The sequence below is a fragment of the Haliaeetus leucocephalus genome, unplaced genomic scaffold, assembly GCF_000737465.1.
Source record: "Haliaeetus leucocephalus isolate CR32 unplaced genomic scaffold, Haliaeetus_leucocephalus-4.0 Scaffold802, whole genome shotgun sequence".
Taxonomy (NCBI): domain Eukaryota; kingdom Metazoa; phylum Chordata; class Aves; order Accipitriformes; family Accipitridae; genus Haliaeetus; species Haliaeetus leucocephalus.
In genome coordinates this window covers 4,097,589-4,320,664 of record NW_010973238.1, presented here as the reverse complement: position 1 = coordinate 4,320,664, position 223,076 = coordinate 4,097,589, and the positions used below count along the sequence as shown (strand labels likewise).

General features: G+C 38.5%; 1 protein-coding gene across 1 annotated transcript; it reads left to right on the top strand.

Moving 5' to 3' along the window:
- The first annotated feature begins 6,950 nt into the window (after positions 1 to 6,950).
- GPR133 (G protein-coupled receptor 133) lies at positions 6,951 to 162,419 on the top strand. The gene is made up of 25 exons (XM_010581733.1): positions 6,951 to 7,019; positions 7,116 to 7,152; positions 10,369 to 10,452; positions 16,716 to 16,838; positions 21,479 to 21,658; positions 22,862 to 23,116; positions 26,676 to 26,740; positions 27,500 to 27,655; positions 30,204 to 30,263; positions 31,543 to 31,660; positions 32,588 to 32,698; positions 34,409 to 34,484; positions 37,917 to 38,058; positions 89,953 to 90,026; positions 91,936 to 92,059; positions 107,526 to 107,629; positions 110,438 to 110,549; positions 117,936 to 118,089; positions 125,742 to 125,808; positions 126,785 to 126,851; positions 134,643 to 134,734; positions 156,872 to 156,998; positions 158,224 to 158,265; positions 161,041 to 161,133; positions 161,828 to 162,419. Exons 1-25 carry the CDS (start codon positions 6,951 to 6,953, stop codon positions 161,921 to 161,923), a joined length of 2,628 nt encoding a protein of 875 aa, XP_010580035.1. The 3' UTR covers positions 161,924 to 162,419.
- Positions 162,420 to 223,076: the final 60,657 nt, after the last annotated feature.

Genomic DNA, 223,076 nt, shown 5'->3' with positions numbered 1-223,076 from the left:
CCCCCCCCCCCCCCCCCCCCCCAAACCAAAACCAACCCCAACCCAACATCTTTCCAATAGGTGACTTGAAAAGGTAGATATGAAGTAAAATTAAATTTTGTATTAGTTCTTAATGCAAAAATAAGTATTTGAGTTCTGTAGCTCAATAATGTATTATGTATTGCACAAAGAGTAATAGAAGTGAAGCTGTAGTGAGCTTTGGCATAGTGTAGCAACAAAACCGATTGGATCCTTTATAGTAGATCATGCTTGCTGGCCTGTACCACCCACAGGTTTTTTTGGTTCTGCTACTATAAGGGCTACAGCCATGCTTTTGTTGTTAAGAAAACATATTCTTAATTTTAACTATACAATTTTATTTTCTTTTTCTAATAAAAATGCACTTCATGCATGGTTTATTCTTTTCAAAGTTTCAATGTAAAGAGAAGCAACCAATGCTGCTGACCAATTTTTGCAGTCCTAGAGAAAAGTTACAGACTGAAAAAAACCTCCTTCTGTTAAATTTGCTAGCTATTTGGTTGGGAAAGTGCTAAAAGAAAAGGGACCAAATATTTACTACTTTTTTTTTTAATGTTCGAAGAAAATGGGTACAAGGTACTTCTTACTGTTGTTCACTTGTAGGCATCCACAGTTCAGTGCATGGTTAACATTTAAAAGAATGTTACAGAGATTGTAGCAAATGCTGTCTATGGAGAGCTTAGTATGGTAACATGAGATGACACATCTGCAAGAATAAACAGTTTTCAAAATAAGACCTAAAAATCCCCTCAGTTGTATATTTTGGGTTTGGTTAGAATTGCAGAGTCTTGAGTTATACAAGCACAGGAGGCTGTGCAATTTTTCAGTTTAAACAAAACTTACCATAGACTAGATTTTCACTGGTAGTTAAGTATAGCCCTGATGTGCTTTATCTAAGGGATAACAATGAAAAGGGGTGTGTAGTTGTTAAATGCCTGAGAACAGACGCCATGTAATTGTTCCAGCACACAAGGTAAGTGCTATAGTATGTTACCACAGCTGTATGTGCACTACATCCCATGAGGAAAAAAGAGGATTTGTGTGCTGGGAACCTTAAGAAAGCAGGACTCAGCCTTTTCTGCCTCTTCCTTGTCCTGTACATCAATACAGATTAATATAATGATGATACTATTTAAAATAATAAATTGTTGCTTTTTTAAACAAGCTGGCGATTTAAGCAACAATCTTCTGTCTTTGAGTGAGACTTGTATTTTCCTGCTTTTCTCTAGAACCAGGGAGTTCGTGTTATATCTTTTAAAGTGAATCTTCCATAGTTATTTTGCCAATTAGTATTGCTTATCATCATGATTTTATTGTAATACACCAAGGAAGAACATGGGGAAGGGAAACATATTCTTCAATCTGTTTAAGGGTGGTGCAGCTGGCAAATGATTTCTTCTTTTTTTTTTTTTTCCTGTATGAAGATGTTATTAAGAATTTGTTTTGGGCAGCCTGGAACAATGGCCATCTTTAGATGGTGTTAAATCCTAAAAAAAGAGGAAATTGTCCTTTTGAGGAAGAAAAGGACTTATTTGCTAAAATTGAAAGAAGCTGCTTCAGTAACAGTAGTTGTTTTACATAAGCAAAACTTGTGAGAATATGACAAGTGTGCTGGAACTACTAATCAAAATATTAACCAATGTGCAGTATTTTGTTCTAGATAACCAGTTCACCTGGATGAGCAGTTCTCTTCAAATCACATAATTATTGCCTCCATTTTAAATTTTTGTTTATGATATAAATTACCTACACTATAAAAATGAGAGCCACTAAACTAAGTGCTAAGTCTTTTGAGATACCTAATAAAAGGCATGACCTACATACAAAATACTTTGAGAGAAATATTTTCAGCCAATTCACTCTACTGATCGTTTTTAGTTCCCTTTAAAGAAGAAATGAGAGGTTGGAACAGGAAGAAAACCAACCCTTCAAACTACGGTGCTTTTAAGTACTGCCAAATGCAAGATGGACCTGTCTGTCATGATATGGGGATAGCTTCTTTTAAAAATCAAAGTAGAAGTCGTAGTCTTACTGACTATGGGTTGAGCTGGTGTAGACTGAGCCATAGCTCCTTTGAAAGGCTGAAATGAGCCATACAATGGAAGAGACAGCTTTTAGTCTGCATTGCAGGCACTGATACCCACAGCCTTTGAATACAAGAGATGTAGCTAGTAGAAAGAAATGAGTTTTGAACTCTCTTTCTTGCCTATAAGCTGTACTGTCAATTTAACTCTTGGACCTTGAGTGTTTATGTTTGTTTGAACTGTGGTAAAGTGGCTTCTGTTGCAGCCAGTTAAACCTTAGAATGGGAGGAAAAAGGCTAATGGAGCAGCTGAGGGTGCAGTCCTTGGCTTAGGAAGGTGTCAGACAGGTTGTGGGACAGGGATGTGCAAGTCAAAGAAGGACCAGGTGAATGACGCTGATTGCTTCTCCATCAAATGTTGGGAGTGCAGTTATCAGCAGGGACAGGTTCTCCATCCTGTATTGTATTTCATCCTTGTACGGTAACTAGAGGGAGAGGACTTTGTTCACCAAGCCCTTGACCTTCATGTTGAATGTGAGCACTGCAAGAGTTTCTAAACGCAGTGCCAAGGTGCTGCTTTTGTAGTGACTATCTCAAACTTGGTCTGAGAGCTAGTGCAAGACCTTCCCATTGCTATAGTCCTGTCCAAGGCCAACTTCATAGGTTTAGGAATGACTTTTTCATCACCAAAGTGATGATTAAAAAAAACAAAACCCAAAACTCTTCTTCGGTATGGGCTCACAATTTTACATTGGAATAAGATCGTATGAAGAAAAGGTAATAACCTGTGTTAGAGGTGGCCCCTTTATCTGTAAAACTGCTTCTGCTTTAGAGGTCCGTGAGTAAATAATTTATACCCATTACAAAAATAACTGTGCTGGTATAAAGGTGTGTATTGAGAAGGTGGAAAATTTGGCACAGGATCTTGTTCTGGTTCCTTGCAGGTGTGCAAATCTAATCAAATTGCACCTATGTACTTCTGAGTAGTTCCAAGAGAGCTGGTAGAGTTGCCCTGGATATTCCCTGTAGCAAAGGACAGCTGAATTAGTTTACAGAACTGGGTGGGTGTGGGGGTGTGTGTGTGTAAGTGAATTAAATAGTCAGCTCTACAACTACTTCCCTTGGATGTCTGTAACAAGCCAGAAAGGTTAGCACTAAAATGTCAAATTTAAGTGAATGGGTGTTGATATATCAGCTGTAACCACTTTGTTAATAATTTCTATTACTGACAGAGAAAAAATTTGACCAGGGAGTCATTTTAATCCAGAATATTTATTGGTGTATTAGTAAAGACTATGATGTTAGAGTAGTTTTACAAAATCTAGATGTCAGATTTATTCTTAAAATACTCCTTTCTAAGATGTTTGTTAAAACATTTCAATCCCAATTATGCCCCAGCTCTCTTGTGGGAAGTTAATGATTCCAATGAAAACAAAGAAAGAAAACTGTATTACAGATTGTTTGTCTTCTGCAGTGTAAAACATTCTTTAAAGGATTATTCTCTCTGCTTCTATTTACATAGTTAGCAATAAAGATTTTTAACTTGAGGTTATTTTTCATTTCCTGGTAAATGTCGGCTACAGCATTTGCTAATTTTCTGTTTCAATAATATAATAATCCTGCTGAACACGAGGTGAACTGGGAAAGCTGAAACTGAAAGTTAATTATTGCATGATAGGTCACACTCACATTGCTGTGAAAGTGTTGCAACCAACATATAACGACTGATCTTTCTTTTATGTTAAACCTTTTTCTTTGAAAGCCTCCCCCCGCCCCCGAAAAAAAGTGGGGGGGGGGGAAGAGAGAGAAATTTGGGGCATATAATTCCCCAGTGCTGTTTGCAAGCCTCTGATTGCTGCTACAGATCATCAGGCTTTCTGTTCTGTTTAGGAAACTCATTCTACCTGTCAGCAAATGTCCAAGCTCCCTGGCCTTTTTCTTGCTCTCTGCTTAAGTGGCACAGAAAAGCTAGAGGCCTTTCATGCACGCCCCCCCAGTACTGTAATGGGGGCGGGGGGTGTCACAGCTTTCTCCTTCCTTACTCCCTTAGTAGGGCCCCAGGGCAGCAGGGTGGGAGAGCTGAGCTGGGGAGAAACCTCTCCAGCGGGCTCAGCGTGGGCTGCCCAGTTACCCGGCATATGCAGACCTTTGTGCTTTTATTGACAGGCAAGTACTTTAAATGGATGTTATTTAATCCGCAGGTTCTTCAAGAGCAATCCACTGTGATTGTTTGTCTTCCATGTGTTGGGTCAGTTGACTCTGGTTTGCACACTGGATGCCCGGTGCTACCTCTGGTCTGCGGTGGGAGCAGTGTGACTTTTCAGATCAGGTTTCCAGAAGATCACAGGAATAAATTCGGAATTTGTTTCTGCAAATAATCTCCAATGTCTGGTTGCAATTTGCTGTTTCCACAGAAATTTTTGGCAGTGAACATGTTTGCTTGGATTCTCACAATTGTTTTGGTAAGCATATTCTTTCCCTTGACAGGCCCTTCTTGGCAAATATTTAAAATTCCTGTCTTTCTCTTTTTACATTTTAGCTTTTCTCAGGATTTTTGGTGGCAGCTCTCTATTATTTCTAGGGGTGGCTCTACTTGTCAGTATGTGATGCAGAATTCCTCCTCTTCCTTCAGGATATGGAGGAGTTTGTGGCTAACAGTAAAGAGGAAGGAGTATAAAAAAAACTACAGGGAAATAAGCAAAAGTCAGACTGGTTACAACGAAGTGGGAAGCTGAATTTTTGTAGGGACTGAAATTAAAAATTTTCAAAATTATTTTGTTGTCCTAAATCAGTGTTACAAACAAAATATGCATTTTATTTCAATACTGAAATTTTTTAATTTTAAACTTTGATGTTGAAGCATTCAAGCAGCATGAATGTCTTAAGGTTTCCAGAGTTAATTGTGATCTCTTCAGTCCTGTGACCCTGGAGTCCCATGTACTTGCCAGTCATCTGCAAGGAGCTAGTTACCTCCAGAACCTTCAGAAGTCCAGTATACATGCGGGGAGCCAGCTGGGTAAATCAGGGCCACAGCTACTATCAGTCTTGCTGGGCTTCCAGCTATATAATCTCTACATAAAGTGTCAGTGGAAAACTGCTTCATCCTAAAAGTTACAATCAACTCTAGCCAAGAGTTTGGTGCAGAAGTTGGGATTAAGAGGTAGACACGTAAGAGGGCTAATATACTGGAAGGAATAGAGCTAAGAAAAGGGACCAGGCTGATATAAGGACCCGAAGAGATGGGGCCAAGAGTCATGAAGTGGATGGGAGGGGAGGGAAGGATAACTAGGTCAGAAGATAAGTCACAGAGGGGCAGTGGCATGCATGGAAACAGGAACGCGTGATCACTTTTTTATAAATCAGTATCCCGTATGTCCATTGATTTTAGGGAGAGAATGTTCTGCTGCACGAGTAAGCATCTGGGGCTGAAAATAAGATCTAATCTGTTGACATAGCTTTTGGCAAAGAAAAGGTAAATAAAAGAATTTGAATTTTGCTGAGAGATGAGCATGGTCTGATTCTGATTTTTAGTTCCTGATCTTGCCTGCATCACCTTTAAATGGCTTGTGTGAGAATAAAGAAGGGGTGGATATGGAAATGCAGAGGAGAGATGAACAGGGATGCAAAGCTTATCAAATTTTGTTTAAAATATTACTCTTTCAGTTTATTTTACTAAAAATAAAAAAGAACTTGGAGGGAACTGAAAAGAAAATTTTGCCATAGAGGAGAAGATTAAATGAAGAATATTACCTAGTCCTAGCTGCTATTTGTCTTTTACATATAAAATGATGGTTAATATATGCGACATAGTTCAGAGTGTACTTAGGAGGCTCTTATAAAAATACTTACATATCATTATGTTTTATTTAAAAAAATGGCCACTATAAAAGTATTTTCCTAGTTCTTTTACTTGTTCTGTTGTGCAACTTTGAGAAAATGAGTGAAATGGCTAATGCCTCAGTTTCCCCTTCTTGATAGAGACGTAGTAAAATTAATCCCTCAGAGTGCCATGTGATTTAAAGCAATATTTTTTAAAGGTCACGCTTCTTTAGACAGACATACAGTCGGTTATTTTAATAAATAGATCTTAGTTTTCCTTCACAAATTTCTGTCCAAAACCTGTTTTATTTTTCTTAAGCATTTGACTTATGAACACTTGTTCTGGCTTTGATTCTTCTTTAAGTATGCAGATTGCAAAGAGCAGTAATTTCTTTTTGCTGAAGCACATTGACTTGTTTCCACTTGTTCCTAGCTGGCTGGTGTTAGGACCCAGAAAAGAGACAGCAGCAACGTGATATAAATAGAGTACCAGAATGGGACAAAGTTTGAGAAGAAAGCATGACATCACTCAGACTTGCTCTCCACCCAAAAAGATCTGGGATGGAGGTGCAAACGTGAGCTGGACAAGCGAGGAGTTAGCAACTCTTTTCAGCTCAGTTTCTGAGGAAATAGTGAGAGTTATATGCCCTATGTGCTATAAGGAAGTACATTTTCTTGCTAGCAGAACTAAAACTGGCTTCAGATCTCTGACAATGTGAAAGTAATTGAAAGGAAAAGACAACCATAGGAAGAAGGTTGAAAACAAGATCTTTTCTTTTTGGCACAGATTGTAACAGAAATACTTGACTTCTTTCCATGGAGCAGTACAACTTTCGGATCTGATGCACATTTCTTTTAATTTTCCTCCAATCATGGTAATTTATTTATAGTTAAATGAAGAGATCAAAGTGTGAAGCAAGCAAATACTACTTAAAGGGTCTGGAAGGATATTTTGCCACCACTGAAGGAACAGACTTCTTGAACCTGCATGGAAAATGTCCCTTTTAATACAAAAAGTAGCAAAGGAAAACTTATGATTGAAATCTTACAGGAATTTGATTTCAGTTGTACTTTTAACCTTAAATAGACCATGGAGAATTTATTATCTCTGCTCTGTTGTCATTATTCTTTGCTGATTTTATTTCAGTACAAATATCAGGTAATGTTCTTAATATGGTCACTATTGCGATATATTTGGATTCCTCTTAGCAAGTTTTGCCTCACTATATCTCATTATCTAATGTTTTATGTGCAGGTGTATGGAAACTTTTCCCAGCTACCCAAACACCCAGGTAAGGAATGTTCTATTTACATTTTATGACAATGTGCTTAAATATTCATTTGCTTTTCTGGTTTGTATTTTTCATTTTCTTAGTAGCTCCAAAGAAACTGTGATCCTACGTTTGAATGTCAGCTCTGTATTAAAAATGTAATAGTGTAAAGTATCGTACTGTCCCAGTCATTTTAAATTCAGTAACCTACCTGCTAAATATTCTGCATAGAAATGTATTTGGAGAAAAATGGCTTGTATTTGATATGTAGAAAAATCCCATATACACTGTTTGTTTATTATTACTTTTTTTGAGCATGAGTTTCTGAATCAGACCTCTACACAGACCATTTTCTTTTTTTTCCTCAATGTCTTGCTGTTCAGCATTTTCAATTCAATGATTTACAGTTAGATATGCCAGCTTGTATACTTTGCAGTACTTTGGCATGGCTTCAAGGCATCTACCCTCCTCCCAGCCTTCATGCTTAAGTTTAAATCAGTTATAGAGCATATTAAGGATCTCTCATCTGTTTTCAATGTAGAAAAAACTTACTCAAAGCTTATTTGGGGTCTCTGTGTGTAACTGCAGAATTCTTGTGTTTATATAAATAGTTTAACCTCAAGCCTCATGGTGGTGTACAAGTACAATTTTACTGCTTTACCAATTCATGTATTGCTTTGTGCTTTTAAGTTTTAACCATATGTAATTATTTTCAAATAAAATACAGAACAATGCGGAAAAGCCATATTGTCTGCTATTGCAATAGGTTCAGCCCGATTAGTTTCTTTTGTTCTACCTTCACTCAAAACCAAAGAAATACAGCCTCATTTCCTATAGATGAGGATCACTAGCTTCTAGCTGATGGAACAATAATGGGGGGAAAAAGCCTTCTGCTATAAGGGGGCAAGTTATCCAACATTTATTTTGTAGTACAGTGTGTGAGTGTAAGCATAACTGCGAGCAATGCTTTCTGGATTTGAACTAGGCTGTAAACAAGTCCTGTGACTTTGTTCTAAACACAGTGTGATTACCTATTGAAAGGAAATTGCAAGTATAAGTTGAATCCAAAGCAACAGGTATTTGTTTTCAGAGATCTTCTCAGGGCTGATTGGCTGGAAGTGGGGTAACAGCATGGCTTTATATAGTTCAGAACTGGGAGCTGGGAAAGCCACTGACATGCAGCATAGCTCTCAGCAAGGCGCTTTGCTGTATATGTATTTCCCTTCCCTTTTTTCCCCCCCGTTTTTTTTCCAGGTTTTAAATGTAAGCTCCTTAGAATATGGCTTCTCCTTATGAGTTTGATGCCAACCATGGTAAAGACTTTGTTGTGATGCTGCTGCTGCTACTACTACTAAAAGATTTGTGTCATGTTGTGATGCAGTTTTTTGGCATCAAATAATTTTCTCCTGGGATTTTTCTTTTCTGTTTTTCTCAATTTTTTTCCTACCACCTCCCTTAACTTTAATCCGTACCTTTCCCCTGATACAAAAGGGAGATGTTAATGGGAGCAAGAGATATTTGTGTATAAGTACACTGTGAAACAGCAGGCATATTCTGTGCTCTGGAACTGGTAGTTTGATGAAGTTGGATGGAGGTATATTAGCACAGGTAGCCTATGTGGATGCTTTTAATACCATAGAAATTTATAACTTTCATTTCTTTTGCAGCAGCCAGGATATGTTCTTTGAAGATAGAACTAAGCACGTACCCAGATTTAGTTTATGTAAATGCAAAACACCTTGTTCCTATATCCCATTTCCTCAATGTGCCTTGCCATGCTCAGCTTAGTTGGGTTGCTTGGAATTTTCAGATGGGTTTTGTACATGCTTATTCTGTGTCATTATTCTCTTATGTTGTCAGTAGCTTTCTGCTTTTGTTAGCAGTTGTGCCTTTCTCTGTATCTTCCAAATATTCAAAAGAAACATATAGCCATAGAATCTCATCCATTTCTCTAAAGACATCCTCATCTATTTATGCTCATGCTAGCTCTCTGTGGGAAAACCTCTATGACAACTACAAACATTTCTAGTTAGGTGGGCCAACAACAGATCCTGGTCAATTATGAATCATTTCTTAGCTATCTTTGGTATAGTTGAGCTTGGAAGCAAGTCTAAGTAGTTCGTGTATCTTCACAAGATGCAGAGCTTCTTTTAGTTCCGTGCTCTCAGGTCTACAATTGCTTGTTGTGATGTTTAGCAATTTTCTCAGGTCTGCACTCTTAAAAAAAACCTTAGGGTCCTCTCCATCACAGCTCTGAAACTCTACCACGAGGATGGAGGACATCGAACTGATCTCCACTGTTGGGGCTAGGCAGTTGAAAGATGGAAATAAAATTTTTGCACCTTCATATCCATAATAAAGAAATCCTGTTTGCATCCAGGATGTTAAAATGATAAAATAACTATCAAATATGCAAGCTGTTTTGATCTCAGGAGTGAAGAAAGGTGTGGGATAAACTGTAAGTGTCAAAGGACACTGCTTGTGATTTGTTTCAGCTTGCACACTAGGTGTGAGGAGCTTTTGTATGTTACATGACAGCTGAAGTGGTTTTTAACAAACTTATCTCTATCAGCTTCGCACCTCAGGTTCTTGAAAGATTGATTGGGAATGAAAAATTATTATAGGGCAAAGAACTACAGATACGGTGTAATATAAATGCTTGCTCTTTCTGTTGTCTGATGTGTTAGGCACTTGTTTTCCACTGGGTTTTGGAGAGAGGATAAGATTCCTGGGAGCTCTCTTGCATTTCTACTCCCTTGAACTGCAGAGCGTTGAGTTGCCTATGGAGGAGGCAGGAGCAGAAGTAGTATGCTATAGAGGCTAAACATTCCCCCATGCATTCCCTTCTTGGTGCTTTGTACCATCCACAGTGTGTTTAAAATCCTGGTAAAATCTTGACATTTCTCTTGAGTGACTTCTCAACTGTTACTTCAACGAATGCCGCCTGATACACTAGCAGAGATTTAGTCGAAGATTGTTACGCATTTTAAGTGCAATTAAAATAAAAATCAGCTGAGTTTTAAAAACAAGTTTTCGGCAGTGGTCAAGCAGGTATATGGCTTTAATCTACTCTGCCATTTTGATTTATGATCTTGCTTATGTGCCATACTTGATTTACATAAAATACCTTGTTTTACTTAACCTATTCACCTCCTGTATTGTTCTCTTTTGTGGAGACTTATTACACTCCTTGTTGGTCCTTACTTTAATAACCTTTTAATCTGTGTTTCTTGAAAGGGTTCAAAGTTCTCGCATCAGCTTCCCATTACTGGCCACTGGAAGATGTGGATGGAATTCATGAGTTTCGGGATACGAATGGAGGTAGACAAAGGATTCGTTTACAATGGCAATAACATAAGTATTTGTGGTAGTCTGTAAGTAGAAAGGGAGCAGGAGAAATGAAAGGGGTTAGCTTTTCTACTACAGCAGTTGAGATTTTTTTTTTTTCAGATAATGTTTTTGCAGTGCTCCCATTTCCAAATGATATTGTATTTGTGAACTGATTTTTATAGAGTATTCTCAGACACTTTATGGGCTGTCTATGCATTGTTAAGGTTATAAAGAGAAAAGGTTTATGATCCAAAGAGTCATTGAAATCACATTGTTATTAGTTGGTTTGGTACATGCATAACATGCACTAATACACTCAGTGACTGAGATCTTTGGCTATGCCAGCAGTGAAGATGCCTGCTTCTTTTTGCTTTTAGGAAGGAGTTAAATGCCCAAATTCTTCATGCAATTCTGAAAATTGCAAGTAGTATCTACAGAAAAAGAAGTGTAAGCTCTTATATGAATACTTCTTACTCATTTTTATCTGCTTTTGGCTGTTTCCTTAAAAGCAGTATTGCAGCATTAGTTCAAATTCTTTTTCCAATAGGGCAAAATCAAGAGAGTTTTGGTAAGGCAAAACTCCCACTGTTTTGAAAGAGTCGGTTGTCAGGACTGAAGGATCCCAGAGGGAATGATATTAAAAGGCAGTCTGGTTGGATTCAGCAGTTTTCTGGTTCTGATGTTTCACATTAGGACCAAAAAGGGGGGTGGGGCTTCCTGGGGATGTGCAGGTGATGTAATTAATGGAGCTTCGACCGAACCCCTGTATCCCATTGCAGCATTATGGGCTTGCAGGGCCATTCCTTTCAGATGAAATTTTCAGCTATGCTCTGCCTCCTTCTGAGGCTCAGAGGTCCCTTAGTAATTTTCACACGAACTGTTTTTTCTCTTCTGACATTTTAGCCAATTCCAAGTTAGGCTGATGTATATTCCCCAGTATTTCTCACACTATGGCTGACCACCTTGGCAGTTGAGCTAAACCGGTTTGTACTAGTGCAAGGAATAGCTGCTGTGTTACTACTGGTGACTGTAATATCTTCACCCAGAAAGATCACTGCAGAAGATTAAATCAGGATTTAGACCTTTACAACCTTATATGAAAAATGTTACAAAAGTGCAAAGTTGTTGCTATTTATTGCACAAAAATGGCAATATCAACCTCTGTTCCTAAGTGGGAAGAAGATCCATAAATATCTAAAAACTTTTATTCCAGAGGTGTTCAAGCATTTTAAGCTTAAACTTTGACACATCTTTCCACAAAGTTTCTTAAAGGAATGAAATTGGCTGACCAGAAATAAATCTGGGCGATATTCTGCTCCCCTTAGAGGCTGATGGCAGTATTCCGATTGACTTCAATAGAATCATAATTTGGCTTACAAAAAGTTACCATATGAGTTCTCTAACAGTGTGTTAAAGTAATTTTCCGACACTGGACTTCACATGTTTTCAGGAAGAGGAAAGCACTCCATATCTAGCACTGTTTTGGCACTCATTACAATGAGGTTGTTTTGAAAGTGCTTGAAAGCAATATATAAAATATAGCTCTTGGAAAAATGACAATTGATGTTAGATTGTTTTTCAAATTATGTTAACTTTTACATTATTTCAGCAAAATGCAGAAATCTTTTCGGTAGTATCTTGGAGAGATAAAGCAGAACATATAAAGTTCCTGATCCTACAAACCTTCACTTAGAGGAATGGGTCTGGCTCACATGAGCAATCTCCTTGGACTCCTATTATGACATTGTGTTAAATAACTTCATAAATGAGCCAGCTGCATGACTTTGCTGAAAAAAGTTTGGAGGACTTTGTCTCTCTATTATTTGCAGAGGATGCCAGTAGCCAAAAGTCTTTTTCTCTGCAGTGCAATTCTGACAACATTGAATTCTTTCCTTAATGTTGTAGTGGATAGTTCAAATTCTTCTCAGCTGCTTATGTTGTGTCTTATAATACACAGATATTATTTCAACTGCCTCCAGCAGAGGTTTTATGTATCTATCCGATATTTGACTTTGATATACAAGTAAAGTTTTCTTTATTGTTGTAATCTAATGCAAGTGACAATTTGCTTGTTTTTGATACCATCCTGATTACACAACTCTTCTGTTTATTGCTAGTCTTTCTTGTTTTCCCACTCATCATATCACGCAATTATTTTCATTCCATGTTCTCCTCTTAAATCCTTGAAGCATCATAATCTGTCCGTCACGTTAATCCATTTTATTTGTTGAAGTCATTGTGTGTGAAGCCAGATTTATATCTCTCAATGCGTTTGTGTTGTGAGAGTGTCAGCAAATTAATTTTTTGGTTATCTCAGCAGTAGAAGCAATTGAAGGGAAACAATCAACTTAAAATATAGCAAATAAAGAGAGATGTGGCCGTGTTCAGGTTTTTCATCTGACCCCCTTCCATGCATTTTTCTCTTGAGGTTTTTTGTGTACATTCTGTTTTTTAAGAGCATTTGCCTTTCCCTTCTGGAGCTCAGTTGATCTAAATCCCAAATTACTGTCTCTCTACTTTCATGGGCTTTCCATCAAGCTCTAGTTGCCTGTCCAGGGTAAAAAATTACAGTGCACAGGATACTGTTACATTATCAAAATAAGAAAAAAAAAAAAGAGAATAAAATTTTATTGTCAGATATAAAAAAGTTGGGTGGTTTTTCTTATGTTTATATGGACTTTCTTGTATTTTAATTTGTGCCCATGGCCTCTTATCTGTTAACTGGATACAACTGAGGGGAGTGTGGCACTATCTTTACACCTCCCATCGGGTGTTTATACACATTGATAAGATCCCTGAGCCCTCTCTTCCGCAGGCTGAGCAGTCCCAGCATTCTCAGCCTTTCACTGGACTTGCTTCAGTATGTCCACGTCTCTCTTGTACTGGGGAGCCCAGAACTTGACATGGGACTTGAATTGCCCATAGCTTTTGCACCACTATAATGATTTTTTTTTTTCTAATTGCAGAGTTCCTTACTGGCATGATTATATTTCAGAGCCCTTCATCTACGGTTGTATTTTTTATAGTTTTTTTCTTCCCAGTTACTGTAAGAAAAAAAAAGTTTTAGTAATACTGTATTTACTTAACTTGTGTAGATAATGAGTATAATAGTCACATGCATACAAGTTCTTGGGAGAAGTGGTTGTATGATAATTTTAGAGGCCACTTGTGATTGGTGCTATGTTGAGAGATATGAACTGGTCAATTCATTACCGATTGTGTTTATTCATTGTTTTGTTTATTTGCTTATTTTCTTTTGTTGTTCCACCCAGCTCTAAGAATCCACAACTTCACTGTGCTTCCTTCCCATAACTCTACCTTTGTATATACCAATGACTCTGCCTACTCTAACTTCTCTGCAACTGTAGGTGAGGATTTACATATTTTTTGTTCTGCATTTGTCAAGCTTGGATAGTTCTGTAACATTGGATTGAAAGTTAACGCTGAGTTTTGGTTCAGGTGGTCAAGTGGTAACGGTCTGTTTATGCTTACATTGGCATACATTATTGAAAAAGCACTCCTGCAATGTTACCTGAATTACTCTCAACTACTGGGAGAGGCAACCCCATGCCAAGCAGCCCATGGGAGGATGGGCCCCAGTAGTCCTCCGAAACCTAAAGTATTTGTATTGAGCTTAAAAGAAACAGAGATGACATTTCAGAGGAACATATAAGAACAAATAGGTTGATTTTTTTTCTTGTCTTTCAAGGTTAAAAGGAAAAGAAGCCATCTGTTTTTCACCATTTCATAGTCATTTTAAAAGGACACATTAAGAAAGACAAATGCAAGCAAATTTGCAAAGCCTGGAAGTAAGATCATGACATCTTTGATTAACAGGTTTTTGGCTTTTTTTCAGAAAAGGCAAGCAAAAATCTGCATATATATGTCCTCTTAATGATTTTTTTTTTTAACATCAACACACCAGGAGATAAAAGGGAGAACAGAAAATGACAACTTTCCGGGCAGAGACCTGACAGATTGGAAACTAGTTACATCTACACCACCATAAGCTTAGTCATTTAATTTAAGTCACTAGGATTGATACTTGTGTAGGTGCAATTGAAATATGACGTCTTGTCCACTTTACAATTAGATATTAACTGACATCTAGTTGCTGGAAAATCTGACCTAAGGAGAAGGATGGAAATGGTAGAACTGTCATTTGAGCTGCCCAGATACTAGGAGGTTTATATTGGAATACTAAACCCAATATTTTTATACTCTTTAACAGTAAAAGTATGCTGGCAAATGTGAATTCTATTAATAATGAACTTCAAATGACCCTACTTCCTTTCAGTCCTTTCTTATCTGCTTTATAGACCATTTGCATAGTTCTCACATAATAAGATATGTTCAATATGAACATTAAAAAGAGTGACATCAATGGCAAAGGAAATGCTATGGAAACAGAAATGCCTTACCTTATGGGATTTATTCTAGCTAGATTAACTTAGAATTCAAGTGACGCAAGAAGAATTTAGAAACGTTTGCTTCACTCCATAATTCACGCCCAAATTTTTAAAAGAAACTACATTTTATCTGTCAATTAGAGACAGAACCTGAGGACTTCTTCCTCAAAGGGAGGGGAAGATACCTGAAAACTGTGATATTTGTGTTGAGACTTCGAACGTTGGACATACATTCACTGAAGGCTATGCCATGCTGTTGCCGTTTCCTTGAGTGGCATTATCCTACAGATGGGCCAGCACTGTGACTGCTGTCCTCATGCCTGATGGCTGTCTACACTCTGAAAATGAGACGCCCTTTCACCTGTGTCCCCACTGCATAAAGGGATGCGCCATCCTGAAGCAGTGACAACAGTATTTGTCATTATCACTCTAGATAGACGGTCTGTCCCTAGCACTGACTGCGCATCTTTGGCATGACTTGCGCTCTGCCCTGCTGTGCAAAAGGCTTCTGTTAAGTCAGGTAGGTATACAGTAACAAATACAGAGAGAAGTCCCTTATGTCCCAACCTTCATGTGTTTTAGACCATTTGTGTGCCTTCCTCATTTGCCCTTATGATATCCTTAGATTTTCAAATATTAAGCAGCACCTAGCTGGCAATTTCTGCACCTCAGAGCAGGGAAAGACTGTATTCTCATTGCTGGTGTTGCCCTTGGAGGAACTCTTCTCCTAATGCTTTTTCAGAAGAAATTCTGGTCTTAAAAAGAAGGGTCTTAAAACCAAAGTCCTGAATCTTCACAATCCTTGCAGAATTGCGATCACAAGCAATTGTATTAACATGACATTTCTACCTGAACAGTTACATTCTCTCTGCTCAGAAACAGATGATAGAATATTCTGTGTTCTGTGGAATGCAAGCTTTTTAACACAGTGGCATTTTTTGATTGTGATTTCCTATTGTCTTAATTGTTAAATTTAGTCCCTCTTTTTCCCTTGGGACAAATGAGATGAACTTCCCATCATCATCATCTATCAGTTGGACTCTCAGACCTTAGTGAGGTTTCCTGTAGTAAACAAGTGTCACATTCTTTTAGTATTAAGGCAGCTGCTTTAGCTGGTAGGACATGAATCAACAGTGCTTTTCTTTAGGAGGGAACACAAGAAAATTACAATCAAATCTCAAGACAATTATTCATTACCCATGTTAGAACAAGAAATAGCTTTTCCAAATGACAATGATGCCATACCAAAGGATGTCTGAAAAGGATACATATTTCTGCCTTTTGAATATAGCTTGTCAAGTATATTTCACTGATTTTTTTTCTTTTTTTTCTAAATGAAAAGTGGGTTTTGATGACAAAATTTCCCTTTCTAAAAATGGAAAAAACCCTATTCTGTTACATTTTTGATTGCTTAAAGAATTTCTTCACTAACTCAGCCTAACAGTAAGACAGAAATACCTCTGTGATGTGTCTGGTATTCAGAACTCTGGAAAGCATAAGTTTTATTCAGATTACTTTGAAATGATAATTTTTGGGTGTATGGGTTCTGTCAAGCAGTCTTAGTTAATCAAGAATTTGCGTGACAGATATGAGTATAAATTTTACAAACTTGAAACTAAAGTTATCTGTATGGTTCTTTAAAAAAACCCAAACAAACAACAAACCACCAACAAATCCTTGCCAAACTCAGAGAAACCAAAAAGAAAAACAACAAAAAAACCCAAACAAAAGCAAACCTATAATTGCGACAAGATAAACATATGAGGTGTATGAGTCAATTAAAATCATGTTTCCGGGAAGTTTTGATTTATATAAATGTTAAACTATATTTTGTGTTTCCTTTAGATATCATAGAAGGAATGGTGAACAAAGGAATTTATGTCACTGAAAAGAAAGGAGTTACCTTTCTCTTTTTTGGAAGCTATCAAAATTCATGCATTAGTAATCCAGAAGTTTGTGGACCTGAAGGTTAGTAAATTCATTAATTACTATTTACCTTTGTTTTTCTGTCAAATTATGTAATTCAATAGTCATTGTTTCTTTCTTCATTGGAATGAACTCTCTAAAATTCTAGCTTGACACTTTATTGACTTTTAAAACAATTGAGTGTTGATTGCTGAAAATTTAGTCTTTTCTAACTGCATTTTAAATTAGAACTAATCACCAACTACTCAGATCAATGATCTCCAGTATAATTAATTCAAACTAAAGCAGAAATAAGCTTACAGTGCCCAAAATCTTGTCTGTGGCACCAAGATTAATTCCTACAGGAACTGCAGTTTGAATAACAAAGAAGTTGTCCTACAGGTTTCAAATTTAGGAGACAGTTTTTCAGTATGGCCTCTTGGCAGGAATGTTTTGGGGTTTTTTTTAGATTTATCTTTGGAGATAACAAAATTTTTAAGTCTCTGGTGTCTTGGAATCCATTTGTCCCTGTAGGTGCTTAAATCTCTTCATTCTGTTTCTCTTCCTTTTCTTCTTCTTGGGCTAGGGTCACAAAATGACAGGTGGAATAGGGGGGCACAGGTTTGACGATGTGTTGATTATAGAAGATGATTAAAACTGTATATGACTGTCAAACCAAACATACAACTAGTCACTAGCATAAAACATTCACTAGAGTTTTAAAATTCAGTAGAAGTGGAAGGATCAATTGAAAATGGTGGCTTTCTATACATAAACTCCAGCAGTCCCTAAGCTTAAGCAGTATTGTTAACATTGAAACTTCTTGCTTTTATTGATTTTGGCCATTTTTAAAATGGGTAACATTAATAAAAGTAGGGTTTTTGGGGTTTTTTTTTTTGAGCTGCTAGAGTAAAAGCTGTGTATGAACTTCTTAAGAAAGCAGGAGAAACTCAAGAGAGCAGATGGTACATGGTTATTACCTGAGAATATTAGAAAAAGTAATTCAGTATCCTACTGCAGGTATATTTTCTGATACATGTTGTATCTTTTCATGCTTTTTTTATACCACTGCAAAATAAAAATCATCAGTAAGTCATATTATTTCTATATCTATAGTATAACATAATAATCAGAATAAATTATTTTTATAGTACCAGAGATCTCCCAGTATCTCACAAACCAGAACATTAAAAACATAAAACACTGAAGTGTTTAGCAGGTAAAATGTGAAGAGAAGCAATCATATAAACAATAAATACTTAATCACTGTAGCAGGTATTAAAAAAAAGTGCCAACACACCTTTATATAAAGACAGTGTCTTTGTTTTCCTCCGAATCAAATAAAACCTGTGGCAATGGTAAGATGTAATTTCATTCAAGCCTCCTATTGCTTAAGCATGCCTTGATGTTTATTGGTTGAATTTGTGTGAAACTGGTGTTAAGTACACATGAGCAGAGAATGCTTTCTGAAACGATCTTGGGATCTTTTCAGGTTAAATATTACAAGGTATGAAACAAAAATCCTAGTATTTTTTTCTAGGCTAAATTTAATAACATTTCAGAACTGTTATTTTGACTTGAGAAAACAAATTCTTCTTGTTTTTTGAATGTTGAAACACTTTTTTCTCTGCCTTCCTTCTTTCTCAAGTAATTTTTAAACAGTGGTTTTCTGTAAGCAGTTTTGGGCTCATTAAAGTGGCATTTTCAGTGAAAAGAAACATTTGTGAAAGATGCAACAGAACGTTCTCTTAATCATTAGATTGAACACACTAGGAGAAGTTGGATTTAGTCAACATATGTGAAGTTGAAATAAAAAATAATAATTAAAAAAGCAGCCCTATGCACACCATAGCATTCCGTAAAGCTGTGTGTTTGTGTGCCTTACTTAAACTTTTATTTTTAGTTTTGGCATTTCATGAACCCAAGTGCACATAAGGAGGATTTAGATCCACAGTTTTCTTGTGGCTACAGGATGATCAGTACCTACAGGGTAGTCCAATAAGATAGTCAAAAAAGGGGGAACCCAGCTCCACTGCAGACATGCTGTATAACTTGGTCTCTATCTGCATCATTTAAGCTTCATCTCTCAGCCTGTAAAGAAGAAATAACAGCAATTCCATGCCTTTCAGAAGTATGGTGAAGTGTTGGAAAAAGACTGTGAGACACTTTGATGGAGGAATCGCATTAATAGCAGTAATAGATTAACATGGTCAGCCTTGGTCGCCCTTTCGCTAGGGTGGTGAAGGATGGTGTGCAGATATGAGGGAAATGCATGGCTTTTTGGAAAGAGGTTTGGATCGGTGTTTCAACCTATTACTGGTGTGGTAAAGAAGCTGAAATATGAACTCAGGCTTATCTGTTGATGAAGGTATTGCAACTTGCTTACAACAGACCTCAAATTCTTTAGTTGGGAGTTCACAGCATTTATAGCTTTAAACTCATATTCATCAAGATCTAGCAAACTGAGATTGATGATGGTCATATACTGATTGATTTCTAGGAGATGAATGATAATTGATTAGCATTTCCATGGTGGCTGTTTTATCATGTATAAAGCATTTAGGGAATGGTATGTAGGTTATGTAAATTGATGGGTGCTATCATGAGGATAAACAGAAAGATCAGTTAGACAGGAAGATACTACATAGTTAAATTATTTATTCTGCAATAGTATAATTTTTAACTTTTCTGCTGAGTTAATGTGACAAAAAGAACATGTGAAATACAAAAAATTATGTTCCAGAGAGTAGTGCGTGGGGGAATATTTCTGATGACTGTAGTGAGCTGTCTGAGGCTTTTCCATCTTTAATCATAAAATTATGAAACACATAAAAAAAAAATCTATGGTTTTAACAAGAAATGTGCATAATGGTTTGAGGGCTTTGTTAACTTTTGCTGGGCTATCTGGTAGTAAATTGGCAAAGTTCATACTGCCTGGAGGGCCTGCAGAATTGCTTACTATAAAATCATCCAGACATATTCTGACTACATGTCAAAAGAGCATAGTCAGCAGGTTCAGGGAAGTGATTATGCCTCTCTGTTCAGCACTCATGAGAGCATATCTGAAGTACGACGTCCCGTTTTTGTCCCCTGATACAAAAAAGATGCTGACAAACCAAAGTAAGTCCAGCAGATGACTTGGGGCTGGTCAATATGACACAGGAGGGGAGGCTGAGGCTTTTCCTTACACCATGAAGAAAAGAGAATGCTAAGGGCTGTCTTCAACCACCTGATGAGTGGTGGTAGGAGCAGATAGAGCTAAACAGTCTTGGAGATGCACAGTGAAAATGTGACAGGTAATGCAGGCACATCGTAGCACAGGAAATGCTGATTAGATCTAATGGAAAAAGTTTCTTTGCAATGTGGGTGGCCAAGCGTTGGGATGGTTTGCACAGAGAGGCTGTGCAATTGCATCTGTGGTGACATTAAAATCCCAGCTGAGCTCTGAGCAACCAGATCTGTCCCTGAAATTGGCCCTGCTTCTAGGAGGCAATTTAGACTAGGTGATCTTCAGGATCATTGCCAACTTAATTCATTATGATTCTTTGTGGCAAAACCTCTTCCACTTCGGTACTTCATAAACTTTTTCTCAACCTGCTCTGAACTCAGATTTTATTGTTAGCACTTTGTACTATAAATTCTGAGGTGAACATTTTTAGGAGCTGTTTAGCTGAGCCGTTTTCTTTGTAATTGCATTTGACTGCAGAACCTCTACAGCAGAGCCACTATGACCTTTTGAAGTGTGAGGGAGGTTTGATTTGCTACTTGTGTTTCAGTCATGCCTATTGAGGTAACCTTCATTAAAGAAACAAACCATCTTACAGAAATCATATTTCTTCACTAATGTGCAATCTGAAGAGCCCTTCAATTTTAGAGTATAATAGTAAAGTTTATTGTGAATTGAACAGGATTATTTGTCGACAAAGTTAATCATGTGCACTTGTGGGATTGCACTTGCATTTTGGGAAGAATTCTTTGATTTTTGTGTAGGTGGCGACCTCAGAATTTTGGCTGTGGCTCTGCATATGTTGCTATCCCTTTCTCTTACATTGGTTCTTTGCTTTCAGCACTTATTGGAGCACTGAAGTGTGAAAACACAGGTAATAACACGCTTAGAAGAATTAGTGTAATTAGCAATGGATGCTACTCAATAAGCATGGGCATGCTGGCAGCCAGTTAGCACATCAGTAGCTTGGAAGCAGTCAACGTACTATTTCTGGCTCCGCTGGCATTTGGTGAACATCAAAAAAAGATGTAGATGCTGGTGGAGAATATGGAAATATGAGAGCAACCTGTGTTTTGAAATAAGCGAAGATCACAGGAGGAAAGGGGGATCATCACAGGAGGATGAGAAGCGTATGGAGACTGGAGACATAAGGCAAAGGGAATGGAAGCATAAATCTGTGAAAAAAAGACTTCATTACTTTTGGTGCTCAAAGATCTTTAGTTTTAACTGATAGAAGCTACTCAGGCAGTAATGATTGCTACTATGTCCTGGGTATGAGCATGTGATGCAAAACCAAGGAAGAGATGTTTGTTTGGTTTAAACTATTACAGCATTGTTGATTTTAAAAATGCTGTCCTTGTTTATGCTAGCAGATGATCTCTCCTCAAAAGCATTCCCACTCCCTGTATTCTACAGATTTGGAAATCTTTAATGGCACTTGTTTTCATTAAAATCTCCTCTCACTTGCTTTCATCAGGAGTAACATTTTCCTTTTTCTGGAAGACTCAAGACCAGCAAGCTAAGTTTCTCCCTGCCTCCGGTGGGCAAGTGATTTCCAGTGGTTTCAAAATTTGTTCAAATGAAGGTGAAGGCTCAGTGGAATTTTACGTCCGTGGGAATGCAATGATGAAGTGGAAAGCAAGCTTTAGTCCGCCAGGTAAAGTTTATAAAATTTTGTTTTTTATTAATTTCTTTTTGTTATATTTTACTTTATTCTTGCAGAGAGGTGTAGTGGTAACAGCACAACTTGAGGAAAGAAGTGGATATATATAAAATGACTACAGAGCTCTGTGCTTAAGAATTTTGTTGATGTGGGGAGAGAGAGATATAGTGTGAACTGAAAACCCAGTGATATTGTATCATAGAACAGTTGCCATTCAGTAACAGTCCTTGGACGCAACTTCCAGTTGTTTCTGAAGTGGAATTCTTATTGACATCAATAGATTAACGAGTGCTTAGATGGAAACATAAGCGAAGAATGCAGGTTAATCCCTGACAGTTCTCAGTATATTCTAAAACTGGATATGTGTACTGCCTCGTAAATTAAGACTTTGTTTAGTAACTCTTTAACTGGGTGTTTAATGCTTTGGTCATTTTGTTATCTGTTGAGTGTCAAGGTTTGTATGCTATGTCATGTGTTAATAAACATTTTGGTATATCACATATCTTACTGCTTCTATCTAAACTGTGTATCGTTGGGAAGCAGTATTACCTAGTGACTGGAACAAACTCTGGTCTTCTAGTAATGTCAATGACAACCACTAAATCTTTTCTTGCCTTAATTTGAGTACCTGTAGATTGGTAAAATAGGCCTTTCTCACCTTGTAGGAGCAGAGTTTTATAAAGCTTAATAAAGCAGTTTAGAAATCTTATTTTAAGAGAAAAGCTGCTGAATGGTAAGAATGATTCCACACGTTTGTGGATTATCCAATCCAAGTGAAAATTAATATTATGTTTTCAGCCTCTCAAGTATAATAAAGACACTGTGGCAACTTTTAATTAGCCTATTTGCTTGTTCTCCAGTTCTTGCAGTCCTTATGCAGTTCTTGCTGAACTGAGTTTTGAGACAGTATTGAAGAGACTTCAAATCTTGGCCAATAATACTTAGCAAGTGTAGTTTATGAAACTGCAGTGAGTCCAAGTGAGAGTTCAAACAAAAGCTAACAGGCATTCTGCCAAAGTATGGGCTTCCCCACGGGTATAAAGATTCATATACATGACATCAGCATTCCATAATTCACTGTTAGCACTTCCTATACAGCTCTATAGCATTGCACAAGTCAGCAAAAACATCCTGAACAGGAAGGGCTCTAAATGGAATTGATTCATGGATATTGCTGTGACTTTTAATGTTTTGCAGGTCCTTATTGGACTCATATTCTCTTTACTTGGAAATCAAGAGAAGGACTGAAAGTCTATGTCAATGGAACTCTAAACACAACTGATCCAGATGGGAAAGTTTTCTATGATTATGGAGACCCCAGTGCAAATCTACTGACTGGGACACAGGGGGCTCAAACTAAGCGCTATGTGAATGGGGCATTTGATGAATTCATTATATGGGAAAGGGCACTCACCCCCAATGAAATTGAGCAGTACTTTACAGCTGCTATTGGTGAGTATATGCACTGTTGTCATAATTCATCTTCTGCAAAGATGCTGACTTAAAAATGTTTAGTGTGTAAGATTTGTGTGCATTTTACATCTTTCAGCTACTGAATGTAATTTTTAGAGGCAGAAGAAGTCAGGTATGAATGTCACCGAAACTCTCAGCTGTCTTTAGATATGCAGTCTTTTCATCCTGGGTTCTAGCTCCTTCAAAATGTCATAAAAAATTACAAAGACAAGAAGTATCGCGCCATTGTTAGATCCCATAGGAGCAAGAGGAGAGGAGCAATAATTAGACTTGAGGCGGAACAGTATTAAGAAAGACTGGCTCTGGATGTCTAACCTGCACTCTGGTTGTTGTGTAACTTGGATCCAAGTCACACAGTGTATTCTAGCAGATGTGGATAACAGTGGTTATCTCTCCAGTTCCTGGAATAATAAAGACTTATTAACTCATGTATGCTTGTGAACTGAAAAGAAAGATAACAGCTGAAATGTAATATAAAAGGCAAAGAATCAGGGATTAGAAAAAAGTCTTAGACTGGCCAGTAAACCCTGTCAGTTAGTTGTTCTATGGATCTTTATTATAAACTTTTCACTACAAGAAAGACTGTTGCTATTAAGTGCTTGTGTGTGAGTAACAATTAGAAAATATCCATCTTGGGAATAAAGCTATGGGGCATCTGGAACATTTGGCTTCACTGGCAGTTTCCCTGCTTTCATTTATTCTTACTAGGTTACTGAGAGCTAAAGCAGTTACACCCATAACTCTTGTGCTTTTAAACCCATGGGAATCATTTTCACAACGTAAACTCTTTGAATAACACAGAACTTCTGATGCATGCCTGGAAAGGAGAATGTATGTGTTTAAATTCTAGGTCTGATTATAGCAGTCAAATATATACAAAATATATTTTTTCAAAAAGGAAATAAAACCTAGCTTATGTAGAATTGAAGTCACTGAACAAGAAAACCCTCCATCTAGTATATAATGAAGCAATCTATTTGCTTTGCCACACAAATAATAACAATTGTGCTCAAGCTTTTTATTTTAAAAAGTGATTCCTGTGAAAGCCTTAAATTCTGATTGGGAGAGTATTCACTTGATACAGGAAATAGTTTTAAAATCTTTAAAAAAAAAAAAAAAGAAATTTTATTAACTTCATAATGTTCTGGTCATGTTGGAACAAAGGCTTTTGTATTTGGCTGTTATATCTTTTGCAACAATCTAGGGTTACTATAACACTATCCAACTCAAAGCTACCATAAATCACATTCTTTGATTTAATGTAACTCAAGAAGAATGTTATGTTGCTAAGCTCAAGAGCAGCAGATTTTCAAATTGACCTGATCCATCTATACGTGTGCTCTGTTTCACTGTCAGAGAAGTATGACTTATATAAATACAGAGAACTCTCCCCCCCCCCCCTTGAATTCTTGTGAACTCACAGCAACCATCCTCTGAAGCCCTCTGCCCTCCCATCTTCACTCTAACAAATAATCAAGGCATCATGGAAAGCTCTTTCTACGAATGCAAATCCTGTTCAGGACTTAAGTTTCTACTTCTTTCCTCTACACGTTGGTTTGGAAAGAGTCTTACTGGGGCTCAGAATACCTGGTTTCAGGACATTAATGCTTGTAGCTAGCTTTTCAAACACTGCAGAAACAGTTGGGCCCTCAGACTCTGCTAAAGTCTAAATTTTTAAAGAGCTGTACAGAATTTTGCCTGTATCCTACCTTTCAATCCCTGCTGATTTTTGGAGGGCTGTATAGCAAACTCCCTGATTTACACATTGAGATGTTCATACTGTGAGCTTTTATGAGTTTACCGCAATTTTGCATTGACACTAGATGTTTTTTTTTTTTTCTTAAATCCCTAGTTAACAGGTTTTCAGGGTCATCTGGAACTATCAATTTTCTGTGGAAAATAAATTTCTAGCCTCTTAATTGAAAGTGAAGCTTGATGTGTATTTTCTAGGGGCTTAGGAATTAAAATGTAAAGCGATGCCAGGTATATATATTTTTTTTTTGTAAGTGTGAAGAATTTCAAGCCAATGTTATTTTAAAGTGCTCAGGTGATTTGGAGCACTTGAGAAATGTGGAGTATTGATTTCTTTGCTTTTTCCTTCAAAGTAGTGGACCTATCAGATTTTATAAAAATTCCAGTTTGATGGATGAAGTTAGAACATTCTCACAAGAAGCAATGGATATTGCAATATTAATCAACATAGTAAACAAAAGTTATTCTTGGTATCTATTTATTGACTTTGGAGGGCTTAAAGCAGGGTTGAAGCTGGACTAATGTGGTTTGACATAAGAAAATTAACAGGACAGCTTGTTTTTTAATAGAATGAATAATCATGTTCCTTTTGGATCCATGAGAAAAATGTGTCCTATATATGCAACTACTGTTTGATTGTGCTGAAATACCACACTCCTGGCAAATATAATTTCTTGGTAAGACATAGATTAGAAGAAAACTTTATTTCTCTATCACAAATGACCGATAAATCCCTTTGCACAGTAAGGAATCAATATTTTTAAAATGGAGCAACTGGAAACCATCCAAAATCGAGTTTATTCTTTCTGTCTCGACAAAACATTTATGGCATGTTCATATGGTAATTTTCAATGTATATAGTGCTAGTGGGTGACGTTTATTAGTAAAGCCTGTCTGATTAATAGCGACCTCACTGTTGCTTGAAATCAACTTACAAACACATAACAGAGACATTATCTATAATGTGCTCAAACTACCAATGAAGATTGTGTTTTGACTCCTTGAGCCCTGTTATTTGTTTTATGCAAAACTGGTATGCCCCAAAAAGCTTTAGTATACCATCATTTCTACCAATGCGCTTTTATTTGAGGGTGCCTTAGTTTTGCTGCAAGTAACATAAGCATTTCCATTGGCTTTGTTTCTTATAGATTTTTTTTTTCATGTGGAGAAGTCTTTCTGAAATTGCCTTCATGGGTGTGATTTTATTTGGCACTCAAGCAATTTAGACTCAAGATAAAAGTAAACATTAGCATTTGGAGGTCATAGCTGAGGCTTAAGTCTTGTTTTTTCCAGTGCCTGCATGTTCCTAGTCTCAATTTATCCCATACAGAAATACAGCAAGGTCATATATGAAATTCTCAGAAGTGCCTACAGGTTATTATTTATTTCTGTTAAGACATAGGATTTTTTTTTTAATTTTCCCTAAATACTTTGCATAAATGTTTGGGGAAGAGCTAGAGAAGGAAGACGTATGCCAATGTTTTAATTGTATAGTTGTCCTTTTTTTATTGACATATAACACTTGAAATTTCCCATTTGCAAACAAAGGTTTAAGTCTTTAAGACTTAGACTAAATTGTAAGGCTCATCTATATAAAGATGACAAAATATAATTGATGAGAGAATCAGTAAACAAAATGCTTTAAACAAGCCTGTGTAGCTACAGTACTGCAAATAAGTAAAATGCACAGAGCAGCACATACACTACTTTCAGTTAGAACTGATTCAACATGCAGTGGGAATATCAGATTTATTAATACTTTCATTTGTGTATGTATTTTCCCCAGGTGTGCAAGTCTGGCTTTCTTCAACACTTCCATGGTCCGTGATGACAACCACTACAAAACCTGTGGTAGGACAGTCTTCATAACTCTTTTCTGTAATGTCAGAATTTGTATATATTAGAGTTACAGATCCTCCTCACTTCACAGTTTTCATTAATGGCACTTATTTTAGTACCCCAATTATAAACAGTTTCAGATATGCATAGGGAGAATTTTTAGCCGCTGTGGGAATATAGGAGTACCACAGAACTCTTAATGTAGGACAGATAAAGGGAATTCATTGTTAAATAAAAATATTTTCTAGATTAAAAAAAGGAAAAAAATGTAGAAACTTCTGAAATATTTCAATGAACTTTGAAGATACAGGACACTCAAAAACATTTTGCTATTTTTTCCTCGTTTCCTTTAAAATTGGAAAAAAATTCCCACCACAATAACAAAAATAGTTTTCATCTGTTTAGCAATGATGAAAACTTAATTTTTCATATGCAGAATACATACAATTAGCTGTAATCAGCCTGCTGCAGTGTATTTTCACTTTCTTGCGATCTGCAGTGTCAAAGTTCTATTAGTTTTCTTGTTCACAGAGGCTTTCAGGAAACCATGACAGGTAGGACCTGAATTGCTAATGAAAAAAATGAAGCTATGCTTCTATATTCAGTTCGTCCTATCATTTATCTGTGTGCTTTCCTTTTCCCTTAGCTTATGTAGTCTCCTGTGTGTAACCACAGCACTCTGCTGTGCCTCAAACTCCCTTTTGGGCTAAAACAATAAATAATGGCTGCCCTATGGAATAATACCTGATGAGGTGTATCTCTCTCCTGTAGCTCTCTACAAATGCCTATCATCCCATCATAACTAACCTGACCGAGGAGAGAGGGAAATTCCGCTCCCCCGACACCATGCTGGTCTACCTGGAGAACGTGTCCTTCAGCTTGCCCAACAAATCCTTGTCGGAAAATGTTGCTCTAAGCCTCACGGAGGTAAGTGTCTTTCACAACTGCATGTGGAGCCAGATCACCCTGATATTCCTCCAGAAGCTGGAATGTCGAATGCAGCTTTGAAAGTTTTTGCTGATTGCAAAAAATACACAAGAAAAAAGCACTAACTACTTTAGGGAGTAGCAGAAGGTGAGCTTCAACCAGAGAAAATACTTTAAACAGCTCATTAGTTCTTGGGGATATTGCTTAATGCATAAATTATAAATACCTGGAACCATGGCCACATGTCAAAAATGATGATTTAGTTGAGCAGGAAGCAGAGGAGAAAATAATTTGTTAATTCAAGTGCATCCAATGAAGAATATATAATTCTGGAAAAAAATTCAGCATTTCTCTGTATGGCCCAGCTGATCGAAAATGCAGCAGAGTTTGACAGTGGTCTGTCAGGTGCAGGACACAAAGACACTGTAATCAGGGTCGTTAGGGTGGCAAAAGGGAGGCATATGCGAGTTAATAGCAAACTAACTTGGACGCAGGGAGCACTCTAGTTGTGGCTGTACCAGTCTGGCCCTGGGTAACTGCCCAAGTATAACCTTGTAACTTCTTATCTTTGAGATTCACACCTGCACTAGAGAATTAAAAAGTTATCAGCTGACTGCTGTCTGCCCAACCTTTTGTAAGCATTTATTGCTCCTGTAGTGAGCAGAGGGCAAGTTGTGCCTTTCCTCCGCTTCTCTTTTGCAAAGTCGTGTGTTATTCTTGTTGGACTCTGCAATGGCAGAGGCACACAGCCTGCTCTGCCAACTCTGCTTTGGAGGTGGAAAGCTGTGGGAGAGGACCTGTTTGTGACGGTGATGTCCTTAGCTTTTGTGAGTTAATAGCTTTATCTTGCACCGGGTTCCAGTCACAGCCAGGACTCCTGAGCAGACATATCACAAATCTCCACTGAAACTGGTTCATGGAAAGATCAGGTCCAAAGCTTAACTGAGTAATTTATTTTTGTTTAAGCTAATTCACAAAGGAAAAAAAAAAAAAGGTGTTTTCTGGAGTCTGAGCTGAGGACAAGAGGTCATGTTCTGCTAACATAGCCTTCTGTAAAATAGTGGGCATCTAATTCCCTGATTTCAGCAGGGTAGAAAGCTATTATTACAGTAATCAGCTCTGGCCTCACTAGTGATTGTTCCTTTAAGCCTACGGGTAATACCAGGGTGGCAAGGATTATTTACTCAGACAAACAATATAAATAAATGCTACTGAAAACTACATGGACAGCAGTTGATAGTTTGTGTTAGAAGCCTGGCATCTGCAAACTGTAAAGCTTGGATTTCATGGATCACAGTTCAATATGTAGCAAAAAACCCTTCTAAAAAGCTCTAATACATTGTTTCCTTTGTTTTGCTCAAAATTTTGTGGGGGCTTTAAATTGAAAACACAGCATCATCCTGTCAGATATCGTACCTGTTTCCCACATCATTTTGGTTGCCATTTGGTTGCTCATTCATGCTATCTGATGCTGCTTTGTGTGCCATGAAAGTGATGTGCAGACAGAAATGTAGGACACTATTATCTTTAGCAAAGCTATTTTGGGAAGTAAACACAAGAGAGTCCTGATCATACACACAGACTCTGTCATTTGTCTGATTGATGGTTAGGCTTTGTATTGTCTGCAGCTAATTCCCTGAAAGACGGGCACTGAGCATGCATGCTATTTACTGGCAAGTTATCTCTGTCCTGTTTGTCATATACCTCGCAGCACAAGAAAATTTGATTTAAGTGATATGCAATAAACTTTCCGATTACTGACACTCATTTATAATGCATTGCTTCTGACAAATCTGACTTGTGTTTTCTGTTATAATGCTGCTCTGCTCAGTAGCTCCAGCACTCCTGCTTTCCCTCCCTTTCCAGTGGTCTAACACATCCTTTTTTGAGTAAATCTGGAGTGATGGTGTGACATGAAAAGAGATGCTCACTGAATGCTCTGGGCAATTTGGGCTGGGTCCTGGGTTTAGGGTAAAGGGTTTTAACAGAGAAATTTAAGCAGGAGATGTCATCTATTTGTCATCTTCAGCAAGACTCCTTAGGACAGGGGCTGTATCGTGCTAAGCACTTGAACGGTGCCCACTATGATAGATCTTGACCTCAAAAACAACCTTTAAGTGCAAAAGTTAAGCAGATAATGAATTGTACAGGCAATGGGACCCAGATATTTATCTAGTGCTGTTGAAATAGCTAGTCATCTAAGAATAAAAGAGGTATTAATGTCATATGAGTTCAGATAAAATGGGAGAATAAGTTCACTTTCGTCTTAATTCCAGTGTTGTCATCTCAGCTGTAGTATAATGATTGCAGTTTGGGAGTTTCACAGTGGTGTCACTTTTAATAAATAAACTGTTACTCTAAAACGTCACCATACAGAACGTGATGAGAGTGCTGGCAGGTAGAGATGAATCTGTGACTTGAATGAAAATGGGCTTGTCATCTTAAAAGAAACCTAAGAAAATCCTAGCAGAGATCTGCCTTGGATCCTTACCAGGACATGTAGCTGACTAATAAAGAATCAAATAATATATTTTTATTTATCTTTTAGGCATTTTTAAAAGCTATTGAAGACTTTCTTTTATTGCCCAACTGGGTTGATGTACCAGAGGTAAGAGAAATGGGCTTAGATTTGTAGGTTACTTTGGTTGCATAATTTCACATGGACAGTAATGAAACTGGTTGCCTCTATTATTCATCTTGTTAGGACTTTTTGGCAGTATGACTTCCTTATTTTCTTATATGTCACTTTCATATTTGCAGTAAAGATCCACAGACAAAAAAATCGTGTCGTTTTCTTTTATAATGTGTTTTTGAGGGTTAAAGTAAGTGAAACTTATCTGCTGCTGTTTCCACATATTTCAGGATGAATGAAACAAAATTGTATTTATAAAATAACAGATATTGTCACTAAATAAGTTTAATTACTCGTTTTTAGCACTGAACTTTGATATTTAAAAGTTTATATTTGTTTTGTAGACTGATGTTTTTCAATGGATGTGAAACAGGCAGTAGTGCTTACCTGTTTGGTGAACCAAAGCTTTGAGAGAGATTAAACCTATTAGAGGGAAAAGTAACTTGTATCAATGTTCCTTTTCTTCTAGTCTACCTTTTAGAGTGCAGAGAAATACTTGCAGGAGGAACACAGGAATTTCCTGAGATTTTAGTTTGAACCTTAAGGGAGCACAGATTTCAGAACAGAGAGACTTTAAACTGAGAGGAGGCGAGGCTAAAATAAATTAAGGTCTCACTGAAGTCTAAAACGCTTTTAAGAAAAAGAAAAAAGTCTAACTGTTTTAAGTTTTTAGCTTAAAATCCTTGATCATCTCTGATGTAAATAGATTTCAGATAAAATAGATTTCTTTTTCATTGAAACATGCATTCACTCTGAGATTTTATGGATCAAGTTTCAACCTGGAGGGTTGTTTTCCAGGGGACATGTAAATGCTTTGAAAGTAGCTTTATACTGGGGACCATTTTAATAAAAATGAAAGAAAGGCCAAACTGTAGTGTCTCATCTTATGTTCCAATAAAGATACCTGATTAAGAGACCTGATACCAGTCTTTATCTATTGTCAAAATAACCTGCTCAGTTCTTGGCCTCATTCTACTGAATCCTGAGTATAATTGACTGTCAAATGCTGGTGGGAGCGGAGAGTCATTTGGAGATGTTCTGTAAAACATAGTATTTTATAAGGTCAGGCTCTGGCTGGCATCAATTTGTGTAACATTTTATTCACTATATGTGGAAAAGGTTGTGGAGAAAGTCACATTTGACTTTGGACGGTTGTATGATAAGTCACACAGGAATTTAACACGGCGCCTTGGCATTTTGTGCTATGAACTGCAGTTTCTCTTGTTGTAGAGGCTTCTCTTTCTTCTTCCTCCAGACTGCTCACATATTTGGAAGCTTAATTCAAACTATTGACAGCGTGATGGCTCATGTGGCGCGCAATCTGGACGAAAACTTGTTACCTTTAACTGTTGAGGGCACATCATCTGTGGCAGGTAGGATTTAGCAGAAATATTCTCTCTGGACTGTCTGGATGTCCTAAACTCTTCTGTGCTTGCAACTCCTCCTTTGCCAACATGAAGGAGGAAATCAAACCAGATAATTTTCTCTTTTCAATACAAAATAGTGTTTCATTTGTAGAAAGATGACTGTGCAGTTAGTCGAGGTATTCAGCTCTGACTACTTGAACTTCCTTGAGGTTATTTGGGGAAGGGTTTAGAATATGAATTCTATGAAATTTGTCTAGTAATACTGTACTATACTAATAAGTAGTTGAAGGGCCTAGAGCTCTTATGCAGCACTTTGAAGTTGCAAATGCCTGTATGCTACAAAAGCGTAATTTTGCAAGATTTTTGCAAGAGATTGCCAATAGTAGGAATAGTTTTGACCTTTTAGGAGGATTTTATTTTACTGCTGTTTAGCATCCTAGCACCCTAATTTCATCCGTGTCTTTGGATGCTGCAGGTAGCAAAGGTAATTTATCTGTTCTGGCATTCTGCTCTGCCATGCTGAGACCTGTGTGAGAGGGCAAATAACCCGAGCAGTCACCAGTACCATTAATCACTGCAGGTACTCTTGGACACTGGCATTCTCAAATGAAGCAGTGGAGGTCTGAAATAATGTCTTCAAATGTCAGTGGAAGAGTGTGTTATCAATCTGTTTTGCTTGCCCTGGTAAGCTCAGTGTTTGAGCATGGGTGAAGTGATCCATGGTATATTAACAGCATGCGTACCACCTTCTCTGTCATAAAGGAGGCAGATATAAAAGGCAATTTTATACTCGGGAATTTACTATATTTTCTGCAAACATATGGGGTTTTAAGTTCAATACTTGCAATAGCTATTAGGGAAGTCTAGTTTAACAGTCAAGTAGGTTGTAGAGGCTATTGATTTTATCATATTTTTGTTTGGGTTATCACACAGATTACACCTTGGTCAAAATGCATCCTCAGACTCTGAATTTGTCCCACTATCGATTTCCATCTCAAGGACAGAGTTTTATTTCCATTCCCAGTGAAGCTTTTCATGAAAAAGGTAAGGAAAAATTTAAAGGGAGGAGCAGACTCTTGTGAACAGGGTATCCAAAAATTATTTTGCTTGAAAACAGGTTTTGGTTTGCTTTGTTTTTCCAAGTAACCAATTTGGTCACTGGCTCTAAAGAAGCAGCAGTTGTCCTGTCATACTAACGAATGATTAATGTGGTAGAAGTTTTGTATTAATTTTGAATAACGCAGCTGGGCCACAGAGACTGAAGCCATTTAATTTTTACATCTCAATTTCATAAATTATTTTTAATATCTGAACTGGTTATTTTTAAGAAATTCCAGGATGTCAGATCAGGTATTACTTAATCCTTCATGCAAAGTCGCTCTTAAAATGTTGTATGAAAAACTAAAAAATGACAGGTTTAAGCAACAGCAGCTACAGAAACAGAATGACGATGTAAACTAGAGTCAAGGCAAAAAGGCACAACTCGGAAACCCATACCTAGGCTAAAATTTTAATAATCTCAAAAGCAAGGTATGGCAAGAATCCAAAGATTTAGTTAAGGCTCTAAAATAACAATGTTTGAAGTCAATTATCTGTGTTTTAATCAGGGTTTGAAGGAACCTATTTACAAAAACATCTACCTGTGTCCTCAAATATTTGAAAATCTACCTCTATGCCCTAAATTCCAACCCACAGAATTTATACACCCAGAGACCTTTCTGCAGTCACCTCTGTTGAAGGAAGGTTGGTCCCTATTCATAAAGTGCAAAGTTAGCTGCAGATAACCTGCAGTGAGAAATACTCTAATAATTACTGAACTGTCTACCTGATTTGTGATGACAGCTTTGTTTCTTTGCACTGGCAGGGGGCTCTGGCTGGAGACTTCACTGCAGGTATTCTGAGGCTTGAATAACTATAATTGCAAACCAACTTGTAATGCCAAAAATAGCATGCAAGAAGACTTTTTTTCCTATCCTACTTATAAAGTGTCTCACCATGCAGATTTTTTTTTTTTTTCTTCAGAACATTATCATGCTTGGTATCCTGAAATGATCCAGCCCATTAAATGTTTAGCTTTTTTTCCAGCTAAAGCTCACTTCTGAGTAATTTCAGCCTTCAGGCCACACTTCTACACTGTCCAAATGAGCTAACCTAAAAATTTAGTATTCCACCTTAAAGAGTTGACACTATAAATACTTGGAACCCAACAAAAGGGATTGTAAAAGACATCTGTGTGGCTGACACTTAGAAAATATGCATCTGTCTCTTCACTCAGATGCCGGAGAACCCATAAATACTTGGAATGCAGGCAGCAAACAGACAACCGAAGTGGAAACCGGTTGCCTGTGTTTGAGTTTCATAAACTGCTAGTTAATGTAAGTGGTGGTCAAGTAGCCTTGAGATTACTGTAGCTACCATTGAGACACTGACTCTGGTATGTTATGTGACCCTTTCTAGTGCTACGTGGGAGGGATTTAGAATTGACAACTGATTGCTTTAACAACTTCTTTTGGAAGTACAGTTGCACAGGGGAGGCATCCTTCTCTTTTACTTTTGATATCTGCTGCCTGTGCCATACTGTAAGGTGTTCATACTTTTCCACTTAAAAGAATAATAAGAAATCTGCTAAAGCAAAGATATAAAAGTGTACATAAGCCAAGGCTCTTAATTAACATGGAGTTTCAGGTCTAGGAGAGAAGTGTCTCTTGCTTACAACTGTTGTTCTGAGGACTAACCCCTGTTCCCTTTTTACAGCTTGGATTACCATTGTTGGCCTGCTTTACCATAACATGCATTATTTCTTTCATAATATCAACCCTATGGATACCAAGTAAGTATCTTGGATGTCTCATGGTGTAACAGCTTATTTAGTACCTTTGTGGTATACCTTTGTAACAGTCAAGTCATTATCAACTGTAAATAAATTACAAGCCATAATCCTGATTCTGCAATACTGGGGACATGTAGTCATTAACTGGAGAGAGATTAAAACTTCCATTAGATGTTTTATTTAATGTTGTAGTAAAATAGATTCCCATAGCAACATGTTTGTCTTCCTTTGTCCTCTCCTTCTGTTCATCAGATCTGGTACTAGAATTTTGTAATTTTAATCTGTCTCATGAAAGGAAATTACATCTTTTCTCCTGACAGATATAAAGATAAACCTTGCACTTAAGCAAGTAAGAAAACGTAATAACCCTCTTTACATAAAATGTGAATCCGAATCTTAGAAACCTGTAAGGTGATTTTGTAGCAGGAGACCAGACAATGCATTAAAGACCTTTTATTTTATATGCTGCATCAATGAAATCATTAGCAGATAAGATAAAGTAAATGCAGAGCTGTATACCTCTCGGCAATACAGTTCCCCACGGAATTTTGCAAGGCCATTCATGTAAATCATTACACCTTCCTTTTAAGCTAGTATGACTTTAGGTTTTTATTTGCTCTTCACTGGGGCATGTAAATTAGTTTACATTTTCTCTCAGTCTTTTCCAATCTGTGACTTTTTGCTGTGGTGTTTGTGACAGCAGAAGGAAAGATGCAGCATCTCAGCTGTCATGAATATCAAGGATTGCCTTCCTTTCTATACATACAGTTACATGGAAAGTTGTGATCATGGGAACTAATTTTTGAACTTCAGGGTAAAGAATCCTGGCTTATGACCAGATTGATCACACTGAGATAATCACACAGCTATTACTAAATAGCATTTTTAAATCGAGTAGCAAGCTGTACTTTTGTTTACCTTGCTCTCTTGAAAAAAGTGCACTTAGCAGGTGGCTGTAAAGGAACCGTGTGATTAGTGTGCAATATTTCTTACTGACATGAAGAAACAGAAGCAATAATTTATGACAGCATATGTTTTTCAAATAGGAGGATAAGTGCAATTTATTAAAATAATAAACTAAAAACAACTCCTCAAAGAGAGAAAGACAATTAATGTGGTCTTAACTTAGGTCAAAGTTTAGCAAACACCATGTCAAATGTATTCTAATGCATTGTCGTAGAGTCTACAGCTCCTGGGGCTCTGATGTAGCAAAATAAAACAGTTATGCCATCTTTGTGTACATTCTCTGGATTTTGTGGAGTAGGACAACCTGGAGACCCATTCCTGTTCCACTGAGTTGTATGTGTTTTTTAGCACTCATTTTTGAGAAGGAAGGATCTGGCCCTGCTGCAGTGTTAGAGAGAAACACAAAGACACTGGAGAAGAAACATCTCCTATATTTCTATAATTAATCTAAGCTACCTGAACAGTTTGCTGTATGTAATGCACTACAGAATCATGTCTATAAATTCTAGATGTAGATCTGTCCAAAACAGCACGTAAAAACCTGGTAATACAGGGAGTGCTAGCATGGCGATTTTCCCCTGTGGTATCAAACCCCAGGTATTCAAAAAATGTTTTAAAAATAAGTATGCACTTCTTTTCTGCTTGGTTTTCTTTTTTGTGCTGTACTATTATAACTTTTTTGCTTACATTTCAGTAGAATAACGATGTTTTCCCAGAGTAGTTTGTTTCAAAGACTTTCTTTTATGTTCCTTCTAGCACTGGGCTACTTGAACACCTGTAATTTGAGGCCTGTCCATTTTCTTCTTAAGTGCAATTTTTTTTCTTTTGTGGTAGAAATCTAAACCCAAAACTCTTGGCGCTTTTGTGCTGTACAGGCAGATGACTTCTATTTTCAGACTACATAAATAGCAGTTTCTAAGGGGAGTCGGTTTTGATTCTTTACCAAAAGAAAAAAAAATCAAAACTAAAAAAGGTTTTGAGCCCATTTTTGCTCCTGCTCATATAGAGTTTGTGTAAGTCTGTAGTAATCCCACTGAAGGTAATTGGATGACAGACTCACTGCCATCTAACATGCAGGTCTGCAGTGAAGAGTGGCTTGCATATGCAAGCACGAAACACAGAAACGCTGTTTCTTGCTTGTGCTGAAGTTTTTTCATGCTTCAAAATTCATCTAGCTCTCTGAAGTTAAAATGAAAGATAATGGGTGTGGAAAAAATGTCCATCCTGTTAGTCTATGAAGGAGAAATCTCAAAATGTTGGATAGTGGTCTTAACACTACGAGTCCTTCTCTAAACTTAAACTTTCGTATCAGAGTAGCAAATTCTGCCCTCAGATGAATAAATTAAATTCACGTGCTGGTTACTGGGAGCAGAAGTAATCTCTGATACTGATGGGTTTTTTTGTATTCAGAACCTGGGGACTGGTGCTTGGGGTCATGCTAAATGAGTTCTTTTTTACCTGACCTTGCTGGGGAACTGAATGAAGTTATTGTTATGTCTGACATGAATTATCTTTTTTTTTTTTTCTGAAAGAAAAATAAGAAACCATTGCAAACAGGTGGCAGATGTAAATAAGGGGTTTTTTAATGTGCTTTGCAAACTGGCTCTTTCCAGTGGTGTGCTATGTTTGGAAACCCACGCTGATGGTTAATTTGCCATGGCTCATATTTCTCATAGTAAATACCATTCATTCACATACTGAAGAGGTGGATGAGAGACCATCTTACTCCTCCACAGTTTGTTACTGATAGTGTAAAAAATTTTACTGTACAGCCAAATGGATCTTAGTTACTCCTAAACGTGAGAAAATGCCAAAGTCATAAGTTTTAGCTGAAAGCAGAAATAAGAGTTCATATGTACTACAAAATTATTTCAGCCTAGAAAAAAAGTTACCTGGACTAATCAGATGTTTAGTCAAGTTCAGCTGTTTGTATTGTGACCTGCCTTACTCTTTAGCAAACCTAACAGGACATAATCAATTTTCCAAAGTAAAGCAATAAATTACTTCTAAATATATTCTTATGTGTGTGTTTATATGCAGTATATAGAATGTATGTGTTTTACTAATTAATTACTAAAACTGTATGTTTAATTAGATAGCCTGGACACCCTGCATGTTTTCTCCACACTTAGGTTGCTTTGCTTAGGTTATTTTTAGGTCCCTTACTTCACAGGATTCTCTCTATCTAAAGCATTTTCAGCAAGGCTTGTAAACCTTTGCAAAAGAGGAGCAGAATGAGGAATGCTTATGGTATCAGATCTTCTAATGTCTAAAAATGTTCCCTATACTTTGTAGCTGTTGCTTCTAGTCCTGTAGGATCTTTTGGGGCCAGATCTTGCTCCCCTATAGAAATTCATTGTCTCAAATGGAAAAAGGAGGTCCTGTGTTACTGTTGTTGTGGGTATTGTGGATGAACTAAAAAAATTTTGTTTTTCTACTTCTTTAATATATGTGTTTCTTTCCAAGGATTGCTGAAGCTGCTGCCTACAAAGGTTATATGATCTCAGCAACCAGTTATCTTATCTCTATCAAAGTGGAACCTCTACCCAAGTTGTCCCACAATCTGTCAGGATCTCCTCTTATTACCATCCAGCTCACCCACAAATTGGTAAGTGATATGGAAACTACCAGTTTAAGCTATTGTTAGGGCTGTTCAAAACTTTGGTGTCTACGGTGACTTCTTTGTATTTCTCTTGTAATTCTTGTGGGCATTTTTAGTAGCAATTCAGATGGCATTTGTGACTACAATATTATGTTTTTTCCAACCATTACGCTTCTGTGACTTCTGTTTCCGTCACTGCAGAGGGCTGATTAGTGCGCATGTTGAAAAAGAAGGTAAAGTGACAAGTATAGCTTTAGGCCTTTCTATACGTATTGTTCTATCGATGTGTTTGTGCCATCTGCAATAGGTTGGTATGAATTACCGCTTTCTCATTAGAGCTGTCAAAACCAGGAACTCGCGTATCGTTTTTGCTTTTGGACTTAATCCACACTGAGAAAACTGAGGTGTTTTGAATGTTCTCATGAATAAGCCCAGAGAAGGAGCTCCTCCAAGGGCAGATACAAGTATGATGCACAGAGCATCTCCTGGGATAGGAGTGGAGCAGGTTTGAATCCCTGATCTAATGTGAACTGCCCTTTCCAGAGAGCAGAGTATTCTGAATCTGAGAAACAAGAGACAAGAAATATGAGAATCTGAGAAAACTTTGAATAAAACTTGTCTCCAACTGATCAAAGAAATTTCAATTTCACCAAATTAGTATATTCCAGCAAGAAACTGGAAAAATAGCTGGGCTTGTTTGCTCTCGGAGAAACAGACATCTCTTTGTCTTGTCAGTGGAATGGAGAATACTTGAGTTCAAACTCTGAGGTGCTGGCATGAGGCATGCAGCATCTATGACCTACTTTACAGCATTGAATGGAAATGGAAAAGAAAGATTTCAATTCTTAAATGTTTCCTAGAAAACATCTCTTAGATGTTCTTCTGAATATGTTATCATATTTTTCTTTCAATGGCTGTTTTCAAGCCAGTTTATCTTCTTCCTGTTGGGATTCTGATAAAGATGGAGTTGGCTACAGAAAACAAATATATGAAAAAAACCCTAAGGCATAGAAATGAAAAGTGTTGTTTTGCTGACAGTTTTTCAAACTAAGGACTCTCCTGAATGTCCCCATTGGCCTCTTAGAGGCGGGCACTTGCGAAGTGAAGACTGTATTTTGTATAGATCATTTATAAAAGGTACTTGGCTTTTTTTTTCAGGTACCTCCTCATGCTTCAGTATGATGATTTACTAGCAGGTTCTTAAATAAATTGCCTTTTTTTTTTTAATGCCTGTCAACTTTCACTGCGAACATCACTGGGATGTTGGTGTACAGATAGAAATTTTACATTTATCATCTGTCTCTTTCTCTGTTTTAGTCAGCAGAATCCATGAGAATGTGGTATGAACATCTCTGTCTAAAGTATCCTGTGTGTAACAGATACAGGTTGATTAGGAGTTTCAGGCTCTACCTAGAGCAGTGTGTGCTTTATATTGTGCGTTAGGGGAGTGGCTGTTTTCTCTCACAAAGCTCTTTCTGCTAGTTGGCAATGCATTCACAGCCAGCCATCTATCATCTACTATAATAATTCTACAGCTATTTCCATTTTGGGGAATGTTCAGGTCTTACTAATCATGCTAACACCTGTTCAGGTGTGACTTGGTTTTGGTTTGTGGTGGGTTTTTTTGCATGTCTGTGGTTTTTTGGTTGTTTTTTTTTGGTTTTTTTTTAATTTCATTTTATTTTATTTTTTAAAATCCTCATGGGAAATGGGGAAACTTATCCCATTGTCTTAACAGCATAGAAAAAGTAGCTCAGTGTGGTCTGAAATCAGTCCCTAAATACATGTCAGTACATTTGCATTTAAAGTTCTGAGAATTTTAATTATAAGGGGGGAAGTATTTCTAAATGTGTAGTGAGCATGAGATTAAGCTCTGTTCAATAAACTGTACTGGGTTAATAACTGTGCTAGATTTTGCTCTTGGGCATATGACCCTGAAAGGAGATGGATAAAGCACAGCAGGTGCACTCCTCTGAAAGATAGGAAGCCCTTCATCTGCTTATTTACTCCCTCCAGTAATAATCTGCTGCTGGCTTTTACATCTTATTAACTGGTACTGTTACTTTGATGAGAAGTTTAAGAGGTGCAGTGAAGTTTTGCTCTACAAGTACAGTTAGAAAATTCACAACAATCTGTGGACTCGAATTAGAAACTTGTCCAATGCTGGACTAAATATCCATTTCTCCAGTGTTTTTCAAATCAAAACTAAATGCAACTGCATGAGATGTTTTCAATGCTTTTTCCAGAACCTAATTTCAGTGTTATCTGATGGTGAAGCACTTTGTATATCTCCTAGCTTGGTTTCTAAAATTCCTTTTAAAATTCCAAATCAGATGTAAAAAATCTAAATGCTAAAAACTTTCAAACACCAAAACATTCTGAAATCATCAAATGTGTTGAAACAGAAAATCTGTTTTGACATCATAAAATATTTTATTTAATTTGTTGTTAGCCATATTTCATTTACATTGTTTTCCCAGTGGAAGAGTGTAATATAACATTAGAATAGGTGTTTAAAAGGAGAACTATGCACAAAAGTTTGTAAAGAGAATTAATAAAGCTATAGTGTGAGATCTGGGCAATGGAAATACATCTAGTTTTCTGTTCTGCTTTTCCTGTCTTTTTTTGCTGCTGGTGTCAATTTGCTAAAAAAAGCTATTAATCAGGGAGCAACAGGACCAACCCAAATGCCTCTGGGTATCTTGCATATGGATTCCAAATTCTGTGAGTAATCTTTAGAAACAAAGATATAGCTTAGATAGAAATACAGTGAATATTTGTCTGTGGGGAAGATGCATAGTAAGGAGTTAAATAGAATGTGTGCAGCTCTGCTGAAGTGGTGTATATATATTGAATTTGATAGGAAGACTGCTTGCCTCTGCCACGTATGGCTTTGGGAATATAATTTCTCTCCTGGCTTTTAATTAGCGGGTATGTTTAATATTAAGGAATGGATGAATAGAGTATACCTTCCAGTTGTGCATAAGTATGGCAACAGTGGGCCAAATCTGTTCTCCTTTACACTGCTGTCTCTCCAGTGAATTCCATGGAATAATTTCAAATAATATAAATTTAGATAATTTACTTGTGAATATACTTAAGTAAATTACTTAAGTAAATTCACAGAAATAAATTCAAGTGAATTTACTTGAGCAGATCGGGAATGACTGCATGTCTCTGAAAGCTTTCATATGGTAGCAGTACAGGTCCTTTCTATCATACTACATATTATTTCACTCTCTGAAGTGGTTTCATTTGATTGAGTATAATCGCTCATGAAATAGAAGTAGAATTTAAAATGTAAAAGAAATTCTGGCTGCAAGATCACTTAAAATATGTACTTTAAAATAAAGAGTAACAGTCAAGCTATTTATGTAAGTTTATGATTGAATATAATGATTAAACCAAGAGCATAAAATCTGCCTTAGAAACCTGTTTCATCCATTAAAATACTGCTTGCTTGCTTGTAATAATGGGAGAAACATTTGAAGTGGATACCAATCTCATTCTTATAGTTGCCTGTTTGTTCCACATAATGTTCTTAGTTTAACAGAGGAAAGTGTAATAAGAAAAAGTAAAAAATAAGTCCAAACAAATAGTTTTTCTCTATTAAAATTTGAGTTTGACTTTTTTTCAGTTGATCAGATTTAGTTATAGCTACTCCAGCGGAGTCTACTGGATGGATTTCACAAGTATAAAAATGCAAGGAGTGAAAAGAGAATACGGTTTCCTGTACTGATTGTAATGATGCTTGGCCCAGCTGAATAAAATTGTAATTCTTCTAGTGTGTATAGGAAAAATGGCAATCATTGAGAAACAGAAAACAAAAGGGAGTAAAATAAAACACGTCTATTTCAGGAAAAAGTTACAAAGTGAAGGTCTGTGAACTGAATATCACTTCTCGAATCAAAACTTCACAGAGCATTTATCATTCTACCGCTGAACTCACTGTTGGTTAAATCTTCTCTTAGGCAAGGATTCTCTGGGTTTCTCTGAAATTGTCTGCTCTTTTTACGTAAGATTTTAGGAGCTTTTGAGATGATTAAATTTCTTTTTCTTTTTGAAACATAAGGCAGTACAAACTGATGCTAATATCTAATCAATTAGGTAAAAATGCAGGGAATATTTATAAATGACACATTAACGCCTCCTTTTCTAGAGAGCACTGTGGGGCAGTGGGACAAAGAAGAGGACATCAGTAATGACAGCCTTTAGACCTTGATGCTCAGGCTCACAGCTGGATTCTCATGGGAGCAATATTGCTGGTTGACATTCTTTCTACCAGCAGAGCAGGCAGAAAATTTTCTGGTCAAGCTTCCATTAGTGGAAAATGGTTTTCTGACTTAAAATAGAAATTCTCATGAATCAGGATGAGTAAGTCATCCCAATTTTTTCACAGGGTAAAAATATTACTTGTTCAATTCTTCTTACAAAGTAAAGATTCCCTGTGGATAGGATAGACATGTATGTTTTACTTCTTATAGTATTATTTTTGTTTTAATTGTCAGTATTCTAACAATGGTTTATTTTGTTGCACAATCCCTGAAACTGTTTTTTCTGTTACTCTTTCTTCTTGTTTTATCTGATGAAAATATTAACAGTTTTAAAAAGATTGTTTTGCAAGAAGACTTCGTGAAGGATTTAAAATTACTTCTTTGCATATGAACATACAGTGATGAAGTGTTTTATTTCTGCCATTCTGAGGAATGTTTATCCGCTCTTTCTATCCACAGTGTCCACTTTTATAACACAATGACATAGCTAGGGGCGGAAAACAATTCTCATTATCCTCCTCTGTAGATATAAGAGCTTTTCCTGTGATATTTGGAGATCATTGAGGGCTTTTTTGCTTGAGACTTTTTACATATTGAAGAATTACATTCATGGATCTTTTTAATGACCGTCCCCTTTAAAACGACGGTCTCCAGCAAACAAGATAACAGAAATCAGCTACCACCTTCAGTGTGGGGGTGTTGATGTGAAGACTGATGGTAATTTGCAGCTGAAAAAGGCCTAATCTCGACCTGTCCAGATGTTTTGTAATGAAGCAACAGTACATTTTGTAAAATGATTATCCTCCCCAAATTTCTGTTTCTAGCAAGATGTTTTTCATAGCAGGAGCAACTAGAGAAGAACTAACATTTCACTTTTATGATCCAAGAAATTACAGCACAGGGTAGAAATTTAGAAGAGATGAATATCAAGGCTGAAATGCATACACAACATGCTCTGGCAAGTGTCAGAAGAGGCAACAGAGGGAGAAATGGTATAAAATTGCACCAATATTTTGTAAAATCCATACGGCTATTTAGCACAGACCTTGATCTTTGACCACACTGAAGTCACTTTTTGACACTCTCTTGGGGACAAAGTAGCTATAGAAGGCAGCTGGCCATCTTTCAGCACGTAGAAATACCAGCTTGGTGTAAATCCAGGCATATTTGGTGCAGAGAGGGTAAAGGACTGACTAAGGTGATGAGACAAGAAGGGAGCATTCATACCCTGGATGAGGCACACTGTGCTCACTGATCTTCCCCTACCCCCTGCTGTTGACTGACGCCATTGAGAAAATTGCCTTATGGCTAGAAGAAAACTTTTCGTATGCAAGTTTCAATCTCTTTGAGGCTTCTGTAGTTTTCTGCAGGGCTTTATTCTCCCTTTCCTTTTTGCAGAAGGGGAACATGTGCAGCTGCAGTTTTGGAGAATAATAAACTCCTGACTGTTACACTGTCTGTGTGAGGCCCTTACATGAAGATTACATGCAAATTGGAAATTCTTAATGTAGCTGGTTTTCCCCCAAATAAGTTAAATGCAAATGCCATTTTAAAGATTTGTTTGATTCTGGGGGAAAAAGTGCTTTACTAAGATACTACCAAGTTAGGACTAATTTAGCATTGTTCCATCTTGTTCCTTTGCTCCATGTGGTTCATTTTAAGAAACGTAGTGCTTAGGGAGTTGTCTGCCTGACCATGAAGTGTTAATCTTTCCTACCATAGTATTGCACTGAATCATTCAAACAGCTGCTTCTCTCCTCATTTTCTGACCAACTCCTCTCTCAATCATTTCTCTGCTTCTGCTCTTTTATTTTCTGCAGCGAATGCTTCCCATCAGAACCCTCCAGTAACCTGCTTCCTCTGTGCTCCTCGCTAGAGCGCTTCGTCAATGAACCTTTATCAGCTTTTGCTGTTAATCCCATCTCATATTCTGTTACATTGCTTTCTTAAATCTCCAGAACCAGGAGTCATATGAGAGCGCCAGCATTCATTATTGTAAGTGCAGCCTGTGTGGCTGGGAAGTACTCTCTTGGGGTGCTCCTTTGGAGATGGTCAAGTGCAGGGAAAAGATAGACCTCCTGCTCTCTTAACTGTGCTCCCGTTATAAAAAAGTGCTGGTAGTCCTCTTGCAGCTCAGGGACATAGAGACGAGGTTAAGGAACACTTTCATCAACCTTTAATGAGGCAATGGGACTTTTGCCTCTCAAAGATACCTGGACATCATCCTCTGTTGTCTTTTGCCTGGCCAGCAACGTGCCATATCCGAAGGTTTGTTTAACATCGTTACTGACGGGAAAATAAAATGAGAGAAGAACCAGTTCCTGTTTGTACACAAATATTAGTGCTACCATGAGAGAGACAAATCATTGTGAAGCCAATTTATTTTTATGGCAAGTTAAGTGTTGACTAATTTATATATTGATCGAGGAAAAACAATGACTTTTGCCCACATCTGCAGAACAAAGGTATAATTTTTCACTGGATGGACTTTGCCAGAAAAACTTGAGAAAAATACAGTTTAAACTGTGACTCTTACAGAGTGTACCACAATTAAGCAAAAAGAAAAAATAATAATAAGCTTGTAATTTAAAAATCAATGCGAAGTTAGGCACTTTGTTATGCAAGTTAAATCCTTGCTATAAAGAATACAGAAAATCCATTGAGTTCAAATGAGAAATGAACATAGTTGCAGCTAATTTTCTTGCTCCTGGGCAACCTTAAAATACCAGTAGTCATTATGATGATATACAGCATCTCTTAACAATACAGCAATAGTTCTGTATTGTTAATGTTATTAACAGAAACATCCCAGGACTTATTTTGTCCCAGGAATCCATTCTAAAAGCCTAGAAAGGCGCAGTAACAAAAAATATAGATTTTCATTAAGCACATTGGAGATTGCCTGTTGTAAGAATCAGGATTGCATTGTAATAAGCTGTAATTCACAGAAGGTTTCATTTCCATGTCAGAACAGACTTAAGCCTTTGGAGGCACAATACTTCCCCTGTTATCGCTCATTTGTCACGAAACAAGTCCTCGATATTTCTTTGTAAACGAGTCCTTTGCCTTTGAGGTGGATATTGCAACAGGAGCAAGGGCATCATGAAGTGATTGAATGTTTTTGGAAGTGTGCAAGTAAAGTTTGCTTCCAATTTTAAGTTTAGTTGCTGACTTTTATTCTTTGGGTATGTGGGTAATTTTATATGCCAGCTTCTGCTTAGTATCTATAAAATTACCTCTTGCCTAAAGAAAAGAACTACTGGTGACTGGTGTTATCAATCTACAGCAAAAAGCATCTGCTTTTTCTCTTTCAAATTTCTGCTTGCAACTGACAGTGCATCAGCAGTTGGAGGTCAGTCAATACCAAGCAATAACCTTTGAAAGATCTTGCTGACTTATAAACCCAGAACTGAATTCCACAGTTATCCTATTTTACAGAACGGTGGTGTCTTGTGCTATATCACTCTCTGCCTTTGAACATTTGTCACAGGAGGGGAAGAGAAAATTGTGGGGTTTATATTTGACATGATCAAATCTAGTCCAGTGATGTAGAGTTCTGTCCCAGCTGCAAACACAATTTTTAAATTCAATTTAGTTCCTCTTGTTTAAGTTCCTCATCAGTGACTACATCCTCAAAGCATCCCTGCATGTGGTGATAGCTTATTGCAGGAGTTCCAGCTAGTTGTGTTACATTTAATTAACTGTCAGGGTTTCTGCTCTAAAACATTGTATTTCTTTGCACGATGTTAATACAGATATATACATATTAAATGTTAGAAAAAAAAAAAGTTACTGCAAAGGTGAAGTAGCCAACATTCAAATGTTAATAACTTTGATGATTAAAATTATAAACAGAAAAGTAACAATAACATACCACCAGTCCCTAATCCCCACTGTGAGCATGGATCCTGTAAAATCTCTCTCAATTAGGTCAAACTGTTTTGAAGTGGCAGAAGTAAACCGTAGCATTTAAAATAGTAAACCCCTGGATTTACATTCAGAATGCCCAAACTATCTTTTTTTGTTGTTTTTTTTAAAAAAAGGTTAAAAATAGTTTTGCTGATTAAGAATTTCAAATTCACTGGTGTCACACTTGGAGACAGTGTGTTCAAAACTGTTTTGTAAAGAGATATATTAAATATAAAGGGTAAAATTCTGATTTAATTACAATCCGTGGTAGAATTGCAGACTCCCATGGGGCCAAGCTTTCAGTCCTCACCCTAATGGTGTTCTAATGTTGCTTTTAGACGGGTAGGACTCCGTTCTTCATTTTTCATAATGACTTGAAGAGAAACAGAATCAAGTCCAAAGACTAAAAATAAAGATTTGTTTCAGATAGTTTGTCTGTTGATGGTACTGGCAGCCAGTGTTTTTTACTGAGTAGGAATCTAATGCTAATGCATTGCTATCTCTCCATTAGCTACATCGTGAATAATCTATGTATAAGTAAAAAGAGAAAGGACTTTCTGGATCCTCTGGACCCATTGACTTAACTCTGGGCAGGTTCAACTCAGTTTGTCTTCCAGATCAATGTGATTAGGTTCTGGAGAAGTTACTGTGGTGGAGGGAAGTTTAAGATGTTCTTGTCTGTTTTCCTTGATTTGTTAGTTTGATCCTTCACATTTCAGCCATGTCACATTGTACATTGTCTGGGAAGTCTTACACACGCTGGCAAACTTTTAAGACCTAGATTTTCCTAAGCTATTTATCTTATTATTTTTTACTGTGTTCTCACATATGGCAAGAAGTAAATTAGAGTAGACCATGTACCTAAGTGCTGAGAATTGCTCTTAAGGCAGTTTTCTGCCTCTAACAGCTTAGGTGTATCTGTGAGAGGCAGAACTGCCATGATACCACTCGGTGCACAGGATGAATCCTAGCACTTAAATGGGCCTATATTTGAGGAATACAGCAAAGGTCTTCTGTACAAATAATTTCTGAAAATGCAAAGTTCTGTCAGCACGTATATTAAGTAAATAACAAGTAGAAAGTTCACTACAAAATTTCTCACTAGTTATTTCAGCTGAGGTGCCATCTGCAACTCTATATTTATTTAATCTATTTTTTATTGCTTTCAGTAGCATGGGATCTGAATAACCTGTTGTACATTCTCCTTGAGATACTTTGGTGTAACTGTTGCCAGTTTTTTTGCACCTGTGCTGACTCCAAAATGTTAGCACCAAGTATTGAGGGAGCTAGGCTACTTTTATTAATTGTGTGTAGTTTGAACTCTTTTTGCCTTTTAGATTGTGGGTTTGTGTTTCTTGCTTGCCAATCCAAGACATTATCACATGCTTGTATTCAAGTTCCTAGACTTCTGGCATGTCTGCCCATGTCTCTGTGAAACCTCTTAAGCTTACAGGAATGATTTATATAGCATGAATGACCGATATTTAAATGCATATAAACAAATGATGCTTCACTCAGAAAATGGTAAATATACTACATCTATTTTTGTCTTCCTGATTTTATGTTTTGCTGCCTTGGAAACGTATGCAAAAATGTACTGAAAATGATAAGGTAATGAAAGGCTAACTGTCGTGAAGATGGAACATGTTTTGAAAAGAATAGGGTCTTCTGCGCTTACTCTGGTTTCGAACATTGTTATAGAGAGGCCATAGGTTATTTTATTTAATCCCTTGAATCTTTTTTCTTTTTTTTGTCTGTGTGTCTAAAAGAATGCAAGATCTAGAAGGATATGGATGGTAACAGGAAATTTATTCATTTGGATGTACTTCTAAATCATAGAATATTTAAAGTTTTTGAACATGAAGCTCCTCTGTGTTGGCCTGTAGTTAAGAGGGATGTGACTGGGAATTTTTGAAAGTTGCATATTGGCACGTTGCACACATTAGAATTTAACGACGAATGCAAGGGAGTCCAGTATGGTTTCGTGGAACTGAAAAAGCTTAGTTTGTGATAATGAGGGTTGAAAAGTTGTCTTCAATTTTGCTGTTCTCTTGATAAAGAAGCAGTGGGCAGTTTCCAAATGGAATGAACGTATAGTTAGGAAGAAGAGGATTTGAAAACTCTACAAGTCCACTTAATGCAAATTGACACACACACACACCCCCCCTTTAAATGTTCACAATTTCTGGAGAAAAATGCTGCAAATATAGCCTTGGACCACTGAATGGGAAAACTAGAATATGATCCACAATGAGTGGAGTCCTCGCAGCCAAAACAGAAAAGCGGGGAAGGTTGAGGGAGAGATATGAGTTATACAGTCTAGTAGAGACAAAGATTATTGCTCTGCTGCTGGCGATGAGCAGCATTAGTACAGAAATAATTGCACTGATTTTGGAATGAATTCTACCCTTTTTATTAGGCTCCTGAGCTGTTGCATTTAACCAGCAATAGAAAAGCAAGGCACCTGCTCAGCAGTGGTGTGCTCTGCCTTTGCCTTTCCACAGTGGCATTTCTTCTAAAGCAAAACCGAAGTCACCTGATCTTGCCTTGTGGCTGTGACCGTACTTATTACAAGGCAGCATTATGGCTAAGTATAGGCTGTGTTACAGTAACATCACCAGTCTAAAACAATGCTTGTATTTAGTTCACACAACAGAAATGAAAACTTTGGCTTAGAAAATAGTGTTAATTTTAGCTCAGAAATGGCAGAGGAGTCATACTTCAGACAAATTTGTGGATGGTAAATTTCTGGTTTTGCTTGCTTCCCTTCCCACTGATTGTTGCACTAGGCATTTTAACTCAACTCCCTCTGCTTTGCAACAGAGCTGGTAAGTAATGATATTAACAGCTAGTAATAGAAGCTTGGAGTTGTTTTTTTAGCAGAAAATGTGCAGCTGCTAAAGAGGGATTTTTCTCCTTTTTTTTTTTTTTTTTTTTTGTTGTTGTTGTTGTGCAAAAACTGGCTAGAGTCCTTCCCAATATAAGAGGCTAACACAAGCTGGGTCAGCAACAAGATTTCTATTGGGACAGGGCCAGCCAAGAGGAGCTGCATTTCAGTGACTCACCCTGAAGCTAGCTCTGCATACCTTCCCCCTCTGCAGTGACTCGCAATAAATTTCAGTAATCTTGATCTGTTCAAGCTATCATTTAATGACTAACATATGCTTTGAAGGGGAAAGTGCATTCTAGATGAAGGCAGGGTTTATATGATAACACTTTCAGTACGACAACCAGAGCATCACAGCTTAGGAGGGAGAGCGAAGAATGTAGCAACATGTTTTACAGGGTTTACTCACATGATTTGAATCAAGCACATTGCTAAGTGCTTTGCTGAAGTTGGATATTAGAAAGTGCTAAACAAGGAGAGAGAGAAGATGTGAAAGTCATAAATAGACAAATCCCATGAACAAATAAAATGAAATAGAAAGAAATGTAATTAATTTGCCGTAAACAAAATTTGGCTAAGTTTAAAGTTCTAATTCCGAATATTAACCTGTTCTTCTAAAACAAATAATTCCTCACATTCTGCTTTTTAATTTATTTCTTTTTCCCGGGTTTTTTGATTTTCTAAGCACTTTTTTCTTTGAGAATTATTTTCCTCAGATTATTGGATTTTGATGTTTTGCTTTTATTTGTTCTTCTAGGGTTGAGCCTGGAGATGTTTCATGCGTATAACTAATGCAGAGGGCTATAGAATATGCTTTATATAAAGATCAGTTTGGAAATCCTTATGAAGATAAATGTAGAAAGTAATGTCTCAGAGGCAGAGATATTTTTAGTATAAAAGTTATTGGTTCATTTCAGAGAAGGAAATAGATAAGTATTTCCAATATTGGTTAAGATAAATTCTCAGGTTTAGTTAGAGCAAATCTAATCTGGTCAACTGGTAATTTTTTTTTTTTGCTTGCCATATCTGTGTATCTATATATCTATCCTAATTTAGTCAGTTTATAGCCTGCTGTTTATATATTTATATGTATGCTTAACGTTAATATTAAACTCCATATTGATGAAAAATAGGCAAGACCTGAAGTGCTGTGCCAGGTAATGTGGGGCTTTAACTAAGCCTAAGTACTTCCATAGAAGGAAGATATAATGCTTCTGTCCTAGAATTAAACCACTCCTTGTATTTATATTATATATGTTGCACTGTAGGAAGATCTTACGGGATTAGGCTCATGAAATGTACTTTGACAGATCACGTAAGGATTTAGGATGGAATTAATCCCTAGATGCGCAGTTTATCAGCTAGTGAAAAATGTCTAGTCACTAGCTTTTAGTCCAACGTTAAATTATTAACTTGATTATTTTGTATTCACCCTAACCAAAGAGCTATGAAATAAATTAATCCTGTATATTATGACTAAATCTCTTTGTTTAGTGTAATGATGTAATAACTGGTGATATTACCAAAAGTTTGGAGATTCTGCTGTGAGCTACCTCAGGACTCCCACCCTGTGTAAACAGGAGGAAAAGTTGAGCTTGCGTAAAGTATCAGAGCGCCTTTTCTCCATGCATTGGAGAGATTGTTATGACATGTGTTACAGGTTGGTACAAAAAGCCTCCGTAAGATCTAACGTTTTTGCAATGTGCCCATGAGCAGTGGACACTTTCCTTTCATAGTCTCTCTGTGGCTATAAGGTAGAGGATGTATGAACTGAATGCTCGAGAAGATTTCCAATTAATAAAGTTACAAGGGGAAAAATATCCTGTGGCACTTAAGAAATGGATTGGTCCATGTTAGACTGCGTGTGAATTATGCTGCTCTTTGACAACGATTTTTACAATAGACTTTTTATTAGCCTAAAGATGTTTTAAATGATTTCAATAGCAATAATTTCAGGAGCGCTGCTGTCTGTATTTTTCAATCCTTGTTTCTGTCTGCTGTGATAATTGATATCAAATACAGCTTGAATAGCCAGCAAAAGAATAAATTTGGAGAAAGCACCAGACACACCAGGGAATTTGGTTTTCCTGAGCAATGTTTGTAATTATTCAGCTACACTGATGAGATCTTACTGGTTCCCACTTGTTATTAAGGATGACAGTTCTACCCTCAAATTGTGGAATTTCAGATTTGGGAGAAAGTTTTGGTGGGGGTTTTTTGTGGTTTTTTTCCCCCCTCAACATAAAAATAAATTTTCTTGATTTTTTTGCATATGGCAGAAAAATGCTAATTCTTAGTTTAGGAGCATTCCTTAAAGAGCCTCAGAGCTGCATTGATTTTTTTCTTTGTCAGGGAAGTCAGCCTTGCAATGTAATGCCATTAATTATGCATTCCAACTAATTAAAAAGCTAGAACAGTATTGAATTTTTATTCTAATCTCTGATTTTTCAGTTTCACTTTCTATTTAGTAGTTGTGTTGTGGTTCATACAAAACTTTTCCCCTAGATTTATGTCAGTGTTAAAGTCCTGATTTCCATTGATTTCAATACATGAAACTGTTATGATGTGATGATCAGTTTTCTACTTCAACGGTCTTGTTTCTTCTTGCTCAAACTGGGGAGAAATCATGGTTATAGAAACCGGCTAAACGTTTAGTGGGATCAGGTTCTTATATGAAGTCAGTCAGCAGGAGTTCACAGAAGTTAATAAAATGTCAGTTTGTATTAAGTAAGGGCATCTCCTCCAGGAAAGACATTCTCAGACTCAGCCACAGTGGCCCCCCGAACGTTATTGTACAGCCATCGTACTTCCAAAAAACTGCTAAAATTTGCAAAAATGTGACTACTGCAAACCTGTTGACACTACCAGTAAAAATGTGTTTCACACCATTCTTTCAGACTGGCATATAAAAGCTTTGAAACTTTAAACTAACTCTTAAACTGAAGTCGTTTGATGAATGGCAGAGCACACATAGAGAGGAGGTCAAAACGCTCCCTTTCTTGGTCCTGTGAATGCAGTGTTGAGTCCTCCTAAACTGTCACCAAGGAGCTGTGACAGCTTCACACACTTCTTCTTTGCAAGCAGTTGGGCTTTATGCAAATTCCTTCAAGGAGCAGAAATATTTACATTGAAAATCTGCCAAGAGTTAGACAAAGTGGTAGTGGGTGTAAAAGAGGGGTGGGTAAAAGAAGAAAACCATCCGGGGAATAATTTAATATAGCAGAAGAAAATATAGCACAAACACCAGTTCTGTTTCAGACAAGCATTACTTTGCTCTTGGGAACAGTTGCCAGTGTGAGACAAATAGGCATAAATTCAGCATCCTCCGCAGGACTGAGTTCTCTTGCAAAACGGCCAAGTGCTGTCAACTCATTCACTTCAGAGCTTGGCATGTGATAAAGTCAGGTTAACTTTTAATCTTTCGGGTCAAAGCTTTTACTAAGTCAGGTTCAGTTAGATGCTCAGGGCCCATTTATTATTGCATTCGTAGCCAAACTGGCAGGAGCAATGAAGGTGCGTACCCGCACAGGCTGCATTGATACACAGCTGTGAGAGGATGCTTCTCAGTGCAGTCATCCCCTTGGCATGTGCGCGTTTCTGCTTGGAGTCATCGGAGCAAGTGTGCGCAGCTGCTGCACCAAGCGCGGGTCTGGGTCTGACAATGAAATTCCCGCTTTTAAAACCTGACTAGAGGTACGTAATTTGTCTAGCAGGCACTTTTCTGCCTTATTTTCCTTTGTAGATTTCTCTTTAGCGTTAAAATATACAGGAATGAAAAAGCAGCATGGGAATGACCAGGTGGGGGAGGTGAAATGGGATGCTGTGTGCAAATCATTTAGTATAAAAGTCCCCCACAATCCTCTGAAGGCAGCACAGAGGGAACAGGCTCCTTATAAATGTCTTATTAAGCCTGATTATTTATTTTAAGAAGTGTGTAACCTCACACTTATCTAATCACCTTGGCGTATGTGATGTCATTTAAAATCATTTATTTCTCAGCTAACCACACGAACATCAAACCCCAGTATACCCTGTGAACATCAAACCTGATAGAATGATAGAAATATTTCCAGTAAAATGTATAAAAAGAATTGCAGAGACTTAGCACTTTATTGTGGTAAAGTCTGTACCCAAGGGAACAAAAGCACAACTTCAGTATATAGTATATTTCTTTATTGTATATTTCCCTTCTTCTGGCATAGTCTGCTGACTGTTCATTAGCTTTTTGCTTCCCTCAACCTGAATATTTTGTATGTCCCAGAACTAGATTTGCATATTTTAACTCATTCTTTGGCTTTCTCTTGAGGAAAGTTAGAGCTCAGTAAATATTATTAAAAAAAAAAAAAAAGAAGCAAGCTGTAAATATTATTCCATTTAAGAAAAAAAAATTAAAGTTTGCTTCCTGCAACTATCAGCTAGCCAGCAGAAAATAAATGTACTGGCAGGAATATTTAGCAGAGCAGCAAATTTTACGTGGTTACTCAAGACTGTTCCTGGAAGGCAGACTCCAATAAGCCAGATTTTTAACTGTGGCTCTTGACTTCAAATTGTGCTGCTTCAGTGTGGAAGGGAAGAATAATTCATGACTTTGGAGATCATCAAAGGGATTGGTATCTTGAATTTTACATGTTGTTGAAATGCTCAGAACAGATGTGTATTCTGAAAAACCCATACAGTAAAAAAACCCCAGAAAACTCAGCCAAATCCTGAATATAAAAAGAAAGAGTTACTGGGTAACTTGCTCATTGCTTCTCTGAAAGTCTATGAAACATCCCAAATTGGTTCTTTTATTATGCCTTAAGATCAAAGGTGGTGGCTGACCAAGCCACGATTCTCATGCTGTTTGGACCTTACACTGCCAGCCTGCAGCCTCCTGTCTTGGTGGGAACAGAGTCCATGGAGACTCCTTATCCTGTCTGAGAAGACCTAACAAGACTTTCTCCTTTGGTGTTAGAAAGATATTATTAATATAGTAATGATCTTAACCAATGCATAAGTATTTTTTAAAGCAGAGGTACGATGTATTATGGAAAGGCAACTTTTCTGGAGCTGCATTTGTCTAAACTAGATGTAACATCTTCAAGTTATAGGGTAAGGAGAAATGCTGAATTTTGCATTTCTTGCAAGCTGTGACATTTTTTCTTGGGTATCTACTATTTCTTTATGTTTTATACATATTTGCCTGACTCTCTGTCTTCATTAATGACCTGTCAAAACCCCAGAGATTTACTGGATTGAATATAGTGATCGGTTGTATAAAGACAATCAATACAATGACTCTGTACCAGCGCTACTTCTAAAAGATGGCTTTTCGCTTACGCTTTCTTGCTGCACGCATTTCTTCCCTATCTTTGCTGGTGTGCAAGTCTTGTAGAACATAATTTTATTACTTGATATCTAAGCTTCTATGACTTTATCATTGTATTTTCTTTCAGATCATCAGAGAATTTCACTTTCATGCCACAGCTTTTTGTGTTGACTTTTGCAGCGTGCATCTTAATGCTAGCAAAGAGTTAGTTAGCTTCTGAAGTGTAGAATATTAAGCCAAAATGTTAGAGGTGTATTTGCTGCCCTTCACACTAGATGAGGAGCAAGACAAAACTCTTACTGGACCTTCCAAGGGTCAAGAGATGGCAAAAGCAGACCAATGACTGGGACATGGAGTTTCAGTGACTGCTTTTCCAGTGGGTCCCTATAGCAATTCAGAAAAGGAGTAAGGCCAGATCTGTAAAAGTATTTGGATATCCAGTTACTCTCTATTTGGATGAAGCTTACACCCTGTTTGCATTTGAAGACCTGGGTCGGGGTGTGTTTGAGTAACACTTTTGTATTTTAACATCCTTTACAACTGACATCTCCATGTTTGCTCAACAGCCCAGACTATCTGTGTAGTCAAGAAGAGATGTTAGTTCTTCTAGGATACGATGCATCTCATGCCAAAGTATTTGTTTAAAATGTACTGGCTGAAGTAATCCTATTTGTCTCCACTGATATGAAGGGAACCTGGAGTGATAAATGCCTAGATTTGCTCAGGTAAAACCCACCCTATGTGTCTTACTTCGATGCAAAGTTATGCAGATCAGCACTCCGGGAAGTTCTCTGCGGTGGGCAATATGGTGAGGGGAGCAATAGAGATACATTAAGGAGTTACAGGTACTATTTGTGCTTAGTGTAAAGACTGTACAGATGAGATAGGGAGATTTACATTTGTAATGATCGAAGTTTAGATTACTTGCTGAGAAAAACTTGCCCCGTTTTGGATTTTCTGTAGTGTGCAATATTTAAGCCTAATGAATGCATTTGGAAAGACAGAGAAAAAAATTTTAAAAGGGAAAGGTACTGAGACTATGAAAGTCCTTTATTTTTCCTCATATTCTTTCTTGCCTGACTGAACCAGATTTTATATGTTTTGATGATACTACAAATGTGACATTTCAGCCCAGAGCTATAGAGCCCTGAAAATAAGAACGTGTCTTGGAACCTCTGATAGATCACTGACAAGGCTGGAGCTTCCAAACTAATGGGAAATGATGACAACCCCTGCATACAGATTAATTGTTTCAGTCTGAGCTGCAGTCTTTCTCATTTGTCTGACAGTATTCTTTGTACGACATTGCCTCATAGCACTGGGTTTCTGAACAGGGGATAAAGATGTATCGTCTTGCTGTAGTTTGTGCGAAGTCACAGGATCCAAAATTCAGTTACATAACTCCCGATGAATGGGTCAGGGCTTGGGTGCTGTTTTTTCCCCAAAGTGAAGGACCAGGTAGGAACCAGACTGAGCCTACACTCTCAGCTGGATTCCCCTTTTGCACTGGGTGAGCCTGGGCTGGCCAGATTGCATTTGTGTTAGCTTAACCGTGCATGGTACGTGCCTGCCCGCACCGCTCGGCTCCCTGCAAAGGGGGAAGAAACTGCCCCGTGTGAGGTGCCACCTCCTCACACTGCTACTGCTGGGACGTAACAGCAGCTCTTTCGGAGCAGAGAGGTGGTTCTGGCTGCCATCCTAGCTGGCCCATAACTGACATGCAGATCAGTAATTTATACCACAGTGATAATACGTTGTAGTGCCAGTAACTTTTTATAACACTCATAAAATTCCTTATTCCTGTGGGGAAACATTCCTCCAGCGTGGGCAGTAAAATGATCACTTTCAGATGTCGGTGTGGAGTTTTACATTGATATGTTGCCAACTATATATTAAGGTGACCAGATTTTCTAGGCACTAAGTCAAGGAGAAGTAGTTTGGAGAGATAGAAGGAGGAGGAATGTAGATCCCACCTGGAATATCATACAAGCCTTCAGGCAAGCCAGGAGTCCCCTCCTCGTTCTCACGTCTACCACTTACTCCTCCATCTTATCTTGAAAGTCAGATGCTAAATGACCATATCCAGTAGCCATCACAACCTGCTGTGTTATTTCTTTTGAAGTCACTCTGGTTTATGATTTAATCTTTGCCCTACATTCCTTTGGTATAATCTCTATAAGTATTTTCCAGGGTTCATTCTGTCCTGCTCATGCCAGCTACAAAAACTCCAGACTTTAAGAAAATGTTAGCAATGAGTCAGTGCCTTCCAATACGGTTGTACCTGGCAGTGCCAGGCCAGGCTGGGGAAGGAATGCACTTGATGGAGAGCACCGGGCAATGGAGATGATTCTTTTTTTTCCTCCTGAAAATGTTATCACTGGACATGTGTGTCGAATAAACCAAACACAGCTCAAATATCACATCTGCTTAACCATTTCAGTTCTGGGTGGATCAGCTAGTAATAATCACCTTCAGGAAAAGATACTGGCACAGCTAACTCTTTAGTACCCTGTTCTTTTTCAGCTTTCATTATGAACAGAAAGCATCTTTTGAAATCCTTTTTGTTTCCTAGCATAACAGAGTAAAAGCTATTTGTGAAAACTTTAGGTTTCTTGCTGGGAGGTTATAGAGGCACAGGAGTCTGCCCGCTCTTAAGATTCCATGGTCAGTCACTCCTTTGAAATTTGCTCTTATGCTCTCATTTTTCTGATATTTCAAAGGTGTTTGTAAGCTTTTTTTCTGACGTTCTGCTAAGTGATTTCCTGTCTTTTCCACCTGAAAAATAAACAATTACAATACCATTGCAATAACAGATGTGCTTATTCCTACAATTAAAAATTGAAAAATAAGAAGCAATTTTCGACTGAAAGCCTACAACTACCTATATTTAATTTCTCATATAACTAGCACCTTGAAGAGTTATGGTCTTGATTCTTGGATCCAAACTATAACTTAATTCCTTCTACTGGGTTTGATCAAAGATGGTGGGTGGGCTGTGATTGACTGCAGAGGATTTGATTTAAGCTGTTATCAATACACAGTTTTTGAAACTAATGGACGTAAGATCCATGAAAGAGAATTGCCATCTATATATAAAATATATTAAAGATTGTGGAATTAAGAAAGGGCTTTTGCAGTGTCATTGGAATAGACCAATACTGAAATAATGCAGCTAGTGTTCCTGTTCTGTTACTATATGTACCAATTCCTCACAGTTAATGTAATTACAGATTACGCAGATCTCCTTAGTAGTGTAATGGCTCCTCTCTGTTGATGGCATTTGAAACAGAGTGTCCTTGTGAAAAAATCTTGTAATATACTGTGCTTTGGTTTTAATTAAACTTTGAGTAACCTTTATCTCCTAAAAATCATGAATAAGTAAGATATACATGATGTTTCATTTGAAATAGAAATAGCATCATTTTAGCATCATCTGTTGAAAGATACATGTACATAATTCTTTATGGGGACAAGATCTGAGTTGGTATTTCGTTGTTTTTTTTTTTTTTTTCAGACCAAATAGCTACATAATATAACTACTATCAGATAGCAGTTAGCATGCTTACTTAATTCAAGTTAAGGACAGAAATAGATTGGGGAGTACAGCTCTGGACTGGCTTTATTTTCATTCATAGATATAATATTCCTAGCAAGCCATTATGTCGGAATCTCTAAGCAATGAAAAACTTGGCAAAGTAGACAAAAACTTAATTTATTAATAAGTCTTCATATTCCAGTACTACTGGCATTAAATTTCTTTTAGACAACAAAAGCAAAATAAAAAAATAATGCATTTTTCTACAGATGCTGTAGAATGAAACTAATCTCAGGAAACAGCACATCATAAGGCTGTTAAGTTTATTGAACATGCTCATCATGAATGGCCGTTGTGCAGTGGCAGTCACTCAAATGTAAATTAAAACCAGATCTTCTGAAAGAAGTGCCTTGCCTAAAATACAGCATGAACAGAAACAAGATGCTTTTTTTAAAAGCAATGAATATCCCAAAAGGAATAACATAGGAATATACTTAAACATGTAAAACATTTCCTGAAGTTGGGAGTACTATATTTAGCATTTGTGGATGGAAAACACAGCAGAGGTGGAAATTGGGCTGAAAATTTGGATGGGGGTATTTTCAGCCCAACTTTAGAACAACCATGTAAAAAGACCATTTCACTGTGAACCACGTTCCATGTTAACAGTGGAACTGCATAAGAGACCCAATGTCTCTCAATCCTGTACATTCTTGTGTAAGGTAGAGGAAGATGTCCTCTGGTTGTGTGTGGTCAAAATGTTGGCCGAAGGTCTTTGTTCTGTAGCCATGTTCTGTAAAATGCAGAGCCTCTTCTCATCAAATCTGACAGCTGTTGTTTGTGAACAAACAAGGGCCTTGTAAAGTCTGTCTTAGCATCTGCATTTCATTTTTTTTTTTTTCCTAAAACAGAAAAATACCTTTAAAGTTATATCAGTTGCAAAAGAAAGAGAGAAACTCCCTTCCAGGAATGTTCCGTCTTTGTGGCAGGTGGTAGCATATGCTGCATGCTGTCAAAATACGTTCTTGGAGCAGGAGGTATAAACACGGACTGGTGAGACAGCCCTGAATCTGATGGTCTGAATCTGTGCTTCCTCCAGCCAGAGGTGGAGACAGGCAGCCGTGCTCTGGTGGCACTTACGAAGTATCTCAGCTATTGTTTGACATTTGCCACTTTTGCTAGAGTATAGTAGGAGACCAAGGTCAGCTCCTACTCTTTTCTTCTTTTAGCTGCCCTAAAAATGGGAGTATTTACCTAGTTTAGAGAAAAGATCAGTTCAGACGTTGTTTTCTGAAGGGATACCCATTAATGGTTGTGTCTTACATGGACATATTACAGTTCTAACATGAACATGTATTTCACCAAGTTTGTGGCGACCTAAAGCATGTTGGTGAAAGCTTTTCTTTTTTTTTTCTCACGTTGGCATGACCTGATAGGCACTTTGACAGTGGAGGGGTTGCATGAGTATTAGGTCTTTCCAATTAGTTCTGCAAAGAGACCTAGGTTGCTCGGGATGAATCTGTAAAACAAAGCACTTTTCACTGTGGTATTATCCTGCCTTTTTTGTAGGTTTCTTGGACCACCCACTGTGGCTAGAGAGTTAGATTCTTAGATGGTGTATTGGAACTGCAGTCAGATTGGGCTAGAACATCTGGAAAAAAAAAGGTCCCTGGATAATTACTGAATTTTGAATAATTACCCACTTCATATTGTTCTTTGTATTTCCACCCGTTTGAACTGTAATGAGAGATCATCTCAAAGGTACAAAGGATTTTAAGATTTCCAGTGGTTCAGACATTGCAGGATGTTTCCAGGATGCTTAGTCTCCGGAGGCTCTTGGTTGAATGTGGGATGGCAACAAAAACTGTAAGGGTTTTTTTTAATTGGTTTAAGAATGACAGGGGAGGCGAGTACTTAAATACAAAGCTGGGAAATAAAGAGCAAGCATGCAGCCTGCACTATGGTGTGGAAGCATTAGTCATAAGTACTGCAGTTCTTTTTAGTCTCTTAGGGTATATGAATTTCTTGACTTTCCAAATGGGCACTAAAACATCTGTTGCTTCTTTGTTTATCCTCTGTATTGTTCATCCTTCAGGTCAGAAAGAAAAACAATGAGGGCAACTTTTCTCAGTCTGGCCAAGTTCTGCCTTTTCCAGCCCTTGCAGTGAGAAAGACTTCTTAACTTTCCTTGAGAAGGAAGCCCTAAGAAGTATGACTCCGGGATGTCACAAAAAGGCACCCTGATTGGCACTAACTTCAATGTCTAACACTTGGGCATGCACTTCACCTTTTTGTAAAATTGTCACTGGCCCTGCTCCAAGTTCTTCTTTTATTGCTTGTTTTTGTTTTTTAATCCAGGTGCCAAAGAATTGGTAGTTTTGTGTAATATACGGATGTAGCCACACCACTGTGGTTCACCTGCGGATGGGAGGACATCCATCATCTTTCCTCTTATTTCAGGCCAAACCCCTTAAATCTAACTAGCTGTGGCAGAAAATCACAAAATACCAGTTCCTGTTTCCACTTAGGTAAGAAGAGGTATTTAGGCAAGGAGGGCCTGTCCGAATCTCCTGAACTGTGCCTTCATGGAGGCCCTGGGACCAAACTCCAGGAACTGGAGAAACCAGTTACCGTGATAAAGGTGTTAGGGGCCCAGTGCAAGGAAAGAATGGGAAATATTTGCAAGTAAAGATGTCAGTTGTTCATTCAGTCATCTATTTGCTTGTGGCAGAACAGGATACAATCTGTTTCGTACATTAAAATGCCTGTTCCCAAGGCACCTCACTCATTTGTTTATAAGGCAGAGCACATCTGTGGAGCTATACTGGCCCCCGGATAGCATGATTTCATCAGGAGTGGTGGAGGAAGGCCAAATGGGTGCTCTTGTTTTGCGGTCAGCCTGCGACTTTCCTCTTGCAGATCAGTGAATTCAGCTCTCTCAAGTAGGGTATAGGTTAGCTTTTTAAGGTTTTTCATGAAATCTTTCTCATTTGACACAACCAGCCACTTTCAATTACATCTGCACCTGCTGTTGAAAGCACAACAGCAAATACACGTCAAACAAAAAGACAAGAAATTTCTCAGAAGAGCAATAGCCTGTCATGTGCAAAGTATGCTTGTTTCTTTACATCTCTCCATGCACTAAAACTTTTGGGGGGGATGGTTTCTGTCATTACAAATTAGAAAAAATTTCAGGGTATTTCTTAGGAACACTTCCTTCGACAAATGGGTTGTTTGCTCATGCTAAAGTAATTTGCTATGTCCAGAATACATATATGCTACTGGGAGTAATGTGTTTCCATAAAAACCTTTGCATCACAATTTTGAAGGAGATTGATGATATATTTTGTCTTTCATGACTTTTTCCTCAGTGTACTAACAACTTAGCTATTTGTTACTTCTATTTTCCATGTTGTCATAGGTGGACATAGTGATAAAAAAGGACAAAAAAATTCACAGTACCGAAATCACTACTGCCTGCAGGAGTCATGTACCTTTGCGAAGAGGGGATGTAAGACATAGTACCCTCATTTGAGCAAATGCTCCATCTGTTTTTCACAGGTGTAAACAATGGCATGTAGAGTAAGATTTTCGGAAATGTTCTCTATTGGTCTGACTCTTCTCAGTATTTGGCCTGTGCTGACAAATATAGAAAACCTCTCTTTTTGGTGCAAGGTAGAGAATTCAGAACATGTCTCTGCCCCAGACAATGTTGTCTTCCATTCCTCCCTTTGGAAAAAGTAAGCTAGAGAAATATCTGAGAGTGGTCACTGGGGAACGATATGGTCCAGGTAACCAGTTCTTCTGTCTTTACGCCGCCTTAACCTCAGGAAATTTAATGTAGAGTTAGTGTGCAGGATTATTATGGGGAGGGAGGTACATTCTCTTTATACTTGCTTGCCTCTGAGTCCACAATTTATAGTACAAACTGTACAGCAAGTCAGCAAAATGAATGTGTGGCATTAATTCACATGGACTAATTCTTTTCTAAGAAACTGGGTTGCGCTTTAATTCTTCCTTAACGATTATCCAAAAAAGTTACTGATCCTGGTCAAAGTCCAGCTCTGACTAAAGTGTGAAATTAGCTGAATCACAGACCATTTCCAATAATTTCTAGAGCACAGGAAAAGATGTATTTGGTTCTCAGAAATGTTTGGGCCAGTACCACACTACCGTCATTTGCTCTTTACCCCAAATAATAACTGTTGTGCAGGCAAGGCCTGCCCGTGTCAATGCAAAAACAGTCTATGTCATTCAGGGACCTGGGTTTGCTTGACTGACTAACGCTTTTTGCTGGTATAAATGACACCCCTATCTACTAGGAAGTTCTGGTGTCAGTGTCTTGGCAAAACCTTTTCAGCGTGAATGAAGTTGTCATTCCAAAATTCATGTTTACTGCTCTGCTCTCCATGCCCTGAAGCCCAGGGGCTGAAGTACTTCACAAAACAATTTAAGAAATCTCCTAGAATTATGTTTCTCTGTGTTGAAGCTCAACTAAGGTCCCTTACTTACGTTGCTCAGCTTAAAAGAAAGATTATACTGAAAGGAGCTGCCTTTTTTTTTTTCTTTTTTTCTATTTTTTCTACTTTGGAAAAGAGGAGTAGGGGACTTGTAGCTGCCCTGTTTTAATAGCCTCCAGAGATCTTTGTTACCGCACCCTCTTGAATAACAGTAATGCTTTTGATGAGCCGAGAGAGTGAGTTTTGGAGCTGGGTGGTGCTACCTTGCGCAGCAGGGGAGCAGGCTCTGCCCAGGTCAGAGCGGCAGGACCAGGGCTGGCAAAGCAGCACAGGGCCAGAGGGTGAGGCAGAATTAACTGTGTTATATGCTGAGGAAATGTTTTCCTTAACTACTCTTGTTCACTGGAACTCCTAAATCTGGATGGGCTGAATTAGGTGTCATTTGCGCAGAGAGTATTGAATGGCTCTGGCTAAGTATTTATAAACCTGTGTAGTATTTTTAAAATTGAAACATTTTATTTCAGTATTTAAAGACGGAATATATATTTTTGGTTTAATATGACATATTGAACCTGAATGTTTTCAGAGTGCTTTCTGCCTCAAAAATGAAATAAGATTGAATGTTCTGTTACATGCATGTAGGGGGTCATTGTATCAAAGAAGAAAATAGATTTTTTTTTTTTGACACTATAGAATCTCTCACTACAACGCCCTGCCCTCTTTGCTACTTTAGTCGTTATAACCAGACTCCTCAGCTCTTTGCTACGCTTTGCTCATTCTCTGAGCTACCTTCTACTGGTCTTCAGGAGTTTCTGCTACTTTTCAGTTTCATGTTCCATGAGCAGCAGCCAGAAAATGCTTGCTGCCTTTAGAAACCAAACGCAGACAAACCTCCTCAAACGGCAAAGTTTTCAGGGTGTGTTTTTATTGTGATATCCAGATTTATAAAGATGAAATTTAGTAGGCATCTTTTTAGATTACCTTTGAGTATTCTTTGTGGGTCTCTGACACTTTGGATGTTTTTTCTGCCATTTTCTGGGAATTATGATGGATTTAATTGATAGCTATACTGAAACAAACAGTTTAGTAAAGTGTTTCCATAGTATTTTTTATTCACCTCCAGTCCTTCTTGTCAACCTTGAGACAGCACGTTCATTAAGTTTGGTATATATGTTTGAAAAGACAAAATTAGTCTATTTGTATTGTCTTTCTTGCTGCTCCACATATAAAATAAGTAATTTCTGGTTTTCTTAGCAGGACTCTTAAAATCAAACTTCTTTTCCTGTACTGCGTACAAGGATCCAGTCTGTATCAACAATATCAACTGTATAAGATAACTTGATTCTTGAATTAGAAGGTACAACATGGAAACAGTCTTTTTAGAGGTAAATAGTCTGAAGATTACTGAAAGTCTGTTCGCAGCTCTGTGGAGGATATACACTAAATCTAGTTTGACTTGTTTATCTTGAATATTTGCTCAGAACAATCCTAACCCTCTTTTGTCTGACATGTGCATTTGACACCTGATTTCATATTAAGAAGAGATTCCACACTTGGAATGCAAACTAAATGAACTAAGCAGTTGTCTTACAGTCCTCATTGGACATAGCAGACTGTTACATAGTTACAGGGATAAAGGAGCAATTCTGTTGTGGGAGGATTCTTTGGGAACTTTTAAGTAAGCAAGATAATTCAGGAGAAATGGGGAGTATTGTAATCAATCCCTGCTGTCAGGAAAGGACTAGATTGATTAACTGAGATGGATCAACCTATTCAATGCCATCTGTATAAAATTACAAGATGGATAGGACTGAAGGAATAATAGAATGGAAAATAAAACACAGTAAGGTGCAGCAACACTACAAGGCCAAAACTTTGTGAAAAGATACATAATAAAGAGAAATGTATGTGGAGTTGAATATATTTCCACTGATCAGTGCTCATATTTCTGTCTGGAGTTTGCAGGTGTCAGCATCTTCAGATGTATTCACTTTTCTCTACCTTCTAAAACAGGCTGAAACCTGTATGTATCCTCCCTTTAGAGTCAAGTAGGATATTTAATATGTCATCCTAGAGCTGACAACCAGGTCTAAGGTGTTTTAAGGCACCAAAATGAAAGCTTAAAAACTTGCTGTTTACCAAATGCATAAAGAAAATAGTGAAGATTAAGTGGTTATCTGAGGAGTAAAATAGTTCAGGACTTACTGGCTGTCAGAGCTGAGGGGTGGGATAAACCAGGCAGGCTAAAAGCTGGGAAGAAACTAGTCGCTATATAAGGTGTACAGAACAGCAGGCTGTTGTAGAAGGTGACCTACTAGATCAGGTAAAGGTGTGTGGAGCATATCCATAGAAGGCTATTTTAGAAATGAAGAGCTGGTGGGAAATCTCATGTAAAAGATATGGTAGGCCTGTTTCTTCCTAGGGATAAATCCAGTTTCTTTTAAAGTACTATCCTGAGGTTGGTTTTGTCTGACCCTCTGTAGCTTATTGGAGATGAATTCATAAACCGCTTTGAAACACGATTTAAAAGAAGAGCAAAGAATAGTTATTGGGAATATTGTAGGGCCCATCTGTCTGCATCATCTATCCCTGAGGCACCCTGCTACTCCTCCAGCAGAATTGCTTTGCATCTCCTCTTATGAATACTTCAATTAATAGCCAACTTTGCTTCAATGGCATAGCAGAGTAGTATTTTTAAACAGCATTTCCATATTGTCATCAATGCTTGTTTCATCAGACATCAGTCATGTGAACTGTTATTTTACAGGCAATCATCAAGAGCATTTAACTTTGATCTAGTCCCCTCTTTGAGACTTCAATTTGTATCTGGGAGGAGTAAGCGTCTGACCTGGGGATTGTCAACAGAGCACTAGCTATCACTACTATCCCCTAACAATTTTTATTGTTAATAGTCATTCATTTAATTGAGGTGGTGTTCTCTCTGTCTGGATGATCATCAGCCTTATTTATCCACGTAAAGGAGATAACCGAACTAACCTTTTTAATTATCATTCTTTCCCTCCTTTCCACTTTGTCCAAGACTTCAGCACAAGTTTGTGCATGGGCGGTTGTATAATTATAATGTACCCATGGTTATCAGGCAGGTTTTCTGTCTTTCTGCTCTATAATCCCTGAGTTCCCCAAGAGTCATCAGAGATCTTTCAGTGAGCTCCTTCTCCTAAAATCCCAAACATCTGGTTTACCAGTGAACAATTTTCAGAACTAAACACAACAAAAGCATTTAAGCTATGCTTACAATATTCAGGTTTTGAGGGCCTTTTGCAGTTTTTTGTTGTTAGGCTGGGGTTTCCTTGGGGGAAAGTGTTGCATACCCTGCAAGAGATTCTTGGATCTGTACTTTACTGCAAGAGAATTGAGTGTCGTGCTTTGCTGTTTTGCTGACTTGTGACTCCACGGGGCAAATTTGATGATAACTAGGCAGCGGCCCTTATTAGGGTGTTTTGAAAACCGTACACAATGTAATTTTGAAATGTTTTGACCTCAAAGAAGAACCCAAACAGTGCTCCAAGAATCAGTGAAGAGCCTTGGGAGTCAAGGATTAAAGGCTTTTTTGCTCTCAGCATTTCAGATTAGGCAAGTCTTTCTTTTCTCTCTATCTCAAATACACATGCTCTAACTGTGCCTTCATTTCTGGTGCAGTGGCTTACTCCCTGGAGACAGTATTCTCCCTGATGCGAGAACTCAATTGGACATCAGTGAGTTTTGCGTGAAATCTTATGTAGGACAAGTCTTCTGGGCTTTAGTCAGTCAAAACTATGCAATTTATTAATATGATGTAGTAGTGCAGGAATTAAGTATAACAGTGTAAAGATTTTGTATCACCTTATTCTCTTGTTATTTAATATATATATTTAATGTAATACCTTATGATGTAGAGTAGATTTGTCTTCAGAGGTGTTTGGAGTGGAAGGAACAGAGATGGATGAATCTTGATTCCAAAAAAGAAATGGAGAGGATTATACTCAAGTAGGAGGGTCCTGATTAGTGTACAGCTTCTCAGTACCTCCTCTTTAGAAAGCAGATGCCTATCCATCTCCATAGCTGCCTGCCTTCCTTGGCCTGTGCTGGGCAGCTGGTGCCTGCAGAGGACCATCAGGAAGGGGTGGGAATTCTGCTGTCTAGACATGTGGCAGCTATTTCCAGCACCAGTGGTATCAGAGGAAAATAACTTTTTTTCCTAAATTATGATATTTTGTGACTTAAGTCTATTTGAGTGCGTAATTTGTCATATATTGTTACTCTGTTTTTTCTTTTCTTTAAGACCTTCCAAGATCCTCTAAGCCTTAGCTTGCCCAGTTGTTCCCCTGTTGCTGCTTATTTTAAGAACGCGTATGACCCATCCTGAGGCTGCATTTGGGAGACTGAACTTCAGTCCCTCGCACAACCATCCATCTCGGGCACAGCTGCCAACTTAGTTTTAGTCTTCCTGCTTCAGGTCCTCATCCCTAGCATGAGTGTAACTAGATGAGATCCCTGGCTTGTGTTATAGGGATTAAATGAAATACTAGTTTTGAAATGAAGAGGACCTTTTTAAATAGCTAGGTATGGTCTTTTCTAATAAGATGGCATAATTCGATAGCAACTAGTATGTTGAATTCACATTGCACAATATTAGAAAATAAAGATCATGAGGGAGAATAAAACCCCCACACCCTGGTCTTAATTTATTTTAAACAGCAAAACAAATGAAACCCAATTAGGCTCATAAGTCATAGTGTGAACAGAGTCCAGAAAAATGTCAGTTTCAATAAATATGACAAATAAAAGTATTGGCATAAGCTCCAAGGATTTATATAATTGGAACCACAATAAGGCCTTCTTTAGTTGATCTTGAGACATGACTCAAAATGTGAAGAATGAGAAGATAAATACAAATAAAGGGATTTTTTTTTACCCTAAATGCTGAAAGGGTTATTTTTAACACAGTAAACATTTTCATTTTAAGTTAATGCTAGTCAGTGCATTTAGAAGAACTTCTCAGTGGGTTAGGACAACCAGCTGACATATTCAAGATAATCTGTACTGAACTGTCATGGAGCTGCATAAAATAGATTATTATACTAATCAGATTATAATAACCCAGAGCATCGTTCATAGTCTTCATAATCAGCTCTTGGTAATGAGTTCTGCATTGCTGTTTCTTAGATATAACATTTCCGGACAGAGAGAATTTATTGTTCAGAATATAAACTCTACACTTTTTTTTTCAATCTAGGCTATAATAGCAAAGTGATTGATGCACCAAGGGGTGGGGGCCAACTCAGAAAGTTTGTGACTGTCTTTTCTGAGAGCCATTTATTATGAGTGAAATGCAACCCACGCAGATGAGTGTATCAAGGAATTACTTGTGCTTTACTGAATTGCTTCAACCTGCGGACATGTTGGTTGCTCTTTCCAAAGGATATCACCTTTCTGGGTGGCTGTGGGTTTGCTGTTGCAAGCTGCTGCACTGGCTTCCTGAGACCAGTGAAAGAAAATCAGCTGTGGGCTTGGCTCTGTGCTTTCCCCTGTGTGTAGCTCCATGAACATCAGCAAAACTATTTTGGAGGTGTGAGACTCAGACCTCAGAGGCTAAGACCCATTCTGGAAAAGTACAACAGCATATATGTAGAACAACATTCATTTCAACAAGTTTTTGAGCTGAAGTACTTGAAATATTTTTCATCTTTTAATTAAATAACATCGGTGTTCAAATAACAAACGCTGCCTGTGAAAGAATACATTTATAGTCATTCAAGTGATCACCAGAATAATTGGCCTACAATCAAGCTGTAATTTGCCCTTTCAAGTAGATTGAATGATGTAGATTGATTTAAAAAATGGAGCTCCTTTTATTTTAGAAAATAATAGATGTTCATTTCACATTCCACGTTTTTAAAAATAATTAATAATGAAATGTCATTTGGCTAATCTGAAATAGCTTCCTACAAAAATAAAAGGATTCGGCACATAGCTTTAAGCTTATACTAGCGGGTGTGAGAAGCGCGTATGTCTAAGTTAATTGTAATCTCTGTGGCCTTATTTACAATGAGATTTGTCTTGTCTTTGACTATTTCAAACTTTATTGAATTATTGTATCCAGAAACCTAGCCACAAGGTAAATTGCTCTAAGTGTCCACATCAGGCTGCCTTCTTCAATTTCTGGTAGTGATAAATTCCCTTATCCAAATTGCCTTATTCCTACTCTGATGACTGGTAATTGATAGAAATATCTGGGGAAAATTTCCATGCAAGAAGGGTCTGCAGTATTTTACAAGATGGTTTGCCCTGGGGTCAAGGTTCTCGGTGAGAGTAAACTGCTATAAAATATGCTGAATTTAGAAGAAATTGGCTTTCTTACACTCAGTTGAGGACATGGATCTTACTTTCCATTGCCTTGCATTTTGTGTAGCTATGTACATTGAGTACCGGTGCAACACTATTCCTGTTTGGTAGCGTTTGAGGCTGGCCTTGCAGATATGACAATGACTAGACAAGGCTCTGGGTATTTGTGCCTTTGCAAGATTTGGCTCGTTTTTAGTCCTGTAAATATCCTAAATTTTTTTTTATCTGCCCTTTAAATTTCTGTATAATCCTGACTTATATTAAATCTCAGCGTTATACAAGACCTCTCTTCAATAGAAATCTGTTTAAATTGAAGTGTTTAATTTGAGAAAATCATCATATTGTAGTGATCCAGAGCAATGAGAGCAGGAAAAAAGCTGACATAGAAATGGCTGTCTTATAAAAAGCTAGGAAATGTACAAAAAAATTATGTAGAGAAAAACCTAAACCAAACAAAAGATTTGGCCAGCAAGTTAAATTATAAGGGTAAAGTTTAAACACAGCTGTTCCAGAAAACCTTGAAGGTTTTGTGGAATAAGGCAACTTCTTCAGTCCTGAAGGACTGACTATAATAACTTACAAAATTTGAATAAAATTAATAGAAATGAAAACTATGTAAACCTTTGCTCAAACTCTGAACCAAACAGTACCTAAGTTTTAGTGAGGTTCAAAAAGATATTGTGAACTTAAAAATACAGTGTAAGACTATGCACTTCTTGATTTGTGTTTGAACTGGATGTAAATGCTATGAAAATAGCTTTTCATGTGGCATTTCTGGTTCGTGGCTAACCAGGCACTACAGCAAATCTAATGCAACTGTCATTCCCATGAAACTGAAAAAGATGCAGTTTGTGGGCCAAGTTTCAGATATGCTATAAGTAAACCATTCAGTTTTGGAGCAGTGTCCCAGATTTCTGAGCTTTCGAAAGTTAAAATAAGAAAAAAAAAAATGGAAATGATGTGCTTTTGGTAGAGTTCATCTTTCTGCCAATGCACCGCTGTTCATTATTTTCCCTTTCCTATGATGTGCCCACTCCAATTTTAAATTGGCCTTGTGATATAGTTGGATCAAGCTGAGCCATCAGAAAATCTGTCTTCACCCTAAGGAGGCGTTAGGCATCTGCCTATGATACAAACCCAAACACCTGGAAGTTCTGGTTCTGTGGGGAGAGTTCAGATGCTTGGTATCTCTCCAACTAAGCATATAACTTCTCAGAGTCTCTGGTTTGTTCTAACTCTTAGAAACAAAAGCACGGGTGATCTTCTGTCAAGCTTATTCAGTATTCACTTGTTTTTATTCATTGTACCTGCAGTTTTCTAGAGTGTTGTGGAATTAATGTATAAATTGCTTTTGTTCTTAATTGAAGTCCTGAATATGTAATCTGTTTTCTGTAAGGATAAATACTAAGATGAATCTATTTGCATAAGAAGCTTATCTTCATATATTTACTCCATCCTTTTACTGCCTTTAAAATCCTTATGTATGGTCCCTCAATTAGGGCTGCTGTGATACCTTTGATCGTTATGCTAGAGAACGGCAGCTGTGTAAAGTGAATGAGTGTAATTACAAAAGGAGAGTGAAAAGATAGATTGACACTGACGAACCATTTGATATCTAAGATCAGTTTCTGGATCTGGCATAATGTGCTTCTGTAACTTTAAGCAAACTATTTAAATGTAGTTAGTTCACTTACACAAAATAAGAGGAAGCATGATGGATTATCAAAAGAAGGGAAATGCTCCATTATAATTCAGTGGCTCAGTTTTCCCTTCTGTGAAATGGACACAATGATCTGTAAACTTTTTTTTATTCTTAACCATTCTTTTCTATTTAGATATTTGACTCTTCAAAGCTGAAACTGCGCACTCAGTGCTTGGCATATTGGCACTTAGCACAAATAAAGACTTGGAACAGAGATTTTAGGATATATTGCTGCTGCATCACTGGTTGAAATTAATTGGCAGATAATTTATAATATTGTTTTTGAGAAATCTTCCTGTTCCAATACACATATTTAACAAAAACCAAGCAACTTCCCACCCCCACCTTCCAAATAAGATCTGAGGAAGCCGCATTCTGGTCCCGCTAAAGTCAATGGCGAAGTTCCCACTGACTTCAAAGAGACCAGGAGTTGGCTGTTTATGTATAGATATTATTTTTCCAATAAAAGCAAGCGAAGCTAACTGAAAACAACTTGGGCAGCTCACATAGTTGCTGGTTCCCATATGCCACAAATATTTTACTATTTGGTTTGTATCCATTTCTCATCATAAATTTGAATCAGACATTTATTATTCAGCTTGCTAGTAGGATCTTTGGAGAAGAAACTGTTATGCAAAGTAAATCACTAAGTTCTGCCTAAAATAATTTTCTTAATGATTTCATGTTTTTATCTAGACCTCTTGTATACCATGTCATGTGATAGGAAATAGCATACATCAAAGCAGCAGCCTCAATTTTCCTCAAGTCGCTATGTGCTTAGTTTCTGTGATTCATATAGGATTCACATATGTTTTACTTTATTATTATTATTTATTGTAACTTTGGTCTCTTGGAGAAACTTCAGGAGAAAATTTATCCTTCTGTTGAAGTCACCATCTCAACAGAAAGATTTAACTTAAACTGGAAAATCCATTGCACTCCTACTAGTTTCTGCTGGAAAAATTTATCGTCTTTTTCTTTTTCCCAACTATTATTTACCCAGATAAAGAACCTGTATATTTTTATAGTGGTGACTTGTTCCTGCCTGAGCTCTCTGTAGGGAAATCTCAAGTGCTGGTGTTTCAGAGTTATCAGCCATGCGCTCTGGTCTGTGACTCTTGGGCTGCTCGGATCTCAAAGCCCTACAGGAAATATTTTTTCTTCACCACGTGAATCTCTGGCCATCTGACCTTACTGCGTGCCTGCTCTCATTCTTCACACTCAGAACAGTTCACAGGGAAGGCATTAGTGACCAGGTGAGCTGCTCAATTTAATTTGTTTAGTTTAACTCAATTTTACTGGAAATGAAGTCCTGGCCAGCAACTGAACCAGGGGTGGAACCTTTCTCCTATCCAGAAGTTTATAATACCTGTTATTTTAGTCCTTTTTACTGCCGCAGATGAGATTGTTTAACTTACAGTTTAAGAGAAGTTTTGGGAGAAAAAGCACTATATATAAATGAAAGATATTATTATTACTATTACAGGGTTCTCCATAACTTTTGTAGTTCATAGGCTGTCAGCATTTTCTTTAGAAACCCTGTATTTTAGGTGTCTACAGTTTGGCCTTGAAGTTGTCCTCAGAGTCAGAAGTTGAAATACTAGAAATAAGCTCAAAGCAAAGTTGTTCCCCTCTCTCCTTTTCTCATAAAATGAAAACAAGCATTTTAGAAACCTTTACATCACAAAGACTCAGATAAATAAATGACCCTGTTGGCTTCAGTCTTTGACACGTTCTAAAACTAAAAAAAACCCTGACAACAAAACTCCCCTCTCACAGCCAACCAACAAACCCCCAAAGCATTGTTTCTCTTTTATTTTAATGAAAATCTCTGGAAGTCATCACCCCAGTGGGACTGATCTTGTAGTTTACATGAATTTGGTGGGTCTGGTCCTCTTGCCACCAAAATCAGTGAATGAACTCCCTATATTGGAAAAGAAAAAAAACTTGGGTAAAGCAGTAGGGTAGCAGGGGAAATGTGCAAAAAGAAAAGCGACATGTGTGACCTTAGAAATGTAGGTGATAAAAATGCCTGCGGGCTTTTTAGCTTATAAGCTATGGGGAAACATGTTGAGCAGTTATGTTGTCAAACTTAGGACTGTGATAATGTATACCTGTGAGATACCTAGATATGCGTTCTGGACAAAGATTTAGTATGATTGAATTTAATAATTTGCTGTATTACATATAGGCTGAAAAACAAGAGTGTGTGACCCAGAAGAGAGATATCAAAATGTTTTGAAAATGTCATAGTATTTTTGTTCAAAATTAGGGACAATTGTTTATCACTCAGTGATTTCTTGGAGGAAATGGTGTGGGAAATTAGGACATTTCAATATTTTAATTTTTAGAATTTCATGACATTTTTATCTTTCCAGTCCCACATTACACCAAAAATGGAAAAGTTGAACAAAATTAAAACAACTCTTCCTACATCCAAAGAAAAAGGTAGAGAGTAATATTTGTTTTATGTAAAATTTCAAGAAAAATAAGAAACAATTCTTCATGAATCTGAGTTTTCTGTCCGATGAATGAACTCAGAAATGGGTAATTTCATGCCACAAAACAATTTCATGGACAGGCATACATGTGATTTTCTTCTTCTTTACTGTATATCTATGAGAAAGCTATCCAAACCTCCCCGGTAGGTAACATTATATTTCATCAAGCTTCTGACTAGCCTGAGCGCAGCCTGTTTGTGCACTCAACATTCGTAGCTGTGGCTCTTTTTTGGATGTGATCCTTTTTACTATCAGATAAACTGGAGTCTAATTTAATCTAATTGGAGAGAGTTTATTCTGTGAACAGAATGTATCTTTTGAGACTCTCTCTCTTTCCTGTGTTCATCCACGTGTTTGCGTAATTTCCAACCACAGTCAAAATACTGCTGGCATTGTCCAGAGAATGTATTTTAGTTTGCAGTTGTGTGCTGCGCCCAAACACATTATGTGTTTCAGCTTGAGAACAGAGTAAAAAGCAACACTATAGATATATGAAGGTAGAATTAGATGCCAATAGTTCTGTTTGAATAATATCCACCCTCTTTCAGCCTAACATGGAAGCATTCTCTCAAAGAAATTTTTGTGACCTCGAGGAGTGTGGGGAAACATTTTCTTTTGTTTTCATCAAGTGGCCCTCTAAGAAAAGTATGTTTAAAAGGCACAAACAACCACGATAAAATAAGCTTTTTTTCAAAGGAAAGAAAATTGTAAATGTTACAATCAAAATGAGTAGAAAAAAACATTTCTTTTAATTGCAGGAAATCTGCACACATTAGTTTTCTGAGGATATTTTAAACCTTGCCTCAGTTCTCAGCATGCCAGCAAACTGCTTTATATAGCTTGTGTCAGAGGAGCTGTGTTAGTAATTGATGCTGGGGAACTGGAGACTGCCATGTCAGTGTCTCATGATTACTACGTTTGCTGGCCTGTGTGCATTATTAACGGTTGGATAGCAGTCCCCTGGTGTAACATACATTAAAGGCTGCTTGTGTTAATTACTAGGAAGAAGTCAGTGAAAGTAGGTATTTGGGATGTCATTTTTTGTCAGCTGAAGTCGATGAATCCAAGTCTAGTGAGTGCTGCAACCTATAATATCCATATACCACATAGTCGTATGCCGCAATTTGCACAATATCTATAGCCACCTACAGTAATTCTATTACATGGGCTATGTTGCTATGTATGCTTTAATTTTTCTTTAGATTTTTCAGTATTTTACCATGTTGCCACAGAGGCAGAGGGATTGTTAGGCACCCAGTGAAAAGAACAGAGAGGGAGCCCCGCATTCCAATTCTTCAGCATGTGGTTGATAAAAAGATGCAATCTAGCCGCAATCTCATTTATATACAATGCATCAAGGATGAGAGTAGATTACTGCTGTCTGGACTGCCCAAGGCTGGAATTAGTTTCACTGTTCCTTCTATTAAATTAAAAAATAATGTGATTGTTGTTATGATTTCAGTCCTTGAGGGCAGGGAAGACAGAGGAGCTAAAAGCAGTGCAAGTGGCATGAGGATTTAGGGAGAAACAGTATTTTAATAGTCTTGATTCTTCAAGCGTAAGACATGCATCCGCAATACAGATTACATCTAATAGCCCTCAATAGTGCATCAAATAGCTACTCAGTACGTCTGAATGTTTACATTTTGCCTTCAGATGTCTTCGCAGGTATTATCTTTTTGTCTTCTCATGCAGGTTCTTGAGATATTTATGTTGCATCCCCTAAATATCTCTGCTAACAGCAAACAAGAAGATCCTTACAACAGCGCAGGCTAAAGGACAAATGTAATTTTGATGCCTAGGCTGCCCCTTCCCTTCCTTGGGCGACTCAAGTGGGAATGATGCTCATGTCTTTATGTGATGCAGGATCAGTCCCTAGGTTTCTCCTCTGTGATGTGCAGTGCCTAAGCTCAGGGCAGATGGTTGAAATGTTCTCCAGCAACACTGCAAATTCCTTTTCACAGAAAAGTAGATTGTACTTTTGGGAAGAGGATACAGCTGGAACCCACGGAAGAGATTAGGGAGTGGGAAGGGCCATTGCATACAGCAATCGCTTTTCTGTCTTGAACATTCCCTTATACAAGTTGCTCCTTTGAATACAGCAGCTCACATTCGTAAGCATTAGGGCAACCAGTATCTGAGTCAAACCCAAAATACTAGAAAATAGCGCAACCTGGAAAACCAACAACAACAAAAAAAGCAAATTGTACCTTCAAAGCAGGCCCTGCCTTTGTGCTGTAAAGGATTCTGGTACTGGAAAGCTCTTGTTGGGCTGGCAGCACTTTCCAGTAATGAAGTCTGATGGAATCTAAAGTCTCTGAGGGTGTTAATGAGGAATTTTGCTAGTCCTGTAATGGAAACAATGATCTAAAACTCCCTTAAATCCAAGGAAAGACTGTAACTTGCTTAAATGGGCTTGGGATTAAGCCATGAATTCCTTAGTGATGCTCACTTTGTAGGCAGGTTGGGTTGGACATACAGACGCCTTTTGATTTATGTTACAGTTCAGTCTCAGTTACAGCTGCGCTTACCCTGAAGCTCCTTATAGGTCCCGTGCAACATAAAGAGACTAAGCATGATGATGACATGTCTGTTTATAAAATTGCATTAAAACTCCTTGCATTAAAGAGTCATACTGAACACCCTTAATGACCAGATTGTTAAAAGCTGCCTTTACAGGTAGCAGACATTAAAGGTTGTATATTCCTGAAACATACTGACTCATCTGAGACATTGGATGTGGCCTTTTGATTTTGTTGCTCTTCCTGCTCTGCTGAGGTTGACTGTGGAGAGAACTAAGAGAGTTTGCCAAGGCAAACAATGAGAAGTACGAACAAAACTCCCCCAAAAGTCTGGTTGGATCGATATTTTGCTGGTGGGAAATAAGCAGAAATGAATCACTGCTGTGTAAAAAAGAAATAAGAGGCCTGGCAGTGTTAGTGAAGTCCTGCTGCAAGTGCTTAGAAGATTCCCTGAGCTACTCTTTGCCCTCCACTGTGTGCATCTTACTTAAAATGTACCTAATGTGTACTGGGTAGCACCAGAGGTAGCTGACTGTTGGGCAACGCAGTTTGAAGAGGCATCAGTGATAATCCTGTTGGTAAATAACGTTTCATATGGGGTTTTGCTACTTTTGAAAGTTGTATTTTCTTTCATTCCTTTAACGTGAAGTACTCTTGGATGAATTACAAACTTGTCGTACACATGGTTGAGCCCAATAGGAAGAAAGGGTTGTGTTTTCCCTTCCCTTTTCCCATCTTTCTGTCCGCTTCCTCAGGCTCTTCTTCTTTTTGCCTCTGTGTAGCACGAGGGGGCCATAACGAAAGGCTGGCCATAAACTAGAAGGTTGCGTTTAAATTCTATTCCTTTTCTTTGTATGGAGGCTTAAGGCTGTTTCACTCTGGTGCTTTAAACTTCTGATTTATTAGCGGGCACAGCCTGGGCTATCCCCTCCAGTGATCATGGTCCCCACAAGGTAAATTGCAGCCTTATGGTACAGTTTTATGAGAGTGCTTGTGTGGTGTTCCCATTAACTGCAGCAAAGCCTTTTGTGTGTGCAGGGCAGTCCAAGAATTCCAGTGATAGCATTGATGCCCCTGATAACTTGCTGTGCTGAAGAGAATCTAAATACATCTCCAGGGAAGGTTGTTTTTCCTCTTTCTCCTATTCTTCATTTTTAGAAATACTCGATTTTTAATTACTTACCACAAGAGTTTGTGCAAGAGCCTCTCAGCTACATAAGAAATTACTTTGCATTTTTTTGATGAACCACTTTTTTAGTATTCCTAAATAAGCAGTAGATGATATGGACATGGGATAGATGTGCATAGCATGTGCCGTTTTGGGTTATGAGGATACTAAAAGTTCTTAACTTATAAGTAATGGTTGGAAGGAATCTCTTGACTTATTTGGACTGTGTATCACTCTGTGACAGGTTAACCATCATCTGTTTATTAAAAAATACATTTATTTTTAAGGCTGCCAGCCATTTATTAAAGTATTTATAAACCATAAAAAGGAGGTCTTAATTGGAAGTGTTGCCCCATTGGAAATATTCCCATGAACACTAGCAAGAATGTTTCCTAAAATAACATGATTAGCAAAAGAAAGAAATCTCCATCCTCCATGGCATAAAGCATCCCAAACTGTCACTCAGATGACACTGAAATAGTTGCTGTGATGATCTGGGACACTGTGTTCTAGAACTGGACTGCCTTTCTTTTTGATATCTCTTAATCACAGCAGAACAGGAATATTGTGCCTTGTACCTACTGAAGTCACTGGGAGTTTCCCTACTAGTTTAAGTGGGAACAGAAAGGGTGCCTCTGAGCCCTATAAAACTACTGTCATGCAGCAGTTTGCTGAAGGCTTTTGGGTTTTGGTTTGTAATTTTTCTGAAGTTCTATAGAATTATCTTAGTAAATTCAGTTTTGCAGTCAGCCGTTTTTGTTTGTGTATGATTATAGTTTTATTAGATCTACAAGCATTTCCCCTGTTTAGGTAATATATTTTACTTAAAGAAAAAACAAGCAAAGAAAAGATGCTAAATGATTTACAGGGTGCCTGTGTCACAGGAGCTTACCGGAATATGGCACTCTGGTATGTTGCTTAACTACTGGCCACCCCATCTTGTCAAGATGCTTAAAAATCCAGGTTACCACACAGTGACATTTTACTCAAGTGCAAGAAGGAGAAACGCAAGGGATGTAGCAGCATTTCCATTGAAGGCAGAAGATAAGATTTCTCATTCTTTGCCCATTTTAAATTGTTGTACTAAGTAACTGACAAGCGAGATTGGAGTTTTGCAAAGCTCTAATGACCGTAGCTGCATTCCTCAACCCATTAGATCAGTTTCCAGAGGGACCTATTGCTGATTTCAGGAATCACGTGGAAAAACTGAGCTCCAGACAAACAGCACAAACTGGAAGCTGAGTAATTATGGAGGTATTCAAATTTATGGCAGAAGACGCCTTTATGTGGCACTTTGATATGCCCGGATGACTCAGCTGGCAGGCAGTAATACTTTATGGGGCTGCTCGTTCCTCCTCCTGAGCTTGCTGCAGTGTGCTTTGGGTTTGCTTTGCCCTCTTTCTCGTACAGCCACTCACACCTCCTTTGGCTGAATGTTCGTATAAACCCGGCGGAGAGCGGGTGGCTGTGCCAGCGCCGCAGCCTCTTCGCACTGGCCTTGTGCAGCCCACAGTCCTGGCAGGGCCGAGGGCCCTGGCTTAAGTTACAGCTGGTTATTTTTCTGTCGCTGCTGTATCAGCAACAATATCTCTATCTGTGTGGTGTCTGGAGACGTGCACAAAGCACCGCTAACTTCCATTTTCTCCTCTGAAAAACGAACTCAGTGGCTTAGTCTCATATTACTCAACTTTGTAGCTGGAGTTAATGGACCAGGCCTAATTCCAGACTGGTTCTCAATTCGTTGGATGTGGCTGATGCACAAATCAAATCGTTCTGGCACCCTGACACTTCTTGTGAATGAAAAATGACACTAAACGAAATAGTTGTGTGAATTTCATCCCCATTCATGTAACAGACTGAAAGACAACTCATATTTGGCATGTGTACAGGAATGGGAGAAAAGATTCAAATCAGAGGAATAAAAATGTAAATGCTCTTGAGAGAGGGTTTGTGGTTTTTTTTTTTCCCCACAATGAAAAGGAGAGGGGGAAAAAAAAAAGCAATTCAAACCCATAAGCTTAATCCTAGAAAGATCTAGTCAGGAGAGTAGAATATCTTAATGGGATGTTAAGGTCTAAGAAATAGAGAGTCTTGTAAGAGGCGGTGTTATATCTCTCTGCTGTTCAAGAAGCATTACAGAAGAGTATTTTTGTCTCAAGATGGGGATTAACTTTAGACCCAACTGGGTGCAGATCTGGGTTGTATCTGAACAGAGCAGTCCTGCTCCTGTCCTTGTCTCCTTTGCCATGGATTTCTTGTCTCATTTATTGACTGTAGTTCTTAAGACAGCAGCTGTAGCTTATTAGTGTGATAGAAAACTTGCATTTTTTGTTGGGGTTAATTTTCTTTTTTTTCAGGTCATTTTCACTCTGTATCTATATGTTTGCTAGAACTGGAACAAGTGAAGCAGTGGGCATGTATCTCCCCACCTGGAGTTTGGGAGGAGAGAAGTCAGGGGAAGAAAGCCCTCGGGTTCCCCAGGTTCTTAAGGAGGCATTCAGATGATCAACAGCTGGTATCAGAAAATGCCACAGTATTAGGCTGTGTGTGAACACAGGCTTTCCACGCTGGTCTTTGCAGACCTTAGCTGGATTCCCACTGTGCAAAGCATAACAAAATACAGGAGTCATATTTTAGTCTGGGACATTACAGACTAAACAGGTAGGATAATGAATGTGAAATGAAGCACACAGAGACAGGAAAGAACCTGTGAAAAGTCACATGGGGAAAGTGAGTTTGGGAATAAAACCACGTGTTCTGAATCCAAGTGATTTTTTGATTACACAGAATAAACATTCCCTTATCTCACCTAGTGGGCCTCAATATCTTGGCCTTAAGCAAGCATAAGTTTTTCATAATATTTTCCAATCTGGTTACAACAGTCTTATCGTAGAAGGACTGTGTGCTATATCTTTCTAAAAGTCTTTGTCATTACATGTGGCATTGCAACTGGAATGTTTATTATACTCTGTCATTATTTATACTCCATCGCTTCCATTGACTGCCTGTCCCACCCGCTCCCCAGAGATTAGCAGAGTCAGAGAAAGGATAAATGATGATTAGCAGCTAGTCAGGGGATGTAAGAGCTGAAAGGGTCAATATAAAACAAACGCTGCCACATATAATTCACAAAGAATGTGAGGCATTGCTTTTGAGAGGCAACATTCACATAGCCAGGATTTTAATGAGAATGGAAAATGCTAACATATAAATCCAGTCCTAGAAAAAAATATTAGCAACAAACATACTGAGTGGTAAATATTTTTACCATTAAGCCTGGTACTCTGTTTCTGACGTGAACTATTAAAACTCCTCCTAAAGCTTTCATTAAATCATGTCTTCAAAACACCCTTTAAAACATAGTCCTTTGTTTGGGAAGAAATGTTAGCAAAGGTGACTCTACAAAAGTATGATGATAAACCAACTGAATATCTTACAAAATCTTGGGTTTTTTTTCAAAGTGTGCAATGCAGACCTGATCAAACTCTCACTGAATCTGACGAAGGGGCTTCTGACATCTGAAGAAGCTGGTATTTTTCTTCAGGAGTACAATTTTATTCATATTAGCCTATCTATGTCATAAACCAGAGTCCCATTAAGTTACCTGCTGTGCACACACAAAACAAAAGGATTTTTGTGCCGGTCCCTTGAAGACCTTGCTCCTTGGGTGCTCACTTAGCTCTTGCTGCTTCCCTGTCACCTCTATTCCCCCTCACCAAGACTTGCTAAAGCCCTTGCTTATGCAGGTTTGTACATGGGAGACAGGACTGTGCTTCAGCTGGAGCCCTGGGTAAAGCCTCACCGGCTTAACTGGGCTCCCAGAGGAGGCTCAGGGAATCTTCCCCATAACTAGCAGCCCTGGCCCCTTGCCGTATTCCTATTCCCATGGTGCCTTCTGTCTTTCTCCTGCTTCATGGGCTGGTTTTGGCCATATCAGACCTCTTGCATTCCCAGACTCCCAAAGTTACCCATTCCCAGAAGCTAATTTTGCCCCTGAAGGTGAAGTGCAGGGCACTGAAGTCTTTATAAAGAAAATAAATGCATTATTCCCAGTTATTCCATAGGCAGTCCATTATTCCTGTTATTATTGCGCAGAGTACATGAAATCTTAATGTTTCACTGCTCCAGGCTGTCAAAGTCCTTGTGCTCTTAAAAATAAGGACACAGACTTTGTTTGGTCTTTGTGCAGGAAAATTAGGACATCTTTGTGCTTTTTCTTTTTGTCTACTTAGAAAAGGTAATACATATTGATTCTTCGCTTGGTAATCTATCTTGGGCTAACTACTATATGCTCCTTGTGTGAAAAATTGCCTAAATCATCTGTAAAACCTCTTTCATGATAAATACAAGTGAATATTGACCGATCCTTCTTATAATTATGACTTTCAGTCTTGCAGGAAACAGAGATGTTTCCTAATTCAGGCTTCATTTGTGTTTTGGCAAAGAAGTATGTAAACCTGAAACCAAAAAGTGTCAGTGAAGCTTGCCTTTGCTGTTGGGTTTTGTAGCTTTGTGTTGTTTTTGAATTCAGTGCAACTTCTTGGTGTTGCTTGTTATTTGTAGGTACCGAACCTCTGTTTTGCGGGGCTTCAGTTTCAGCTGAACTTTGTGAAATCTAGTTTTCAAAAAGTCAGGCACGTCTTGTTTGGGATATGGGTGACTGTACTGTGGAAATTGGAGCAAACACTCTCAAACACTGACTGCCTTTCTGTCCCGCTGCCCTCCATGAGCTCTGCGGCACAACGGGCAAAGTGCCCAACTCCTATCCAGCTAGTGCTGAGTTGTCCCAATTTCTTGTTTCTGATTTAAATTCTCTGTGCCCCAACAGCGTGGGGACTGCGAATCACAAATGCAGTTTAAATGCTAAATCTGAATGTCTTGAATGGTTCTCATCTGAGGCAAATGTTTCTCTTCTTAAAAAAAAAAAAAAAAAAAAAAAAGGCGCCATTAGGAAGAAAAGTCCAAGCGCTGTTTTGGAAACGAAGAATTGTGGAAATATTACCTAATAGGAAAAGTATTCTTAAAGCTGATTCTACTCTGTGCATCCCTTTAAGGGATTATGCTTTATGCCTGCCTTCTGGTCCCTGTCACAGCTCTTGTCATTACCTAGACTTTGTTTCCTGTTACAGAGCTCTGTATGGGGCCTGGATAGTTGTATGGCAAAGGAATATATTTCTGCCTATGTCAAAATACTACAGGTGAATGCTGGGAAAAAAAAGATTTGTTTACCTCTTTCATTATGGTTCTGTTGGATTAGAAAACGTGTCCATTTTTAAATAGCCTTTTCAATATCAGTCAGACCAGTTGTTTTCCTTTAGTAGTACTTTCACATGAGTTAAGAAAAATAGAGGAGATTAAGAAAGGGTGTATAGAAGGAACATCTGCTTCTCATTTTAGAAGAGCAAAACTTTTAATATAATAATGCAGAGTAGCAGAAAAAGGCACAGCGAAAGGAAACAAAAAACCTTAAAAAAAAAAGACACCGTCATCTATTTCATTACGTGGTTTTGGAAAGTTACCGTGAACTTGTATCAGCATGACCACAAACACTACTTTATTATGCTGATTGTAAGGAGGGTGGGGAAAAGCTGAAATGATATTTCATTCATCTATCCAGAAAGGCCTGTAAGCTTCTAGCAGCGTATGTGACTGGAATTTTGCAAGGCTGGTGGATGGTTTGCACATGCACCTTTCTAAGTATTTGACTTTATTTGCATTAAAAATAGTGTTTTCGAGGAGCCCAGGAGTGCAGAGGCAGCATAAAGCAACACAGTCTTGGACCAGAGGAACGAACATGACAACCAGTTGCATTAATAGCCAGCCTTGGCAAGTAGTAGCTCACAAAATTACTTCCTGGAAGAACCAGGCCAAATGCCCAGGTCTGGGGTAGTTTTGTATTTTTACGTTTGCTTCATCCACACTCAAAGATTCCTTTCAACCTGGCCCATCTAGCTCAGATGTGTTAAAACAGATCAGAGCATAAAAGGCATAAAGAAGATCTTGGTTAGGGGAGAATGGCCCCATGGGATTTGGTGTTTATGGTCTCTCAGGAATCTCCACTTCAGGCAGGTCTACCAATGAAAACAGTGATAGATTTCCTTTTATTTATTTGTCAGTCTGACAAACTCTTCTTGAGCCCTGGAAATCAAGCTGTGTTTCTTCTGTCCAGTGTGAAGTTCTGGTAGCTCTGAGCATGTGCCAGCTGCGAGGGGAGATGGCAAGAGTAGAAAAGTTGCTCTGCAGGGCTTTGCATTACAGGAAAATAAAATAAGGTCTTTTAAGCAATGAGCAATGAGTAGCTGCTTCAACACAGGCACCTTGAGTGAAATAACTTGCATTTTAAATTACCTGATTTAAATTAGATCTTTTTGGAGCCAGACTGCATTCATTATTTTTGGAGAGGTAGTATTTAGTTGGAGGTTATGCCCTGAGTCAATTGGAGGCAATGTGGACTGTCCCAACAAGTTTGATGACCCTGGCTCCGCGTGAAGAATTCTATCAATAACACGCAGGAAAGAAACTAGCTCTCGCTTGCTCTCTGATTTGAGTTGACTTGCTAAAACTCAAATGGGAAAACACGTCCCAGGTGTTTCAGTATCAGTGACTTTACTTTGCACTCCTTAGTCCATCCTTAGATGTCTAAATCACGTGCAGGTTTAGACGGCTGTGTATGTATGTTGTTTTTTTTTCTTACATATGGATATAACTGTTTAACTGTAAGGACATATTAAAACTATCTGACTGCTATATTGCTATTTACTTAAATGAGACTTTCTAGAAAGAGAGTATTAATATTTTCACTTTGTCATTCTTTGGAACGAAACTGTGCTTTAAGGGACATGAGAAATCATTTTCTTACTTAAGCATTAAGGCAGCTTTTCATACAGATCATCAGTTCAGTCCTGTGTTTATTGGTGCTCACATGAGGAAAGGCTGCCATGCTGAGCCCTGTTTCTCACTGACTGGCATTTAAAATTTTTAAACATCAAATATTTACTGATGTAACTTGGTTGCTGCCCAAATTGAATTTCAAAGGTCCTTATCCTGCAGTTTCTATTTGTGCATGCCTTCCACTGAAGTCAGCTCCATGCATCTCTAATGAAAATGAACCTTCTTTCTGTGGCTATTTTTCAACCTTTCTGTACTTTCCATTTATTACCATGATTTACAACAATATTGTGAGTATTATTAATCTAGATTACAGTCAATGGGAGTTTGGCATGGTTTTACACTGCAGTACTGCATCTTAAATAGTTTTGGCTTCCAAGCTGAAAGAATTTGGCATGCAACTACTTGTCACCACCCAGTGTTTACAAATACATACAAAACACTCATCATGCCCATATATACCCAGGCCAAAGAGAAAGAAAAAGGGAATAAATATATTGTTACATATTTGAGATCTTTGAAATTGAGGAATGTATGAAAGCGTAGTCCGTAGAGGATATGTGGCTTAGTACTGGCTGAGCAAGGTACTTTGTATTCAGAAATTCCTGAGTCCAGGCCTCAGTGCTGACCCACTGATGCTGTGCTGTGTTAACTGCCTGAGGGAACTACGTGAATGTAACTTCTATGTTAGGGTGGGAATTTTTTTGCTGTAAAACTAAAGAAAAGTCACTTGGGAGCTGTGAATGTATGTTAAGGGAGATTATAATTTTAACTCAAAGGTTGCAGTCAGTTTCCATCGCCAAAATTGCAGCTTTCCTCCAGCAGTTTCATAAACCCCTGACTTTTATGCTATTTAGAACCCAAAGCCAGAAAGAAGAGCTATTACTGTTTTAACACTATCGTGACATTGCACTTAGAGTACATTTAACAATCACTGCCCCAGCTTTTCTAGGTGCCATGAAGCCTACCTATGCTATAAGCAGGTAACTTGAAGTGGATCAAAGAGACAAGCTGAAGAAAGATGAGCACCAAGTAATAGTTTCAGTTTCTGTAGATCATAAGCAACTGTTTTACAGCTGCATAGTGCCCGACAGCCCACATTGAGATCTGCAAGTGGTCAGATGCTGTCTTGGCAGCTGTTGGATGAAGCCTTTTGTTCAGTGCCATAAGAAAGATGGGATCCTGTTAAGAAGATGGCATTTTTATTTAAAGGGCTGCAGACTTGCTAGTCTAAGAAAAATAGCAAGATCTTCTGATGCTGTACACATTCAGTAGTAATCAAATTTTTTTGCTACGCACAATAATTAAAAAAAAAAAAAAAAAGTACCAGGAAAATTTCCTCATCCATTCCCTCCTCCTTTTCTTTCTCTCTTTATAAAAATGCTATGTAGTAGAGCAGCCAAGATATTTTTCAGTCTGTTGCTCACAGTTTTTTTCATTACTTTTTTTGTTCTCACACTGCTTGCCCAATAGAGCAGCTGTTAAATGGAGAACTCTGAGAACTGGGGAAGGTTATTGGTGTAGCATTTGATTAACAGTATTTTTGCAGGAAATTTATATGTCAACTATTTTTAACCTTGGGAAAAGGAAGGATCAAATCCAATCCATATTCAATTACATATGGCAACCTTTTCTAATTTCGGATGCCTTTATAGCCTCTGATATTTCACTGGTTTTTTTCCTTTATATTGTTGTCTGTCAGAGTCTTCCACCCTTTGTGATATTATGGGATTTTTTTTTTTTTTAACTGTATGATTGTGCCATTAAGAAATACATTCAGTGAGCTTTCATGTTGACCCTGGGAGCCTAATGTGTTTTGCTTGTTGCTTCAGTAAGTGTGTGTTGGCATAGCTCTGTTGACAATGAAACAACTAATGGTCTGGCTTTTATGCATAACACATTATAATTCCCTATTCATAGGTTAAATTAATTTTTGTACAATTTGTAACATTTTTTTCATTACATACACTAGTTCCATCTTAGGGTGAATCAGTCAAACAGACTCTAAATTAAAATACTTTGGTGATCTAAGCCCAAGGTCTGTTGCAATGCAGTTTTCTCACAGCTTGGAAGAAAACAGCCAATATAGCCACTATAGAAATGCATGTTTATTCTTTCTTTCTCTTTCTTTCTGTCTGTCTTTTTCCAGGGAACTGAGTAGATGAATGTAACCTTAAAGTTTTAATTTTCTAGGTAACTAGGAGAAGTAGATCATATAAGGTGGAAAGTCAATGAACCATGTGGCCCTGGATAAGTCACACTAACAGTCAGGATGTCAATGTGAAGACAGGAAATCCTTAAATCAGAAGCATCATTTTTGTCTCTAATTCAATCCATAAACCAGAATCAAAGGTGCTTTTGATTCATACACCTGTAAGAATATTTCAGCGGGGCTGTGAACTGCACAAAAGACGCAAGCATACTGATAAGAGGCTTGTTTGTCTTAGTGCCTTTACTCACCACCTTTGAAATAATCCATGTTATTCTTGAAGGTTAAGAAGACAAGGCTTCAAAACCTCTGAATTAGACAAAACACTGTATTTTGTAAACAGAGACAAGTGAACTCCACATTTAACTTAATAAGGTAAATTGTCAACTGCTTTGGACGAGAGGAAGTCCAACATCCAACACATTGGGATTGGAGCTACTGAGTTGAGATCAATGGCACAGCTGACCCACAGATTTGTCCTTCTTCACATTGGAGGAAAACACATGTTGAATTAGAAGGTGCGTACCCTTCTCCCTTGGTAGCCACCATTATGTAGCTAAATACTTGCTTTTTAAATTCGGGGGAGGAGAGGAGAAACAAGCTAATCTCAGAAAGGTTCACCCCACCCTCTGCTTGGCCTCTCTTCCTTGGCAAGCCTTCCCAGCAGCAGCTGGCTGACTGTTTTCCTTCTGCAATTTTGTTCACGACATTTCCTGCAACTAGGTTTTCTTGAAGGTTTCCAGCAGTCCTTTCAGCCCCCCCCTCCCCCCGCCTTTTTTTGGCCTCTTCACCCACTAACCTTGGCCTTGTCCCTAGTTCCCAGCAGTGTAAGTACCGTATCCCCATCACACATCCGTGCATATCCTCTGTATGCTCTCAACACATACAATGAGTTTCTGTGGTTTGCTGGTAAGTCTGACTGATTTACCGAGAGTCAGTGGTTAGTGTAAGGGATGCTGAACAGCCGTGATATAAACAGAGACAGCCCTTCCTCGAGATCCCTGCTCCATCAGATTGACATAGAGTTTGCACTGTTCCTCAGTGAGAAGAGGTTGCTTTCCTCTTTTAAGGTAATTCTGTTTGGAAGAAGCTGCATGTACTCCTCTCCACGCAGAAGGACTGATATAATGAACCTAGATTAGGGAGAACTGAAGCACGCATCCTGGATTACTTAGTGTGCTGGTACTTTCCTTCTACATGCTACTAAAAGCTGCATAAACTGTCCTTTCACAGGCTTTTATAAACACTCAAGTGACTTAATCTTTTAGTGTAAAAGCCTACTTGTATATTAAGCTTTCTGTTATCAATGTCATTAAATCAATATCCTCAGTGCTACGGGATCCAAGTCACATCTAAGCTGTCACACACAGTTTAACTTAAGAAGTGCAGTACTGAGGTACAGTCAGTTCATTTTTCATAGACAGTGCTTTGAAGTAGAGCTGTTGAAGATCACAGTGGGTTTATTCCTCGTTGTAGCCAGTTTCTTATATGTTGGGGGGCTTTCTATTCTAATGACGGTTTTGTTGCAGAACTTCAGTGAGGTCTGTGAAGATGAGTATTTTATGCAGTTATAAATGGCACTAAAAAGCCTTGTGAGGTCTATGTCGTGTCTGTTAAAACATGGGACATATTCTTTAAGAGAAGTAAATGGGCAAATTGGCATGGACTCTTCTTGTATATGCATTATTTATCTATTCTTTTTCCATGCGGGTACGCACACATCTCTGAACAGCTCACAGACTATAGCCTCACTTGGTGTAGTGTTTTGTCTAATGAGTGACATCTGTGTTTAGAGTAAAGGTGCAGAAAACCAATAATTTGTCCCTTGCCATAGATACTTAATTGAGGGTAAAACATACATTTTGGAGTACTGTGTCTTCTTCCAGCCTGACCATGCAGTGTCCTTTCCATTTAGTGTATTAAGAATCAAGGTTTATCTAGAGATACCTTACAAATCAGAAATGACAGTTATTGCACAATCTTGTCTGTTATTACAGCAGATCTTTCTCTCTCTCTCTCTCTCTTTTTTTTCTAAGCCATAGTTTGTCTGTCATAGAAGTGAAGTAATTTGTAATACAAACTGACTATAGATTCCTTCAATTGCTTACTTCAGGAAAGCTATAGACATGATGGACATAACATCATACAGCGTAATGGGCAAACATTATGCTACATGCCCTTGCTGCTGGTAAAACAGAATGAACTCTGCCAACAAAACTCTAAATTAACTGAAGTTGTGGAAGGCAGTTTTCCAGCCATGGGTTATGGATCATTAGTCTTCGGCGGTTTCTGAGCTAGTGCTCTTCAAGAATACTCTGAGCAGCAAGAGATGGCATTAAGGGAAGGCATCAGTTTCAGAAAGACACGCTGTATTTCACAGGTGGTTTGTGATTTGGAAGGTGTGCAGGACCCCTGCCGTTGTTAAAGGTGAGGCTCGTGGTGGGGCACTTTCTGAAAGGAACGGGAAGTTCGGAATTGGTGGATCTAGCAGGGAACATACCAGTTTGATCCTGAAGCCTTGCACGGGGCCTTCACAGGGCAGCCAGCGATGGGGAAGGGCTTTCACAGGTGAGGAAGGACTCCTCTGTGTTAATTAACGTCATATTCTTGGGTTTATTACATCTCTCTCACCGCAGCTGGAAAGAAAGTGGCATGAGCAGATTGGGGGTTATATCAGTGAGATATTTCCTGGTGATAAGGGATGTGACTCTTGTCCCATTATCACTTCCCAGTGTGGCACCCTTGTGAGAGTGTGAGGTTTTACCGTTTGCTTTGCTTCCCTCGTGGAAAAAGCCTACAGGATGCCACCAGAGTCAAAGGGGAAAATAGAGACCCTCGGCAGATAAGTGGCAGTCTTTCCTCTTCACAAAGCTCTGCTTCTCTGAATACCTAACTTGCAATCTCAGCTGTTTCTATGGTGAAGGCTTAGAGAAAACAGGGTGAGCCAAGGAACTAGAAATTTTGTCAGGGGATGTTGCTCAAGCAGATAAGAAAATTCCATTTATGTTATCCAGACATGTGAGTTTAGAAGTAGTAAATGGCCTTATCTACAGCATAGCTACTTGAAGCATGTGGAAATCCAGTACGAATGTGTGAATGTCCTGGGTTAGGCAGAAATGCTTTGTTATCGCTAGTAAGGAGGGATCTGTGCTACCTTGTGCCTGACACTTGTTGGACTTGTGGGAGAAGAGAAGGAAAATTGCATCAGGTACTTCTTGTACTTGGTTGAGTTTCAGCATGATGAGGTGGTTGGGGTTTTTTTTTCTTCTTTCTCTAAAACGAGGAAAGGAATACTTGCTTATCTTTCAGCTTGACAGCAGAATTATGTTGCAATAATCCTAGGGCTGTTAATTCACCAGCGATTTGTTTATGTTCAAGATTCCTGTAATTAAAAAATTGCCTTTAGGTGGGGTCTAACACAATTTGTACTTTGGGGATTTACGTATTAGGTTTGAACAGATCCTGGAAATCCTCTAGTTTGCATATTTTGTCCATAACAAACTATTACTTCACTCCAATATAATTTTAATTATTTTGTCATGAAACTGGTGTAGCAGAGTAGAGAATGGGGTCTCCAAGCTTCCTGAATGGAGGAGATTGAGTTAGTGGTTACATCTGTTTATGGAAGGTAGAAATTATGTCATTAAAATGCTAAGGTATGTTAAAATAAAATCTTGAATTATGGCACTGCTCTTTCAGTTTGATTGTATGTTTTAAAATAATGACTATTGTGGAAAGAAAATGTCTGTGAGTTGGTCATTGTAATGCACATATTTCAGTGTTATTAATCCTAAAAATGTGAGATTCTTATTACCCAATGAGAACAAAAGCCAATGAAACCAAATATATGCTGAAGAATAATGCCCTGATCCTGCAAAAATGAACACATATATGTTTTCTTATATACAATAAATAATCCTGGTTTGCTATTTACTTAAATGGAATACGGATTTCTTACTCAGTGACATGAGTTTAATTCCAGTGTTTAAAATTAAGACTGAATACCAGCCTTTGCAAGTTTGGAGGTTGTGTTAAAGCCATGAAGACTGACAAAATTTGCTTTCAGTTATGGTGTGTTAATCTAGAATAAGTCTAGTGAAGTTATTATAACAATGAAAATTTAAAGTGGTTGAATACTGGAATTTAGTCCTTGTTAAACATTCCTTCAGGGTTTATATTTTCTTTCTTGCAGACTCCCAGACAATACAGCCAAGCACTAAATAAGAGTAACAGAGTTCATCTTTACTGTGCATTTCTGGACTATAGGTATGTTACATAATTTCAAATTCTTTAACATGGTTTAATTAAATTACATATAGTTTGTGATGCTATATATTCTTCTTGTTCTCTTCCACTCATGGAAATAGTTAAGGAAATGGAGCCACTGGTTTACAAAAAACACAGTCTCATAGTGCCTTCTTACCATAAATAGGAGACTTGTTATTCACAGACCCCATGTTAGGTAGGTAATTGAGAGACTGAAAAATTTTGGAATCAAAACAGCAAACTGATAAAAATCGTGCTTATCTTGGTTCAGGAGTATGTCCACTTGGGCAGATGCTTGGATGTTTTAAGATGGCAAACCTCCAGCAGAGCCATTGTTTTCACTGGATCTGTGCCTATGTCACAACACCATGTGTGATCAGTATTTCAGAGCTGTGAATTTTGGCCAATGCATGCAACAGGGAAATATTATGCCCCTGAACAAAAATTAGAATAAAAGGGCCATAAATATCACCTTAAATTTCACTCAGAAAATAGGAACTATGGAAAAGCAGTAGCTTTTTTTTTTTTTTTTTTTAGCTCTGAATATATTGAATCTGGTTTTGATTTCCAAACATGCTGCTCTTACTGAATCAATTCAGAAAGAATACAGATATTGAATTTTGAATTTCATGGGGTTTAACAGTTTTTGAACCATAATGGTATAAGCTTAATTGATGTAGCAGTGGCCCGCTATGTTGTGATCCCTCCTATCGAGCATGCACATGGGAAGGTCACTGTAATTGTTTTATTGAAGTTTTGTTTCAAGTATGTTGAACTGTCCCAGCTGTTGGCAGTTACTCGTTGTTATGGTTACTCACAAATTACGATAAATTAGAAACAGGTTTTACTGAAGCAAATTAATATGGTTGGGGCATCGTTCCTATACTGTTTCCACTGGGGCTTGGGCCCTTGAGGCTTTGCCTCGGGATAGAAACTGAAATATGAAATCTGTCCTTCCAAATGAATTTTATTTGTGTCAAGATGGTCTTATTCCCTAGTGCATGGTAGTTAAAGAATAAGCAGTTGGTTTCTGACCTACAACAGACTCTCTCTGAGAACTCAAAGAGGTCTCAAAGGACAGCGGAATGGTGAGGTAATACCTATCTTTAAAATAAGCACCAAGAAAAATACAGATCATTCAGTGTAGCTTCAGGACCCAGAATAATATCAAAAGTAATAAGTGGTTAAGAAGCAGGTAGTTTGGGTGGGTGACCTACAGTGCCTGAGCCCCCTCAGATGTGTGGCCGTGGCTTCTGCGTCCCCACTCCACTGCAGGGCTGTGAGAGCAACGGGGTTTCTGGGTTTCCCTGGCTCCAGGAAGAAGCAAACTCATGCGGATCACTTTTCTGCACAGCCCTGGGACCAGGACACACAGCCAGCCCAGCCGTATCCTCAACGGAGCAGGAGCTGCTCTGGCTACCCCTGAGGATGAAGTGACAAAAACCAATTGATGTGTATGGGTCACTAGAAATCACTTTGACAGGATGAGTGGGACAGTGGATAAGGGAGAGGCAGCAGATATGATACACAGACTTCTTTGATTTTTGCGAGATTATTGACTTGTCTGATATTATCGTTCTCAGAAGACAGAAATTTGGGTCTAGGTGAAATGCCATAAACGGGTTGCACAATATAAGGGAAAAATGTAGGTATCGTTCATTGGTTATAAAACTGGGAAGAAATCTCTAGAGACATTCATGTAGGGGTCTGATCTGGGCCCTGTTCCGGTCAATATTTTCCTTAACTATTTTCATGATGGAATTGAGAAGACACTAGCAGTGTTTGTGGATGCTCCAGCCTGAGATGTCTTTCAGACCTCTTAATCACCTATATAGTACAATGCATGTCAAATTAACCTGGTAAGATGCATTTTGACAGAGATTATGTTCCATTTTTGTGTGCTTTGCAGCAATGGAACTGGTGTTTGGTCTAATGAAGGTTGTGTGCGTGAGAGTGGGGACCTCAACTACTCAGTGTGTCTTTGTAACCACCTCACTAACTTCGCCATTCTGATGCAAGTGGTGCCTCTGAAGGTGAGATTAAGCAAAGGAGTAAATCTGTCTGTTAAAAATGAAGCATAAATACATCAGTTGCATCCTCACACCACATCAGCAAGTGATTGAAACTGGGCTCATTTTTGCCCAACTCAGATTTATTCCACATCTTGCTTTCTGGGATGATGTTTTAATACTTCTTGACTATATTTATGTTTTAAAACTTTTGGGAACCGAAATGGAGCATGAAATGAAACACTTCTGTGGTAGGTGGGAATTCTCTTTACTTTATTCTCACCCTTTTGGCATGATTTCTTAAAGTACAAGGCAGGAAAAGCAGTAGAGGACATTGTACAGCTGACCCTGGCTTTTATGATTCGTTTTCAAGATAGAGACAGCTGAGATGTGGCTGTTTAAGGGTTTTGGTAAGTAGACTTGTGAAATATGGACAGCTGAGCTTGAAGCCCATGTGAAACAAGCTCTGCTGCCAGCTGGCCCCTACCATCGTCTCTGCCAGCTTTCCAAATATCTCCTCACTGCTGTTTCTTCACCTTGTTGCCAAGCAGGGGCTTGTGTGGAAAGAGCATGAGAAACAAAATGATGCTTTAGTGTTGAGTGAGAGTGAACCCCTTATGTATAGTTTTCTCTATGCTCAGTTCCTTTGACCAAAGAGTTATCAAGCAAGCCTCTTTTCAGCTGGAATGACACTTTCCGTGTTTATCCAGGACCTTATGCTTCTTATGCATACTCGTCCCTGGTTTCAGATGAAGCTTTGATAGCAAACGCATTGCCCTCCTCACTAGACATTTTCTTCTCTTCATGATACCTTACGATGCCTTGAGATTTCCTCAGAGATGGAGCAGAGTTTCTGCTCCTTGCAGGTGAAGTGCTGGTTTGTCCTGTTGAAGGAATCCCTCTCCAAAACTCAGCACCAGGCAAGGTCAACGCCATCCTGGATCTTAGCAGACAAACAGACAGCAATGCCATGAGCATAAGAAATACGTCTTTACCGCTTTAGTTGGGTGTGCTACCATCAGGGAGGATCCAATGGAGGTAGTGATGAAACCCTGCTCAGACAACCCTTGGTTAATAAATAATGAATGTATAATAGGAATAACTTACATACCGTACCTTTAAAGAAACATTGACTAATTGTCCGTCAAATTTATACTCTCTGGCACATTCTCAGCTTTCTACAGACATCATCCTAATAATATAAATTGACAGACTGAAGAAGACCTTCAGTAGGAGTCCTACTGTCACATTTATCACTGCGTGCTGCTAACAAGCGTTGTGTCCTCTCTGGTACAGCTAGAGGGGTTTTGTCAGCTCTGTTGACATGGATGCATTGACTATATGGCCATGTCTTAGCATCCTGTTAATTGGTTTGAATGATGGGTTTGCTCTTCTTTCAGGCAGTAGCTTTGCAGAGCAGCTACTGCTGCAGGATGGGCTACGTGTGCTCGTGAAGGCGGCACAGAGGTTCCTGCAGCTAGCTACAAAAGTCAGCTTATAGTGTAAGGGAACTCTAATCAGGGTTATACCACTAGGCAGCACCAAAGTCTTTTCAAGGAATGAATCATCCCAGACTGCTCTTAGTAATTACTGATTCAGTAATACTGTTAGCACAACTACTCACCTGGTAATCCTGGTTAGATGGTGTAATGCCATCAAAGTCAGGGTCACCGTTTAGAACAAGATGGTCTGCTATCCAAAGAGCTTAATTAACACCTGCAGCCCTTTGTATTAGTCTAACCACTTGAAGATGGGGGGTAGCTTATTCAGGTCACCCAGTTTTTATCTAACCACTATTATCTTTATTACTTGTAAAGCACCTAATGACCCAGCTGGTTTCCAAGTATCATTTTTCTAGGAACTCTTCCTACTGTTAATAAAATGCAGCTTTGCCTGAAGAGCTTCCCATCTTGTGAGACAAAAGTAGCATGGGAGAAATGTGCTATTATTAACCCTGTTTTAAAGAGCAGTATGTAGGGATTTAGCCAGAATTAAACAGGGCGTCCACCAATTAAATGCCATTTAAAGATTAGTCAGTTCTCCACTGGGGAATAATTCTGAAAGGTCTAACTTCCAAATAAACAGATTAGAAATTGTCATGATTAATGGGATGCTGCAATAAGTTTTAATATTATGCAATATTAGTAATCGGAGATCAAAGATATTTCATGTCAAAGTCTTTGGAATCAAGCCTTCCTAAAGAGATCTGAAATGCATAACTAGGAAAGGCTGGACAGGAATGGACTGTCCAGTTCCTCACAGTCATTTAATGGTTCTATGTCAATATTTTCTACCTTCTTAACTTTTTGGTCTAATGCATTTGCATCTGCCAAAGTTTGTGCAGAATGTTTTTGCATTGCTTTTTTTCCCCTTCATGATAATTTAGAAAACAAAATGAAAGTGCTGCTGAGATGTTATGTGGATGTGTGAGACACACAGATAGTCACTTTGATGCATAAAAATCTTCCATATGTGACATAGTACTGTAAAAGTCTGTATAAAATAGTTTGGTATTTTTGAAAGGAAGCTTTCTGTTGTATTTTGGCCCCTTCTACCTAACATCCCACTTCTGAACAGAAAAAAGAGAGAATTTATAAATTTTTGGCAGGAAAAGTGAAACGCTGAAAGATGAAAGGAGTATTTCCAGTATAGAGTCCATATGTTCCTAGTGCAAATCCATGAGAATTCAAAATGCTTGCTGCAGATTTCAGTGGAAGATCGTGCAGGCGAGGGAGAAAATATGCATTCATTTCTAACCTCTTAAAGTTCACCTAAACCCAATTTTTGCATGCACCTCAATAGGCAGAATTTATAAATGCATTGTAGTACGGAGAAATTTGGGTTCACTGGTCTGAGCAGCATTGAACCTGAACCATACCTCAACACGACTCCCATCACCTGCACAAGCTTGATGTTACAGCGAGGTGGCAATGAGAGTGGGCCCATGGGAAGTCTCAGGTAATGTGGGCGCTAACAAGCCAATGAAGGATGTCAACCCGTCAATGTGCTTTAATTCCAGTTCCTCTGGTCTGGCGATTATGTAGTCCCTCTCTCAGAGTTTATCAGAAAATCTCATCCAAATCTTTGATCAAGAGATACCCTTTAAATTGACTGTTTAGGATTATCTTGTGGTACTAATTTTTTTAACCAGTGAAAAAAATCGGTATCTTCATTGTGTAATTGGCATGAAGTTAAGATTCAAGCAAAGACAAGCCGCCTGGCTTTTGAGCTATACGAGCAGACTATGCTCCATTACAAATTCCTAAAACATTTGCTAAGTATTTGCTTCACATGTCTAAGCAATAGAGCCTACTGAATCAACTAGACAACTGGAAACTTCTCCCAGGCGTCCTTGGAACCCTGTTAAGTAAATGTTAAAATGCTGTGGATTTTAAACACATATATATGTTTATTCACCATGTTCTGAAATTCATGAGCCAAGGTTCAAAGGGCCCATATAAATCACCTGTTGGAATACTAGATTGTCAGTGCTCTAAGAAATTGTTGCAATGATGTTATATTTGATCTTGAACTTTTTTTTTTTTTTCATAAATGGCAAGAGAAAAGAAAAAGAGAGGGTGGAAGTATGCAATTGCCTACATTTTAACAGTTCTATTTATATAGCTATTATATATCTGTGGCCGTATAAATAGAAAGGGATGAATTTTTTCCATGTGAACGTGATTTTTGACAGAACGTTTATTTTTTGTCTAGATTCTGTTTCTTACAAAAAGGGGTCTGCTTTTCATGAAAAATATAGATGAACTATTGGAAATGGATTGCCTGAAAACTGGAGAGGTTTTCATCAAAAGCTGTATTTTGGTACAAAAAAACTGACTTCATTCTTCATGGGAATTCTACTTTGGGTGCGTCGTACTTCCATTCTCCTATGGAAAGTATCATTTCCCTTTCTCTCCATCGTACAGAGAAGTGCAGCTCTCAGGGTAGCACAAACAGGCAGACACCCTCTCCAAGGGCACCATAACAGCCTTTAACCGAATGCACCGGTCAGCAGAACAGCAAACCCAGGTATGAATAGTTCTACCACCCCTTGCAGAAAGGCAGGCAGATGCACAGAAAACAATAAAAAAAAAGAGGTGGTTATTGACAATTCTAAAGGGATATAATGCAGACAAGTATATATGCGGCAGCGTCAGACCTGGGAGAACATCCCTAGGGAGAACACTGTTGATGTGGAAATCCATGAACTTGTGAGATTAGTGTTCTGACTCTCTCAGCTCCCCTTCACGAGATTGAGTTTCTTTTTGTTTAAGCTCCCCCCCTTCCCCAAACATAAGCTTTCCATTAATGAGACATTGCAGTTTTTAAAGTTGCTGTTCACAACCAGAGAGTACAGCATACTCTCTGACTTCAGAAGGAGCCAAGGTGTCTCTAAGCAACAAATACTGAAAATAAGTGACCTTCCTCAGAAGTAACTTGCCACATTAAATACTTGTTGGTGAGCATTTCTACTGACCAGAGAGCTGAGCTTGTGTGATAACTATTTGTCAAAGACGGTGACATTTTCTTCTGAGTTATGCTAAATTTGAGCAAGAATCTCCTTGCTTAACTCCCTCTCTTTGTTTCTTCGCGTACTTAAGTCTAGCTTTATCCACTTACAGAACAATAGCATGATCTGGACCTTGTCAACTTTGACGCACTGTGGACCTGCCCCAGTGCCTCCCTTCCTGCTAGTACTGGTCCAGTTCATTTTCACGCTTTCTCCAATATCCAGCAGATCTCTATGTATATTTACACAGTTTGTGCATTTCTTGTGGGCATAAAGGCCTTTAAGTATTCTCAAGATTCTTTATTATTGCAATTTTATTATAAGGTACAGGACTATGTTAATAATTTACGCACCTGGCTTGGGGAGGAATTACAATGTCTCACATAGATTTCATTTTGTTTCGGTGAGACAGTCATAGGAACAAAATTGTAGGATATCTCACATCTGACGGTGCTTTCTCTTGAATACTTGAAGTATTGCGAGATGAGGAATGCTGACAAATTGTTAGACATTTATGGAGCAAACTGTCAGGTGGGTCTAATTTCCAGGGAGCATAGAAATGCAAGAAAGTTCTTAAGAACAAGCTGCGAGTTCTTGATTTTTCTTCTTGATCTTTACTCAAAACAGGTTAGATTAATTCATACACTCTTCTACTGTATGCCAGCTGGAAGTAATCTCCAGAGACTGAAATCAGCTGAGATGAAAAAGCATTTTTATTCCAATATTTCAGAGAAAGAAATTGAAAGAGAGAAGTCACAAAGAAAAATTTTAAATTCTGGAATTTTAACTTAAATGTGAAAAATGAACCTCCACTCATACCTGTGTGCTATACAGCAGTGTGTGGAAGAAAAAAAAAGAACTTTGAATGCTGTGAATTAGCTAAATCCGAGCTCAGATTACAAGTGTAGTTGAACGTTAATCCAGATTTTATATTAGTTTCAGCAAGAGCTAGAACGCACTAAAGTCACAGTGATTGTGAAAGAATGGTACGAACAATACTGCTGATTAGCTTGAGAGCCATGTATGCAGTTTAGCTGCTTTCAATGATGCAGGGCATTTACAGTTGTAACAAGTTTATTTCAGGAATGAAATAACCATCTTGGAAAAACTTGCAACCATGTGGTGCTCAGATGTCAGCCTGGCACTTACCTGTTAGCCTGCTGATGAATTGGCCCATGTGGAATGCTGAAATTATTTGTGTCTTTATCACTCTGCTGTTATGTCTGTATCACGGCTGGCCCAAATTCATGCTTGCTTGCTGAGATTCATTTACCATGTCGGTTTTAACTTGAGAAATGGTAGTATTTATTTGGAGTTTTGGAGATTAGTGATCATCAACTGGTTTAAATGAATAAATAAGTTAATTGAAGGTAAAATATGACTGAAGATGAGCAGAATGTTCCTTTTCAGCCAGCCCTTGATTACCTTTGTGAAGTTGCATGGATGTAATTAAGGTCAGCACACAGTCAGAATTTGGAAACTCTATTGAGAAGTCTTTTCACAACTCTGATCAAGTTAGTAAGATTGAGAATTTTACAGTTGCATCTCCCCAACAAAACGTGTCAGTGGGACGTTCAGAGTAGTTGTGCAGCTATTAACTAATTTGTGTACCCCTCCTCTGGGAAACTCCTTGCGCTGACCAAGCTTCTCTTTCTGATGGGGGAAACTGAGGTAGAGTAAAAAAGTCCTTTATAGAAAATCATTGCTAAAGCTGCACTCTTGGGGGTTCGTGTCTGTCCTTTTCCTTCCTTGATCCAGAGAACAGCGTTCCAGCTTTTGCTTCGTCTGGTGCAGCCAGAACAAACCTGTACTGCCAGCTGCCCTGCAATGTTGTAGTTAGGGAGACAATGGTGCCTTAATATCGCTGCGGTAGGAAAAATACATAATCCATTTAGTCGGATGTGTTTACACTGGTTTTTGTTTGCTGCTTCTGGAGAAAGTCCAAGCAGAGGGCACGCAGGGTGATACGCTCCCTGTGGTGCTTTTCTTGTAGTACTGTAGTACAACAGTCCTCCGCTGTGCTGCAGGCTTGAACCTGGACAGGAACAGCAGCGGATGGGAGATGAGATGTTCCCTCAAGCAGGCATCCTCTGCTGGCACAGAGCCTGGGGACATCTCAACCTGCAACGCCATGTCCTGCACCCAGCACCCAGCCGTACCTCCCGCTGGAGGGGAAATCGCTGGGGGAGGCGGAGGTCCCGTTCCCGCGGCGGGGGGCACGGCTGAAATCCAAAGGAGAGACGTGAGCGCAGTCAGACAGAGGGACGTCACAAGGTGCTTCCTAGACAGCAGGAATCAAACCTAACATGGAGTAAGCTGCATTTCAAAAGCATTTCAACTCCAAAGAAAATTCAGACGCTATTATTTTATTTTGGGCAGCTTTACTTCCTCTCATCAGTCAGTGGGGCCCTATGCTCCTGCCAGGAAACATGCCAGCCATCTGGCAGTTTTTATTTTTATAGTGATCCAACAACCACAAAGCATGCCAGGCTATTTGTACCATCTGCCACATAAATGTCATTTCAACAAAAGGATGGTGGACACCTGGGGACCCAGAGTTCAAAAATCATTTTAAAGGGGAATTCATTGTCTTCCACAGCAAAATAGAATTGAGGTTCGGGTCCCCCTCCCCCAGGTGACCAATGTGGGTCACAACTGTAATATTTATGGCTTTTAGACCATTCTCTTAAATTGTTTTGGGGCTTTTTTCTCCTGTTTTTTCCTCTTTCTGTCTTTTCCAACTGTGAGGGTAGAAAAATGACTAGTATAAAGTTCACATGTGGATGGACATTTCCAGCAAAGTAATACTGTCGTACAATCTGTGGTAGAAATTGTTCGGGTTTTTAAACATATTTTCTGCATTTCTAAAGCTAGAAATGACTTTGTTTTTCATCCTGTTTGTAGCTCTTGTTCCATAATTCAGAAGGGAGGATCAATCAATATAGTTCAAGCTGCCTACCAATGGCCTTGAAAGCAGAGAAGCGTTTAAAAAGGGAAAAATATTTAAGAATGTCTGATCTTGCTGCTGGAGCTATAGAGACAATCCACAGCATCTTTAGGGAGCCCAGGATTTTGAAAAGGCTTGCGGATTTGGCTGTGAGGTTCTATTTACAACAGGAAAGACATCCCAAATTTCTTCTTTGGGGCAAAATGTGTGTTTTTATTTTATTTTTCACTGTTAGAGCTGAGTTTGACAGCAAGTTTTGACGATGTATGGCTGACAGAACAAAATGTGTCTATCCCTGTTTATAAAGGCTGTTTTGAAAATGTCCTAATATTGTGAAATGCTTTAAAAATATGGGGGATAGGTGTGTAATTTGTAAGTTTGGAGCATTCTTTTCCTAAATCCAATATTGCAGTTATTAATCAAACATTGCGCTCAGGGGGCATTAAAATAACAATCTGAAATGATAACTTTTTGTCTTAAATTTTTCAGCCAGCTGAGGTTCAGATTATACACTCTAATAGGACAATGAAATGGAAATAACGTGGGATTCTCCGATTTCTGCTGTTTTGTAATTTTAATATAATTACTTTTCTCAGCATGCTTTTCATTGCTGGAAACATAAAAAGAATAATGCCTTAGTCCAGTAATTTTTCTTTTGTGTTGCATATTTAAAAATTGGATAGGCATTGCAATTTTTTTGGTCCTTGTTTTTTACCATCACCAGTTTATTTAACTGAAGAGATCTCTACAGACAGTTTAGACAGCCCTTACCCATCAGATGAACAAAGACAAATCAGCCTATGTGTTTATTCTAGAATTGCTTTGTAAACTTTCTTTGCTCTTTCTCACTCTCTCCACTTCCCCCTCCATTTTACTGCAGTGAATGTTGTCCCCAAGGAGGAACACATCTCGCTGATGTGTTCACAGTATGATTGTGCATCATATTTCTTGTCCTTCCTATGCTCATGCTCATCTTTCCTGAAAATTGAGCACTCATCTTGATTTTTAACTCAGAGCCGTTGTTCATACTTTTGCTATTCCATTCCTATGCCAGTACAGCTCTGTCGATTTTAATGGGAGGAAATAGGAGACTTTCTGGTTCTGTCCTTAATCCCATAGAATTACATGGGAAAAGTTGGACTAATGCTGCAGGAGACTAAACCCCTCAAATTCCTTAGAGAATTGTTTGGCAGTTACTGAATTTCACTCAGCAGAGGAGAATAAAAAATGACTTTTTATTTTGGAACAGGACAAATATTTAAGAGTGCTAGAATGGTCAAAAGAACTCTTTTGTTTGAGGAGCATGAAACAGGACTCTATTTTAATCAGAATACTTAACAAAATAAAATAGGCTTCCTTTCTACGGTGAAAATGAAAGCACTGAGCCATTTGGCAGCTAGGTCTTCTCCCTGACTAAAGGATTTCCCCATGCAGTATAAAAATGTTATGATACTGCACCTTTATCCATCACTGTTCTCTGCTGAATATCTTTAAACGGAGTCACTCTGTACTCTTGAGTTCAGTCTGTCTCCAGTATTGGCCTTTTTATGCGCTTTCTCCCCAAAGCGCGCTGTAGGGGAAATTCAGGGCTGGATACCTGGAGACTCTTGGCTGCGGTGCAAGCCACAGCTAAATGCAGTCCTGAATAGAAATGGACATTTCTGAATCAAAGCCCAAGCCTGGGATGAGGGAGGTAGACATACTAATTGTCATTGAATTTTACTGGGAGCTGGGTATTTAATTATCCTCAACTGCTCTGAAAATTCTCCGCCTCAGAGCCTGGCAAGAGACCATCATTTCTCTGCCTGCAAGAGCCTGCTGGACCCACGCTGGGTTTTATTCTCCTCGTAGCCCTCTCCGATGGACTTCGGTTTGGTTGTTAATTGGAGAATAGGATGAGTCTGCTCTTGCTGGAACAGAAAGTAGAAAACAGATGTGAAAGTCTTAGGTGTATGGGCAAAAGTAGCTCCTTCAGTTTTCAGTTTCACAGAGGATAGTCTGCTGTAAATATCACATTTGCCATTTCTTGAGAAACACGGCAAGTCTTAGGCCTGAAATGAAGGCAGAAAAACCACAGTGCTTAGTGCTACACAGAGTTATGAGGAAGAACTTGCAAATAACTGCTTTTCTGATCCCCAAACTTCATTATTGTACCACTTCACAACTTGAGTCCTTCCTCCCTGCCATGCTTCCTTCAGGCTTCATTTGAACTAAAAACTTGCTGCATGCGATTTATAATGAGCAGATTACCTACTGTTTGATGACATTTGCCCAGAACTACTTTAAAAGATGATGTGGGCTTTTAAAAATACTAATTAATACCTTGGCAGAGATCTTTGGAAAACTCTAAATTTTTCATGTCACAGTGAAAAGTTTTAAATAGGCAGCCACCAGGCTGGGCTGGCTGTACAAAAACGTACCTTTAATCCTGAAAAGCCCCTTTTGTAGCACTTTATTGCTGATCACTAGGAGTTGTGGAGTTAATAGAGAATGGGAATTCAAAAGCAGTTCTGCTGGAAATGGCTGATAAAGATGATTGCACTGCAAAGCGTGACTCTCAGAGGCCTTTTTTCTCTAAACTTGCGGTATCTGATACATTGTGGCTTGAGAAAAGAAGTCTCTGAATTAAGTTAGACTTTTTTTTTTTTCTGTGAGAAGAGCATGTGCAGTGCCATTAAGTATGGCCCCACCAAAATTGTTCCTGTGCTCTCGGTAAGTAGACTGAGCCTCCTGAACTAAACACAGATGTTAATTTGAAAAAACCATAATGTTATGTACCTAACAAAGTGCTTGGCAAGCTGAAGGAAAACAGAGATTTGTATTGTTATTATTGTTTAATATATAAATAAAGGCCTCACTGGACTGAAATTGAATTTCAGCAGCCTTTCTGGAGGCAATTAAAACCATTAGCTTCATCAGCCAAGGCCAGCGTTTTAATGTCTCTGAAACACTCAGGCTGCCAAAGTTAATTATTCATCCTTTTCTTAATTGGATTCAGATTGCATTTTAAAGGTGCAGCTTCAATAGGGTTGGCTGAGCCTTAATTTTTCACTCCTACATCTCCTCCCTTCCCTTCCCCCAAAGAAATGTCTCATAAGATATCGTTTCAAGCCTTTGCAGAAGGGTTTGAGAGAAGATTTCAGCCCAGGCCAGCGGCTGATCGTCTCGTGGCAGATCTCAGTTGGTTTGATAAACAGGGTAAAAAACATACATCATTGTAAGGAACTTCATGGTAGGAATGCTTCTTTGAGATGGAAAGCTGACCAAAAGGGACAGTAAAATATAACTTGCTGTTATGTTTGGACTTAGGGCAAAATACAATTGCCATGTTTTACATTTCCACCAGTAAACAAATAACTTTGGTTTCATAAAATGTATACACTATATAAGCACATGAAAAAATACCACATTCTGTGTTCTACCAGTAAGTAACAGTAAAATACAAATGATAGGTATGATATAGTCCTTAGATTGCAGGCCTCTCTTTTTAAGGCTGTGAAACAATTTTTGGTTCAAGAACTTGTCTTTTTTGGGAAGAAGATGAACTGCTTTTCAGAAAGGAGATTTCAAAAGTAGTTTAGACAATGAAATTACTGCTTTTGATGGCTGAATTGTGAAGTTGTAATTTGGTATACGGACAAATCCTTTCAGGATCAGCTATGACAAACCTTAAGTATTTGAACTCAGCCCTTTCTCTGATGTGTTGCCTCTAAAGACAGAGATAGAGGGATATTTTGCAATATGTAAAGAAGAAAATTTTAGACTAGTACTTCCCCAAAATACCCCTTCCTCTGGAGAAAGCCAAAAGTAGCCTCTTTGCAAAGCAGAAAACATGCAGTCAACTGCCTGAGAGATGGATAATGAGAAAAAGGGACGGGAGTGCAAATTTCACACAAAAGAAGGGGACGCCTGGAAGGGGACACTGAGCAGAGAGCGCCCTGTATTTCCCAGACAGATGCTCTGATTTGACCCATTGCTATTTTGTGTTCCTGTAGCCCATCTAGCTTTTTGATGGGTTGTTTTGCTGTGTTGTATATACAGTTGCTCATTAATGTTACGTAAATAAGTAGATTTTCTGTTCTAGATACAGATCAAACAATTTTACATGTTCTGAACAAGTCTTTCAGCCTCAACTGACCTTTTCCAGATACCCCAGAGATGAAAAGTACCATCCCATTATAATACTATATTTTCATCTTCCTGTGCAGTTATTTTTAAACAGAGGAGTTAGATGTCACTCTTTTTTTTTTTTTTTGTTATTAACAACATCATAAAGGAAAAATATATATTTGGAGTCTGAACTGGTATCTTTCCAGGATCATTTCTCAGGCCATCCGGTTGCCTGCAAGTTTCCAAAATAAAAATGTTGAGCAATGTACTACTTTTATGAGGGAGAATGAGGGTAAGACAATAGACTATAATATTGCAGATGGACGTAACTACTGAAACCATCAGATCTTTGTCCATGCTATTAGCGACACTTGCAAGGTAAAGGGTGTTACAGCCTAAACTAAAAGGGTGGGAGCTTTATATGGAATATGAATTTTTGATTTGACTGTCTGTCAAAGGTGAAACTGAGAATCATCTGCCTTTCAGTGTTCCTGATTACTAACACTCATGACTGCATGAGCTTGTTTCCTAGCTTTTCAGCTCGCTGCAGAGTAAGAGAACGACTGTATAAACTCAAAGAAGCAAAACCTTTTAGAAGAAAAGAATAATTTAATGTAGATTGGGACAAGCGTGAGAATCAGGCTCCTGGGACTACTTCACAGATTGCTCAATGTTTTATTTGGTACTTTTTAATGCGATTTTCTTTAGTAATAGCATTACAGCTTGATTAGCATTTTTATGCTGACTGCAAGATCATCCCAAATTACTGTCTTATATTCCATGTCATGAACGAAGTCTGAAAATTTTCAAAAAGACAAGCTGAAATAAGATGAAATCGGCTCATATCAGAGCATTGGAATTTATAGGAAACTGTTTCTTAATTGATGATGCACAATGCTTTGACAATCCAGGTATTTCTAAAAAATTGCATGGTTGTTATCCTTTACAATGTGAACACAGACACACAACATCCAGCTGTGTTGTAACAGCTGGGTTGTGAGAAGTTAGTAGAGACCTGATATTTTAAATACAGGTTCTCTTCACTCCCGCACCATATACCTGTATTTAGAAATGAGGCACCACACCCTGGAAATCATTCCAGGCCTTCTTTTCCTGCTGTATCCTTCCCCCTGCAATTCATATCACCCACAGAAAGGAGCTGGTTTCACTGTCTGGAGCTGCTGTAGACAGGGACTGCTCTCTTGTACCCCTCCAACTTGACAGTTCGGTTCGAGAACAGCTATCGCAGGCTCCACCTTCATCTTAATAAACCAAAAATGGTTCAAAACTACCTACAGGCTTCCTGTCCCTCACAGTAGGCAAGATGAGAATGTGAACTACAGTGACGTTGCTTTTGAAATCATCGTTACCAGACTGATGTGGGTGCTGATTTAAGAGCGTCATTCTTAAAGCATCATCAAATTTTGGTTGCGTTTACCAGAGCAAGAACAATTTCCAGTTCATAGATGCAGGGACCTATGTAGGTTATTTTACGTTTGAATTAATCTTCTGTATTTTGTTGATAAGGGATTTTTTTTTTCCCCTTTTCATTTCTAAGTCATACAGGCTCCACTTGGGAGACCTTGATTCATGTCTTGTCTTGCCCTGCAGAGGTTTCTGGAGGAAGACTGAGCTAAAACCCAGAGAAAGACTTTCTTAGAGGCATGTTAATTATGATAGAAATTAGTTAGAAAAAGATGTTTGTGTGATCATTATCTTCTCTTGGATTATTATGGAAAAAACAAAGGCTTTGATTTTCGCCCATTTCCACTAGATGGATCCCCTGTATCTTCTGTACTTGTATGTGATAGAAAGACATTACCTTTCTTTTGCAGATCTTATCCGCCTTTGCCAGTGCAAACAGTGTGATAGACCACTGTAAATCTAAATGAGCACTGAGCAGCTTTGACCTCTGTAGGGAACATTTTCTGGCTGCAGGTGTTGGGAGTGAAAGAAAGCCTTGAACTGCTGAGAAATACTTATTTGAGTGACTTGAAGCTGGAAAAGCTTCCTCTGCTCCCCTCCTCCCTCTGTAGAACTGCAAGCCACCTGTAGCAAGAGAAAGGGATGTGTATTGGAGCAATCAGGAAATAAGGTCCATGCATTTTGGACATGAATATCCCTGATGAGGAAATCACTTCTAAACCGTCCAATTTACCACACAAGTTATTCCTATTACAGGAATAATCTGTGAAGAATGGCTATACATGGCTTCTCTAGGGGATGAGGGACGATAGGAGCTCTTTTGTAGAAATTATATGGACCTTTTAAGCTGGTCCAGCACACAGAACCCTTTTGTTTCTGTAATTGATGCTGTCCAAGTCAGGGAAAAGAAATGTGTCTTTGGCTGAAAGAGAAAACATACTAAAGAGCTGCATCATATTTCCTAGGAACTGTAACACCATAGCAACAGTTGTCTTTCAATGCTGCTGCTGCATCGCTTAATAGTTCTCAGATTGCTAAGCGAGCCACAATCTATTCTGCTGTAAAACTTACTGCACGTGAGCCGATACTCTTGGCAGATAATTACAAGAAAAATGTACACATAAACCACATCATTTTTGTCTATCTTTAAATTTTTTTTTCCTCATAACCACATGGCATGTTATTTCTCTCCTTTAAAAGAAATTTTAATGGGAAGTTTATTGGTAGAACTGTTTGGTTTGATAATCTCTAATGAAATACTTTGTTTGGGGGGGAATTTTTATTGTGTGGGGGGAAAATAATAGAAAATCCCAAACTGTGAGAAAGGATTATTTTTTATTAGATAGAGTTACTGTAAAAAAATTGGAAAATATATTATTCCTCTCAGTATTTTTCAGAATCAATAAATATTTAGAATGAGTTTTCAGCTAGGAATTTAATTTATAGTGAATAGACATTGAAATAAAAACATAGTATTTCAAGCATCAAAATTAAACTTTTTGATTGACCACATTTTATTTTCCCCCCAAATGTTCAGTTTATGAAAATGTCAACTCTATCCAAATTCAAGTCAGGAAAAATGTTTGAAAATTCTTCTGAGATGAGAAAACTTTTTCCTGCCTAGCTCTGTTCTACTTATTATATATTAATACTGCCTGGCTCCCTTTGTTGGGTGTGGCTTTTTTGTCATTCTTTCATGAGAACTTGCATGGAAAATTAAAGCACACTTTCTGATTAATTTAGGATGAATGATCAAAACACACTGTCCCTTACCCATTGAATCTACCCAGGTTTTAACATAGATCCTGGTGGTGGGCACTATGGAATTACGGATCAAATGTTCATGAAAATTGAATTACTTTACAAAAGGTGCCTGTAGATAAAAACAGAGCCTGAGATGGGAGGCTTAAAACCTGACTTCTCATGCTGGGTCTTTTCTGTGGTTTTCTATTCTGCAGATGTCAGTCCAGCTCCTTCAACAGGCACTGAAAACATGATGCATTAAACAAAACAAGTGGGCTATAAATGGCCTGTGATTTATGGGTTACCTTGGTGTGTCAGTTCTCACTGCTGTGAAGCACTTCTGGTATTTGCACAATGATGTAAATTATTGCAGCGTGAGAGCATTAGCAAAGTGCCCTGTGAGCTGTGAAAGATCCCATTGCTGACATTGTTTGTGCAGCCCAATAAGACGCTCTAAGCTCAGGCTTGACGATATCGCAGCAGCAGAGAAACTAACATTCTGAGGAAATACTGATTTATGCCATAAAAGAGATGACCAAAATGCCATGGGCAGGTGGATGCCCTGGCTGTGCGACTGAGTTTGGAGTTGGCTCTTCAGTTCCCGTGTTAGAACCAGCAGCGAATGATTGTGAACATCAGCTTATATATGGGCGGATGGAGGAGGAAACGTGATGTGCAGGGGGGCTGACCTGTGGTTCTGTAGTGTAATAAATCAATTAATAGTTTTTATTTCTTTTTTTTTCCTTTGTGTACAGCTAACAAGAGAACACCAGGTGGCCCTCTCCTCCATCACTTACATTGGCTGCGCTCTGTCCATCTTCTGCTTGACGATCACGCTGGTCACATTTGCTATATTGTCGTGAGTAATTTTAACTTAATACCTGCTGAGCAACTATTGTGCAGCAAGCCAAGCAGTGCATTTCAGGCCACTGGTTAGGATCCCTTCAGGTGCTCAGGATAAAACAAAGGCTATTAATTCTACAACCTTCCTTAATTAGATTCTGCACATGTATTTGTAACAGTTGGTTGGTTATTTCTAAATTGCTTCCATTTCCTGAAATGGGGTGGTATTTATATAGCAAGCTATTTCCATCCTGTGAGGGATTTTTGGACTTTTTTTTTAAACTCTCCATGTTTTGCTATAGTTCAGGAATCTTGCAAGGAGACTGTAGGAAGGCTTGGTCTGGAGATCAGAGCAAGTACAAGATGAACAAGGACTGCAGGATCACCCCCTCTTCCCCCCCTACATACACCTTTGGATTGCTTGGAGTGTGCAAACAGTACTTCTTTCTGCTTTTCAACTGTCTTGTCTGTAAGGCAGTGTGTTTATAAAGGTATGCCCAGAAAGGAAGGCTCGGTCAACATTAGCTGCCTCACTTCTGTTTCATACAGCTTGTACGCAATTACATCATCTAATCCACATTTATTTTCAAATATCTTGCCGTTCTCTGTTAGGCTACTTTTCTAATGTGTTGCTTTAATAGGATGAAGGACACTACAGGCAGCGTGAAATTCACTCCATGGCTTATGTTTAAATCCTCTGGATCTCTGTAGCCTCCTGCCTGTAACACGGCAGCCCCTTCGAGGGATCTCTGCGCTGGGAAGGTTTCTGCCACAGGGCAGTTTTAGGGTCTTTATGCCTGTTTATATTCCAGCAGTGACAACTGAGTTTGAGGCCCAGCTAGGCTTGATACAAACACTTCTGAAAAAGCTTTCGTAGAGGTTTCTGTCTAAATAAAAACTAGAAAACCTGACAACGGGTGAAGTAACTTTTCTGAGGTTGCAAAGCAGATTGGGAGCACAGCGAGGACGGGGATTCTTGTCTCCTCTCGCACACTAAACCATATTCTTCCTACGCAGAAGTTCCATTTTTGATTTCTGTGTCTAAGCATGTCTTTTGGACATCCTGCTAAGAGGCCAGTTTCTAGGAAAAAGGGCTTGCTGAAACCCAGTTGCAATGTTTGTTTGTTCCAAACCCCGTATTATTTCCAAGTCTCAAGGTCTGTGTTGGTCATACTTGGATTAAGTGCTAACGCATGGTAAAATCCACTCTAAATAAGTCCAACATCTGCCTATCTGGCATTGCGCTGCTGGCGTGTTTAGGCTAAAGGGAATGATCTGCTCCATTTTTGTCAAAGTGCAAACCTGGATGTTACAGTCTTTAGAAAGGAAAAAGGAGCAAAAGGAGATGGTATTGCTGCAGCGGGGCTCAAAACTCAAGAAACTGGAGGCAAACGGGAGATTTGGAAAGAGAGCTTGGACCCAGCTGACTGACACAGGGTTAAGCACCCCACCTACATACAGGATCATTCAAACTGCCAATTAAAAATAATTTGATTAGGTTTTCGCTGGAGAGCGAGGCCTCATTAAACAGCTGAAGTGAAATTTTGCAATGTAGTGTTAGATGACCATGAGGTAAGCGGAGAGGAATCTGGCAAGTTCTTTGCTACTTCGCGTACTGGCAATGACGGCTGCTTCCCAGGACGGTAGTTCTGATTGCCTTCTGGGTAATGATGTTCCAGTCTGCGACTACATGAAGTTCCTTATTAGAAAGCCATTGGCACCAGGCAGCACAACCTGTCTCTTGGAATTACTTTTAGGACGTTGATACTTCTTGTTGTCTCCCTCTTCACTCCCTTCTAATGAAGCACTGGCTACAGCAGTGCTGGAAGCGCAGGGCTGACAGCAAGCCGTCGTCTGCACTGTCGTCTCTGTCACCCTGCTGCAGGGGGCACGCACCGTGTGTCACCAGCAGTTGCAAAAGTCATCACCATCCAGTGTGACAGGACAAAAAGGCGGGAGTGCCTACCGTTGTGTGGAAGAAGCACTGCCGTTCACACAGCCAAATGGTCCAGGTCTCCTGAAATGATTCAAGCCGATGGGAGGGGCTGGCAGGCAGTAGGGATTGAAACAGAAAACCTGTTATCACTAGTACTGTTCTTTTTTTTAGAGAGAAGAATAAAATTATGCAAAAGGCCTGAAACGTTCAGATAAATGTTTTTGTTTGTTTTCTACTTCCTGTTTCTGGATGAGAACAGAAACACGAGGTCAGAAGACTCCCAGGAAAGCACGTTGTTGTCAGATTTCCAGCTGGTTTTTGCAAACCCAAGAGAGAGATGTTCAAATGATGCTGTAATCAAGGTCAGGTCTCTGTCAAGATAGGCACTGCCCATCCGTATAAGTAGCTCTAGTTCCTGTGCTCAAAAACTGATAATAGTAAATTCAATATCGTAACCAATGTCTTTTCCCGTTCCCTTATTTCTAATACAGGCAAACATCAACAAAATAAAACCAGAAACTCTGTGGCACAGGGTGGGCTAGATGGTGCAAGGTGCAGTATACTTTCTGCGAGGCGCAGATCGGACTTCCTTGACGGTGCAGCACCATTCAGGATCAAGCCCTTTGTTAATATTCTGTCACAAGTCATTAGCAGAGCTAGTTAATGTGCAAATCAGTCTTTCTGCTGCCTTCAGGATGGCGGCAGAATATCAAGGAAGTTAGGTAGGTACCACTCCATCCTGGTGGAAGGAGTGCTCAAAAGACACCCTGATAACCCCCTGCCAAATGAATGAGCAAAAGTCAATCAAAATGCTTGCTGATATTTCATAAATACGTTTGTGCTTCTTGGAATACCGTTTTATTCATGTGTCTTTCTGTCTTCTGCCAGGTCTGTCAGCACCATCCGCAACCAGCGCTATCATATCCATGCCAATCTGTCCTTTGCTGTCTTGGTGGCTCAGATCCTGCTTCTCACCAGCTTTCAGTTCAGCCCTGGAACGGTAAGTGCTAAAAAGAGTGACTTTTTTTGTGAGGCACCTCCACGGAATGAATGCCACATGCCATGGGCAAGAAAGTGTCTTGCATGTGAGATCTCCTATTTTTAACGTGCCTTAGCCAACAATGACATCCTAAAACACTGGATAAAGCCTTCTGTGCATCCAAATAGTGTTATCATAGTAGCTGGCCATGTCTGGATGTTTGCAAAACTGAAAGAGATATGCACCCATCAAGTGGAAAAATCACCATAGTAATGGAGTACATTTCAGTTGTGTGTTCAAGTAGCATGGCTGACTTCTGCCTGACATGGTTTATGCTTTCTCTCATTAATTCTGTGTATTGAAAACTGTAGGAATTCTGTATTGGAGAAAATGGTATGAATTTTGTATTTAGGTAAGGTATTTGTATTTCTGTTGGATTGTGGTTTTTGGGGTGGGGGGTGGGGATGGTTCTTTTTTAATTGTTTATTCTCTGCTGTGGTACAGTTTGCCTTTTTTTCCCCTCATTAAAAAGTCATCTTATTCCTTTCGGAAGGTAATGAGCTTCCTGATGGAGCTGTGGCAATTTCTTCTTCTTTCTTGGAGAGCAAGACAGGAGGTCTTTGGTTTTTGCTCATAAAGTTTTATTTGTGCGGTAGAATATGCTGTTTTTCTGAACAGCAGATTTATTGATCATGATCTCTACTCTGGAAATTTAGATGATTTTTAAGTATCATCCATGTTTATTTGATCTGAGTAATAATCAGTGAGAAAGGTATAGCAACTATTGCTTAATCAGCCAGAGGTGGCAGAAAGCATTACCTCTAAGTATCGCTGTGTAAGAGTCTAATCCGAGATCCTCAGTATTGTTGTGATGGGTTGACCCTGGCTGGACGCCAGGTGCCCACCAAAGCCGTTCTATCACTCCCCCATCCTCAGCTGGACAGGGGAGAGAAAAATATAACAAAAAGCTTGCGGGTCGAGATAAGGACAGGAGAGATCATTCACTAATTACCATCACGGGCAAAACAGACTCAGCTTAGGGAAAATTAGCTCAATTTATTACAAATCAACCAGAGTAAGGTAAATGAGAAATAAAACGAAATCTCAGAACACCTTCCCTCCACCCCTCCCTTCTTCCCGGGCACAACTTCACTCCCGGATTTCTCCACCAAGCCCCCCCAGCGGCACAAGGGGGACAGGGATGGGATTTACGGTCATCACACGTTATTTTCTGCCGCTTCACCTCCTCAGGGCGAGGGCTCATCACACTCTTCCCCTGCTCCAGCGTGGGGTCCCTCCTACAGGAGACAGTCCTCCATGAACTTCTCCAGCGTGGGTCCTTTCCACGGTGTGCAGTCCTTCAGGAGCACACTGCTCCAGCGTGGGTCCCCCACGGGGTCACAAGTCCTGCCAGAAAACCTGCTCCAGCGTGGGCTCCTCTCTCCACAGATCCGCAGGTCCTGCCAGGAACCTGCTCCAGCGCAGGGTTCCCACGGGGTCACAGCCTCCTTCGGGAACCCACCTGCTCCGGCGTGGGGTCCTCCACGGGCTGCAGGTGGATATCTGCCCCACCGTGGACCTCCCTGGGCTGCAGGGGGACAGCCTGCCTCACCAGGGTCTTCCCCACGGGCTGCAGGGGAATCTTCGCTCCGGCGCCTGGAGCATCTCCTCCCCCTCCTTCTGCACTGACCTTGGTGTCCGCAGGGTTGTTTCTCTTACATGTCCTCACTCCTCTCTCTGGCGGCTGTTTTCTCACTGTCCCCACTTTTTTCCTTCTTAAAAATGTTATCCCAGAGGCGTTACCACTATCACTGATTGGCTCGGCCTTGGCCGGCGGCGGGTCCATCTTAGAGCCGGCTGGTATGGGCTCGCTCTCTCTCGAACACAGGGGAAGCTTCCAGCAGCTTCTTACAGGAGCCACCCCTGTAACCCCCCCCCGCTACCAAAACCTTGCCACATAAAACCAATACAATTGTAAAACATGTATATACTTCTCTGGGCATCTAAGGCAACCACTTAAGCAAATGACAAACACCTTCATATTGCTTATGTGGTACTTAAGCTCTATGCATGTATAGGCTTTTTCTGCCTGATCACATAGATTGGAACTTGAAATTACAGATTGATTTTATGGATCTGCTACTACAGGTGGGAATTCCTTATACAGAGTACCAGGATCTAAACCATTAAAACTGGTGTCTAAAACAGCTGGGCTAGATGAAGACGAATACGCCAAGTTAACAGTATTACATACCGGTAAATCCAATTTATTTCCACTGTTTTGTTTAAAAAATGTTATTTAAAGTAACATAAGGTCTGTTGATGGAAAGTCCCACCTGCAAAAAGCAGAAACAAAACCTGATTTTAAAATAGTCTTCCAGTGTGCTCTGTTTTTGTAATGGTCAAAACTTGGCTACTTTAGCGACCAGCTGTTGCTCCATATTACTTTTGACAAGCAATGAGCAGCTTCTATTAATCTTTTATTCTTTTTTTTCTCAGTTCAAGTAAATATGAGGTTTGCACACTCTTCATTTTGCAACAGCCACTTTCATTTTTATTCTACTCAAAGGGGATCCCTTGAACATCTGTCCAGTTTATAAATAACAATAATGTCTGGTTTTATATAGGCTATTATTACCTGAGGATCTAAAAGCACTTTGTAAAACTAAGTTCATACTCTTTTGCTGTTTAACATTCAGGTAGGCTCTGAATGAGTGAGATAATGTGCAAGGGAGAAAATGGTAGGGAATGGTTTAGAAGGAAAATGAAACAGAAACAGTGGAGAGCAGCAAAAGATATAACTTACAACTGAAGGCAATGGAAACCTGGCATTAGCTGCTGGAAGGACATAGGCTTGAGGGCAATAAAACGTTCACTTAGCATAACAGGGTGTCTTATTCTCACAGTTTTTCCTTTTTCACCCATTCCAGATTTTCAGACAATCCAACTGAGTCACTTCAGATAATGTGTAAAAGCCTCTTTACACCTTATCAAGGCCAGCGTCACCTCCAGTCTTTTAAAATACTATGAAATGCTAGTTGTGTTTCCTGGTTTTAGTTGGATGTAGGTGGATCTGGTGTTGTCCAGAGACCTGTCCCAGTGTCCACCTACATTTATAATGTGCCTCGTCCACACACAGGTGTCTTGCTTGTTTAGCTAAGCTTGTGAAACGCTCACATAGACTTAAATTGCAGCTTGATAGGTGCATATTTTCATTTCTCTTAAACCTACTCAAAACTTACTTTAGTTAAATTGAAACAGTAGCACACAGAAAGCAAGACTTGTTTTATACCACAGGCTTTCCGAAGTGAAACACTTCACAGAATCCATGGATATTTCAGCCCTATCTCCTCTGTAACAGCACAATACTGTAAAGATCTTAAAGTTGAAAAGCATGATATACATACTCTCTGCTACAATTTTATTTTTATTGTTTTAACCTCTTGGGATCAGGGGTGTTGTGATTCATCCTTTTATTAGTCTCATGGCCTTATCTTCTGCATGCTCTGTTCTCACTAGCTTTGACATCAGTTTTAATACCTTTAATTGCTTCTTTAATTGGACTGCTAAATGGTAGTTTACAAAAAGAGGGAGGCAGTATTTACACTAGAAGGTATAAATTTGTTAATCTTGTGCCTTTGCCAAAGGTGGGTGTATCTAGTGCTAAACAGTTTACAAGAGCCCTTGCTTGAGAGGGCAAGTGGTACCAGTTTGCTTGAGGAAATTCAGTGCAATAGGGAATGGCATCGTAGAAACAGGCTCTGAGCTGGCATCGCTTTCTTGCCTGACTAGACTCTCCATCCTTTTCCCATCTCCGTCTCTAGGGGTGTTTAGGTTTTGATTCCGGATATGGCATACAGTATTCCCCTGGTAATTGCAGATGTGTTATTTAATCATTTACACTTTATACTACAGCAATTTTCCTTTTGTAAAGGAGGAGTAATTTTTAACCACAAGACTCTATTATTCCTGAAGCCAGGATATCTTTCTTCTAGAGAAAGCAAATATCTTTGCACACAGCATTTTCTTCCTATACTGCCACGTCCCTAAGATATCTTTGCTATCCACGTGCCAGTCTAATGACTTCCTTTAGACTTTCAGCAATAGGTGGATTTGTTTGTTTCTTCAGAGAGGTTTGCTGTCTTAGTTACTTCCTCTCCGCTATAGAATAGAGCGCACCATTTTTTTTTAACAGAATCCCAAACAGCAGTGTGCATTCAAAAATAATTAACCATCTTTAGGCTACTGAAGCCTTCCAAAGACGCGAGCATGTTTGTGGGAGAAAGTGAAGTATTATTTAGACATAGGAAAATTAAAATTGAAGTATAGTGTGTTAGGCAGTACTGTGTTTTTCCAGCACAACTGGAAATTTTAACGTGTCTACTATTTGCTGTTCTGCATCAGTGTATTGAGCTGTTTCTCACTCAGTACTCCTGCACGGCATTGCTTAAAACACTTCCAAACAGAGAGATGAAATGAGCTACTTTTGTTTATGATATACGTATCTGCAGAAATTCAAGACTGTGTATCAAAGCAGCACACAGATTGCAAGGAAGGGCATTTTCAGAGGGTTCTGTATAATGCAGTAAGATTGCCACTGAAATTAAAAACACTATTATAAGTTGAATTTAGAAAATTTACCTATCTCTTTTAAGACTGTCCTCAGTAAACAAATGACAATTATTTTCTGAGAGTCTGCTTTGTTTTTTCAACAACTATGACATGATAGGCCTTGCTACTGGCTGGACTGATTTTTCTGTTTCCACAGACTCACAAGTAGTCAACTGTAAGAGTAACAGTAATGAGATCTGTCTTTTTACGGGTATTCTACCAAAAGTAGTGTGCATTGTGTGATACAGCAAGGGACACTGGCTTGTTTTTAATATGAAAAGCCTCAGCTTTTCAGTGCCTTTTTCAAGAAGGCAATTCTGTCATATTAGAGTATCATTTTAGAGTATCTTCAAAGTAATAATTAAGGCACAAATACAGAATGAGTCAACTTTGCTATGGATTTTATGTAAAAATCTGCAACTCGGTATTATACAAAATTATATACAGACCAGCCTCCTGCTACTTCACTATGTTTTATTTTTCTGCTAGTTTGTGGTTCATATTATTTCTCTACTCAAAAATTGGAAAGTATCCATTTGACAGAACTAGCTTGTAAGTCAGCTTTATGTTGCATTTTTATTTCCAAGGACCAATCTTCTTGCAGAAATCAAAAGGCATTGAAATGGACTTAGCCTTATGATAAAATTAACTGGAAAGGATTTTACAGTTTTTGTCAATAAGCAAATCTGATTTAGTTATATGTCACCGAACATCACGACATACTAAAACAATTACAGATTGCACTTAAATGAATTAAACCCAAAGTTGTTGCTTTTTAATACGTGTAGTCACAGTGGGTTTGCATTAGAATGTCCTTGCACTAGAACAGAACGAGCTGAGTACAAGTGAGAAGGTACGGGAAAGCTTCAGTTTGCATTATACTATCAAGTCCCAACGTTTTAATTTTCATTAGTGTACAAAATCCCGAACCATCAACAAAAAGAATAAAAATGCTAGCACAGGGCAGCTAAGCTAATGCAACGAAGGGAACTAATGATTAACATCTGAAGACCACTGTGGCAGCAAACTGGTTCTTACTGGTAATGTTTCCTCAGCCCACAGACTCCACCTGCCTGGATACCTTACTGTGACTTGTCCAGGTAAGGAAGGGAAACCCTGAAGGAAAAAAAAAAAAAGTCTTCCCATTTACATGGACTGCATGCAAGCAACCCCTCTGAAATTCTGTAGGTGTCACAGAAGGGATGTTACAACTACAGAGCAGAATGACCATCATCAGTATGCTACAGGATGCAAAACTGAGATATAGCTGGGCCTCGTTCCAAGAGCATGTTTAAAATGTGCCTTAACTGAAAGCAAACCAACCAAGGTTATCTTGTGGTAAGATCATTGGCAGCCACATCTGTTCAATTACTGTATGATGAGCGAAACCACTTGTGGTGAGACATCCTCGAAAAGCAATTAGTGGGGAAAGGAGAATGTGCTGTGCAAATACGTGAGAAGTGGGGAAGAGGAAAGGATTAGGTTTTCCTGTTTTCGTAAGGTAGGCTGATAGGAGACTTAAAGAAGAATGTAAAGATCTCTTTGAGGAACACCTTAAGGAAAAGCCAGGACTGAAGTCCAGACTGCATTTCCTGCAGCGCACAGTGGGCCATAAGCACTGAGGCGGGTGTAAACAGGAGTCAGGAGGATGTTTTTACTTCTTGCTGCATGGCCTTAGTCATGGCATTCCTCTCTTTTGGGGCAGCATTTGTTTCACTTCAAAACATGTTATAGTTTAAATTGAAACAGATAGTCCCGTTCACACCAGGTGGGCTCACTTTCTAGATGGCGTTCTTCTGTTGCTTCAACAACAGAGTATGTACGTGTTGTATTAGCTCCTATTTCCATAGTCTTGATAGCACATAGTGAATAAAGGGCTATCGAGGAGTATTCGAATTGTCTGTAAACACCCTACAGAGAAGACTTTCAGTTCTTTGCCTTATTCACTCGATGTGTTGTTGTCAAATATGACTTCATATACAGCTGGTACATATTTCAGTCTATGGGAAATTGAGAATTCAAACAGGCAGGCAAACTAGATGCCCACCATAGAGCATTTAGAACTCAAGAGCCAATGATAGCTTGCTATAATTTTTTGAAATGTCTATATTAGGATTGCTGATGGAGGAGCATAGGAGACTTTTACAGAATTCCTAACCAAGACAGACACTGGAATACAATGTGATTTAACTTCTGTGTTGTCCTATTTTTGATAAGAAGAACAGCCAAGTAGGAAAGCCATATGGCAAAGTGTAACTAAAGAACAGGTTCAACATGGCACCTTATTTTAAAATTTCCATGTTTCGCTCAAGCTTAATCGATCCGGTGACTTCCTACCAGTTCTTCATAGAAAATGAGGATTGAACTATGCTGGTTTTTCTACCATCACAGAACAGGGAGCAGGGTACAGGACAATGCCTGTACCCCCACTTCTTTGACTCTCCTATATTTACTACAGGCTCAGCAACAGGATGTCACGCCTTCAGTTTTGAATTCTTATATACTTTGTAGACTTTAGTAGGAGTATTACTCCTTGTTATATAAACAAATAATCAGTTGGGATTTTGGCAAAGTTTTTTGTTTTTTTGTTAGAAGGTAAGTGGATTTGTCACTCTGAAGCTATTTGAAAATGCTGTAGAAAAATGAAATTCTCTAGTGCTTTGTTTTTAAGACTGTTTTGGTCCAGTGATTTAGCATTTACAGTGTAAATGTATACAGAAATAAAAAAAATAAATTGGAAAAGCAATGTGACTGCATTGCAAAGAATTAATGTATTAATTTTTGTTCTTAATTTAGGTGCCTTGCAAGATCTTGGCCATTCTCCTTCATTTTTTCTTCCTGAGTGCTTTTGCATGGATGCTGGTAGAAGGATTTCATCTTTACAGTATGGTGATCAAGGTATTTGGGTCAGAAGAGAGCAAGCACTTATATTATTATGGAATTGGATGGGGTAAGCATTTAGCAGCTGCTTGTTTTAAGTCTCCTCACTGTAGGATAAGATTATATTCAGAAGCATATGTAAAATGGTCATCTTATGATCATAGTTTGCCTTACTGAGAGTAGGTCTGTTGGATAAGAAAATGCATAATTTTTCTGACTGTAATCAGACTTTAAAATGTAGAGTCTCTAAACCTAATTCCACTGCAGTGAATTGCATCACCTCACTAGGCCAGATTGCATCCTTAATTAACAAATCAATAGCAAGAGTGTGGGAGGGAGGTCTCACTGCACTGGTATGGTCTTTTTTTGGCTCTAACTCACAACACTGGCTTATTCTATCTGTATTCTGCAATCCATACATAAAAATTGATGCAGTAGCACAGGAGTATCACAAGACTTCATCAGTTGATGTTTTGTGCCTTGAAATCCTTAGATGAAAAAGGCTGCACGGAACCTCAGTATTATTATTAAGAATAAAAATGTAGTCCTATGATACAGGAATCTCACAGATAATAATTCACAGCTTTTTAAATGCAGTAACGAAAGTCTGATCTGTGTGCATATTGAGGAGTCGAAACTGAGTATTTTGTTCCAGACTCTTCACAGCAGATGAAAGCTAGCTTGCTTTCACTGTCCTGGAAGTACACAATGATGCTTGACAAACATTTAGAAGAAGAAGAAAATCTCATGCGCTGAGTCAAAAGGAGAGATGTAAAAAGATAGCAAAGGAATATACATGTAATTACAGATAATTTCAAAAAAAAGTAAAACATGCATTAGCTTTCCCCCAAACAATTCATTTGAAAGCTGAATGAAAACCGGTTATACCAAGAATACAGACCCTCTGCAGTCATAATTGAAATATTTAATACCTATTGGCACCATGCAGATCTGGGTGATAGTAATGCTGTTCACTTATGCATTTCAACAGCTGCCTACTTGTCCTTTTTTTAACATGGCCTTTTAATTCTGTACATCATTCCTCTTTGTTTTAAAATCTCCTGCTTAGCAGTTCTATCTAAGGGCCATTTGATACAGTCCTCTGGTGAACACAGTATCTGCTAGATTGAGGGCACAAACTGCAATTTGGTTAGAAGTCTTTTTCTTTGCCCTCATTGTTTCTCTGTGACAGGTTCAAGAGTATCACATACATGTATCCTTATCCTGGTTGCTTTAAAATAGTTTTTTTTCTCTTAAGGAATGGCCGGATTGCATGCCAAGAATACACACCTTAAAGATTTGGTTGCTGAAAACATTTGAAATCTGTTTTGCTGAGATTTTAGTAGAGCTGTGTAAAATAGTTCCTTTGGGTTTTGGTTTGGTTTTTTTTTTTTTTTTTCCCCTCCGAACCACTATTCAAAACAGGCTTAGTGGAGTAATTGATCTTTTTCATGCACATAGACCCAGAAGTAAGAGAACCTAGACAGGCTGAGGGTTGAAGGCATTGGAGATTTGTAGATTCTTCTAGCTTCAGTACTAAATGTAGAGAAACCTGCTGATGTTAGAGAGGTTTCTTGTGGATTTATTTAATCCAGAGCTCATGGAATACAAATCCAAGCAGATCAAACCAAAGAAAATGTTCTCATAAGCCCCTGAGAACTCTTTCTCCTTCAGAAATAATATGTAAAAAGCCACAACCGTTAATATAATAATTAAGAACTGGATTTTAATTCACTGGGGTATTTGCTTATAGCAGATGCTTTGATTAACTCAATTTACAATCAGTCATTAATTACCTTATGAAAATAAATTAATGATTTATATGTGCTGCAATGCACCTTTACCCTTTTTCTTCTGGCATTTTGTGTAAGGTTTGTTTATTGTAAAATAGCAGTGATCTACAAAGTGATTTAGAAGACACAAGGATAAACACAGCATCTGACTGTGATAGACTAGTACTAAATGTTGCATTTCGCCACATTTTATTGCAGTATGGTTGCTACCACTCAATTAGTAGTAATTAGCACAATGAGTACATAGCCTATTGGTACATAACCCAATGGAATGTTAAATGTGGTTACTAAAAAGTCTCTTCAGTGGTATTTTGAGTAATGCTTTGGAGGATAATCCCTCAGGCCCAACAGTAGGTATTTGTCATCAAAATAGATGTATGTGGCAAAATACAGGAGGCACCAGCAGTAGAAGTTTCTGTATCAGTTTTCTTGGCAAAGATTGTGTAAGAAATCTGGTGGCATGCTCTGTTTCTTAAATGTAGCAAAGGTACTGTTGGAGGCAAATAGTGGAAGACATCATCCATATAACAGTAATACGTTTCTCTGTGTAAACTTTTCAAAAGCCCTTTTTCGACAAATATTTTGATTTTGGAGAGCATGTTCCAATTATTATTCCTACAGTGTCTTGGAAAAAAAAAATGTTTTCTGAAATCCAGTAAATCTACCATGTTGCAGGGAAAGTAGCATGTATTGCTTTATTTTCTCCATATAGCTCAAAGTATTTACATTTGAATTAAATATTGAATTTCCTTAATCATATCTGACATCATGTCATTGCTGCAAGTGTGTCTAAACATTGCTGAAATAATTTAACTAGGCAACTGTATTCCAAATTGTTTATCTCTTGATAAGTATCAGGGCAACCATCATTCAGTCAACAGCATCGCAACTCACTGTCTGGTATGTAACTCTAATGCTCATTCAGTTGGTAATGGTGTTGCTGAATAATGATGTTTTTAGAGATAAAATCCACATTGTAGTGTTCACTGCTTCAATGCTTTAAAGGACAACCAGGTTTGTCAGTTCCCCATTTTCTCTTTTGTTACCATATTGGCACTGAATATGAATAGAAATGTTTAAGTAGAGATCAAGCGTCAGCACTGCCTTCAGCAGCAATGTGTGCTCATGTTCTATGGGGTACAGTTTGGGTTGTTCTTCATGAACTTGATGAAAGTACAATAGAGAGAAGTTATACATATTCCATAAAATTCCCACATCTAAATAGAAGTCTTGCAAGACTGGGGAAAGAGGCTAAAAGGGTTTTGTCCTAAAATTATTCTGTTTGGCTCTTAAAATGAGGGTAAGTTTGCTTTGAATGCAACTGTCAAAAGGAAGCCGAGCATTCTTGTGCCGTCCAGAGACCATAATAGATATTAATTTTTCAGTATCTAATAAAAAATGGCCATTTTTTTACACTTTGGCCTAGCTAATTATTATACTGACCAATGATGGTTGAAAGAATTTGAAGACAACAATGTCTCATCTCACGTTAGCCAGAACAGATAGTTAATTTCTTCATTTTTTTCTTTTAATTGAAGTGTGAATGCATTTGACTTTTGCAAACTCATAGTTCCTGGAATAATGACAAACCCCAGTCCTGAATTTAAAAACCCAGACCCACCATTCTTATTTAAGCAGAAACACTGGGCTAAGTACATGCGTAGAAGTTTGCAAAGTCTGTATTAATGACAAATCGAAACTTGAGGCAATGAGAGGAGATAGGGACAAGGAACTCTACACTGAGTATCACTGATCTCCTAACATCTATTGAGATTTCTGAGAGATAGTACTCCTGTAAAATGAATTCAACAGTAATCAGAGAGACAGGATACCAAATGTTCAGAGCTGATTGAAGATCCTGTGGATTATCTTTAGTCCCAAGGGTGCTAAAATTACCTCAAAGACTGCAGTTGTCAGAAATTCAAAAGAAGAGCAATCTGAGGAAGGTGATGATATCCTACCTTTAAAACTACCTTGAGACTGATTGGGGGACAAAAAATAGTTTGTTGCCGTGGTGATTCAGCATAACACAGATGATTGTAGCAAAACTTTTCCCATCTACCCATTTTTAGGAAACTGATGATACAGTCTGTGATACTGAAGATTTTGCTGTGGGACTTTGGCCTTAACGTGGTTTGCTCTTTCAGACAATCTCCTTTCCTTTAGAGACTACCTTAGAATGAAGATTTTGTTCTGAGCTGTCAAAAGACCTACATTTCCTTATTTGCTGTTTCTTGATGTAGTCCCAGACTTCTGCATAGATACAGTGTAATGCAGCAGAAGAAAAAGTAACTAATAGAAAATTAACTTCTACAAAACAAATGGGAAATATACTTTCCCCCCTCAAGTAAAGTTCATCTTTTCAGTATTGGAAGGAAATATACTTTCATTTGTGTCTAATGCTTCATCTTTCTCAATAGATGACATATTTAGCATTTTAGAATTAATGTCCTAAAATTGCTTTGAATTGTCTGCCACAGAGTTTCTATAGCCGGTCTGTTTTTTGCTATGTATAGAAGACACCGAAGCTTTCAAAATACAGCATACAGATTTACAAGCATTTTCCATTTTATTTATCATTAGTGCCTCAGAAACATAAAGCAAGTGGATTAGATGTGAAGTTTAATGCTGAATAAGAGGATGTAGCTGACATCCTTTGTAGGCTTTACCCTAGTGACTGTATTTGGGCTGTATTGAGGGAGAATTCTGTCTGAGCAAGGACTGTGTTATCGGGCTTCCTGTGCCAGGTATTGAGAGTTTATACCTGCTATGCAGGCTATATTTTGATGCCGAGTTTGGGGGGTAGCTTTAAATTAGCTGGCTTGGGGACCCAGAGAACTCGAGCTGCAGCAGCACAGGGCTCCATGTGGGTTGATTTACCCCGTTTGAATGTGATGCTGTATTGCTCTAGGACTACAGAGACATGGATGACACCAGTGCCATAGATCAGCTGCCAGAAAAGTGTGCTAGAACATTTTCATCTGATATTGTGCTCTGGAAGGCACAGCCTGTTGCATCGTAAATTTGGCTATTTGGAGTAGGGTTGGTGAGCATATTTGTAGCATCTACTATCTGAGAAAACATTCAGATACAGTAAAACCCCATAACCATATTTCTTTCATGGATGATAACCAGTGCCATCACAACATTAACATTACCTGTTATGGGTGTAGACTAAACTTCACAGCTCTTATGTGATTATTACTGACAGAAGATTAAGCAAACACACTTACTTTTGTGTATAATATGTAACGCATATGAATTCTTCAGTCCAGATCAAATCTTATGATCCCCATAGGCTACATGTATTTTTTTTCAACCTTTATGGAATTTATTGCATGGTTGTTTCTTAAAGAAAAAATACTCCAATTTTACTGTAACAAAACCTTGATTCTGCCTCCATTGCCCTTATCCATTTAATATCTTGTTAATGCAAAGAAAAGGCAAACACTGCACTGTAGGCTGCAGACCATTTTATTCTCACTGACTTAACAGCTCTTTTTATGCAGATGACTGCTCTACGCCTCATCTGCATAAGTTTTATTATCTTCCAAAGGAAGTCTGTATTTAATTTTCTTCTTCACTGCCATTTAAAATGGATAAAGAGTCATGCTAAATCCTTTGAATATCCGACATTTGACTTGGAAAAAAAAAGGCAGACTGAAAGTATAAAGGAGCATTAGTTGGGCACAGGTATTTTTGCTTCTGTGACAAAGTCCCTGCCGTGGGAAGACAACTTGCACCAGAAGACAAACAGTGCCAATCAACAATGTCTACTCAGCAACCCAAGATGTGATTGGGAACGTGTAGACTTACCTATGGGACCTTTAGTCCAGGTAGCTCACATATCCATGGCAGACCGAGTTTCAGCAGATAGGCTTACGTCTGTGCTTAATTGCTCTGTTGAATAGAATTATTTTTTATTTTGTTCAAATGTGTGGAGGAATTGCCTTTCTTAAATAGACAAATGTGACAGTAAACTCAAATCTTGCCTTTGCTTAGGTCTTGCACAAATATTACTTACAAGGAGTTATTCCTGATTTGGACAAGCATGGGAGAGCAGAATCAAGTTTATGGGACATAAAACTCCATCCTGCAGATTGGATTTCAAAGTCTAAGACCTAAACAATGCCTGTAGATGCTGCTCCTGAACTACTGACTATCTTTCTTGTTTATATATACAAGGTGCTTCTAACCACAATCATTACAGAATGAAAATACTTCTTCCAAAAATCATAGTTCTGTTATTACAGGAAAATTTTACAGAATTTTATGGGGATGATATTGGTAAGATTAAGCAGAAATTGCTTGTCAGAGAATTTTGCAAAGCCTCATGCAGAAAACCTGAAGAATTTAAAAGCTATCATGTCTAATACTCTGTCTAGGACCTGGTTATTAAACTCCTTAAGATGATAAACCCCAAACCTTCACATTTTATTAAATCATACGAGAATTAACAGACAATAATTTAATATTTAAAGGGATGAGGGTTTACTATATTCAGAACTGTTGGCAAGAAAAACCTCGCTTCCTCTGCAGCTCCTGGCCTGGAAAGCAGTGTGAAAGTGGCACCACAGCGTATCGCAGTGCTGAGGGCCAGAGACACACAGCTCGCCCTGACAGCAGGACGTAATTGTCTGCCTTTGTATAATTCCTGTGTAATCCTGTAAAGCACTCCTCCACCTCCCAGGATGCAGCACACTGGAACTGTCAAAACCCATCTGGAAAGATAGTCTTATTTTAAACACAGAAATCTTGTAGAGCTATTACATATTTATGTTAAAATAAGTCTTGGTTGGGCATCTGAGTGGGATCTGAATTTGCCTCTGTCTCTTCATAACTGTCTCTTGCTGCTGTGTGTGATGCTCTGGATAAACCAATGTTGCCATTTCTGTCCTCTCACCTGCTAGTCATGCACCCCTCTGAGAAACTCAACTTTTGTTTTCGAGATTGTTTTGAATTCTTGAACAAGGTGCACTTACCTGGGGGGAAGGTGGTTAAAATAAGCCTGATACTGCTCCACAGGATATCACTGCTTGAATAGCAAGAGACAGAAATGACATAACCAAAAAACTGGCTGAAACAGGACTATGATTCTCAATGAAATTAGCACTAATTCAGTATGACTGTTAAACTAGTGCTTTATTGAAAAGTCATTTTGTTTGTCTGACATTAATTGATTAAAACATGTTGTATTACACAGCTGCAGGAGATGTCAAGTTAGACTTAATTCTAAAATTACTCTGAGCTTGCGTGGTTTAACCCCAGCCAGCAACTAAACACCACGCAGCCGCTCACTCACTTCCCCCCCACCCAGTGGGATGGGGGAGAGAATTGGAAGAAAAAAAGTAAAGCTCGTGGGCTGAGGTAAGAACAGTTAATGGAACAGAAAGGAAGAAACTAATAATGATAATAATAACAATAATAAAATGACAATACCAATGAAAGGATTGGAATGTACAAAACAAGTGATGCACAATGCAATTGCACTGACTGATGCCCAATTAGTTCCCAAGCAGCGATCGCCCCCCTGGCCAACTCCCCCCAGTTTATATACTGGGTGTGACACCACATGGTATGGAATACCCCTTTGGCCAGTTGGGGTCAGGTGTCCTGGCTGTGTCCCCTCCCGACTTCTTGTGCCCCTCCAGCCTTCTTGCTGGCTGGGCACGAGAAGCTGAAGAATCCTTGACTTAGTATAAACACTACTTAGCAACAACTGAAAACATCAGTGTGTTATCAACATTCTTCTCATACTGAACCCAAAACATAACACTATACCAGCTACTAGAAAGAAAATTAACTCTGTCCCAGCTGAAACCAGGACAGAGCTGTTCCATTGTCCACATGAAATTTAGCTGAACTTGCAGGCTTTACTTGAAGACATACTTTTGTTACTAATATTGCCACTGACTTTGCTTTTTTGCAGGCTGCCCACTGGTGATTTGTGTAATTTCTACAACATCATCCCTAGACAGCTATGGAGAAAGTGGCAAGTGAGTATGAAGATGTCTTCACTCCAGGTGCAATAAGGATGAAAAATCTGATGGGGAGAAAAATTCATAGATCTGTTACTAGGGCCATAGTTCTGCAAGATGCTGCTGAGGAGCAGGGGAGATAGCCTGCAAAAGCATGACTGTTGTATAGGCATATTCTTGGACCTAGAAGCCTCAGGTTTGCTTTTCACTGCTGAGATGATGCACAAAAAGCTCCAGAGATGTTTTGCCTGTTTTTCCCTTTTGCTGCAGAGGCATAAGGCCTCGTACAGTGAGCTCCCTGCTTACCTCATAACAAGATGACAATAATCTTTGATTAAAGATATTTAATCTTTTGAAGAAAACTGCCATTAGAATAGATATTGCTAAAATTTTTGAAAATTAAGTTCCTTTCTAATTTGGAAAAAGAAAAGCAAATTTATCTGAAAAAACACCATAGGATTCAATTCTACCATAAAGTAAGCGAGGGATTTGGAGCAAGGGCTATTTCTGTGTGTGTGGTAAACTGGTTTATATCGTCACTGCTGTAGGAAAGACGCGTGAAGCTGACAGCATGTTTCCCAGCTTCTTCCTCACCACCAGCCAGGCAAGGCAGGAAGGGCTTCAATTTGTCTCTTGCTACAATGACAGTGCTCACAGCACTGAAATGACTGCCTGTGATACAGGGTACAAGAACAACAAACAGCAAATAAAACATTTCCTTTCTTCCCTTCTTTCTGCCCCTATTGCTGTTTGAAGACATGCTGGGGCAGATAGCTGTCACCGACACTCTGCGAGATACAAATCAAAATGAGATCCTGCCTCAGATTCCCCGAGTGTGAAGGGAAAAGGAGCTTCTTATTGATGCTCTATCCTGTCTCTTGCTTTTAAAATTTATCTGTCTTTTTTCACCCTCTTTTAGTCTCTTTTAATTAAGAACATTGCTAATTAAATGTCCGTGTGTTTCATCTAAAATCATTCTGATTTTTCTCTGCAGCTGCTGGCTTTCGCTAGAGAATGGAGCAATCTGGGCTTTTGTGGCACCGGCGTTGTTTGTAATTCTGGTAGGTAAAACCACGGCTGCTGCTGTTTCTTGTTGCACGTCTGTGTCGGCCACACAGCAGGACTAGCTGAAGGGCTGATGTCAGTCCTTGTGCCAGGGCAGCGAAACACCAGAGATGAACGGTCCAGAATCACTTTGCTCCTCCTCTGATTTTTCTGTTGTTGTGTATTAGTTTATGCATATTAATTCTCACACTATTCATTTCACTATGCCAAGAAAAAAATACAACCTAAAATACTGGGACAGCCCTCTTCTGAAACAGCCCTGTTGGGGCCATTAATAACTGAGTGGAACCAAGTAATCTTTGGAGTTTTAGTAATTCTGAGATCCCCCAAAAGAACAAACTCTGCGGTTTGTGTTTCATATACACCAGTAAAAGTTTTGAGGCTGATTCCACCCCGCTGGTATTTTAAACATTTGCTTTTGCAAGTGCCCTCAGTGCAGATGATCATGCGCAGAGTTTGCAAGCAGTCAGCAGCGAGCAGCAATGGGTTAAAACAACGACATGAGCTGCCACGCTTTGGGCGAACTCTGGGGAAGGTAACAAGCTGCCTCCACGCCTGTCTTCCTTCAGCGATACGGAATTTGTGCTAGCCACTGCACAAATTATCTAGCCATTTGTGCTAGATACTGCATTCAGTGTCAGGGACAGCAGTTTGTGGGGCTGATCGAGGCAGGGCCGTTCGGACGAGTTTGCCGGGGTTCGGGTGGCTGCCGCAAAGACCTCTGCCAGCTACAATGAACATCGTCTTTCCAGGGGAGGGTGCAGGTTCATGGCTCTGATGCTGATACACAAATGCTCTACAGCAGTTTAATTATGCCCACACGTTAAATTACAGTGAGTTGTAGCATAATCACTATGATTACTTAAGGAGTCAGGGGTGTTTGCAGGGATTAAGTGGGAGATTATTCCTCTTCAGCACTGCTTCCAATACTTTAATCGATCAGGTTATCTATGATTTTTTCTGGGGGTTATAATGTCAGAGTGACAGTATGAACATGGAATAGACTCACTGGTTAGTGAAATCAGGTTGTCTTTAAAGCTTTACTTAGATTGTAAAGACGCGAGCCCAAATCTAGACCAGAGCCTGCCTGCTGTGGTGTTTAAGGAGGGTCAGGTAAAATAAGATCCTGACTACTTGTATGGAGGAACATCAAAAGAAGCCACTGACTGTACCTTGTAATTCCCTAAGAAAGCTAGGATTTCCATGGAAAGCACAAAGAAACTCCCCCAGATTTCATCACACAGAAAAACCCCACAGATCCTGCTCAGAAGCCAAAGGAAGGGAGGAAGGAGAACTATACATATAGAACTAGTGTTTACCATTGCATATCTCTATAACTATTTGGCAAGCAGAAGGTGGCTCCTTGGCTGACCTTTTCCATCACAGACAATTTTAGCCTGCGGCTGAGCGGACATCCTAACATTTGCCTGGGAGACAGAGAAATCAGCACCTCTTAGAGGCAGCCCAGCCCAGTCCAGCATCTTCCACCCAGGATACAGCCTCTGAAAAACTAGGCTCTAGAAACATATATTTAAACCCCAATGAAAATAGTTGCTATATTGATGTGACAGAAATTGTCTCATGTTAGCATTTTAATCAAATTATTAATGGCAAGACTGAAAAGTCGCTGTGCAGTAAGGGCAGAATTTCTTTTACCTAAGTGAAAGCATGTACCTGTAAATAAGAAATGTTGATCACTGGATTAGAGCTGGCTAAACAGCTCTGGCCTTTGTTCCAACGACTTTATTTCCTTCTTGGCCTGTACCTTGGACCTTCTGTATGTGAGTTTATATTCAAAGTTATGTAGATATCGAAGATTGAAGAGCAGTTCAAATAATCTAATATTCAAATGTCTCCTTCTCACATTAGCACTTGCTTTCTGGCCAGTGTTCAGCAGCAAAGGAGGAAATGAGATGCAACCAGTAAAATCAAATCTTTCCCAGCTGCTGTCCAAAGATGGTGTTAATCAAAACATGCCAGAGAGTTAAATGCTTACTCACCTGAGTGAGCATAGCTTTCAACAATTTGCATGCGTAGCTGCTTGCCACTGAAAGTAAGGGTTTAACTGTCTGGCTCTCACTTATGATATATAATATTTGTGTAGCTCAGGTTACATTCTTGCAAGGATACAAATATTTTGAGAAAGAGAAAGAGTGAGCTCACAAGGTTGATCCATGCAGAGCAATTTGTTAAATAGTCTAAGCCCAGCCCTGCCCAAAACAGCAGCAAGCTAGCTGACAAATTATTCTCTCTGGGCATTGAGTATGCCAGCTGAAAAATGTCTTAGTGCCTATAGGGAAATAACAAGGCTAAACACTATTTTGTGTGTACATGTGTGCCTGTGCTCTCTAAATAACGAATTAGCCACTAGTTGCAGGAACTAGTGTTTAGCTCTGAAAATACTTCTCAAAAAGCAGTTTTTGACTACTTCCATCTACAGTTCCTCTCTGCCAAGAAAAAGGCTTCGGCTGTGAAGAAAACAGGGAGACTGCTCTTTTCAACTCCTACTCCCTAGAGACTAGGCAAACACAGTCTACTTTTGTCCTGTCACAGCCTCACAGGCAACATAGACATCATGGAGCCTTAAAACAGAATGATATGGTGGGAGTGTGACTGGGAAAAAGTACTCACACATACTTTTCTCGGGAGTAATTCGCAGAACCTCCCAGCCCTGTATGGATTCCCATAACCAAAGTGCTCTTTCCTTGGAGTTTGAGTCAAGGGATGTGATGAAGAAAATAATTCCTTCTATGTGTAGGTCTTTTGGCTTCTACCTGCATCTTAAGGTTTAAAGATCACTCTCCTCCGTCCCCCAAACCACCTCGCCCAAGCCTCTATAGCATCCTCTTAAGGCAGCTTCGCAAAAAAATTGTTGCAATTAATTTGAAAACCAAACTAATCTCAGCCAAAGTTGGCCTAGGACATGTTGGGAAAAAAACAACTTGACAAAGCACCTGAATTCTTGGAACAAGACATTAAAACTTCTGGCAGAATGTTTTGTTTGTTATCAACCATCTGCTGCCTTAGTGTGTTTCCATAGATATGGCAGAATTAAGGAAATTCTATGGAAAGCATCTATGTACGTGGAGCAGTGGGTGTGCTGCAGATAATCCATTGGGTGGGGGAGATATTGGGCCGCAGTGGCAAGTCCTTCCTATTGTTCTCCCTGTAAGTAGTTATTTTCCTGGTGTTTTTTACAAGTCTTTTGGATAAACAGCATTTTTATGAAGCTAAATGATTTTCATTAGCATATTGCTAAGAGTTCTGTGCTGTGGGGATGTCAGCTTTGTAACCAGTGTCTTCAGATGGGACTGCATGGAACTTGGGTCCCAGGCTGAGATTGCCATCACTGTCTTCAGTTGGTATTTGCTTATGAATATTCAATAATAAATTTCTCTCCCTTATACCTCCTGATCATACATGATTTATTAAGGTCTGTTGCCTCATGGTATTTATTCATACCTTTATGTACCAGTGCAGAATTAGGATATTTTCCATATGTTGAACAGTATCTTACTCTGCAGGTAGGCCCACTGATTGAAAAGTGACAATTTGTGTCCCTTCTTAGACATCATTCATCATGGGAAAAAGTGACAGAATTGGACCCGTAGTGTTTAAAGGCCCTGAGACAACAGGATTCCACAGAGTCATTGAAATCAAGTACATACTTAAGCACTGTGGTGGATTAGGGCACAAATGAGCAGACCACAGCTGCTAAGCTTCTCATTTTTTCTTATTAGCACTCAGTTATGAGCACTATTACTATTTTAAAATTAAATCCTTCATTATTTTAAAATTAAATTTCTTCTTACTTAACCAACAGGAAAGCATGCAACATTTTTTGAACAAGGGGACGGATTGTAAGAAATTAAAAATTAAGGATTGATATTAGGAAAGAGTAGAAGTCAGGCATCTGTTACACTTTATATTTATTATTTATTTTCTTGTGTATTTCCTTTCCAACCTTGAAGTTTTGCTCTGATATTCAGCTCTGACTGCTGTGATACTACATGCATTAATACGAAGTCATGTGCAAAGAAGGCTAAAATAACTCAATTTAGTCTATTCCATCTGTAGTTGCTCTGGGATAGCTAAAAGTGGAATCAGGCTGTCCGAAATCATTCTCCCAAATTTTAACATGAATCTACTTTAATCGACTAGCTGTGTTTGGAAATGCGTAATACCCAGTAGTGATTTCTGATGCGCCCTAGCAATGGGATTCAATTGCAACAACTTGCAGTGTTGGTGTGCTACCACTGATGTCATGATAAGGATCAAATTAACTCACGCCACGAGAGAGTATGTTAAACCTCGGATTGGAAGAGTCGGTTATAAATCCCTGTACCATTGCCCAAAACTGAAGCAGAGCCTAAAATAGTTTGTGGTTTTAGAGGAAACTGGTCAATGGATTTAATTAAGGCAATATGTTTTATCCATTTCTTTTTTTTTTTTAGTTCCTCTGTGCTGCCAAGCCTTTTCTTGGCTAGGATGCAGCAAACCACATCAGAGGGTTTTACACGTGGGATTTCTGCCCTGTACTAAAGAAGAAACAAAAATCTCATGAGACTTGGAGGAAATCTAGGTGACACCCCTGCAAAAAAAACTAAGTGAGGGAAAGAATTTGTCTCACTGTATCTGGTCTGAGGAAATTTTTATGGGAAAAGATTTTGAAAGAGGTCCTTTTTAGTCATTTAACTCTCTTCCTGATCTGACAGTCTTTAGCGAGATGAAGTTGTCGCTAGAGCGAGCCAGAGCTCCCTGATGTCACTGGGATCTTTCCATGGGCTCTGGTGGGCTTTGGATCAAGCCTACAATAATGGGAACTGGCAGCTCCTGCTGATTTCGCAGAGAGTTGCGAGTGCCTGAGGTTGGACAAGCTGCCTTGAAAGGAGTCCTGTGAGTTAGGAAACAAGTGCTAATGTTATTAGCTATGGGTTTTTTAGAAGTAGAGTGTGGCCAGTACCTGCAAGCAAAAATACTCTAAGTTCCTGTGTAATTTTAAGGCAAAATAACTGCAACGGTCAGGTAATTTTGTCTTTCAGAAAAGTATAAAATAGGACCTATATACAGTTCCCTTATCTAAATGTTTATTCTAGTTTGAACATTCTGATATAGGTTAAAGCACGATGAGTGTTTCATCAACTAAGCATTCTCCTATTCAGCTCACTGGCAAAGTGTTTACATCAGATGCCAAAAAAAATCACTGAAGGAACAATTCAGTGGCTGTATTTTTGTTTCCCATTATAAGGGCAGTGGAAATACCTCCATGCTTTAATTACTGAAACATTAACAAAGGAAGACATTTGTAGCTAATCTGTTTATTTAGGCTGGATGAGATTACACTAATTTCTCAAAATACCGAAGTAGAAATTTTAAAGTGGTTCAGGAAATTTAAATATAGAACTTCAGGACTTGAGTGTAATGGTTCGTTGCTAATTTTACAAGTACCTTGGTTTTTATCAGCAGTGAGATCACAGTGTTTCCTTCTCATCTTTTAAACATATTACTAATGCACCGTGGAAATGCACACTGTCTGCACGCGAGGAGAAGCTCAAGGCCTTTTTAAATTTCCACTTTAGACCATCCAACATACCTAGGAAATTAATTTCCAATTTTATTTCTTTTATACAAAGAAGTTAAAATTCAGCTAGAAATGCTGGATAGTTTGAGCTTTAGAAAACCACCTAATTTGTCTCCTTTGAGACTATCTTGCTTGTGCTGTTTTCATGACCGCATCTTAGGGTTCATGTCCAGTTTGAGTGAGAGCTTGCAAGATTCTCAGTATTCATTTGTTGGTGATTATTGTTCATAACTTTCATTGTCTGTTGTAATATGTAGGAAATTCAGAATTTGAAGAATGAGGTTTCATCTTTTTTTTTTTTTTTTTTTGTCATTGGATTTTGGGGGGGAGTATTTTAATATACGTTATTTAGGCATAATCTGCACATTTTTAAAAGTGCTGTGCAGAAAGCAAAATCTAGGTGTGTCTAAAAAGAATTAGGAATGGAAGAAAGCTTTAGGGTTAAGCACTTGTGAGGCTGGCAGGAGTGTGCTGTCTGCAGTCATCAGAAAAAGGGATCATGGAGCAACTATGGCAGGATGAACCTGAACTGTCAGTGAGACAGCCACGAGGAAGTGTCAAAAGGGGAGACTGGTATTTTGGATAAAAGACTAAAAAAGGCTACTGAAAGATAATGTGTCAGGAAAGAAGTTAAGGGTACAGAAAGGCATTGTCTGTGTAATTCCCACGAAAAACTGGAGTAATGATGATGATCATTTGGTGGACATGCAGCAGAAAATTGGAGAGTTTGGAGAAGAGAGAAAGAGAAGAGAAAGTGTAATTTGTTGATCTTCATTGTTTGCTGCTTCAGTCAATATGTATATTTAGCATATAAATGGGTTTCTCAAAAATGCTCGTTACCACCTCTAAGAATTTCTAAAAGTTATTTACAAAATATGATTTGGTGGGAACAGGGAAAATGATCCCAAGACCATTGAATTTCACCTGTTATTCGTCTCTGTAAAGCTGATTGAACAACAAGTACACTTGTAATTGAAAAGCTGTCAGATTCCACAGGGTATTCTTTGGACGGGCTAAAAAGCCGTGGCAGAAATGAACTGTAACAGCCATACTCCTACTTTACACTGGGTGATGGTCTGCCCTTGGAAATCTAAAATTAAAAGAGTGGTCAGAAGGTTTGAAAAATACCAAGGAAATAATTATCATCAAAGTAAAACATTCTTTAATTCACTCTCTCATCCTCAGAATTAGAATATTTATGTCAAAATAAAGTATGATTATTGAATTTTAACTGAGCAACAGCACTAATTTGAAGTCTTCTCTTTCCTCTTGTTCTGCAGTTCAGGATAGTTTTGTTCTGCCCTTGTATTTAACTTGATGCTAAATATCAGCTTTGTAGCTGATGTGTAACTTTGGACAGGAAGGGGGAAATGAGGGTTTCACCTTCACATTCTCTCCTCTTTCTTTTTTTTTTTTTTTTTTCTTTTTCCTCCTTTAAACCCAAGGTCTTTGCACAGCAAGACAATCTTTGCCACATATCCTTTAAGTGATAAAGATTTCCTTCTTTTTTCACCTGTGACTTGAGAGCAAACTCTCTTTTGTTAAGACATTTTCAATGTTAGTCTTTTCAAGATTTCCTACTTTTCTGGTGGGAGTCCATTTCATTGATGTTTCTGCTGGGCTTGACATCAAAAAGAGCAGGGCTTTTGAAAAGCAGAGTTCAGGCTTAACATATTTTCCTCGTTGCTGTTTTAGAATAATCTTGTGCTTAAATTGCAAGCAGACTTTGGTGAGAAACAGGAATTGTACACTGTGAAGTCTGGCAGGAAAGGTGCTTTTTGAAGTCTGTGCAACATGCAAGCACAAAACCAAAGAGCACGCAGACACATGTCCCTGTTCACTGAAGTTCTTGTCTAATTTGTCAGCTGGTAGTAGATTATTACAGTATTTATTTGTACAGTAGGGATCCTGAGCACTTCTTTAGCTTTGAAGCAATGTATCAATCAAGCCTTATCTGAAACCGGCAAGGATTGTTCCTGAAGGAAAGAAAGCGCGAGCAAGAACTACCCACTGTGGGAAGAGGGAAATCCATTGACAGGGGTCAAACTATACCAGTACAAAATTGGAAATCTCTGTTGCTGAATAAATACAACACAGAAAGTTCCTATTTTCCGTTGTACTTGTACAATAAACTCCTAGGGCAGTCTGCACCTCTGACACAGTCAGTACTTACTTTTCTGACCAAGTCTTGTTCCTTCTCTTTCAGGTCAATATTGGTATTCTCATTGCTGTCACAAGAGTTATCTCAAGAATCAGTGCAGACAACTATAAGGTCCACGGAGATGCCAATGCCTTCAAGTAAGTTTTTCTCATCCAAATTATATTATAACAAGTTAATAATATCACACTAGCAACATCGTATCATAGAGATATATATCATGGACTTCTCCCAGAACACTGATATCATTCCTCTTTAATAAAAAGCAAATAATGGTAAAGGTAGCATATCATTCTCTTGAATGCAGCCAGTTAACCTATATTTTATGAAAGCCAAATGCTGCACAGGATGAAACCTGCAGCTCAGCATGAACTAAAGTGTTTTCCTACTTATTACAGTCTCCAGCATTTGCTGATTCATGATTTTCCCTTCTATTAATGGAGACTTTCCTCTTCCTGCTATATTCAAAGATACATCTCACAGAGCATCGTTAATCTGTACTGGGGTATTGCAACTATTCTGCTCCTTCAGAGGATAAACCTTGTTTCTAGCTCCAGTTCAGCATAATATTTAGGCATGTGCTTATTTTTAAGACTCTCTTGATACTGCAAAGCACACAGACTTATGTCGGATTTAAATTTGTGCTTAAATTCAAGCGGGTCTTTATATCAAGGAGCCTTGAGACTCTTGGGATGGTGGCCTCTCTAAGACTGTGTCTTCTTTAAAATGCTGTGCCAGCAAGGCTAGAAGGGAAATGTAAGGTAGACACGTCACTACATCTGAATACACAAGGACAAATTCTGATTTCTAAAATCTATAGGAATACATATGGGTAGCTAAGAAGATAATTTAATATACTGAGTTTAAAATAAGATGCTGAATATTCCATTTTGTATTTCCTAAAATGCTTTAGTCCAAATGTAAAAAGGACACTGTGTACAACTCAAGGAATATGAAACTTAGGTAGAAGAAAAACGTGATGATGGTTTGTGTTTAATGTTTCTGAGTCACAGGCTATTGTATGATAAGGATTTGGTGTCACTGCTCTGAAATGGTATTATAAAGAATAATTTTTATGCTTGGATTACTCATGTAATTTTTAAAATGCTATTAAGTTTTAAATATTGGTGACAGTCACCTAATTGAAGTTAGTTTAGTTATCGTATACTTATCCAACAGGAAAAGAAAAACCAGTAAATAAGTCTACACAAAAATCTATAAGACAATTACATTGTAGTGAAATGAAAAGACTGGGAATTAAAATAACTGTTTCAGGTTTGGCTGTGTCCCTGTGACCATCAGAAATACAAAGGAAATACAGAACATTAGGAAGCAAATAACTGTATATTGTCAATACCAATTTGTATACGCTATTAGAATTATGAAGGCAAAGGAACAACCTCCATAAGTAGAAGAGGAGCTACACAGATTGCTCTATGTACTTAGATATTTCCTTACTTCTATTACAAAGAATTGATTCAATACACACTGTACCCTGCACACTGATATAAATTAATTTTGTAAAAGAAAACTATGTGTGTGTATGTAAGTAAAACAATTTATGAATCGTTGGTCTAGGAATAAAGTGAAATCCATTTAATCAGGATTTTATGTTCTTAGTTCAAATATTATCAGCTGTAGATTTGGAATGGTGGAGCTCTGTACTGAAAATGTGACTTCTCCAGACACCCTGGCTAAGAGATGCTCCATCTGCCAAGTAATTTTTACAACACAGTTTTAGGATTTGACCTAACAAAAGTGATGGTGGTGGAAAAAAATGATAATCAATGGGAAGATATATCTGGAAGCATTCAATTGTTAAATTATTGGTTAAGCAGAAATATGCTCTGATAGAACAGCTTTCCTCACAGAACTAAATTAATTCAATAAAATGTAATTGAAGGTAAATAGAACATACAGAATAGATCTTTTTCTGTAGATACCATTGCAGAAATGGGTCCTCAGAAGAAATTTGAAATGAGAAGGGCATAAATAGCTGTCCAAGTCAGATCTTAGAGAGTATTTATACCCTGATTCAACATAGTGGTGAGACATGATGCAATAGAGTTTCATGTAGGGAGGATGTCATGGAGAAAGTAGCTGGTCTGTTGGAAAAAAGAGAAATATAAGGCCTTTGTAACACTGGGTTTCATTTTCTTGCCTTATTCCTTATACAGTTAAGAAATTTATATGTCCAGTGTGAAATCTTTCTGTCCATGTTACTGTTTTCCAAAAAAAAGAAGAGAACAAGTAAAAGAGAGTTCTGTTCTGACAGCTGCATGGGAAGTGTTTATCATAGTGAAAAAAACATGCCCCCAACCACTAAAGGATCCTAGGTGTTGATTAGAGGTTGTTAACATGTGAGAGGGGATAAGCACAGCAAAACAAATCAGTAACAGAGAGCCCAGAGAAATCAGAAAAATGCAGTAAGCTCTGTAGTTTCTGCCAAGTCACTGTCAGCAAGTACTACAAGGTAGGTTTTGAATCAACAAGTTCAATTGGCTTAAGAAGGAATCACTGACGACTGCAAAATGCTTTGCGTAATATGAGCCTTAAAAGGAGGGCCTGTCAGGCATCCCTCTGAATAGTGCAGTGCATTTGATATTAGCTATGGGGGAAACTGCAATCTGTTAGAAAGAATTTATCAAGCGCTGCTTAGAAACACAGCTGAATTAAAATGGCACAACTTGATTTTGGTGAGACAAGAAAGCACTTTGTCACCATGTTGCAGTTGTTTGCTGCAGTGAAGTGGTACATAAGGCAGAAGCGGGTTTTTTAGGGCTGCGTTCATGGTTTCAGAAAGCCAAAGACAGAAAATAAGAACTGCAGTGCAAGGAGCCGTGGAGGGCAAGCCTGCTCAATCCAATAAACTTGAGAGGGGAAAAAAAGAGGGATTTCAGTGCTGTCTTTTCAAGCTGGAATGAAATTTGAGTGGAAAGCACAATGAGAAACAGTAAGTTGCTCTCTGCAACAATTTGGATGACAGCACGTAAAGAGCAGGGTTTCGAAGTTTGCAAGTGATAATGAACTGAAAGGCAGAGGAAAAGTGGCTGGAGAAGGACAAAAGTGCCTGTGGCAGAAGCGTGAGGGAGGTTCCAGCGCCAGCTTGCCTTTCCTTGGTAACTCAGGCCAATATTTATATCTGCCTTTAAGCACCTGACTGAGGCCTCACACTTGCAGCTGTTGATGAGTTCAAATACAGACAGCCGTTGTAGTCTGAACATCCCAGCCTACAGGTTTTACAAAACAGGCTGGTCATCAGGCTTGCCTCTTGCCAGGCTTTGCTGCCAAAGGAAAGGTTTAATCTCGCTGACAAGGACTTACTTCCATTTCTGCTGGCAGCCTGGATGGGACGCCACCAGGCCTGGGTTCACCTCCCCTAACTTTAGAGCTCAGAAAAGCTGACACCACCTCCACCTGGACTCCTGATCCATGGAGAAATGGGTGCTTCGACCATGCAGTTGATCTTGTCTGTTAAGGGTTCATCTCACTTGCCTTAAAAGTTCTGATCTCTCCTCAGTAACCGCGAGGGTAGCCTCGACTGCCCAGCTGGTACTCAGATACCATCTCTGTGCATGTCTCAACCCAGGTGTGATAACTCACTCTCCTAGGCATCAACCCATAACTGAGCAGAGATTACCTTAGGAAATTGTCAGAACAAAGTTGCAGTTATGAGCCATGATGATATCAGTTAGAGAGGATATTTATTGTTAAAGAAGTGCTAGTACTGGAGCGTATTTAGTTTCCCTAAAGATTAAGTTACTTGGCAATGCAAGCGGGTATTACCAACAAGGTTTGTTTCCCTTGGCAACAGAGAGCAGTAAACTGATGTAGTTATTTAGAGTTGTTCCTGATTTTCCATAGGCAACAGGTCCTCTCAAATGCTGACTCAAATGCGAGTACAGAGTATGTATCAGGGTGAGCCAGTGCTCTGAAGGCAGCGTCCATTGAACTTCATGTTTAAAGGCCAAAATAGAATAGAAAGTTGTGAACAAAATTCCTTTTTTATCATAATAGTAATTAATTATTCATCTTCCCCATTCACATTTCGCCCAGTATAAAGTGCAGTACATTATGGGCTGATTGACTTCTTCGGGTTCATATACTGCTTGTCACAATAAAGATAACAGACAGCATGTTGCTGAACATTTTATTCTAGTTTCAGACATACTGGTGTGGATGTGTCTGTTTGTTAGTTTGTTTAAAGTAAATAATAATAGCATCCCTAACATAAAAGATAGGATAAACTGAAGCAGCAGCATAAAAGGGTATGTTTATATGATACATAAACTGCAAAATACCCAATAATTTAAGGCAAGATGACTATAATTAATTAATCAGTATATGATCAGAGATGCTAATGAATGCATAATAGATTCCTGTGACAGTCTGAACAGTAAGTATTTGGTCACTGTAGGAATTTTTGTGTGTGTGTGAAAATGGTCACTTTTTTAGCGTCTGGAACTTTAATTCTGTGAGAGCAGTTTACTGTTAAAAGCTGAGCAAAGAATTATTATCAGCCCCTATTTACTACTTGAATTTACTTAAGACATGCTTTTTGTATTGTTTTCTGAAGCATATTGAACACATGTATAGAATATGAGCTGTTTCACTCTAGTTGTGATTGATTATATTTGAAGCTTTTATTAGGCGATTAGCTATTGACAATCAACAAAATAATTTTGTGTAATAATTCACATGGTGCTTTCTGAGAATGTTTTGCATCCAGGGAACAGGTTTTCCACCAAAAAGCTAATTTCAATGTTTTCGTTTATAGAATGCTGAATCAAATACCTTGAAACATTTAAATGCATACATACAACATTTGTTTGCATTATCCATTCTTGACTGGGCCCTCTTTTAGGGAAATAATTAATCATATGTTTGAGTTTAAGCATATGAGTAGTCTCTCTAAGCTTAATGCAATTAAAGCAGATTAGTTTAATGGAATTGCTCATGTGCTTGAAAAAGCACATGATTACATTTCTGAGTTATGGACAATTTGAACTCTTTTTCTTACTTATTTCTGCTGCATGTAAAGTCTTAACTCCACTCAGTGCATTTATTAACTCTTATTAGGACCTAAATAGCTTTTTTCTTGCTGCTCTACCCCTTCAAAGTCTGACTGCTGTGTTTACTTGGGAAGTTACTTCTCTGTTACAGTGAGAAAAGATATTTAATGTGAGTGTTTTAGAAATGAGCACATTTCATTACCCATGGGGAGAACTCTTCCCTGATTAAGTCTGTCACAGGTAGTCCTTTGATTACATGAGTTACGTGGCTCCTGGATTACAAGGGTTAAAGTTTACTACAATTTTCAAAGAACTTAGTTTTGCACTAACACTAATATTAATCGTAGTAGAGGAAGAAATGCAAAGCATGTCTCTGTTGCAGGAGTAGTAGTTTTAGTCTAGAAACAAAGGTACCATATTTAGCCATACCACTGCGCTTTCCCATCTAGTTCACTTTTGCATTGCATTGTCCAGAAGAGACAGTTTCATTAACTTTTCTTGAATAAATTGCCAAGTCCAAATCTTATTTAATACTTTCTCACTCTTGCTCTGAAGTGGTCCAATGAGTTGGAAAAAATCTCTATCTTTTTGATAAAGTGTACACTTCAGAAGCTGGTGAACCAGAAGTGATAGCTATCATAATCATCCACGGAGAAAGCAATTACGACAAAATTAGAAATATTTCTTAGCTTTTTACCCCATTCTTTCTTTCATTTTACTCATTTCCTTCATCCCTCACAGCTCAGTGTTCACTCAGTAAAATAATAAAACAGCCTCTTAGTTTTCCATTGAGTGTAGGAAAAACATTTTTTCTGTTTAGTTAAATTAATGACTGAAAATTGGAACAAATGACAGTAGCTGCAGTGCATGGGAGCAAAACAGGGCTTCAAGGGAAGCTCAGCAGGGCAAGTAAGTCATGTAAGGTTTTGTGTTAGTTCATTCCGCATTTTTTATTATAGCATAAAGCACTTTGCATAAAACTGAAAACAGTATGTAGGTTTAATGCAAACCCATTCCTTACTTTGGTTATTTGAAAAAAAAAAAAAAAAAGCTGTACAGAAAGATATTCCCTTTGACAGATAGGAATACAAGAGGGTTGTTCTCCAACAGGTCATGATGCTGCAGACATCTGTATGGTTTAACCGTATAATTGACCATTCCAAAGCACTTTGTAAAGCCATCCATTATATTCCTGCAGCACATCGAATGCACTGTGACAAATTGCTCATCTGTTTAATCAATGATCTGTTCCATGCCATGACTCTGCATCAGTATTTTACTTTGTTTATAAACACACCGCCTGCCTTTCAGCCCAGTCACCTTTTGTCTTGGATATCAATCCTCCGAGTTAGTGCTGATAGCTTTGGTGATTTTAACGTCAAGCATTGTTCTGCAAGATACTGTGTATTTGTTGCATTTTGTTCTTGTGATTCCATTCCTGTTTGATGTCATTTGGTGTCCAAACCCTTCTCTTTCTAAGTATTATTTGCTGCTGTTCATTTTCACAAAGCGTACTTGTCAATCGTGGCACTTGAAGCTCTTGTGGGAGATCTCCTGCCAAATGAGATACCCTAATCTTCCTCCATAACTAAATTCCACCCCTTTGTGATACCATTAGAGAATTTCTTTTTTTTTTAATTCCCCTTCCAAGAGGTGTGAGGAGCAAGTTACAGTCTGCAAACTCTTCTGAACGTCTACGGGGATTCAAAATCCATAGCACTAGATAATCCTTTCTGTGCCTTTCTTGGTGGCAGATGCTGCAGTGCAACACTCTGAGAAATGGAGCCCCTGCTTTTGTGTGCTCTGTTGGAAAAGAAAAGATCTTCTCCCATTTGCTGAAGGAGAGCCATCAGTTAGAGCAGCATGGCAGGCCAAATCTGCTTTCAGCAATTCCTTTTCTTGACAATTTCTAATTGTGTGTAAGGAATCATGTTCATTGAACATGGCTTCAAACAGCATGAGTGATGTACCTCATGGAAACTCTTGGAAGGAGGAGAGTTGACTGGCAATAAAGGAAATAATTAAAATGAAAGTATTAAGCAATGACAATTAGTGAGCTGAAGTGCTACTGCCAATGATAATGTCTTCAACCTAATTAAATTTTTGGCTCATTGAATATGACAAATACAAATGCAGTTTGGGTATCTCGTTATTGGGTATCTCTATAGACTCAGAGTTTTAGACTAAAAATACATGGGTTTGAATGTTGCCAAAGAGAGTATTAATGAGGAAGTGCTAATCTTTTAGGAACCATAATGACAGTAATGGCAGTGCTTTCTTTATCACAGATTGTAAGAGTCATAGCACTGGAGAAAGGTTCCAGGCCACGTTGTGATTTTTCAGGTGCATTTCAGGCACGTTTTGGGAGGAGTAATAAAAGCTTAAAAGTATGTAAAACATAGCTGCAGAGAGGAAGCTAGTCTGCAAAACCACAGAAAAAGGGACAAATAATAATAAACTGATGAAAAAATCAAATATCTTTAAGCTTCCAATAGTGGGAGGGGAGTTGCAAAGCAACAGAGTTGATCACCTGGAGAGCTGCTGAGCTTTTGGTTTTGAGCTGTTTTCAGAAGTGGTTGCACCAATGTCTGTCAAGGCTAATTCTGGTGCCAGGAGCCACAACTGATCCTGTCTCATGGCTAAGCTGGACAAGATGACATTGTGAGCCTTTCCACAGCTTAGTTTTTTCTTGGTTTTCTCCTTCTAAGCCAAAATTGTCCTTTGTGGGAATTATTTTCCATCTGTCATTTCTCCTTAAACAGGATTTGCTGCTCAAGGGTGATCAGGGCCTTTTGATTGTGGGCTCCAAAGGAACAAGCAGTTCTGATACTCATGTGCCTATTTCTTGTGTTGGGAAGAGCAGTAAGACACAACATACAGGTACAAAATATACCAGGAAAACTTGATATGTAAGAGCTGCTGGATTTTCTGAGTATAAAGATATAATACTTTTCATTAGAGGAGCTTAAGCATGTTTGGGTTTGTATCTGAATATCAGGATAGAATGAGGTTTATTAAAACTTGGGTATTAAATCCCCATGATGAAACCTTGCTGCGAGCACAACACAGTCTGCAATGGAAGGGAAGGTTATGAGAGAAGGGGCCATACCAAGCCACCCTTCAGCTATTTCTCATCTTCAACGGCTAGAAACCTATGCTGTGCTTATTGATCTATGGTTGAATCAATTTCTTGATTCCACCTTATCAGTCCCTGATAGACACTAAGAGCAGTCGCCGCAGGTGAAAGCTGTTCTCTGCGGGAGCTTGAGGGTGCAATACATTGACACGGGGCCTTCTTAAGTCACATCAGGATTTATACAGCATTTAATGAGAACAAAATTCTCTGCTGGCCCCATGCCTAAGGTTGGATCGCTCCAGATGAGTCTTTTGTGGTCTACAAGGTGCCAGCATACACAGGAGTCGGGTCAAAGATGCTGTTAGCGATATGATATTGTGATATATGGGAATAATGCAGGTGTGGTCTCGCCTCCCTCTCCACCCCCGCCAAAGTTGTCTAACTAAAGCATGTCCTCTTTACTTTAGAATTATAGCAACAGATAGTTTCAGGTTTTGAAAATCTACAGTGAAAAACAGCTTTGGAGTTCACATTCTTTTGTTTTAAAAATGTCCTGGTTGCTTTTAGGCTTCAATCTTTTAATATCTGATTTTAAGCCATGAAAATACTGGTAGGAGGAAGACAATATTATGAGTCATAGCTTTACGCCTGGTACCAGAGTAACAATTAAATGCTGGTTGTTCATCATGAAATGGTACAGTTCACTGGGAACAGCAATAACTTCAAGAGTTTGCTTGAACTGCTGCATTTACATCCTTGGTCCAATTTATAATCCTAGAACTCTATGTCAGCTTTATGCAGAATAATAAGACAAATATTATAGTTATGCCAGCACATAAAGTAAATGCTTATTTAAACATGCACCTTGTGCAGAGCTCTAGGCAACCTTGTAAATCACTACCCAGTCTGACACAGCTCTTAGCTAAGTGTGATTTACATATTTTCCCGACAACGCTCTCTCAAAATAAAATTAAATAAATGAAAAATATGGGTAATTGCAATAAAGAAAAGGTCCTATTTTAGAATCAAAAGTCCTTTTAAACTTTTAGATACTATCTTCAGGTAAGTAATAAAATGTCATTACCTATAGATATGTTACATGTGTTTTGGAAGTAGAAATTGGAAATTATTCCCAATTCTTTTCATTTGAAAAAGATGTGAGGCAGAAACATATATTTTAGTGAAAGAAACTGAATAAAAAGCACTTTTCTTTTGGAACAACATTAGAAATAATCAAAAAAGCAGTTAAGTCAGATGATAATTGAAAGCATGAGGATGTCAGGGATAGTGAGATTTTCGAAGTGAGTTGCTGTCATCACCCATGAAGAGCCATGTTCTTTAGCTCTGCTGTGTGTATTATCCCCAGTCCGTCTCACGTAGCCTGTCCAGCCACCCTTCCAAGTTACTTGCCTTATTTTAATAAAGATATTCAAAAACTAGGGAATATCCAAATACAGTAACAGAACAGAGAAGCCTTGGGTGTTCTCATGTGAGTAGAGATGGTAACGATTCGGATGACTTGTTCAAAAAAGTAAGCAGCAATAAGACAGCAATAAATATGTATGGAACCGCATAAAGGAGCTTGTCATGAGCTATTGTCTGAGCCTGCTGTACAGAACAAGAGAATCAGCAAATCCTCAGCTCAGAAATTAAAAAAATAATTGACCACAGAGTCTATTTTTCATTTTCATAATGTACATGGAACCACAACCGTCCCCAATACTGCAGCATCTTACTAAAGCAAAGGGCTTGAGATGGTTCCAAAAAGCCAAAAGAGCCCCAGATACAAGTGCTGGTGTTGGGGCAGCTCCCCAGCAGGCATCTGCCTCCAAGGCCAGCCCGCACCCCATGAGACAGCTGGCTGGCAGCCTGCAAACCTCCTGCTCCTGGAGACCTCTCCAATATTGCAAAGGAGTGAGGGGGAAAAGAGGAGGGGACCGGAGCCTGGCACGACAGAGCCTGGATGCTGTAAGGAGGTTAGCAGGGAAGGACGCAGATTTTTCCATATTTTCCATTTGCAAGCAGGTCCTTGGGAGAAGGCAGGAATCAAACCAGTTAGCAAAACATTTTGGTTTTGACAAATTAGAAAACGGGTTTTTTTTAACTTTTCTAACTGGGCTTTTCTGCAAGTAATACAGCATCAGCTATGACATTAACTTTGATAAACACAATAAAAACCGTATGTTGCCTGGCTTCTTTAATGCCAGCTTAATAAGAAATCAGGTTCCTCACATTACAGCATTGCATAGCTGAATGCTTTTCTGCAGTTTGTGTTATCCTCCAAAGCAGCAGTCACTAGCAGTTTTTAGAAACCAGACAGCAAGGCAGCGTGATTGTAGTTGTACTTCAGCAATTCTTTTTTTTCCCTTATGTACATTTGAGACAGGCGATCAAGCAAGTATATGGCTATTTATTTGCCACTACTGCAGTTAAAGCTCGTATGAACCATTACACAGAAAATTACTTTTCTTTCTCAGTTTATATGCCTGACCTTGATAGCTTTGCTGTTCAGTGGTACCGTTGCCATGGAGATGGGAGAATGATCTTTCTGTTGATATCATTGCATAATTAAGGGTCACTGAGACTGGTTAGGTCAAGAGATCATTTTCAGAGTTCAGCTCCTCAGGGGATGAATGTTATTCCACAGAAATTTTGTGCATGGGTATATGTGATTGTTACTTTGTCATCCTAAATTAAACCAGGAGCCCCACTGACTTTAAGCTAAGAGCCAGAAATATTTGCCAAAACTACAGATTTCCAATAAACCTCTGTGAGGCTGCTTTTTCTGGGTGTTCCCAGGCATACAGAACTACCAAGCTATGAAGTTCATTGCCACTTGTCAGCTGAACAGTGGAAACTGGCTGTGTAATTGCTCTTGACCATCTTGAATTGTGTGTAAAACACAATCACTTATACTGGTAAAAGCCTCTGGGGATGGAAATTTGAGTCTCTCCAGGGTGTAGCTAGCTCAGAATTTTTTTTCCTAATGGCTTCTCTTAAAAAGCTTGACATTTCTACAAGGGCAGTTTAAGAAAGGACAAATAGCAGCCTGTCCTTCTCCACCGCACATAGACAACAGTTTCTTTCTTCCCCTGCAAACTTTATACTGAAAACCTGTACCATTTTTGACAGGCCATGTTTTCTAGATTACCAATCATTTTTGTTGCTTGCCTCCAGAGTCTTTCCAGAGAACTACACTTTTCTTGAAATCTGATACCCAAACTCCAAAATGACGCTCCAGTTCAGACATCACCAGCATGGCGCACAAAGTAGGGGCTACTTCATATTTTTAATATATGATATTCCTGGTTTGACATCCCAGAGTAAGGAAAAAAAAAATTGTAGTGGGGTTACATCACTGGCTGCATGTTTATGTCTTAAAAAACCAGTTTCATAAACTGTATTTCATTATTATTATCATTAATTAAATAAACCGAGCTCCATGTTAACACTTAATCCTGTGCTTTGGACAACTCTTGAGATGTTTAGGGAAAAAAAAGGCCCCATCACATTAGCCTCCTGGACTGGCAAGCCAAAAGAGACGTACGCTGCCATACTGTTTCTGCTTCCTTTGCCTTTATTTTTACACAGAGATTTTTGAAATGTCTGCCTGCCTATAGTTTCTGGCTCTCTGAGCAGGTCTACTACATTTTTGATATAACCTTCCTTTTTCCCTGCATGTCCTTTCTGAACGAGCTGTGCCCTTTCATATCAGTATTCCAGTCATGTGAATTCTTCCCTCAAATCTCCCGTTATGTAAGGAAAAGCGAACAATATGAGGTCCTTTTCATAACTTCTCTAATTTGACAATCCCTCTTTATTAGCACTGGGCCTGTCATCTTGGTTTACCGCCGGGAAAGCAAAGATTTTCACCGCATGATATAATAACTATAAAAAGGATTCAGATGGCTGTAAATAGCACAATAAGACTAATTTTCAGTATATTGTTTCAAGATGACTTGCAGAGATTTAGCCAATTAAAAATAGTAAGTGTTGGGCTAATGTAGATTCATGCCTCACACAGACATTATACCTTGGGATAGTCTATACAGAAAGCTGTCATGAGCTGGAAGAAGTCCTGAATTGGGAGCTTTGAAAATGGATAAAACAATGGAGACTGTAGTGGAAGAAATAATTAGGTGCAAATGTTGGAGAAAAGAAGTAGGTGACATCTAGCCTGGTCCATCTGGCACCCACAGGCAGGATCTAGCCCTTTGGGACATTTTCATTGCCTTGTCCTTGGAAGAGACAGGTAATGAGTTTTCTGGGAATAAGCTGTTGTAACAGATTCCTTCTCCTGGGCTGACTCCAAAGCAGAGCTAGGCACTAGGTCCCCGTCAGAAGAAGGGGGGAGTCTGAAGGAACATCTGTTTTCACATATGCAGTGCATCCAGAGCAGCCAAGGTTAGATTGTCCTATTAATATGTTGCTCCTATAACTAACTTTATGGTCATATTTGGCAACTAATTATTTAGTACCTTTGTCTGGTCTAGGAACAGAAATAATACCATAACCGTTTTGAACCCAGGACTAGCTCATGGCTAACTGTATATGGATAAAACCAAATCCTCCTCCATAGTTTTTGTTGTCTTGTGAGAAAAAAATGCTGCTCTTTTCTTTGGTGCTTGCTCTGTAAGGTGTAAACTGAAAAAAACAAGAGGACTCTTCCACCTTTGGAAACAAACCAACGCTTAATAATAGCATGCTATATAAAAAGACCTGACCCTTTAGAACATTGTAATTTATTTTCTTTTTAAAACAACAAATTAATCCCTCCAGACTTCCCAGTCAATCTGCTTTCGTGACACTATTAAAGAACCCCTGAAGTGGAAGGGGGTAATATTTTCTTGTCTTTTTTCCCCCTCTTACGTCCTTTAAAGTAATTCCAGAATCAGCTTTTAAGGGAGAACCAAACACTGTGAGAAATAGGGAAGTGAACAGTTTGTGTCCAAGAAATCCATAGATCTCCACTATTCTAAGGAACAGGGCTTGTTCTTTTCCTTTTTCTTTTACGTTGCTTTCATTTTCCACATGGTTTTCTGAGAATGTGATTATGTTGGCTTCTCGCCGTGGTCGTCAATAGCAACTGCTGGGAAATTTATTCTGTCACCCGTTACTGGAGTCTCCCAAAAAACTTTTTCAGCAGCCACATTTTTTGGAATTCCAAAAAATTTAACATGTGACTGCAACAAATGGTCAACCCTTTAGTCTACCTGCATTTTAATGAAGTGCACCATTGATTGTGAATTTATTATAAAGGATTGTACGCAATAGGATTGTATCATTGCTCACCTATGATGGTACGCAGCAGATCTTAACTGATCATGTATCTGGAAATATTTATACTGCATGTTCTTTTAGAGGTTGCTATGGGAAAAGAGAAAACATATTCTGTTACATTGGGGCTGTTCCTGAGGTTCAAGTGATGCTTCAATAGAAGCAGAGCATGAAAAGAAACAGAGAGACACAGTGTTTTGATGATCAAAGCATAAATACACAACAAGACTATTCACTAGCAAAAGCTCCCAATCACCTCTTAAAAACAACAACTTCACTAACAGCAGAGAAGCTTTTGGGTGTCTTTTGGGAATGAATTCACGTACAACTGGGTATCCTGCGGTACAAAGCCTTTCAGTGCAGGTACTATACCTCCTCTTCCAAACTCAATTATTAATAGTCCTTGGTTAGATGTGGGACATTCTTCTACTGCGAGAATAAGCTGCTGTTATTTTCTTTGACGACTCAATGGCAAAGTTCAGTGGAAAATTAACTCTAACCTTGGGCTTGGGGATTGAGAAGCAGAGAAAGCTGTCTCAGCAGCAGTGCAATGAGAGAGTTAGTGTCAAAAAATGTTGGAGAAAGGAATTTTAGAAAGAGAATGGAAAAATCCCACTGAAAATTCAGTTCCCCTGGGAAAACTGTAACTACAGAAAATGCAGCTTTCAAGGAAATTACATTTTAATTCTTTATATTCTTTTAATAGCTTGCATTACAGACAAGGAGAAGGACAAGTTTTAGTTAAGTACTCACTACTTTCTTTAGGATTAGGTTTTTTTCCTTTTGTAGTTTTAGGATCAAGAAGTGATGGAGGTGACATGGGACTTGATCTGTGGGATGCCTTAGCAAGGCATGGATTCCTAAATCCCTGGTTAGGTGCTGAAGTCAAAAGTTAATGCTGCTAGCCCCTGGAATTGCCTTCTCAACATTAAAATTCTTAAGGTACCCCCATTTCTGGTCATGGCCATTATTTTGTCAGGCTTGATGGGGGTTTGAAAGGAGACTTGGATTTCAGTCCCTGCTCCACTGAATATTTAATATAAAATAAGAAATGTTAATAAAGCAAGGATTAGGTAGGACTTTTCTCTCTCAGGAGAGTGCCTTACGACTAATCTGTGGAGTACATCTTCTCTCTCTGACCCACCGAATATTTAATTATTTAAGGTACGTTGCACAGGTTCAATAAGCAAGAATGAACATCAAGCAGGGAGTCAAAATGCTCTTCTGGAAAAAAGGGAACAGCAATCCCTTAGGCAGAAGAGTGATTTGAGCCCAGACCCCCTATACTCTGGGCAAATGTTGTATCTACTAAAGGCAGCTGTAGCTTTTTGGGAAGACTTATGAGAAGTGGCACTGCTTTGGCAGCATCTGCCTTCTTGTGAGGGTCTGTGGTGAGAAGGCTGGGTATTGTACACTGAGCATAACAGAAAAGGAGTAATGCCACTCCCTTTCCCACTCACATGATAAAAATCAATCTGAATTTAGTTGCTGTTGCAGCATAGATTTTTTTTTTTTTCATAACTACAATACTTTTGACTAGCAGCATCTTCCCTGGATTATAAATGGCACCCACTGGAAAGCAATGATCTGAAATGTCTGCAAGTATTTCTTATTCAGCTTCACAATGTCACTTCGAAGGGGCAAATAACATTTGGGAAAATGGGAAATGGCATCTGCAGTTACCAGTGAGTTTGTGGGGTTTTTGGGGTTTTGTTTTGTTTTGTTTTGGGTTTTTTTTGTAATTTATTATAGTTGTGCCTAGAAATCACCCAAGATTAGGCTAGGAATGGTGTACATGCTAATTAAAAGACATTCCTTGTGCCATCAGCCTTATTGTCTATATAACCAAGACAAAGTGTAGGAGGAGAAAAAGGTGCATGTATATTTGCAGGAGTTCATGAGCTACTGCTCAGTGGCAGGAGCATAATTAAAATCCATGTCTGTCTTTTCTGAGACAAGAGCTCTACTCCTTAGATCAAGATGTCTAGCAGAGATCAGAGTCATTTCATTTTGAAAAAAAAAAACCCAAACACCTACTCTCAACATCACTTACATGCAATGTACGGAGTAAATTGGTTGCTAAGTTAGAAGGGGTCCTGAGGGATTTGACTTTCAAGCCTGTGCTTCGGCTACTCTGCTGAGCTTCTTCTACCACCCACAATGCATTACTCTACCGCGACTTGGTTGGTTTTTATTGAGGAGTGGAAGGGATCGTGATCCTGTAGACTCCAAATGATATCAGTGGCTTTGGACTAGCCCTGAAGACTGCTGTGTATGTTTTCATTGCTGTTCACTGCCTAGTTCACTAAAAAAGATGAGTCGTTATTAGTATTCTTCCATTTGTCTTTTTGATGTCAGTGGCAACTCACCACCTAAATAGCTTAGTATTGGTTTTGCTCCTTGGAGAATCAGGTAACAAAGTGAGCAGCAGCCCACAGCACTCCTGAATGCCATGGTCAGAAGAACTGCCGTTCCTCAGACGCCAGCAGGAATGAAAGCCTGAGTGCTGGTCAGAAGGCGTAGACAAGGTGTTTGTTGGAAGCACTGCTGAACTTGAATGAAAAACATTTTCATTTGTAGGCAGAATTGCTGCTTGTGTTTTCCAGCAGCTCTCCAGCTTCCAGCTTAGAGGTTAGTGAACACTACTTGTAACAAATGGGAAACTGAAGCTAAATTCAACTTGTCCTAGCATTAGTCTGAAATGTTAGTTATTGCGTTTGGGGTGTTTATTTTTTGTATAAAGTACAAAGGATATTGCTGACAGTGGCTAGTGAAGAATTTAAGAAACAAGAGAGAAATTTCAGTTAAAAGGTCTATTTGTCAAGGTGACAATTTTGCTGAATTGCTGTGAAGGATTTTTGCTTTTTTTAGACAGTGTTTCCTCCAATTATTACATAATATTGGCTTATGGGTCTGAATTTAGTTCTTACTTCAGCAGGCATCCTGACAGAAAAGTGGATGTCAGAAGCCTCAAAAGGGTTAGTGCTCCATATATAACCAATAAAATTGATGTGTGAATTAGGGGTCCCCTTCACAGAAGTAATAAAGTTTTCTTTCTGCAAGCAGTGAAATTTCTTTCTTGTAGCTGTCAGTGTAGTCGTTCTGCATCAGTGTAAGATATCGACAGTGTGCTCAGGGCAATAGCAGAAAAGGGCAGAGATTAAATAAATGGAAGGGAGTAATCTCAGCTGAGTAGAGCCATTCGAAACCAATTGCAAATATAATAAAACTATAAGGCCCAACCCTGCTCTTGGAAAAATGTTCCTAGTAACTTCAGTAACAGTGCAATGATTTTATATGGTGTTGATAATGAAAATACATCTCAGAGGTGCCGAAACCTGTACTTCTTGCACACTGGGACTTCAATACGGCTATGATAATTATCCAACTCAGAAAACTTCCCTTCCTCTGCTGATTGATTAGTGCACACTTCAGGATCTCAGCTGGTGTAAAACACTAACAGTCTGTCTCTGACTGAGCAAGATACACAGAAAATATCAAAATCCTGCACTGAAGTGAATGCTAAAACAAAAGCAACCAAACAAAGCCAGTTGAAGAAATTTGGAGTGGAAGATTTCTGGTGAGCAAGGTTTACTTCTCAGGAATTAGAATTAAACTGCAAGAACAGGAAAAGGGAAGAAAAATACTTTTTACAACAGGAGATTCAAAGGGTGAGTACATGTTAAGTGGACAGCTTGATTAACAATGAAAAAAAGAACGCTGTTCTTGCAAGAAGAAAAATTTCCTAAGGATTTTCAAAGGACTCCACACTGTCCCCCCCGACAATGGGATTCATACACAAGCGCTCAGGTGAGTGGGACGATATATGAATTTATAAGGACCAGCAACATCTGCAGAGTAGCCTCTACAGATCTGATGGCAGAGGATGTGGCACTGTGCGGTACTAATTCATTGCTGCTTGCTTTTTGCAATGACCAACCATGCAAACCTGAATGAAACCAAGTCATGCCAAAGTGGTTCTTGGTGAGTGGTGCTTCAGATGTCTCTGCAGCCCAGCTGAAGAGATTGCTAGTGTTGGGGCAGCGTGAGAAACAACCCTGACAGTAGACTGAATTGATAGATAGGCTATGTACAGCTAGTAATATCCCAAAGGCTATTCCAATTTAATCAGACTCGAGATATTTTTGTATTTTCCAGAAGTTGTTTAAGTAATAGCAGGTACATACTTTAAAAAAAATATGTTGGCAAAAGGAAACAATAGAAAGGAGAAAAGAAAACTTTTGTGCTGGTTTTGCTTTGTTCCTAATTAATTAATTCCAGGACTGATCATTCAGTGTGTATAGGATGCAGAGAGACAAAGAGCTCACCAAAATTAATGCTATTAGACTGCAGAAGAGTAACAATATCTGAGCTTTTAAAAGTGTATGTGAGAAACAGGCTGTTGGGTTGCTTTAATTTCAAAGGCCAGAGCATAAGAAGGGGCACGCAGGAGAAATTTAGAGGGTCCTTCATAAGGCAGTGGCCATTCTATTTTCTGACACATTAGGATGCAAGGACAAGGAAAGATCTTAGCAAGGTTTATGAAGTCCTGGTGGGGCTGGACCTTAATATCTGCAAAGACTTGCTCCTGCCCTAAAGTATTGCTTCTTCATGTCACCAATTTCATAGACAATATAAAGTTCAAGCTATAGTAGTGTCTTTTTTTTTAAGTCATGAAGTATTCCTTCTCCAAAAACAACATATATTTGATTATGCTTTATATCTTAGTGTACTAGAACTAATCTACTAAAATATTCACGTAGCAAAGAAAAATGGGAATAAAAAAAAGTAAAGTATGTGTAGTGTGTCGGAATTAATGTGCCTAGTGGAACATTAACTTTTGTATTTCTAAGATTTTTTAACCTTACCACCTTAATGGTGTTCTGACGCAGCATTTTACATTTAGTATTTTTCTTTTTTAAAGTTCAAAGACAAAATAAAATAAGGATGGGAAGGGGAGGGGTGAGTGGAATAAAATAAAAGAGGACCAGGAATAATAGAGCTGAGTCCTTTGCTCAGTGAGTAAAGCCCATAAACACCTTGAACTAATAATTTCATAGGATGAAATTCAGAGCACACAAGCATAGAAAGCTATGCAATAATTAGGCAAAAAAAAAAAGACTTAATGGGATTTAAGTGATACATATGCAGAGCTGACCCTTAGATAGTCTTAAATGAATTTCACCCTCACATGGCTGCTCTTCTAAATGGATGTGCATGAATCATTAATACATTTGCATGAAAAATCCCACGTCTGTATTTTGTTTTCATTTTTAGCTATGTATTTCTGCTGCACATGTGCTGAAGCCTGTGCTTAAGAATGAGCAGTCTTTATTAATACATGATTTTTAAAAATATATCAGGCATTTGTGATGTTAAAGGCTCCTGAAAATCCAAACTGTAAGAATGATTTTGAAAACATTGAAATTGAGTACCTAACTCTATTCTGCCCCCAACTACAAATTACAGATGAACCTTTTTATGCTCTGCCTCAAAAAGAAATAACAAAAACTTATTTTTTGGCAACAAACCAGCTGGGGAAAATTACATTCCAAACTGCAAATTTTATAAAAACTGAGAGCGTGAGAACAAAAGAGAAAAAGAAAAAAGGGTTGTTTGTAATGAGGACAGTTTTACAAGTGTAGCTGTGTTGGGCATACTAATGACCTCCTGCATCAGGTTAGAGAGGACATCTAAACCATCATGGAATCTGAATGTGCCTAATCCATCTTCCAGGTGTTCGTGTATCCTGCCCCCCAGTCTGCCCCGAGCCTTGCACAGATGCATTTTCCTGAAGGCACAAGGGCTCTGTAGGATTATACAGGTCTTTCTGCACAAAGCTGATTGCAAGAGGTGGTCTGCTGGCTACTCCCCAGTGGAGCATGTCTTATGTTAGAGTTAAGGTGATGAACTTTAATCTTAACAGAGAAAAAACCCCAAAGCATCCTTGATTCCTGAAAATAAACTTGTATCTGTTGTTTTAAAATTGTATCTTTTACAATGCATTTTTTTAATTAAATAGGAGAGCTCAAGCTTTAAGGTATTCCTTCATTTTCTGGCTGAACAAACTCTTTGCAGAATTAAATTCAATTGTGCAGAAATATTCATGGCCAAGGACATAAAGATATGAATCAAAACAGAAAAAAAGAAAAAAAAAGAAAAGAAAGATTCCAGATTCTTCCCCACCCCAGATTTCCCTATAAACCTGAAGCCTATGCAGTTCTTCAACACACACTTTTAATCAAGGATATAACGAAGTGTGTGCTCAGGTCACTGAAATGAACAAGATGTATTGTCTCTAAGTTTAATTAAAAGATTTCTTCATTGAATTGTGTTGTACAAAATTCTCATTTATTTTATGTTTGTTGTAATTACAAGTGGTCTCTTGTCATGCAGCTCTATGCACTTCTTTCCTGAACCTATACTTTAATCTGTACAAGGGGGTAAAAGGCATAGGTAGGACATTAATCTCCCTAAAACAGCTTTCTCGATTGCATAGGTTTCCAGCTAAATAGAAATCCGCTAATTTCTGAAAAAATGTAGCTCTACTGAGCATGGACTGACCTTTAGTTTCTCACTACCCCTGTTCCCTTTACTGCCCTCTTGGCTTCTTCATCTATAATTGTACCATAGACTAAATCCACTGAAATATTTTAAACACATATTTAATTGTAAGCATGTGCTTAAATCCCGCAGGCCGCAACAGGAGTTAAGTAAGTGTTTATAAGTGCTGTGGTAGGTGGGGATTAGATCTGCCTTGTTGGTTCAGGATATTTCAAATGTGGACAGGTCCCTTCTGTGTGCTTTCTGTCTTGTACCACCAAAATTGTACTCCACTGCCCAGGAGGAAGAGTTTGTCCTCTGCCAGCTGTCACTGAAAATGTGGTGCCTGGGTGTGCAAGGGTTTGACGTCTATTCATCTTTGACAGGCAAAATTGTACTGGGCTGTCGAGTTAGTAGTGCTTTGACAGCAAGAATGTTTTCTCCTGTGGGATTCACGGGGGTTTTTGAGTGGTTACAGAGTGGAAAGACATCATGAATGCTTTTGGGTTGCCCAGTGCTGTGAACTAGATGTATAGCACTTACTGGGAAAAAGTGAGTGCTGACTTATTAACTCCATTATTGGTCACCTGGCCCAGCTCTATTTTACACCTGCCTTTACCTAGTCAAATTGATGTGAAAATGAGCTGTAGAGGTGTTTATTGTTTTAATCAAAAAGCCAGATGGATTAGGCTAAGAACAGAAGGACTGCCATCTCGGATTAAACCAGATGGGCTGGGGATCCATCCAACCCTGTATCCCCACTATAAAGGTCAAACAGAGTGATTCTTCTCTGAGTACATACTCCTACCTTTCAGCACACAAAAGACTAGGGACTTCCTGCACAAGTGGCTGCATCTGAATTGCCACATTCAACAATCCACAACAGAACTATCTTCCGTGAATTTATACGATCCTTTTTTAGATGTCCACAGCATCCTGTGGCAAGGACTTCCATAGAGTGATCCGGTTGTCTTCCTATTTTTTCTGTGATTACACTAGAAACGCTCTGTAGGGTTCTTACTACGATACTCTTGAAGTCAATATTAGAGGCTATATGCAGACACAAAAGTACAATTCTTTAGAGCAATTCATTAGCATGAATCAGAGATGATGCTCTGAGGGCTTCATAAGGAGAAGACGATTGTGTGGAATAAGCAATAATCTTTGTGAGTTAAATTTCGTCAGTTGTGCCGGTCTTTCTTGGAAGTGGCTGAGTGGTATTCAGTTGCAGAGAGAGATATTAGCAATGTTTACATCAAAGCAGAAAACAGATTTAATTATTGCCCATACCTCTTCTATGGGGTCCTGAGTGCTCTGTGAAGTTTGTCTGCCCTTAATTCCTGTTGCAGATGAAGGAAATAAGCTCCTTGTAGAAGGTTCTTTGGTGTTTAATGTAGAAGACTATGAATACACTGAGGAGACCTAACTGCGATCTTACAATTCTAAACGCAATGCCTTTGTTTTCTCTGTGGTTCCCTTTGTTTACTCTTTATATAAAATCTGGTACACAGAATTCAGCTGCTGCAGAAAGCTTTCCATGATCATTTAATTCTCTGGTATACTACAATTTCCTTCTGTCTTCTGCTATAACAAACATCCTATACATAAGTCATTAAGGCAAAACGAAAAATCCCTCTTATTTTCTCAGTGCTATTAGCTTTTCAGCTGTCATACCACCTTTTATTGAAATTCTGCCAAGTCCTCCAAGCTAAGCAGAGTGAACGTATATCAGTAGGGACCTCCAAGAAACACATGCTATTTCAATATTTGACATACGTTTCTCTAAATCAACGCTGAACAAAGCAGAATAATACCAGCGTGTTAGAGGATTTGCATTTGGCAGAGGTACATCACGTTTGTTCCCATCTGTGGTGATTAAAAATCCCAAGTCACTTTCTATAAGAGAAATACTGTGTTGTCTTGACTCAACTGTGGTGCTGAGCAAATGTATTTTGGATGTACTATATAGTGGGTTTAGTTTTTCCATGTGATGCTGCATTTGTTCTCAGTTTCTGCCCTCTGTTTTTGACTCTCACATTTGACTCCTCACTGACAAAACGATACTTCACTGTAAGCTGAAGATATGACTGCAGTAGTTATATGACCATCTCTCCATCTCTTCCCCTGCACCCTCAGTTACTGACTCTCAATCTATATTTATCCCACATGATACCAAAGTTCTGTTATCCCCATTTTTATAGATAAGGAATGAGTAATTAAGAGACTTGCCCATTAAAAGAATTTTATGGTGAAGAGAGTCTCACACACACTGCCTTGCTGCCAGGACATAATTGATAAACTCCCTGGTGTGGGGGATGAAATTTATTTAACTGTCTCATCACATTTCCTATTTTCGTTTTCTCTTTCAGACTAACAGCTAAAGCCGTTGCTGTTCTCTTACCAATCTTGGGAAGCTCATGGATCTTTGGGATTTTGTCTGTCAATGCCCACGCATTAGTATTTCAGTATATATTTGCTGTTTTCAATTCACTACAAGTAAGTACCTGGTGGGAAAGTTTATGGCTACTGAACTGCTGCTGAGATCCAATAAATGGATCATAAGTAATGTTTTCACAGGCTTGTGTTTATTGGATTTTTTCTATGTTCCTTCCTCTATCTTTTAAGTCTGTGCTGACCATACAGTGCTGGCAATTATTTAGTCTCTGTATGAACAGAACTTTTATCCCACTCCTTAGTGTTTCCGGTAGCAATAATTAAATAAATGAGACAGTAAGCTTGAGAAATGAAATTCATTCTTCCAGCATCATGCACCACAGCCAAGATTCTTCAGCAGAGATACCAGAACAGTTTTTCAGTGTCAGTTTGAGGCTTCATTACTGAGACTAAATGAAAGCGAAGAGAAGTCTGTGGGAAAGGTGCATCATAAGGAGAAAAGTGGAGCTATTCTGCATGCTGCACATGACTCTTGCATGCAGGCAACTAGACCCTCGTCTTCTTAATACACCAATCCAGAAAAATAGCTCTGTCCAAGAAGGAATGTAAGCATCTGCTTAGCCTTAAGCAGACATTTCAGTAGAGGCATAAATCTATGGGTGTGTTATTATTCTTTCCTGAATAGTGGTTACAAAGCGGAAGGAAAAATGAGCTCCTGTAAATCCTTTTTTGTCTCAGGAACAAATAGCCCTATGGTCACAAAAAGAACAGAGTTCTCCCCATAAGCTGATAAGAAAAGTTCCAATTTTCATCCAAAATAAAAACAGGTTTGGCTGAATACTCCCCAGAAGAAAATAAAATTATTTTGGGAGGGAAAGGGGGTGGGACCTTTTCACTTTCCATTGGACAAAAACCCCAAAGATAGCAAAATTCTGTTGTGTTAAGAGCTTCCTTTTCTACTGTGAAAAATATTGATCTGGTGTTTCCCAAAGAGCATCTCCCTCTGCCTTTATCTTTGCAAGCACAGACAAAAAGTTCTCTTGTTGTCATGAAAACAGAATTCCCGCTTCTTTTCAGTCAGATTTCTCCTTTAGCACCCCAAAGTTTAGGAGGTGCTGTTTTACAAGAAAAGGTCCAGACAAGCCTCATAGCAACCTAATGCTGCAAGTTTCTCCAGTTTAACATGGGGCACAGTTTGGCCTAGTCTTCAATATTTATAGATCTTCAGCTACTCGATACCTGCTTTATACAGTACTGTAAGAAATACATTATTGCATTTCATTCTTCACAGTCAGTTTTCACCCTTCTCCCTTTTATCTGTTTTCAGGGATTTTTCATGTTCCTGTTTCACTGTCTTCTGAATTCAGAGGTAAGTGACCAAATGGTGTTAACAAATTTGGTGTTGCCAAATTCAAGTCACGCGAGTGTAAAACAAGAAAAGGCTTTCCCCATTATTGTTGCCTGCTATGCCGCTGATTTCTTTTTTCTTTCAATTAATACATGACTGTTAGAGGCTTTGTGACTTGTGGCATTTTGACCCATGCTTGACATTTATTTTATTTAACATAAGAAAGGTTTAAAAACAAGAAAAAGATAAGAGAAGGCAGCTCAAGACTAAGCCCCTCCTGAGGGCTGGAGGGGCTGGGCAGGGCATGGGCTGTGCTGCTAAAGGAGGGTGCTGAAATGTTGGGAGCAGGACTTACTCTGGCAGTCCCTGTTGGGGGGCCTCTGGCTTTGTTACATCTGCAGTTCCAGAGAGGAAAATAAATATTATTTTCAGCAAAACATACTTTTGGATGTCGCTCATGCAGTCCTTAATGGGAAACGAAACAGAGTAGAACCTATTCCAGGTATTTTTCTTGGCAGGAAGTTCAGGTTTTCGTAGCAGACCAAGAGGCATCTTTTTGCATTAAGGCTGTCTCAGAGCAACTGGGGTAAAGCCAAGGCAAGGCTGATGTAAATGGGGCTTGTGGAGACCATCTCTGCTGGGCCTGGATCTTGCAGCACCCTCTCCTCCTACGGCAGATAGCAGAAAATGCTTAGCAACATGTATTACTGATAACAAAAGTTTCTTAGGAAAACCATTTCCAGCATGCTGGTGGAGGGTACTGCTCAGTGAATACCCACATAGCTTTGATTCTCCTGCAGCTCTTTCTTCTGGATGCTGTTAAGTAGCTCTGCTCCATAGCCTGCTGCTTCTTCCTATGCAACAATAGCACTCCAGCTCTTCTGTGGAGATGTTATTATTTATTGATATTTGCCAACCTATTCAGTCTCAGAGCATTGATATGAACCTTGCTACAATCAGTTTGGAGAGTCAGGACTGACTATGAAATTCTTGATCTTTATTGAAATCAACTAAAGTTAAGGAGGCAGGTTAAAGGTAAGGAGGAAAGGTATTTCTTTATTCTATCCTCCCCCAGGCTTAGAAAGCTTTCTTCCTGCTGTCAAACTTCAAATGTCTTACATCAAATACAGATATTTGAATTGCTGCCATTTTTCCAGGAACCTCATGAGAAATTAAATTCAGAAACTTTTCTGAATTTGTGTTGCCAAAAACCAGTTCATATATAGCTAATATGAACTGTCATTTTTTAAGAGCAGGTCTTATTGGCTTCATCGTATGCTATGCATATCTAAAATACTTCTTCAGCTAAACTGTGAGAATTCTTCTTGAGAATTTTGTTCTTACCATAAAACTCAGATACTGTAAAGAGAAACCTGCAGATATTTCCAAGTGATTGGGTAAAAAAAAGAGATCTTTATTCCTAGTGCGGCTGGACAAGAAACGCACACACGTTATAAAGAAGCACAGGAGAATGGGTCTGATGGGGAGCTGAGCAGCCTCTCCCGCGTCACACGTCCAGTGCACCAGTGTCACCCCTGACAGCTCGGTCATCGAAGCCCCTTGACTTCTTTCAGCAATTTGGCTCTGTGCCTCAGTAGCCTCACTACTGCCACTCCTAAATTGTAGTTTTCATCTTTCTTACTGCAGTCTGATCTTCTTGTTTCCTGTTTTAGCTACTATATGTATAAAGAGTAGATAATTCCCTTCCTCTCCAAAGGAAAGGGAAGACTTAAGACATACTCTCTCTTCCCCCAGTCTCCTCTTTTGATTAAACAACCTGAGCTTCTTGTAACATGTGTTTGCTTGACCTGTGATCACCCTCACTGCTCTCTTCAGGGATGTCTCCAGCTGGTCCCTGTTTTTCCTGGGATGCTGGACCCAGTACTGTTGCTGAGGCCATGACAGTGTAGAACAGGGAGGAAAGATTACTTTCAGAAAGATTTTTCAGACTATGCTCCTCCTGACAAGACGTTCTTTATCACAACATCGTAACGCTGGTCAATCACTTCCAGCCAGTAGTCCTTGATAAATCTCCCCTACTTGTCTAAAGAACGATTGTCTCACCATCTTTTCTTTATGCAGCTGATTATTTTCACCTTGCTGCAGAATCTTCCTACATCTATAGGAAAGTTCATCCAGCATCTTGAAATAATTTCAGTTTTCAAAAGGCTGGCAGCTGGCTTAAGTCCTCGTGGCATCTGGACACCATCAGGGCTGCATCAGCTCCAGGGCGAGCCTGCCCAAATCGGGGAGCTTGCGGTCCAGCCTGGGTGTGCTGGTTTTGGCTGGTGTGCTGGGGTTAAACCACGACACTGGGGCTACATATTTAGTTAGAAAATGTGAAAGTGAGCTGCTGAAAATCAATATAGTGGCACTTTATGAAATTGTTCAAACCAGAACTGCAAATACTGGGGAGGTATGCTTATATGCCCTGCAATTTGGGTTTTTCTGCTTTTATTATTTTTTGTCTTTAACATGATGAATGCTAATACAGTCATACCTTGGACATCTAGGACGATGGGATAACCCAAATAACATGAAAATGAAATGAGAAACAAGTGAGGTTATACAATGCTTCCTATTTAAAGTATGGGTACTTGAAAAGTAAAGTTAAATTTTAAAATGAAACCATAAATATAAAGAAAAATGTGGGAGTGGATTGTTTGCTGTCTTTTAATACAGTGACGTTAATGTGGAGGAAGGATAATGGGGAAATGATTGTAAGCTACATGTGTGAAAATAAACACAACTTTTTCAAAAGGAATCTTCTATCTGGTTTCATTTTTTTCCCCAAAGGTTAGAGCTGCCTTTAAGCACAAAACCAAGGTCTGGTCCCTTACCAGTAGTTCGACTCGCAACATCAATGTGAAACCTTTCAATTCAGACATTGTAAGTATTCCTCCTTTTTCTTTTTCTTTTTTTTTTCCCCCTATTGTACTTGATAGTGTTCCACATTAAATTCTGTTAGAAAGAACAGGACACAAGAAGGCACCTAAGTATTTTTAGTACCTAACCTAACGTATGGTATAGACAGGCGGAATGAGCAAGTATTAAGTTGGAGCTACAATATCTGTTTTGAAAGCAAAGGACAAAATTCTGCCTTCTGGTAAATTATCAAATAAAGGTAAACAAAGGTTTATGAACTCTGGAGTATGGTTCAATGAGACTATTCTCACCAATTGTAATGGACTTCATATTATGCATTCAAGCAGCATTTTGGCAATGTATTTGTCTGATGATGATAGCTTTTTGATAGGGCACTTTTACATTTAAGCCCGAGGAATAAACTCTTAAATAAGTCAACACGTGAATATGCTTTTCTAGCTCTCCTTAAATTGTCTTGAGGCAAAAGGCATTTGTTTTTTATAAAGAACCAGACTTCTGAAGTGATAGGTGTTATTAAGTGATCGCTGCCAATCACCTTAGATCCTGGCAATAACTGTTTAAAAATCCTTTATGGCATATGCTCTCAAGACTCTGACAATGCTGTAATGTGAATAGATGTTTTCAAGCTTTTATTTCATCCAGACGAGTGATTTAGCAAAAGAAATAAATCTATTTTCAATATTATTTTGTTTTCCAGATGACTGGGAACAGGCCAGGCACAACCCCCACAAAACTGAACACCTGGGATAAAAGCACCAATTCAGCCAACCGCATTGATTTATCAGCAGTCTGACAGCAATACCAGCTTCTTGGTGCAAATCAAGCCATACATTCAGGAGCTCTGACACAGTGTACACCAGTTTTTTCTCACTGTTAATACCAGTAGAAAACTGCTTTTTTAATCACTGCCTAATAAATTGGAAGTTGCCATATTGTTTTGTTGAGTAAATAGCCCTCATCTGCTTGCCTTCAAAAAAACTGTAACACATTCTACCACCTGGCTATTAGCAATATCTGTAAAAATAACTAGCACAAATATACACTGGATGGTTTTGTCAGCAATGATGAAAACACTAGGTACGCAAAAAGGGCTTATTGCTATCTGAATCATTCCAGCTCCCAGAACAGAGGAAAGGCAACATACCTCTGGAAAGATGGATTTTTATGCTCTAAAATGAAATGCTTCCCATTGTGATGTTGTAATGGGGCTATTCTGGTCTTGCTGTGCACTTTCAGTTTACATTTATTACCTTACAGAATCCAATTATCGAAGTGAAGCTTATTCAAAATACATAGTGTGGTGATTAATTCAAATGCTACAAGGAAGCCAGGACTTGAGGGAGAAGCAGGCTCCAGCTACTCAGCTCCCAGCATGGGCGTGGAATTAGCAAAGCTAATATATACGTATATCTCTATGCTCATAAAAGCATATGTAACGTAATACTTCTATACATGGCCTATCAGTATTTTAGATATTCCTGTTTACATCATATCTATAAAAGGCAGAAGAGGCTAAGGTTGTCCTATAGCAGTCCACAGCATTTCTATCGCTGATTTGTGTCTGCTGACATATTGCAATACAAAGTATTTGTATTGCTTTGCCTGAAGCTTTTGGATGCAATCAACAACTGTCCATCAAATGCATTTGACAGATGCACTGTAGCTTTTGGAAATCAAAACCTGGCACTGTGACTTATCTTTCTCCTTTTACTGGTCAAATCGAGACACTGAATTCCAACCACAAAAAGTAACACAATGATATACTGTGAAGACAGCCAGACTACAAATAAGCCTAAGTATTGTTACCTACAGACATCTTTTAAATAGGTCTCTGCAGAGTCTTTTGTGGTTTTAAATTCTGCTCAGCACTTAATAGCTTCTGCTTTAGTACTGCTATGAAGTATCTTTAAGGAGAAAAAAACACTGTAATTTTTCTTTTGACCAGTGTTTTGTAGGTTCTCAGAAGTGATGTTTGGAGCACAAGGGGATGCAATCTCAGCTGTGCCAACGCTGCACCTTTCCAGCTGGGGGTAAAGCAGACCATAAGCCCCAGAGGTGGTCAGAGCCCCTAAGTATGTGTCTCACTCTAGGATTTACTCAGCAGCCAGGGTCTCCAGAGCAATTTCCAAAGATGAGGCCCCCTGTGCAGAGTGGCTTTGAAACCATGTCTCCTTATCCCCAGCTCTTCCTTGTTTGCAGTAGCTGTCTCCCTAATGGACTGCGTATACTGGTTTTCAGGAATCACCAAGGTAATTAGCTTTCCTCATACACTGGGCTATCAAAATACTACAAAAGGAGGGAAATATGCAAATCTTCAACCTCATTTTTTGCTAAGAGGTTTTGTGTTGGTTTTTTTTCTTTTCTTAATTAAAAGTTTGTATCCTCAGCAGCTCAGACCATTTCTGGTCCCAGTGAATCTGGCAAGCTATCTGCTATTGATTTCCAAGAGAAAAGGTATTTGCACCCTAATGTGCAGGATGGAAATTGTTTATTGGATAGTAGATTTGTAAAAAAGAAAATAAAAGTAAATTGATCTTTAGGGAACAGGAAACATTCATCAATTAGGACTGAATTTAGTGAAGTGTTTCATCCAAAAGACATGGAGTTGAAAGTTTAGAAAACGTCAATGCATTTCACTTTTGATTGATCCAAAACAAGCTTTCTCCATGTTTCCTTCCTGCACTAAGAAAAAATTATCTGTTTCAGTCTGGACCAATCTTCTCTGCCTTCTCCCCTTCCTGGCCAAGACTTGTTGGTATAGTCACCAAACTGAAACCCCACAGTCCACCCAAGTTTGTCCGTGGCTACAAATGAAAATATTCTACAGAGATCATCTTAGTTTCACCAGATATATGCTGGATATATGCAGCTGGAACAGAGCAGAATGTGACATACTGCATATCACACATATACATGCATGAAATACATAGGCTTCAAATCTTGTGTTTCCTATTGCTAAATAACTCAAATTGTTGACAGCTAACTCTAAAAGGTGGGTCAGTAAAAGCTAAATATCTTAATGGCTATGTCTTTATTTTGGCTTTCACGTATGGCTTTTTCCTAGTCTTTTCTACATGGGACTGTCTTACAGCTGTGCAAATATATGGGCTTTTCATGGCCTGAGAAAGATTATTTTTTTCCCCCAAAAGACACAGTAGAAGGAGCCCTCGGAATGTATGGAGGAGATTGTAACAGAACAGTACTGTGATAACAGAGTTCAGTGTTTGTATTGTGTGCAGACAACATATTTAAGTGTATTTTTTATACTGGAGCATGCAGTTTTTTGTTGTGCTTTTTTTTGTTTGGGTTTTTTGGGGTTTTTTTTTTTACACTGTGACCCTCCTTGATAATTTCTCTTATAATCATTGTATTATAGCACAAACAGTGCTGTGAATGGACCAGACGACATATAAAAGCATTTAAAAAAAAATCTTAATTTTTAAGAACATTCCTCTCTACACAATTTTCATTGCCTTCATTTCCTCCTGTCCTGATGTATATTGGTCACCTGTGTCACTTACCAAGGTCCATTTGAAAAAAATATGCGACATACAAATGACAGTACCAAATGACAGTAGTATAAAGGGCTAAATCTGCTTTTCATCCAGGTATAAAATATTTTAAAATTGTTCAACAAAAATAAGAAAAGCATGAAAATGTTTTTGGTTTTATACTTTAGAATGTGACATAGATGTATTATATATTGAGGGAGCATTTATTATCTTGCATCTACTGAGATCCACTGTGGATAACCTGCATCCCATGCTTTAACTTTTGAACGTTACTTGTGATGAAGCAGTTTATCTTGTTGTTTATGTCACATGAGGTTAAGAGCTAGAATGCTGTATTTATAATACTAGGTTGGGGATGGGGTTTCTTCTGTTTTTGATAAACTAGTAAAAAACCCATGAAGTATAAATGTGTTCCATTGCCATCTAAGTCCATTCTTTTTGTTTGATTCAATGTATTTTTGTTGTTACTGAATGCAGCAAATGTACTGAATAAGAAATGCTCAAATGAATCTTTAAACAATCTCTTCCTGTCCTCAGTCTTTTGAAGCCTGAAAATCTTGCAGTTTATTTATGGGCTTGTATATAGCAGCTATTGCAATATTTTTTTTCAGGACAGCATCATTTTGTCAATGGTATGAAATCTTAATTGAATGAGATGTGAGTTTTAAAATAGGTAATGTAGCAAGAATGACTTTGCCAGTAAGTAGTAAAATAATTTAGGTTTGTTGTTTTTTTCCCCAAAATAAATAAGAAATCTTAATTTCCTAAAGGAACTTTGTATTTGTCCAAATTATTCTTTTGACATGAGTTATAAACAACAGCATAACAATTACGGCTCCCTATAAGTACTATTGTTGTGATTAAACAAGCAGAGCTTTACTCATATGAGAAGTCCTACTATATGCGTCAGGTGTGCCTAGGTAATGTGCAGACAATATTTTTGTATTAAAGTTTATACCCACAGAATATACCGAGGAAACTCATTCCCTCCCCTTTAAGAAAGGAGCCTATCTTAGGAAGCAGCTGCTGCAGATTATTTCTTCTAACACAACTATTCCAGCAACCTGGTCAAGGTCAGTTCCTAGGTGAAAAAATGACATTTATAGATGGGACAGATCCTGTCTCAGACTTAGAGGGGAAACTTGTCACTCTACCAAATCTCTGAATATAGCAGCTCTCTACAACTACCTGAAAGGAGGTTGTAGCGAGGTGGGTGTTGGTCTCTTCTCCCAAGTAACAAGTGATAGGACAAGAGAAAATGGCCTTAAGTTGCCCCAGGGGAGGTTTAGATTGGATATTAGGAAAAATTTCTTCACCAAAATGGTTGTCAAGCATTGGAACAGGCTGCCCAGGGAAGTGGTTGAGTCACCATCCCTGGAGGTGTTTAAAAGATGTGTAGATGTGGTGCTTAGGGACATGGTTTAGTGGTGGGCTTGGCAGTGCTAGGTTAATGGTTGGACTCGGTGTTCTTAAAGGTCTTTTCCAACCTAAACGATGCTTTGTTTATATATATATGTGTATATTTATACACACACACACACCCCCTTATAGTTAGATATATACGTGGACACACGCATTTTACATATATAAATAACGCTATATTTAAAAAACATATATACATCTTTCAGAAGATGTATATATACCTCTTATATATACCATATATATATTTACCACACCAGCATCTTCTTGTCCTCTGTTTTCTGTGGTGGGGGACAATTTGCTGGATTGAAGAGGGCTGCACACACAACAGTTAACTTTCCATGGCAGTTTGCACTCTCCTGCAGCCAAGTAACTGTAGCAACCATCCACCGCCACCAACTATCCATGTTTTGGATGCCTGGGAGCGGAGGCATGGTCCGAAAGGATGGTGTTTCAGAAGTGCCAGGGGTTTTGTCATTGCTCTGCTGTTACCCTGCTGTGTGACCTTCAGCAAGTAACTTTTCCTGACTATGTGTTTATCCCATCAGTGAAATGAAGATAATGATACTGCCCTCTTTTTTAAATGCTTTGAAGCTCACCGTGACAAACAGAGCATTTATTATTAAATACTAATGCTACACAGTAAGTTTTGTTCTTTCACCTGTTGCTGGTTCCAGTGCTGCAGACAAAAGCATTGTACAGTGTGGCCCCTAACCTTCGCCCTGTGCCCCCAACCACTGCGTTACATATTTACGCTCCGCTGTGTCCTGTTATAAAGGAAAGCATTTGTTAATTGCTACAGCATTAGGACAGAGATTTCTCCACTTGACTTTTTTTCTAACAGCTGCAGAGATGTCCTTCTTATTGTGCCTGCAGAGTCTAACGTACACATGGGAGCATCCTGGCATGTGGAGTAAGTAGGGCTAGCAGGTCTACCTGCTACACGCTGCATCAGAGCAAAAGCAGGGGATGACTTTGATGATGCCTCAGAGCTGTATCAGGTAGGTGGGATTCCTCTTTCCCTTCAGGACAGCCAACTTGTAGCCTTACCAGCAGAAAGAGATCATCTAGGATTTAGTACAGTCAGTGCAGAAAACCAGCACAAGGTTCAGACCTCACTTGAGTGGCTCAGAGCCTGAAGCTTTGGCTCTAGGACTAGTTTCATGCTATAGCAGGGCAATGGGTCATAATGAAGTACATTACAAAAAATGTGATTTTTTTTTTTTTTTGACTAATGCATATTGCATTAAAACTTTATTACTACTACACTTTTATCTGAAAATGATAATGTAAATACAGAAATGTTACATCTCATAGAACAAACAGCTCCAAAAGCTTATCATCATAGAGGTGCAATTCAGTCGATGACGTGTTTTCAAGGTTAAAGCTAGTTCTATTATGATTAATAGGCTGCCAGCTGCCTCCTCTATGTTCCATACCTGTGTAGATGTGGTGGCGTGATGATGGGAAGTTAAATAGGAGGGGAATTATGTGATGAAGAATAACTAAAGCAATTATATCCTGAAAAATTAAAGATTGGAATTTAGATGAGAAAGGTGTTTCATCATCTTTCAATACCTATTACAAAGAAACCTTCCTCCCTTTGTATCCCTCCAAATCATGTAGCAAGCCATACCTAAAATAATGTTTTCTTGCTATTCTGTGAAATGTAGAGGGTATTTTTAACATTTATCATTCATGACAGAATAATAAATTAGATAATTTTGGCACTGGTTTACATCATGTTTGCCTTTAAAATATTTTCATTATATCTATGTTATGCTTGGATGACTCAGTGTAGTATGTCATGGATAGTTATTGCTATAATTGCCCTTGTTCACACAATTTTCTTTCTCAATAATCCCATATGTTCTTGGAATTCAGAGGCCATATTTCATCTTGTCAAGGGTGATTACAATACTGAATGCACCACTGACATCAGCATATTTACCAGGTGGTGACACATGACAGAAATATTGAGTCATAAGGGTGGCTTTGAGGCATTGTTCAGTGCATCTTTACCAAACAGCTTCCTTGACCAGTTGCTAATTTACTAAAGGTAATTCCCAATATAGTAGTTTCAGTCTAATTTACCTATACCAAAGGCAACTGAAATTTTCTCTCCCCATAGTATTTTCTGTGGTTACTGTACAAAAGCAGGCTTGACTGGGCATTGCATGTGTTTCTTTAGGCATGCTCCAAGCTAAGCATTTGTTTATCTCTACTTACAAACATGGAATAATGCATAAAATAGTTCAAGCCAAAAAAAAAAAAAAAAAAAATGAAGCACAATAAACAACTCTGTCACTGCAAAAACTTTAAGTTTTAGTTTGTGCTCATAATATTCTGGAAGAAAAAGCACAACAAAACAAAACAAAATTTTTACCCTCCCAAAGTGTCTCAAGTTAAGCAGCAAAGATGGAATGCTCCTTGGAAAATCTGGGATTTTGATAACTTAAAATTCATATTATGTTGACTATAGCATGTTTCCTTCTGGCATTTTTCTTTCAGATTCTGCACAGGTCAACTAAATGTGAACACATCTTCTCACTTAGCCGGTCATGTATTCACTAATTTGTCATATTTTGCCATCTCCAAAAGAAAAAAAAAAAAGGAAGGGGGAATATGGGCATGTGCTCATAGAGGAGAAAGGGCAAAGCTCAGTCCTCATACTGACCCGTGGGTCTTTCATACTTTCTGCTGATGACTGCGTGGGAGGCTTTAGGATCTGAGGCTTAGCATCTGTGAATATTTGTGCAGACAGCTTTCTGCAGCAGCAAAGATCATAAATATAAAGAAAAAAGTGTCTGTGGGCTATGTTTCACAATTGGTGAGCTGAATATTGTGCATTTAGATTGTTTATTATGCATTAAAATCTCAGATGTGTGGTTAATAGAATACACTGCATGTTTACATATCAACCCAAAGATGTAGGGATATTTTTCAGTCTTCTGTTTTTATATGCCTAAAAGGCTGCTCAGTATTGCCTGCTAATAACAGCAAATCAACATACGGCATGCAAAAGGTCTCTCAGAATTAGTTCTTAAAAGCCAGACTATCCATTATTTGGAGATGTTATAAATAATTTCTTATACCTTCAAACTAAGGGGATATCAAAACTAGTGGCTGCTTATCACCTGGCAAAAAATTAGTTTAATGTTAGGAACTCTCTAAGCAGCTTGCCTAAGCCTTTACTGCTCATCAGTTGTTAGGAACAGCGTTCAATCACAGCCTGAAAAAGAAAAGTTAAAGATGTCAAAAGTCCTGTGTAGGGCTAACGGTACACAGAGGAGTATCACCATGCAGAAGATGTACTTTGTGTGGAGAAGAAAGTAGTTTGAGTAAAATGTTGATAATACCAGCAACTAATAATTGCCTAAATCATGATAGTGTGAAGGAGCCATACCTGAAGATCCCATATCCAGAATGAGTTGTTCAGTGCTCTGGAAATACTGACAGCCAAATCTCCTTGCAATATTCGTCTTTTGAATATGGTGGTTATACACGCACACACAAACCTCTACTGAACAGACTAAATTTTGCATAGATACACCCATTAGCTTCAGTGAGTCTTTGCAGCAAAGTCTGCTGTAGAAAACATTTTTCTGCTTTAACTTGCCCCAACCAGCTGGGGAGGCTGTAGTATCGGATGCAGCTCCCAGCAACACTTGCCCACATCCACTTTCATCGACCTCCCCTTGACGCACCAACCGTCCACGCATCGGCACCAGATCCCGGATAAGCGCAGCCATTCTCACCAACCTCCCACGTGCCTTCAGCCAGCTAGCGTGTGGCAGAGCACGGTACCACACAGTGGTTCTCACCGAGAGCCCCTGAGCGTTACAGCTGCTATATGGTCAGCACAAAACCCCATGAGACTTGCCTGCTGCCAATCCTGGATTTCTGCAGGGGTTTCTGCAGCACGCCGCGTTGTCAGCTGGGCACACACAGAGACACCGGGCAAGACAGGGGACGTCAGATGGTGACCCCCCCATTCGTATCAGTAAATGCTTCATCATTACCTCACTGAACAAGCACATCTCATGTGCAGAGCTGTGGTTTTGTTCATGGTATGTGCATGGTATGTATTATATTTCCTGTAGTGTCCTGTTTTCTTTCACTGCTTACATCATCTTGAGGAGAGACCCTCCCCCGGTTAAAATCAAAGATTGCCCCACAGTAGATGGAATTTGCATCGCTTACATTTTGCAGGGGAGAGCACAGCATTTCATTCTACAGAACAGCTGCAGGGCCAGGATATTTTACATGCCTTATACCTCCTCTCTGCCACAGTGTGGTTGCTGCTTCTTTCCATAATACTGTCAAGGAACTTCCTCTCCCTCAAACCCATTAAGGAAATGAATAATCACAGAAAAAGTCACGTCAATGCATTTGTCACAGGCAAAAGCCACACCAGTGAAACGGTGCGGGCTTTTCTTTTTTTCCAATAGGGGAGCAGGAATCACCCAGAGTGTCACAAATCTGGATTTCTGCATTCTGTTCTACAATGTAGCTGGAAAAAATGTGTGAAAGCCACTCTCTGCTTGTCTGAAGGGTCTCTAGTGTACAAGGCATTTCTGTCAAAATCGGTTATTATTTACACTTACTGAATTGCTTGCCTCAGACACTCAATACAGGATACATTTGTGCTGCAAAATAAAATATCTCATGCCGTGCTCTGCCATCTTAAGAGCAGAGCTTATTTGGATCACAGTAGCCACTTAGGAGGATTTCAGTGGACAGTAAAGGGTAATAGTTGCACCATGACTTCAAGAAAGTCACGTCTATGAGTAATTTCTCTTTGAATCCATGGCAGTTGAAACCAAAGCACCTTCCAAAATAACTTATTTTCTACTCTATCAACCAACTAGACCCATGAAAGGAGCAGGCACTACAAGCCCAGGCACTGAAGAGCCTGTAGTCCAGCACTTGCTGCCTTGTGCAATTACAGCTCTGCTCTGGGGCTCAACCTTGGATGAGAGCAATGCACAGGTGTCTAACAACAGTCCTCACAAAAGCTCACCCCCACCCTGCATCCCGCTCTGCTGTCCTCGTCCTTCAGCCACCTACGTCCTTCTGCAGAGCGCGTGCGCAGAGCAAACTTTGTGAAATAACAGTCTGTCTTTCCGCTCTAACTGTTACATTAGCCATAACTCGCGATGACAAACAAAACATTTTGTAGAGCAACTTTTAATAACATCTTCCCATTAAGAAAATGTTTGGTCCAATGAACATCTAACACCTAACTGTTCTTTCTACAAGAAAAATGCAGTCCCTCCTGGATGTGCATCAGTACAATAATTTAACATGGAAAGAAATATCAGATAATTTTCTTCCTACATATCAAAGCTCTTCATTTAATAGACCTATTTTTCAGATAACAGCCTCAGTAATGGCACTACAAGAAATGCTCATTGGGAAGCTCAAAACAGCTAAACTCCAGTTTCCTTCTGTGTACTATAATTTGTGAAACATTGTACTTTCCAAGATGAGAAAGTAAGAACTTTGAGATGCAGTTTAAGGGAAAAAAGCCCCAAAGAAAAACCCAGAAAACTGCCATGCAAAATGACTAATACAAAAGCAGGCTGCAGCCTTATTCTTTGTTTGGGCCAAGGGCCATGGACAGCAACTCACTTTTTAATACGGAAGTGATGTACAAAGTACACCCTGCATATACACGTCTTCAAACTCTCCCTGGTTGCCAGCACGGTAGGAACCCGGCCAAAAATATCTGATTTCAGTCAAGAAACATCCCTGCAGAAACCGTGAGACACACAGGATCTGCTGATGGGTCAGAGTGTGCATTAACTCCCTTTTTCAGAGGAATGGAGCTACCTGCCTCAGAGGGGCAGGGGTGATGGGAAGCACCAAAAGGAGCAATATTTACTCTTCTGCTAAATAAGAAATTCCCATAAACCACAGTAGTGTTGGTCACCTGCTGTCATGGCCAAAACCACTGTTACTCCTTCAAGTTATTCCTGCCAGAAAACAATAAAATTCTCATACATGATAACAGTGATACTAAAGCATAATAACACATCATCTGTACAACCAGGACCGCTCTGCTTCTGTCTACGACATAAGCACACCATCACCCTTACTATAACTGTTTCTAAAGCTATTTTGTTTCTACCATTGATACAGTTCCAGTCAAATAGAGACCTCCTGCCCACTTCTGACTTTGAGTGAGTTGAAAAGTATAAAAAATTTGTAAAGTGTGTCTCTTTGCACCAATAAAGTTGCAATCCATGTTAAACCACCCTTGTTCAAGCAGCCTTCAAGAGTGAGTGCTGTTAAAGCCTAGTAGCTTGGTAATTGTTTGAGAACTAGAAAACTTAGTAGAAAGAAAGGCTGAAAGATTTAGTGTGTTTCATGTTACTTCAATGTTCCTCATAGCTGCATTAATTACTGTGCTTAGGTCTGTATGATTTCTCTGCAGAGCACAAGGGCTGGACTAGAACTATGGCCCACTTTTTAAACTGCACAAATGGACAGAATCCTGGTTTTGAGCAATTTGAAACCTAAATTTATGATCTGACAATTAGTTGCAAACATTTTTTTAATCCTTATTGCATCTTCAGTTTAAAGTGTACGTTTAGTTCGTGACATTTTAAAATAAACACATTTTAAACTCCCAAATTCCAGTTATCTCATCTATTTGGCAATTAACATTCTTTTTAAAGTGCATCACTTCTACTAGGCACCTCCCAGACTGCTTTAAGAACAATTTGTTTTTTTAGTCACTTGTGTGGTCACTCCCCAAACTCTTCTGTTTCACTTACCTGGCGTTATCTATTCAAGTGAAGCCAGAGCAGATGTCATAAACTATAAGCATTTATCTCCTACATGGTCTACAGGTACTGCTGCTTTTGCAGTATTAATTTTGGGACTGGCATAGGGAAGAGGTTGTACTACCTCCACTTCTACCTTCTGCTTTTTCTTCCTACAGATGGTGGGTTTTACACAATGAAATTAATTACAAGTCAAACTGTATTTGTCTAGGGTGTGTGAGGCAGCTGGTGTCTGCTCATGGTAATCAAATACATTCACAGTTCTTGTTCCCTTCTTCATTCTTTCAAGCTGGTTACTTCCCTGTCCATAAATACTTCTTCGGTTTATTTAACTCCTTGGGCATTTCTTACTTGGTCTTGCCAGCACTTACGTCAGGTACTATAGATGTCCATTTCTGCAATGCCTACATTTTACTTTTTCCCTTTAGCATCTGACATTGCTCTGCCTGGCTGGGGAGACTGAGGTTATGTGATAAAGAGAAATTTGTGGCTATCTACAAAGCCCAGGTGGTAAGTAAGTGGCTTATTTGTAAACACTCACTTACAGAAACCCATACTTGGTCGAGAGCTTTCTGAAAACATCCTCTCCATGAGCCCAGATGGCTCCGCAAAGTAGATCCTGAAGTGCTGTGAATTGGCACCAATTAAGTTATGGCAACTCGTGCCACCTGAGGGCCTGTCTCCGGCTGACTTCTCTAGCAGCTAATAACCCACTCTGCAGCCCTGCTGAGAGCTCTGATTCAGTCCTTACCTCCCCTCTCTGCTTTTTGGCTCAGCACGGTTCTGGCCCCCTGCTTCTTTCTGGGCTGGCCTGATGTTTGGGTAGGCGGCTGCTGGCTGAACAGACCCTCTTGCTGCCTTACTTGCTTTTATGGTTTGAACTTGGCATGTGGTGGATGTTGGGGCTCTTAAGATACCAGTTTCTATGGAAGGTATTTGTCCCATACAGCTAGATCAAGGGTACAAACTGATAAGTAGCTGGTTTGAATTTATCAAAACTGGTTCTCTAACAAGAGAACCAGTGCCTCAGATATGCACAGCTGTAATCTGCTGCATTTTCATCCAAGTCACAGAACACGCTCAGCCACCAGCGAGCACACAGGGGCTGCTCCCCAAGTCTGCCTTGTTCTAATGGCAGGTCAGCCATCTCCATGGCAACCCAAACTGGGAGCAGCACTTAAAATTGATCTTCTTATTAATAATTTCATTGGCATTCAAGAGAAATAAAGAGGCCCCTTACTGAAGGTTATGTCAGGGCTCTTCTGACATAAGCTACCAGAAAAGCATCTTTTAATTAGCAGCTTGCCCCAGGCCAGCAATACTCCACCTCCTACCACTGGTTGGACTCAATTACCTCCAACTGCTAGCAGAGACCCTGCCTTTCCTGCTCTCACGTTAGTCCTCCGTGGGCCTCAGTCAATAAGGAATTAAGTTTCACTGTTCTAGGAGCCAAGGTACCATAATAATAGGCATGACAGAAATGCCTGGATGGCTCTACAGGATGATGAATGCAGTAAAATCCATTGCAACTCAGTCAAAAATTCATTCACTTCTCTTTAGCAGTTGAGGAGATATCAGGAGATTTAATGACAGAACAGTAAACTGTGCCCTAATCTGTGAAAAGCATTCTCTTGAGCAGTTTTGTGTGCAGTATTTACAGTGCTCACTTGCTATTCATTATTATTTTTATTGCAAATACAAATAATACTGTTGATGACAGCAGTGTTTAGGGGCTAGCAAGAAACAAGGCTGCATAAACACAAAGTAATAGCCGGTCTCCTTGCTGGTAAGTAGGGTGGATGTGGAAAGGCAGCACACAAACTCAGTGAACAGTAAACAGTAAAAGCTTTCTTTTGTGATACAGCTCCCCCTGAGTTTACTTGCTGGTCCTTGTGCTGGCACTATGACTAACTAGTAAGAGGAGTTTCTGGAATTGGCTCTATAACCTATTTTTATTAATCACAAGTATTTATACAAGGGAATTGTCTAAAGGCCAGAATCAAAACCAGAAACCTGTGGTATTGGTAGCTGTATGTACCCTTAAACTTTGGGGGTCATTTTCCAAAAGGGAATACAGTCTAAAGGGACATTCACACTGCCACAAGATAAGGAAGAGGTGACAGGAATCCAGACCAATAGCAGGAAGACTTTTCTTCATACTGTATGTTAATGGTATTGCTTGAAAGAAAGAGATTTTTAAGGGGAGGGAGGAAGAAATAATCATTTACTAAAACATAGTAAAGGAATGAAATAAACTTACTACCTAGTAACTCTTCTTCAAAACATGACCAAGAAGACTGACTCCATGTAATGCAACTATGAAAACAATTAAAATATCCTAGTCTTTTTTCTCTCCTAACAGGACTGAAAATTTGCTATTAAAGTTTTAATTCAGGAATTACCAGGGAATTGATAACCTGTGAATGTCTATGACTGAAGTTAAATCGCCTGGCCCTTGGATTTAGTTCTATCCCCGAGTCTGGTTCCTTAACAGATATTCCTGTAGACAGTTGTGGAAGGGAAACCAGGGAAAGTGGAAAGCAAAGAAGAAACTGTTGCTCTGGAGAGCAGAGCAGAGGTTCAGTTCTCCAAAAAATAGAGGACAGATATTTAATATATAGACACCCATCTTAAAATCTGGTTTTCCTGCTTAATATTTGGGCTTTCTTTTTTCTGCCCCATTTCTCGGCACCCCTTGCACTGTGTCGTCCACTTCAGAACCTGCTAATATCAATCTTGAAGGAACATTTGAGCATCTTCTTTTGGAAGCCGTTCTTAAGCAGAGCCTTAAGCCAGGAATCCTATGCAAGCACCCAAATCCCTAACTGTACAGGAAGATTCCCAGCCTTATTCGGCACCAGTGGAAGGTGACAGAAATTTTTCGTACTAACAGCCGTAAGCTTTGTATCAGGCCTTGACTCACACTAGTACCACTGAAAAAAAGCCCTCTCTAATTTTCAGTAAAAAAAGGAAAGACAACATGTTATGACAACCAGACACTGCAGTCAGAAATGAAGAGGATAAAATGCTTTTGTTTCTGCTTTTTCTATAGAGTATGAATAGTTCCCAAATCTAATTTGAAACACCAAAAAATTCAGAACAAAAGAAAAAAAAAAGAAAAATATCATCACAATTTACCAGCCATTATATTATTCAATGTTCCTGAAAAAAAAGGCAGTCCTGGTTTATGATCCAAATTACAGATAAAAGCTGGCAACAAAGCAAATAGAATAAGAAATGTTCGTTTATATAGGGAAAGTGGGAGAAAAAGCTCGTGTTTTTTTACCTTGCTCAGAGCAGCCCAGTTCTTTCTCAGAAAGAATCAATCAGCCTTATGAGGAAAAGTAGACAAAAGAAAAATAACAGGTGAAACAGACAAAAGGTGGTTGAGGGGAAAAAGAATATTTTTCACTCCCTTCTATCTGGAAGGCCAAACTGAGGGAAGTTGCTATTCTGCACCTAGTACACGTTTAATTTTATGTGAGCACAGGTTTCCTAGAGAAGCTAAGGAGACTGTAACCCTTCTCTCTCTCTCAGCTATTGCTGCCTGGCAAAGCATGCATCCTTCGAACACTGTGATCCTGAAATGCATACGTGCAACCCAACTCCACCGTCTAGACTAGAGTAGCACCCACCTCTATTTTCTAAGATGTTTAAATCTAAATGAAGTTAAGATGCTAATGCAATGCAAATTAAGACCTGCCTATTCCAGAATAAGAAACAGTTCTGGTTCCCACTGCAACAAGATTCTCACACCCCTATCTGGTAGCACCTGAACATGTAAAGCTAAGCAAAGTGGATAGTGTTAGGTATCTGCATGAACACTATGCCAGTATTGAGGCTAGAACATAAGAATGGTATCCTTTGGATAAAAGGAAAATTTACCTATATCTTTCACTGACAGATCTGATTGCACCAAAAAGCTTGTGTAGCTATTGGTCTTGAATAGGATACTCTTTCTATGTAAGTCACTCTACTCAGGCCAGAAGGTGTCTATTACTCATTGTCCTGCTTTCAGCTGGGATAGAGTTAATTTTCTTTCTAGTAGCTGGTATAGTGTTATGTTTTGGATTCCGTATGAGAAGAATGTTGATAACACACTGATGTTTTCAGTTGTTGCTAAGTAACGTTTAGACTAAGTCAAGGATTTTTCAGCTTCTCATGCCCAGCCAGCAAGAAGGCTGGAGGGGCACAAGAAGCTGGGAGGGGACACAGCCAGGACAGCTGACCCCAACTGGCTGAAGGGGTATTCCATACCATGTGACGTCACACCCAGTATATAAACTGGGGAGAGTTGGCTGGGGAGGGTGGATCACTGCTCATGAACTAACTGGGCATGGGTTGGCTAGTGCTTAGCAATTGCATTGTGCATCACTTGTTTTGTATATTCCAATTCTTTTATTATTGTTGTTGTCATTTTTTTATTGTTATAATTATAATTATTATTTTCTTCCTTTCTGTTTTATTAAACTGTTCTTATCTCAACCCACAAGTTTTACTTTTTTTCCCCCCAATTCTCTCTCCCATCCCACTGAGTGGGGGGGAAGTGAGCGAGTGGCTGCGTGGTGCTGAGTTGCTGGCTGGGGTTAAACCACAACAATTTTCAAGTGTTGCAACTCACAGACCAAATTGTTTATAGACTCCAGTTATAAAAGTACACCAAAGAGGCAAAAGTTGCCTTTTTGTTCTCCTTCAGATAAATAAATTCGATGAGATAAATGGACTGTGATAACTTAAATGTTTAGTATTATTACACTGGTTCCCTTTTTTCACTATTATATTTATTCCGGATAAACTTTTTTCCAATTTTCTAATTACTGCCAGCTATAACATAGAAGAAATTTCCTTTCTTAGAATTTACACCCTTAGGATATTTGTTGCTGATGATACCCTTTCCCTTACAGTTAAGGAGAAGAATTAAAGACTTACATCCAGCTGAACATAAATGAGTCATATACATTGCTGTCAGAGTCTGTCTAAGGAGTGATTTGTGACTACCCTTTCTCCGCTTCACATTCAGGCAGAAATCATTAGAAAAGATTTAATCAAGAAAGAGTAATGAACTTGATAGAAGCTGGCCAGACAAATGAGAAAATCACTTGACTTCTGTGAAAAGATGCTGGATTTTTTGAGTTAGACCCAACATTTTTTATTGAGTTAATATAACCTCAGTTGTCTATTTCAGCTGAACTCCTGTTTCCCAACTATAAGTCAAATTGTAAGTCAGATGCAAGGCTGCTATTCTTTAGAGATCTCTGTATGCACACTGGTATATATCAATATTTATACATACCCTTAAACTTGTAGATTTGAAAATCTGAGCTATTTTGGCCTTAATATCAGACTTTTTTTATCTGCAATCTTGCTGCAAACTGCAAATCCAGATCAGTCCTGTCTTTGAAATGTCAGGATGCCTACAAAAGCTGCCAGTACTTAGACATTTGTGACTTTTTCAAAGAAATGAGTCTTAGGAGTATCAACAACCAAAGAGAAACAACATTAACCAGCACAATACAGCAGGGCAGCCTGGGCAGTATTTGTACTATAATGAGCACTGATTCAGGTGATACCAGAACTACACTTTTTTTATGAATGAACCCAGCACCTGAGAGGGAATACCTGTTTCAAGAAGATAATTCAGGTTGCTAGACCTGATTATATCCTTGCATGATACCAGCAGTGCAGCTTTTTTGCCTCTGGAGGCGCAGGGACTGTCCTGGTGCACTGAGGACATAGACGCTGCCCACATAACATCTACTTGGAATGTACAGAGTTGTAGGCCTCGTTTGCTTCCACCGCATTTCTGCATTAGCAGCATATGCCTGGTGTAATCATTTAAGATCATCACAGAAAGTGAACAGAATTTTTTGTGGGGGGAAAAACAGAAAGAAAAACCAAGACAGTCTTTTTAGGGCTAATACCAAAAATTATGGAGTCAATTAGAAAGCTACAGTGGAATGGCAGAAGCTCTTCCATCATAAGTCAGTTTTAATAGTCAAAGAAATGCAAGAAGGGTCAAATGCTACTCTTGTATAACAGCACAGATTCAAAAATTATTATTTTTATATGAACATTTATACAAAATTGGAATCTGATGCATGAGAGTGATAAATAATGGCTACATCTAGGCTACCTGAAATCTACTGTGTTTCTTCCTCTCAAGTACTTGTCTTTCTGGATGGTCAGTAGCATGGAAATTCTGATGATAATATTCTCATGAACATGCTGAGGTTATTGTATCTTATTTGAGAAATGCCCCAATTCTCAAAAAACAAAAACAAAACCAAAACCAACCAAACAAAAAAACCTCCTAAAACTTGACTAGAATTCTTATCTTGCATTTGCATTATTTTTGATTTCCTTGTATCTCTTATCTTCCAGTTAAACAGAGGAAAGTGAAGCAGAAAAACCAGGTTGCCATAAGACTGTCATAATTTGACTGGCAGTTTACAGGATGAGAAATTTTGGGATTGAAGGATTTTGCTCATAGAAAAGCTAGAGATATTTTGAATAAATATAATCTGTGGCATTATTCAAAGATTAAAAAAAACTATTAATAATATGCCAGAAGTGATACAAATAACTGAATACCATCCCATTTTAGTTGATGAGTCCTCCAGTTGGAAGCCTGATGTAGTAAATTGTTTGAAAGTCTTCCAACTACTTCAGTAGGGTTTATGTCATGTCTTATTCTGGAACTGGATGAGACGTTGACATTTATTAACTACTTCACAGTAACTACCATTCTTCAGACTGTTTGCTAAAATCTTGTCACAAATGTTCACAGCTTGTCATTCACACGACATTTTTAGTTGTATGAGTCAGGTGGAAGTGACTAATTGCAAAAATATTGTATACTTACAAAAATGGAATATTACAATAGAATACACGTTGTGCCAGCTAGAAAACATTTAGTCACTTACTGGCTCTGTTTCCTCATTTGATAAAACATGCAATGAACTATAAGGACGCGTATCAAACTTTGCCTCTGTAAAAATTCCAACATTGGAGTAAACCACCCCCACACTTCCATGACTACTTTTTGTATTTAGGTCAAACACTCAAATCATCTTGGGAAGCAAACATACAAACCCCCTGCAATCAAAGTTTGCTGCTGAATTCAAGTAAATAATGTGATAATCTTTTGTTCCCATTGTTCAGCTCAGTATGTATTTGTGGCTCACTAGTCACCAGTATGGAGTCCTGAGCAAGTCATGATTGTTTAAGAAAGACATTAGTTTACAGTACATGCCATTTCACTTCAAAAACAAAAAATATGAAGCCTTTATAGAGAAATGCAATTTCCAAATGGAAATGTAAGAACAGGAAGAAAATTGTGGAAAGCAAGCACAGATACTGTATCTTCAGAGTATTTCTATTCCATACCTGAAAAGAATTCCTTTCTCTATCTCAATATTGTGTTTTCACAACTCCTGGTGTGAATCTTATTCTGGTTCTGTGCCATGCTGATCCATCCACTCTCTAATGAATACATTAGGGACATTACAAGGCAATCTGGAAATATTGAGGGGAAAAAACTAATGTTTTGCTGCAAGGTATATATTCTCTGAAGTGCAACCTCCTTCTCATACTGCATTTTATCATGAAGAAAATTATGCTTTTGGAACAAGGCCTTAACTTTTTAAAAAAAACCCACGAGTTATACAGCAGTCCATCAGCTTAAAAAATCTACCCTACTCTAATGACTCTGTCCTGAGAACTATTTACATGAAATGCTTCCAACAGAAATATGAAGGGTATGGCTTAAAGGCAGGACTCAAAGTAGTAATAAGATGGTCACTCCTGCCCCTCTGCTCTTGCTAGACTCGAAGTGGGACGAAGTGAACTGAACAAGTAGCATCAGTCTGGCATAAAGATGATTTTCTGTCAGTGAACTGTACCATTCCATATTTCCTTAAATTCAGATGTAAAACCCCTCATTTTGTCTATTTGTTTCAAATTCAAAGGATGTTTTCTATCAAAGTTACAGTGCCTTGACTTATTTCAGATGTGCATGGTCCAAGAAAGTACACAAAGACATCACAGTGACCAAATGCTTGGTGGTAGTTACCCTCAGAGAGCAGAAGGGGAATTTGGGCTGGTTTCATCCGGAATGGATGAAAACAGATAAAAGGCTATTGAAGATGATGCTACTGGTAGCATCTTCTGCCACAACTATTTAGCCAAAAAAAGTTTTGTGGCAGGACTTTTCTACCCTTATGATTTTTTAAAGCACAACCATTTAATTTTTCTCTACCTCTGAGCTGTCCTGGATTATGAATAAAGGAAACTTCCAGAACAAGAACAATAATGCTTTTCTGTCTCTCACAAGATCATTTCAAAGCAGATAAAACAATGACTTTATCATTGACTGCACTAGGAACATCATTGACCCTGGAGTATATCTCCACAAGATTATTCTCATGAGATTCTTTTCTCTGTCTTTCAAAACAGGGTAGTGAAGTGTGAGTTCATGCCTCAGTGTCTTCTGCTAATAACACAGGAATATAGGCCTCCCTACTTCATACTGTCATAGTACAAGAACTTCCTTCATATATCAGTGTTTCTCTAATCAGAACTTGTCAAACAGTGTCTTTTTTATTCCCAGGGCAAACTGGAAAAAAAACCCACCACCTTGGTCACATTATCCAAGCAAGATGTTACAAAACAAATACACTGGAGACTTGCCCAGTCCAGGACACTTTGAAGCAAAAAGCGAAGACCTTACAACCAAGAGTTGTAAAAACTTTGGAAAAGTGGGTACCTAATGTTGTTACAAAATCTAAATGGAAATGTCTCATGGAAAATAATTTCCCTTCTGCCCTCTCACAACTGCAAGTCTTGTGAACCCAATGAGGGTGATTCATCCACAGATCACATTTCATTTCTCACAAGATACAAGCATGCAAAAATAATTTAAAAGAAAAAGTAGGAATTGAACCAAACTGCCACCTTTAACGATGTCTGTTACTTACTATTCTTCCATTACCAGTGGTCTCCTTCTCTTACATTTATTCATTTTATCCCTCTCTAGCACCTAGTTTCAAAATGCAGGTATACATTTTTTGCTAGAGCATCAAATGTTTACTCTGTATATGCCCTATGTGCACTTAGTACTCCAAATCCTGATTTCTGCTTAGTGCCTTGTGGTTCTATTTTAATATAATAGTAAAAACAACTGTAATAATAATATCAGAAAAATTACAAAAGGACATTAAGAATGTATCTCTAGAAATAATATTATTATTGGTAGTTCATCCACAGTTTAATAGAACCCTTAATTTCCCCTAAAATCACCACTGTGGGTCAGGTAAGAAACAGAAGAAAGAACAAAAACTTTATACTAGCTTACATATTTGACTCAAATTTATGAGTTTCATCTTCCTAACAGTCTTGTAAAATGCAGCCTTGTCTAAGAGCTGAGGAACTTGGAGAATCCACCTTACTCAGGGTCACACTTAAACCAGTAGAGCTGAGATTTGAGCCCAGGTCTCAAGAAAGGCAGGTCTTTTGCCTCCCATGAAGAAGCCCTTCACTCCCCACTACCCTTGTTCTGTGTGACAAGTCCAGCTAAGCAAGTACTGGGTGCCTGCTCATCTGCACAGCCAACTTTGCCACAGCCAGGAACGTGCTGCCGAGGCATGGACGCAGACTTTGGCCATTGAAGTGGGTGTGAACATTTCCAAACACAGGGAATTTAGGTGTGGAAGAACCCTGAAAGCAGCAGATAGTGTTGTGTTGTTTTTTTTTTTTTTAGGAAAAAACAAAGGTAATAAGTACTTGCAAAAGATTCCTCTATGGTGACAAATGACAGCTAATGGTTTGCCTTTCCCTTCCTGACCACTCTTAATGATCTTCCCTCTGACAATACTGGCATTTCCGAAGGTTATGGCACCCATGTCTGACATTATCAAAAGATGTAGAAGGGATAAAGCAGCTGTGTTAATGCGTTTAGATTCATTCAGTTACTTAATCTTCTAATAGGCTTCAAGCAATGGATGGGTTTCAGTTAAATTTTTGATAGTGCCAGAGAAGCTAAATTTCAGATGTTTTACTGAAAGGAAACCAAATTGTTGACAGCTCACATTAGTTGACAGACACTGTAAAGGAAGGCATCTATGTACCCACTCAGGCTAGATTCCAATTTACATAAAACTTCAGGATTTTTGTCAACATTTAAATATCTGACTCAACCAAAGAGAGAGAGACATAACCCTTATCCAAATAGTGTCAAACTTGGAGAAAGATGAGAATAAACTCAATGCAATCATTGAACACTGATCACTCCTCTAGCATTAAAAACTGATCAAACCCTCTTCAGCTTTAAATTAAGAGTGTGATTCTCAAATATTAATAAGTGACTATGACCTACATCTCCAACTAGCCAGGTGGCTCAAAGTCACAAACGGAATACATCGTGGTTATTCTCTTTTTTCCAAGTCCCCACAAAAGGCCTGAGCAGCCCATGGGAAGCAGACTATCAGAGTAGCAATGGAGTTTCTCCAACTCATTCAACAGGTCCCTGCTTTTCATTTCTATTCTAAACAAAAGAAGGGGGGGAAAGCACTAAAGACTGTATATTATACTCCAAAACACAAGTATACTGAGATGCAACCTAGGGTTTTTTTAGTCAAGTGACAGTCCCTCTCAGTCCTACAAAAACCTTTAGAATAAAAGCAGAACTCTGCAAACAGCTAAATGTTAAGAGAACAATCGAAAATCTACTTATTACTGGGGCAAAGAGCAAGCAGCTCCCCCACTTCCCGACATTTTGGCTTGAGACCCTTCTCCCAGGCACGCATGAGCAACCAAGACTGCTATCAGCAAGAAGAGTTGGAGTACTCGCTGGCTTTGACTCTGCTAAAAGCAGGGCAGTTAGGGTTGGAGCCCAATGTGTAGGATACAATGTGATCTACTCTTAAGCACTCCAAGCTGCTCCATGTTGTACTTGAAAAGAGCATTAAGAGCTAGTCTCTTCGTGCCTTTTATATGGGACATGAATGGGTGGCATTGTCAGGTGGTGGCACTGGACAGTCACAGGAGCATGGGATGCAGATACTTTCCTGCGATTATATACACATTTCAGCACAAAGCACAAGCAGAGAATCATTCCTCATTTGCAGAACGGTAAAAGGCATTTGATCGCTATCTCCATATACTAATTAGACCCTATTCAATGAACAGCATGGGCACTTTTGTGATTTTTGCTTAAACTGAATTCAAGCCTAGCCTGTGTAGGCATTTTATAATATGCTGCTGACTACTTAGCTGTATCTTCAGGCAGCCAGGTTCAATTTTTTCAAGCCATTGTACTAAGCATCACAAGGTCTAAAGGATTTGAACAGCTAAATCCTGCTTTCATAAGTGACTAGGCAGCTGGAAGCCCAAGAATTAAAAGGCATTGAACAGGCCTTAAAGCCTAAATCACATAGGCACAGACATTAAAACATATTTAACTCCTCAAATCCAAATGGGTACCTAGCAAAATGTTCAAAAAAGCAACTACAGTCCAACTTCTACTTTCAAAAGACGTTTTTGAAGATACAGCTATGTGGTTTTGGCCCCATGTCACTTAATGGACTTAGTTTCCTAAATCAGCTAGAAGCTTTCAAAAATGTTTCCTTTTTCCTTTCTGTAAAATACAATTTATAATAATATGGGGGTTGGGGGGGGGCAGGAGGAGGAGGTGTTTCTAACATAACAGGTGTTATTTAAACTTTTAATGTATTATGTCTTTACATGGTTGCATACAGTTACAGCTAGATAGCAACAAACTCCCCTCTATCAGAGATTTTGGTGCAATATTTATTTTGTGTGTTCTTGTATTTGAATTTTTGTCTCTAAACCAGTACTAGTCAAATTGTTTTCAGTATTCTCTTTGCATCCCTGCAAAAGGAAAAGAAATCTCATTCAAGTCAAAATGGTTTTTATTGTCCATTGATCTGTATAACCAAACCTACAGCAACTAATTTCCCAGATTAAACTAATAAATTAAGATTGCCTCACGTGAATCCTGACTGTTGCAAAAAACAGGCACTAAGGGAAAGAGATTTACTGAGATGAAAGAAATCTCCATTTTAGCTACATTTTCATAGCTCCTTTGGTCGGGATGAGCTGACAGTTATCAGAATCCAAGATAAAGATATATGATGTTTAGAAATAGCATCTAAGTTATTATTCCAGAGAACGAGCAGAGTAAATGTGTTATTAATCCTGGGTTCTTAGGCCAACTTAATTGCTGTCAGTAAATCAGTAATTATTTATGTAGCTTCTTTACAGTGAGTAACTAAAGGATTGAAATGATTTATCACACAGTTGCTCTGCAGAGTAAATTCAATAATTATTTTTTGCTAAAATACAGTGTATGAGGGTACCTTTACTTGGGGAGCTTCTGTTGTCATATAGTGCACTGTGGTATAATTGTACTCTATGTTCTACTTTGAGTGAAAGTGTTAGTTACCAACCAGCCCCTGGTAACATGAATTCTTCTCTTCTTTGCATGAACCAGGCAGAACAGATACATATATAAAGCTGTTGGTATTTAGTACATTGCAAACCAGTAGGGATAGGTTTCACTTTAAATTAGAAAGAAAATTAAGCTTTAATTTGAGAGGTCAGAAAGTGACTTGGATTAATCTGACAGCCAGAAAAGCTTGGCAAACTTTCTGAATTACTACCACCATGCTGGCTCCAGCATCACTTGGCTGTTGCAGCCAGCCCAAGCGCTCCCGTTCACTTTGTATTCGCGGGAGAGCTGAGGCCCAGCATCATGCAGTGTCCCCTGAGGAATTTCGTATACAACAAAAACTGGTTTACAGCTGTCACTGTAGCGGTCACCATCACCCACTTTTGTGGTTGCAACATCTTGTCCAAGGTTAGGGCCAGTTCCTACCGAGATGCGTGGATTTTCTGTCTCTATTTACTTGCCACCCGCAGCAGCCAGAACAAAATTGAAGAATCTGTTAATCTGACAAACATGCCATACACAGGATTAAATTCTTAGCTCTTGAACAGTATGAAGAATGAATTGTCTGTACTATTCACAAATTCTCAGGCTAGGGATCTCTGTGTAAGTCAGACGATCAAAAATAGTAGGAAGTTCAGCAGGATTCTATATATATATATATTTAATGTTACAGCACTAAAACCAATTTCTACACTTATTAATTTGAGCAGATATAAGAAATAAGGAAAACTCCAGATTGGCAAAGGCTGAAGATGATGGAAAATGGAATGTTTTTGAGGGGCAGATGAATTAAATATAGAAACTGTAACAAGAACCTGTAACAAGAATGCAACAATTCAGACAGCCAAGATGACCTTTTTTTTGCAATCCCGATTTTGTAGCTATTTCATAGAAAAGAAAATCATATCAGAAACTTGAATGTGTTGAAATCACTGTCATTGCTGAAGGAGGTCAAACCAGCTGTACTGTTATTGCTTACCCACCTGGATGTCCACAGGCCTAGGAGATATATCATGGAGGAGGGCATGGCTGCAGCACAGCTATGTGTAACAGAAATATTGATCTGATCCTATCTTGCTCTTTTGTTAAAAAAAAAAACATTTTCTAATCACAAAAAACCAGCCTGGAGACTATATAGGCATGAAGTGCATCAAAACCCATTATGACACTAAACTGAATGTCCCAAATAATATGCAAATTACCAGTAATAAAGACTTTACAAGTACAGTGAACACCTATGAATAAATGGCTGTAGAAAGTGTAACATACTAGAGGCTTTGAACTTATGGACAAGCCTTCTTATTCTTAGCTCTAAGACTGTAGCAGTAATTTTCAAGAGCTGAGAACAGTCCCTCTAAAACCTCTACAAGCTTGAAGTTAAAGAGACTCCCTGTTGTCCTTCTTTTCAAACATGCAGTTTATTCCAGTAAAAAGAGGCCAGGAACTCCTGAGGAGAGTCTGCCAGAATCCAGAACTGCTGCAGGAACTAAGGCCTGCCATTTGCCTCGATTTTGCTACTCACTGCAAAGAAACTATTAGAAGGCATTAGTTACGCTCTGCAATCATGGAAGCTATTTTCCAGCCAGGATTTAGGAAACCAGCAGCATCTTGCAGAAGCCAAGCTGGCATAGCTCTTGGGAAGTCTTCCTGAAGGCCATCTACACGGAGGGGGGAGGGAGAGAATCTGCAGAATATCATCTGGATCTGATTAAGGAATTTAGATGTGGCAATAAATGAATAATAACCACTACAGAACATAGTAAGTGAATAATTCTGCTCTGCACAAAATCCTGTTGTGTCTGTTAAACATTTAAACACTATGTACTTTTCATTTACATTTAAATTAAACTGGAGTCATTCAGTTCTGAGGCAAACATCCCTGAAAGTTGTTGAGAGTTTGCAGTACTTCCAAATGCAAGGTAATAATAGTATTGTCTTGCAGAAGTACTACATGTTCCTGGAAATGGTAACCGACTGTGATTTCTTTAGTGATCTAATTGGTATGCCATTGCCTCTATTATTTCATTTTGCTTAGTATGAGCATAACCAGATGCTGGGTTTTCAGAACAGAAGAATGATGCTTTAGATGTGTCAAAGTGAAGGGTTGGAAACATGATAAAACCAGTTCCCCCAGGAACTGGTGAGAGCTCAGACCAGAGAAATTAAAGAAAAGTTAAATGATATATGTAAAACTGTTGTCCTTGAGATAGCGTACAAGCCTTGGGATCCAGACTACAGCCCAGTCAAAACTGGCTTGAATTTAAGATTCATTGCAAACTGGAAACTCAAAAGAGGTTAAAAATGGGGAAAAAAAAAAAAAAAAATCTTGGTTATGATCAAGGCAACAAGGTCCATTTACACAAAAAATAAAGCTCCTGAATGGCTACATATTGAGAATAATGTGAAAACCAGTATGGTGTCACACAGAAAGATTTGCAAACACAACTGAAGATTGAGCCTACTCACAGAAATACATTTGGTACTAACTGGGAGTAAAGCAGGAAACTGAAGCCCTGGATCTATTATTGCCTGTATCCTGCTATGAAGAGCAACATGTCCACGCTTCCAAGATAGGTTATTATCTCATTTAAGTGCTAGCGTGGTTCCCAGACTCTTGCGAGGTCACCAACGAATGCCATGGACTTCTGGAAATTTCCTACTTCAATTTTATTTCAATGTTTACATGTGCATTCACTTCATGGTTTCATTAGCTCCAAGAAACAAGGATTCTTCCAAAGTAATTCTATAACATGAATGTCTATCTGCTATTCTGAGTAGGAGCTATAATCCGAGGGCTGTGTGGCCAGGAGGGACACGTTGCTTCTCTGTCATTAGGTGGCCCTGAACAAACCTCTTGCCTTTCAGCTACCAGGAAGCAAGAGAAATCACTCTGTGGACATGTATAGCACCCAGTCCATATTTCACACATACCTTCAGGACTGTAGCTAAATTCAGAGTCATAGTTAAATTCAGGAAGCAGAGCAAGAGGGAAGAGGAAAATGTATACTATTACATGTTATTTTAATGAGCATCTCTGGCTGTAACTGTAATCAAAATAATTGTAAATACTGGTGAATATGCATAGCATGCATATCAAATGCAAAGAGCGATGCCATATCTTACCTGCTGCTGAGAGCGAAGAGCTGCTGTGATCACTGAGTGTGCTTTTACCTCATAACTCAAGGTCTTAAGCTGCACTGAAGCATCTCACATTGGCTCAGGCTATGTAGTTAACTAATTTAACTGACATTTTATTTTAATTTCTTTGCTACAAGATCAGCCCCTATTGTTCCTCGGTTCCATCTGCAAGTACAAAATGTTATCTTGTCTTAATTTTAATTATTATAACAAGCCCATTCTTGGTATAAGTTCTGGCAAAATTTCAGATCTTTGCAGAAGGCCAGAACACCACTTATGGCCAAGTTAAATCCCACTTAAACTTGGTGAAGTTTTGAATTGGATTTAACTGTGGCACAGACAGTCTGTTACACCCTCTGTTCAGAGTAGATAGATATACATTGCATGGGATTCTACGCTGCTGCCCAAATATTTCCTATCTTATAGAATGGATCAATTTTCATATCTAGGGTATATGGTCTCACATCATAAACTTTAAAAAAGACAATTCTGGAAAACACATAACAATTCTGGCTGCTCAGTTACTCTGTAATCACACACAACACAGGATAAATACATAATGAGGATATGCAGATATGGGAAAACTGGCAGGGCACTGATCTGATTATTAGTTGGCTGCTGGTAATCCTTGCAATGTAATCAAAAGTGAGAACTGCTGCAGATCAGCTGCTAAGGCATCCATTTTAGTGAATGGTGTTGGTGGGCTTCTGTTGTGTTTTTGTATAAATTTTCTAATGGGAATTTTTAGTCATTCAAGGTGAGGGTCTGATTTGTTGACTGTTGTGATCCTTGAAGGTTGGAGCAGCTCAGCATCATCTGTCAAGCCCCATGTTCCTCATGTACCATTGGTACTTCTCAGCTTGAATTACACCGTATTCACCTAGAAGAGATGCTCCTGGTGCCATGACTGCTCCCAGCAGCTGTCCTTGCAAACCAGTATCTTTATTACAATGTAATTTATTTAGTTACTTTCTTTTTTCTTTTTTTTTCTTTTTTTTTTTTTTGCTTCTTCCCACCCCAGTGAGCCAGCAAACTGAATTTGTTCACAAAGCAAGCAGTGTTTTGTGGATTATCTGTAAAGTTTAAACCGATGTATCTAAAGTGGTGCCAAAAGCTGTATGGACAGGCTACTATTGGTGTAACTAACTGGATTATTTTGAATATTAAACCTGTTCCTATTCAGTCTAAGCAAACCCAGAGACTGCCTCTTGAGCTGTCTGAAGTCTGCCCATCTGAAGGCACACCAAAGCTGCTCCAGTGCAGCTTTCTCACCAGCTTTTATATAACAGTTGTGAACATAAGCAGAAGTTATAGCCATGCTAATTCTTCAGCAAACTAGTCTCTCCTGCTTGTGGACTTAACCACAGGAGAACACGCATTCTCTGATGGAAATCTAGAGGTTTTATGAAAATTTTTATTCAAGTCACGTAAGGCAGAACGATCTGAGCAAGAAATAAAATCTGATGGTAGATGAAGGCTTGCAATGTGCTAGATCACGTAAATTGCTTAAACTACTATGATTAGCAAATAAATCTATACACAGTTCAAAGTATACTTTCAGACAATTCGCCAAGGGCTATAATCACACTGAGTTATTCAGTAAGTTCCAATCTGATCTGTTCAGAGCTTTCTACAAAGGACATTATCGTGTTATCTAAGCCATATTCTTTTAGTTATCAGTCCTGAAGCTCTTTTTCTTCTAAATCTAATTCTCACAGTTATAAGGGTTCCCCTCTGTCTCTCCATCTGCAATTATAGTGTAATAAAATGTATTTTATTTGATCAATATCAAGAAACACACTTTTCTATGTGCTGCAAAACAGGAAAGAATGATATTCCCAGCTGAATTATTCCCACATGCAAAGCATCAAACCCATTCATTTTGTGTCTCTGAATTTATGATAAGCTAAATCTATGTATTTCTTATTTTAAAAACATAACTAACTTGTTTGCATATGTAGGTACCTATGGAACCAAATGCACATTTTAGCCTAAATAATCAGGAAGTCATCACATTTCCAGGCATGTTAGGGAAGAGTTTGTGAACAGAGAAGAGCAGGACTTACCCACAGGAGCCCTGAAAAAGTCAGTAGGATAAAAACCTCACACAATACGTAACCATCACTGCAGGTTATCTCTAAATTGTCTGAAAGTCTAGTGCCTAACACTGTCACAGTATAGAGAATTAAACCGATTTGAGCCCCAGCCTGCATTCCTGATGGAGGCACTTGGCTATACCTGTTCAAGGAGAACACTCTGCATAAGGTATCATATTGACATGTACAAATAAGCTGTTTAACCTTGGCTTATGACTTTCTTATGTAAATCTAAAGAGCAGAATTGTTTCTGATCACGTTTCAGGCACTTGATGCAATCAACAGCATTTCTTCCTTACAGATTCTCAAACAACAACAACAACAACAAAAAGAAATAAGAAAAAAGAAAAAAAACCCCAACCAAACAAACCTCATGATACCTCACAGGACACCGTCATTTCATTCATACTTGGCTTCCCCATGAAGAAGTGATAAAGGGTTCATCTAAATGACATTTTCTGATCAGACGTTAGCAATTGCATTTTGATGGAGGAGAGGCAAAGGATATAGAGATATGCGCGGGACAGAGAAGATGCATGGCTGGATGTTGCACGAAGGAAGGAAGGGGCTTACGAGAACTTTGGACATATATTTGGCAGCAAACCGGGTTCTCTGCAAGTTAATACAGTGATGAAAAGGATGATGCTAAACACTTAGCATTGCATTATAATTTAAGAATGAAAATCTTATTTCTACAAGTTGTCTGACGAGGAAAAAAGAAGTTTGTTATCTCTAAGATATGAGCTTTGTTCAAGACAAATCGGCTGGGGAAAAAAAGCAACCCGAACCAATTTTCTGATGGACAAAAAGACAATGTGTTTATGTTTCAGATCTGTCAGTTTTGTTCTCCCACCTTCAATTATCCATAATCCTCCCCCCACCCTTAAAGATAAATGGAAGCTTTTGATTTTACAAAGATTCATTTTTATACTTGTTCTCCAGTCGAGAAAGGCACCTGTAGCCCTGACAAATGTCTCCAGGCGTCACTAATCAGTGCTTTTGTTTTCTTTACAGCAAATTTAATACTAAGGTCGACGGGAGAGTCATGGAGACTGATGACCCCCGTTTAATGACAAATAGGAACAACATCAGGAGTATCAGCAGCAGCTGCTCCTCACTGATTAAACAACATGCTCTAAGCCCAGCTGAGATAGCTCATTTGTAAGGGTGAGAGGTGAATTCAGCTTTCATGTCCATTTAGTCTTTGGTATGTCTACCTAGCCTAAAAGCACAGGTTCCAATTAGTGACATCCATCATCCATCCCACTACTATTATTTCAAAACAACACCCTCATTTTTGATAAACCACAGAACAGTCCTAGGTGGTAGCAAATAGATTGTCCTTTTCACATTTGGAGTATGACTTCAAAGTAACATTTGTTGTAGGTGAGAAATATTTTTGACAGATATATCTGAGAAATTATCTGGGGGAAAAAAAAGGTTTAACTGTTGAGACTAAAGTGCTGAACCTATTAATTAAAATGGACTTTGATGAATATAATCATTATATATGAAACAAAGGTGCATAATGAGAAATGATAAGAATAAAGCGAATACTAACTGATAAAGCTGAAAGACTGCTGTAATTATGGGCTAAAACAACTATAGATAGCTGATCCCAAAGGACAATTTTGGAGAGAACAGCACTGAAGATTAAAAAAAAAAAAATCATGCATATTCCTCACCTGTTTTTTTAAAACCTGTCCCTTAACTTGGACCACAGGCATTTGTGTTTACTAAGGCCACTTCAAATCATATTTTTAAATGATATTTACAATTCAGTATCTTTTCCCTTTTCTTCCCTTTCTTTCACTCCAAAATACAATAAAAGATATCTGGAACATGTGTTATCCAATGAGATACATCATTTATATTCTCTGATAAATTCTATATAATTTTATCACACTCTAATATTATTTCCATTAAGTTAAAAATTTGCAAGACAGAGCCCTTAGTTCACACTCAATCATCTGATTTGCACCAGAGGAAACCCTGAATAACTTACATCACAACAAAATGTACATCAATCTGAAAAATAGGTTGTTCAGTGAAAATGTAATTTTTTTTTTTACTTGGGAAATCAGTACACAATAAGCAAAGCAGTTACTCCACAGTCCGTCCTGTCTGAACGCAAAAATATGCAAAGTGCACAGTAAGAGAGCCCCTGCTGGAAGCTAATGAGTTTACTTGTTACTGTAAATTCATGCTGTCATGTTTTTTTGTAGACCAGCCAGGAGAAACACTTCATGGTACAGCCTTATAATAAAATGCCCTAGTGTGTATTACTGAAAACCTAAGAAAACGGAAATCACAACTGTGCAGATTATCTAAAGAAATGAGCACAATGTGGTTTTGAAAAGCAGTGGGATGTGTTCTCTCCAGATATTCTAGTATATTCCAAAATGTTCCTCTGAACTCTCTAATTTTGAGACAAGTGGTGAGACTGGCTGAGAAACAACGTGCCTCTCTCTCCTCCCCCTTCCCCACCTTCACCTACACGCAGGGATGTGACTGCCATTCGTCTCAGGGACAAAGCTCCTCTGCTCAATGCAGGGGTTAGCATCTCTTCTTTCTTTTTCCACTAAAATTAAAATGCCTTATCTCCTGGGTTTTTATTGATCTTATGTTTCAAATAATGCAGCCACACATTAAATATTTTTAAATAATCTAAATGCAGACCCCTTTGACTTTCCTGTTCTACTTTGATAACTGCAAATATTAATACGGTGCACTTTACTCACTCTCATACACTCCATACCAAACTCTAATGAAACTCCGAAAAACACTTGTCAGGCCTCAAAAAAGGAAACTTTGCTGGACCTTGGCTGAAACTCTGGCATCAGGCTGCTACAAGACACTATGAGGAATGCCAGATGATGTCCCTCCGGCCTACTCAATCTTAACCTTCATGTTTCCCGCACAGTGTTGAATCTGTGCTCCTCCCTGAACGACAGAGGAGCTCATAATCATGTTAGAAAGTACGGGCTGAGAAAGCCCATTATAAAGCACAAACCACCATTCACTGCTGCACATCATCTCTTGGTAACTAATGCAAATGAGTCCCCAAAGATGTATTTACTGAACCAGACAGCTGTACAGGAAAGAAATGGCAGCTTATAGCTTCTGCCCGTAGGTGATGGTAAAAATGAGTTGCTTTTCATAATTATAGTAGTGCAGATTTAAAAGAGAGGAGAAGAAAAATTGTTCTTTGCTGAGGCCTAAAACCAGAGGTTTTAAACTCTTTCCCATCATGATGCTTGGCCATAAGCCAGACTAACCAGAAGTGGTACCTAATTGATCTGTAATGCCAGCCTGTATCAATGGCATTTCTTTAAAACAGAGAATGACATCAAAATGTAGTACATCAAATCAATGTAATTAAAAAATGGCAAAATATTGTAACCCATTACGCACAAAGTGATTAGGACTGTATGCCTGTAACACAGCTCTTTGGCAGTGTAAAAGGCATGCAAATGGCATGGTGTCATGCAACCCTCTGTTACAAAACTTAGTGAACTTCAAAGCAAACTCTTTGCTTGAGCCGTTTTCCATCCCCAAAGTGTAAGGAGGTAGACGGGGAAGAAAGCCTTTGCTCTTTGTGTATACACCTCTACTTGCTCTGTGTGGGAGCACTTGAGCTTAGTGGACTAAATTCTCTGTGCAACACTTTCAGTGTTGCAGCTTCACTGCCTGGTATAGACAAGATGCAGCTGTTAGCCCTCTTATGTGTACTAAGTTTCTAAAGGTGGCAAAGTCATGTCTTGCTGGAAATAAACTTGGCAACACTAATCTCAGTGAACTATATAAGGACTGAAAACTAAAGAGTTGCATATGTCATTGCTTTAATACAAATATAACGATCATAAATTATTTTCATTTATCTTTCAAAAGTGCTTTTCATCTTCTTGGCCTCCAAACTGTTTTATGACCACTGACTGTGATTCTGATTTTATGAAGCATTTAAACTAATGCTTAGCTTTTAGCACATTTCAGCTTACCTGAAATCGGTACAGCCATTTAGGACGTGGTTGACTTTCACTGAGGCTGATACCTTGCTGGATTAGACTGAAAACCTTCGGTGCTTGAGATCATTTGACTGCTGCTGAGATGCTGAACATAATAAAGAGGCTGTGGGAAAAGAATGGAGACTGGATGATACACAGAACTGGCTAATGCTCTGCAAGTATTTCTCAGCTGAGGTTTCACTGGACTTTTTCCTCATTAATTTTCCCACTTCTCTGAGCCTATTCTTTGCAGGAAGCTGGCAAGACTAATAGCTTAATGCATGGCCTCTAACATGTCTGTGTCAAACAGTTTAGAAAGCCTCTAGACTTGTACAGTTTAGAAGAACAAATAAAACACGTAACCAATACACAATGTCTAAGCTAATTTGGAGAGAAAAATGCAAAACCTATTATTTGACATATTTAATGTCCTTAACACATCAGCACCAGCATTCAACATCTACTTGTTTGGTTTTTTCCTCTTCAAGTCTTGGCTTCAGCAAATGCTAGAAACCAGCTGCAGATCACAATTACATCAAATTATTTTACTAAGTAAACACTGGGTCAATCCATTTCCCAAACATGTCAACAGAAATCTCTCACATTTCTTTTAAAGAATACCAGGCTGATTCTAAAGCAATTATAGTCATGACAATGATGCTCTAACTGTATCTCATATTTTTCTTTATATTTTTAGCAGCAGTTTGACTGGAAAAGTCTGCAAAATCCCCAAGGCACCTTCAAATATTCCTCTTCTGACCTTATTTTGCCAAACTTAATTAAAAACAGAAAGCAAACTATTACTTATTTCCATACTGGTTTTTGTTCTTGTCATGTACTAACCTGAAGACAAAAGGAAGTTGATGCTTTAGCATCCATAAATCCTAACTCACTTCATCAACGAGTGCTTCAAAGTCTAGCAGCTGATTCGCGAGTAGATCCAGAATGAGTGATAAAGGCTGTGTGTCATTTGCATTTTAACAACAGCTTTGTCTACTGATTTTTAATGTATGTTGTGGAGATTCATTCTCCGAACCACCTCTGTAACTGGTCTTCCTTTTCTTTTCCCCTGTTGTTTCCATTTGGATCTATTGCAATTCTCCTGACTTCACTAGCAGAAGAAACCTGGGCTTTTAAGCTATAGGATGGTAATTTGGGGAGTTCCAGTCTCTGAACATAGCAGGTGGTAAATAATTTTTGAGTGTGTGGGTGAGAAGTATTGCTCATGAAAACTAAGGAGGAAACCCTGAGGAAACCTGAAGATGTTTTCGAATAGGAGTTTTTGCTGATGGACGTCTCCAAGACAGATGTCCAAATTTGGCACACTGAACTATACAGATGGCACGCAGAGCCCTCAGGTGCAAGGAATTGTTTCTTTGCTAACGCACTGCTGGACACAGAATTGTGCCCTTATCTATAAAGTAAGTAACGTCTTCTAGAAACAGGCAGAGGAAACCAGATCTACTTACTGTAGGAGTAATTGGTATGCATTATAAAGAAAAAAAAAGCCCATTTAAAATATAATTTCAGCTACCCTCTAGCTCATGCCTTGGGGGAAGAAAATTCTAAGACTTACACAAAATTTTCCCTTACTTTAAGGAATGCTTCCTTTTGGTTTCAAAATTATTTGCAGCCCACATTAATCTGGTGTGCTCTCAGTTTTATTCCTAAAATGTAGTTACACTAGAAATCGCCAGGAAACTGCATTTTGTATGTTCCAGTAGAAAGAAATGGATGGGAAGTTTCCTTAATTTTCATTTGTCATATGTTCAGTTTCTGAGTCAGCTTTATAGGCATTTAATTTTGACTGTTGTTTAATCAGTTTAATTAGTACTTTCCATTCTTTCCAGCCTTTGGAACATACCTTAAACTTTTAAGTGCCAAAGTCTTGTTTTATCCATTATGAGCCTGGCTACTTTGAAGCTTTAATCTCTTGTGGACATATCTCGCTACATTATCATGAAAATTTTCTACAGGGAAGAAAGTTGAAATTTTTTTTTTTACAGTTACTGGCGTATGACTGGCACAATGCCATCATATGCAACATCTTCAGCATAGGAAAAAGGAGGGAAAAAGCCTAGGCAATTGCAAATGCAAGTAAGATAAATTGATAAATGAATTATGTCCTTGCACGTTCAAGACACTTTTCTTAATATAGCTCAGTATTTGGGAAGCAGAGTGTATACTTTGCTGAGAAAACATAGTGTTTAGCAATATGCAGAGTATTGCATTTTCATCTTTTCTTTTTCAAGAATTTCTCTAATAATATATTTGAATTATGATGGAGTAGGAATTTAAACTGCAAAAGGGATCCCTGAACAATTTATGACAATACTCTTGCTCGAGCTGAGTCCACTTCTGAAACAGGGCCTGGAAGAACGTACCTGAATTTAAATATCTGCCATGCAGAAATCAGAATCTGAATTTGTGGCTGAGATACCCCTTATAGTCAAGGGAAAGTAACCAGCATTTGTTATCTCAGCCTCACAAGGACCTCTGAGGTGGGCGAGGGGAATCACACACTAGGAATGCCTCTCTCTTGCCACTGATTACTCAGATGACTAGTTCGGATGCAAACACCTACAATGTCACACATTTATAATTAGGTGACATGAAGCCTACCAGGGAGCCTGTAGACAAAATTATTCAGGAACAGTTGTCTCCTGATGAAAAATGCTAAAGGCAGACAGGCCCTGAGATCTGGGAATAATTAGAAAAGGGATTACCCTCATGCAAAATCTGCTCCGAGTTTTGTATTATTTATATTTATATGCCCATGACACTCCGGGAGTTTTAAGGTACATGCTTGCACCTGCAGTACCATAAAACCACCCTCTGATGAAAATACAGAAAATGTTACTGCCTATTATGATTTACATGATTGCAAACCAGAGAAAAATGCCTGGGACAAGGATCATCTTTCTGTAATAGGTTGGAACTGGCCTCTCCTTCGTTAATCTTGGGGAGAATGGGAGAATTACTCAAATAATTCCTTTCTAAATAAGGTCTTCCAGCATATAATATTTTATTTTAAAAAAACCAGGCATTTTTCTCACCTTTATCCACTCGGGACTAAACTTTTTATTACTTCTTTAGAGACATTTAGAATATAGCTGTCTTTTACACAAAATCTCTTTCTCACTATGTTGGCAGTTTAAGAGGATCAGAAAAAAGCAACAAATAATTTACTCCCAGTTTAATGCTCCTTTAAATGGCCAGAAAAGAGTTTCAGTACAAACTACAGTCAGATCTATTGCTAGTACCCAGCAGCACATCATGAAAGAAGACATAGCTAAGATTAAAAATAATAATCATAAAAATCATCTGTGGAAAAGAAACCATCTAAAGTTGTTATTCAGTGGCTGGCAGAGAAAATGCATTCCCTACCTGAGACTAGTAATGAGTCATCTAAGCAACTTGAAATGAAAAGCATATAGAAGGGATATTGAAAAAAAAAAAGCAGAATTTAGAATCCAAAAATAAATAAAGAAGATGATTTCAGCAGGTAAATACTTCAGTAGATTACTGAAAAAGATGGGATTAATATCAATTTTGTCTCCAAAGCAGAGAAGTTAAAAGTACATCTGGCAATCTGCTGGTGTTATCAGTATAAAAATTCATGCTAAATGACAGACAGGGGATTTGAAACAGACCTTCTCCCCCCCCAGATAAAGAGGGTCTGAAAATAAACAATAATAACAGTGCGTGAAAACATGGACTGGCAGAAAGGTGAAAATACAAAAAAAGGAATTTAGGTCTCCATGAAAAATATATCTATATGCAAGCTTCATTTTACATAGTTTTAGAAATTAAGATTAAGGTGTGGGATGCAGGGTCATAGCATTCTGGGTGCTTTGAAGCAATATGCTGAATTACATTGTAAGTCAGATTCCTCCAGAGACAAGAGATAAAGTCATCATCAAAAACTAGAAAGGACATTTGAGAAAGACAGGCTAAAGAAATCACATTAACTAACTAGGCAAAAAAATGTATAGGTAAAAAAGAAGAGACTATTGGAGGATATTAATGCTTACACGCTATAGCCTACACGACAGTGCCAGGGGAGGGAAAGCAATGCTAATGGCTAATTAATTGAAACTAGATGTAGATACAAGTGTGACATATATGTTCTGCAAATTGCAGGAGGTGTAGCCAGAAGATCCTGACTTATCCCACCATGGAGTTAGGGGCTGTCAGTAAATTCCAAAACGAAATCCAGGTCTAGACCTCCAATACATTGGCTTCCATCTCATGGCTTTGGGTCCAGGACACTTCTTATGTTGAAGAAAGTAAGAAAAGATACCTGATCATAAGAAAACGAATCAAGATAATGAGAATAACCAGTAACTAAGACAACAGGACTGCCCTTCTGAGACTGCAGAACATTTAAATTCAGAGAAGAGAAGGATTCCCAGATGGTGAAATATCAAGGGAAATTGCTCTGTCTGTAGAAAAAAGAGGATGAACAATGTGTCAGACAATGGCTTTTCTAAAGCTATGGTTATAATTAGATCAGAAAGCAGTATGGTACATGATATGACAGATTTGCTAACATTTATCTACGACAGATCCATTTAAATATGCTAGTTGATGTGATGCAGCAACGTGACAGCACCCACCCAGTGCAGACTCATGTGATGAGCGGTCCTCTCTGGTGGGAAGTGGGATGACTGAAGCATTTGTTCAGTGTGGGCAAAGTCCTTTTTGCCACAAGCCAAGGCGCTGCAGCGTGGACAACTATGGGACACTGCAAGAAGTCTTTGCAGGATGCCACAAGAAGAAATGGTGGCTTCGTCCAGAGTGACCAAGAAAGGTAGTGGGCCTCCATGTCTTGAAGCCTTCTGGTTCAGAGTGATAACTTGGGCAAAGATCTGACTTAATCTAACTCAAGATACTGGGCTGAATGAAAGAGTAATAGAATGAAATCCTATAGCCAGAATTAACAGTGGCTCAGGCCACATGATGTCAGACTCCCTTCAGTAACTCCCTCCCTAAAAATCTATGAGGGAATAATAAATTCAGCACAAATGTGGTAATGGCAAAGAAAGACTCATATGAAGTGGTTTTAGCCATGAGAACTGAAGCTGGGAACATATTACTTAATGATCCTACGCAGGAAAGAAGTAAAATGGGAAGAGAGGTTGGAAGTCATAAGAAAAGACAACAGAGAAAGATCAACCTACCATGGGCTTTTTATGTAATTATATTAGATGGGTCAGAAAGGTCTCTAAAAGACAGTTCGTTTGTCTCAGACAGAATCAAGAATAGCTGATTTACAAATGAGAAACAGTGGGACAGAAAGATTTCTGATTGTATTTTTATCAGTTTCCAATTTTTGCAAGGCAATTTTTGAATAAACTTTTTTGCTGTAATCAGGTAGCTCACTTCATGGGATTAGGGCCAAGCTTGCAAACCTCTGGGTACCTAAAGATGACCATACATGTCTAGTTGGGTTTGCAGAAGCTCCTAAGCAAGTCAGGTAGACAGAGCATCAATGAGGTGTTAGGTGCTAACACACTTTGGCACTTGGCAAATGTCAGCAAGTGCCTATCTGAGCTTTCAGGTGCTTAATACTCTGCAAATCTGACCCCTGACAACTACTGGCTACTAAGGCCAGTGATGAGCCAGTGGGAGAGGAAAGCCCAAAATACTATGTCCTACAACCTTATATTACGCTGTTTGAATTTCACCTACAGGTCTGGATGTTTTACATTATTTTGAGCTACACCAGATGTACAACTGCTCTGTGTAGCAGTAGTAGCCTGAAATAGTCCAGCAATGCAGCTAAATCTGGTTCATTTTCTAAAACTCACAGTGGTAAAGCGAGTAGTATGATACCCCTGAAAGGTTTCAGTAATATAGACCAAAGCAATTCAACATCTAGAACAGCAGCACATATGCTTTTGCAACAGACAAGTCTTGGTGGAAAAACAGGTAATAGCGACATCGGTGCAACAAAAAAAAGCATCTATCCATTTAAACATACACATATACTGTTAATATTCCACATAAATCTGTTTAAATACAGGTATGTTGTGATATTTCCCAGCTAGACTTCCAGCCAAAATCATTAAAACCTGTGATTATTTGTATTTTAACTAATAAACTATAACCTCAGAGATATATGCATTAAGATTTACATCTGTACAGAATATATAAATCTATCTATGACATACAGTGGTAATTTATAGCAAATAGGAAAAAAAGGGTAGCAAACATCCTAAAATAACAATCTCTGCAGAAGTACTTCTAATCAACTTCAAAATCCATGCACTTGAGATATCCTTGAGGAATTTAATGTGCTTCTTGTACTAATGATATTTTTTCTGTAAAGTTAATGTAGTAATTTTCACATCATTTTAATGTGTTGGTACTGTTCATTAAAGCAAAGATTAAGCTGCCAGATGATAGCATGCTATTAAGTCCAAAAAAAATGAAGAAAAGGAATTAACTATTTTGACACTAACTAGGCATAATTAATGGCCATCTGAAGTGGGTTTCCAAATAATAGTACACAGCTTGTTGACAGTGGGACAAGAAATTCCATGAGAAGAAATGTGTCAAATTGCATTTGAAGCTCTTTAGATGTTTGTATAAAATATACATAAAAATTATGTGATGGAAATTTGAACTTCCAGCTCTTGTGATTGCAGCATGGTCTATGTAGATGTATCAACTGGTGTATCAACCAACTCCTAAAGCCTGCTAAGCAATAGGGAGAAGGAAAAAAGAATATTTATAGCTAACTCATGCACATCTGAGAAAAGAATAAGTTGCAACTTTTTTCAAAAGACTTTATGGTGTACTTGTAAAAAACAATGATGCCTACAGCAACACCTAATAGGCATTTTTCTCAGCTACCATATTTAGAGAAAAAAACTGTCATATGATTGTTCTGCAGCCAGAAGTAAATGTCAAGAGAACTCACTGGGGGGTGGTTGGATGTGGCAGTGCCAGTACTTACTGGAGAGAGAAAAGAAACAAGTCCTTCTGATTTTGTTTTAGGCCTGAAGCATCTGTGATACCAGAGACTGATTGCTCCTTTGTTATTTTTAGTGCAGTAGACAAATGTAGATACATAGATCATGTAAGCGGTTAGTCAGTCCTACGATTTACAATGCATCCAGGTGTTAATCACACATTTAAATACAAATTTGAAACAAAACATACAAATTGCTACCAATTCCACTGCTTTTTTCCTGCTTATATTGTATAAATATAGGTAAAAATGACAACAGTGAAGGCTTGTGTGACTAGCTGTCAGTAACTAATAAGGAGAAGTCAGGATTCAGGCCCCTTACTATCAAATGTATCAACAGCAAATTATTATATCTGCCACGATGACAGACAATTAGCAATGCTATTACATGCATGGATGATTTTCTTGTAGAAATTCATTTAAGTAGAGCATTTCTTTATTTCAAGTTTTTATTCTGAACGTGTATACAAGGGCAAAGACCCAATGACAGGATGCAAATAATGAGCCTGTATCTTAGAGCACGGTGCATTAATAGAGGAAATTGGGCGAGATACGTGAAGTCAATGGCCTTACATATCTGCTTTAAAATGAATGTATGGGCTTTGGATCTGCATTGTATACCAGCTACTCAGTTCCAGCAAAAATCTGCTCTTTAGTTGCCAAGCTCTGGATCAGCTTGCAGGGCTGGAGTAATGAACAGCACAGATACTGTTAATGTATCTAAGCTTTTCAGCTCCACTTTCATGACATACAATTTTAATATTTCTTTGAAGTACTAAATGCCTCTTATACCTTTTTTTAACAGCAAAATAATCCATCTCAGACCTATTCATCCTTCTGATTATTCTCCTTGTCAGGTATTTGTACATCTTTACCTTTTGGAGGAGTGCCACATGAAAGAATACACTTAATAATAGAGAACATTAATAAACACCCTTGAGTGACTGGCTTTTTCAGCTTCTCTAATCTGCACTTTGTCCCCTCTTTTAAGCAAGACACCACACAAGACTCACTCACCAGAAACCATTCAATGTAATATCATATACGTTGACTTTGGAGTCAAAGCTTTCCTCAGCTTCTGCCTCCCTTAACTTGGTGGAAGTTATTTTTTTTCTCTTAGCAGTAATTCTCTTAATCAAGAGCTTAATTAAAGAAAAGGGCCTCTGTGACACCCCCTGACCCTCTGCCACCCCAGACCCCATTTCAGTGAGGTGCCTGGAGCACACACATGGCTTTAATCACACACTAGTCCACACAGTAAGCAATGAAAGGCTCACATCTTAAATGCTCCACTGGCCTCAGGGGCTTAAGAAACATTTAGAATTGAAAGAAAAATCTTAGAAACCGTCTTTAGATGGCAAAAGTTTTCAAAGGTTTCTGCACCCTCCTAATGGCACTTTTGGGGAAGCAGCCAACATCTCTTCCAAAAACCAAAGGTGAAATCTCAGCCCCACTGAAGTTCCTGGCAAAACTCTCCTTGATTTCAACAGGATTAAACTCATCATGAAGATAAATCCTTCGTGGCCTATCACTTTTTTTGCCATATGGAATGAGACTTGAAGCTGCATGAAAAGAGAAAGCTCCAGCAGACACCTACAGAGACCTGTTTTTCCAGCATACAGTATTATGACCATTCCTCTAAGGATCCTTGGCTTTATTGATGATTAGTTTTAAAATGTGCTTATAGAACTTGAAAATAGGCCTCCTCATTAAATTTAATTTCTCCACAAAGTGTTCTTAATAGCTTATAAAAGTGTTCCTCCCTAAAATGACACAGGAGAGGAAATAAATGCATTGCTTCCTGGACAGCAAGGGAGGAGGGGAAGGAAAAAAGAAAAAAAAATTTAAAAAAGAAAAAAAAAATTTAAAAAAAGGAAAAAAGGAAAAAAACCCCTCCAAACCAGCAACCCCCCATTCCATTAAAAAAAGTAATCAGTAAATGTTTCTGTGTTTTCCAGGTACAAATTTGATTCAATGGGTCACTAAATTAAAGCAAGGATAACTAAAATCAACTGTTTGTGCGAAAAGATGAGATAAAAGAAAGTACAAAGCTCTCTGATACATCAGGTTTGTTAATCATCTAGAGAAAACAGATTTCCAAACCACCTATTGTACCTTATGTGAATAGCAACTCGCTTTCATTTAGGTAATTGAGAAATGGCTTTAGAGTTATAAAGACTATCTACTCTTCACCAGAGGGACTTGGCTAATTATTAGGCGTATTCAAGCTAGTAATACTAATGAATCTAAATCTGCCTGGCACTGTAATTGCCCCAGGCTATTTGACAACGTTACAGATGTTTTGTGAGTTGCTAGAGGAACCCATTTCTTCGTATGCTCAATGTAATGAAGAGATGGGGCTTTTCTTATTGATCTTTGGAAAAAGAATTTTTAATGAAAACAAAACTCTTCTTCTATCCTTTCGTGACCTGAATATCCTTTCCTCTCTAGGCGAGAGAAAATGCTGAATTGATTCAGAAAGGAAGACATTTTTATAGGCAAAGAGACACTTTTACCTATCTTCTAGTACCAATTATTCACATCCAGCTGATTGTTATAGCTTTGGTTTCAAGAGGATGGATTATTAGTAAATGATTTATGCAGAATCACAGTTAAAAATGAATACTTATTCTAAATTAAATTGAACAAGAAGGATAGGCCTACAACTTAGCACTACAGGGGATCTGAGATCACTTCCCCACTCTCCCACATACTGATCTGTGCAAGGAATGATACTGTTCCATATCTCACTTCGCTGTGGTATGGGAATGGTAACAAGCCTTTTTCCCAGCTATTTTTTGCTTCTTACATAAGAACTGTAAATGCTTTGGGGTGGTGATACGCATATACGGTTCCTAGCAGAGCTGGCCCCAGTCTTTGAAAAAATCTTTGCCACCACAATATAGTAAGCAATAACATCATGCAACAAACCTGTACACACTTGGAGAGACCACGAATACCTTATCAGAAATAAGTTTAGATACAGGATCTGCAACACTAATATTCCCTTTGGAAACAATGAGGAGAAAATAGTATTATAGCTATTGTAGCTGATCAGCCTTTTTGCCATAAGACTAATGAAAACATGTATGAGTTTAGTCCCTACAAATCTCTATTACATTCACTGAGCCATTAAGTCTAAACATTAAAAGCTGATCACCAGAATACGGAAACACTATGCCTGAGTTAATGGTGGTTGTTACAAATTGATATTTTAACCGGTTTGCAATACAGCTGAATTCCAGTAAAGTATCTGGTTTGCATCACTTTATTTGGATCAGCTGAAAGCCTGAAGATCACTAATGGGGGATTCTTCCACAGACAAAATACTTTCCTCTGCCATCAGAAGATGGGAATAGGCAGTTGTGGTAATACTGACTTACATGGATGCTTGTTAATATTTTACTAGAAACACCACAAACTCAAGTTTTATTTGCATTCAAATAAAGTATTATTAACACTGTATAAAGTTTCATTTAAAAAAAAATATCAGTAATAGCCTCCTCTGAAAACATAGCAAAGAAAATATCTCTCAAAAGTGAAGGCTGAAGGAATGAGATGAGAGTCGAAGGAAAAAAATATTGGTAATTTTGGAGTATGTATCTTCTGGAGTCAGTATTTAATGAATGCCCATTACTTGAAATCCAGGGGAAAAGTGGAATTTTGATCAGCTGGGCACATTGCTCGATATAATTATGAGTCAGAATCCATCTCATCCTGTTCATAAAAATCATATTATTGAAAATATCATCTAGTGTAAAGTGAGTTAGGGTCTCTTCCCAATAGGTAAATCACAGTCTCAGGTGAAATCTCCAAATTAATTTATTTGCAAATTTGCCATTTCCTTTCACCGGAAGACTAATAGTTCTGTTGATCTCCCAATGAATCAGGCTTCAGTGCAGTCACACAATGTCCCTGATCCCTTCAAGAGTGCAGACAGGCTGGTATTTAATCACATTAGTAATCCCATACGATTCAGCATCTGCAGAAGTCTCTGTTGAGTGGGGATCTACGTTTTACTGTAGTTAATCATATAATCTCAAAACAAAAATAGCATGTGACAAAAACATACCTCTTCAGGTAAAGAGAGCTTTTTAGTGTTGTTCTTGTTTTAAATGACGCTTCTATTTCTTGCCCTTTCTCAATTTACCAAATCATTGTATTTAACTCTTACACATCACAAAAGCCCGTGGTCTAGCTCAAACTTCGACATTGACTTTATGAGTTCTTAAGCATAAAGTTCTTTATAAGTGAGATTCATATCTGGGATATGATAATAGATTACTCAGTGTTAACCCATCTTTTGCTGTAAAAATAAATATACCTACAATACTTGAGTATGAAACAGCTGAATTAGACACTAATGTTCCGGGAAAATAAGGATACTTGAGCAGAACTTACAAATGTCTCAAAATATGGCGTATTTAAAAAAAAAACAACAAACCACTTTATATCCCTAATACATTATACTTATTGAAATTCGTATCTTTTTCCATTCAACCAGTTGTTGAGTACTGTTAATTACTTTTCAGTACAATGAAAAATACAAATTATAATCAATTCACAACTTTACTATGTGAAAGATCTGAAGTAAAATAAAACATTATCAGCTCGTATGACAGTGATCTCTGACTTTTCAGAGAAAGAGAGCCTTGGGAGGATCTTAAGACAGTCTGTTACTTATTTAGCATAACTAATGTTTTCCTGTTGCTGCTGTAGCATGGACCACAGCAGGCTGAATTAAATAATTCTGCTATGATCTGCAGAGCTGGATTTTTATACAAGTGTGTGGATGAACCACATGAATTTGTTCATGTCAGTTTTCACTGCTGATTTTTGGTCTCTAAATGCGGATAAAAGTCTATCTTCCTTCGAAATATAGTTCGAGATCTATGTTTAAAATGTCATTATGATTTTGACATAAAGGTAAATGCAAGAATAGCCAGATTTACATTATGGACTTTGAATCACAGCTTAAAAGAACTATATGACTTGATAATCTTCCTTGTAATATGAATAAAAAAATCAGCAATAAAAATACAGTGAGTTCAGAAAGTGACATCCCAGTTAAACCATTAAAAACTTTCATCTTTTCATCCTCCCAAAGATCACCTTCTCGATTCCTGAATCCCCTCAATGACTTTCCTAAAAACTTGATTCTTCAACCAGTTTCTGGTCTTTGCCAGTGTAAAATTTGAATCTGCTTTGATTTGAGGTCCAATCCTTCACACACTGAATGAAACCAAATGGTACTGTGTACATAAATGCCTTTACAATGTATAATATAAAAGTTGAAAAGAGCCAAAATTGCATTAGCATTTCTCTGTAGCTTTATATACAGTTTTAGCAGCTAACTGAGCCTACTGTGATTCTTTTTACATTTATAAAGCTATAAAGCGTGTGGTGTGCCTTGTTTCTACCTCCACATGAATTTGGGATGGGTTAAAATTACTACCTTTAAAAGACATTTTTTCTGTAGTATAAACTCAAACCATGCAAAGTTTTCCTCTCCTTGGGAAGACTAGGTCACACACCAGAGACAAGATACTCTGATCGGTACCAACTTTGCCAGCACAGGCCTTTAAATGTTGAGGCCCCAGGTGTAATTGCCATGGCCAGTGACTTCTGGAGGAGTATGGTCCTGTATATAGCTCAAGCCAAAAAAACTGAGTGAGTCTCATGGGAAAGCAGTTGAAAAAAAAGCCACCAAAACTGGCAGGAGAGAAATTAGTTACTGTCTACAGTTGGCAGTCTGATCAAGCTGGACCTTAGACAAGTTGGATCTTGTCACTGAACAACTGGCAATAACAATAGCTGTATTTTTCAGATGAATGAGATAAGACAAGACTAATGTTTATCTGAAAATTGGGAAGAAAATAGTATTTGTTTTGTTAGCTCAGCCTATCCTATTATAATATTTGCATTTTCTTATGTTTTCATGCACTTGGTTTTCTCCAAGAAAATATAAAGTCTGCTGTGGATGTTAAGGCAATGAGAGGGTGAGACAAGATAATATTGGAAAGAAGAGTATCTTACCATTTCTTTATTGTGGGCTTTTTCCTATACATGCTGCAGAAACAGATGCCCATTTTGGAGCATTGATACTTTCATCCTGAAAAGTCAGAATTCTAATTCAAAGTTATCTTTGTCTATGGAAAAAACAGCAGATGCTCAGCTAAGTGATAGAAGGATCCTGGAGAACATATTCAGAGCAGGAGACAAATATGGGTTCTGTTGTCCAGGAAATATTGGATTCATTTTCTCCCTCATGTAGGATATGCACCATTTTTCTGGCTATAAATGACACCCCCAGATTAATCTTATGCTACTGCATGGCACTACTATGGACATACCCATTCAGAATAGGGTTAATCTGGATAATCAGTAACAAACCATTTTAGTCATAAAACTTTCTTATCTTAAAAATTTTCCCTTCATGATCTCTTTTTTTTTCTCCAGCAAAGTCAATAGCTCTGATTTTCTAAAAGATGAAACCGAAGTGTCTGTTTTATGCCTGAGAAATGATGATGCTTCTACTATGTGATGTTATGTTATTATTATAATTGTCTGATCACTATTAGCGAATGCTTTCATTTGGATTGTGAAATTCTAGAAACAACCTTCCAAACTAAGAGAAATGCCTTTAAGCATATATCTATTTTTAAGTTCTGTGTAGATTTAATGTAAGTCTCTTGTAAGAGGCTGGAAAGCAGGCTGGGGAAAAAAAAAAGGACAAAAAAAAAAAAGAGACCCACTCCTCTAGATGGGCAATTAATCTGTTAAGTAGAAGTGGGCCCATGTAGTAAGTAGATCTAAGTGACAGGAAAGAGGACAATATAGAGACAGAGAAATGCTGTCATTACCATAGCAACAGCAGAAGAGCAATTATGTGAAATACCATAGACAGTTAGGAAAAAAAATAAAATTACTTATTTTCTTCTGGATTCTCATATCCTATAGCATATTTTCTTTAGCTCTAGATATTACACATAGCATCTGAACCTTTCCCTTTCCCCTGGTCTAGTCTGAGGGGTTTCAAAATCTATTTTTGTCCACCAAGGGAATTCTCTGTGCAGTTCAGTTGGAGGACACTATATGCCCAGGCTGTGTTCTGCTGGCAGTCCACGCAGAATGGGCTAATCCAGACCAGTATGCACTTATCCAGTCCAAACCACATGATCATACCTATGTGGTATTTTCTAACCTGACTAATTGTCTAACTCGTCACTGGACATTATCTGCTTCAGCCTCCTGAAGCATCTTTACCTGCTCCTTTTCTGTTGCTTTTTCACAGCTCTGGGATGAGGAAGGAGCCTCAAAAATCTCTCTTCATACTGCCAGATGGCCTCAAGCTAAGTGGTGTTGGGGGCACTGAATGTGAGGACAGCCATCTATAAAAATCAGACTTGTGACAATCTCATAGATAGAGAAACAGGCAGCAAAGCCAATTGGATAGACAGGATTTCAGTGAATGCAGAAAACAAATTCTGAGGACAGTCTGCAAGATGGATAATAGCACATCCAGCAGGATGAGAAGGAAGACCATATAACGATGCTGGTTGCTGTGGGTAGTCCCAGTTCAGCAGGACTGTTCAAACATTAAAATAAGAATGAAAGAGATAGCAAGAAATGAGGTAGAAGAACAAGGAGGAGATCCTGGGCCTGAGCATCTTCTCACAACACAATGACAGTATCTTGGAAAATATCCTGAAATTAAGAGTAATCACTGGTTATCATGAACCAGTGTCAGGATTGCATTGTCTTCTGCAGGGATTAGTATTTGGAATGTTCTCTTAAATAAGGAATAATACAGTGAAGGGTATTGTACCTATGCAGCAAGACTTGCTGTCAAAAAAAAAAAAAAGGCAAAAAAAAACCAAACAAAAAAAGAAAAAAAGAAAACAAAGAAGAAAAAGAAAGAAAGAAAGAAAGAAAAAAGATAGTTGTCAAAAAAGCTTCGAGTAGGAGTCAAAAACCTCCACTTTGCTTGACTAGTTTGCTTGATGACTACTCCATCTCTTCCTTGCTTTGTATCTCTATGTATGAAAAAAGATTAATTTCTAGCAAAGAGTATTTGTGTGGGTAGTAAATGATGAATTGTGGTGGCATGAGGTTATGCTCATAAACTTTACAGTGCAGTGCCCCAAAATCCAAGGACAAGAATGGCACAAACATATATTCTGTTTTATTGGGTGCTTTTTCTCATGTTGACATTAGTATTAACATATTCTTGGAGGCAGGCCATATATTATTGATTATCAATCAAGAAATTGATTTGGGGTTCATGTACAGACGAAAAATTAATGTGTTATTGCATGGCTTTTCAGAGCCCATTTGTGAATACATGCAGTGGTACAGAGCTGGAGATTGTCAGCAAGAGATTCCTAGAATCACCAGAAAAACAATATATTACTTGTCCCATGGAGAGCCCTTTCGTTGTGCTACCTCCATGGGCTGACCTGCTTACTGCAATGTATGCAGAGATGTTTCATACTCTGTACAGTACATGCTTTGACCCATGCCAAACCGAGGAGAAGGGCATTTAATTTTGACAATATGAATTAATTCCATGTAACTTAGAAAACATAAGGGGTTGAGCTTTTTTTCATTCTAGATGGATTCTTTACTTATTTTAGTCTTTTTATTAGCTTTTAATTTTTCCCAGCATTGCCAGATTGATTGCACTGGATCTGGCCTTTCCCCAAGAGCAAGTCAGGTTAAAACTATGCTGAATAGTGGTAAAAACAATGCACTGTACTGAATCACACAGATAGTTGGATAGAGCACCTGGATGCCAGAATATAATCACTCATTATAGTTTTCTTGGCCAACATTTTACAACATTATGATAGATTTAACAGAACGAGGACATGGAGACATGCAATCCACATTAGCAGGCTGCATTGTACACCCATGCTCAGAAGCATCCCTCTAGAAAAAAAACACCTGTGATGACTAAGTATTATCTTAGTGGATTGACATTAGGGGGCAAGTTATGGCCACATATGCCATCAATAACTTAAAATTGTTGAGGACGACAGTTTTCTCTAGTAAAGTCAAATGGATTTATACTGGAATAAAATAGCTATGAAACAGTCTCATAAAGTGATTTTTACAGTAGCAAATGCCTCAACTTAGCTTCAATACTTATTTAACTGGAAAGAGCCTTTTATAGCTAGGTAGATACTAACACATCATCAAAATTGCTGATAAATGCTAGTTTGAGCATGAAAAATTCTCTCTGTTATAATTCCATAAATCAGTATATCTTATTGTACTAGAACAGGGCTGCAATCACTATTAATGGAACTAGAGGAACAGCACTTTCCTGGTGGAAGTAAAATTGGGAGGGAAATACCCTAACCATCAACATCTCCAATCAGCAATGTAGCACTGCAGAGAGAGGGGGGAAGAAAAAAAAAAAAAAAAAAAAAAGAAAGATATTTTACTGTCCCACTAGATTCATTTCTGTCATTCAACCAACTATCCAGCAGGTTGACCTACATCTACTACTGTCTTTCCTGGTTAAGGAAAAAAGACTTCCAAGCCTTTGAATAACAACACATGAAGTCTGCATTCACTTCCAGTGGAAAACATTACAAACCCTAACCTGTTTAAAACATTCAAACCATTATTATCCATTTCCATCATTCTTTCCATATTCTGTTCTATTTTTCTTGCCAAAACAAAACCTGTTACATAAGTTTTTATGCCTCGTTTTGTATGTTCCTTCAAATACACTTCTATCAATTAGTTTCCCTCTGCCTTCCAAATTTAGCTGATGCCCCTTTTTTTTTTTTTTTTAGCCCAAAACTTTTTGCAGTCTGCTGCTTTTCTGTTTTTAAATTAGTTCCTATTTGACATTTCCAGATCATCCATTTGGCTAGCAATAATACACACTTTTAAACAACTGCAAGGAAAATAGCCTCTCCCCAGGGAGCACTGAGGGACAGAGAAGGAAATGCTGCAGCATTTGCAATGCCCAAGCAGCAGGTTCTATGCGGCTGCAGTCAGGCTCTGTCTCCTCAGAGATCCTTTTGAGTCAGCACCAGTCACACAACATTACCAGCTCTTTCCAATTGCAGTGCTTGTTTTCAGCCCTTTGGGGTGAACATCAAATGCTCTAAAAAAAAAAAGATATTAATTAACAATAAGCCTGAGTGGACGCAGCTGAGGAGGAAGGAAAGAGTCACCGATACGCCTATAAATGTTTAGAGTTCAGTCTGGCTTATGTAATTCCAAAAACGGAAAACTTCACTCTGAAATTATATAAGCTCAGAAAAAAGATGTAGCTTGCGGTTCAGGATAGGACTGCTTCTGCCAGAAGTCAGGGGTCCCAAGAAATCTCTTAGAAAATTTATGCCTTAGTCTGACACTGTCAACATGTTCTTTCTCAAATACCCATCCTGTTTCTGTGAGGCAGGAGGTTAGATGGATGACTTCAAAGAACATAAAATATTTTGTGTCTACCTCTTTGCACAGGAGTTTGAGAGTGTACTACTAACAGATAAATGACCTTATGACAAATCCTCTAACTTTGGGAGTAACCTGAATAACTTTTTTCCCTATCACAACAAGAATGAGAAGAAAAGACGTGAAGTCTTTGAATGTTTTCACATCTTCACAGTGCAGTCTTACAATACACTGAGTTAGAGGGACAGAGGTATACATTGCTGATACTTCTACACAGTTTGGAACTGGGACTAATGGAGATAATCCATCCTGAGTCAGCCTGAGTTCTGGTTTGGATTTGAGAGCCTCATTTTCAGCACTGTCCTTATGCAAACACAAGTTTATGTTCACTGAAGTGTTAACATGGTCAGCATGTGTTGGTAAGCAGCTACATTGCAATGACACACAAGTCAATGTTTCCTCTCCGCTTGCTTCATTCATTTTTGTAGATATTGCTATGCTTCATGGAGAAGAGCAATGTGCCTCAGGCAATATTTGTTTCCCAGTCTGCTGTAGGAAAAGTAGTTCTCTCCTCATACAGGGGAAGACACAGTTCACTATCTGGACCTGAATGATTATTTTTGCCTCCTCATGAGAGACTGGGCAGGCTGCTATTCTCAGTGGAATTAAGACTTGTGGTAGCCTCTACCCCCATTAGTCCAGGTTTAAAAAGTACCATTCAAGGCAGACGTGAGAATTTGTTTATAAATGGAAAAGATTTGGGCATTAAGATTTAAATACAAACCTACACTAACACTGCAGTCAAAATATCCTGTACTGTTTTGCTGAACTGAGGCCTCAACAAAAGGCCTTTTCTTTGCTAATCATACTTACATCTTCTCAAAAGGATTGGTGATCATTCCCATAGCATCATTTAAAATGTACTGCCTTTGTTTACAAATATGTAGATGTTTCTGCTGGGTTTCACCATCTGTCCATTCATAATTATTCTAAATAATCTTTTTCATCTTCGCTTGGACATTTTCTTTTTCACAGTGCCTACTGATTTCGGTACTTACCATATTGCCTGCTACAGGTGAGAACTGAGAGAAACAAAAATACAGTAGACTGGGAAACACTTAGAGGCTTAACTTTTGTTTGCCATCAGATTTCTGCTAACTTCTGAAAAACAAATCATACCCCTTGGTAATACATCACCAACTCTCATTGTTAGCTAACAAGAATGGAATGAGGTTGTTAGATGATGGAAGGGTTAAACTAGGTTAAACAAGATTGCTCTGTCATTGGGGATGATGTGATCTGTGACAATCAAAGATTTTGCAGAGGCTTCTATCTGCGATCACAGCAAATTTTTCAGAACTTGCCAGCCCTCCTCAAAGTGTGTGAGAACATCATCTTTCCCAGCATGAAATCAGAGCTGATCCTGTTGTTTCTCTGCATCAGTTACCACTGCAGCACATCCTCTGCCTCATTTTTTTCAAGGACATATATTCCCTCTTGCTGGGAATTCACATTAATGAACCCTTTGCTTGTGCTGAGTCCCTCCCTTTACATTTCCCCAGGGTTACACGTAAGGTTGAGCACCGCAAGGAAAGGCCATCCAAGTGAGTTGTGTTCCTCTTTATGGGGAAGCACATGCTCTGCTGTCAAGGTCTCTGTACTACTGAGAGAAAGACACAATGTTTATTGCTATTACTCCTCTGCCTTTTAAGCCTTTATTTTCTAAGGTATTCCATACTTAGTGATTTGGTCTCACATTTATATAACACAAGATCTAATAAAAGACTATCCAACCAAGAAGATAGGGCTTTTTAACTACTGTTTTGCAGAAAAGCACTCTGCAGAGGAGGTAGCAGTGCTCTCACTGTGTAACCCTACTTCATCAAACTGGTATTAAATAATGTCTCAGATACTAAACTTCCTGACTTACTGACACCTTTAGTTATTGAATGCTGGACAGGTTTTTTTTAACATCTTTCATATTTGTACAGTCGTGGTTTTTATCTTCACTATTCTCAAGTACCTTTCTCTAGATGATCCCTTCTGTCCCTCGTTATTCTTCATTTGAGATCTTCTGTCACGTGTTTGACAGCAAAGCCACCAATATATAAAAGTTGCTGTTCTTTTAAATGAAAGTACACTATGAGAGATTTTAGCTCCTGTTTATTTGAATATCTTCATTCACAAAAAAAGCCTAATTATTTTATGAGATTCAAAATTCTTTGTAGCCCCCAAACCATCCAGTAAAACAGTTTATTTCTCCTTAACAGCTGTAAAAATGACCTGCAATTTCTATCCATATCTCTTACACTGCATTATTGAGAAAGAATATGTGATTAAACTTGATCAAGTTCTTTATATCTGATAATATAACAAAACAGAAAATAATATAAACCCAACAACCAGTGATTAATAAATATGTGCAACATGTGAAATATTTATCTGTGGAGTTTATAGAACTAGTTATAATGGAGAGGAAAATCAGCAGAAAAAAATTGAAGTGGTACATTAGAAACAATTTCCTAAAATCAAGTCCTCTTACTGGAAGAAATCAGGACTCCAAGCTGTTGTAGAATGTTTTTCAACCAGGGACCTCAAAGCACTTAAGAAAGGATGTTAATAGTTTCTCCTCATAAAGGAGCACCTACAGTGCAGACGAGCAAAGTGACTTGCCATAAGATAAAGGCCAGATTGGCTTCTCATCTTAATATACCAAAATGTACATATTTTAATAATAAAATAAGACATTAAGTGAAACCTGAGCTTGTTCAAGGCTACTTAAGGAGGCCATGACCCATGGATAAATGCCTCATTTTATTTTTAACAACATTATCTTCTGTAAGACACAAAAACAATATTAATTCACTTAAACCTGACCCGGACAAATACATGACTAGTAGTCTAATAAAAACAGTCCTTCTCCTGTATGTAAAAATGCAAAGAAACAGATACAGTGTAAAAATACTGAAAAGTCCCTGAGCCATCCTTCAGCTTTTCTCTAAAGTGTGTTCAGCTATGTATCCATCCCATTGTGCCTTCTGACACTTTGAGAAGAGCTGAAATGAGAGAATGGGTGGTTCTGACTGGCAAAGACAGTTCAAAGCTGGAAGTGTCTGCTTCTCTACTGATGTTACCGAAAATGCTAACCTTGTCTAGGAAGAACCAGTGACTTTGCTAGTGTGGCACCTCATAGATCTAAGGTGTGCTCTTTCTCATCCCCTGGATGTGAGATGACATTAGAGATGTTTGGATAAGGTTGGCTCAATAGCCCATTAGTTACTGAACTGTACTCTTAAATAAAGCTAGAGCAAATACAATACAAAGACTATTCACTAGATTAAAACCAAACCAAACCAAAACAAAACCCCCCAAAACAAAACACAAAAACCATTTCTTTAAACAAATGAACACTGAAGAAGTGGTGCAGGCTTGGATGGTGATTTCAGTGATTATCAGAATGTGGAGTGAATGCCTTATATTGTCAGAAAAATATCATCATTATATAAATGATAGGATCTTTATTTTAACAGATCCATACTCATTTTATAGTCTCCTGATGTAGAAGAAATCTTTTGTACTTGAGATCCCTGGCTGCCCAGCATTTGCAGCATTTCGTGAGCTGAAATGTAATATCTACCTGGAGTTGCAGATACAAATGTTATGCACAGTGGAGATTTAAGGATTGAAACTATTTATTCTATTGAACACAGCCAACAGATTCCTTCTGGCCACAAGGAAAAACAGATTATTTCCTACAGTATCAAATCAACCTCAATCAGAACAGTAAAACAGCTGAAATTTCAAACAGCTTATTTCAGGTCTGTTGGGTAGGTGAGCAGGAAGTTCTTCCACACCCACAGGCTGTGGGGAGAGGACAAGGATCAAGAAGGAGGAAAAAAAAAGCATAACCCACAAAGTTGTAATAGAAATACATTTTTCTATAATTCAAAACTGTAATGAGATCCTAAATTAAGATCTGCGTAAACATACGGACACTTTCCCAAAGTAAAGAACCAATTTTCTATTTCATTCATAGAAAGGAATATATATTTGGCCAGGAAATCATTAGGAATAATTAATATCTATGAACATGCATTGTAATTTGTCTGATTTGGCTTTGTAGCATTAGCCACTGCAAAATAGCACTCAAAACAAATTAAAATGTTCAATTGAAGCTGCAATAGGCATTTTTTGGAAAGTACATCATTAAAATGCTCACGAGGTCAAGGGAATCAGAGACACCTGAATGAGAAAGTGAAGCTTTACCGTACTCAGGAGGTTGAGGAAATTACATACACATATCCACACATACACAGAGGTATTGTACCTCAAGATGCTTAGGGACTCAATTTTTCTAAACAGCAACTTCAGCTGCCATTACAAGTAGTACTGAATTCATAGCAAATTCAAAAGCAATTTTGATTTTTGTTTCTCAAGTGACACCATGTAGCTGTGGGATAAATTACTTTCAGATGCTTTAAACGTAATTTAAAACATACCACTTGCAATAAGGAAAACATTATTGTTTATGAATGTTTTATAATGATATTATGGAAAAATCCATCTTTGCTCAGATGATGGTGAAAAAAGAAAGACTGTAGAAAATCTTTGGAATGATAATACTTGCCAGGTTACTCCCATTAGGTCAGGAGACTGCAATAACTGTTTTTATTTATACCCAGAAGTACAGTTAGGAAAATGACATCAACTTAAAATGTCTTTAATAACTCCAAAAATTATTCTAATTGTTTTATTACAATATTAATAATTAAAACTTACTTCCAAAAATGGATCAAATGTAATTTGCATATCTACTAAACTCTGCAGGAGCTGGGAATATAGAAAGAACCAATATGCAAAGAAATAATACTTAATAAATTTTGTAGCACTTTATTCACCTCAGTGGAGATACTAATAGCACAGATTAGTAATTTATGATTATTTACATTTATTTCTGGACAATATGATGAAATGGCAGAGGAGGACAGACATAGCATGAAGGAAAGGTTTGTGACCTGTGCAACCAGCCTGGCTGGGCTCTGAGAGCAGAGAAAGAAGAAGGTGTTTTATTTGTGTGTGCGCTAAACAGGTGGCCCTGGACTAGAGAAGTCCAGGATCCATCCTGCCAATGTGCTGGTGGGTCCCCAGGGCCACCACGCTGCTGGGGGCAGAAACCTCTGGAGGGTGAAGCAGGAGTCGGAGGGCTGTGGATGTGTGAGGACTCTGCCTGAGCTCCTCTTCAGGGCAGGACTCGTGTGGTTTAACCCCAGACGTGCACACACTGACCCCAGATCAGGGTGACTGTGGCTGCGGAACCACATCCATCACCTGAGAGAAAAAGCCTGAAACAGGAATGGAAGGGGATGGAGCATCACAGCTTCTCCATGCACTACGATACCACAGGTGTCATTGACAGAAATAGCCACCCTTTCCTCCCTGCTCAAACAGCTTTTTCTAAGAACTATTTTTATGAAAGAAGTAAAGAAAATGGCTCTATTATTGAGTGAGCTAAGGGAGAATGATGCAAAATCTGTTGCCTTAAATATCTGCGTTACCTACTTCGTACAGTGGTGCTTTGGCATCCCTGGATTCTGGTATTGACCAGTTTCGTTGGGGCACAAAGTTTGTTTTAATTGATTTTGTTAGTGTACACACCCAAATGATAATGCTTGGTTTTTGTTTGTTTTGGTTTGGGGTTTTTTTTGTTGGTTTTTTTTTTTAAACACAGAGAAAGAGAACTCCTTTTTCTGTTCCCCAGAGCAAACCCAGGTAGTCTGCTTCTTTCTGCAAACTCTAATAGTACAGAAGAATCATGTAGTCTTTCTTTATAACCCAATTATAAAATTAATTTCCCTTTTCTTGTACTTGTATTCCTAAATTGTCTTCTGACTGAAAAATCTCTCTAAAGGCAGTATTTCCCCTCTATTCAAAATTAGAAAAGCACTGGATCTCAAAAGAAAAATCTCCATTTTGAAAGCTTTACTGAAGTATAAAAGACCATTTACAAGTAAGATTTTAAACATTATTCTGTGGAAGCAAATTCTCACTTCATCAGGAGGGAAGCTGCAGCAAAACACAAGTTTGCTCTGAGAAGCAGCCCTGCCCCAGGGCAGCTCTGGTGATGATCTGAGGGAAAACCACAAGGAATTTGGTTCCTTTCTCTGATGAAGAGGAGGCCATGGGCCTCCTGCTCTCCCCTTGCCCTGGGACAGGCAGAGGGGATGCGTTCGGTGCCTCCCCTCTCCCTCCCCAGGCAGGCTACAGCCAGGCAGAGGAGCCAAGGAAATGGGGGGGGAAGGAAGGTAATAAAACATGGGGTCATATCGCTTCCCAGAACAACAGCCTTGTTTATCTTAACGGAGAGCACCTGTAGCAGTGCCAGGGAGGATGATGGCATAACGCGGTGTCATTTATCCTCAGCTCCTTACAGGACAAAGCAGGAGACTCATTTGATTAAAAAGGCAGCTCTGTACTCTATGGCTCTTCATTTCTTTCTTATTCACGAATCTGTGGATAAATTCAACCTACTTTCTAATATCATCAGAACAACCTCAGGAACATTTGAGAGCTAAAGCAGTAGCGTGAAGTAGCAGAGATATACCTTTAGCAGCCATAGTATTGTGCTGATAGAGGCTGAGTATAGACATGCCCTTTAAAGCCTGAAGGGAGGAGAAGCACTGATGTTTCTGTTTATGAAATTAATAGGTCCAAAAAGCATAGCATGCTGAGACATCAGGCTATTAGCAGGAGCCCTGCTGGCAGCCCACTTAGGAAAAAAAAAACAAACAAAAACAAAGATGTGACAGCAGATTAGGTTGAGGAGTTGGGGGTTTTTTCTTTGGGTTTTTTTGTAGTATATAGAGAAGTCAGCAACCAATTTCAATGATTGCTTCCTCCAAGTCTAAAAATAACACACAACCCTGTACATCTGTGGTCAGTCAACAGCTCAGGCCAAACACCCAGCGGACGTAAATGACACAGCTCCCTACCCATGGGGACAATGCAGGACCCGACTGGAAACAGCTTGGTGGCAATGGGCAGACAGATGGCTACACGGATATGCAATCACTTAATATTTAGTTCTCTAGCAGACTGGATTAAAGTTGTGACATTCAGATACACTTCAGGAGACCTGCTGAGGTCTTTCTTTTTGAAAATAATTGATCTGTTCATTAATCCAGTAACTACCAGAATTTGGGGTAACTGCTTTATGGCAAAGTACCAAAAAGTAAAATGAATACACATAACTGGTCACCAGATGTCACTGTCTCGTCATTCCAACATGGCGAAGAAAATATAAATCCATCATCAGAAAACAAAAGCAGATATACAAACAAGAGGTAAGAGAAAAATCTGGACTATGAAGAGACAGACTCCTTGTCAGTCAGCAGAACTGAAAGAACAAGATGTGGTTTACTTTATAACAGCTTTGTCAACTCTGTTATAATCACTGATTTATTACATTAATTTCCTGGGCTTCCCCCCCCCCCGCCCTTGGTAGATGTCACTGATTACCTTACAGTTGTAGAAAATTAGAATGATCCATGACTGTGGTGTGACCATGCTTCCAATGAAACCAGACAGGTCTTTACCGTCAAGATTACAGTAAGCCGTTCAACTGGCTTTCTGAGTAGCTTCTTCCACTGCACATCTTTTAGGAAAATCCCAATTTTGTGAATATGTATATCTGGGGTTAGAGGTCTCCCTAAGTGATGCTAAAGCTGAAGGAATTTCAGTAGCTCCTTGTCAAATACCACATCATCATTAAAAGTACTTTACAACTTGCACATTGCTTTACTCCCAGTTGCTGTAGGGAGGCATAGCTATACTATTACCTTGTCCTGGGGGAAGCTGTGGTTCACATCATAGGTTGTTTTGGGCAAGGGCAGAGCTTTCTGGGGTTTTAAACACTACTGCTCTCCATGAGAGGAATGTTTCACCAGTAGAATCAAATCCCCAGGAATGTGTCTTTGAGCTCTTACTTATTCTTTGCACCATTTTGTAAAGTGTTACATAATGTTTTCAAAGGCACAGGGCATAGTGTAAGTGGGACTATTAGACTGAAGTCAGTAGACTAGAAGGGTGAGGGGGTATCTATCTGTAGTTACTCTTATATTAGATAACATGGTCAAATTCACAGTGAAGGTTCTTAGAATATCTACTTGGGCAGCAGGTTCTTTGCGGAAAGGAAATGGTCCTTTGCTTTATTTAAGAGCAGCACACACCTCAACCCTTTCCCACCTGCCCCACAAATTAAATGATTCATTTTATTTGAGCTAAGAATATGACTTCTACAAAACTGTTTTTCTAGGTAGGGGGTCTCTTTATGCGAAGTGCTTTAGCAACACAGGGTAAAGACAGTCACTCTGATGAATACCTTGGAATCTGAACACAAAAGGCAGATGGAAAGGAGATTTAATCTTTTTGAAAGAATGAAAAAATACAACATAGAAAGACTAGTGATCATGTTTCCAAAAGGGGTCATCAATTAAAAATTCTTTCCTGTTTCCAATTATTTTAAAGCACCTGTCCTCTAGCAATTTCACTAAGATCATATTGCAACTCCTTGTTAAAACTGGCTAGTTTTAATGGGAATTCTGAGTCCAATAATAAGCTATCTACTTTTAATAGAGTCCTTTATGTTTGCAAGTCTCAGAATGATTTAAAGCAAAGTCAAAGATTTAATGTCCATTTAAAAATGGGGATTAAGACTTTTGACTGATTTGCCTACCATGACCTAGAAGACCAAGGGCAGGGCTGGGGATTGAATCTAGTTTTCATGACTCCCTGTCTAGTGTTCTGCTCAGGCCAGCCTTACTGACTAATAATAGCATTATCTTCCTGAATAAGGCTGAAATTTTATGGACTTGGAATATTCTCATGCATACCAGTACTCTATTCTTCCATAAAGATGGCACATGGCTACAATATAATAAACTGCTGAAAATTTCCATGTAAACACTGCGTCTTACAGCTTAGGATGCCTGTAATTTATCTAATTACAAATATTTTTTACACTTAAAATTGCAAGAGCTATCATACACGGAGAATAAATAATGCAATGTCTCTGCATATGTGCTGTCAAAAAGGCAAAACAAAAGCCTCCAAAATTCATCATGATGCACAACAGCATAACCAGCACAATGAGAGAAACAGCACGCCTCTAAATGAACTAAGTCATGTGCATTTTCCCCAGTGTTACAAGGCGTGTGACAGCATTATCATTCAATCTCTATGAACAAGCTTTTCTCATTCCTTGCTTTGCTTTAGAGAAGTTGTTGCTCTAAGGGAAACACCTGAAGTGAACCAAAAAGACTTGATAGTTTGTGCTTGGGAACTCCCAAGCTTGGCTTGACATAAGGTCAAGTGCTCTTAAAGCTGCCAGATGTACTACTAAAGGCTGCCGCCTTTATCCATTTTCAGCTGCTGCTTTAAAAATTGCTTTAGTTGACTCTTCAGTTGACAGATACCTGTATACATATGTAATTAATTCAGAGGCAGGTAGATGGGGATATTGCTTAGCCACTCAGCATGAGCGTGTCTACCTTGGGCTTGCTTTTTTTTTTTTCTTCCCCTCCTTCCAGTTTACTCTATGCCTCCTTATTCCAAAGAAAAAATTGATGCTGTATCAAAATGAATGTCATACATTTTTATATAGTGATGATATTGCTTATACTGGATTTGTATGATGTTACCATTACAAATTTTGGACTTGATCATAGATTATTAGGACTAAAAAAGAAAAAACCTTCTGCTTATTATTTAAAATTTTGCCTGAGTAACAATTACAGCTTCAAGGCTACTTTGGAGTTAGGTATTATAATTTTTAGCATTGCTAAAGACTGTTAACATTGGTCCTGTAAGTTTTCTTAGTGATACCTTTGTGAAATGTTTGCTGACACTAATAAACAGTTGCAAGTTAAGTCCTGCTTAGGACAGGCAATAGTCAAGTACTTTTATAAAGGTACTGCATGTTACTACAATTCAGAGAAGCTATGACTGACTCAGAGTGGAAGACTTTAAAAAGATGAGAAGGAACTGAGACTGTATATTAATTTGAGTTCTTATTCTGCAACAAAGTAACAGTTTCAAGCCAAAAAGCTTTTACAGAAATGCATGCAATTTTTTTTTTTTTTTTTTTTGGTGACCGTTTTACCTCCATTAAAGCTCTGGAAAAGCCATTAATATTTGCCAAACGGAAAAAGGCTGAAATGCTAGAGAAAAATGTATTGAGCAATTTGATAAACTATGAGGGGAGAAAAGCCACCAAGCTTTTCTGATTATAATTTTACATTCAGATCTCATAGTAACACCTAGAAATTTCAACCAAGTTACAATCCCAGCTTGATAGGCTTTGTCCAATAATATAGCAAGTGACAGTTCCTGTCCCAAAGAGATCAGTATATTAATATCACCCAATTTAGAAGATGCAGTAATTACATTAAGCATTAAATTTGCCCTTAATGCAGCCAAGACCTATGCATTGATCTTCAAGGAATGAAATTCTGTGCTAGTATTTAGTCACACATTCTCTATTGAATGCATTTGTGAACTATGGATATTCATGGTGTACACTAAAAGTAATTTCAGATGACCTATCTTATTTTCAGACAAAAAGCAGATGGAGTAAAGTTTATTTAAACAAACTCATTAGGGCTGAAAACCATATTTCCTAGTAGGACCACTCAGAAAAAGAGAGTATCCCTGGGGTCCTAAAAGTGGTCTTGCATAGTCCAGTGCAAGCTTCATTGAAATCTAATTGAAAGTAACTGGACTGAATTAGATGACATAGAATCTTAACTAATTAATTAAATGGCTAAAAAAAGGAGTAGCTAAGCAACGAGTGTGTGATAGAAATGCCCCATTACCCTGTCACTTGGAGTCACATAGAGAAGAATAAAAAATTTAAGTGGCAATGCTTTCAATGATGTTGAATCTTATCAGTGGGGGTTTAAAAGGGCTTAGTGTTTGTTTCCTCTTCCACTGGGGCCAACAAAAGTCTCACCCCTGTCAGTGCAGATAGATGTGTCCCCACTGGGGGGTGTAATGGGGACAGATGTGTCATGTCTGTCCATCTGTTCCCCCCCCCCCCCCCACAAAACAAACCCCCCCTCTCGGAGAGCCACGC

Bases quoted from the DNA above. Each gene is read 5' to 3' on its own strand.
- GPR133 (XM_010581733.1), top strand. From the start codon at position 6,951: ATGGAGAATTTATTATCTCTGCTCTGTTGTCATTATTCTTTGCTGATT. The intron at 27,656-30,203 runs GTAAGTGTCTTT...TTTATCTTTTAG, and splicing joins TTGCTCTAAGCCTCACGGAG to GCATTTTTAAAAGCTATTGA. The intron at 125,809-126,784 runs GTGAGTATGAAG...TTTTCTCTGCAG, and splicing joins AGCTATGGAGAAAGTGGCAA to CTGCTGGCTTTCGCTAGAGA.